Genomic DNA, 265,317 nt, shown 5'->3' with positions numbered 1-265,317 from the left:
ATCTGAATCTCATTGGAGGATGGCTTCGAGGTCTGAATTGAGGGCAGTGGTGGTTGATGTTCTGTAGGTTGAGGTGAGTTGTGTAGAGTAAGGTTTATCAAATGAAAGGGAGGAGTGCTGTCATCTGCGAAACTGTGCATTGGGTTGGAGGTCAACTAAAGTAGGTTATTGATATATAACAGGAAGAGGGTTGGTAGAGGATAGAATCTTGTGGACCCCCAGCATTAGTTGAATGGTGAGAGGATAAGGAATCATCCACCACCACTCTTAGTGTGCGTCCAGATAGAAAGCTGGCAATCCAACTACAAAAGTCTTGAGACAGTCCAAAGAATGGCAGGTTGCTTAGTAAACCCTTGTGATAGACCTAGTCAAACGCCTTGGAGATATCAAGTGCAACCACTTGAGATTCGCCAAATTTATCCATGACATTTGTTGAGAGATGGAAGATATATGAGAGTAGATCTCTTTCTGATTGGCAGTGATGGAATCCATACTGGTGGTCGCTTAAGAGCTGGGTGACTTCAAGGTAGTGTACGAGTTGAGAATTTATGGTTTTCTCTATCTCTTTATATAGGACAGGTGAGTGAGATAGGATTGTAGTTGGATATCAGTGACTTCTCGCCCTTCTTGGGAATGGGTTAAATATAGGCCAATTTCCAGGCTATGGGTTAGATACCAGTGGAATAAGACAGTATATACTGGCGACATAGGATAGGAGTCAGTTCTAGTGCATAAACGTTTAGGACAATTGGTGTCCAGGAGACATTTTGTGACTAATTTGTACTGTTTTTTTCTGATCTCTTGCTAGCAAAAAGGATATAAGGGCATTGTATATTGTTTATTGGGCATCTGGAATGTTAGGGGACATTTACTATTGTCAGTTAAACATGCATTGGAAGCAAAGAGTGAGACCAGGAGATTGGTGACTTTTTCTGTAGGTGATCACTGAAATGAGGCATAGAAGTTTTGGAAGCTGTCCCACTTGGCATTGTTATAATGCCAAACTACTCTTGTGTGGGAGTAGCTGTGTAAGCGTTGTTGCATGGGAGAGGAGATGACCACTAGATTGTTGTCAGAATTACCTAGGGGGGGGGGCTTACTACATTCAATCTGTATTTGGAAGGGTCGTTGGTGTGGAAGAGATCTAGAGTGTTTGCAGAGTGGTTCGAGCTATCAGGTATTCTATTCTGGTTGGCATCTGAACTAGTTGTTTAAGGTCATTAGTGATGGCGAATGTTCAGCATCTCTGGCTGCAAGATATGTACGGCTGGAGGAGACAATCCAATTGGTGCTCTGGACATTAAAATCTCCTAGAAGGATAATTTTGCTAAGTTGCTTGCCTTGCTGAATTTCACACCTGATATCCATTTACGTCATCAATGTACAAACACACTTTATTTTATTTTTAAGACTGATATTATCAAGACACCACAATGAAACGGTTAGCACTAAAAGGACATAATAATGTCTGTTTTGTCTCCGAAGTTTGTGAGGGAATTTCTGCCATCATTGGGATATCAGTTGCCACATTAAAACTCATGTGAGCAATTACAGGTTGTGTTCTACTGTAGCAAGTGATCTTGAGAAAGCAGAGTGTAACTGGCGACAGACAACAGCACCGCCCTGGCTGGACGGAGTTTAATGAAATTTTGCCTTCAATATTTTTGCTCAATGATCCCAAACATCCGATTTTACCAGTGCACGAAACGGTGTCTCTCTTGTTTCAATGACGCCGATCATTCATTCGATGTAAGAAACAAGACGAATTGGGTTTTGCACGTAGAAGCGACAAATCTTTCTCTCCACCCAAAAGCCAAAAAAACAGTTCTCGCCAAACCTCATTTTCAGCTCATACTTTCAGATGAAATTCATAAAAGTGATTATTACTTTATATATAATTAAACTTACAATATTTAAAAATATAAATTTACGAGACAGTAATCATTAAAGGCGAAGAACCTTTCTAAAGTTTCTGCCCATGTGATACAACTTTAAAAAGTTGTATCACATGGGCAGACTTATCTTTTGTTATTCAGATTTTTCTTCCTAAAAACAGACAGATAACAAATACTGGATTACTGCCTTCCATTAGCAACAGCTCGATTTTATGAAAGTCAGGCTTACTCTATTGAGTGAAGGAGTAGTTTGACTTCTCCAATATAATATTGGAGACGCCAGGCAGTCTGTTTTGTGCTTTTGATGGAATGGTTGAAAGGACTGTGGCTATTTCTTAAGAAGTTTGTTGTGTTTGGGATGTATGAACTGAATTTTAGAGTATTTATTCTGTTAACTTTAACTTTATGTTGGTTTCAAAGGGCAACGCACAGCTCATAAGCTATTATAGATTAGGAATAAGTATTAGTTTTTTTCAATAATGGTTGAGGCAAATCTCATATTTCACACAGTAATATACCAAGCATATCATTTAATAACGCCATGTGATGATAGTTGTCTGCCGTACTCTCGCATCCCTAGGTCTTAAGAAATCATCACTACCTATGAACACAACTACCAGTGATGACTAAGGGTGAAAAATGGCTGCCTAGTAATTTTCAATAGTTAGCTACACCTAATAAGGATATAAAAAAAAAGGCGTTGCAGAATTTACTTAAATTAAAAATATCGTCGCTAGTAGGCAATTTATTAACGTTACATGTTATGATCTGGCTTGTATCACAGTGTCATTGAGGTAGTTTGCAAGGGTGAAACAGCTGCCGATTGCAACAAAGCAGGCTGGGCTGACACAGGTTGACTTAATCTATAACAGCAACTGGTGAGTTGATGTTATAGTTTCGTTTTCCTGAAGAGTTCGTCTCTTTTCACATTTGTATGACGACAATAACTCCATAGCCTTATCTTCTGGAGAGAAATGAATATAGATATTTGCACAATCTGGTTTGTACAAATCTCGAAATCCCTCCCTCTGTTTCCAAAATCTTGGAGTTCTCAGGTGTGATAACCAAAATGCGAAAGGAATTTAACTGGCTGAAAAATGTGACACAAATTATACATTTTCCTGACTATAAACAAACATAAAAGTCACACAAGTTCGAACATAATTTCTGTGAACAGAGATGGTCCGTGAAATTAATCTTTATTTAACAGCGGTCTCAAACGAAGTGAATAAACCACGTGATGGATTTATCGGAAATAAGAGCGATCAGTAGACCATTTTTGTTCATGGTTAAGTAAAAGATGTCGACTCACATAAAATAAAACCAACTGCATTTGCTTCTCATTATTTATTCAGTATTTTAACAATTACCATACATAAGTACGTACATACAACAATATATATATATTTATTTATTTATATATTTCTATGTAGTAATAACTATACTACATAAATGATTTGTCTGACTTAGTCTCAGCTGCTGTCAGAAATTCAAATACTGTTTGGCAGTTACTGATTTGTCTACTGTACAAAAATATATGCATGGTTACCTCACACGGTTCACAGCGGGAGTCGAGTATCATCGGTGGAGGGAGAAAAGACTGTGGAACACTAGAATGCACACACCAACTGCGTGGAAGAGCAGCAACAGAAGCAGTGGGCAATGCAAAAGAACACTCCAAGCAACAAGAATCCATCCTTTGCAATTACCCACTCAAATGATTCGAATCATTTACACTATCACAAATACATGCTTTTTAAATTAAATTTTTATTTCTGTAAGAGTTCATAAATTATTCTTAGGCATATTATAAAGATCGTGCTTTATTATAAAAAGCACTGTGCTACAAAAAAACAAATGGCAGCTGAAATATTAACAAATAATTAGTGACATTAAGTAATCTCCAAAATGGTAGAATGCCCAACTGTTAATATCCGATCCATCCTGTCGTTTAATTAACGATACGTTTCTTTCTCAATAAGTTAGTTCTTCATGATTAGCATACAAAATTTTTAAAAACGAACTAATTCGACAATTTTTAAATCTCCAACAAAAATTATTTCTCAGTATTTCTAATAAGTTTTAATATTTTGTTATTGGAAGGTTTGTTATTATGAGCCTCAACTCTTATAGAGACGAGACTCAGTTGCTTTCTTGATTGGGTGACTTTTATTAGCGTATGCGCTAAAAAGTTCTTAAATAAATAAAAATATGCTATTGTCACAACTTTCTTCAATTTTTCGTAGATCTGATGCTTTCAATAAGTTGGACATTCCTTTTTACAACAAACAATTTATGTGACAAAATATCAAATTATTATAATTTGATATTTTACTGTCATTTTTTGTATTCAACACTACAATTCCTGCTAAAATATATGCAAAGGTCATTTATATCTTTAGCGCATATGTACAATGCAAAGTTAAAATGTGGACTCTATAATACATTACTTGTTAATTTTTATTGCTTCTAATACAATCAGTGATGTTTTACACACTTTGTCCATTAAGTACAAACTACAGCACCAACACGTTAAATAAAATTGTAAATTGGATAAAGGTAGCCTTTGTTGAACATTATAGATTTTCTTCAAAGTTTCAACAACATTAAAATAATTCCAATAATAACAGATACATCAATATTCTTAGAGGACGATTAAACATTTGCAACTGAAAATTTGTGCGCAATAGAATAAAAATGGCGTCGTTCCGACTATCATTCTAACTCATGCGCAAACACAATCATTCTTACTTGGTCTTCTTTAAGTCTAATACGAAGTCTTTGTTTATATATTTTCAGTAAAATGCTAATATTATTTTAAAAAAAAACTCTTTAAAAATAAATTTAAAAAATATTAAACTGTGTTGATAAGGTAACCATATTTGAAGACTGGAATCAAATACTGATTTTGAAGTACGTATTTGATTCCACTTTGAACGCTAATTTTTTTAAATTAATGTTCTAATTCCAAACTCATCAATTATGATTCTTAAAACAACATATCAGACAGTTAATGTTTAAGTCCACACATCAATCCCTATCTGTGGGCATTTTTGGAAACTTCACTATCTGCAAATGTTAATTAAAATAGAATATATGCGACGCTATTTGTTTATTTAGCTACACTCTCAAAGATCTCTACACACCCCAACGATCTAGTTAAACAAGCAGCAAACTATGAAGAGACTGACCTCTTCAAATACAAGAAGCCAAAAGCCATCCTAAATACTTGCAACAATGACTAATCTCCGTGCCCCCCAGGGCGAGCTCTCAGCTCATAAATCTTTCCTTCAATTCATCCTCCTTATCAGACAAAGGGGAATAAAAGCATCTTGCTTCACCCTTCTGGCCAATAATGTTATGTTATGTATGTTATTTAGCTACACAATACATGTTTGATCACCAAACGGACTCAGCATTTATTGTAAACTTATTACCGGTTATAAATCCCAATCAAGTTTTAGAAGAAGAAGAAATCAAAGAAATAATTTCAAAATATACTAACGAAATTTAAATCCCTTTTATGTAGATCCAAAGAATCCAGTAACAGCATAAAAAAGCTAACAAAGAAGCAAAGCTTTTGAAGAATACTATACAAGAGCTAGCATATTTTTTGTATACGATATGCAGATATTCCTATGAAGTAAACTATTCAGATAAAGCGTCCCCTCCGAGGTCAAAAAATAACTTATTAACATTTCGTAAAAATCAATCTTCCAAGCATATAAGTTTGCACTCGCTCAAATCATAATTAAATAACACTATATAATAGCGCTTATGTTTCAGTAAGGAGATACCGTAAGCAATATAACTGGCGCACTTTTATATCTTTATCATTCAAAATTTTCATCTCAATTTCTGGGTTCAAAAATCCTTATATTTGTAAGTGACAAGAAAACGAATATTTTGAAATACACCGAGAAAAAAAAAAAAAAATTGCTACCAGAAACTTTTTATGGTTAAAATTCGTTCGGTCTAACGCAATCCACAAAATTCGTTTTTATTAACTTTTAGCAGACGAAAACGATTAGTAAACGAATCTGCTTCGTTCATTTATAAATAACCTTTGGAATTAACTTTTCTGGAACTTCACAGTTATGTTTAATTTCTAGGATATTTTTTAAAATCATATTGTTCTGCAATTACAATTTTTTTTTATTACTTAGGAAATAAAACTTACACTATAAATAAAATTAATATTAATGACTAGAAATCTTTGGTAAATTGTTTGCAATTTTAAAATATCTTTGTTTATGAGCATATTATAAACGATTGGAGATAGAGCAATTGGAACAAGTGGAACATTGTTCCAATTGCTATTGTTCCATTGTTCGCTTGGACGAGGATCCAATCGCGAAGGTGAGTAAGCTCCAATTTGGAGGTAGCGGGATTCCCCCCCCTCCGGAAACTCGGGTTTTTCATCCCACGTACAGACTAATCGGTCTTCAGAACACACGCAATTTAAAGATAAAAAATACTGTTGGTGGTGATAGATGGCGTTGATGGTGGTAGTGTCGTAGTTGGAGAATTAAGTAGTAGTGGAGAGATTGAGATGTATTTAGCGAATTAGAGTAGATTGCCCTCTCGCGCGATGAGTCCTTGAACTTCCTGGAGGTGTCACGTAATAATAATATATTAGTGGGATATCGCAGCTGTTTTTGCAACCAAAAATCTGAGATATTGAAATATTCATTAGTTGACTATCTCAGAAGTTTAGATATAAAATATTATTTAATTGAAATATCGAATACTTCAATTTCATGTTTTGCAATATTATAAATATTATTGGTTATTTTTTGAGAAAGTTTTTCTTTAATAATCTGAAATTTTAGAAAAAAATTTTCCTGAGTGTTTAAATATTCTTTAATAAAAGAGCGATTCGAAAAAAAAAAAAAAAAGATTTTTTTTTATTTATTTTTTTAAATTTTAGGATCTGAAATGTTCCAATATACAGTAATTAGCTGCCTATCAAATTACATAAACTCTAACGCGAAGTAAAAATGCGAAACTCTAAATTTTTTAAATGAACAACTGAACAAACAACTTAATTTGCGTTATAGTAGAATTATTACAATAAAGATAATTAACATATTTGGGAAAGATTAGCCATGTCCGTCAAATTTAATTAGAACAAACTGCTTAGCAAAAACCTTGGACTTCTTGAAGATGTCACATAATAATAATAATAATAATAATAATAATAATAATAATAATAATAATAATAATCCCTGTGTGCGTTGGTGACATTTGAATCAAACAATTAATTCCCTTAGAGCTCGTCTTCAATAGGATATCACCGTAAGGTTCATCTTTAAACTTAAGATTCCATTGCAGAAATGAGAATAGCTCTGAGATCATCGCCATAATAAACACAATATTGACATCGAATGCTCCGAAATGAAATATTCCTTACATTATATATGCCCGAAGAGATTGCATGCAGAAAAAATTACTGATCGAAAAAAAAAAAAATCTTTGGAAAGGCCAGGATAATACGAAGGACAAATCCTAGGAACAAAGCAAGATTCTTCTAAATTTGGCAACTGAAGAAGTCTTATCTGCTCTCCCTGCAGGCTGACAAAATTTCACATCGGAAGCTTCGTTTATTCTATTATTATCTTTTCAGAAAGGGAAACCATAGTAACTAAGAATGTATTTCTGTAATGAAGGGAACTTCTGCCTGTCTATTGAGTAGTGTATGAGACTGGCATCTGATTTCGAATGTTCCCGACAGACGTCACCTTTGTTGCTGGTGTAGAAAATTTAGGTTTCAGTCATTGCTCCTAGTGAGTCTTGGTGTTGGGGATTCTCTATCTCTGATTTTTAATAATTGGTCGTGTTTGCACCTTGAATGTTCATGGAGATGGCAAGCCTTAGAATTTCTGAGACTTATGATGACCAGCGTAGCTTATTGTTTGGAGATGAGATTGATTACAATTTTTTATATCGTATGATGGCTTATTTATTTTACTAAAACAACAGCAAGTTGTGGTGTGCGTTGTGGTTAAATGAGAGATCGAGTGGGTTCCTTCCTGGCGATCAATGCAGTGGGATTACTGAACACTAGGCTTTCTCCCCAATAGACCCAGGTCAGTCATGTTGTAAATGGAAGAACAGGCCTAAAAGTCTGAAAAACGAATTTGGCACTTAGACTATATATATATATATATATATATATATATATATATATATAATAGAGAGAGAGAGAGAGAGAGAGAGAGAATGACTTGAATTCGCTACAGAGAAAACAATCAATATTTTGATACTTTGCTTCACAACTGACAAAGAATCCAGAGCAAACAAACCCCATACAAGTTAATAAACCATCTTGGATTACTCAACCGAATGCAGAAACTGTCTAATGCAAGGCGATCAGGATTTTTAAAAGGTCATTTGCAAAGTTCGAAACCTAAATTGGTTCACTTTCATCGCCCAACTGACGACATGTTTAGAAAATTTAGATAACACTTTGGGTTTTAAACAGAGTCAAGTCAATACAAAATATCGCTTCAGAAAATTAAAACCTTTCAGAATGCGATAGCAAGAATTTGCTTCAAACTGGTCTCGAGGCGCAAGAACACATAACAGGGAAATTGTGTATTTCTTTTTTTCTTTTGCCATAATAGAATAAAGTTCACCAATTGGGTGTACTTTCAAGTCCCTCTGAATCTACATCCGAAATGTTTACAAAAAAATCAACAAATTCCAATCGACACTTCGAATCAAATTCAAAGATTTCACTACGTATTATCATCTATTTAGTGAAAATAGATGATAATACGTTATATTGATAATAAAATATATTATCATATATTTAGTGAAAAAATATATAAAATCAGCTAACGTCTTTTATTCCTTTATAAGTGAGGCCTTTTGACGCTGTATAGCTTTTGGAGACGAAGTTCAATCTCAAGGTTCAATCTCCACCAGTAGCCAATCAGAGATAGCTTGCCCAAGACCAACACTAATTACATTAACGGCAACAGATGAAGAGACGGGCAAACAAGTGCTGCCGCTAACTCTTGGTACCTAATCCTAACAGGATATGTTAATGTCTGAAATAATGTGCGTTGCACGGTCGATTTTCTTGAGTTTACGGGACGAAAAACAAACTTCTCCCACGCTACCGGCCAGGACTTATATAGACGTCCACATTTCCATGGATGCGAAGTGCATATTAAAATTGTAATACCATTGATATTACATGGAAATTTGTGATGGATACGAAGCTTTTGAGGGTGCGTATTTGATCTTTAATGGCCGGTAAGGAGGTTAAAAGAAAAAAGGATGCATAACTTCAAAAGTATGCTTCTTTTTCTTTTAAAGTTTCCAAGGAAGAAGAGAAAAAATCAGAAAGAATAATTTGATTTTTTAATTATTTATGTGCAAGAAAAAATTCACATGCGGTGCCATTTTTAATCAAGAGAGAAAGAGATATTTAACAACAAAAGCAGTAAAAATATTATAATCTGAATATCTATCTACGCGAGCATCGTTTTCTTCTACTGGTGCAATCAAAACACAATTCTATCCAAGTGATCCAATGAAGCCGACGATCATTTCTGCTAATCTACGTTTTGTAGCTTCCGTTTTTGCACTAAGAAACACGACAAATTTCTGAAAGCAGTCCTTGTTCTACTCATCTATCCTGAATTTTTTGGAGGAGAAATGAAAAGCATTTCTGAAATTGAATTGCAATAAGCTGAATAATCCTTTTGATTTCTACACATATGCAAATAGAAATTACTCTACAACTTGAGTAGACCTCTTCCAAATTTCCCTACCATTTACTGGAAACAAATCCAGAGTTGGATTAGCCATAACTAACTATTCTGAAGACGGGAGGGCAGCCAGTCGCTATCCTTCCACTCTACAACTGACAGTAAGTTCACGCTATATCAAGGCGTTTCAGGGGAGTGAGAGAGACACGATAGAAAAGTGCCGCCATCTCGTGGCCCTAAACTAACACTTGTATTAATGTCTGTAACAGCATGAGATCGGTGACGGAAAGCTTATAATTCACAGTTTAAAATTAAAATCACGATAAAATATCACAGCACAGAATTTCTAATTTGAGAAAAACAAATAGCCAAATTTGTTTAAAGAACAAATTTAAAGAACAGAAAAAGTGTTCTTGATAATCACACAAAACCGGATCCAGTTAGGAAAGATGCTGACAACTGACGTAATAGAAATCACGTGATTATTTGTGTGCCTTAGTTTCTTTACTTCTGTCTCACGTGCATTGCTGTTGGAAAGCAACTAACACCAGGAGACACAAACACCCCCTTCTGCCGAAAAGCCCAATTAAGATTTTCTGAGTCAGAGGAGATTGGAACCCAGGTCTCTCAGGGGTTATGCCAAAAAAGTAATGCCAAACTTTATAACCTAATTATCTACGCCCGAGTGTGTGTGTGTGTGTGAGAGAGAGAGAGAGAGAGAGAGAGAGAGAGAGAGAATAGTTTTGGCATTACTCTTCTGTTCGAATTTATCGCTAAGAAAGAATTTTGATTCTTGTGGTCATATTCGGAATAAAAACTCAGTAAAAAAAAAAAAAGAAAGAAAAAAAATATTTAAATTGTTTTAAAAAAGGAAAACGCGAATTTATTAAATATAATAAACTGAAGGGGACATTTTTTGAACCATAAGAAAAGGCGACAAAGGAGGAACTGGTTCTGGCGCACAAGCGCAACTTCTGGAATGAATTCCAAACTCACGAGAGATTTAAATTCGCTAAATTTAAAGGAAACGCTATAACGAAAAGTGCTTTTCTCTTTTGTAATAAAGAAGTCAGTATTGAAATTAAGTTCCAAAGCAAAAACACAGCGATTTATCTGGAAGGAACACCCAAGAAATAAATCTTCTTGATCGTGTTATGTCTTCAGTTTTATTTTCTTTCTTTCTTTCTTTCTTTTTTTTTAGAAGATAAATGTGCATGTGCAGATGATTTCAAACAGCAAATGATCAATTTTGAGAAGGATAAAAATTGAGTCCCAAGGCTCAAAATATTAAAAAAATATTTTTAAAAAAAATTAAAAAAATTTTTTAAAAAAAATATTAAAAAAGAATATATTAAAAAAAAAAACTAAAATCGTTCAAAAGTTAAATAACTTCCAGATTTAACTATGTAAACTCAAATATGTAAATAAGATTATTGGAGAAAACCAAGAGTGAAAACAAGACCTATACTGTAGATAAAAATACCAAATATGGCAAAACTAAGTAAAGGAAGATGATAAGAATTCCATAAATTCCATAACTCCAGTGTGGACACGAAAAATTAAAGAATTGGTCTAGAACGAAGATATCAACGAGCAGCACCTCGACAAGTGTAACATAGATTCAGCCTGCCTCACGGCGCGGCTTAATAAGGGCGCTCGTTCAGCCATATTGCGGTAGGCGCCGTCGCTACGCTAACAATTCCTGTTAACGTAGCAAGTGCGGAAAAAAAATTTCCAAGCTTAAACTGATTAAAAATTATTTGCGAACAGCAATGACCCAAGAAGGATTGGTTGGTCTAGCAACTATATCGATAGAGACAGACATAGCTTATAATTTAAATTTAGAAGAGCTTATAAACAGTTTATTGTGCGACATCCCTGTAGAGCAAACATTTAATTAATATTATTACGTAATCGTTTTGCATTAATGTTTCTCTTATAATGAAAACCAAATAGCAATTGGACATTTTCTTACATTTTTGTCTTATAATCCATCAGAGGCGATATTTAATGTTTGCCTCAGGGCGCGATCTAATTTGGCGACGGCCCTGTGAACGAACATCCTTTGCAAGCAAATCATTGACCATGAGAAACATAACACAACAGAAAAATATCCAGCATTTTGGAAAGCATACGGAAGATATAAACTTGAAGGTGTCAAAATGTCCAGTCAGCTAATCAAAAATCTAACACGGAGAGTCCAGCGGGAGGAAAACTCACGACGAGAATATTATTGGACCGATGTGGAGACAGAGGAAGAAAATATATTTCAATCCCAGAGATATAAGTCACTATAACTCAGATATGGTTCCAGATGACTGGAGTAGGATTTTCATTGTACAACCCCCCCTCCCCACATGATTATTATTTCAATAGTAGTTTATTACCTTTCAAAGAAATTACGGAAAAAAACAATAAACAAATAAAACTGAAAGTTGAATTATTTCTCAGTTGAGTATCGCCAGCAAGATTTTTTATATGAATCCCAACTGCAAAAGATTAAGAAATCTCTCCCACTTTTCCTATCGAGGAAACAAAAATGGAACTTTTTGAAGTCATTTCAAGCTAAGCAGGATGGTCCTCTTACGCTGAGATTCGAAAATTCATCTCCACCCAAGGACATTCCCCAAACATCCATGACCAGAATGGGATTCCAATACGCATCCAGTTTGTGGAGAGTGGATGATACGTTGAACCACTCGGCCGAACAGAACACTTTAGGCTAGCATACATGAGAAAAGTTAAAATTATCGAAGGCAAACCGGATTCAGTCCAAACTTTGTTTGGTCTGAACCTAGTTTGCTTTCTGAATTTCTGATTTTATGATTAATTATTCTTAGTGTAGAGACAATGTGATCTAATTCGGCACAAGTCCGACAATGAATTAATTATAGTTAACGAAATTTCATTTATGCAAGCAAATAAAATAAAATAGAAACAGAAATAATAATTGCGAGTTTAAATTTTGATTCTTTTAAAGCTGAAATCCGTGCAGCCATATTTCATTCCGCGTGAAATTTTTGCAGTCGGTTCACTGAAATAATTTTCTTTTCTAGTATTTAACCGACAAACAACGTTATAAATTTAGCTGTCTAAATGATCGGACAATTTATCACAGTCTATTTGTGCACAGCGAATTTCAGTCCATGTCAATAATTACGCAGCACGAGTGATATGGTAATATGCTAATTAGCGATACTCCACTTAAAGCGAATGCAGCGCCACTGGTTGATCAACACAAGATGTTATTTCCGGCAAATGACTGAATTCGCAGAAGAATTAAATAAAAGTACCTTATTAAATAACCTTTTGAACAGCAAATAAAAATAAACTGTGCAACATTAATTTAGTTATATTTATTATGAACGAACCAGCTGCAAGCATATTTCAGGTGAAGTGTCATTTAAAAAAATAATTAATTATTCGTTACAAATTAATCATTTAGCTATACTCACACAATGGAACATTTTATTTTTTCTACTTGTTTACTATGAACCTAGTCAGTGACAGAATCAGTTTTAAATGTTTTCGGATATATTTCAAAAATAAATAAATAAAATATTGTCGAGGATCATCATTAAATGGTACCACTTTCAAAATATTTTTATCCTCCCACTTCTCAAAAAGGCGTGATATTTTTATAAGGAAATCGCTTGAATAATAATAATTCTAAACCTTCGATAATTCCAGAATGACACAGTTTGAAATCCTGATACTCGATAACTTATTTGACGATTTTCCAAATTCGATATCGAAGATTTCTAAATGCGACTTCTTTGCCATGGAAGATCATTCTAGATGCATGCTCCCTCCCGCCAGTCACAAAATAACAATTTTCTAGACACTCCTGATAAAAACTAACGGATTTTGAGGATGATCTCTCTTTGCCAAATTCGTGGTAATTAATATAACATTACTGATCATTATTAAATATCTCTTTGCATTCGACATTTGTTGTGAATACTCTAAAACAAGATTAATTTTAAAATATTAACATAGGTTATTTTTTTTTCATTAATACGTAAAATAATTAATATTATTTCGCTTCTTACAAAGTTCAGGTTTTTCATATTACAAAAAAAAAAAAAAAAGGCAGTCGGTTAGCAGATATAATATGCTGAAACAAAGCTTTGGTCAAAACAACCCAAACCAACTCGTCCAACCAGGCAGTTAAAGAAGCCACTGTTTTTATTGAAAATCTAGCATTCTTATTGTAGTGGGATTTATATTAGTCTATGTTAAAGCTTCTAAAATATGATCCTGAAACAAGCCAGCAGAAATCTTGCTAGCAATAAAAATAAAATCAATATTTAACTGCTTCTATTTGTTTGCAGCATCGCAGGCCGTGGTAAAAGAGTGGTCGGATACATTTCTCTTTTCTAACAAGCCTTCTTTCTTAGACACGATACCAATATAAATCTTAAGTTTTAAGCATTTGGATTACGGAAAAACGTGTAAGAATTACCAAAACGACGGTAATTTTAAATGGTGTTTAAAACAAAATCTGTTATATATACAAATTTCAATTCCCCTTATTAATAGCCATAAGACAAGGCGTGTGGAGGGTGTTTTAGAATCATGCGTGAAAAGTCAGGGAGACATTTCTAGCAAAGAAAAAAAAAAAAAAAAAACAGACTATTTAAAAAAAAAAAAAATTTCAGACAGCGGTACCTCAAGTATCGTATTCGTGTTTACATGAAGTTTTTTTAATCGAAAAGACTCCTGGAATAAGTCCTACATTTTTATGGGAATTTTGAAGAACTTCTCAATATTTCTCCATGACGTTGAGTTTGTAGCAACGTGAAATCAAAAATTCTGTACACAAATTCTTCGTTCGTTTGTTTCACTCTGTGGAATATAAATCCGAAGTGTGCCTTCCCTGCCTTAGAGTATTGTTCTGACATTTAAAATGAAAAATGCGATTTAATATGCATTAAGTCAGGGAGTTTTATCGTAAACATATTACTGCTTGCCACGGATCAGCAGTACTTTTTTCCAATGATTATTAAGCCATCCTGATTACAGATAGCGTTTTACAGAAAATGAATTATTTTCTGTAAAATAATTCTGTAAAATAATTTTTGTATTAATTAAGAAAAAAAGGCTAAAATAATTATGAAGATTAGTGCTCGATCTTCATGCAAAGGTTAAAGCTTGTTGTGCGGTTGCATACGTGAAACCGTTTTGATGTTATGAGGATTCACAATGAGAATCTAATTAATTTTCTATTCAAGGATCTCTGCTCACAAATATAACGTACTTTAGTTTGAAAAACATTCAAATTCCTGGCATTATCAAGAAGGTTTAAAAAAAAAGAAAAAAAACACTAATCCGATTCAAGCGCATGGTGTTGCAGAGTAGTCTCGTCGTGCCTTTATTATTTGGCAAACATTCTGGAACCAATTTGTTAGTAACGAACACAAATTTCAAATGTCAAAATAACCGAATCCCACAGTTATCTCCTCGCGTCATATTTGCGTAACCCAATATGGATTTAAAAGATGCGCATCAAATGACAAGAATATTCTGTACAAATGAAACTATTTTTCTTTACTGAGTTCTTCAAATAGAGGCGTCATAATAACTCAGTTATTTCTTCACTGCTCAATTAATTTAACCATTCCCCCCCTCCAGCCTCAACAATTCGTCATAAGGACTGTGGAAATTGGAAGTAATTAAAACAGCGGCCGTCTTCTACTTCCGCAAAAATATTCCTTCAGTAATTAAGGAAATGGATGTTTAATAAGACTTAAAGAAATACGCGAGAATCAAATTACTATTATGAGAAAAAAGATGACTTAAATATAGAATCGCACAATCTCATTTAGACAGCTACTTAAGTGAACGTAAAAGACCTTCTTTATCTTACTGCGTTACGTCAGACATTCAAATGGATGCGTCTTAATGTGAAAGAGGAGAACAGATCAGGAAATCATCTTTCTACAATTCATCCATGTTAAGAGTTTCCGGAGGCCAATACACCCTCTGTCCAAAAACAAACCGAACTTTTCGAAAATAGATAAAAAAAAGTGGCGCCACCTGTTGTATCTTTTTGTTGTTGAAAGCGGCAACCTTCCTTAGTGTTGTGTCAACTGTTTATGACATTTGTTTCATTACAAGCCGAGTTATAGTGTGCCAACAGTGACAGTGTGTTTTGACGAACGGTCGGAAACGAAGCGCTGCGATTGACATTTGTGTTAAACTTGGTAAACGCTTTACCGGAACGCATCAAATGCTTTTAAAAGCATACGGTGATGAATGCTTATCCCATACTCAAGTTTACGAGTGGCTTAAGCGATTTCAAAGTGGTCGTGAGACGCTTGGGGACGATGAAAAGCCGGGCCGTCCAAAAACTGGACTGAGAGAAGTCAACATCCAAAAAGTGCGTGATTTCATCAAAGAAAACCCGAAATCGTCCGTGAGATTGATTGAAGATGAATTGGGGATTCCAGAATCAACTGAGCACAACATTTTGACCCAGAATTCGGGCCTTCGTAAATTGAATTCCCGATTTGTTGACCAAAAAATGTATCGAATCGAACACTGTAAAGACCTCATTAAAACCGCTCGTAAGGACTAAAACTTCCTTGAAACGATCGTTACAGATGACGAAACGTGGTGTTTTGAGTACGAGCCCGAAACAAAGGGCCAGCCTGATGAGTGGAGACCACAGAAGAGGGGCATCTATAAAAAAGTCGCTTGGAGAAGTCAAAAGTAAAGACAATGCCGATTTGTTTCTATGATTCGAAGGACATTATCCACAAAGAATTCGTTCCGCCTGGCCAGACGTTCAATGGTGGGTTTTATCTCGAAGTTTTTGAAGCAATTGATAGCGAGAATTCGTCGGGTACGGCATAAATATCGCGACGACCGACCGATCGTCAAAACACACTGTCACTGTTGGGACTATAACTCGGCTTCTAATGAAACAAATGTCATAAGCAGTTGACACAGCACTAATGAAGGTTGCCGCTTTCGACAACAAAAAGATACAACAGGTGGCGCCACTAGTTTCTTCTATTTTCGAAAAGTTCGGTTTCTTTTTGGACAGAGGGTGTATAACACAGATTCGATTAGTGTTTCGAAATGTCCCAGAAATGATCCACGAGGAATGTTGGGCTCTTCTTTTCAGAATGAGAAGTGCGCCATCAAAACCTGTCTAGAATACTCTTTCCGGTGCCAATATTTTGAAAGTGAAAATTTTCTTGGAGATTATCTTCTTGAGTTAAATGCTTTACTTGAAGAGAAAATGCGATCTATTTCGATAACAATAAATAAATATATTCGATTAACGCTTTAATGGCTCGTAGTTAAACTAAAACTGTTAGCAAGGGCTATCCTAATGATAGCTCTTTCTCTCTCTTTCACACTTCGCTAGCAAGAAACTACAAAAACAACGAAGAAGAGAGACTGATTAAAACAGACATTTCATTCAATGGAGAGTTAACAATTTTCTAATCAGGGATTCAAATTAAATTTGGCTATGAGTTTTCATAAAGATTCTCATACTAAATTTCATGAAAATCAGTCGATTGGCTAAAAAATGTGTTTAAATTTTACTAAACAAGATTCACCCATAAGGTGTTCTACGCTAAGCCTAAAATTACTCTTCTTTTTTTTTTTTTTTTTTCCAGTTCCCTCAGTCCTAATGTTTCAACACTTCTATGGTTTGAAAACATTAGCTCGCACATTCTTTTGGGCGAATGAGCTGCTAATTGGTAGAATTTCGATGCCACAATTGAAAAATGCCTCGGGAAGAATGAATATTCCGCGTGTCGAGTGCCAGACTAATTACAAAGTTTATTTGAATAACGAAAAAAAAAAAAAAAAAACTTTTTCTCTGTGAAAAGCAGACGAATAGAAAAGGGCATTTTAGCATATTTCTCAGATTTGTCATTTCAACATCTTGAAGAAGGAAGACAAGGAGGTGAGGAACCGTAATGAAGAAAGAAATGAGGGTATAATTAAGGCAATTAAAATAAGATTATCGAGATGAAATTAACTTCTAAGACCTGAATATTTAATTTCCTATTTCTAATTAAAACTTAACAAGAACAAATAAATATATTTATTGCACTTCCTTGTTTTTGAAAGGGCAAATAATGGACAACTCTTGAGGGGGGAAAAAACCCCTTCCAATATATCAAGTAACGACTGGACACTGAAATCCCAAGTGCAGCCTCGACCCTTCAGAGAGTATTTCAAATTCGTGTCATGTTTGAACGCGATCTTTAAATGAAAATAAGTGAAACTGATTTAAGAAACACAAGCTTCCGACTGGAAACGGGTTTCGGAAGTTTGTACCCGCGGTTTATAATCTCGTTTATTCTTTTTCTTTTCCTTTTTTTTTTTTCGTGAGTTCTGTCACTTTTTACACCGTCGTTTCATGAAGAAATTATAATATGGTGTTAAAGTAATCGTATTTTTTAAGACGACGGGAAAAATCGATTGCAGAACTCGCAATATTAAGAAAATAATACCAGTTATAGTTTAGGATCACGAGATGAAGGTCTACCCTACTCATGGGCGAAAGTTTTGAAAACAAAAGGAAGACGTGAACTCAATTATCGGTGGCGAAAAGCTTCAAACCATTCCGATAATTTTAGGAATTATTACGCGTAATGCAAATATAAAACAAGAACCTCTTTACTTCGGCCATTTTGGACGAAGTCCTTTGTGAGTTAGCTGGTCTCGTAATAGAGGCCGGTTTTTCTTTTTTCTTTTCTTTTCTTTTTTTTTTCGCTAAAACTAGCACTTTTCATCCCACTCCAGGAGAACAGATGTAACACACACACACACACACACACACACACACACACACACACACACACACAATATTGATGTCCGTGCGCACACAAACCGCAATACGATGTAGCCATAAAATTAACCCCCTAATCCTAAATCAACCACCGTCACGAAAGCCAATGGGCAGGTAAATGGAGCGGATTATTATTATAAATACAGAAATTTGTAAATCCGGAATCCCGGTTATCCAATGGATTGTTGCATAGAATTTAATTTATGAATAAATTTGTAACCAATCATTTTAGTGTTTTATTTTTCTAACAGAACAAAGGATTTTAAAAAAATAAATAAATACAATCAACGTAAAGAAATCTTTTAATTGAAGCCTAAAATAAAACCAGTCCACCTTATTGAAGGTCATTAAACTTCGGCGCAATTCCCTTCACCCCCGAGGAAATTTGCACCGCGGTTATTTCTGCAGAAAGTCTGAAGCCATCAATTGTAAAGAGATCGTTATTAAGTTTCCCTTTAATGGTCTTCGTGTGTTTGCAAATCCAACCCAATCGGTTTTCCGTCAGAGATGCGTGACTGCCGAAGCAGCAAAGAAACGCATCGAATTTTGCCGAACTTTAAAACAAACAGAACAATTTTGAAAGATCACTCCTTCGTTAGGGATGGTCCGTGGCTATTTTCAGCCTGCAAACGTAAAGTATTGACGAAGAAGAGAGAGAGAGAACAAGATCGATCATGGTCGGAAAGATTTCTACGAACGATTCCTTTCAAGCTTTCTTTTCTCGTAGCGTCCATAAGTTGACCCTGGCAGGTGTAACCGATCCAAGAGCTGCACAGCTCTCAATATTTGGTAAGACAACAAAGGCGGATATCAAAAGAAAACATCGAAGGTGTTATTCCTAGCAAGTAATAATAAGGGAAAAAAGAGGTTCCCTATAACTTTTTCCAATCTTCATTAGTAGCAAACAGTGAAGATTAAAAAAAGGCATTTGTGTGATAATACAGTTTTTATAGACAGATGGTTACGACAGATACTAGGCATTGCTGCGTGATACGATGTGTAAGTAAAAATTCGCTTGTATTTGCAGCTAAAGTGATAGAATTAAGCTGATTAAATAACAGAGTAAATACGTAGAAACAAATTCTAGAAGTTTAAAGTAATAGATGAGACCAGAATTAAACTGAAGTTAAATAGATACACATTTTATAGGTCGAAATGTTAATACAGCCGTAGCATAAATTACAACCAATGCTTCTTAAATGTTGAAGCCGATAATAGCACGTCTGCAATTTTAAGAGAAAAGAATAATAAAAACACAGCTTATTTGCGCATGCGTGTTTCTCTTAGCAACAGAAATGACCGACAGTCAAACAGAAGGCAAAAGCTCTGCTTTTGTTGATCAAAACGAAGAATTAATGGTGACGTGAAAAAGATTCGTGAATTTATTTGGAACTGAAATGAAACAGAAGGCGAAAATTGTGGTTTTGTTTGCCAAAAAATAATTAATTGTGAAAAAAAAAAAAGTTTTGTGGCTTTTGTTAATCCTGATAGTTTCACCAGGAAGGCTGTGTAAAGGAATGATGACGCATTACAAGGTTCGCTCTCCAGAAAATACTGAAGCCAAAGTAAAAAAACAAGCAAAGTTTCTCACAATATTTTAGCGTTGGAGAATGCTTTCTATTATTATTATTATAATTATTAAGGGAGTCGGACTCATCGAAGGAGGCCACACACTACACGCACCAGCTACCCTACTTGTTTTCGAATTCATTCGCACTGCTTGCACTCACAACATCCAATGGCAATCCATTAAAATCACGCACCACCTTCTGAGAGAAAAATCTAGCCCCCACCATTAGTGGAATTCATTCTAAGCTTCCAAGAATATCATCCTGTCCTTTCCCCACCCTCCATAAATTGAAAAATTCCATCAATTGAAATCCTGTATGACCCTTTCAGGAGTTTGTAAGTCTCAATCATATCTCCTAACTTTCTCCTGTTTGCTAGTGTCTGCAGTCTACAAATTCTCAATCTCTCTTCGTAATCAGTATTCCACAATCCTGATATCATTTTTAACACTCTCCTTTGCACTCTCTCTCTCTCTCCAATATATCAGAATCACAACGGAAACCAGACCTGCGCACAGTCTAAGTGAGGTCTTATCAAGGTTTTATAAAGAGGCAAAATGGCATCCTTATCTTTACATGCGAATGTTCGTTTGAGCATTGCAATTATCTTTTGAGTTGTATTTGCAATCATTGCTACCTGGCCTCTGAACGTCAACTTCATATCTGCTAACATTCCAGGTCATTAGCCTCATCAGTTTCTTCTAGCCTAATCTCACCAATATAATACGACATTGGATATCTAATCACGCCGAAGCGAATGACTTTACATTTATTGACATTAAACTGACACCCATTTCCCCATACCCACATTTCCAGCCTATTCAAATCATCCTGCAAGTACTGCATATCAGCAGCATTCCTGATTACCCTACTTATCTTTCGTCATCCGATAATAGGTGTGTGTGTTGGCTGTGAAATTCTTCCCAATATCATTAATGTACAGATTGAATAACAGTGGTCCAAATACTGATCATTGTGGTACACCACTGGTTACCTTAAATCTTGCAGATTCCATCCCCCCCCCCCATGCCACTTTTTGATATCTGTCAGTCAGCCATCCTCTTATCCAGGCTAATATTCTATAACCCAAACCCATATTCTTTAATTTATGCAACGGTCTTCCATGCTTTATTCCGTCAAAAGCCTTAGCAAAATCCAAAAGTATCATGGTGTATCCATTCCCCTTGTCTAGTTCAATGGTTGCATTGTTACAGAGTGTGAGCAAGTTGCTAAAACATGGCCTTCCTTAGTAAACCCATGTTGTTCATTGCGAAGTAGAGATTCACTGTCAACCCATTTCTGAATGCGAGCCCTAACTAATTTTTTCAAAATCTTCACCACCACTCCAGAGATACTAATTGGTCGATAGTTGGATACATCGGTCTTTGCACCACCCTCGTGCAATGGGATTACTATACATTCTTTCCATTCCTGATATAATGATGATATAAAGATGATTTAAATTCTCCACAGAAGCCGAGCAGAGAAATTTAGTGTAACACCTGCTTTTGCAAATTTTCAATTGAAAGGAACATTGAACAAGCAGAGGACAACGGAAGATTTTCTTCCCCTCCCCAATGTTGTATTATAAAAATAGTCCTGGGGAAGAGTGAACCCGTTTTTATCAACGAAATTGTCAACTCCAACTCCACCTGCATTTGCTGCATGATTTCTTATCGCCTTTGGATTCTCAGTGTTTATGCAAGACGGAGGTAAACGTTGGTTTGGATTTTCTGCAACTGGCTAATCTTCCCCGGTTTTCCTGATGGCTGCAATTGTGAGCGTTTTATCAGCTTCATAGTCCCGACTTGAACTGGTGCGAATTTTGTTTTAGTTAGATTCATGCAAGAGAAGTTTTCCCCAAATGGGGAAAACTTCTTGCATGAATGGCATCCACCATGGCTGAATTGTATCTCGAGATAAAGGAAGACCTGCATCGAAAGGTCATTGCAAACATTGATGCTTTCTTAGCGCCTTCCACACCGATCTCCTTATTTCAGCGGAGGTGAGGTCACATGTCAACCTCAATTCCTAAACACAATCCTGTCTTATTTCACTCAAGAAAGAGCGACTTCACCTCCACTCCCATTTGATAATCTACGTGCACTGTTTGCTATCTCTTCTTGGTCTGACTTGCACATCTCTCTCTCTCTCTCCTGGCAAAAGCGCATCGCTTCTTCCACCTTCAAACTGTCCTTTTCCCCTTAAGACATTATTTCTTGATACTGTAAATCCCAAATCTTCTCTACTTTAGACTTTGCTGTCCTCGTATGTGGGTGGTGCACCGTGCGCCTCTAATAATCCCCTTCTCTTCCCCTTTCACAGCGAACCTGATAGAAGGGCCCAGTCTCTCACAGACTTTGTTTCCTCCTTAAGCCTATTTCCACGGGCCCTGCCCCGCTGAAACCATTCCTCCTCTTTCCTTTGCACCCGCAAGCAGTTCTTGGTCAACATCCATAAGGAGGATAAAGACTTTTTACACTTCCAGTTGTTTAAGAAATATATAAGTAGGGTCCTTTATACATTCTAAATTGCGCTTCACAGGTTATTAACAATTTTAAGCTTTGATAGATTCCTGTGCAATCTACCAAAGCGTATATTTAAGTACATTATATTTTTTGTTTTTTCCATTACATTACGCAAATTTCATCTAGCTTCCTGATGCCATCAACTCGCAAATCCATGATGCAATAATAACCTATTCGATAATTTCTATTTTATAAGAATATCAATTAATAGGTCGACCGAGAGATTACCACCAATGTTTTTAATAATTTGTCGGCCGAGTGCTTAACGTGTAGTGTGTGTGGGTGGGGGGGGGGTGGATTTCAAACCCATTTCAACTGTGATGATGAATATCGGGACAGATATTTTGCACGGAAGTACTGGTGCAGTTTATTGCACGCGCAAAAGAAGACTTCTTCCAAACATTATTAATGAAGAGAGAAGTATTCATAAATTCAGTACGTTATGCAAGCACGCTCCAAGAAATTAAATTTACGGCCAATTCTGGGAACCCAAGCGTTATTTCTAGTACAAACTGCTTCCAATCCGCGATGCGACATCGAATAAATAAATAAGTAAATAAATTAAATCAACTGCGTACGCAACCTCAGTTTATTTACAGGATTCTTACATTTAAAACCGGAAGGCGAAGGTCGAATCCCTTCAAATATAGGCTCATGCGGAAATCAAAGTCTCAATTTATTACAGAGATAATTTTCTAATTCTGCAGAAGAATAAAAAGAAGTGTTTGGCGAGTTGGATTCTTCTGGTGAGAGTGTTTTGTTTCTTGGTTAGTTCGTTAAGAATCTTAAACGATCGCTCATATTTTCTTATATTGTTCTCCTTAAACATACTGCCGAAATTTCTGTGGTGGTCACTGATAGTGATATGCGTTACATAATACCTAAGCAATTAGCTCAACCGCTCGCAACTTCCCAAAATAAAGCTTGCACGCACACACACACACACACATACATACATACAACGCACGCACGCACACATGCGCAGTGAAGAGGCATACACAGAAGCATCTGCAAGTGCTGTAGAAGCGCATTTGCCCATGAGTACTTATTGCTTTTTTACACTGTTGTTGTTCTTACTTCATTTAAATGAACACAAAAGTTTAAGTAAATGAATTTGAATCTAAAAAAAAAGTGAAGCGAATTTTGTGCGCCTTTCGGTTGCCTTGATTGCAGGCAAATATGGCGATTGGATACAAGAGGGCTACCAGAAATGTTCTAATCGAGTATTTCAGCGTACATTTGGGTATTTGTTGCTTATTCCGACCGCAAGTGTGCTACTAAATTAAATTAAAACTACTCAGCTGAAACCTGAGACACATCTCATTGGCTTGGTTAAGTTCAAGAGTTTTTTCAGTTTTTTACAAAAATGTTTTGTCCCACGTTAACCATCACCCCACCGATGTACAAACAACCACATTCTGTATTTACACGCAATAAAAATGACGTCCATTTTCGGGATATCACATCCAAAGAAACTCGACAGTTACAAAAAAAAAAAGTCTCTTCATATAAGCTCGATGATCTAAAATAGTAAACGATAATGCTAATAAGAAATTGAAATTAGAAATACATTTCTTGATGAAAATGTCTATATATTACTTCTTTATTAAGAACTGCATTCCTTAATAACTTATGAAATTATATTACTGATTACAATGATTGTAAGTTAAGCAACTTCCTAATGTTATTTAGTTGTAAATACTACGAGATCTTCAATATACAAAGTTTTTGCTTTTGAAGTTTTCATATAAATTTATTTATATTTTTGTAGCATCGGTAATTCTAAATTTATTTAAAAAATTACAGAACATTTCTACAAACATAATTAAAACAAAACCTGGTGTGAAAAAATTCAAATATTTCCGACAGCAGTACGTCCTACAATGCATCCCATCCGTTCTATCTCAACATGTATTCCCCCCCCCCCCTAAAAAAAAAAACCTCACTCTCAAAAGCGTCACACATCACACATTTAAGGACATCCATAAGATCAATCAACAAATCTGTTTAAGTTTCTCATTAATTTTCACTTTCCCTCGTTTCATCTTCTACGCAATCACAATGAAGCATGCAATAAGACTGCAACTAAAGCAACATTCAGTCTCTAAGAGTTACACCGCAAACACATCGAAAGATCACTGAAACGCAATGAATGGACACACCCAAATAATTATCATTATTTAACTAAGTGATAATAATTATCACTTAAAGTAACCACAAAAAACCTGAAACAGAAACATATTTTCATACATTTTTATACCAAGAAATCCAGCAAATTAAAAATGGCAGCTCCAATAAAATCTCTATTTGTATTCTAGCCGTCTTTCAATGAGAATTGGGCTGATTCCTTTCGCACTTCATTTTCTCAAGAATACTAACTGATATTTATAGACAGTTTTTATTGCCATTAATAAATCTGATATGTTACATCAAGAACAAACATTAAAACTCGAAAAAGTTTACAAGATATGATTATCAGTTTGATTAATATTTTAAATTAAAAATAAATTTGAATAATAGTTTCAAAACTTTGTCACGTGCATCTCTTTTTCTTTTCTTTTTAACCAATGCATTACAGTCGTTTAAAATACTGCAATTGTTTAAAATATATTTTGAGTCATTTTTGCAAACATACTCAGAAGTGTTTTGCATATCAATTAAATATTGAACATTCTAATCAATCCATAACGATAGCACCATTTCCTCGTCAATTGTGAACCAAACGCATCTCGTAATAACAACCATTTACAAACAAATTCATCTCAGAAAACAGATTTACCCGTAAACTATGGGAAAAGAGATAAGCGTCAAACTTTTGATTTAATATTTGATTTCATTTAGTTAACGAAAATATGTTAACACTAATATACACTTTGTCTTAATATTAACTTTGGATGTCTCTTCTGTGGCCAATACTACAAAAACATTAAGAGTGCGTGAAATTATGTAATTTCGATATGGAAATAACTGGTAGAATGATAAATGGAAGAGTAAATCTTCTCGTTTGATAAGACTGTTCAAAGTTATTTTCGTGGGGAAAAAATTCATTGATAACGTACCTGTTCAATGAATTTTTTATTGTATTTTTCAAAAAAAAATCTGATATAGTCTGATATTGTTACGTTATGTGAAAAAAAAAAAGAATCAAAGAGAAATAGTCTTTTTTCTTTCTTTTCTTTTTTTCATATTTCTTACTGTACATAACAAACGCTTCATAAAGCGAAAACGCCTGATCACGGCGTATAATAATTTCTTACTTAAAACTTTGTTGCACTCATTTGATTAAATCAACATGCCGAACTTAATTTTGAAATGTTTTGCTATAGATGACTAAATAATTTCATAGAAGTATTTACTTTTATACTTAAACACACAAAATTGTAAAAAATGCAGTTTGTAGATTTTCGTTTTGTCGTTTGCATTTCATCTACCGGAAGTGACGCATGACTTCCATTTTTCGTAACGAACAGGAAAATTCATTATACTAAATCGAGATTTATTACTATTTTTGACACAAGAATATTCAACCACCAAAATCTTTTGCGTGAAAAATTTTACCTTGGTGAGGTCAAACTGGAAGCTTTGTTTAAAATGTTTTCTATAAATGCGCTACCTGAATTCACTAGTGATATGTATGATTGCCAAATAAATTGGTTGATATGTGGTCAGTAGAAATGATACTGCTGATATGTTCTATTTTAATAGTGAAACAAACCGTATTAATGCCAAGCCGAAACATATATGTATAGGGTGTATAAAGTTCTATTTATATTATAGCTCACGGAAAATATACCTTCTTTTCAAAGTTTAAAATGCTAGTAAAAGATTCGAAATCTAAATGTTTTAGCAAAGTCGGAGAAGTCAATTTATTTTATCGCAATTTTCAGCGCTACGTTCGGAAGAAAATGGAATCATTTGCAATACGCTGTTAAGAGATTTTTTAAAAAAATTTTTTTTTTAGTTATATTACAAGTCAATTCAGCGAACTGCAATTGCGGTTTGGCTTACTGGACTAAAGAACTCATTCATTCATAAAAATATACGTGCTGCATTTTTCCAGCATAAAAGTAAAACTGTAGAATAGCAAATATAAGGAAATGGCTTACGGCAAAAGTTCCTCTTCTCTCACTTCATATCACGATTTAACGCTACAGCATGATTTTATTTATATATGCAGTGGGATATTTAAATTCTCTATTTTCAAAGTTAAAAACAGCAACATATAAATCCTATAACCTCTCAACAAAATCTACCTCGGCGTACTTCTTATCTCTAGAATTTAAATAAATTTCAACGTTGCCGTATAAAATATATAACTGTTATGAAACCCAAGTTATTTCTCTCTCCAGCCTTTATACACAGTTACAATTAGCGTCATATACACACACATATATATATATATACTTTGTTAAAATCGAGATCTCTTGAAAGTTATTTCTGCCACGTCATTCCAGATTCCTATGGCTACGTTTTTAGAAGGACGACACGTACATGGTGCAAACAACTTTGTGCGGATACAAGCTATTTTAAAAGTCCGTATATCCACGATGGAGGCAGAACTGTTATCCTCTTTAATTAAGCACAAAACACACACACACACACTAGTTCCTTACAGTAGAATGTGGAATAAATCTTCCATGTACCAACACCAGAAACTACAGGATGTACAACTTACCCACTCTGGGGGGAAGAGGGACTCTACGGGGGTTCACAAGTTCACACTATAATCCGTTACTAATTCTCTAAAAACGTAACATTTCTCCTGGAAACGATAATTTAGAGCTTCGTGGTGTAATCCGGCCCTGCGCAGTTGTATTGAGGTGGGGGATCCACAGATTTCGTCATCCCCATTTGTTCTTGCAACTCTTCGGCTTCGTCACTGGTCAAGTTGAGAGCCGGGTTCACTCGTCCGTTCATCTCCGATTGATACTTCTTCGACACTGCCACATTCAGAACGGTCATCTCTCCCTCCTGAGGTTCTTGCACCTTCATGATGTCCTCGGGAATGTTGACGATGCAGTGGAAAATGTCGTACCTAGCGGGAAGTTTCCCGGCTTCGAAGACCCACTTGAAGAACGCCGACACTGCCAGCAAGGTGCCAAAGCTGACCATCATGGAAAGAGTCCGAAAAGGAAAGAGCTGCTCTTCGAGTTCATGGCTGTAAAAGGGATAGCGAATCAAGGGAGGAATTCCTATGATCTCTTCTCCTCCGAGGGCTCTCAGGAGGAAGCCAACGATGTAGGCGGTCAAGGATCCGTAAGTATTGCAGCGATCGTTAAAATAAACTACGCACACAAGCTGGGGAAAGAGTATGACGTAGACGAGGTCGGAAGAGAGGTACCACAAGCCGTAGATGGACTTCACCGTCAGAGCCATCGCCGTAGCCAATGTCCCGACCATCAAAATGGCAACTCGCATCACCCAAATGACTTCCCTCTCGGATGCCTAAAGAGATAAGAAGAAAACAAAAAAGTTTGGTGAACACGTTGCAGTAAACTGAAATTTTCACAGTTGATGTATTTAAGAAATTTGCGACTTATGTTAGTGCCCAATAATAACGCTGGCTTAACCTTACCGAAAAGGAGGCTTCACTTCCTACCTCGTTTGTGGTGGGTTCGCATCTCTTTATGTGACTGAAGTTTGAATATTTTCTTCCTCTTTCATTCTGTACATACCAGAAAAAAATTTCCGTTCTGTTACTCCACCTCCTATCCCTCTTTATTATTATTAAAAGGTGAGATTCATTTCTTTAGAATTATCTTTTTTTCTCCCTTTTTTGAATTGAATTTTTCAAAATATTCACGTGGTGTGTAGTGAACGAGAACAAACATCTACTTCAAAACCACAAAAATACCAAACTTGGGTATGCTTCATTATGTGATTATAAATTCCAAACCTTCACATGACTCGTACCATGGAAAGAAATTTGGAAGAAATCTGGCGGAAGTTTCCAGATCATTTGATCGTGTCTACCATCGAAACCTGATCACTTAATTGAAATCCTAGTTTACCCTCCGTAATCGGATAGTCAATTCTCTGGTCGATCATGGTGCGTCACGATGAATGACGTTCTCTTCTTCGCCTTCTCCACCAACAGGAGTGCCACTGGGCGCTCTTCTGTCCAATTTGTGTATAGCAGAAATAGGTTAGCTACTACACACAAATTGCTTCTGTCGCTAATTAATAACTCTCTCTATGGTTCCCATAAAGATAGTAAAGTCCTTTCCTTCTACTTATTTGACAAATCCTGAAGCTTCACGATTTTCTCCGACCAGTAAACATATCTTAAGGATAATTTGGTTACTTCAAAGTTATCAGAACACAGTCCTGTGTTTTTAGTAAAAAGATCTCATTAGACCTTCCACAATCTTTGATATTAACCAGATTTTCCAAACTACATCAAGATCCCCTTACTGGAATTTTCTGTTCTTCCAGCCTTTCGTGGTATAAGCACACCTTTTCTTTGTCCAACTCCTAATCTATACAAATCGCCCAACCACAAAATACTGCTGAACATGTGGGACAGTGCACCAAAAGACCCCCTAAAATTTCTGGGTGCTGTCCAAAAGAAGGCAATTCTGCTAGTTCAATAATCCTTCTGTCAGAAGGATTATTGATGCTCACTTCAACCTCCACCTCATAGATGGCATGGTTCTGCCTTATGGCTTTTTGACAGCTACTTCCACGAGCGCTATTCCACTGCACTGGTACCTGCAATTCATCAGATTGCATCCACCATCTGGTAATGCTTTTTATTCCCTAAATGGAGTAGACAAGGAAACTTTTGGATACTGGGGGAAAAGATGATCTTCATTCTCAATCACATATAGCTAGCCTAGAACTATGAATGATTTTAAACTACTTCTGGGAAAGAGATCTTTCGCCATATCGTGAACTCTCACTAATATCATGCATTATTGTCTGAAAGAGCGTATTCTAGAGCGGATGTTTTTGAGTTTCGGGATTTTAAACCCAAGTTTCAGGGAAGAAAAAACATGCACCATGTCAGAGATCAAATCACGTAACTCGAAACCGTTGAAGAAATTTTAGAAAAAGTTTCCCTAGCTAGCGACTAGAATCGAACTTAGAACGGTCTTTCTTCAGGCGACCTAGCACTATGAATGCAAACGCTATTTCTGCAGGGCAACACACTCATTTCCATTAACCCTATTAAACCAGGAACAGTGGTGCTCAACATCTAGTTGAACTATAATAAACACTCCAAATGCAAATTCACCAAATCCGTTTTTTCTCCTTAAAAAACTCATTCCCACCGCATCAATTTTCTGGAACAGCCTTTCTCGGGAATTCAATAGTAGCTACATCCAAACATTCAAAAATAAAATTAGTAAGTTCCTTGTCCACTAACTCATACCTGCACAAAAATAATGCAATACAGGCTCTGCAACCTGTCATGTGTGAATGATATATTAAAAGAAGAAAAAAAATGTTGGAAAATCGAACTTGCCTTATGGTTTTGCTTTCAAAATATTGCTTGCCAATCAAATCAGCTTTTTAGCTTTAGCAAAATTATTGTTTGGTTTCTGACTGCTCCAGAAACGCGAATGAGAGGTAAATATCGCGTCCATCGGGATGGTGTCCCTGAAGTGCCACAATACTTTGAAGGACATTTTTGCACATGCTGTAGTTAGACAAAAAAAATTGAAACGCCTCTGATTGGAATCCTATAACTAGCGACAGAAGTCAGTGGTGGATCCATTGTGGTTCTTAGTTATTAATGACAGTGGTCATGGAATTTAAAAGTTGGTGTCTGAAGCCAGTGGGTAGCAAGGGGATCTGTTTCTTCAAACAGATCTGTACGGGAAATTTCATTGGTCTGCAATTCATTCAAACAGAAGTCCAGCTAAACGTGAATTTTTGTAAAACAGCGTAGTCAAGCAGCCTTCTTTGCTAGCAAAATCCGGAGGACGTTTGTTGGTAGACAGAAAAATGTATCCGCTAAGAAAAGTAGACACGTGGTGGGGAAAGGAGGGCAGCCGCGTTGATGTATGCACGAAGGAGGAAGTAAATTTTTTAAGTTGCAAAAGAGACAAGAAAATCCGGAGGAGGAGATATGACTTTAAATACTTTGAAGGACTTTGAAATACTTTCACTTATAAGCATATTTTGATATTTTCTCAGGAGTTCTGCAATCTTTGTGGTTCGTACACAAAGAATAAGTAAGTAAATCCTCTAATTGGAAACAGTTGTGTGAGCTATCAAGTGTTTGTTTTCTTTTCTTGGGAGGTTTCATTTGTTGGTTGTTTAAGCTTCATTTGGGTGTACTCTAAATGGGCATCTTCAAACAGATTTCTCGACTTATGATACTTAAGAAGTACCCATTTCAGGGAGTACGGCAGATGCCCTAACAATTTTCGCTTCCATTCATATTTTATGCTTAAACTGATGTTTGATTTAATACAAGGAGTACAGTGTTGAGCAAACGTCCTCAGCAAAAATTAAATACTGCACTCTTATCACGCCTATATTCTCAGCCTACGGCCAATGGTGATATACACAAGTGTTTATGCTGTTATCATCAACCTCTCCAATGAATCACAGGAGTGTGTTATAACACACCAAGTTTAATTCATTCAGTACTGATTCTCAATCATCTTCATCAGAGTCACTAACCTCTCTTCAGAATATATATCTATTCAATCGCAATTCTATTTCAATTTTATCCTGCTCAAGACTAATTAGTGATCACTTCCAATTTCAAATCCTCTCTACACTCTGGTGTCCTTCACCAGGGAGAAAACATCACTATCAACAATAACATAGTCAATGAGACTTTTCTTATTCCTCGCCTCTTCTCTCCATGTGAATTTGTGCACATTTTTATGTTGGAACATGGTGTTAGTAATAACCAGTCCATGTCCTGAGCAGAAATCCAACAGATATTTGCCATTATTATTAGCTTTGCGCTTTTCTCCAAATTTTCCCAAATATCTTACAATCATTTCCTACTCTGCTATTTAGATCCCCAACAATGACCAACTTTTCTTTTTTCATTATGTCAGTTGCTTTCTCTAAAACCTCAAAAAAATCCTCCACTTTTTACCTTGGTAGAACCTTCTGTGGAGCCACAGACATAAAAAAGTTAATTAAAATTATAATAACGGAATTATCTCACTTAAAATATTATTTATTAGTAGAATTTAATTTAATACCGTGAGTAGACATTAATATGTCAATTCACGGTATTTTTTTACTGAAACATAAATAAGGCTCATTGCCCAGTTCCCCATTCTGATATTTGCGCACATCACTGTACTTGAGGCTGCCTGCCATTCAAGAAGATTAGCCTCGTATTTTGTGTTGAATACTATGGCTACTCCTTCTTTTCCTTTATTGTCATTGCCTGAATATAACATTTTGTATTTATTGCTCAGAAAGATTCACCAGTTTTTGTCCTTTTTGTTTCAGTCACCCCTATTATGTCGATCTGGTACTTATCTAATTCCTCAGCTAGCTCCATTTCTTTGCCATTCAGACTTCTTATGTTGATAGTACCGATCTTGAAATCTGGCGATGTTGAGCTGGAGTTTGTGTGACATCCACCCATTAAATGTTGTAAATTACGGTACATCAGACAAATACTGTGGGTTGGATTCTTCCTCCAGGTTTAAGCTTACGCGTAGACTCCCACTTCATTGTGCAGGGATTAGAAACATTTTGGAATAGGGCAGTCAATCCTTATTCCCCTAAGTGTCTGTATATTGCGTGTGTTCTTCCGGACGGTTAGCCTGTTTGAAGTCCGACTTTCTGGGGCATGGGAACCTCCACTTTGCCACTCCATTGATAACACCTGATAATGATTCCTCACGTCATAGACGGGATTCGGATCTGCGTCTTTCCAACCAAACAGCTTGTGTGAACCAACTGAGCTACGGAGGCTCGTGGTAGGAAAGGGTTTTTTATTTCTTTAATTTTAAAAATTGTTTAGATTAGAAATCTGGTTCTAAAGATGAAATATGGAAACCTTCAAGCTACTTCAGGCCTCCAATAAGTAGGAAGATGCTCTCACACCAAATGATGAATTTCCTTTACCTCCGGAAAGCATTGATGCCCAAGGTGGGATTCGAATCCGAATTCCGTTGGTTGGAGAGAGGTTTCGTTATCCACTCACGCCAGCACTGCTGGCGTGAGTGGATAACGAAAGTGGATCAAAAAAAGCACAAGATAACATTATTAAATATCACGGCATTCAGAGGAGCACAAACATACTTTCCAAAAAGGAATGGAAATATCAACAGAAAAAGAAAATCGTGGCTTTAAAAGATTGTCTTCAGTCCGAAGAAAAATTATGATTGAAGATTACATTCTAGAAGAAATCAACCGAACCTCAAGATGCCTTCAGTAATCATATGCATCGTATATATAAAATAACTTAACAAAGTTCAAAAGCATACAAGAACAAGGATTTAAGTTCTGTCAAGACATTCTCAAGTGGACGGAAGTGAAATGTGGACTATAAAAACTGCAGAAGAAAAAAAGAAAAGAAAGAATGGAATTACCGAGAAAAACAGCAGATGGGTCAAGAAAAGCACAGCAACACGTAAAGGACTTAAAATATTATCTGATAAAATGTGTAAATACGAAAATAAATGGATTAAACATTGGAAGAATGAAACTGGCGATTACTCAAGAAGATACTGTGATAAGCTCAACCCAAATGGAGGATGCAGAAGTAGAACAACCACGAAAAAAGTAACTAACAGGCCAATGGGCATCGTCTTTACAGGGATGATGATGATACCTGTAAGGAAGGTGATCATCATCATCATGATCCTCTGATATAAAACTATTCTTTTCTAAATAATAACTTTCCACACACAAGAAAGATCTTTTCGTTGGAAAAAGACAAAATGAATCAATCACATTGAAACTTTGCGAAACTGTGAAGGAGACAAAAAATGCCATTGGGAGGGAAGAGAAGAGAGATTGGTGGATTTTAAAATTTCACAAAATATGGATGATGAGCATTTTATGATTTAAAAGTTTAAAGGAAAATGGAAAGACTAATTCGGTTTCACCATGCCAATAAGGTGCCCCAGAAGCTAGTCGTGGATGATGTGCAAGCGACTTATAATAGAAGTCACACAAACATCATCTGAGCCATTACCCGAGACAACTATCTGCTAGGAGGCGGTTTTTACTGCACCTCCGTTAATTGCGTATGTTCCGGGGTTAGTCTGTCTTTTTTCAAGTTCCTCCACATGAAACCAACTGTCTACCTTCACTTTAAAAACCCTAATGAATGTTCTTCGCATAGCGAAAAGGATTTCAATCCAGTTCTCCACTTCAAACTGGATTGAAGTGAAGTTGTGGTACGCAACATATTGTGGTTCCCCTTGTTCCTATTGTGGTACGCAACAACCGCAACTTCTGAGCCAACTGACAATTTGAGGAATGGTCCGTCAAATCCAATGAAATCTCTGGAAATGTCAAATGCTTTATTTTCTTAGATTTCTACTTCCAGACGTTAGTGAAATCGACAAAAAATCTAGGAAGATTTAGAGCCTCACAATTAATTTCGTGCATCATTTGATCGATAATTATGATTCGAGTGGATTTTTTAGTGAAGGCATGCTATTTTAGACAAAAGTGAAGTCAGAGCAATGAAAAGGTACTGCGGAGATAAACGCTTGTGTTCCCTTTTTTAGGAATAGGCTGGATGTTGACCACTTTCCAATCTGGAGGATGCAAAATGGTTTTGAAAGCATGTCCCAAAATGGACGATTTAATTCAGGTGGATCTTTTAGGACCAAAAGACATTTATCTTTGTATCAGCTAAAATTCATTGCACAAATTAGAAAGTTAAAGAAGCCCACTTTTGTCTTTTAGGTGATGTGTCAAGAGAACCGCATGGATGGAAATGAAAACTACCGAGAATTGGAGAGAAACAATCGTAGAACTGGAGAATATCATTTGAACAATGTCTTTTTCTTTGGTTATTTAAGGGAATTTAATTTTACGGATAATTTACACTTTTTGTTTTTTTCTCCAGACTGTCAGTTGTGATAGGCTGCATTTTAATCCTGGCGCATTTATCATAAAACTTGAGTTCGGCCCACCAGCAATTTCAAGAAATGATTCAAGGATGGACACAACGATTGTGAAATGGTTGCACGTTGATTGTTTAGAAGCTATTCAATGCACTCAACAAGAATTCAGAAAAACGCTTGGTTTTCAATGTGTCTATGATAAAAAGCTGAGCAAAGATGGTCTCGAACCCTGCTGTAGAGATCCAATATGGAATTTTTCAAAGTCACTTCAGACTTCCGGTAAGCAGAGTGCTGGACTTTGAATTATAACCCCCGAGAGACTTTCACAATCATTCATTTTACAAAGGAATTCGAACCAGAGGCAGTTGGTTGATCTGTACCATCGTCACTCGTGATGATATCGAAAAGTAACGAATTTAAACAGCATTTAACTTAAATTTATATTTTAATAACTTACATTCTGTCTAAAAATCAGTTTGTATATATTCCTGGCAAACATGGAGCTGGCACTGAGAATCGAAGAGTCTGACGAGGACATGACTGCAGCAGAAACAGCACCCAGGCCGACGAAGGATACTGCCGCAGGGGTTAAGTATTGGAGTACCATCGGAAGGACCAACGCTGTGTGTTCCTTGTCCAAAGGGAGTGGACCAGGGAAATCCGTTTCATTCCAAGCTAGAAAAAAAAAGCACAAGAAAAGAACACGTTATTTTGCTGTATCATGATGGGGCATTTGACAAATTTGACAATATAAGTCTAAATAAAATACATATAACTGTTCTCTTACACACACAGGAGGGAGAGAATCTTCGTGGAGTCAATTTAAGTGAAAGAAATAATTACTTTAATGCCATCTCAATTGAATGATCCCTTTTAGACATTTTATATCTTTTACTTTTTCTCCCCCCCCCTTTTTGTTGACTTGCATTTTTTTTTTAATTAAAATATTTATTACAATTGCAAGTACACTTAGTCATTTATTAAAATGCATATGAAAAAAGAAATAAAGTTTTCGTTAAGAATACAAAATATTTGAATAATATTAATGACAATTGAATCGATGTAATAAAAATCAATGGTTTAATTTCTTCACAATATTGACGGCAAAGAAACAACTGGCATACAGATCATAAGAGCAATTTATGACGCACTCATATTCGAAGTTATCTAGAGCCATCTAGTGGCAAGAAATCGAAAGATGTACTTGAAAATGAAAATCTGCTATAATTCTAACAAGGTTAATTGTTAACTGGAAAACAGAAATATTTTACAGCCTTTCCTTAAAGCGTTGCAGGGTAAAGAACGTGTTTGTATTGATATTAGTGGAGATATGTTGAAAATTAAACTTCTGAACCGGTTACAGATAAAGAGCTTGATATTATTCACAGTATTATTTGAAGAATGTAAAGATAATCTGATATCTTCGCACAATTACGTCATGAAATTTGCTTCCTATTATTAATGTAGTTAGAACGTTTTATATTTATTTATTTTCACACTTTCCTTTCTGTGTCACTAGATGGCAGAGCAGGAGCAATCGATTCGCTGCAGTAGCCACAAGATCGATAGAGTTTGTATATGTAATGAGTAGGAGGAGGAAAGGATGGTCAAATAGACAGCGAGAGAGCGTCTTCCTCCCCCACCATCCCCTATCCTACCCATAAATGTAGATGCGTCGTTCCCAGCATAATTCTTATATGCGAAAGGAAATCCTACAACAGATTTATTTTGTAATAAATTTTTGTACGCTCGCTTGTGTAACAATCACGGCAACCCTGAACTCGCGGTGAAGGGAAGATGCGAAGAGTAATAAAACGGAAATGATCAAAACGTGCGTTTCATTTTTAAGGATTCTAAAATATGAAATTGTTGAAGTCGGTCTTGTCCAGGAGTGTAAAAAATACCGTCCACACAGTTCGTCACGAAAATAGGCATGCGGTTGCACAGATCGTGAATTTTCTGCTGGAAAATTTCTGGAGGGAGGTGGCTCCGAAATAACCGAATGTTTACTTACTACTTTTGATTAATCAATACTTTAATATCCTGGTCACTAAATGAGTGGCAATAAAAAGTCACATTTTATAGATTTTACTTCTGGGAAAATTCCTTAAATTCGGGTGATTATGATTCCTGTAAATTACATTAAAATGAGAAAATACTTTTTGTGTCCACTCTTAACTCGAATGCCTTTGAAATCGTCAGTAGTCAATGAATTCGGCTACGGATGTCGGAGACCCATAGATTTTCAAAAGAATTGTTAGGGCTGAGTTCCACCCCCCCCCCCTCCAAAGGGAATAAAATTGTGTTACAGGATCTATTATTGCTTTTCTTCGCATAAAGAGAAACTTGCGTATGTTGGTATGGCAGACCTCATCGAGTGGCAAATCCCTTCCGTTCGGAGTCTTCCTCATCACCAACACCACGCATGCATTCTGGTCTGCTGAATTCAAAGGCTATTGCGACATTTGTATGCGATTTACCGCCGCCTATTGCTCTACACGGTGAACCAGAAATCCCTAGAAAAACGCCTCAACAATTCTCAGCCGAAAATTTAAAAGAATAAACGAAAGATAATAAAACTGATCGCTGCGGATGCCACGGGATATTACTCAAGGCCGTGGAGAAACCCTCCGATGGCGGTTTAAATAAACAAGACGCTTTCTTATATGGGGAACAGCTGGGTGCGATGTTTATTCCAGAGCAGCCCTAATATTGCTCGCTCGCGTTGTGCGAGTCGTGGTTCCGAATGTTGATGGCCGCTGCCATAGCGATGAATGACTGGCAAAGGACATGCGACGGAAGGAGTGAGCGAATGCAAATGAGAGAACGAACCGGTGGCTGTAAAAGAAAATGGAGGAGCATGTTTATATCTTGAAGTTACGAACGACCTTCCTTAAACGAGGGATTTGTTTACTCGGCTGACGCTGAATGCCGACAGACTCGAAGGCAGGTCATTAAAGTTTTACGCTTGGAGGAAGGAAGGAAAGAATAAGAAAAAGGAGGTCCGGGTCGTGGTGGTGACTCGAGCGTCGATCATTGAGCTCGCTTTACCATTCGGAGCACTTCCACTGGACAATGAAATCGTTTTATTTGAACACGGCAGTTTGCGGGATGTAGAACTGTTTAGCCGAGTTTATTTTACTGATAAGTTCTTATCAGTAAAGCTTAAAAAATGGCTGTAAATTTACAGCCATTTACTACAAATGGCTGTAAATACGAGGTGGGACACTTCAGCAACTAAATCACTTCCTTCACGCCGGGGGATGAAGCTGGAACTACCGTTTCTCGGTTCTTTCAGGGCACTCGGGACATTCTGCATCTATTTAAGATAAACAATGCGGGCTTTGCGGATTCACACTTCACTTGGGAATGAGCTGCTGTCATCCCAAATTTCCAAAGACGGAGCCGATTTCGCTTTTCATGAAATATTAGCGATGTTTGGTGGATAAAATGAATATTTCGTTTTCCACGCTAAATCCATCCAATTTTCAGATAAAGAAATAAAACTAGGCTTCGGTAGAACACTGTGCTGCTTCAAATAAACTCAGTGTTTCATTGTACAAAACTTAATTTACGCAGTCAGGTATTCTAACACGCAGCTGGCGCACAAACATTTCCCAAAAGAGAATCGATGATTCTCTTTACCTTTATTTTCGGAAACAGTCGCTCATCTGCATTTAAGTTAAATGACTCATTTCAGAAGTTCTGCACATCAGAAGTGTACATTTACAGGCGTTTAATGCAATCTCCGTTCTCTATTATCACCGCTGCTGCTCAACGTTTGGACAAGTCTTGTATTCCCGTCAGCAAAAGATTTTTATTGATGAGTTTAGCAAGTTGAGTATCACTTCAGAAGAGATCTTGTCAGTGGTAGCGAATCGTTCTTTCGACTTAGGACTGTATGGAGAGAAAGGGGTCAGCTTGCCATCGAAAATTTCCCATAAAATCAGATACTTCGTGCAAAACATGTCCTGCAATGCACAATATCCGATCTGAGCCGGATTCTTCTTCCATTTTGAAATCTATTCCACAGAGAACCGGAAACAAAGCGGTCACGTGATGTTTTTACTCAAAAATCGGAAACTATTGCTCGGTGTGAAGATATTTTTCGGCACAATTCACAGTTGTTTTATCAAATTTCCAGTTAAAATACGAGATATTCGTTAGTTCACCTTAATGTTTCAAAATATGAACTGCATAAAAATGAAAAATGAACTGCAAACAAGAGGGCAGAAAAAGGAAGTCCAAAAGGACTACAAGATAACTCAGAGCAGCTTAAACTTAACATTGAACTGAAGAGCTGAGTTAGACGGTCTCATGAGGAGGTGGAAAGATTTTTTCTCCGAGAAAATCGGTTTTTCATCCCGCTAAACGGACATAAGAGCTGTCTGTTTAGCGGGATGTCTGCGGACACGCACTCAACAGATATAATACGTTGATCTCATAGCCTCAGTTGGTTCGGGCGTAAATCCAAAAAACTTAACACGTGTGGTTTCTAAACACAAGTCAAACAGAAGCTAGTCTTATTTAATTTTAGCAGCAATGCTGCACAAGATCTACAGCGCAATAACAATGGGGATAAATTATGGCGCTGAGAAGAAAGAAGATCGAAGAAACTTCTTAGTCTTGGAGAATTGTAGGCGGAGATATCTGGAAATACTTAGGAAGAAATGGACGCCGTGAAGAGGAAGAACAGCTAACTCATCAATCCTCTTATTCCTGCTTAATCCGGTGACGGGTGTATACGAGGAAGAGATTCGTTAGATCTCCATTTCTCTTTCTTTTACTACCCAATTAAGGAGCCAATGCAAATGACGCCTTACTCAAGCCCGTTCCACAAGCCTCCTTTGAACAGTGAATCAGGCAGACTATTTTTACAGATTCTTCGTGTATAGCTTCCCTGTGACCTCTACAACAACACAACCCTATTCGTTTACTCACTACTCACATAATAAATAAGTTTCAAATTAGTTCCGATTCAAACAATTTCCGTTCATATTTTAGGAGCATCTGACCGTGTTCGAGAGGGTCTCTAAGCGAGCCCGCGGCCCACACTCTTTTCTGTCGGTTGTAATTGGATTTCCAATGACCTCTCCGGCTACGTCGTTCTCCACTGAGGCCGGATGACTTCCTCTCCGCTGAAAAAAAAGTTTCTTACGAATGTGGTGGGCTTTTTTTTTTTTTTTTCCTTAAGAGTTCTCGCACACATTTTCATTTATAATCGAGGAATTTTTTTCTCCCGACTAAGCAAGGAATATGGCTGCGGCGCGTGAGGGAATTCCACACTGTTTGTTTTGGGTGCTCTAAAATTTCAAGTTCGCGTTCTGTTAAATTGCAAATGTAAGTAATCACACCCCCGTTTATCGTAACTAAGGAGCAAAACGCAAGATTTACTACGTACGTTCTTTCTTCATCTCTTATATAATCGCAGAAAGTGAATTTCTTCATTCACACGATCATCGCCATTTTTGAAGCTTTTGTTTCTTATATTCACCAACTTTAAACGCCGTCTATTGATCGAGGTGTTTTAGTTTTTCGTTCATTCTTTACCTTAGCGTTTTATCCAATGTTCACTCTATCATGTAGAAATTTGTCTCCATTCAACCCCGTTTTTATGCCAAGAAACAGAAGCAGTCGCATCCTGGCTATTTCGGCCATTAATCTCATGTCCTAACATGTTCGACATGTTAGGACTTGTCGCATTGAACAGCATCTCCCATGGTCAGATTCTTAGATTGTCGTATTAATGCCAAACCAAACTCCTCACGCAAATGCGAGGATTGGGTTCATTTGGTGACGGTTACACCACCAAATATGCTTTAAATAATTCCAGACAGTCTTCTCACCTTCGTTCTCTCCGCAGGAGCAAATGTTACCTCTAACCGTATTTCTTTCGAGCGAGCAGCAGTTGGCTTGATCAGGGCGCATTCCCTGGAGTGTTTCGGCGGAAGAAAGAGACGTGCTTTGAAAGTCAAAAGTTCGCTTACGAATCGACTTTCTTGTCTTGAAGATTGCATTTTTCTCCGAAATGTCACGAATGCATTTTGCAGTCTTCCTCTTTTTCGCTAACAAACGGAACTGCAGACGCACAAACGCAGCTCACTCCGTTACATTAATGACGCAAAACCATTTGCGGGGCCTTCAAACGAGCAGGAACAACCGATGCGTTGCAGGGAGTCGACATAACGACGATACTTAATGCGCAGAATGAAAGCAGTTCATCAATGAGGACTTGAACCAATCATTGAGTGATTTGCACACACGTTACGAAGCAGACGATGAAGATATTCAGTTTCAATAAACGCATTGATAGCACGAACTGGATGGGAAATTGAAGATTATTAAGCTGGTTGCAACTTTGCGAATAACTTGGATTATGCGAACTGTTGACACAACACAGACAGGTTTAATTTTCATTTTTTTCAAAGGTAACAGAATTAAACAGCTTGGTTTCCTGAAATGGTAGACTTTCTATATATATATATATATATATATATATATATATATATATATATATATATATATATATATATATATATTATGCCTATCAATAAAAATAAAATGCAGATTTAGATAATAACGAGGAAGAGAATTTAATGAGGTCAGAACGCAAATAACACTAACTAAAATATTTTTAAACAATCTGCCAGAATATTTAACATTTACCTGATCGTCTAAATAAACACTCGACAAGATTATCTCACGCTCTACGACATTACTTGAACTTTTCTTGTCAGATTACATAAGGACGACCATCTAATTTAAAAGGTTTTGTTCGTTTAGCTTCAATGATCCAAGAAAAAAGCGCCCATGATAGACAGATGCTTACCTGTGGCTTTGGCTACAGCTCCTATGATCATGGGAGGGATGGCCATGATGATGCATCCTAGGGCTGCCACGTAAGACAGAATTTGGGCTCTGAAGGCACTCTTGGACGACAGCACCCTTTGGAAGTAGACCTGGAAAGAAATCCAAGTTTAGAAACAAAACGACCAGTAAAACCTTTAACATCGAATCCATTACAAAAACCACGCGTATAAAGTCTTACCTGCCATGGAATTCCTCCCAGAACTAGAAGCAAGCCATAATCTATGTACTGACCAATCGTATACGGTTCCACCTCTCCTAGCCAGTCGGTATTATTCAGGGATAAACTACCAACTGATTCATTGGTGAGGCTGAAGGGGATGCAGAGCCACTGAAAAAACATAAAATTTACAATAATCTAAGCGAAATCTAAACTACGAAACTTGGAATTTATGAGCTCAGCCAAAAAAGATATTGTACTATCGATTCTCAAGGATTCTGATCTACTCACCAAGCCAATAAAGATGCAGAAGAGTTGGATGACGTCCGTATAAGCGACAGAATACAATCCTCCAAATAGCGTATAAAACAGGGCAATGCAAGCAGACACAATAATGGAAGTGTTGTTATCCAAATCTATAATGACGCTCACAGTGGCCCCTGGTGGAAAAATAAGTTAACATAATAGTATTTGAAATCCTTATGACAAAGTTAGTTATCCAGCCAATTTCATAACAATAAAAACACATCCTTGTGAGTGATTCTAAAGACTTGAAAGAATATATTCGCAGAAATAATTTCTGTTGAATATTTGGGTTAAAACTGTTACGAATGCGCAATTAATTTTTGTCATAATTTATGTTGAAACTTTTTATAATATAATACGTAATTGATATTTAACACAAAGACGTTTATAAGGTAATAAATATATTGGCATCTTACATCAGTAATAATAATAAAACTACAATAGTCCACGATCTCTCAGGAATAGTTACACAGATTAAAATTGCGAATATTTTTGGTTTTTGCCATTCAACTAGAGACGTCGAGGGAAAAAAAAAAGCATTTTAAAACTAACACTTCCGTTCATTTCTGTGTTGGCCGGACTCGTGCGAGTTCTTAGCGAAGAATTATTGATTACTTACCTAACGCAGCCAAGATGGCCGCCGACCAAAACACTTCTCCGCACAGGGCGGGGATGAAGAGAAGTCCGCCCATTCTACTTCCAAATGTGTCTTGGAACGGATCCAACATCGTCACATAACCCTGTTCTCGCATCTTATTGGCGAAGAAAAGGCCACCTGAAACAAAGGAGAAAGAGGTCGGCTAAATATAGCTTGGGTGGGAAGGAAAGGGGGTTGTGTACGTCTGGGTTTACTCCTCTGAATGAAAATCGCGATGTTTAGTAATGGAGGACGGAGAATGTGATAAATTAAATGCGAAATACATCGGAAATAAGGGGGAGGGGGTGGGTTGATTGTCATTAGGAGATAAGTTTGAACAAACGAACACGGAGAACATGGGCAAAAGGATGTTTTTAATTATTTTCAGAGATATGGAATGAATAAGGAATTAATAGTACAGCAATTTGAGAAGAATGAAAAGTAAAGTACTTGTTACTTACCTATGATCAGACTCAACGCATACCCGAAGGGAGCTTGACACCACACGATCCCGCTGTTGTAAATGGCTTCTGCCGTTCCATTGATGTAACCCCCGCCTACCCAAGTGGCTGAAAGGAAACACAGGAGATAAATCCGATAGTCGTCATTACAATTAAATAGAGTCAAATTATTATTTTTATCGAATTTTTCAATGTCACAAATGTTAGGATGGAGTGGGTGTGATGCGGTTGTCTTTGGGCCATGTGTAACGCAGATGATTTTATTCTTGAAAGATATTCAACACTGCAGACCTAACTCCCAATTTTTTTACCGATTCCCACCAATGTAAATGAATCGTACATTCAGTATTGTGGACGAGGTAAGGATCAGATCATTCGAAAACACTGCTCTAAAGATCAGACGATTTTTTTCCCCAAGAAACCACCAATAAGCAAGACTCACAGTGGAAGGTGAGATCAGTTAGATAGATTTGAAGGTACAGCCAACAATTTATTCCTAAATGGTTCAAGGGAACCGAATGCAGCCCCAAAGCCCGAAAATACATCAAGTAAACTAATGATATCGCAAGAACAGTTAAGCGCCCTAAGCATTACATGGCATACCAGAAGGGATAAACACTCGAGGCTCCACGACTGATCTTGAGAAGCTTTTAATGCTGGTTTTAATATTGCATAAACACTGTTCATGGTTGTCATCGTTGTGCATCAATGTTTAATTAAGACAAAATTCGCAAGAAAATACCGGAATCCAAGTGATTAAAATGTTCCAGTGAGAGGCGCATTCTTCAGAATTATTGACAGACAGAGGATCGCCGAGAAAATCGCATGGAGGACCGAAAGCAAGACAAAATGATGCCACACCACATACAGCATGGTAGCAATCCGACAAGTAACAAACGCGTTGTAAATGGCAAAAGAAACGAACTCGGATTCACGGAATATTCGCAATGAATTTTGAAATCCGAGAGAGAGAGAATTTGTTGCAAACATCCTTCGTAAATGTTCAATGGATTGAGAAGATGACCAAAGGAAAGCGATTACACTTCGCGACGAATCGACAACTTTTTTTTTTTGTTCCTTTAAGCCAACTGACATTCTCGGGTGTGCTGCTGGTTAAAAGTTTCTGAACGGCACACAGTTTTTAAGGGAAGTAAACTAAAAAGCTTAAATAAAATTATAATAAATACTCAAAGATAATAATTATCACAACATTACACGATTTATCATTTTTCTGACATCCTTCGTTCGTGAGCCCCTTCTGGGGCCAGAATAATTTTCTTTGGAATCGCTTTTCATTGGTGGACGGTTCCTTTCAGCTGCGTCTGGCGCTTACTGCGGCCAAGCTGTTCGGAAAGAAATCCAGATGTGGAAAAGCACTTCTAATAAGATACCACTGAATGGTCCGATCTCGTTCACGACATAATAGTTAATTCTCGGCTTCCTGGGTAACGTGGTTGGTTGGACCGGATGAACCGTGATTTTTTTTTTCCCTTCATTTAGGTCGCTTTCAAAATTGGCGTCCTATTTCATGACCAGCAACAACTTTCTTTTATCTTGGAATGATTGTTCTGTCATGGAACAGAATTCCGCTTAGCAGACCATCTGTCCTAACACAATGGCTACCTAATGTTCAATAATATGATGAATATTACACGATTAATTTTAGTGCGTATCTGAAAATAATGGTGGATGATAAATAAAGCGTGATATTCATAAATAGCGTGCGAAAATGAGTAAATGCGTGTAAAGGGAAAAAAAAAAAAAACTGTTGTGCTACAGAAATATAACAAGGTGTTAGTTCTACGGGAAGACTCTACAAGCGTATAAGAACAAAGGGGACATCGTTCATACTGGGCGATGCTGCATTAATAATATATTCCGCTGAAACAAGCAGCGGAATATAAAAGGACTGCGCTAGACACGCTTATATGCACGGTAGTTTATGGAACTCACAAAAGTATACGATTCAATATATTTTTTTTAAAAAAAGCTGACATTTTGAGCAAGCACGATGCATAAGGAAGGTTTCAACATGCTTTTAAAGGCGAAAAATAAACCCCGCATACGCGACTAAACGTGACTGTCCCTTCTGCAACCCAGGTTGAAGAGTGCTTATCCAATCCGTCAATCAGGAGAGCAATAGATCCCTACTCAGCATGCTGTGTTATGGTTTATCACTGCTACCATTCAAGGGCACCTGACACCACACGGCAATGCTGTTTTGCAGACAACACGTAACTTGCTTGTATGATAGACAGAAGTAATTTTCGTAGAACATGTGTACTTGAAATGGAGGCCAATTTAAGTCACTCAATGTTATTACATTTTTAATGAATCCTGTGATTTGAAGCATAAGATTGTTGAAAAATGTTTTTTTTTTTTTTTTTAATATGCGACTTCCTCATGAAAGGTTGTAAACCTCACGTTGTACGTCAGTACGGTGGCTAGAGACTTGAGGGGGGGTGAATAGCGTTGAGGTTCAGAGGGCACTTTGCTAAGGTGTCTGAAATAGCTCATAGGATTACTTGGATATTGAAGACCACACTAACATGCAAAGATAAAGAAGTTATTATTCCACTTTATAAGGCGTTGATACATCCTCATCTGGATTATTGTGCTCAGGTCGGGCCGCCAGGATTCCTTGGAGATGACGAAGTGGAAGAAAAGATTCAGAGGCGAGTGACCAAGTCGGTGAGAAGTGTAAGGAATGCTCCCTACACTGACAGATTGAGAGTTTGTGGGTTACAGAGGTTGGTTAATAGGCGGAGAAGATGGAATATGATAGAACCATTTATGGTACTAAAGGGTTTTTATAATATTGATGCAGAGGAAATATTTCAGCAGTGAGAAAGTGGTGGAAAAGCAAGATGTCATCCCTGGAAATTAAGGAAAAGTGTGGTTAACAAGGGTGTGAGAACTAGATTTTTCACTCGGAGAGTGGCGAATGAATGGAATGCGTTGCCTGAGTCAGATGTGAATGCTTCGTCTGTAAATGAGTTCAACGTACCAGTATGATGGATATTGTGTGGATGGTTTGAGTCTCCCGCAATGAGCCTACTGACTCCATGGAGATGTCCGTATAATAATAACTGTTCAATAAGAAATGGCGATTTCCCCAATGTGGTTAGAAAATCGGTAGGTAGCCGAACTCCACTCTTAGTCATCAACGATAGCTGAGTTCATTGCTACCAATGATTTCAGGAATTCGGGGAGAAAGATTATGGCAGATAGCCGACACCATTTGATGATCCTAAACCTTAACTGGTATTCCTGTCTGACATATGGAGACTTCAAAGAGATATTTTTCTGGTTTGAGATGCTAAAATCCCGACATCGAAAACGAGTATTGAAAACTGCTTGTCATATCATGGAAATAACGAGTAAGCTCTTAGACGCTTTCAATATTTTAGTTTCATTCAAATATCTGCATAACCATCCTTAAATATTGTGCTCACTACACGTATACGAATTAGAAGACGAAATAGCTTGAATTGTATATAAGGTTCGCCATAGAAAATCTTAGTCAATGATGTGTTCAATATATATCTAATGGCCTTTTTAGCCCGTTTGTTTTTTCCCATTCTAAGATCAGCTAACTTATCCGTGGACAAAACTGGTTTGACAAAAAAGAGTCCTGTCCCAACAGATATTTGAAATCGTGCCATTATCGCAGATTACCATTGTAACTGCCTGGCCAAGGCCCACTAACCCAGAAATCATAAGAGATGACCAGGCAGTCTTTTGTTTGCTAGATTAATGGAAGTCTCTTGCAGAATTACATAAACAAGGTTGATATGCAGTTAACCAATCTCCTTTTGAACAGCTCCTGCAGTACTTTCTTTGCACATGAGAAAATCAGCCGATTCTAAAAATAAAGTTGAACACTTTTTTTCCCCCCTGGACAAGTCACTTGATATTCAGTTTCGCCACTCCTGCATCGTTTTCGGACTGACACTCGACTATTGGTGAACGAAATACACAATAAACAAACCGTGTCATACACTGAAATGGATTTCCTTCATTTTCTAATTCTTGAAACGAATCAATCACATTACAAATACGCGTACGTGGGTGGTCTGAAAGGTTCTCGGCCTCAACCGTAAATGACAACACTATCGGGAAGAGATTTTTCTTTCTAAGTTGGTACATCTGTCATAAGCATCAATGTGAAATTGCAAGTCATTCTATCAAGTAGTTTGTTTTATACAGCTGTCTGAAGCAAAAGTGTTGTCTCTATCCCTTGAAATGGATAAAATTGAGTATCCTGTGGTTATAAAATTCTTTGTAACCCCAAACGAAATTCATTCGAAGTTCAGAAAAGTTTATGGGCACTCTTCTTCTTCGTTGAGACAATTTAGAAATGGTCTGCCGAGTTTAAACGTGGCCGTAAAACCCTTGAAGATGACCCATGGACGTCCAAAAAGTATAACATCACTAGAAATCATTAATCTACTGCACGATATGGTATTGGATGACCGGCGAATCAAAGTGCGTGAAATTGCTGAGACCATAGGCATTTCAAAAGAACGTGTAGAATATATTGTGCGTGAAGAATTGCAAATGAAAACTATTTGCGCAAGATGGGTGCCCACAGATGGGTGCGAGTGGTTTTGATCTGCTCACTGCAGATCAAAACCACTCGCATGAAAATCTCTGAACAGTGCTTGGAACGTTTTAACAAGAATAAAACTGATTTTGTGCGTCGATTTATTATGGATGAGACTTGGATTCACCATTACACATCAGAATCCAAACAACAGTCAAAACCGTGGACAGAAGCCGGTTGTTCAGCGCCAAAGAAGACAAAGTCAGTTCCATCAGCAGGAAAGGTCATGGCATCGGTGTTTTGGGATGCTAAAGGCATTTTGTCTATTAATTATCCTGAAAAGGGTAAAACAATAACCGGGGAATATTATTCCGATCTTTTAACCCGGTTTGCAGAAGAAAAAAAATCATCTTTCATTAGGACAATGCACCTGCCCGCAAAGGTATTTTGGTAATGGGAAAATTAACGGATCTGCACCATGAATTGTTGGAACACCCACCTTATTCTCCAGATTTGGCTCCGTCTGACTTCTGTCTTTTCCCTAAACTAAAATTCTTTCTCGGTGGTCAGCGATTTTCTTCGAATCAAGAGGTGATTGCAGCTGTAGAGATGTATTTTGCAGATCTTACTGAGAACCACTACAGGGACGGGGTAATGGCGCTGGAGCATCGACGGAATAAATGTTCGTCTTAATTATGTTGAAAAATAAAAATAATTTTGAAATTATAAATTCGTTTTTTCATTGTTAGGCCTAGAACATTTCAGACCATCCACGTATTTGAAATGAACGAGTTTGAAGGAGTATGCCGTAACCTTAAATCAGGGCTGATGTAAAACGCGAGAAGAATCTCCCTCTCTCTCTCTCTTTACGAGTGTCTATGCGTGAGTCTGTATTTTTTTTTCATGGTTTAAGGAGTAATCAAGAGAGCAGAGCAACATAAAACATCAAGTAAATTCTACAGCGCTGTATCTGATCGTCAAGCCTAATTTTTTATTTTATTTTGCTACAAACCCATATAGTGATGGAGAAAGGTTGTACTGTTTTAGCACTTTAGAATTTATTCTAAAACTGTTCTATCCAAAATAACATGAATATCCTCAGGGAGAAGCGGTAAGCATATTCAAATACGAATCATAAGTCGCATGGCATGTGCGTAGTAGCTCTTGTCTCCTTCACAGCTGAGTTCACAGGATTACCCTTTTTACAGTTCAAAGGAACAATTGTAAAAGTTTCTGCACAGTAAATAACCTAAATTAGATTTAAAAATATATATTATGAACATTTTTCCCGTGGGTAGTCCTACCTCACGAGCCTTAGCTCAGCTAAGGCTCGTGAGATAGGACTGCCCACTGCTGTTCCTTCTGTTTGTTTAAACAACTTATTAGGCCATGTAAAATAGCTTGCATCGGTGGTAAATTTAAATAGGCTCACAATGTCTTCTGGGAAATCAGATTGTAAAAACTGAAGAGTCTCTTGTTGTGATATACGTACATCAAAAGAAACCATAATCTGGCTCTCAGACAAACGCAGATCTTTTATTTTCTCTCTGAAGTGAAGACTGTTTTTGATACGAGAGAGGTGTGCGCAATGAGGTTCCCAAGATAACGAGAGAGATGTTTTGCAAGGCAGTAAGTTGGAGAGCCAATACAGTCCACTATTGGATGTAGCACTGGGTTGCCATCCTGATGTATTTTAGGAAGACCGTAGAGACGAAGCAGATGGGTATGATGAATTTAACTTCTCAGCAGTAGTGGCATTCCACAAATGTACATTATCTAAGAATTTATTTAATTTATTGATTTGACTTTTCGTTCGATACCCGCTGATCACACTGTGGGTTGATCTATCTCTTATAAGATATTAACTTTACGATTATATTCAATGGCATTCGTGACAACAGACGGTGGCATTATCTTTGTCAGCCTTTGTGAATGCCAACATTGGTGTTCTGGCAAAAAAGTGGTTTTTCTTTTAATTTAATCCATAGAAGCTTTTAGAATTATTCATTTGAACTCTAATAGTGCGATCCCATAACTAAGCTGCGACTGCGAGCACATGTCACGTGACTCATTCCTATGATTCATGTCTTGAATGCGGTGGCCGGTCTGCCTCCCTGATGATGTTCATGTCACACTGAATGAAATATATCGGAATGTTTGAAAAAAATTCTGTATTTCTTCTGCATGTGTAAGCCACATAAGTATCTCTATTTGTGCAATAACCACAGAAATCAAGTTAAAATTTAATTCCGAGTCCACGAATGTAATTATAAATATTTCCTAGGTAGCCACGAAGAGTGATGATTCCCCTTCTTAGTCCCACGGCTCGCTTGAGTTAGTTATGTTTATATTCCCATGATTTGAAGGAAGACTCGATGAATTAATTGCTAACAATTTTAAAATTAACAGAAATAATTTCAAAATTTAGCAAAAATAGAAACAAACTTGGCAGAGAGAGAAACAGGTCATCACAGAATTTTTGTGCATTGACGTCACTTTTGACATACACACTGAACACGTGACTGTTTTACTACCGGATTAGGGCAACGAAACGACTCGGACATGTTGCAAGAAGAATTATCGATCTTTTTATCAATAAAATTGATTTAAGTATAGCGGAAGAAAATAAAATATATAACTGTGAATTATATATTTGCCAATAAATATTCATTTATAATGAAAAACAAAAAGAACTTTTTATTGATCAATATGGAACGTAGACTGCTTTATTGATGGAAGTTATGCTAATGCGTATCTACCCGAATAATACACATCGTGACAGTATGCGTTAGTGCACCAAAATTTACAATTACGGGTTGAAACTGTTTACGCAATTTTCATTGTTTTCTAGACCATATTTGTGGCGTATTTAGCTTTCAAAGATCTCGCAGTAAGTACTGGTGTTTCTATAAAACTCCGACAAACGTTATAATCCATTTTATTAACTTCAACTTGGAGGAGGGGAAGATTATGCATTCTACACTTAATTTCATTTCTTCTAATTTTACAGCTCAAAATGATCCGATCGAAACGACTCAAATTAAAACCGAGATCTTAACCACCAAATTTTCTTTAGTTTTGTGCAGCCAGAGGGAGTGATTGCAGTGGATAATCTTGGCAGATGGAAACAGAAATCGAAGCTCAACAAATCTTATTTCGAAGATCCAATCTGAATAAAATTCGCCGGAAATGATTTGTTACGTACACGTGGGAGAAAAAAAATACAGTGACAGGTGGGAAAACATTTAAAGTGAAAAACGAACAATAATAGAAGAACCAAAGATCCTAACTAAGAAAGCGTAAAACTTAAATTCAATCCCGTGTGTATCTTTTCGTTCAAATCCTTCCGTGAAGACCGAAAAAGAAAAAAATGAGTGCGCACAAAAGAAATCGATGAAGCCTTCGACAATGGCAAGTTGGACGAGCAAGCAGGTTGTGCAGATGGTCCGTGGCACGATCACCCAACAAATACAGAACCAAAGTTCTATTTCGAGCGCCACCACGAGCAGGTTAATAGCCAATTAAAAAGAGCCAAATGCATTCTGTTTCTGAATGCACCAATTCGGTTTCTTCCTCCGAATGGATGCAGTTGGCGTGGTGATGAGTCTCCAGTTTATTTCATCCTTCCACGCGCCTGCTAATAACGCAAAGGGGCGAACCGTGTCGTCAGAATGGTACGATGCATCCACGTGTCTGGCAAGGCGCTGTAAAGCCATTCTTATTCAAAAAACGTTCCGAATTTCAATCTAAGCAAACGTGCACGTTGGCTCCGGCATAACACGGAATACGTAATTAATGAGCTACACTTCGTTTTGAAATATTTGTGTCAACTAACAAAGGCGAATCGAAATAACAGGCGGAACCCAAATGAGATGAACAATAAAAACATTCCTTAAATGGGATTAATGGAGAATGGCGGGTTTTAATTTAAATGACGCCACTTTCCAATTCCTTCCTCAGACACTTTTTTATGAGACAGCATTTCTGGCACTTGCATGAGCTAAGAGTTCCGCTTGTTTGTTTTGAGAAAAGGCAAAAAAAAAAAAAAAAAAACCGAGATGTTGCCATAGAAACCCTCCCATTAGCTCCAACATCTGAAACTAATGTAATTCGCTGAGAGACTTTTAAAACGATTCCTTGTATTCTGGATTCGAACCAACGATTTACCAATGAAGTAAGTGCGTCACAGAAAGGTTCATCTTTTTCCCAGAAGGTGGAGCGATTCCTCTTGCGAAGCACACGCACACACACAATGACGGACGGACATCAAATGGCAATGTCAAACTTGGGTACTGTCGTATGGGGTTCAATTTAAAAAAAGGTGTCGCTCTACAACCAACCATTACGGAGTGTTCTGGCCAAAAATGGCTCACGTTAAAAGACGGTACTCTGCATCTTAAATGAACCTAAGTTAACTCGCTTAAGGACAAGAAGAAACAAATTACGATCAGATAAATTTTACAACCACATCGAGCGATGAAAATCATCTACCACTTTTTTTTTTTTTTTTTGGCAACCCTAATAAAATTATTTTCTATAGCGTGCTTACAAGACTGTAGAATAATGTCACTAATAAACGCAACTTGGAATCATTTCCATACTTGTTAAACTTACAACGTTCCTATGATAAGGCGATGATGATTTGTATGCTGGAATGCAACCATTAATTTTTAAGCTTTTACTTTCTTCAGTTTCTTTTTTTTTTTTTTTTTATGCGCGAGTCACGATAACATCCCTCCCGTGTGATTTCGGAGATCCCCTACGAAGCAAAACCGCCGTCTCGTGGGCTTTAGCGATTCAACCCACGGAGATACAAACAGAAGGATAATGAGATAAGTACGTCCGCATCCACTGTTCACATTTCAGATAAAGTTCGATGGAAGTCTTTAAAACTAGTCACGTTCGGATAACGCGCTCGCAGAGTCTCGTGAGCTCGCTATTTTTGACGCTTTGATACAGAAATGGGCGAATGCATTGTCGTCAAAGTGATACTTTTGCAGACTTCCTCAGGAAAACTAAGACACTGCAGCCAAGCAGCGAATACAGGAAATAAAACCTTTGGTCGAACCATCTCGTGGCATTTGCCGCGCACATTTGAGAAACAGATTTGGGATGTCGTGTTTGCCGGACGTGATGAGACGCGTGTTTCGACTTCCATAAGCAAGACTGATGAGTCGGATCAGGCGATGCACTTTACCAGCTTTGTTATGTCAACATTCCGTTTGTTTTTTGGCGCATTGTTCTTCGACCACATCAATATTTACGACAAGATAGCCGCGACTACTTCATGTTTTAGCTCAAATTTATGTGTTTAAACACATTTTTTTTCAGAAAATATTGCATTTTATATAGTAAAACATATTTATAAATATTTATTTCTAAATTATTGCTTAATGTATAGATTACTATTATTACTAATACATGTCCTTGCTAACTATACTTAGTCAATTTACAGGGATGATTCCCCTCCCCTCTAAGTTCTCTTCCTGCTAGTTATTTATTGAAAAAATTTCATCTGTAGCAATCCTATAAAGACCTTTATCACATCCCTCGCCTTTCGACTATCAGCCAATTTCTGTAACTCAAAAATCCTCGTAGAGTCATTCCATAAACCTGACCTGACCTGCCGCCATCTTTGTCACTCGCTTCTGGATCTTCGCCACCTATTTCAATCCCAAAGAAACCTGGGAGACAAGATCTGTGTACCACAGCTCAGATGGAGAAGAATCACAGCGTTGTAAAGAAGCAAGCATAACAATCTCCTCATTTCTCATTATCAGTGTATTCTTCAATGACTAGATAACCCCTATGAGCTCCTTCAGTCACCTTTGCAATATTTTTATGCACTTTAACATATATTTAATATATTCGCACAATTTAAGTATATAAGATATAATTTAATACATAGACATTAAAACAGTTAATAGGAAAATAATAAAACTTCTCTTATTCTAAAACTGAGAGAGCATCTCATACCCACACTATTCAGCAACCTTCATACAATGTGATCAGTCACAGAACATTAAAACACGAACTGTGGAAATCAGCACACTTCGATCGCAAAAGGTGACACTCGTATCACATAAAACACAATAGTAACCACAGCAACAAACGCTAGCAAAAAAAAAAAAAAATGTTAATCCCGCCGTCTCCAGAAAAGCTAAGTTTAGCCTCGAATTGAGTGGGATTACTTTGCCTCATCATTGTCATCCTTTCAGCACTAACATTAGCACCCAACTCGCTTCATAAATTTGCCGCTTCTTTTCCTTCAATGTTATTACACACAGACACTGAAAATTAAAAAATAAACATGTAATTTACAGCATATATTATTTCATATCTTCAGATAATACTTTGCTGTTCCCATGACGCAATGCACGCATTTGCCAGGGTGTAACATTGTCTATTTGTTAACAGCATGATCCATGGTAATTTCAATCTAGTTGTGTTAGCTGAAATAGCTAACAAAGGATTAACGCTAATAAATCTGTATCAATTAAGAGATATTTCCGCTGCTTATATGGATGATAACGGAAGCTTTGTTATTATAAAAATATGACTATTATCGATCGTCTTTGACTGATATATATCTAACACCTCTTTGATTAACTTCCTTAATTACTAATAAAATAAATCGCACATCAGACTCATAAAAAGGGTCAATTAAAAGACAAAACAAACTTATCCTTGTAGAAAATGGACTACACATGCGGCACTTCAGTGCTGAATTTTGTACTCGTATACCTCGAAATGTTACTCTAGGCTACTGTAAATGTGAAAATATATCAAAGATTAATAAATAAATAAAAATATTACTATCGCTCTTCAATTTTCAATTGAAAGGCCAGTTAGTCGATCGAGGTAGCAGGGTTTTTTTCTCCCGCGCACGCACAAATCGGCCTTGAGAACACACGCAATTTACAGACAAAAATACTAGTGGTGGTGAGCAGTAGATGGCGCTTGTGTAGGTGATGATGGTAGTGACGGTAGAGCAGGTACCCTCCATCGATGAGTCTTTGGACTCCTTGGAGGTGTCACGAAATAATAATCATCTCTCCGAAACAATGCGGCTTAAAAAAAAAAAGCGCCACCACGTTATGAGAAGATATTACGGACACCATGGATAAAAATAAATTCGCCATATTTATATTGTTACATCTAAAAAAAAGCATTCGATACACTTGACCAATTACACTTCATTGGAATTCGCGGAAAAGCGACACTTCTGGTTCAGGAATTGCCTGTCAAACAGAATTCGGATAACAAAAGTAGGTGCCAAATGTAATACAGGAATTCAAACTAAACACGGAGTTCCTCGAGGTGCAGGATTATCACTCACCCTTTTTTAACGTATATTCACAATCTTCCGTACAAAGCGTGACGTAATATCAGCATGCAGTACTTATCCACAAAAACACGAAGCATAGCCCTAACGAGATATTTTCATAGCAATTCAATCATACTAACTAACATCGCGGTACTGATAATACAGTGTTATTGAAAATCCAAGAGTTGGATTTTTAATAACACTGTTAATTAAAATGACAATTGCACTACACAGTCGCCACACATCGCACAACTGAATATCTTAAAAAAACTTCCCTCTGTGAAACAAACGCGAATACTGCAAAGAGTCCAAATTAGAAACGTTGCACAAGAGAATCGTTTCTTTGCAGAACCAATACTCATAATGAAATGCTGACCAACTCTAAATTTAATGGCCTCACATAGAATTTTACGCAGATCGGGTCCGAGACACTACCTAATCATATTAAAAAACTACTTCGATGATGATTACCGTACCGCATAACGCGGCCCGCTGCTCTGCACTACCAGGCGCTTAGAGAGCATCCGGTACCTATTCCGATCAAGTAGCTTATAACACGGAAATAGTTATCCAACACTAAAACAAGAACTGTGGAAGTGGTACCAGCAAAAACACACCCGTACGATCAAAAGGCTACACATGATCAGCTATTATCTAGGAGATTAAAGGGAAAACGCAATCGTACATACAGCAAAACACAAACAGAAAACAATAACCCCACTGACTTTAAAAAAGCTTAATCTAGCTTCAGAGATGGTGGGATTATAACGCCACACTTGTTACTCTTATTACCACGATTAACATCCTGGTCATATTACCGTAATCGACATCATCTGTATAAACATGATCCATATCATCTATAGAAGATTGTCCCTGTGCTTGATCCTCAAAGATATTTTATTTTTCTTACGACAAAAAGTTTTGTTCCTGGTTACACATACTGCGCTCTTTGTGAATATCCTAAGAATGTTGTTATTGCCTTAGTCCATATCTGTCATTATTCTTTATCATCAAAAATCAAATCAAATCAACCTAATCTTTGTTGCTAACTCGGTCATTGCCGGATGAGAAAGGAGGAGGGGGGGGAAGGAGCATACCTCGCCAAAAACACTGGGCTCAGCTATCCCGGCTGCCAGTATCCGGTATGGGCCCCTGCCTAGGGAAACGGGTGATGATGGACAACGGCTGAATGAATGGAAGTCGGAAGATCCATCTTCAGCAGTATCGGATCTCCAGAGGAGCGGCTGCAAGTGGCATCGGCACTGCAGCGGAGCAGCCAAGAATAAGGGTCCACAGAACCATCCCTCTGTGGTTGGCGCCAGGAAAGACATCCGTACACAAAAACCAATCGAAATAAAAAATGAATCTCGAACAAAGGCAAATAAGTAAGTGCTAGGGCGTTCTCTGCAGGCGACGCGAAACAAGTCCCCCCCTCTTGCTGTGAGAAATGGACGAGGGACATCTCAGAATAATCCACGACTGGAACTAAAGAAGGTGGCGATTTTAAGATTAGGAACTTGGAATTAAGTACTTTGAGAGGAAAAAGTAAAGAATTAATGGAGGCCCTAAAGAGGAGAAGGATATAAATTATATTATTATGGAAAGGAAGGGAAAAGAATGGAATTGGAATTATAGTGGAGGAAAGGGTTCAAAAGAGAACAAAAGAATAAGCGATCGCCTTACGACAGTAAAAGTGCATCAGGGAAAGAAAACATCCTAAATATTATTTCACGATATGCACCACAGACGAGGTGTGAGGAAATAGAAAAAGACCAATTTTGGCAAGCACTAGAAGCGTTTTTTTTTCTCACAAAAGGAGTAAATAGAAATATGTTAAAAAACTGCATGACAATCCATTATGAACACATAAAAAAACGACATCAAGTTGTAGTAAGCAATATAAGAGTGTCAGTATTGAAAACGAAAACAAGAAACAAAGGAGGCAGAAGATCTGAAAGCCGAGGGAAGAAAATAAGAGTAAATTCAAAGAAAGGGTGGCATCTCAAGGAAGTGGCAAAATGTTGAAAATACTTGGAATCAAATGAAGAACATCTTGGGCAAAGCTGCGGAGGAAGTGCGGTGAAAGAACGAGACGTTTCGGACCTAGGAAGGAGAGAGAAAGTTGTGGTGGAATGGAGAAGTCCAAGAGGCAGTCAAAAAGAAAAAGGAAGCATTTCGGACTTGGAGGCAAATAAGAAACACGAAACCTGGGAGAAATATAAAGAGGAGAGAGGGAAAGCAAAGGTAAAAGTGAGGAAATCAAAAGATAAAAAATGGAAGAAAATATACGGAGAGACAGAAAACGGAGAGAAAGTAATATATATAGAATAGCAAAGCAATGACACAAAGGATTTCGAAAAAACACCAAAATAAAAGATGGAAATGGAGTCAAATTGGTAGATGAAAAGAAGGTGAAGGATAGATGGAAGGAATATTTTGCAGTGTTGTTAAGCATAGAAAATGAGCGGAAGATGCTGGAGGAGCAGGAAAGTGTGCCTGCGACAAAAATGCACCAAAAACAGTATATATAACAAGTATATATAAATCAGCCATTAGACCGGCCTTGTTGTACAGAGCAGAGACATGGACAACAAAAAGAACTCAGGAGGAACAGTTGGAAAGAACTGAGATGATGATGCTAAGATGGATAAATGGAACATCAAGGGAAGAACACAGAAGAAACGAAGATGTAAGGAAGGAGATAGGGGTTAGAAAAATTAGCGACAAAGTGAGAGAAAGTAGACTGAGGTGGGCTGGCCATGTATGGAGAAGACCAGTCCACCCAATTCTAAGAGTCATAACAATGGGAGAGAAGAAAAGGAGGACCAAGGAAAAGATGGTGGAAAATATCGAAAGGGATATAGAAGAAGTGGGAGTAGAAAGGAGGGATTCCCAAGATCGAAATAAGTGGAAGAAAATTGTCCGATCGGCAGACCTCAGGACTGTCTGGAACTAAAATGCCGAAAAGAAGTTACTGTTGCTGGTATGTCCAAGTGAAAATTTACCCTTTAATGTATGTTTGTACTAAACAGAAATTATAATATGTGGATCGTATATATGCTAAGTACTCTTTATGGTAACACTTTGTCAATCTCTGAACCCCCCCCCCCAAAAAAAATGTAAACTGCAACAGGTAATCGTTATTGCTAATAATACGTGATTTGTTCTGCTATATGAACTGCAGACTTTGCAAAGTATGATATGAATTGGAATCTGAAGTGAACCATATGTAAGAAATAGCATGATTGTTGTCTAAATTTGTATAGCATAATGCGTGCAACTTAATTGAGAGATAATAAAATTTATTTTTTAACACTATCGTTATTTTAGACCACTTAAAAAAAAAAAAGACATTCGCTAAAGCGATTGAATGCATGGCGAAGATTTGGATTTCGAAAGCTTCGCATGAAGGGAAAAAAAAGCCTTAATCATTGGAATGAAGGGAAGATAATGTTCAGCAGAACGAAGGTCGTAGAGATCTCTTGGGAGATTGCGGTCGTAATTAGCTAAACGACTGCAATATAACAGGAACCACTGATTACGGTCGACGTACAGCTAATTACTAACAGAAATAAAGCAGCAGGCTAAACCATTGAATGAAAACAAACCTTCGCTTTAATTCCGCGGAAGTCTTTCTTTTCTCAGCAAGACCAGAAGATTACGCACAAATATCGAGTTCAAACGTTAGCCGTTAAAAAATGAGCCATTTGACTTACTACCTGTGATCAGAACAAAACTTAACAGGAATGAACATGGCGGTTTCCACTTTTGACAACTAGGCGGCGATACAGTCACGATGTCACAAAAAAAATATATATATATATTTTTTTTAACCTAATAATTATTCGAAATTCCTACAAATATTTTGATAACCATGTTCATCTCTTGATTAAAAAGACCTCTGACTAGTGTAACAAGAGCAGAAGTATGTTTATTTAAATTATATTAATATTATGTTGATTAAATAACACATAATTACGAAGACAAAAGTATGGTTTTATATGCGTTCCGGACTTGAAACAAATCGGTCAAAGTACAGATGGATTATTTTTAAGAGAATCGGAACAGATTAACTGTCAGCAATCGTAAGATAATCATAGGATAAGAAAAGGGTAATAAATCAGAAGAAAAAGACTGAAGAAGTTCTAAAGAGACTGTGAGCACACTGAAATTAATTCCTTTAAAGCAGTCTTCAATCCTGATAGATTCTATGGTTTCTGAGGTCCCTCTAGTGGCGTTTCTTGGTACTACTGTAACTAGTTCGAAAATTTAAATAGCTCATCAGGTAGGAAGAGAAAGTTTACTCCTTTTTTTATTTATTTAAAGAGACTGGCGAACATGATTTTTTTTTATTAATTTTAAACTTTTATGCAAATATTTCAAGAAGAATTAGGAATAGGATCGAACTAATTTTAGCGAGTATTTTCAATAACAGTTGCATAGTAAATCCTGTCTACTCACCCGTCATAGTAAATATTCCAACAAACATCCCAATATTGCGGCCCGCTAGCATCACCTCTTCGCTCTCCAAATCGTCTGCTCCAGTTTTCTTCTTTCGTCCCGCCCATATTCCAACGAGGAGGATCAAAACATAAAAAATTATAACAGATACAATTCCTGGAACGTTGATCGTCATGCTGATCTTGTGAAAGACTTACGAAGTTCGAATGCTGAAAAGGAAAAATAAAATAAACCAAAAGAGGAAAAGTAGTCGATTTAAAAAAGAAAATATTAACGAGAGAATCGTTTTGAATTTGACTTAATGGTTTAAACATTCGATACAAGTCTGCCTGTTCTAAGGGATAAAAAAAAAAACCTCCATCCTATGAGACCAATAAACCGTCTTCTGTTAAAAAGCCCTCATAAAAAAAGTTCTTTGCGTCCTGGACTGAATGTTTTTCAACCAAAGAGCGTCGTTGTTATCCACTGAGCTACGAAAGTTCTCATTGAGTGTAGACCACATTATAAATACGGAAGCCAGCAGTCTCGGGTGTCCCTGTTCCGTGAGACTATTGATAAACAACATGCTACAACTAAAGAAGAAATTGGCCAAAGGAAATCGATTTCCTTTGGCTCTTTATCGTAGTGATAATAATATATGGGTGCACCGGTCTGGTAATTCGTTAGTATGGGTATATGTAAGTTCGGTTCACTTAAACCTTGGTATTATCCAGGTGTACCTACTCACTGATGAGACCTCAATAAAGGTCGAAACCGGTCTGGGTAGTGACCTCTCCACATAATGTAAAACAGTAATACATCTCCTAGGAGCTGCGTTTACATTATGAGAAAATATTACGGTTAGTGATTGAGCTTGCTTCACCTTTGACACGAGTTGCCCTAGTGCTGTACCACCCAGGTGTTGACTTACGCTTGGACTCGCCGATAGTTCTTCGGCATGAAACTCTTAGATTTCGATCTCCGAGTTTCGTATCCGGCTTTAAAATAATGAGGGATTTATTATCCCCTTAACCTGAAATCGATTAAACTTGCAAAAGCATTGGCTGAAATCTCCGATGCAGTATTTTTTTCGGCATTTCAGTAATAATATTGAGTACGCATAATAAAGGCTAAAGCAATAGCCTAATATAATGTGATCGAGTAATAAAGGCAATAAAAATTAATAGGATATAAAGATCAGATAAAATGTTAACAAAGGCTGTTTAATAGGCTACCTTAGTCTGTATTCTTACTTGCAGACGTACAAACAATTGAGAATGAATTTAAAATTTGCTCACTTAAAATTATAACAGAGAAAAATTTAATAATAAAACTATTTTAAGCAATAGTATATAAATAAATCAGCGTATGTAGTTACAGTAGAATTAATATTTTCTCATTTTTGTCTTAGTTACATGATTATCTCGCTCTTTCTCGTCGGCTTCTCGGATATCGCCTGTGTACCACGTTTGCAGGTGCAATATCTCAAGATGCATGTCGAAACATGTGATCACTGAGTCAGCAGTCACACAACCTGAACAGAGCACTTTCAGGTGGGAGGTATTTACAGTCTGACTTTGTAATTTTGGAAACTTGCATAGTAGGGAAGAAAAATATGATAAAAGCAAGATTAACAAATGCCAATACATCGTTGGACTGGCAGCTCTTACTATGGAGACCATCCATGAGCTTTAGCCTTGGTTAACCTAGAAAATGGAGAGAAAAATGGCTTCTCCCAAGCTTTACTATGAATTAAATTTAATGTCACGATGTCTGCAATACGTTACGATGGTGCCTAATGATATTGGGATGCTGGACGGATTACCACGTCAAATACAAGGCACCTGTGAACAAGAAACAACAATGACTGGTCCTAACTGTTCGGCAAGGTCAGAGAAATAAATGATACGTGTATTATGATGACCTGCTTCAAACATTCCTGAGTGCGTAGGTCACATGCACAACAAAACAAAAAAAAGCGATGAGTCAGTGGAGCGAACACACACGTAATCAGGTTTAACATGTAGGGCAAATGGAGCGCTTAATTAGACTCTTCGGACTCGTGGATTTAGTTCGTACATAACAAAACAAACGCGTAGCCGCGCACGAGGCAGACGAACGCCGATAACTTTCTTTAGAAACACGCGATGCTGGGCAGGTTGTTTGTGTAGCATTAGGGAAGAGGAATAATCGGATGCCTTGTTAGGGAAGGATGTAGTTGAGGGAGGCTTCCCTAATTGACGGAACCGAAAGAGAGCGACCGGGAAGACGAGAGGGGGGGGGGTTCCGAGTGAAATGGTGGCCAATCGTTCGAAGGTTGTATTTCAACGGAAAATACTCCCCGGACAGGAAGTCGGTAATTGTTACTGAAACAGGAACTCGTTAAATTAACGTAAAATAGTTTAAAATGAAAGGAAGTAAATTGCAATCAATAGAATTCAAGTGCTTTTATTAAAGAAAACTGCCTTAATACGACAGGAAATAATCGCATATTATGATGCTCTTTGATCAGGAACAGGCTTTTCTCAAAGGATCACATTCTCAATGTCCTAAGGGAGAAATAAAACTGCTCCAATAGAGGATTACATCGACATGAAAATCCTCTCTCCGTTCTATAATCATGTAGGACTATTTCTAAAAATAAAATAAAAATGAAAGATTTCCTGGCATTCCACTGCGTTAATCTATTAAACTAAGTGTCTAATTATTAAGAAAAAAAAATGAAGATCTTGAAGCAGTCTTAGCCAGGAGGGAACTGTGAAATTTTTCTGTTACACGTACATTAAGCAACATGTGTAGATTAGACGTCGGAAGAGCTGAGGAAAGTTTATATTTGTGTTGATAACCAGTTGCAATCTTTGAAACGCTCTTGAGGAATACATGCTGTTCCACAGAATGGAAGTATTCTAAATCTACTGAAGAAAATATGCGGGGAAAAAAACGATTCGTAAAAGCGATCATCGATAGATGGCGTTGCTTTGTGCTTGAAAACTGCATATTAATCAAAGAAGAAACAACCGTTTGGATGTCATCGCGTTGTTTAGCAACTTGCTCGCGTTCTATAAAAATGTTACCATGGAACTAAACAAGGGGAATGAATACACCATGACACGTTTGGATTTTGCTAAGGCTTTTGACAGAATACAACATGACAGACTGTTGCATAAATTGGAGAAAATGGGTTTGGGTTATAGAAGATTAGAATGGATAAGAGGATGACTGACTGACTGACAGATATCAAAAAGTGGTATACGGGGGATCTGAGTCTGCAAGGTTTAAAGTAACAAGTGGTGTACCACATTGATCAGTGCTTGGGCCACTGTTATTCAAACTGTACATTAATGATATTGGGAAGGATTTGACAAGCGACATACAGTTATTTGCTGCTGAGGCAAAGATAGGTAGGGTAATCAGGAATGCTGCTGATATGCAGTACTTGCAGAATGATTTGAATAGGCTGCAATTGTGGGCATGAGAAAATGGATGTCAGTTCAATGTGAGTAAATGTAAAGTCATTCACTTCGGCATGATTAGATGTCCAATGTCGTATTATATTGTTGGAATTAGGCTAAAAGAAACTGATGAAGCTAAGGATCTTGGAGTGCTAATAGATAGGAAGTTGAAGTTCAGGGGTCATGTGGCAAAGATTGCAAATACAACTCAAAAGATAATTGCAATGCTCAAACGAACGTTCACATATAAAGATAATGATGTCATTTTGCCTCTTTACAAAGTCTTGATAAGACCACACTTGGACTATTGTGTGTAGTTTCTGTTGTGATTGTGATATATTGGAGACAGTGAAAAGGAGTGTTAAAAATTATATCAGGATTGTAGAATACTGATTATGACGACAGATTGAGAATTTGTACACTGCAGAGACACTAGAAAACAGGAGAAAAAGGGATGATATGATTGAGACTTACAAACGTCTCAAAAGAGTTATGCAGGATTTCGATTGATGAAATTTTTTAGTTTATGGAGAGTGGGGAAAGGACAAGAGGTCATCCTTGGAAGCTGAGAATGGAGGCCGCAAAGAAGGGATGACGGCTATATTTTTCTCTCAGAAGGTGGTGCGTGATTGGAATGGATTGCCATTGGATGTTGTGAGTGCAAGCAGTGTGAATGAATTCAAGAGTAAATATGATAGCTAGGGCTTATGGTATGTAGCCACCCTTGATGAGTCCGTGACTCCCTGGAGGTCTCTCTTAATAATAATAAGGATGATAACTGAATGCAATGTAAATTTTGACACGTTCTCTATGAGAAAAAAACTGCATTCTCGTTGCGCCGGAGCTGAATAGGTTATTTTCTACCTTCACTACAAAGAAATGGCATCGCGAGCAGCATTTACGACACTGCTAAAAGATGTTCTTGGAACTTGCAACGAATCCTTAAAATTCTTTTTTTTTGCAGAGAAGGGATTAGATCATTTGGAACCCTGCTCAGGATAATTAAATGTTTCAAGTTTGGTAGTTGAAATTATGGCAGCAACAACTGAAGCTGTGAGCTACAGGAATAAGTCTTTTAATCCGCTTTAGATTAACAAAAGTAAGATATTTGTCTTTCCCCAGTAAGTTGTTTATGCACTGCAAGGAGTCGTGACAAATTAATGAGTGGTCATCTCCCGTCTCTTATTGATCAGAAATAAGAAGCACACGATAAGATGAGAGGATCTTTCATGTATTACACGAACAGGGTGGGCGAGAGAGCCAAGCGTTGTCACACTGCCGATTAGTGCAGCAGTCCGAGGATTGGAATTCAAACAACCAGTCTGCAGTGGGCGATCAGAGAGAAAATTAACCATCTATGTGTAACAAAAAAAAAAAAAAAAAAGCAGGCGACCCACAATACGAGTTTTCAAAGATGGCGGCGCCTTTGACACTTTCAATCATACTTTCAATCCGACATCCAATCTTTTTGGCAAGATGGTTGGCGACGAGTGATCTCTTCATATGCAAAGTAGATTCTCTTGGATTTTACAACAGGAAAATTCAGAATGATGATAACTGATTACATTTGAAGTACATCAGTTTGCTGATTAAAAAACGAGTATTATTCATACTAATTACTAATTTCGATCGTTTTTATTTTATTTTATTGGATTCGGTCGTTTTTTTCCATAAAGCTGGTCATACATTAATGTTTCATCCAATCAAAGGCACTACTATCCTTCATCGCAGGAAAAATATTGCAAAAAAAAATAGTTTAAGACGAAACGCACTATGAAGTTTCTTTCAGTATTAGAAAAGCTAAGACATATTGGAGGAGGTGAACTTCTGCGCATACATACACACGCGGTTTTCAAATAACATTCGAAATAAAAAAACATATCGATCACACTGCAGTGCCGTCATTCCGGTAACCTGTGGAGAGTCGCACAACAGGGAACTGATCTCTCTCCAATTTTTTTCAACACATATCAATCGACTGCCTCTCGAGAACATGCAAGATCTTCCAATATGCAGCTGAATTTATGGTAACAGTTCATACCGACATAATGTACAAGCAATCACAGGACCTATCGGGTTAGCATAAACTATTTCCAACACACCCTGATAAGAAAGCTAATGATGTATTGAACAACCTAGGTTGTTCAAAGCTATTAGCCAGTTAACAACAAGTATCCAATAACAATCCGACATCTGGCTTCCTGCATACAGCAGCGGAACTATCTCTGTCATTTAAGTATAAAGAGCTAATAAGCTTCATTTCGGCAATGAAAACATTACTTAAATTAAGAGGATATTAAATTTACATTATGGAAAATACCTAAGAATAGCGATCTGAACTTCCTCCACCTTTGCAACGAGTTGCCCGGTATTGTACTACGTACTAGGATCACTTGCATTGGCTAACGCTAGTGTCGCCGATACTTTATAGTTTACTATATTCGGCAAGAAACTCTCTGATTCCGATCTTTGAGTTTCTTATTCGGTTTTAAAACTATGCGGATTTAATATCCCCTTAATTTAAGTAATATCTCTGTCATGTTAAAATAAGATCGCTTAGAATTATTTTCATACAGATTCCTAGCGGCATAGTTACAAAAGAAACCATCTAAAAAGTGAAGGATAATAGCAAGCAGTTATACAGACTGAAAGACTTGCATCATAAAAAGTAGTAATATACTCATACAAAGTAGTAGGCGAAAAACGTAGCAAAATACACTATAACGATGCGTGCATCCTATGAATTAAATGGATTAATATCACTATCGTATACAATGATAAAGTAAATTATTTGGCAATAAAGGGATAACGCTAACTTTGTTTACTTGAATGAAAACGCACACACAGCTAACCATCTTTGCCATTGCTCAGTTATGTTAAAGCACTGCGACGATTCCAACTCCAGAATAGCCGGACCGACGTATCTCATAAGACCTCAGAAAACGAACTATATAAATTTTAAATCTAACCATCAATATAAAAAGCTTCCAGAAGCTTCGACATTCCGGATATATAAGTTGCAAAACAAAGACAAAAATCTTGCGAACTACACTACTCTAAAAGAGAAACTTAGGGGATAATCCCACTATTAAAGGTGTAATCTATTCTCAACAGGAGAGGTTGTTAAATGAATCCATCGTACAATAGCACCATGGAGAGGAAAAGGCCAATAAGAAAAAAAAAATAAGGTCAGATTTCAAAAAGGTTAGATTGAATTTCTTGCGTTTTTGAGAAACATACTCAGGGTCAGCTGTTCAAAAAGAAAAAATCACGGGGAATGAGTAACAAAGAACAAAAAAGTTGTTTTGTGAGATGAACTGTTGTTTGCATTCATGAATAAAATCGACCATGAAATATTCGTGGAAATAGTTCGCCAACGAACTTTAGATTACGAAACAAATTTGAGGTTCAAATGCAAGGTTATTGCGTTTGTCGACGGCACGTGTGGATGGTCCGAGTAAAATAGATGCGGGAGGAAAAAAAACAACAAAAAACCTGCTGCTTTTATGATGCCAGCCCATGCATTAACGAAGTCTATAATGTGGTACAAATGTGTTCTGGCAACACTGGCCACTGCTTAAAAATGGCCGCCGTAAACTCGCGCAGCTGCTTAAGAGAATGGACCGAGTCAGCGGGAGAACACCCATTAATCAATCTAATTTCTCTATTTCTTTCGCTAATTCAAGAAAAATAATTTTAGGCAGATCCCTTTCCACATGTTGGAATAGAATTCTATTTCTATGCAGATCTGTAACGAATTGATAGTTATTGAGAAGTCAAATCAAAATTTCTTGAATGTGCTGAGATGGCAGTTCCTATTGATTTGTTTATGTGAAGAAGGATTTGAAGGTAAAGCCATCCCAAAAGAGAAATCTTTTTTCATTTCTTTGGATATTTTTGGTTTACAAAAACAAGAAATTAAGAAAAAGAACTAAACCGGATCCTGTAGTATATATTAAAGCATCATTGGTTGTTTAAGAATAAAGCTCCGTTAATAGGTCTTTGTGGTTTAAACCCGATTAAATGAGTCGAAACAGAAAGCAGCCACTCGGGATTACCCAAATATTTCAATGTAATGTGGGCAAAAGTAGGTGATATACGCAAGAAAATTTCTTTGATCAACAGTGGTGGCACTAGAGTGGCAGTTGCTCATTAGTCGAGAGATTTTCACATCAGCGCAAAAACTGACTTTTGATAGATTTCTGCATTGCTTCTGGAAGAATTTAACCCCTTAACGTACCAATTAAAAATCAGAAAGCGGTCGTTTTTCTGCCGATTTTTTGGGCCAGTTTTGGGCGAGGGTAATTTGCTGGATAAATTCATCATTATTTGAAAAATAATGATGAATTTGTGCAAACGCAAACGAAATAGCCGATACTGAAAGGAAAAGGCACAAGATTGTCCAGTGTCTATATTGGGTTGTATTCATATGTGAAACCAAAATTCAAAATCAATTTTGGTGCAACAAACAAAAGATGTGTCACAGACGTCTTTGTATGTTAAGGGGTTAAGCAAGAGAGCGATAAGACAGTAACTTGATCAACTTATTACTTTCCTTAGGGAAGAAAAAAGTCAACATACAAAAGCGTTTACTTCCGGACCACCAAGCTTTAAAACAACTGCAGAAACATTTGGCCTTTTTGGTATTCATGCTACCCAACGTTCTAGTAAAAAAATCAAGAGGCACTGAATTCTGTGTTTGGGACTGTAGGGGGAGCATTTATCAAGATTGTCAAAGCAAGAATTAGGAGTAAAAGCAGCACTCGGGAGATTGGCTTTTTCTGTGAGTAATGATGCGATGGAACCATCGTTTGGAGATGATGCACGGCTGATTCCTGCTGTACGTCCTTTTACAATCAGGTGTGGATGTTCTTAGAGTTTGCTTGCAGCTGTTTTGGAGTTTTATATAAACAGAAAAATGGAAATTTGAATGTCCAGTCTTTGCAGATTTGGTGGAGAACGAAGGCTTAGATCAGTGGCAAAAAAGTGAAGTGTGAGAGGGAATAAACGTATCCATACCAATAAGAATTGCTTCAGCAATCCTTTCAGGTGCAAATGTTGGTTTAAAGATACTGAAATGAATAACAAGAAGCATTATTCTTGAAATTGTGGTTCTCGTATGAAGCATTGCTTCATACGAGAACCACACCACATTGTAGTGTAGTTTCACACTGCAATTTAGTCTGAATTCTCAGAAAGCATAACATCAACTCGTATATCAGGAAGAGATGAAGAATATTTAGTGCGCTATTCAGCTGGGCATGTGAACGATTTCTGTTCATTAGCTAGAGCAAATTCGACATCATTGAGCATGAATTGGAAAACATTACGTTTAATAAATAATAGAAATCTGCTAATGCCTTTTATTCCACACAGGGAGTAAGCGAGACTGTTCAGTCGACTAACTGTTTTGGAAACTAGGGGGGGGGGGAAAGTCGATCTCCACGCTTAGCCAAACATAGATAGCTGGCTCAAGTGTAGCAATGATTTTGTGTCCGGGGAAGAGGGTACAGTAGACCAGTGATGCCATCTCGTGGTCTATAACTCCATATATTATTGCCGAAATAGTGTAGGTTTCTAAGGTCGATTTTGTTTTCAGTTTCTGGGAGGAAAACCCCACTTGCTCGTGCCAGATATCGACTAATTGAGGAACTAATAAAAAGAAGGCTTAGGGAAAATTTCCTTTAATTGAATGGAATCGAAAAATTAGAATGGCCTTTTGCTTCAAAAGGCTGAGCGCTATGGATGCAAACGTTTTTCCGTTTGCATCCATAGCGCTTGTTGAAAGGAATCTTGTTGAGAATAGCTATCTAGCTATTAGCCGAAATAGCTATCTGCTAAGAATCTCAAGATTCTTAGCAGACAGCTATTTTGGATGTTTAAAGATTATGGTCAAACGGCTATGAAGATTTTGCTTGCCACTTTCGTATGAGATGGGTTATGAGCCTTCAAGATGAAAAATCTTTATGAAGATTGTACGCATTCTACGGAATTCCAACCGAAGAGCAGCTGGAAGTGCTACGAAATGAAAAGTCAAAGGAGCACCTGCAAATATGCCGCCTTTGAGACGAAGAGTCGGAGTGCGTGGGCGGGAAAACTGCGATGAAGACGCAATACGCTGAATATATTTGTGAAGTGAATCAACTTTTCGCGTCTAATCTAATTTCCATTATTGATTTTTTTTTCATGGCTTTAAGGAAAGTCGAAATTCACGAGGATTCGGAACACATAGCGATGAATCATTTGTCAAACTTAACTCGACACAAGCGGTGCATTCATTTAAACTCAGCTGGATTATTCTTGCGTTCATTGACTGCAGAAGGCTTCCTCAGAAACCTTCTACAGTGTAACCATAAGGCTCTGTGTGTGAAATAATCGCCTTAAAGCTGCATTCAAAACGAAGAAATCTTGCTCAACTCCATGATTACTAATGCACAAAGAAAAGAGGTGCTAAAAGAAACAAGAATGAAGAAAAGGAAGATGAATGTCCTTGAGTTCAAACATGGTTTTCATCCTATTGACCACTCCTATGCTTTAATTCAATATTGTTCCCTGTAACCCCCAATATATCTGCAAGGCAATCATCTAACAGTCATCATCCATCAATGCAAAGATGCAGACACATGATTTGATTTTAACAGCCAGAATCCAAATTGTGGAAGGCTGGACCATCATTTCCAACAGCGTTTTACACTTGCATGGTTTAGTCAGAACCAGTTGTGCACTGTCTCTGTGGCTATCTCAAGAAGTATACTAGTAGCAGTCCCCTTTTAAGGTTCATACATGTATGTTTATTTACCTAAGATATCTCAATGACCCGAATAGATTTTTTTCTGTTTGCAATACTGAGAAAACAACACCAAGTGGATGTATAGGCCACCAAAAGAGAGCTAGTCCCTCTTCCTTGCTTGTTACTTATTAGGGCTTCTGTCACTCTTCGACAACCTTTGACCTAACTGCAAATCTACTTTAAAGCCACAAACCTACCAAAGATTCAAAACATTCATTCTTGGATAACTGACGCTGTATTCGAATATTTTTAGCCAATTCATATTGAAATGATACTAATAAGAATCGACTGTTTTTTGTTGTTCGTTCCCATCCCAAATATTTTTTTCATGTCGCTCCCACCTATAAAAGGTTATATATAAACCTATAGCACATTTACACGGTGGGTGAGATAGGGATTTTATTTATTTATTATCAATTTTTTAATTTTTAAAATTTATTGTTACATAGTCCAGAAACGCTGTTCTAGAAACGAAACACGGAACATCAAGCCACTTCAGGCCTTCAGTAAGAAGGGCGGTGGTCTTCCCTACCCAAAGACAATCACAAACAAACAAACATCCATGTCCACGGCGGAATTCGAACTCGCAGCTGTTGGTTCGAGCTCGGATGCGCTAACGAGTCGTATCCAAGGAAGTGGAGATTGGATTCCTTGCGTTCGCCGCACGAACCTATGCGAATATAATTCGCATGAGGTTCGTGCGTCAAGCTAATTAAAGAGTCATTTACTAAGCTCAGAATACAACTAATCGCAGAAACTATTGTTTCCCTAAACCTGCCAAACCTATAAAACATTTTTCAGAAAATGTCACATTTATCAGAGGACTCAACCGGCCATGAGGGATAAATTCGCCAACCATCAGAAGAGTTTTTTATTTTTTTATTTATATTTTTTTTACAAATGGTGTTTCAATTCAGGTACACTTCCCATCCCTGTTTTGTACGATGGAAAAGTAAGTTTGATGCGTACTATTTATTATGGTCTCCCTCCCTGTTCCCTAAGGGAGAATTGAGTAAATAATTCACTCCCGCAGTCTAATGAGTTACTCAAAGAACTACAAGAACCCTGTACAGGAAATGGGTTTCTAACCAGTAGTACAACTAGCAAAATGACACCTTTAGATAGGAAAGACTCGGGTTCAAATCCCGCCTAAGAAAAAACAATCGTTATACTGTAGATTATATTCAACTGAAGACGAGCTACGTCTCAACAGCAAGTCGGCCAAAGAAAGCACGCAATTTGAAGACAATGCACCTGAGTTATTTCTGTATAATAGTAAAACAACGTTTCGCAGACTGATTTGGCTTTGGAGAAGAAAATATGGAAGTTTGGGATATTAATTCACTTCATAGCAAGTCCTTGGTATATTGATTTCACTTGTTTAAAAACCCCCTTTGATGAATCACAAAAGGAAAGGATGGAATCAGTTGGATGCCTTCATTCAAAATTTGCTTCAACAGTTCCACGAAAGATTCATTCTGGGCGAACATTTCCTTCCGATCCCTAATTCGTTTTGGTCGAGATTTGAAAACATTTCAGTAACATCGAACCGGAAGCTGGTTCGATATTATCTTGTGCACTTCCCTCGTTTAACTGATCATATAAATTTAGTCAACTGGATTCTCGCCATACGAGTCAATCAGGTGCGCCCATACCAGCTTGACTTGCTTGGAATTCTGGGTACCAACACATCGCGTCGATATGCTCTGGGTGGGTCTTGTGACCTTTGTGTGTGTGTGTGTGTGTGGATCGACAAAGTAAGGAGTGCAATGTAAGTTCACTTTAAAAAAAAAAAAAAAAAAAGCGGGGAGATATTCCCGTTTTCTAAATACAAAATTCTAACATCTGCACAGAAGATATTTTCGCTCGTTCCTAGAATTAAAATGAAAAGAGTTCATTCCGGTGGAGACTTGGTTCGCTTTCATCTACGAAATTTCGCTCAAAGATTAGTCCGTATAGTTCGGTGTAAAGAATCAGTCACGTGACTACGACTCATTAGCTGCTTCCACCCCACCCTACCCTCTCTCTTTTTATTCTCATTTTGCGATGTCTGCTGAAATATAAAGTTTCCAAGTATGGCACAAGTTGTGCTTGTGGGACTCAGAACAGTATCGAAACCATTCATTTTTCCCCAATATTCCGCATGGGGAATACTAAAACTCACAAACAAAACGAAGCCGCTGAGTGAATTAATCAATTAAAGTTTATTATTATTTAATTCAAGCTATATTGTCGTAATTAAAATAGGAAATCAATACAGTGTAGCGCAAGGCTTCCTGTAAACAATCTCCCACCCTCTCCCATAAGAAATGTCACTGGAATTTTGGGACTTGCAGCGAATGGGCCTTCAGATGGCACCATTGAAGAAGACGTGAAAGTTTAACATGGGTGGTATTGACGTGACTGTTCTTAGCTGCCTTGTTTTGAATGTGTTAGTTGCCTGTAGCCAATTAATTTGTCTTCTGTTTCTTCACCACCCACCAACAACAACGATCCACTTAAACAGCCAATTTCATGCGCAAACAATTCTTTCATCCATCAAACCCAAAGTGACATCCCCGAGGAAAAAAATAAAAATAATAAAAAAAAACTAAAACACATCCTCGAAGTGAGCCTGGCGGGTGCTTTAGGATGCACATCCACTGAACGATGGTCCGTATTATTCATGGAGTGCACCTGCCAAGTTTCCCATCAGCCCGCAGCATGCGATTCGCGGCGACCAATGCCCCCTGTGCTCGAAACACTTTTGTCCGAGTCTTAGGGAGACAACGCTGATCGATTCTGCAAGGAGAACTGAGGTAGAAAGATGGGGCTCCGATAATTCTATTCATAAAACGAAGCTCGCTCGGAATAGTAATCCGCCGATGAAGAAAGAAGAAAAAATGGACGATGATCCCTTTAAACACCGTCGCGTGTCTTCTCCCGCTGCCCAGAAAAGTTGTATTCAACAACTTCGGATGTGCTTTGATCTCTCTCTCTCTCTCTTTCTTTCTTTCTCTTGTAGTTTCTCTTCTGCACTGAATATTTTAGCTTGCAGAAGACTGCCTGGACTGAATTTTACTCCAAATCAACTCCGATTTATTCCAAGTGAACGTATTTAAAAGTCGTGTTATGATAAATTCTGCGTAACAGTGGACCTCCCGCGATGAGTCTTTGACTGAATGGAGGATTTCGTAATAATAATAATTTGAAATGATTAAAAAACTCTTTTCATTTGACCATTTACAGAAATACAAATGACTGAAAACATGAGTTGAAATTTTCCAGTACAACTGCTCTGAATGCATGAAATGTTTCGTTGTTATTGGCAAGATTACACGAACTATTATTGACAAATTTGCGCGAGTTGTATTTGGTAGTTAAGATCTCTGTTCAAATCTGTAGCGACGTTTCAATTTTGGTTTCCAGTCGGACCGTTTTCTGGTGGCAGAATCAGTGAAAACTAATTTATTTCTGTGTTCAAGTACGTAGCTAAAATCGAGTTAATTGTTATACACCAGCGCCATCACGCGATATAAATCTTCGAATAACATAATTTACACGAAAATATTAACAATTCATAATTCAACTGTTAAACCGATCCTAAGCTCGAGACTGATATCGGTGAATTTGTTTCTTAGTTTTATTTCATTTTTGCTGGCAAAACAATTTCAAAGAATAATATTTTTACCTTTTTTTTTTTTTTTTTGTAATTGGCAAGTGTTTTGTTCGGAAAACTTTTCGAGAGGATAATTCGTGCTCAATTTGATGGAGTTTGTTGAGATTTGGTATTTAGTTTTACGTAAAAATTGTCCAATTCATTTTTTTCCAATGGGATCATTTTAATGACTAAATCAGAAAACAAAACAAAACAATGAAGTTTACATATTTCATATATCCGAAACAGTCCAAGTTCTTGCTCTTTCTTTTTATGATCATTTGTAGTCATTTCGTTGCTTGTTTTGTCTAAACTTCGGCACTGCGTGCTTTTCTGTTGGCTGTTTCTTTAACCACCTTACCGGTCATTATAAATCAAATATGCATCCTCATACGCTTCGTATCCATTATATATTTCAATGTAAGTTCAATGGTATTACAATTTTAATATGCACTTCGCATCCATGATAACCTTGACGTCTATAGACGTCTTGGGAGGTAGCGTGGTTTTTAATCGCTCCACGAAAAAAAAAAAAAAAAAAAAAAAAAATCCTGAATTTGGCAGGTGGAAATAATCGATTTTACTGAGAACCGTTCTCCGTAAATCCCGGTGTGCACCTCTTCTTTCTGCAGGGGCAATGACTGCATTTTCGCGCTTCGTTTTCAGTGCGTGTCCCCCTTATTATTTTATTTTCTCACTTTCTCTTGGCTCTCCTATTTTCTCTCTGTCCATACCTTCTCCCCGTCCCCTCTTTCTCACAATCTGCGTGGCGAACTGTTCCTTCCACTGAGTGAATAACAATCTTAAGCAAGTGTCTCCTTTCATCATCGCCCACCTCACGTATTCCTTCCCAGGAAATCGTAGCCAACTCCCGTCGAGTTAGAGAAGACGTCCTCGTCACAGGGGTGGTCTGCGACTTGTATTTATTTTCGTGGGGACGATAAGGACATTAAGGCAACGCGCTTCTGTGCGCGAACCTCCCTCCTGGACGCCGTGTAATTCCACCTGAGTCGTAATGCCCCCGGCGACGATGAGTTGACTCAACGAATTCCGAATGCGTTCCGATCGCTTCTGGCAACTTAATTTGTTCGTCGTAGATGGCCTGCGGGTCGAACGGAACTCTGGGGGTTGACCGAAGAAACGAAAACGTAAACCCCTCCAGGTTGCGATGACGGTTCATTACGAAGAGAAGCCGAGTCATCCTTCGCCTCTGGGAAGCTCTCCCTCCCACCCACCCGCTCCCCTTTCTCGTCAGCGTAGCCGAGTTCCGGCAGATCGGTTAGCCTGTGGTTTATCGACCGCCGTGTCCCGCTGTGCTCGTGTCGGAGCAACCCCTCGTCATAATCAGTTGCTCGGTCACCAGGAAAAGTTTCTTGTCGCGAGGATGTAGCGTCTTGTTCATAAACACTCCAATCCTGGCTGGTCGTTAACGCCGCTACTCTTCTTGGTTTGGTTCAGCTCCTTCCTCTCCACCCCTCCCTCCCTCCCATGCAGCACCCGCTTGGCAAAGGTGGGCCTAGGAGGAGAAGAAGAAAGCTCTCGGTCCTTGATCTTCAAGACAAGAAGGGCCTACGGAAGGTATTAGCTTCCTTGTTTCTTTTCAGTGAAGTCCGAGGTTTTTTTTCCTGACTAAATCTGAAAAAGTTCCCTTATTTTGACGGCAAAGGGACAAGCAAGAAACTGTCGCTGTTTGTTGACAACTTGGAATAAACCGAGTGTCTCCCACCGTTCCTATTCACGCAGTATTTTTTGTATTCGCCCCCTCCTCATTAACCATTCGTTCGCTTCGTGTCTAATTTCGTCGAAAACGTTCCTCGCAAACGCAATGAAAATGCTAACCACACACACACAAACAAATAAAACTCGCCACGAAGTGGTTTCCGTCGAGAGATGAGCGCCTTCCTCGAGAGTTTCTTCTACGATTGCAAATCTACTCTTGAGAGTCATGTACAATTCGGCTTCAGTTCTTCTACCGGACATTCTGAAACACTTTATTCGATATTGACCCCCCCCCCCTTTTTTTTTTGTGGCACGCAAGGGCAGCAGCAGCGATGAGACGACTGCCTTATTGCTCCGTTCAATAAAATCTTCCAAAAGTCGCGACAATCCTCTTAAATGCGATTCTCCCCAGAACCTTCTCACTACAGCGAAACAACTCAATTCGGCATTCATCAGAAAATGCGGTTCATTCTTCCTCACACCCACTTAATGTCACTTCTGATGTCATTAGGGTCCTTCCTCGCTCACTCTATTCAGACTATGCGTTTTTTTAAATTCTTCTTAGCTAACAATCAATCCTCCAGCTATGAAGTGTTTGCCTCACATTCGAGGCAGTTTCCTCGGAGCCTGCTTAAAATCCTCAGACGGTAAACCGACTGATTGACGGTCTTATATCTTCTGCTTCTTGGCCATCAGATGTTCTTCTTTCCACAGACGAGCAAGCACCTCTAGTTCCATTACTCTAAAAAAAAAAAAAAAAAAGGAACTCGTCTCATACAGCACCCAATCATTAAAGTGCATTTCTGCTTCGAAATTGCAGTCCTCTCCTGCTTCTCTTTTCGTGGAAGGGCATCTCACATCGGTATTTCTCAGCAAATGCGATTATTTCAAACATGCTCAATTTTCTCTCATTTGTCACATATATTTGAACAGTAGCAGCATCAGATAGTCGCTTTTTGCATAAACAGGATAAGTATGTCTTCTAGTCTGACAGCTGAGTCGGGTCAACGAGACTTTTTTTTCCCTCCCATTTTTGGAATATTCTGAGATGGATTTCTAATGAACTGATTTCAATCTTATTACCCACCAGTCACTGTTATACACACACACACACTAGGGGCTCTGTCACCCTGGCGCCTACGGCGCCCAATCCCCCGAGTTCCGGGCTGGTGAGCCGGTTCTCCATTGTTTTGAAACGTCCAACAAATTGTTGTCTCATGAAGACAAACACATTGTTGGACGTTTCAATATATATAGGCTTGTTGAAGTGTGTTTAAGTTGAAGTAGCCAAAACAGGTTTATTTATTTTTTAGCGCAGGTACTTGATTAGCTAGTCAGTGTTTTGATATTTATTTCTGCTGCATATTTTTAAATCACTCAACTGATACCCCCCCCCCCATTCTACACTGAGAACAGCGTCGGTATGGGTGTGCACCACATGTAAGCAACATTATCCTACTACTAATTTCTTATCGTGTGGCCCACCGAGTTCTATATTTTGCAGGAATGTTTTCCTCCGGACTGGTGCATCTGCTGATAACCAAAGAACATAAATATTCCAAGCACGCATCAATCTGATGCAGGTTTATCGCTTTCTTCGTGTGCGAGATATTTTTATTTAGCGACGGAGCTGCCATCAGAGACGATTTTGAATCCAGAGTCCTGATTAAGTATTTACTTAATCGGGGAAGATACGAACAAGACTTCAGACTATTGTAAGATCGCGTTTTTGAGTGCAACCGAGTGGGCTATTTCTTTCGCTTTCCATGACCTAAACAGAGGCTTTCGGAAAATAGAAACCTCTCTCGTTCATATTCGATATGGGACTGAGATTTGAAATATTCATGAAGGCTGGATTGAATCACCATTGTGGGAAGGGGAGATAGGTTTGGATTCGAATAAGCCATTCGTATTCTAATATGACCGTGGGTCCACACGTAGATATTTCTTTGGAAATGTTGAGTAAAAGCCATAACGTAAAAGCAGTAGCAAGTTGAAACAGTAAGATAGAAGCATCCCTCGATTTTAAATCTTCTAATTTTTTTTCTGATTTTTAAATAATTCTGCACTTTATTTTTTTTTTTCGAATTTGTTTTTAAACCAAATTATCAACACTATGAATTAAGTTTAATTATATGTCGCACAATTCCATGACATAAATTATCACAAAGAGTTGTTTTCGAAAATTTTTTCCCTTAAATTATTTTTAGATTCAGAATTCCAAACACCGTTGCAGTTCTTCGAAGGCAAAATTCAACTTTGCGTCTTTTATTTTAAACAATGTTTTATTGTAGTCTGTCACTAGGGTGCGCTGCGATAATAAAAAATAAAAATGGAACTTGTGGCCATTCTAAGCGCGGAAAGAATCCAATTTGTATCAAAATGTCACCGGAGAGTTTGGATTTCCGGAAATGGGTCGCAGGTAATGAGGCACAAAAGAACAAAAGATTTGAGTAGTAATAGTAGAATTTCAAATGAAAATTGAGATCCTGATATTAAAATAGTAAAAAAATACAGAACGTTCTTTTGTCCATGTAAACCTGAGGGACTATGGAGTTACTAGAAAGGAGAAAAAAAAAAACCCGACCTTGTGTCACATGACTGAAGTCCATTGCTCGGTCTTGTGTTGACCGCAGACCGAAGAGCAAGATTTCTCTCAGGGGAACAGTCCAAGTGTCATTTCGTCAACTGACTTACATCTGCTTCTTTGTTAAGACTTCTTTCTTCGCCGAAGAACGAGACGAACCGAAACAGAACAATAGAAAACACGAGTGGTCGCAATACGAAGAAGAAGAGGTGCATATTCTACGGCTCTCGTCTTGATGACCCCCCCCCCCTTCTGAAAATAGCTCTGCTCTCTCTCTATCGGCTAGACCGGATTGAGGGGGATTTCCCTGGAGTGATGTTAGCGCTGTCAAACCACGCAGCGAGTTTCGCAATCTCATTACCAGACGCAGGCTCTCCCGGGAGCTGGTCTTGCAGCAAAGAGAACCTGGAAAGCCCTGGACCGAACTGGCGAAGTCGCTAGCGGACAAATGAGACCGAAATAGCTGACACTTCCTGAGCTGACTGTGGGACACACCGCCTTCATCCAGTAAATACTATTAATTACACGTGCGAAGCTCGACCGAGGCAAAAGGTGACGGTGGGGATCGCAAGAGAGATAGAACAATTGCCGATAGTAATGAGAAGAAGGGGACAGACAGATTGAGAACGAGACAGGTTCGCGTATCTGATAACAAAAAGGGAATTATGAGAAAGATAATAGCAAATCACGAATCTTGGGCAGGAGAACTTTATTACTGACGAGGAAATCCTGTGTGTGGGGGGGGGGGGGAAGCAAGGCCGATACTGGTGCGCCTCTCCCTACAGCTACTTAATATCGATTCCGGACTTTTTCTTCTTGTTTTTTATATTGCAGTTGTTTTCCATTAGGTGTTGGTATACGAAACAAAACGGAAAAAATGAAGCGGGAAAATGCAAACTAGTAGAATAAAAGAAAAAGCAGAAAGACAGAAAATTCTAGAAAGGGAAGTGCTTTGACCACTCAGACTTCGGAAGACAAGAAACGTACGTCAGCAGAATACTAAATGAATTTCGCCATTGATGAGTTTCCTGTGTTGTCAGCACGCAAACTTAGCATACGCAGAAAACATGTTCGTCAGTCCAAACGAATCCACGAGCGCACACAAAAAAAAAAAAGTGTCGAGTTTCTTCGACAACAACGTACGTTTACCATGTGCAACATTAACAACAATAATGCAGTGCCGTAACGATGGCGTAGCGAAAGAGGCGCCCTCCATGAGCGCAACTAAGTTTGGGGCGGAAAACGTAAAAAAATGTAAAAATAAAAATAAATAAATAGATATAAAAGTCCGCTATTTTATATTGTATTTTTAAACTTCGGCAATACACCACTTTAGACACACAAATTCTGCAATTCACTTTGATGGGGTTAACGGTAAGTATTTAACATATTGCATTTAGTAAAATTTAACTTGTTACATTTAAATTTTTCAAAATGTTTGTCATTTTTTGGGTTGGGGGGGGCGCAAGTTAGACACTTGCCACATACCCTCGTTACTGTACTGCGATAATCCACAGAAAACTGAACTTAAACCCCCGACTTACAATTGTAAGAATGTCTCCGTAGAATCCCAGTATACTACGAGACAATAAAATAGAGTATGTGTTGCATTTGAATCAAAACGAAAGGACCACAATCACCTTAAAGAATGCGCACTTGAGATAACTGGAAATTCACTAAAAACCACAGCACAAGATTGGATGAGTGCAAGCGCTGCCTTGGTGATGTTTCCATAGTTTTGGTTCGACTGAATACCACCGGAAAATTTCGTTTATTCTTCCGACATTTCGCTTTGGTCAGTTCTATTATTCCAAACTACGAATTCGTTGGCTGTTGCAATCCAAGCGCTCAGAATCACTGGTGGCGCTATTAGACACGAATGCACTACGCTATTCACATTGCAGAAAGTAGTGGTGGTGTTTGCATCGCGAACATACACTGCATTGAAAAAATATTAGTACATCACTCATTTATAATGAAACATTCTGAAGTGCTATTTATAATCACACGTCGCGTATAATGCTATATGACAGGCCTTCGACTTTACATCAATATACTATAGTCAGTGTCACCGACAACTAACTGACTTCAAAAAAGCACTTATTACACGATTCTATAACACTGGCCGATGTGCGTGTGTGTATATGATTAAAGGATTTTTCCATGGAAACGAGGAATCTTAAAAAAAATAATAAAAATTCTTAAATAGTACAAATAATAATATAATACGATACTGATGCAACAGAAGTGAAAACAGAACATTGAAAAAAGTAAAAAAATTAATACTACATATATTATAAACGTAATATATTACTGTTCAAGCGATAATATAGAGACATACGTTAAAGAAACATACTGAAGAATAAAACAGAAAAAAGGAAATGGCATAAAAGTAAGTGTGCAATGCGTGTAACCAAGGGCCATACTTAGTTACTAGAAAAATATAAATGTAGGCGATAGAGTCACTACAAAATCAATGACTGTATCTGTGAGGGCTTACGTAATATGCAGCATATACTTGAGACAATAATTATAGTAATCATCTTACAATATACGTTAAAATAAAAGTCAACATATTTAGTCCAACGCGGTAGTCTGAATCTCTTATTCTGAGATTAAAGACTATTTCATTAGGCAGTTTCTGTAAGATGTTTGCAGCTAAGTATTCAGGAGATTTATGAAAAATTTCTTTGTTTGACTTGGGAACCACTAGCAAGTTTCGGCCACAACATAAACCATAATCTACATTATATACAGAGCATCTTACAATGTTATGTCTATAATGGAAAAATGCTAAGAATGACAAATAGGTAATTAGTTGAATATGCGAAGAGATTAGTAATGTCTATAGCTCTAATTATTCTTTTTTGTATTCGTATCAAAGGAAACAGATTGCTGTAGTAATCTTCACCCCAACAGGTGATACAATATTGCAGTGAAGAATTTACCCAAGAATCGTATAAGCATCTTAAAAATGTTGCATTTACAAATATTTTAACGTAATACATTCTGTTAATTACGAACCTCAACTTATTTGTCGAGAATGTAATGTGGGAGTTCCATTTCAAGTTGCGCAGCATTATTATCAGCATATTCTTACATCATCACAAAATAGCAAATAAACAGGCGTTCCAACTATATACATGGTTAAAAATATTAATTATTCCGAACAATACTTATGTGAGTCTGTCAAGTTTCCCAAATGGGCATTTAAAATATCGTTCAGATGCATTTTTTTCTCCCATCGTTAAAATATAAAATGATCGAAAAAATTCCCAAATATGGGTTTACTCTTAGGAATTGCTTTTATGGTATTTTAACTGGCAGCACCGGTGAACTGTGTTGTTTATTTTGATGTTGGCTGCGCGTGCTGGTGCGTGAAAAAGAAATCGGAAGTCACGTGAGTATGACGTCATGGTAGCGATGTAAACAAAGGCGAATGTTTTAATGGCTGAAAAAGGAAACTCGTTGAAATTTTGGAAATATACTAGCAAGTATGGTAAAGAAAAGAAAGATTTATTTGGTGGTGATTTGTATGTGTATTGTGATTCCAGTTAATGCAGAATTAACTATATGTTTTATATGATCAATTGTGATACGTAAGTAGCTATCTTGTATGACTTCGTATTAATTAAAATGATGCCAATAATTAAGAAACCAAAAGTGATTTTGTTTATCAAATTCATATTTAAACTGGTTCAGGTTAATCAAGTCAAGTTTCCATGCGCGTCTAAATAAATTAAGTAATTTATTAACTGTCAAGTCAGGTGAAGACAGCGTTTGTATACGCTCAACTAACACAAGTTCAGACACTCGGACTTCTTCTAGGATTAAACTTTGCCACTGAAAGTACCGCAATTTATTTATTTATTCCCAGCAAATTCAGGTTCGTTTATTTTCTTTGAATTTCTTGTCAAACTATACTTCGAAAAAGTAACCTTCCAAAACCGATTTCCAGGTTATCGTTACCTTCTGCCAGCTCGTCCACTGTTTCTGAGATCGATAATACCAGTCATTTGCATTTACACCAACCGAAGTCCGTATTCTGCCGATTTAGTCACCTTCTCCTAAGGATGCCGATGAAAAACTTGCCACGGTTGTGTTTCCCATCATCCCCGTTATTGCGTTTGTTGTGGCACTCACAACAGACCCGCGCCACAGTTGGAACAACTCCATACGCACGCACGCACACGCTGGAGGCAGTTTGATCTACAGCTAATGACCAACTGTGTTTCCTCCGACCTCCCCCCCCCCCCCAACAGATATCGGCAGTTAACCTCGGCCGCCGTGGATGCTAGCAGAAGATCGGATGTAATTGGGCGGCATAAGCATTGACCAGGGGAGAATAGCGAACAAGGGGAGAAAGGGAGGCCTTATCTGGCGTGTTCTTGTTAGGGCTTCGCTCACCCGTGAGAAGGTTAGAGAATGAAGGCTGCCTCGTGCCGTTTCTCATCTGTTTCCCCCCCCCCTTGCGCTGTAACATCATTATGTTTAGCAACGGGCGGACATAGTTAGGGGAGAGAGAGCACACATGGGTAAGTTCGTCCTGCCCGTGATAAATTCAAATCCCGCTAATCCGTGTCCACGAAATCGACTCATTCGCACACATTAAATAAACACTTTATTTCTTCATCAGCATCCGTGTCGTCTTGCATGCGTTAGCACATGAATCCCTCCTCTTTAATCAATGGAGTACTCAATCAACTCGCCTGCTTCTTCTTCAGCAATACAAACCCCTCCCGAATTCTGCTTTCGTTTCTGAATGTAGATTTGATGTGCTTTATCAGGACAAGCACGAGTGCAATGTCCTCGGTGAATGTCGCACAATGCATACGGAAAATGGAAATGTGTCCATTGAAGACTTGGGTCTGCTCGGTGTGATCTGTTTTGTCTCACAACAGAACGTGTGCGTGTGGGATTCATCGGTGTTGTCTAACCAATCCATTACAGCAAAGCCACGTCCTTTGCTGAAACTCGACAGAAAACACTTCGATGGGTCAGACCAATTGGGTGAGAAGAGCTGGCGAGAGATAAAGGACCTTCTGTTCTGCGCACCTCATCTTTACATGCTGAGAATTCTTTCTGAAATAGAACCACGTCTTCGTAGAAGGGAAGATGCAAACAGACGCTAAAAATCTAGGATTCATTTTTGTTCAATTACTGTAGTATTTGGGAGGATAAATGCCTTTCTGCGTGTGTACCTGATTATATCGCGATGCGTCGAATGTGCGATTGTGGCTAACGCGCCAAGACGGCGGGTGTGACTGGAATATCAAGGGTTTCTTTTCTTTCTTCGAAGTGCTAAAAGATTCAGTTCACGTTGCCTTGTTCTTATAAAGTTGCTTAAACTATGAATCTGCATTCACTTTGGAATTCTGAAAGCGCAATAAATTCATTTCTTGAGCAGCCCTTGTTGTTTTCTTCAGTACACGAGTTCTTTCTTAAAGAAATGCACGATTCATTAATTTCTCTCGCTTTTTTAAACATAAGATGCGGATTTTTATTTAAACAATTTATTTCGGGACACGTTGCATATCCCTAGGTCGCAATGAGGATCTGCCCAGGGAAATCACCAATAGAATTACATTAAACCCATTCTTTGCCTAATACTGAATCAATTATTTTCTTCTTCCTGCAAAGATACGTCATTCTTGGGAATAAATGATCAGCAACAGCATACAATATTCTCCATGCTTAATTTAAAAAAAAAACTGTCTCGTAAAGAAACAGGTCGAGATGATTCCAAGAGAACTGGAAACAGGCCAATAAATACAACAAACAGACAACATGTAAAAAAATTCCGGTTTAGCAAAGCAGAGGAAAATACAAGAATGCCAGGTTGGTGAGACAGTGGCGTGTCAGTTGAGTTGGGCCACTCATTCATTTGACGGGGAGAGGGGGGATTAATTAATAGCATAATCATAGAATAATTAATAGCTAAGATAGATTCGAAAGTCTAAGTGGACTAAAACAACCTAATGTTATTCTCTCTTTCCAGAAGAAAATCAGTGAAACAATCCAATAAGCAGTACGCAGGCCACCAGCTGCCTTTGTAGATGCCACTTCTCTGTCGCAACAAACTGAATTCGTCTTTTATTTTCCCATTTCTGTTTTATTCAGTATTTATGAATAGAATATCAGCTCGAAACACCCATTTTTCTCGCATAATCACAACAGAGAGATTTCGCAGGTGTATTTTAGCAGCTTTTTCCCAGCGCTCGGTGTGGTGTAGAGTAACCGGCGTTCTGCTGCACAGCCCGAAGCAAAGCGTTAAGTGGGAGGAGAGTGTAAGCAAGCAGACATGTGGGTAGCATCACACAGCGCGGAGAAGGTGTCAGTTCAGACAGCTCGGATCAACAACAGCGAGTTTCCGTGCGTGAATGAAAAAAGCGAGCGAAGGATTCTTCTAGTGGGGTTCTCAGTGAAATAGACGCGAACCGGCAAGCTCAACATGCCTACATTTATTACAGAATGCTGTAGGAGATCCAATTTGTTGTTTATCGCTCCGAATCTTAGATGCAGAATTGAACGCAAATCAAGTTGGACCATGCAACGGCTAAGAGAGAGAGGTGTAACTGAGGGGTCGTAGATCCTTAGTGCTTCTCGAGAATGTTACTGGTAGAGCTGGGGGAATGCTTGGCAAAGTATGTACTGTCTGGAGTAAACAGCTATTGAAGGAAAAATGTGAAGGCTTTTCTACCGCACACCACCAAAGGCAGAAGGGCAAGTGGGTGTTGCTGCTCTCGACAGGTGGATTCCAGTTGATGAATTCTGTCAATATTTGAGAAACTGACAGAAGAAAGCCTCTGCGGGAACTGAGTAAGTACCGTAATTGAACTGCAATAATAAAACCTTCAGTCACACGGAATTTAATTGACTTCCCACAACGCACCGAACTAAATTAAGCAACGAGATGAATGGAGGGGGGGAGGGGAAGCTACTCAAGCATTAGTAATAAAATTACTGTTAAAGCTCCTTTGCAGTTTTATTTTTAATTTGGCGAATTGATAAATATCAATTCGCATTTCTGAATGCGTTTAACAGCTCCCCGTAATCATTTTCGTCGTAATTAAGATGCAATCCTAATGAGATCTTCCATTAGCTCTTGGATATAAATGACCACGGGATGTGCAGCTACAAAACTTGTCACGAAAATAAAACACGAATTTCAGTAGGGCTTCGGGCGGTTTATTTAAGACAGAGCAAAATCGGATTTAAGACGAATAAGCATTCACCGCAGGAACAAAACACGACAGCAATAAAAGCGATGATGACGATTTATGAGACGGCGAAACATGGCTGCATTACGTGAGCGAGAATATCTGCGAAATAAGTGAAAACAGGCCATCCGGACTGGAATGATGAGGAATGGAAGCAGTGGGATTCTTTCAATCGATACTCACTCGGATCTTCACAATTAGAACAGAAATTTTATCGTGAAAGAAAATCCCAAAACTTAAAGCTTTGTAAGCAGATAACTTTGTAATGCTAATCATCAAGTAAAGTAGTAAAGATAATTGTAGGAAATAACAGCCAAAGAAGGACCATAAATTACCAGATTTTAAACTCGAATTATGAATTTTACAAGTTTTAAGTTAATTTCTTGTTTGTCCCTTGAAGATAACTGCCGAGCACAATTGAAATGGAACGCGAACTACTGGCCTATAAAAATGAGTCGAGCCCGTTAATTCTCTTCCTATTTAGAACAGCGCAGTCAAAATGAATCATCAGTGAAAAATTAACATTTTCCGAGGAAAGATTATGCACATCAGAATCAAATATTCATAAATTAAGTACGGGTTTTAAATCCTTCCGTATTTATACTCGTTGCAATAAGCAGAACTGTTTTAATTCAAATAACACTTCTTCCTGTCATGAATTTTAGACTGTTCCAGTCTCATGCCATCGCTTTCTAAGAAAGGTCTTCCAATTCTTCTTTTCCATTTATTTTATATCCATATGGGACATATGGATATAAAATAAATGGAAAAGAAGAATTGGAAGACGGTATTTTCGGGAGTCTGCTATCCATTTCATTTAGATGTTCTGACCATTTTTGCTTACTTATACAGTAGTAAGTTGGATCCCACTTCGTATATCCAGCCGTTTTCTGGAGAAATTTCATTTCTGCTGTTTGAATCTGTTTTTCATTCTTCTTTTTTATGGTCCATGATTCACTTCCATACAATAAAGTTCGTTTAGACAGGAGGATATATATAGTCTGATTAGAAACCATATGCCTGGGGAAGGGGTATCCTAGGTTCGATTCGCGTCGATGACTTGAGCAGCTTAAGGATCTTCCTCAGCCATAGCCAAGTTAGCCGTCTTGGGCGTGGACAGCAGGGTTTTTTCCGCCAGTTTATCTGGGGTTTTTCATCCCGCAAGCAGGCAAACCGGCCCCGTGAACACACAGGCTACAGCCATAGGACATAGCACGGCAAGGAAGGCAACGGGAAACCACCTTGCTCATACTCACTTCCCTAGTATATCATTCCATTCCATGATAAGTCGCATCCCAGGTATTTGAAAATACGCATTTACCTGTTCTAATATTTTATCACCATCTTATTTCACTATTTATATAATTCTATCACTATTTTACTTCTTATTAGGTTTTCTCCTTTGAAAGATTATGTTTGTCTTTACGTTTTGATATTCGCACGTTATGTTGCTCTGAAATCGGTTTAATTGAAAGCTTCGATTGGTCGAGCCTTTGCTACTAATGGCTGGTTCACGAAAACAGTTAAGCAAGTTTGAGCGCGGTTAGTAGCTGGAAGGAATATTAGTACACGCTCCCTCGATGAATCTTTGGACTCCCTGGAGGTGACATAATAATAATGCACTCACATCTAGGATTACCTCGACCAATTTAAAATTTGTGATAATGTAATCAATAACTGATTTCTGTCCTCTGGCTGACCATGTATATTTATGCATTTCTTTATGTTTAAATACCGAGTTCATTATTTTTGCTTTTCCTTCTTTCCAAATAACAAAATCCGAAAAGAAAAAAAAATAATAAGCGCTATTTTTCACTTCAGTAAAGAAAACTTCATTATTCATAACTGGCAGACGATAAGTTGCTTAACAGGTAAATGATCACGTACTTTGCTAATCTTACAGAGCGCCCTCTGCATTAATGAACAAGACGAGACAGTAGCTCTTATAATTAATACCCTTATTGCATTATATTAAACGTTTTAAATCCAAATGTCACTCAATTTTTTTCACTATTAATTAAATCCATAGCACTTAGGTCTTGGGTACTTACATATACTGGTTTATTTTATTCATTGTGCATTTATTTCACTGCATTCAATTACTCCTTTTGGTAGAAAAAATTTTGCAAAGAAATCGATACCAATATTACATAGTTCTACAGACTAAATTAATTGAAACGGAACATATTTAAAGAGAGGTCACTACTGGGTTCAAGTTAAAATATTTAAATAGAGGCAAATTGTAACTACTGGTTTCAGTCATAATTGTCTGAAGTTGGTAATAATAAAGCAGGAATATGAAAAATATATCAAAGTGTGGAATCACGTTTACTGGTGGTTGAAGTAGGCGTAATTAAGAGGCGTTTGTACAAGGAAAGTTTAGAGGCGAAGTCAGCCCAAGAAGAAAAATCTCGTCGTGCTTATAAATCTGGGTATCACCCAAAGGTAAAGGAAAATGAAGCGAGGTATTTCTTATCCTATCCTTCTAGGACGGGTTGAGTCCCTCCCCTCCTAATGAGGGGTTACTGGTGTATTAAAACAGCCGGATCGCCACTCCTTTGCTGCATCCCCTAAGGGTAATATTCATGACTATCTGTGTGTGTGTGTTCACGGGGACGGTTTGCCTGCTTGCGGGATGAAAAACAGCAGAGGAAAAAACCCTGCTGTCCATGCCCAAGACCGGCTAACTTGGCTATGGCTGAGGAAGATCCTTCAACTCCTCACGTGACCGACGGGAATCGAACCTAGGACACTCCTTCCCTAGGCATATGGTTGCGAAGCGCAAAGCCACTAGACGAACCGCTCGGACGTGAGGTATTTATTGCCAGAAAAAAAAAAAAAAAGAGAAAGGACTGTGTTCTCATAGCATTCGAAACTGATAAATTCCACCGGGGAATAACAAGAGCATCGGCATTTAATATATTGGTATAAAAATGAAAGACGCTTTCATCTGCACCACCGGATAGGATTAAAGGTCAGTGAAAATTAACGAAGAGCAGAAAAAGCACGAAGAGCCTTGAGATAGTTCAGCATTTTGGATAAAACAATAGATACGAGTAGCACTGTAAATAGATGACAGAAACAAAACATGTGACCATTTTTCAGCCCTTAAAGATTGTTGCTCGCAGATGAGGTGGGAACCCTGGTCTTTCCAACTAAAAGCCGTCGTCAGTACCGACTTAAACTGCGAGGTTCGATTTCTTTTATTAATTTTTTGTGCTAATCTTGCAGTCATTACATTTTGCAGCGTTTATCAAGAGACAGATGTTTTGATAAAGATTCGATGTTTATTTTATTTTTCCTTCCTCGTAATGCATTCCTTTACTTGATGTCGATGAAGCGCACTTGAAAATAGTCTTCGCTATTTCTTGTGGTCTTATTAATCTGCTTTAATCCCTTTTATTTTCTTTCTTAATCTCAACGCCTTCCACCTATTATCAGCTATAAAGTTGTTTTTCTATAAGTTATTTTTTATATTTAGTTTGAACACTTTTTTTTCCTATTCGGGGGGAAATGATTTTTATTGCTTCGTGTGAGCATCTCCTGTGTTTATGAGTGGGTTATCTAACCTTATCCAATTAATGGCACTAATAATTTCCCCACATTTCGTGGGTGAGATTCACGAAGTTATCTTGTGAATCCATGAAAACATGCTCAGTTAGCTAGCACCATTCTAATGTTCATTAGCCAATAAAGTAGAATGAAAATTAAAGCCGACATCACTGTTATCAGCAATTCTAGACTTCACTTTTGCAAGAAACGCAGCTGTAAATCCCTCTATAAGTTCCATTTCACAATTATTATTACTTCATACGCCCACTGCGTAAGCAGCAGTTGTTACAAGCCTCTGTTCATCTGCATTACCATTTTGTATTACATCTGCATTACGCACCCTCGTAGGCAGTAGCTAAAGACTGAGAATAACCTCTGTTTTCACGTGTTAATGAACACACGAATGTGAAAGCATTTGCGAGTAATTATAAAAGGCTTATAGATTTAAACTGTCCTATTTGCATAAAGGTGTTTTACAGAAGAAACAATTTAAAATCAGCTACAGAAACGACCTCTACTAGACCTCACGATAGGAACCATCACCGTAAGAGAGAGAACAGAAAAACAAGTGACAGAGAAATTGCAGAAATACTCCGTCGATAATTGGTCTCATATCCAACTCAAGGGGACGCACAAGGTACCAGGATAATTCTACTACCACACAAAAAGTTTATATCATTACCATCATCATATCAAAACTTTCCTACAAAGTTGCCTGTTGTCTATTTCACATGGAGGATGAAACCCCCACCACCTTCGCCATATGAAACCCTGTTATCTGTCACGACACCAATATTTTGGTCTTCAAACTGTATCAATCAAGCTAAATCTTTTCTTCTTCAATGTCTTTATCCTGGCATCCCCGCATCTGTTTTGCTAACATCTTTCTAGTCTTTAAATTTTAAATGTTTTCTCGAATATAATTAGAATATTACATTTACTCAATATTAATCAGGAAAAGCTACAGGAGAATAATCTTTCATGTGGACAGATATCAAAATGGGGGATCGCACAATAAGACTTGTTTGTGCCTATGGTTGAACGGAAGGTTTACTGCTAAGGAAGAAGTGGGGGAATTTTTCGAGGCATTAGAGAAGGCAGTTGACACAAAAAGGAACAGTTGGTCCTTTTCTTAGAGATATAAAAAGGCAGATTTGGAGAAAAGAGCAAAGCTATAATAAATTTAGTTTAATCCTTTATCCAAGTGTAAGCAAACAAAGTTTGCACCTGAAAGTATCTTCAGGACTGAGGCAAGGCGTAGCAAAGGTGGACCAAGCTTTCATCACTCCTTGTCTTAGTATCTCCCATAATGCAAAGCACATCTCTTTGCGGACATGTATACTGCTATGCATTAAGGGAACGGCCACTACCCAAGCCTCAGTCCTGAAGATATTTTCAGGCGCAACCTTTGTTTGCCTACACTTGAGAAAAGGATTGAACTAAATTTATTATAGTCTAACCAAGTGCAAAATAAACTTAACTTCCGAGAGCGAAGCTAATAATAATATTAAGTATCTGCTGGATTTCTGCTGAGGATATGGATCAGTAATCACTAAAATCGCAAATTCGTGGAGAGAAAATGCGAGACATAAGAAAGTCTCATCGAGTATGTTATTGTTAAATTGACACCTCACTATACAAGGGATTAGATTTCTCCAACTAGACAACCACTTTCATCACGGATATATGATATACACCTAAACCTCTTTTTATGCGGATTTTGTTTACGCGAATTGGGATATCAAAAGTAAATTTTTTACGCGAGTTTTATTCACTTTTACGCGACCAACCTAAAGTCTAAATTAGGAAAAAATCCATAATTCAAGAAAATTCTGAGAATTTTGTAGAATTGCATTCTCGTTTCAATTAAGAAAATTCTAAATTCTTACGAATTTCATTTATTGGGAATTCCCCGAATTACATACCTGACTGCGCATAAAAAAGCAGTTCTTAGCGGTTTGAATTTGGTTTGAGTAGACAACGCAGTTACCGCATTTTTTGCATTTTAAGTGAAATCAAAATAAAAATCGCGCTATGAAATTAATAATTTTGCCAAGAAATAATAAATGGTAAGCTATTATGTAATTTTCAAACTTTCATTTCATTAACCGAAGATTTTAATCCAGCCCTCACATGATGTTGCCGATAACCAAAAAAAAAAAAAAAAGAAAAGAAAAAAGGAAAGCCGTTTCTTTGGATATAAAAACTCAAATTTTAAATCGTCTTCAAACTGGGGAAGGTGCGACGGCTGTGGGTAAGCATTTTGGAGTCCGTGAATCAACTGTCAGATCTATAAAGAAAAATGAAGAGGCTATTAGAAAAGCGGTATGTCTGGTACAAAATCGAGTGCGAAATTATCGTCATACACAAGAGATGTTGTTCTAGAAAAGGCCGAAGCTTTGATGATGTGGATAGAAGATAATGTACAAAACAGAATGCCAGTTGACGGAAATTCCATCAAGCAATCAGCATTGAGATTTTATGAACAGATTAAAAAACTGCAGCCAGATACTTCATCACAATCGAGGAAAAAATACGAATTTCATGCAAGCAATGGTTGGCTGGCTAAGTTTATTAAAAGACATGTTCTTCGTAATATAAAAATCAAAGCTGAAACGGCTTCTGTTGATGAAACAGCTGCTAAAGCATTTCCATAAAAGTTGCTAAAGTAATTGAGGATGGAGGTTACACTCGTGAACAAGTTTGGAATATGGATGAAACCGGCCTTTTCTGGAAAAAAATGCCAAACAGAACTTACGTAACAAAAATGCAAAAAAAAAAAAAAAAACTGTTGGTGGGTTCAAAGCAGCAAAGGATCGCATAACACTCCTATTTTGTTCTAACGCTTTAGATCGGATGTTAAAACCACTGCTCATAAATCGATCATTAAGACCACGGCCAAGCGTAAATTTTCAAAAATTGCCAGTTCATTGGATGGCCAACAAAAAAGCTTGGGTGACCATTGATATTTCCACTGAGTGGTTCCACAAACATTTTGTGCCAGAAGTTAGATGCTATTTGTTTGACAAAGGTCTCGAATTTAAATTGCCTTTGATTCTTGATAATGCACCCGGTCATCTTGCCCTAGACCACCCAAATGCGCAATTTCTTTTTCTGCCGCCCAATACCACATCATTGCTACCACCTCTAGATCAGGTATAATTGCGACTTTTAAAACATATTATGTCAGACGAACATTTCAGCACGTTTTGAACAAGCTAAATGATGATGAAACACTGTCAGTTATGGATGTGTGGGAAAAAATTTTCAATTTTAGATTGTATTGATCAGGTTCGATTATGGATTCTGAATTGAGACCAGAAACTATGAATGCATGCTGGAAAGCTATTTGGCCCGCATGTGTTAAAGAGAATGCTCCTGTTCCCTTCAATCATATTGCAGAATTCCCCAATATAATAAATTTGGCATGTGAAATTGGCGGAGAAGGATTCGATGATCTTACGTCGGCAGATATCGAAGAATTGTTAATTGATGAACCTCTTAGCGAAGACGAAATAGTGGAGATTGTTTTTGAGACTCCTGAAAGCGAAGAAGTTAATTATAATGATCAAGATAATCCTACTTTTACTGCTGATGTTATTAAAGAAGGTCTTAAACTGGCCAGTAATTTAGGCAATTATTTTGCCCGACATGATCCAAATGAAGAACGTGCTGGGAAGTTTTCACGTGAGCTTAAGTTGTTAATGTCTTCATACAGAGAATTATATCGCGACTTATCTAAAGCATCAACACAGCGATTAATAACCGAGTTCGTGCCTGAAACTACTGAAACAGCCAGTGGTACTTTTGTTCAAGACATGACAAAGAGAATTCCAAAAGTTGAGGCGGAAGTCGATGACGATAATACCATATCTCGTAGTTCTAGTGATATTACAGTCTCACGAAAACGAAAGCTTTCGCGTTTATTGTCAGAAACTGATAGCGAAGAACATACTTTTTTTATAGAATCCTTAGCAAACAACTGAAATGAATATGTTTTTTTTTTAGTTATTAAAATTCATTATATGTATGTGTGTTCTACATGAAATGTAAATAAAAATCTTATGATCCTATCGAATTTAATGTTTGTTTGTTTTTTCATTATTTTGCTTATATTTCAGATTTGGAACCAATCTTCACTTTTTCTATGGAGTCAGTAGTTCTTTTTACGCGTAATTTTTCGGAACGTATCTATCGCGTGAAAAGAGGTTTAGGTGTACTTACATCAAGCCTGCGCAAAATAATCTCACGCTGCTGTTAGCGCTTCTGGAATTTTTCCAGGTCGTAAGAGGGTGTAGTGTGTGCTCCCAATAGAGATAAAAACACAGATTAAACTTGTAGTTATGTGAACACTGATTTACGGATATAAACAATTGATTACTCGTAAAGTAAACAGTAATCTTTAGTTACTGAAGTTTAAATCAGAATAACGTAACCTTTATATGAGATAAATTGAAAAAAAAAAAGAGAGTTTTTTTTCAGCCCAACTTCCAAGAAATATTACAATTGGCTTCCTGTTTTTCTCGTAGTCATTTTGCACCTGCTCCTTTTCTCACGATTAAGGCAGATACGCGCGTGTTACTATGACAACCGATATCAACATTTGGGATTATGTGCTACATTGCGAGGATAGCTAAGTAGGCGCTGGGTCTTTTTACACTTGCTTCACAAAAAGGAATGTTCCTCGCCACTTTAATTATCTTTGAATTATAAAAGAACCCCTCAAAACATGGAGAAATACGCGCCCACGTTAATAATTTTGCTCGAAGGCCACCCATTCTCTCTCAGCCACAAACATTTCCCCAAACTAGCCTCGCTCCATCTTAATCACTCCCGACATGTGCACAAGCAGATTATTCTGGTAATAGCCATCGAATGACGTACCAAGCCGTAGCTCTTCGTCCCCCCCCCCCCCGGCAATGCGCCCTCTGTTTTATAGCATTGCTGTTATTTCACCTCGAAAGGCCATCTCGGGTCGTGCAACATCTCCACCACTCGCAATCTGATTAGCACCGGCCCGTGCTCTATGAAACGAGGGATTGGAAAGGTTTTCCGCAAAATTACCTGCTGGTCCAATTACTGGTTACCTTAGAAACCGGGTGGTTCTGTGAATTAGCTACTCGGGGACTTAACAGGGTAAGGAGATATGGAAAGCCGTTTCACGCGTGAATGGTCCATCTGTTGCTGCAGTGGATGAAAGCAAGTCGTTACATGCAGAAACATCGAGAAATAATATCCGGTGAAAATGGAGATGCGAAATACTGGAACCGAATTTTCTTTTTCGCTTTCTCCTATAAAGAGGTCTTAAGGAGAATGCAAAGAAAAAGAATTACCCAAATCAAATTCGTTCATAGTTTGTTCTACTATTGCTAGTACACGAGTTCCAACAATATGATACGGCCCAGACTTCTTGTTGCCATAACAACTGATGCTCCTGCCACCTAGAACAGCCGTTGAAATATTCAGAAAAATATAAAAATCTCTAATGATTGCGAAGGAAAATTGTTATTGCTACTGGTTTAATAGGAATAACATTAGTATCAATATGCCAGAGGGATTTTATCTCATTAAAAAATAAAAGTAAATAAATTAGTAAAAACAAGTGTTTTTAAAAATAACTGATATGCACTAAGAATCATTTTTAATAGTAACTGTCAGTTATACTAACTATACTGCTGCTAAAGTTCTCATTTTTATATTGTGGAAAACAAATTGTTATTATAACAACTGGCAAATTATCTCCAATTCATGATCCTTGGCAACTTCTTTCAACTCGTGTTTCAGTATTGCACTATGACTAAAATTACTAATTCAATTATGCATATTTGCATTAGTACCGACCCGTTTTACTAATAATTATGTGATCCTCATTGCGGGCACGAGAAATATAATTTAGCACTAATTATAGGGAAAAAAAATAAAGCACTTCGCTGTGACAAGTCACAGTAGACTCCGGGGAACTGCACCTGTAGACAAGACTGGACGTATTCACACTTCAACTTGAAAAATGCAATAAACACGGATTGGAACAAAGGCGTTCTAAAGACAGAGGCTCAGTTAACTTACCTCAAGGACGAAACTTAAGTTGAACTGTTTGATTTTCTGAGTAACATTGCAGCGTAGTTTTGGTTGGAACCGGTTATCCTTTTCGCTAGTCAGTATCGGTCAGTACTGTTGCCTTTCTCACTCTCCCCATTGGGATCTCCCTTCGGCTCTGTTGGAGGCGTGTACGCCATCCAATCCTCAGCACGTCTGCGCATAAGCCCGTTAAAATTTTACGGCGTGTCTTCTTTTAGTGCCCTACGCAGTAAGCTCGATTGTATTAAAATTGCATTTGTACGTGGTGTTATCTCAGCATCCCAATCGCATCACGGTGTGGTTAGCGATTCATGATCACGTGATGATATGCGGTTCAAAAGTTCCTGGGTGCATACTTCCGGCGTGGATTTTTTTTAACCAGAGAATGCTAAAGGTCGCAATTTATGGAGAAGGAAAACGCTTTGACATTATTATCCAATTCAACTGGCTTCTGATCTCACCGAACCCACCTTCATCTCCCAGAACAAAAGGAATGCTGAATAAACCGACCAAAATAGCCGGAGAATCAATGAAAAAGTTGCTGAATGGAAATCAATAAACAGAGGAGTCCATCAAGATTCCCAGAGTTATTATTTAATATCTATATACATGAAATAAAGAGAAAGCGAAGAAAATATAAAATCGGTGTTTAAACTGGATCGTGGAATTATACTTAATATCCTTTTGTTTACAATAATCATAGCAAGAAGTGAAGACGAACTCGGTGATCAAGAACAAAATTTTAGGAAAAATTATTTGCTTTACATACTTTGGACTCGATATATAAAAGAAGTGGACGTTGATACCAAAATTTCAAACTTCCTAAACAGAGCAGGGATGATCAATAATAGCATGTTCGAAATCATAGGAGAATTCACTTCCTCTGTTCTGCAAGTGACTTGGGGACCATAAAACTGCAGAAAAAAAAACAACAGAAAATGAAAAAAAAATAAGATAAATGAAATTCCTGCCAGGAACAACGGGTTATGCTCTCTTGAGGGGGGGGGGGCACAGAAAAGCGTAAATAAATAAAAATAGACTCGGTATTGGACAAAACATATGAATAGCGAAAGAAGTGGAATGAAATATTGGAAGATTTCGAGACCCAAAAAGATACTTCGATCCCACCCATTTGGGGGACAAAGCGGACGACCAAGGAAAAGATGGAATGAGACCAGAACAGGCGATGATGATGAATAGATATAATACTTTACTTGCAAGAGTATTTGATTAAACCATCGTTGCTAAGAATGATCGAGTTGTTGGTTTATTCGCTATTAAAGAAACATGTTTAACCTCGCATATGCAAGAAATGAGCGTGGATATCATCTGCGCCCTCTTGATGTCGAAGTTGACCATCCCCATCATGTGTAGCGGAGTTCACCGAATTATAAAAGTGAAAGAAGACAGAGGGAATGCGTGCAAGTTTATCTCTGAGGGTATCAAAGAAAGAAGGGCGCCAAAGCCAAGTAGGCATCTTAATGAGAACCACTTGGTTCTGCAGTAGAGGAAAAGCCCAAAACGTCTTCCCCAATCGAAGCGGTCTTTATGGTGAATGTTGCGTTACTGGTCTGAATCTCATCTGGTCTTTTATAACAACGGATTTTTTCATGCGAAGGCGAGTTCGGTCTTATAACAGCGTTGGAAGAGATTTTCCCTCCCCTCCCGGCAACTGATTTTTCTAATTCTACAAAGTGGACAAACCGACCTGAAGAACAAACGCAATTAACAGAAATGAATGCGTGTGTTCTTCTGTTCGGAAAAGGAGTCACAACCCGACGCTTCCGCCATATTAACAAACAAAATATTTTATAATAATTTAAAATATCGCATTTACAGGCAGTTCAAATTCACGAGCAATTAAAATTAACTTTGAATTCAAATCATGCGATGCTTATGGCTACAAGAAGATCAACTTAAGAAATCTGATTGCTAAAAAACTGTCGCGAATATAAAGGCTCGATATTCGTAAATGATCTCATTAAACCGATGAGAATTCTTAACGAAAAGTTGCATTTCATGAAACCGTCACGAATGGGTTCATCAGAACAATCATCTTCGTGGGGAGTTACTCGGACATCGCTTGAAATGTCGACGGAGAAAAACTCGTGCAAAAAAAAAAAAAAAAAATTTTTTTTCTTGTTAGGAAAAAAAAACGGAAGTCAGAATCACGTGACATTATTATTACAAAAATAAAACTGAACGAGTAGGAAGCCCAACCATAATTAGGAGATCCCTTTTTCGTGGAGACGCACTGACGAGCTGATTATAAAATCGTCTTAAGATAGCGAGACGTGCCGTAAGAAGAGTATCTAAGAAATATTCGAAGCGACACTAAGATGCGCCATACCTTTCCAACGGCGTTCCCGTAGACGAAACGCGACTTGTCATGTCGTATTTACTTACACGAGAGGAAAGTGGGTCACTGCATCCGACTCTGAAGACACGTGCGATGATCCCATCTCGCTGCTGCGGATCGGCAACCAGTGTTGTCCGTCATCTCTTCCGACGTCTTCTCTTAAAACAAACGCCGTCTCTCTCTCTGTCCTGCGCTATTAACGACGACCACTCGCGAACGTCCACTCCGATGTCCCTCTGTCACAACACGTGGAAATATCGGTAGCGTCTCCTGTGCGCCCAAAGAGCAAGCGCGAGCCAGGCTTTGTGTGTGTGCGCGCGTCCTCTTCTCCCGAGTCGGCTCCGGTGGCTCCCGTGGAAAAAAGACGAACTGTTTGATGACGTCAGGCGTTGTTGTGTGTGTTCGTCGTTGTTGCTAGGGCGTACGGGCGCCGATGTTAATAAATAATTAATTCAAGGCCATTAAAAACCTGGCTTCCGGCGCGCGTAATATTAGAAAGGATCTTCGCTATCCTTCGAAAGGATCGAGGAATAATCCTGAGCCCTGCGGCTTCATAGTGCGTACGGAGAATTGTTTTCTCACATGAGAGAGAGAAGGAGAGAGCAAATATGACCAGAATTGCGCTCGGTAGTAGCGATGCAGCTATTCATTTGCATCCAATCGATTGCAGACAGCGAAATGTTGAGGTAACACACAACAGTGTTCGCTATCACCGACAAACACGAAAGCCCCAACTCGCAATCTGGGCAATGCCGTTTATTTACAAACGACAGGGCAAAAGTGAATGGGGCCACGTCACGGATTGACGGAAGGACTAATTGGGATTTGGGTATTAATAACATCTCTACAGACAACTCGAGGTTCACACGGCACGATGATATTTATTATCGCATCAATGACATCCCTTAAAAAATTCAGTACAAGGTCTAATTCGTTTTCTCTAAGCGCGATGGGAAAAAAAAGAATTCAGAATTTATTTACACGTTGGCTCTGCAAATTACATCTGCTGTCCTCGAAGCCTCGTGTTTCACGGGATATTTTTTAAATACTTTGGCTACAAAATAAAAAGTTGTAAATGCAAAGTAGTAAAATCATAACAGCGGCTGATATAATAGCCACTAGGGAGCGCTTTTGATTGTAAAATGAGTAAATACTTCAGAAAAAAAAGATTTTAAAAAATTGTTCTTCTCAGAGTCGGGGGAAGTGGCTTTTACTTAACTATTAGAATTAACACAAAGTCTGGAAAATGAAACAGATGAGAAAAGGAACTGAATTTTTTTTTTTTACATTAAATTGTGTCACCATAAAACAGCAGCGTTCGCACTTTTAAAACAATAGCAGTTGGGTGGTAACTTAAGTACACGATAACACAGTGCGAGGCGATCTGTTTGCTTTCTGAGGAGGGAGGGCCCCCCCCTCCCTTCCCTAATTCGGGGATGGTTGGATCCGCTTCCTCCATGGTGATCCACTCCATCTGTGGATGTTTGAGTGGACATCCAACACAATCCATGCCCACGGAGGGATTCGAATCCGCAGTCTTTTATCTGGATTCGCTCACCACTCGGCAAAACAGACCAGCACGATGACAACATTTCTGGTATACGAAGATTACCCAAAGAGAAAGGTCACGTGACCATAACTCTGCGGATGTGAGCACCAAAACCGTTGGCACGGAGAGAGCTTATTAGTGGGAATATTCCAGTACGCCACCTCTTCCTCACTATTAAACATCCTCGTATTGACTTGTACTTACGACGCATTTGTAATTTACTTTTACTGCTCACATCCTGCATTCATAAACAGGATCTGCCTGTACTGAAAATAAATGACAAACCCTACAAAACTTTATCAGCTGTACATCGCAGAGAACTTGGTATTGGCAAAAAAAAATTACCTTCGAGAATTACGCATTCTCTGAATCGAAATGTTTTTAATGTGCCACCACTGGTCTTGTGTAGGATAGATTCGTTTTCGTGCACGCCAACTCTCTGAGACCAGAGAGAGCACCGTTGATGGCCAAAGTAATGCAGATGTAAATGGTCTGCCCCCTGTTGGCTCTGTAAGCCAAGCAACAGAACGTATTGCACGAGAGGGAGCTTCTAGCAAGGAAAATTAGACTGTCAAATGAGCCTCCCTTAATATTAATCTCCGTAAACCTTGGCCAGATAACGCAGTCCAGTTATGGCTACACTTCGGGCTCTAACGCAACACAGCAACGCCAACGCGTGGTTAATGTACGACAGGCAAGCGCATTAATCCCATCGTTGTCCGGAATAACAAGAATGCTTTAAAGCGTCCCTGATGAGTAATCGAGTTGCCAACGAAACAACACACGGGATGCGCGGACACCGAAGATCGCCCGAAAGAGCAGGTGGGTCAGTCTAAAGAAAGGGCAGTGCGTACAACGGAGCGCACGAGACACGTCTTTTTATGACGAAGGAGAAAAATCGAAGACCAAACACGAACAGAGCGCTGCTGGCAGCGCCACGAAAAATCCAATTCTTCGTCAATTATTCACACACGCGCTATTTAGGAGCACAGCGAACAGAAAACGCTGCCGGAGTGAGGCACGGGAAAGGCGCCCCCTTTTCTCTCTCTTACCTTGGCGAGTCGTCTGTGTGTGCGAGCGCGTGTATTGGGGGGGGGGGGGGGGGCAATGGATATCGAGCCGCTAACCAGCGCAGGACCATTCTGATTCCGTGGCACGCGCTCGTCGGACAATAAACGAAGATTACCGCTGTGTTACAGCGCGTCTGTTTCGCTCCGTCCCATCCCCCTCCCCCCGTGGTTGTAATCCTCGGCGCGGACGGGAGCAGGAAAGATCGACTACAAAGAGAGAGATAATTTAAGTGCGTGTAATCTTTACTAGCTCAGATATGAAGGAGTGCGTCGATTCCAAGATAGAATCGCGCGAAGGGATGGGGGGGGGGGGTAAGGATGTGTTTCCTCTGAGGAATTCAACTATCTCGAGAAGCTACCGGGGGAGAAAGACGGTAATCCGACTGCTTTTGCTATTGATATCGCCGAAATCTCGAGTGATGGTTCATTCGGATCCGGAAACATTCGTTCACCACTTTGAACACGGTTACCATGGTAATAACAATTTCTCAACGGAAACACTCAAAGGTCGAAACACCTGTGGGCCGAAACCACAAAGAGAGGACGGGTGAAAACCCCAGTCCGTCAGTGAATCCCCCATGCAGCGTGGGGGGCATCCTTGAAAATTTGCTGCACATAAACAAGCTGCAGGATTACGCTAACATCACAGCGGATGCATCAGTGGTTGTGGTGTCGAATTCGGGTGTGGGAATCTCGAATGTTGAGTTTACTTTAATCCGGACATTTTATTTCGAGTTTTCTCCTCCCATGAATAAAACAACAGTTATCTTGGGTCACATATTGTAGCAACGTAGTTTTGCAACGTTTTTTGGATCATGCCCGTCTCAAAGATTTTGATGTCCCCCCCCCCCTAGCATAATAGTCAGCTAAGTTCTGAAAAAGTATAATATAAATATGTACTTTAAATATAAAAAAAAGGTAAAACTGTTTTTAATTTGACTTTCTTCAATGAATATCAATTTTGTGTTACACTTTGTATATTATAAAACATAAATCGAACTGAACTCGCGAAATAAAATCCAAGTGAATGCGATCCTTGAGCTTGATGTCTGCTGCAAAGAGTTTTTATTTGAGGTACTCATTTAGTCATTTTCAATCTCAAATCCCCACGGTCTGTGATATTTTGATGATTTCTTTTTTTCGGTAGCAAGTCATTCACAGCACTGAAGCCACATTCAACTAAACAGGACGACGGGAAGGGCAACTGGATTTTATTTTTGCAAAATAGTTGAATTTCAGTATTTCGTTTCTGTGTCATCAGAAATCCATGCCATTGTTCTTTTTATGTTGAATAAAGTTCTAAAAGACTCATCATTTTGAGTTCACCTGAGAGTTCTTCTCGATTCTGTATTTATGTTGACTGCTGTATTAGTGTTGTCAGCTTTTGTCTCGGAAAGTCAGGGTTGCAACATCGACAATTTATCGCCGACAACGGCGAGTTTTATGAGTATATCGGTGATGAGGTGACGAATGCAACATCATTTTCTAATTGTCCCCCAAAATATTCAAATTGCCCACGTTGGAAAACACTGTTGTAGCAGTTACGAGTCACAATAAATGTAGGCACGTGCAGCGATCACGAGAAAAATGAGTGGAGTCTTGAATTGGCTCGGGTTGCTCGGAATTAAGACCAAAGCAACCGACATCTTTGCAACCCAACTGAGAAAGTGAGCTACGGGAATTTCAAATGTTTTGGCCGATAAATACGGAAAATGAAAGTGCTGTGGTTCAACTATCACAGCTGGAATCGTTGCTATGAAAGAGCTGATAAAAGATTAAAAAAAAACAAATCTAAATATTCGTTAATAAATTTTAAACTCAATTACTTTGGAATTCATTCCAACTTAAGTTAAAAATAAATTATCCGAAATTTTATTCGTCATCCTTGGTCATCACCAATAGTTGAACTCGGACACCCAGCGATTTTCAAGCTATCGCCATCTCGTGTTCCTAATCCTAATTACTATCGTTGTGGGAAACAGAACGAGTTCGACGGTCGAATTCTCTGAGGGAGATGTGGGAACAAACATCAGAGTTGCAGGAAACAGCAGCATCGACAAACTATTGCGTCAAAGTTTGATAAATTCGGGAACATTCCAAAAAACGTTCATCTGCTGAGCGATCGAAGTTTTTGTTCTTCCAGTCTGGCGTTAAGGAAGTTACCACAAAGCGACTCACGCAACCTTCAACTTAAATCTAACTAAAATTTAATCCAAGAATATTAAAAAACTGTGCGATGATTTTGAAGCCCGTTTTTAAATGAATGTTTCTTGCTAGGCTTCATGAAACAGACGAATGGTTCATCCATCAGCCGCGAACAATTCAAACGTTGCTTTACTGGAGTCTTAAAAAGGATTCTGCCAAAGCCTTTCTCGTCTCTACCCCATCTGAAATCAAGTTAGGATTTCTTGGCCACTTTTAAAGATTTCAACCTTACTGATCAGTAGTAACACAAAATAAGAATGCCCCCCCCCCCCCTCGCTGTTATCCAGCGCAGCGGAACTGATTGGTGATCGCCTGACGTAGGAATAACTCATCTAACAGTCGATCTCTGATTAAAAATGAATTAAAATACGATTTTTAATTCCCAAAGGAGGAAGTTTGGATCCCTTCAATTAAAAATCATACTCCTCCTAAAATAAAACTCCCTCTAACTAAAAATCAAGGTTTCTAAGTGATTAAACAATTGCCATTTGAGGAATCAAGAAGGCGTCAAAAGATTTATTTGTAATCATATTTTAAAGACTGAGCCTTTCACTCTCCTAACTGCATTTCTGACGTAACAATTAAGCACGTGTCCCTCGCATGTCTGCGTTGTTGGCAGATTTGATGCGCTCTTGTACTTAAAAAAAAATTCAAAGCGGATTCAAAACACCAAAACAGCTACCTGCTAAACAAGACTTAAACACACTAAGCAATGAGCCGAACAGAGCTTAAATAAAGGCGAAATAAACTTCAATGGACGTTTATTTCGTCAGCTTTCTTTGACGTCAGCTTTCTTTCTCGTGTCCAATGGACACGAGAAAGAAAGCTGACGTCAAGGGGTCGATTTTAGATTTTTGTGGTGGATAACTAATCCCTCGAATAACTTAGTGTGAGACAGCATCAGAACACGATTATGAGCAACGGCAGATGAGTCCTATGCTCAGTAACAGTCACTGGGATTCGTGGAAAGCCGATGTACGTAACAAGCGGACTCTCCCCATCTCAAATGGACTGGCTTGGGTTTATTCGCACTCCAACTGCTTCATTCTTCCTTATATTCCATCTCATCTCATTTTCCTTTCCCTCTCTTTTACCTTGCAGTGTCGAGGGTTTATTAATCATCGGACCTCAAACCGTACAAATGATAAGGTGATCAGTCCTATGTCCGTAGTGGTGGTGTTGAGTTCTCAAGGCCGGTTTGTCTGCTTTGAGGGATGAAAAAAACCCCAGATAAACTGCGGAGAAAAACCCTACTGTCCACTCCCAAGACCGGCTAACTTGGCTATGGCAGAGGAAGATCCTTCAACTCCTCGCGTTTCCGACGGAATCGAACCGAGAACACTCCTTCCTCCCCAGACATATGGTTGCGAAGCGCACAGCCACTAGGTAATTTTCTTTTCCCAATTTTGGTTGTCTCGGGTCGCGCTAACCCGGGGGTGCACCGCACCCGGGCGGTAACATTGATAGGGCGGCATTTTATGAGCTAATATCTAATTTGGATTATACAATGCAGTATTAGGGGAGGTCGATAAAAGTTTGCACCCGGGCGACAAATCCCCTTGGCGTGTCCCTGGTCGTCTCCTCATATTATGAAGATCTAGGACGAGAGTTCAAAATGGAAAGTGCTTCTACTCTAAAGAGATTTGAAGGTATTCAGTGGAAAAATGGCGTGTGCTCCAAGAAAGCATCACGGGATCGAAAGCACCTGTTCAATCAGGGACGGCAAGATTAGAAATATCGCGGTTAATTAATCGCGGGAATGTCTATGCAGAAATAAGCTGCAGCAAACTGCGATCGGAGTTATCTGCTGAAGTGAATTAGCATTCACTACTAAATTTAATGAATGTGAACTACAGGGTTCATACATGCTCTCTGGTTAATATTTGAAATTCGTCGCCACACACCTTTTACATCACCTTTCACATTACTGGCGTTATCTTATCCTTGACCTCGTAAATCTTGTATTGGTAATGAAAATTTGTCTAGAGTTCCTGGTATCTCATTTGACAAAAATTCTGCTGTGGTATTTTTTATTTCTATAAATCTCAAAAAGTGTTCTTTTATAGAAACCGTGCTATTACTAGCGTCTACGAATCGAAGTACTCTGCTCATTTGTTACGTGTGACCAGTGTCGGACGACAGTCAATAATTATGGAAAAATATTTTGCGGCAACAACAGATTCTAAAATTTTCTTTTTTATCGCATTGGCGAAGATGTTTATTATTTCATTTTGAATATCTTTTCCAAGATAATGCACATATGTATCTTTATCTTTTATTCTTTGAAGATGTTCATTCATTATTGGATCAAACGTGGCTAGAAATTCGACAAATTTCAAAAAATTCCCGTTTCCATGCGAAAACAATGTCTCATTTGTTCTTCGCAATGATAAATTTTGAATAGCTAACGTCTGAACTAAAGCAAAGAGTCGTTCTAATACCCAATGTTTCTCCTCTTTTCTAATAACTGGCAAGTTCTCTTCATCAATGGTTTTCTTTTCTTTTATTCGAATTTCTAATTCTTTCCACTTATGGTAATTTTCAACGGTCTTTGACTTTTTCATGCGCAGCTAAAATAGAAGAAGCATTTTTCCAGTCCCTCAATCCAGAATCAGCAAGGTTAATCCGCCATTGATCAAATAATAAACAGCAGAAGCAAAATGCAGAATCCGTGGATTTTGAATACAATAACCACAGACGCTGCATTGTCTCGCCGTTAAATAGTCTCCGAGTATAATGAGTCATTGAAAATCTTCTATTATTGTTATCTTTCGGAAAATCAAGATTATGAATCTGTTCAGGTCCATCTTCAACTAATAGTTGATGTAATTGATTGATATTGGAAAATTTTACAGGACACCAAGTTGCTGGATCATTATAATTTAAATTTGCAAAATCAAATCCTTTTATGATTGGATCGGTAGAACAACCAGCTTCAGAATCCACAATACTCATATGATCTGAAGATTTCTCCCTCGATGTTTTAATCCAATTTTTGGTATCTGTAAAATTCTCCTCCACTTCATTAATCGAAACTATAGACGAATTATCCAACGAATAATCTTGAAGATTTTCTTCTTGTATGCGATTACGATCTTCTCGGCAAAGCTATTTTAAAAATGCACCTTCTTGTTTTTTCAATCTTTCTTCCTTTTCCGCTTTACGTTTGCGATATTGAAAACCCGATTTCTTTTTATCCATTTTCAAAATCCAGTAACTGAAATATTTATCAATAAAAATAAACTTAATTATAAAAAACATGGACTTTAAACTATTCAGTAATTCAGAAATAAATTTTTATACATTTACTTAATGAAGTATTTATTAATTATATATACCTTATAACTTATCATATATTTATAATCTAATAATTCAACAATATCGTTTTCTATGAACATAATTGACAAATTTCTAAAAAAATGCATCTGACTTAACGAATTGTGTAAATATTTTTAACGCGTTTCAGTACAGAAAATGAGCGTCCACCGCTAGCATTACAAGCAGGCAGTGTCCAGGGCCGCATTTATACTTTTGGAGACCCGAGGTGCAACATCATTATGAGGCCTCAAAAATAAGCATTTTTTTAGTTTATTGAAAATAAAAGTCAACATTTCCATGATAACTCATTTTAATAACACAATACAACATTGGTATACATATATTTGCATTTAAAAAAAAAAAAGTATAAAAATAAATCAATTCAAATTTCAAAAAAATCAATAACTAAAAGTTTTTTTTTTTTCTGGCTTTGGTTTTAGCAAATAAATCTATAATGTCATCATAATTAATCAAGTCCATTACATCTGATTCAGTGCATAATAACGACAGATCACTTGTTTTATTTTGGTGCAAGTTGCTTCTTAAATAATTGTAGAAGGATAAAAGTTTTTTTTTTTTTTTTAAAAAAGAAACGAAAAGAATTTAAATGCAATCCAATTAAGCTTGCTCATCAAGGTAAAAATAGGAACTTCATCAACTGTAAAAGTTCAGATATTCGCACTAAAAATAAAAATTTTGAATTTGCGGTAATAAAAATTGTAGCAAAAATCATATTTATGGAATTACAACATGGATTTAAATATAAATATAAAACGTTCCAGTTTGCAGTGATATGCACAGTATGCCTCCCTGGTTGACAGAATGGTTAACGTATCTACTTTCCAACCACAAAACTTTATGTGAAAGGTAAATTTTGTCGCCTAGTACGAGACCACCTTACTTACTAGAGGTCTGGGATTCACATAAAAAGCATATAATATATATATATATATATATATATATATATAGGATTAATTCAGTTCCAACTTTATCGCACAATTATTAAGATTTATTCAATTCCAGCTTTGATTTTTTTAAGTTGTAGTAATAAGCATAATAATTCCAGCTTTAGTTAAAACGTAGAGGCAATAAATAGTAACAATAACTTGCTATGCTCGCTAACACCCACTTTTTTACTCGACATTTTACCCTAAAATAACCAGAATCTTGATGCACAAAAAAAAAAAAATGAACTGAAAAATCAATTTAATTTATAAATAATAATAAACTTGAAATTCAAATGCTCTATTTATGTGATATAGAAACTGCTCTTACCCACTAATTAATACAAATAGCAGCACGCATACACACACACACAAAAAAAAAAAACGCTGTTGTCTCAGAAACGTGTTTCAAAATGATCGCAAGTTCAATACTCAGCGATCTGTTCTTTCCTAACAGGATTCTGGGAAATCACAGGGAGAAATATTCTTAAGAATGTTATGGATTAAACTGACCATTTATTTAATCTCTGGATTAAACTGCTAAGTCAGTGATTGGTCAACACAAGTCAAACATTTAGTAAGAGAAAATTCCCAGAGAAGGAGATTGGAATTTAGTAATATCGATAAGAACAATAGTCCAGGTAGTTCAGAAGCGAAAACCATCTGGGACAAAATGAAACTAGTTTATTTATTTAAAAACACAAAAATACAAATTTATTAAGTATATCTTTATAGAGTTCATAATTAAAAGGACTAATAATAGATTTCTACAGATGTGTCTCATCTTGTTTTGATATTATCAAAATTATAAAGTTATTCTGAAGCATTATGACTTTTGCCATTTTATTATTATGCCGCTAATATTTCTTCAAATGCGGCACTTTTTACAACAAAGCTGGCTAAGTCATGTTGATCTGTTCGCAAATATACTCAAAATCCCTTTGAGCTAATAAAAATGTAGAATGCTGATGAAACTTCATCAGCATTCTATTTGTTAAGATGCAATTATCCCCCTCCCCCCACCATTAACGGATTATTGTTTGTATGTGCACTGCATTACTTGGAATTTCTTTACTGTCCTACGATATTTGACCCTTTTTTGCTGCACAATTTACTTATTGTGTCTCTTCCCAAATAAAAACGAATTTCACATGTGAGAAAATAAATAATCAAAACTTTTGTTTGCATTGCAAATATTATGTCAAATATTTATATTTTTTAAATGACATTTATTGAAATAAATATGACATTTTGCTTTCTTTCCTGGCAAAATAAATTGATGCGGGTCGCACATTCCAATTTTAGGAACGATTTTTTTTTAATGAACAGCAAATGATAAACTGCATTACTCGGGGTTTCCGATTGAGTCTTTTTAATATAAAAAAATATATATATATCCAGTGGTATTTTATCAGAGATTCTTCGCCTTTGTCTTTTGCTTAAAACTGCAACAGTACAATTACTTTGGAAAAATAACGAATTCAAACAAAAAGAAAGTGCACATATGTTATCTAGCAGTATTTGTGTGTGTGTGTGTGGTGATAATTTGGGGATGGGGGAGTTAGCCATTAAAGGCGAATTAATTCTGTTATGAAAATTTTGGAAATAAAATTTCATTTTGACGCATGCACCTACACATGTTTCAAAATATAAACTGTAGGGAAAATATCACTACTTCGAAACCGCCGCATAATATAGAAATTAGCCGAAAATATGTACATAACAGTCGACTTCATAACTGCCATTTATTTCGATTTGTAGTGAGCGATTAGGGGGAAACCAAGAAAGTTGAAAGGCAAAAACCTGCAGATTACGTTATAAAAATTATGCGTTACATGATATGATTAAAGATTTACGTATGATTCTCTATAAAGCAAAATTCAAAAGTGTGAACCTTAGCGCAATCTGTGAACTAACCTTCGAACTAAGATTATGAATAAAAAAGAAAACTTCATTTGGAACAGATGAACGCTGTATTCATTTTTAGATTCGGATTTTCGTGAATTTATAAAATAATTGTTTGACAAAAATAATTATCTTCAATCAAGCTCTGGGAGAATTTTAAAATGTATTGGCGATTAAAATAATTAGCAAAAAAAATGACCTTCCAAAGTGATACAATAGGAAGTGAAGAAAGTATGAAAGGATTTCTTATTTTGCGCTGGCATTAAAAACTATAATTATACGATGAAAACAAGCAGCAAAAAATGAATATAACTCGTAGGTATTCAGTCTGATATAACTTAGATTCCGGTTACCGAGCAAACGGCAAGCAACTGCGTTTCTTGCTGTAGGCAACTGAACGTAGCTCCTACATACGCAAAGTAATCTAGTTAAGTATTCTTTTCAGCGTGAGGATTATTGCCCCTTCTGATGGACGTGACTGTCAAACTACACTTGTTATCCATGTTCTTTCAGCAGGTGGACAGAATATTATCAAGCATACCAAAGAAATGGGATGCTTACATACATGAATTTTATGGAATACAAGAGTTCCTGTTAGATTTATATAGTTTTATATGTAGCAAAATCTGGCGCCCATAGGCGATTGCCTAGGTTCGCCTAATGATAAAACCGGCCCTGGTTATTAGGCCGCTGTTGGCGATGGAAAACTGTGAAGAACATGGCTAAAGAAGCATGTAATGTTACATTATTGGATACCTTTCGTTTTTTTTTTTTTTTAATAAAATATATATTTTATATAGAAATATAAATATCGCATTTTCTCGCAATTAACATTGCGAGAAGATTTGATTGCTTGCTTGGTACAAGCGTTTGAGTTTCTGGAAAATTAGCAAAGAACACAAAGAAAGAATTTTTTTGCTTGTTTTTTCATATACAAAAATAATCTTCAAAGAATGACAACTGGAGAGACTGGTGTTAAACAGCGGGTGGCTAATATATTCTACTCCTCCCCCCACATCTTTGGGGTCTAACTGAATTAGCAAAATTCCAGATTCAATTTCTTTATGGATTTTTTTGTCTGCTTCTTCAAATGGCTGTTTATTTTCCTCTCGCGCAATTAAAATATTTCCATGGTTGGCCGAGTGGTTAATGTATCCGTTCTCCAGCCAAAAGGCTGTGGGTTCAAATCCCGCCGTGGGCATGGGTGTTAAGTGTCTGTGAGAATACTAATGGCGGTGGGAAGTAGGTGGCGTTGGTGTAGATGATGCGATTTGCTGTAGTTGGTGGATTGAGTGGGGGAGCGAGAAGTACGTGCTCTCCCTCGGTGAGTCTTTGGACTCCCAGGAGGTGTCACGCAACAATAATAATAAATCTCGTCGATATTTCCATTTCTGGTAAAGAATCTGCTTGACGTGGAATTATTTGTTAGTTCGCTTTTTAACACGAGTGGCGATATTTGTTTTCCCGTTTTGTTAATGAGATAGATATTCACTTGCAGACTATCCACCTTGACCGTATAGTAACCCCAATGAAAATATTTTCCTTCCTTTCTTAAGGGTGTTATATTCCAACAGTTAACTTTTACAGATTCCCAATACTTCTTCCGTATTTTAAATAATTTCGGAAAGATAAAATCGCGGATATTAAATCTCCGGTTATTATCAAAGCACTTCCGCATTTTTCAGACTTGGAGGAATTTATAGAAGATCATTTGCACCTCTAAGAGAAACTGAGAGTACGCTGCAATATGTCGAATCCGATTAGACATAATCTTTGTACATAATCTAGTGGTGCGTTTGTACAGAAGACTTATTAATGCTAGTTGATATGAATATTGGCCAACGGAGCGAAGCAAGGTCATCCCACTTGGCATTCTTATAATGCTAGACAACCCCTGACTGATGCGTGAGTTGCTCGGTGGGAGTAGAGATCGGCACCAGCTTAGAGTTTGAATTACGTCGAAGACATAACAGCATTCGCAATGTGCTTAGACGGGTCAATGGCGAGGAACGGACAGCTCTATCAGAGGTCCTGACAGGCATGTGAACAATTTGCGTATGATCGCTAGTGTCTCAGCATCTGTGCAATCGGAGGAGGACAGTCAGTTGGTGTTGCCAACGTTAAAATATTAGATAAAGATCACACTATTAAAAGAACAATAATTTCCGGCTATCTTGATGCCATTATCATTAGTATACGATTAAATAGCGACACCGCCCTGTTCCTTTATGCGAATGGTAACATCATCCCTTTGAAGAAATGCATCGTCTTTAATAGCCAACCAGATTATACGTCTGAATGCAAATATCTCGTGTTACTGCCATTTGGAACTGTCGTTCTATTTCGGGAAGAGAGCACAACATCGGCGAACTATAATTACGGTCCAATAGTTTATGTAAAAGTTTTCCAGGCCCACAATTCAAGCAGGCTTCGTAATGATTTCGGAAATTTCGTACTGCTGATCACGAAAGGGGGTGTGCTCTGATGAGACCATCGATGAAACATCTGGAGCAAATTCCACTCCTTTTATAATATTACTCCTTGCTATTGCGATGCTAACAACATCAAATCACAACGGTAGAATTTTAAACGGGCCATTTAAGTAATGGGAATTCATCGAAGCGCACAGAAAGTTTTGCAAATATGAAAAACTTCAGTGAAGAACACCTAAATATATTGAAATTATTTGAACGAATGAAAAGATAAACAAGGCACGTGGATGCTGTACGTGTAGCCATAAACTGCGCCCCGGTACTACTTTCAGATAACAATTCACATCGAACACACGAAAGCACCCCCACTCCACCCCACGAATGGTCCTCCCACAACATGCGATTCCTTTTGCTGGTTTCGAACACCGAAGTTTGAGCGAATGCCAACCAACTTCTTTTTGGATTCAGAACCGCTGTGAACGTACTCAAAGCTCATTGAGCGAGAGAGGATCGTGGCTATTTTCATTGTGGGGAACGAGGCTATTTGTGGTTCGCATGCAGTCGAAGCAGTTCATCTGCAGTGGATGAAGCCTTCCTCGCGAGCGCACAACAGCTAACTGCTGACGTCACAATCTCATTTGAATATTTCATAACACTGACGTCATTCGCTCCCTCGTGAAGACCTGCTGGAGGCGGTCAGTCGCTCTTGAAACACCTGCTCTATTCACACACACACACACAACTCACCGCCGTACAGCGTTCGCTAATCGAAGCGACATTTTCGATGAGACGAAAATAATCCGAGCAGGTCGGTAAAAAAGGTCTAATGGATACCAACGGAGAAAAATGGAGTCTTGCTGTTTTTACTTTCATTTCTGCTTGATTATTGCACTCCGACCTGGTGGTTGGTGCGAGCCAAAAATCGATGTCTTTCTGCCGCTGCTGTTCGCCACACTTCTCCTGCAACACTGCTTAAGAAACCAGGAATTCTGTCCGTTTTATATTTTCGACCGGAGCATTTCGGTTCCGCTAAGAAATTCGTTGACGATGTTGAAGGCTCATTTTTAGCCCAGCATCCCGTTTTTTAATAGCCGCGTGAATTGCGACATTTTTAGAGCTGTTCAACCCTCTCCTGATAAAAAATGGTTACGAGAAAATGTTGTGTAATTATTGTAGTTATCCATAGATGGCAGCAAGAACGATTCTCATTTTAATACCGTCGTTCATTCTTGTAAATAACCTTGTTGATAAGTTTTTTATTCCCTTTTGTATATTCCTTAGGTTGTTTGTAATCAGTGTTTATTTAAAATGGCAAGGAAGGCGTTTACTTCATTCTCTAAGCACACGGAATTTTGTTGATTCCTAATTCAGTTATTATTAATAAACTGTACATCCTATACATGTGTGTCGTGTATATTTCCAATAACATCCCCCCCCCCTCTAAGCTAACAGAAAAATACAGAGGAGTACCCGGCCGAAATTAGTCATCGTATACAAGATTACACAAATTTTAAGTGTTCCGTCAAGAACTCCAACGATATGAAAACTGATTTTCGAAATTTCTGCTCCACAGCTGCCTCTTGTCAGAAGTTAGAAAATAAGGGAGATGCTTCTGCCTGTTACGATTATTCAGTTCATGGTTTTCTTCGCCTGTATCAGACTCCGTGGGGAACTGATGCGGCTCAGAGGGGAACTGCGATGCTCATTGACTGCAAAGACCCGGGTGTGAACCCTTTGTAAGACGCGAATAATCCTCACAAAGATTTTCAACCGAAAGGGAGTTAGCCGGTCGTATATGCCGATATCGGGAGAATTACCTCTTACCCTCCACCCCCCCCCCCCACATACTTAAGTTAGAGATATTATTCTTCATTTACTGCGAGTTTGTTTGGTATTCATGAGTATATCTAAAATTGGATGGATGTTAAAATAACTGTCAATTGCTAAAAATACGTCAGAGTGAAATAACCTAAACAAAGTTTGTAAATGCGATAACATGATCGTTTATAACGCCTTTACCACGAGTTGCCTTCGTATTGGTCGTCTAAAGAATGCAGTAGCAAGGTAACTTGGAGCAAGAATAATCTGCTACCTATGATCAAGTCCATTGGTCTCATTCTCAATAAACAAATACTTACATTATTCAAATAATCATTTCAACAAAATAGAGGATGGCGCGAACACATCTCTCTCTCTCTCACATGAAAGAACAATCCGACTGCTTGCTCGTTTTAAGTTTGGGAAGTTACTTTTGCTAATACATTTCGTAATCTGCATAATTTTGTGGCAATCGCAAAGTGGTTGGAAATCAGTATTGTGGGCGGAGTGAGGGTTAGTAGAGAGACGGGCCGTAAAGATCGAATTACTTTCAAGTGACTCTACTGAATTAAGGCATCCAATGAAAAAAGATCTGGCCGTATACACCGAGAAGTCAAATATTCGTCAGCTTTTTTCAAGACATCGAATTAAACGCTGAAGAAATTATTTGAAATAAAGCAAATAAAAAGGATAGTTTATTTTTTTAAAAGATTATTGTCTTACAGATCTCAAATAATAAAGTGCGTTTGTTTTCTGTTTTAGTTACCCACAATTTCCGGAATTTTATTCCGATAACTCAGTTATTCTCCCACCAGCTTTTCAAACTGCAATCGAATCAATTACCTTGTTTTCTTGAGATTTACAATGTACAGCGCGAGTGTCTTTCTTCACAACAAGGTCCACTCCTTCGAGATATCTAAGAGCTTCATTGGACACTTTTGTTTTGCAAACCCTTAGAGGGGGGACTTCAAACTTAATTAAAGAACAACATTAAATTTTGCTTAAGAGTATATCTTTTATGTTTTTACAGAAAATAATTAAATATTTCTAAGTTCCTGAAAAATAATTCATTTATATTTCTGACTATAAAACTGACCCAAAACTATCACTGCTTCTTCTGGGGTCCTTTTCGTCTTCCATTATTTGGATTTTATCAATTATGAGACTTCCCCCTACTTGCTGGAGGCCTGAAGTGGCTTGAGAAAAGTGTTGTGGAAGGTCTGTCAAGCAGGATTTCCAGATTACATAATCCTATAACCCAATGTAGTGTAGATGTATAAGCTATCGGTGGGAGTAACATAGAAAACAAATAGGCCATTCCTGGACTTCGGCTAATCAGATAAACAGCTTTAACTTAAATCTTAAAATTTCCATTTCTCAGACAAATGAAATGCATCATTTCAATATCTGAAACAGCAGCTCATTAACTGCCCTCCCTACTTTGGTCTCATCTGCAAATTTGGCTAATTTCTTGGTCGAGTCAAGAAGCGCAGTGAATCGAACACCAGGGATTACAGCGCGACGAGAACGATTTTAAAGATTTTTGAGAAGGCGAGTTAGAGCTCCTCATACGAGGGTCGAGAAAGGGTTTTCTCGTCATGAGAAGTAGAAAAAAGTAGCCAGAGAACACGTGAAGGTGACAGATCTAATGCAGTCGTTTCCTTTGCCTTGTCGTGATATTAAAACGACTGTCCGTAGACAGCTCAACTAAAATGCCGACCATTTGCTAGCACTGCGCCTTCTCTTCCTTGAATATCCTTTCATTCACTTCAGGGCTCTCAGGGGCCCATTTCCCCAATTTTGGTAAGCAAGATGACAGCATTAAATGCGTTGCTGAAATCCTAATCTATAACGCCGAAGTTATTTCTCGCATTAAATTCCTTCGCATCGCAGTACGTAGTGTTAATAAACAAGACTTTAATGATGTTCAAATCTTTCTTCACCTTTCTTAACAGATTCCGTGCTTCGCGTGAGAGTTTACAAGTCTGCTGTTACATGTATTAAGTGAATTTAAAGCATTAGCTCAAAACTGCTTTGTCAATAGTATTCGTGTACTGCTGCCTTTTCATTTATGACTGATGCAATTTCCACGTTTCGTTTTTGAAGGTTGAAAAGTTTTGGAATGCATCACCGAGATAAAAACATTATGGTTACTATATGCACGTGCCTTAACCTGAACGTTAGTGGAATCAGATGCTCGTCACTCGCATCAAGATATGGAGAGTCAAGTCTGCACTCCTTTGACGTTGGAAACGAGGGTTTACCCTCCTTCCCTTTGTCGTCGCCCCGGCAGTTGGCATTTATGGCTACCGATGATTTGAAGACTTTGTGCACGCGAGTACATCATTTATTAAAAAATAAACTTATCTTTAAAATTTGCTTTCCTAACAATACTCGTATTCCTCCCTTAGTTAAAGGAGGAAATTTTAAAAAGCAAAAAATAAGTTTTTTTGTTCTGCTAATCGAACTCATTTTGGTGTGATGAAAGTGATTTATGACTGAATGCGAATGTAAGTTTTGTGTGGATCTACGTGTTCATTGATCAATAGCAAACATCCTGGAGTTTGACCGATGTCTGAAGTGCCTTTGAAGAAAATTCTGGAGTCCAAATCCCGTCTAGAAGTCGAGTAACCTTTTATAAGTACTATCAAAAGAAGGTTAAGTTAGCCAGTCTCATATGCGCCAAAGTTCTTCCTCCCGAAAACTCGGGTTTTAATCTTGCCACAATCTTACCAGCTTAACCCGGTCCTCCTGGAGAAACTAAGGAGGACTGGGCGAGACTATTGGTTATTTGCAGCAAACGAGCCAAAGCGAACACGCACTGACATAACCCACTCTTAAATTATTTGCAACTGATTGTTATTGGCCTGGCTAACGTCACAAAATCTTTGTCTAACCCTGACCATTTGACGTTTGGTCAATAAGCAGATGTGGATAAGTAATGAATTTCGCATCAGTATTTCCATTCTTCTTACCGACTTATATGCAACAAAAAGCAGGCTCCTACATAAACGAAAAAAAATTATTGGGATTCTTCCTACACTACCAAATTTATCCGATGCATGTTAAAAGGCTGCTCGCATACTTCCACCCCATTTTAATTTTCGTTCTACTCTCCTCGCGTGGGGACAATGAAATGTGCCAACACCCTTGGCTCCTCTTTGTTCAAAATGCAGCCAGCAATTACTGAACATATTCCCCTTCGTGGTGCCCAAACAAATCTATGTAATAGTTTCAGTTGAATGTCTTAACTGCTGTTTTAAGCCTTACACTAATAGTCATGCGGTTGTTTTTTTCTTCCTTCTTACGCTATATCTTCACTGTCATTTTTAAGTGTAGGCAACTGTCTACAGCGTCAAATCGTTTTCATTTGAGCACTGCACCGTTTTGCCGTTAAATGAACTCGATGTTAATAATAAAGTAAGAAATTCTATTGTGACTAATTTTCTCGGAGTCAGGAAATAAAATCGCGTAATGAGTTTTCATTTCCAACAGTATGCGCAGCTTCTCCCAATACAGTAATAAAGTATGATGAAAAATATCTTCAAATAATTATATTTACATACCAGAAACAAAAAGCCTCGTTAACCCTTTTGTGGGAAGAGTTCTGATTGCATAATGCTAAACTGCCAGAAGAAAGACCGTTCTTCTTCTTCAACCTTTTGGTTCTGTCCACTGCTGGATGAAGGTCTCCCTCATGATTTTCCAGACGACTCGGATTTCTGCCTCTCCCATCCACCTCACTCCTGCAATTTGTTCCAGTTCATCCCTTCACCTTCTTCTCGGTCTTCCTCTCTGTCTTGCTCCATCCATTGGTCTCCACTCTGTTGTTTTTCTAGTCCATCTCCCGTTACTGCATCTGGAAATATGGACAGCCCACCTCCACGTAGCCTGTTTAATGTATTTTACAATATCCATGACACCTGTTTGAGATCTTATCCAGGTATTTGTCTTCCTATCGCTTAATGCTATTTTTAGCATACTTCTCTCCATGCGATGTTGTGTTGTTCTCAGCTTTTTGTTTAGGGCTTCTGTTAAAGTCCATGTTTCTCCTCCGTATGTTAGGACAGGAAGTATGCACTGGTCGAAAGCTTTCCTTTTTAGACTCATAGGGATGTCACTTCTGAATATGTCTCATTTTACCATAAGCCATCCATCCAAGGTAAATTCTTCGTTCAATCTCTTTTCTTTGGCAATCCTCAAAGGATAACTTGTTTCTCAAAAAGTTCGTCTAGTTGCCGACTAGACGAACTTTTTTCCTAGGACCTTTTTCCAGGGCTGTTACTCAGTTAGTGGATTGTTGGCGAAGATAAGGAACTCAGGAACATCGAACATAAAACTCACAGCATTTAAGACAACACTACGAGTTAGATTTTTTTTTTAAATCCGGGGTTAGCTTTCTGTGAGACTAACTCGCCTTCAGTTAAACTCTTGTGAACGATTTTTCACATCTTAGACGGGATTCGAACCCAGATCTATCAAACTAAAGGGACTCACGATTACTGAATAGCATCCCTGTAAATTTCATGCAAAACTGTTCTTGTTTTCATTTATTTTTATTACCGTTATTCGGATGTAATAACAAATCATGGGCAACCATTTTTGACTTTTATAAAGACTGAGCGAGACTCAGGATACGATAAAAACATAAGATGGTGTACTTTCTTTTCCAAAGAATAAAACTTAAGAAGTTTGAATCAATCAGGACACAATAGCTCATGTTCATCACTGAAATTCATCTATGCCTGTTACTATCCACGCATTGCATTAATAAATCTATAATCTTTCACTAATAAATAAATTTGTTAAATGTAACTTACAGGCACGCGTTAATAAAATGCCGCATGTCGCTAAACAAGGGGATCGGCAAAGTGCATCGCAGCAAACTGAACAACACATCAGAATAAAGATCCAAAACACCTTCCAACCAGTGCAGTGGTTAGCTCTGTTCAAACCGTACTTTGGGACTGCAATTATCAGTAAATGGAGAATCCAATTTCATACTGTGACAATATCATTACCGAGAGTGGAAATAAGATCCTGTTCGTACAGCTTCATTTCCTGTTTGTAATTGGTGACAGTTTTGTCAGAGGGAAACGTCTCCATTGAGAAGTGGAGCAGTTCCATTCCCAGAAAAAAAAAAAAAAAAATCTGATCAACACATACTTCTGTTAATACTCAATGAGGGAAAATTAAAGATGGGGTTGAAAGTTCGTTAGTTCTAGTACGTGAATTATACAGATCTGAACTGCAGATGAAAGGACTCTTCAAGATTAACTTGGAATAGAGGCCGTTAATTCAATAAAGGAAAACAGTTTTGTGTGCGTAGTATTTCAAATATACAATTATATTAAAGAATAATAACTTTTGCTTATATCTCAATTTTTATTGAAGAACCGACAGCGATATTCTGATTGGTGCCACGCATGGCTTCCAGGAGAATCGTTCATAGCTGCGTCCGGTCTTTCTGTTTATTAATGACCAAAGCTAAGCTAAGCGACGTTTATCGACAAATAATTTCCAGAATGCGCATTTCAGTTCGAAGTGAGCAATCATTCCTTGCATCAAACATAAATAAAGCCATTCTTTGGCTAAGAGCCAGCAAATACATAAAACATTGAACAGTCTGCCAACTGCCACATTTATTCCGATTTCTTTTTTGCAATCTTGGAAAATATATTCAACGTTAGGAAGTTAATGTCATAGAGGGCGCATGTGTTCCTTATTATTTAGTGCTTCAAGATTTATTGAAAGGTATGAGCGGGTAATTTACCCACAATAATCCTCTCATACACAAGCTAAAATCAGATGAAGAGTCAAGGACTCGGTCCATCTCCCAAAGAAGTTCCAAGAAAGGTATTGACGTAAGTTTGTGCTACTTGTTGGAAGTACGGCGTATTTAATATTTCCGAAGAATTTCAAAAGTACAAGACAAAAATATAAACATAATAAGGTATGTTTATATATAGATTTTATATAAATTTGGTAACAAAAAAATCTTTATTACGATATGACCGCTATTAATGCAGAAGTAGTTTGTCAAATATTATACAAGTGATTTCCACCGCGAAAATAATTATAACAGTTAAGAATATAATATTAACTCGCTGCTGAGTAGGTGTGAATACATAACAGCAGTTGTCTGGTGAAAGTCTGCGTTAATTTTGTGCTAAAAATATGATCATATTTTGTGTTCTTCATTAACATTGTAGGAAACATTCAACTATGAGTGTGTGTGTGTGGGGGGGGGGTAATTTAGTAATTTAAACTAAATGTACCATATTTTGGTGTATTTACGAAGAATAAAACTAGTAACAAGTCAGTATTCAAGTGCCACTTGATATATATTGCCAATACTTATGAATTAATGGGAATTTGCCGTAAGTGTTGATGAACGTAGAGACTTAGGGATAATGGTAGACGGCGGGCTAAAGTTTAAAGGTCACATTGCCAAGGTGGGTGAAGCAACTCATGGTCATCCTTGGAAGCCGAGTATGGATGTGGTCAAGAACAAAGCGAGGCCTGGCTTCTTTTCTTAGAGCGAATGGAATAAGCTGCTAGTCAGTGGATATTTAAAATATCCAATTTTGTTAACCGGCATAATAAACACTATATTTAAGACATCCCTCTGGTATACAACACACTAGAATCAGACTACATAACATCCTGTGTAAACCATGTTTATTATGTGCAAGTGAAACGTGGGCCATAACATAGAAGAACGAAAAATGGGTTAAAACAGCTGAGATGAAGTTTCTCAGAAAACAGTTGGATATACCAAGTGGGGTCATAAAATAAATGAAGAAATTTTACAGTCCCTGAATATAAAACCAATTAACTGTTATATTATGTTAAGAACATCTAAATCGAATGGAAAATAGTAGACTGCCAAAAATACTATACGGATATAAAATAAATGGAAAAAGAAGAATTGGAAGACCGAGAAAGCGATGACATGAGACAGGAATAGGCTGCGTGGCCTAAACTCCACGACAGAAAGAAGATGATCAAGGAATTGCACCTCACTCAGCCTTCCGTTGATGACCGACTCCTGGAGGTGCTTACATACAATAATAAAGTAAAATATTTCTTTATTCGTCATACAAATTCGCGCGAATGACTCCACAGCTAACCAATTTTGTGCAGTCCTTCCTTTTGGCCACAGAAATATTGCAGGACATGTTTTGAATACCAAACTATCTCCAGTAGTTCCATGTTTACAAGGCTGCCAACATCGGCAGCTACAGAAAATATTTTGACGTTGGATTTAGATAAGTTTTAATAATAAACCAGTCATTTCAATTGGCACCATTTCTCCTGTTATCTCGTGTAATAAAATGAAATTCAGATTGAAAGACCATCAGGAAAAATTCTCCAAAACAAGAATACTGAAAAATTATTTAAAAAAGATAAAACCAATAAAAACACTTGCATTGTACCAGTATTTGTGACTTTACCAACACAGACCAAATAATGCGTCTCAGTTCGGTGAATTAAATCCCCCCCCCTCCTTCCGGATGAAGACCTTCACGAAACTGTGTTGCCTCAGACCGCAAGTTGTTCAAGATCAAAACTTTGATAAATAAAGTGAGGGAAAAAGATACATATATAATATTTCAAAAGAGCCAAATTTAAACACTAGGTTTAACGTTTGATATGGACAGAGACTCTCCCTTATTCGACGTTGCAGCAGCAAAGAGGTTGCACACTCCTGAACCCGACGATCGGGCATCGGGATGCTTTCCTATCAGCCACAGCATCATTCATCTCTGCTACCACTTGCTCTGCAAAATCGTTCTAGGGAGTTCGGATATATTGTTGTGCGTGTGGTGGGGGGTCGAGAAGTTTCGGTCATGGAGAGAAGAGACTGAGTAGTCTGTGTGGGAGACGTTCACAAGTCTTTCATTTCTACTGCACACGTCTGCTGCGTTTTCCATGAGCAATCATGAAACAACTTCAACGACGCTAAGGATCGGGAAAAATTCTCCAAAACAGGAATACTGAAAAATTATTAAAAAAAGATAAAACCATAAAAACACTTGCATTGTACCAGTATTTGTGACTTTACCAACACAGACAAAATAATGCGTCTCAGTACAGTGAATTAAATCCCTCCTCTCCCTCCTTCTGGATGAAGGCCTTCATTCAAGCAATAGTTAGTTTAGCTATTCGGTCAGTGCAGATGAATGGGTCAGGAGAATGAAAATTGTAATCACACTTGGAATGAGGAGAAGCAAGGTCTCGAGAATGTCAAATGGAGTCATCCTATTTGGCAGCACTCTGGTTTCTAAGAACATCTCTCACTTTATTGTACACATTTGTTTTGCCTTCTGCCTTTTCTGTAAGTATTTTATGGACCGCCTTCTATCGAACTGGCCGCGGTCATTCCTTCCCTATAAGCAAGCATATAAAAGACAAAAGCAGCTGCTGGTTAACAGATATGCCCCGTCCGCCTTCAAACGTGCTGAACCAATTTCTTGCCTGCTTCTTTGATTCCATCCACCTCTGCCATTTTGGAACCGCTTCCCAAATACTACAACCTTCAATTTCTCACACGGGACACAATCAAGCTCCATGTTTGGCCGTTTGTTGTGTAAGATGCGGATATGAAAATTGAATTTAGAATCTGAACAACACGGGATAAATTCTCGTAGTATTTTATAAGAGGGGGGGGGTAGCCTTCAATAGCGTGACACTACTGAAATGGACGAGAAAACGTGTGTCTGTGACAAGTGGAAAATATATGTAGAATGAGTTTATGTCCAAAACACGAAGTACGTCCTTTAAAAAATTGATTTTTTCTAATTATAAATAGCAATTTAAGTTATTTTAAAAATGTTACAAATAATTTTATAAACAATTGTGAATACAAATGGAATCTAGTTATATTAACATCGATAATTACTCGTCGTGCGACTGCTAAAACTATCACGTTAAAAATGCCATATCTTTGAAGTGGAAAAGCTTGACAGCCACCATTCGTTTGTCGAACCTTCGTTGAGGGAAATAAACCATCTCGAACAATTTTGTCTAAAACGATATTGTTGCTGCCTGCACCTGCTTTTCCCCTTGCAGAAATCACCGAAATATCTGGAAGCACGCGTTTGCATCGAAAGACAGCCCCGTCGCAATATTATGAGCTCTGACCTTTACGAGCTCACAAAATGTAACGAGCTTACTACATGCGATATCAGCTAACCTCAGTGGGCTGTGTGGTGAAATGGGGCAGATGCTTACTAAATCTAAATTCACCGTCAGCCAATTTGTGACCTTTCACATGCGGGTGAAACAGGAAATTTTAAAAGTTAAAATTTGTGTTGGTTTTCGTTTTGTTTTTTTATTTGTTCCGTAATGACGTCAATTTTGATATTTTCTGGAGATTAAGAGGTCTGAAAGAAACACAAAACGGTGCCATAATCACTTAACGTTAGTCCTTAGATTACAGCAGCAGTTAAGTTCAGCAAATACTATCGTTAAACGTGGCATTTATAGTAGGTAAGAAGTCCCTCGTGCATTTTAATTCACGAAATAAAAATTCAGTTAAAAATCCCAGACTCCGGTTATAATGCGATAAAAGAAATACTTCTTGCCAACTCTTTGGTTCCGAACGCAAGGGAGAGCAGAGACGAACTAAATTTCTTGATAGTTGAATAAACTTGGCTTGTCCAAGTGAAACCCATCATGGTTTTCGGCGTTGTGAAAGGAGGGGATGCCCAAAATCAAAGTTAAATTATGAACAATGTTGAATAGTTGATGTATTAATGCAATTATTAATCTTGCTCGCTTTAATTAATGTTAACTTATTAAAACGCTTCTAAATGCAGTTATTTGTGTAGATTATTTAATATTAACGAGGAGGGCACAAATGAAAATGTTCCTAATTGACGGACAACAGAAATTCATAACTTCCTAAGATAAGGAGACCCCGCTGCATAAGTTTGGAAACCACTGGCTTGCATCGAAGACGGAAACAAACTTGCTCAAAAGAGAGAGTGTTCATTTGAAGTGTTCTGGCCGTCCAGCGTCGTATCAGAATCTTATGAGCATCCTGTGAACGATCTGTGCAAAAATGAACAAAGAAATAGTTTTCCAGATTGACAAAAATTCAACGAAGGTTGGTTTGGTTTGAAACCGTTTAGGACTCCAATAAAGCAAAGTAGTAGCGGAGGGGAAGGAGTATCAACTAAATGCTATTGCAGAAAGAAACACTTCGAGTCGAAAGTGTTTATTTTTGTTGCAAGGAGCTGCGCTGAGTTACTTAGAGAAGTTGAATAGCTCAGTCACGATATGGGCAGCAATTTCAACGGGTGGGTCGTTTAATTAGCTGCTTTTATAAAGGTCATCCATCGGCAAATTAAATTTGAACGCTGACAATATTGCTTGTCCCACTGCTTTTCAAGAGGCATTTTTCATATTTTTGAAGAATATATTCAACTTAGCATCGAGAGCGTGCATGGTCGTCGTAGTTCGCTATTTCTAAAAAAAAAAATACGCTTAAAGCTAATGAGACGGAAAGTCTTATAAACACCATCATTTCAGTTTTGAAACAGCTCGCATGTAAAGTATTTCCTGAAAAAAAAATCCGAATCTATTAAGAATTTATGAACTGCTGGCCGGTTGGGGGGTTAAAATGTGGCGATCGAGTCATGAGAAGCAGACGACGGTTGTTTCGCGCGTGCACACTTCGGCAGCAACTAAATATAGGCGGGTAAATAATTTATCCAGATTGGTTCATTGAGGTGCTTCTGCGCTGGTGAATAATAAATCCTGGAAACGCACGGTTTCAGTGGAGGTCATGATGATAATGGCTTTCTCCTACGGAGTCCTGCGCAAGTCTTAAGCGAAGACATCAAAATATAAATTTCCCGAGACTGCTATTTCGCAGGAGCAGACTAAAATCTGCTTTAATTCCAAACGTACGGCTGAGTTCAGTTCCTGTGTGTACCTCGGTGCGTTTATTATTTACGGCAGTCGTTCTATTATGCATATCTCAATTATCAACGTCTCTTCGGAATGGCCGTCTGATAAACGCCATTGTTTCCTCTTTCGAAAAAGGTACGGAAAAGAATTGCGACTTCTTTACACGCGCGCGCACACACAGAGAGACAGACCTCCGAGAGAGACTTTTTACCTACCCTCAGATAATCACTCCAACGAATTCCAAATAATCACTCCATTATAAACTGTTAAAATGCAATGTTATCTTCTTACTCTCTTAAAGATTCAAAAGAACAGAAAAACCCAGCTAAGAAGAATTAACTTCTGAATAACAGTAATTGGAAGAAAGAATCGTATCCTATGAATGACTTAGAAAGACAGTCTAATTCTCCTTCGTGTAATACGAAAGCAAAACTAGAAAAGGTACTGCGATACACAAAGCGTCGAAGTGGAGTTCGTGATGAAGGCTGCATACAAGCTGGTTAGCTGATTAATTCAAGCATAGGTACGCATGTAAATCACCCGACTCTTCGAGAAAAGAATCAGTGCTGGGTGGGTATACACGCGGTGCTACAGGTTCTGCAACCTCTCGTGTATTGGATAGATAAAATTTTTTTTTCTCCCTTAAAAAACATCCATGGAAATCTATGTGCACGTTTTGCTCAAGTGTACTCCAGTTATCATCAGCGATGAGCAACTTCAAGTAGTTCAGTAGTACAGAAAAGTACTAGATGAGTTTCGAGCCAGGATCTTTAAAAATATTAAGGTATTATTGCTGGGAAAATCCCCATGTCTTTAAAAATATTTTGTTTCCTGTTCAGACGTCTTGGGTGGTATTGCTTTATTTTTCGACATTAAAAACTCCTGAAATGAACGAAGAATTTACGTCGAAAGATGGATTCGCGATACGAACAGGTCATTTAATAATCTGGAATGAAAAAAAAACTCTAGCCGTTCCTTACACAGGTCCCACCCCGTTCCCCAAAAAACTTCAGACGCAGATGTCTTTACAAGCTCTACGAAGTATCTGTAATAGATGGAGTCGAACGATGATGACTGTTTCATTCAAACGTTCAACCACCGCTTGTTTCGTGCTTGAACCTATTACGAGACCACCCATAACCTCTGCGCGGCCTTCTCTCTCAGTGGAGACTATTTAACAAGGCGAATTCACATGTGAAGATCGATGGGTTCGCATCGCACTTTGGAAAACACGTTGATAATCAAATCATCTCGAGCGCGGTAGAGAGCGAAATAAAATTGTCTGTAGAACTGCAAAGAAATGCCAAAGATATTTCTGTTCTCTCTTGCATTTCACTTTTTTATATTTTTGTAGCTTTCCATATTTCTTCCGGTTACAATCAAAGGAATGTTAGCTTCGTGGTTGTGAGAAGATTACGAACTTCGTTCAAACTCCTTGGGTCGAGACTTCATTATTCAGGACATAATCGAATTAGAGAACGGGGCTGTCTGGAAATGCGTCTGCTTTTGATGAAGCTGCAATCTCTCCAGGTTATAAACAGAGAGCAATGGACTGGTTTCTCTGCATCGTCATGCAAATTGATGAGCCTCTAACAGAGAAAGAGTGGTGGATTTTTCGGGCAGAAACTTCAGATACGTTCTGCCTGTGGTGGTGAATCTGTAGAGGGAATGGGATTCCTGTCTCGGGTTCTCCAAAGGGATTTCATTTTCGAGAGTCATGTTAATTTTTTTTTTTTGAAAATGATGATAATGTTGAACAAACGGTAACTTGAATTCTACCGTAACAGGGTTAACTACGATTATCAAATAAATTATGAGTAAGAACTAGCCCAGAAAAAGCCAATATCCTGTGACCCGAGTTGTGTCTATATCTGTTACGAAGTGCTTGTCTTAAAGTTTTAGAGACAAGCTTTAATAGAATTTTCAATAAATATGCGTCCAAAGTCAGAGAATAGTTTGCAGAGTTGTTCCTAAAAGTGAAATACTTCTTGAAGTTGTTTTTGGCTCGTCTGCTCTTTCATTTATGACAGAATGCAGTCCGGTTCCTGTAATGACTGCATGCAGCCATATTCATTTTCTGGCTTTACGTGTATAGCAGCTACTTTAATGATAACTAAAATTACTTAGAGAACTAAAGTGGACTCAACTATTAATGAAAGCATCAAAAGAAATTAAATTGCATTTACTTCAGTGCTGACAGAATATTTACGGATGATAAACTTCTGAAGAAAGAGTCGAAATAGGCTTTTATCTACGAATCTCACAAACTGACTGAACACTGTAAGGACGATCTCGAACCTTCGCACTGAGCGAGGTATTTTAGCGGGATGTGTTCAGTTGTAAAAGGTCTTTCCGAGAGTGCCATCGATGCACCGTATCCAACAAGAAGCGAAGATAAATCGGCGTGTTTTTCCCAAAACGTACTTGCACATTAAGACCCGCTTATGACATTCAGCTCTGCTTGTATCTGCAATAACCTTGAGACATTCACTGTCCTAGAAATGTGAAGATGCAGATTCATCTTCCAGCTTCTCCTCTCGGGGACTGAACATCATTTGATTCGGAAGCAGATTCTGGAATAATCCGGCTTTGCAATTTTTAAATCAATAACTCCGTCCTAAAGGGGTTTAAATATTAAAGTTCATACCTTTTTGTACCGTCCGACTTTTTAAACTGTTTCCAAATCGTCAAAAAGATTAGCAGACGAATGTGGTGGTAAACGGGACATGAAAATATAGCCTTCATCTTACACTGATCGTCTCTTAAAACTCATTTTATGCAATGCAATTAAATGACGTTCCCTTCTTAGCTCATCGATCCGAATTCGCCTTATAAGCCCCAGCAAGATATCCTATTTACTGATGGCTGTGTGGTATTGGAAACAACTCCTTTGTCGTTTACGACTGAAAAATCCCAACTGCGAAATATATTCTGATACGAAACTTATGCGCCCTACACTGATAACTCAGCGCAACTCTGGAAGACCACCAGCCAAAGCCTGAAATAAATTCGTTTCGGACAGCCAATCAGTAACGATCAATCTTGTTAACTTGTTTCCAATAGATCTACGTTTTTGTGCGTTGCAATCCACCACCTACCTCTTAGTCAACACTGCAGTGGAAATTATTTCAGTCGCAACACGATGGACGATCTTAATATTTTAATTTCTTTTTCTCTAAAAACGTTCAAAGATAACGCAATGAAACATATTTCGCCAAAACCGTGCGCACAATGGAGTCTTATGTCAGGTTGTATTTTTTCCAATTCAGTTAAAGAAATTGTCATTTCTCTTGATCATTTACATCAAACTGTCAGACGAGAAATCACTAAGATATCTCGCAACCGAAATCATTCGCCCCCCCCCCCCCAACCAGAGACAAAAAAAGAAAGCAAGTAGCATCGGTGTGTTTGCAGTCATAAATCAAAAGACTCACTCGTTTGGATAATATTCGCGAGAAAAGATATTCGCTCTGTTATCGAAAAATACTAGAGAATAATCAAAGAATTTGCTTTCGTCTTCACTAACCACTTGTTCCAACAGAAATGTCAAATGAAAGAAATGGATCAAAGCTCTCCATTTCTTTCTCTCCTCCCGTATTCTTTCTTTCTTCATGAACACTGTTCCTGCTTAGGTTTTAATTTTGTTTTCTTGTCTTCTCTTATCTGGTCTCTCTCTCTCTCCCCACCTTTTCTGAGTTCTTCCCCTAAAATTTCGTTTCATACATTCGTTTTGGAATTCTTCCTGAATTAACTCCCATTAGATGTCCAAACCACTTTAAGCTGAAGTTGACAAGCATTTTTTTTCAAACTTTCTGCTCCCAAAGCACTCCTAACGCTTACATTTCTTATTCTATCTTTCGTTCTTTTTGATCATATAAGAAATAAAGAACTCGTTTTAAACTATGAGAGTTGAAATAAAAATGAATACGTTTACGATAATTCTACACCATATGACATTTTTGACCAAGCAAAACATTTAATTGCAAAAGTAATTCAATCGGTTAACAAGATTAAGAAAGAAAAATCTTAGATTTTTCTTTCTTAATCTTTGCATGAAAATAAAATCAAATGAAATAATCATTCCGTCCCGATCTTTATTCAAAATCGTGTTTTTGTTATACTAACACAAGACATTTGTATTGTGTATGATAATTAGGTGTGTTCTATGGCCTGTTTGTCTCTTTTGTGAGATGAAAAATCCCAAATGCTTTTAAGAAACTCTTTGGTTGTGCAAACTGCATGTGAAATCGCAAATTCATTCAGCTGAAATGCCTTTGGGAAGAGTCCTGGTTTAAAACTTTTCACACCAAAGAAGCACCCGTGCACTGGGACACACATGCGAACTTTTTTTTTTTAAAATCAAACATCAGAATTTTGTTTTTGGCTTACATTTGATGTTTATCTAGAAACGGTTTCAATTTCAAAACGCGTTTTGCTTATAGACGTATTTTAAAGGATTAATTAATCTCTTGCTGTAATGTAAGATGACGTTATTTAAATCCATAAAAGTGAGACAATTTTGAAAAGAGCATCGAATTTGTAATAAGTCATTCTAATTGTTGAGAATTTGTAGAAATCTTTCATTTAAGTTGAAGTCCCCATAAAAGAACAGTTAAATACTTAATTGAATTAAATAGAATTCAATCTTAAATACTTCTTATATCTAAGCTGTAAAATGTTTGAATTTGATTACCCCAACTGATGAAAATTTCTTCTAACTACTGTTGTTTCTTAATCTAAACATTGCCTGCGTGCTTCGCTATCTGATCGATTACGGTTGTCCATCACGTTCCTCAATCAGATTTGTCCTCCAGTACTGTTAGAAAAAGTACTCCAATGTACTTTTTCTAACAGCAGGTCATTATTCAAGTTAGTGAAGTTGACCCCCGAACCATTACCAGCACTGGCATTAGCTGAAGGGCTTCCTGTTGTGCTGCAGATTGATCTTAAATCAACGTCACAGCGATGCACTTCAAAAAGACATTCTTTAACTGTGAGTCAGGCCAAGGAAGAGAAAAAGAAAGAAATGAAACCATCAGGAAATGAGTGGCTAAGATACACTGAAGAGAGAAAAAGATGTGCTGCGTCAAAAACGAGCGTGAGTGTGCGCGCGCGCACTCGTGTTCAGGTGGATCTAGCCATCTCTTCCGGCATTAAGATAACCTTCTTATAGAAGTTTACCGACAGCATTTCTAAGCGAACATAAGTTGCATCGATGGTGTCCGTCTTTAATCATTGAAGAAGACTGGTACTGTCATGAACACTCTTGGTCCTCACTATGCATTTTTTTTCTTTAGAAAAATGCGTGGGAATTACTTCAATTAAGAATTGAATCTTAAGAATCTTATTGCAACTGCTAAGCTACTCATAGGTGAACCGGTGACATGATCCACATTGTGCACCTTTTCTGAGATCCTCCTTAATTTATCAGTCCTGCTGGAAATCATCTTTCCAGTGGCAATGTCCTTATTCTTAACATTTGACTCATTCTAAAGAATGGAGACAATCGCTAGACGTCTTTCCGAGTGCTATTAAGGGAATCGGTTGAATTGGAGGTCGTTTAATATTTTACCAACAATTTTGATCCTCAGAAATCCTCGCCAATCTTCCGTCTCTCTCACTGAAACAGGACATTTTCGCATTTTATACGACGCATAATATTCACTGATGAATCACGGAAATTGTCTTGTTTATACGTATTCCGTGCCATCTGCAAGAAAACGAGTCCGACATTTTTGGCCCACGACCAGAACCACCTGACGTCACAGGCAGGCAGCAAATCAAAACGAGGATTCCAGGTCAAGAGTGCTGCTGTAAAACTCTTCGAGAGCTGCATTTCAACGGAACCTTCTCTGTTTATTCTGAGCACAGACAACGTAAGCAACACTCTCTTTTCGCAAGTCGAAAGTTGACCTCCAGTTTAACTATTCGGTCCAATTAATGCAGCCCATTCCAGGTTCATCCTTAACATTTATTTCTCTGTCAAGTGAGTGAGTTCACGGAGAGGGTCAGCCATAGTTTTTTTAAAAGCAAAGCTTCCGATTAAATAAGTAATGCTGTAGGTGTCTTATATTACAGCGAAAAGGTGCTGCACAAGTGCCCATAGAAGCTGGTGAGTGGTCTCGTGCCATAGCATTTTGTGAGTTTATAATATGGAGTGCAGCGAGCAGAATTAATTCTACGAAGGGTTCTTCGATTCACGTTGATGAAGACTCAAATCTGACGCTACTTCAAGTTAGAGTAAAAGAAAGCTGCGCTGCGAAATGTGGTTATGACCACATTTCGTCGGAGTGAGTTCTGGAAAAGAAATGAACACCAACTTTGGTTGAGGTAATGCTGGAATTAAAAGCAGCAGCCTTAAAATCGCAGAATTACGGCTTACTTCTACTAACACGGTTATTTTCCTGATCATTTGGTGACACCTGTGTGAAACTCTTCGCCCGTGTTTGTCATTCCGGTCACTTTTTTCCCACCTCAGTTCTTATTCATTAGTTCATTTACTGCCCCCCCCCCATCAACGACAGCATTAGCAAGGTCATGTTTTCTATGATTCCTGAAGAGTAAAATCTCTTCAGCATCCCCGCTAGTGTTGCTTCCCTTAACACTTCAACGTTGCATCTTCACTTTGCTTCTATTTTGCTTAAAAACGTTGCGAAAATTGTTTGAGGGAAGGAGAATTCTCGTGCCCAACAAGCATTTTTGGTGCTGCTCCTGCAACTTTGTACTCGCTCGACCACAAGATCTGAAATTTATAAGAAATGAATTCGTGTTCAGCCTTTGATCCTGTATTTACAGGAGTACTCGACCTAAGTCGTAGATTAATTATTTGGTGTCTACAAACCTGTTCTGAATTTTAGGTACACGTGATGATGCCTTTTTCGTCCCTTTAATTGCTATCAGCACTCTTCTGATCTTCAAGGTTTTTCCCCACTGAGGTTTGATGGTGTGTCGTGGATATGTTACAGTTTATAAGATAATTATCTGAAATATGGCGTTCTGGATAAAAGCACCACATTTTATGGGAAACAAATCGACTGGATCGAGCGGCACATTTCAGAAAACTGTCAAAGGAAGGTTTCAGATAGAATGGAGATGTTGAACTCGTCACTGGGAAGGCCAAAAAACTTAAAGCAGTAGAATCGTGAGTGAAAATTGCTGAGTTCAATTCTTTTGCTCAGCATTTTAATGTTCAATTGATTATCGAATACTCATTTTAAGAGCGTTTTTTTTTTCCTCCAATGAATCTAAGATATTAGTAAACAAGAAAATTCAAATACAAACATCCAAGACTCAAATTCTTACCTGGATCACGGTTTTCCTTCTCTTTCGTCCCACTCCTGAGGATTTCTGTGTGGGCAGAAAGGTGGAAGCAACTGATTATTTGGTCACTGCAGAGATCACAGCAAATCCGAAGTGGTCCGTAACAAAAACGCGGCGAGTTGTACACGGACTGCGGGTGGATGGGTGGGTGACTTTTCTCTGCAAAGCAAGGGGACAGCAGTGGACTGTAAGGGGAGAGAGCGATTCCTCCCTCAGGTGTTTCTGTGACCAGGACAAGGGTGGGAACAGGAGTCTCCCCAGCGAAGGCTCGTCTTCTTGGATGGGAAGTTTCTGAGACGAAGGCGTAGGCCAATCATGTACCAGAAATCTCCACGCGACCTTCGGCAATGATCAAGGGAGGAGGGTCACAAAACGTGTGTCGCCCCGGCGAAATGGGCAACGGGAACAGTTTAATGCCCTTTTAAGCGAAACACCCACGCACTCGACGACGATTCCTCGCCTTGCCCTGTTGCGGAATCCGTGGAAAAAGCGAGCGGCGGCAGAGCGGACAGTGTGCGCACGGGAGAGAGAGAAAGAGAGAGAACGAGATGCGGAACACGACGGAGAGGTCCACTACGCGGGCGCAACGTCAGGGAAGTCATTGGTCGAGCGACGGTATGCGCGCACTTCGCATTCTTGGGCGGAACTCCCACGTCTTGAGCGGGCTCCAATCAACTGAAGGACGAGATGCCGTCCGCTGACGTTGCACGTACGGGCTGATCTTAATGGCGAAGGAAAGGGATGGCGATGCGAAAGTCGGACGATGGGATCCGGTTGGAGGCAGTTTGACTCAATCGAACCGAATCTACGTTCCCTCCCTCGTAGGTAGTGCTGACCTTTGAATTCCGTTTTTTTTCTTCAGAAGTAAGAATTTCTTTCAGGATGGAAATCAATTTATTGATGCGTGCTCCACTTATGTGAGGCTGTGTTTACTCGCTTAGAGTTCTTCTAAACAACCCTCACGGTTGTGTTTTAGTTCTCGCCCTTATGCTTCGTTTCCCAGACATCCTTTCAGCGCTCGATTCCCATTTTCCCACGTTGGTGAGCATTTTTTGAAATGATGCCAGATTGGCATCGTATTCCTTTGCGTCTGGCCTGAGCGAGATGTATTCACCGCTGACAGAAGCCTTCTCGATTTTAGCAAAAACTGAGAACTGCATTCGACGTTTCTTTTTCGATTTAATAAATCCGCTGTAACCGATCCCGCGAAGAAGAGATAATCCAATTCACCCTACTATTTATACGCCGCAGCTTCGTTCACCCGATAAAGATTAAATTCAGAAAGGGAAGGCGATGCCCTTTGCAAAAAGAAGATATTCTTTCACCTTCTGTAATTCACATGTTTGAATTATCGGAATCCACGGCTTATTTTAGCATCGATTCACACACGAATACTTCGTGGGTAGAAACTCGAACCATCCATAGCAACAGGAAGGAGATACGGATAGCTGGCGAATGCAAGCCCCGCATATAATCGATATGCCGATGAACAGAAGGGTCATCTGTTCTTGTCCAACGCTAAAAATCTCGGAGCTTTCATCACTTATCTAAAATACCTGTCCGTGATGACACATGCGAACTCGTCCCCTCCTCACCCCTCCCGGTGGTCTAGAGGCGGTTGATTAACAGTAACACACTTTATTTAATAACACCTGTCACGCGCAGGCCAGAGGCACTCCGACGCAATTATCCTCCGGGGAAATGCACGACAGAATGCAATTACCTCTTCATCAGCGAGCATTTGCTGGTTGGCTAACTGGAGGCAGTTAAGAGTAGATGATTTCTACAATGGGTGCTATTTCTTACAGCAAATTGACGGGGAGAGATTTTTTCCGAGTGTAATTGCTCTAGTGGGAAGTGGTTATGAATCATGATCGTTAGGAAGCATCTGATGGAGCTACCAATATGAACTTGATGTAGTCAAGGATATAAGAGAAGGAAAGCATAATTTCAAATATGATATATTTTAAGAGCATCCGTCCCTGTAAATGTTGCTTCTCTGGACATCTGTCGATTAACGCGGAGAAGCAGCTATTCTGATTTTTACACTTCTATCTGTAAAATATTAAAAACATGCAATTCAGCTGATTTTAAAGTGCAGATACTAAAGCGATGATAGAAACAGTTGTCTTCTGTTACGGTAAGGTAATGCGGCAAAAGCACCCTGTTTAGATTTCACGCTTCGGTACCCTTTCAAGAATGTCCCGTTTCGATTATTGCCGTGTTGGAGATCCCTCAACATAAGCCTGTATTAATAATGCTGGAAGTAACTTGATTCGTGTGAAAGATCAGCGGGGCCCAAGCATGTTAATTCCTATTAATGACGGAATCTTTGACACAATCTGAGGGTCTCCAACCATTCTGATTTAAAGTTATTAAAATCAGCATGAACACCCCCCCCCCCCGACGTGGGAATGGAAAATAGTTCATTATTCCTATCGGCTTAACATTTGAGTGAAGACTGGATGATCAGAATCCTGCTACGTTATTTTTCATTGGACAAATAATTTATGTGAAGAACTTACTTAGATTTTGCTTGGCAGAAATGTTGACAGCCCAGCTATGGGATTCTTTAGAAGACTTATAAAATGGCGCAATATTATAAGGTGGATATGGAAAAGAGGGAAACAAAATCGGCGCATTCACACCAGACGAAAAATAAAACTTTATAAACGAATATGGAGAACGAACCTACAAAGTGAAATTGTGCAATTTCATAAAATATCTTCGGTCTTCTGTCTTTTAACCCTTTTTATAGCCACTTCTGGCTTACGTTTCTCCCAATTCCCTCCATCTGTTTCTATCCGGAACTTGTTGGTGCCAAAGGGTTCCAATTGTTTTTCTTATGTCATCTGACCATCTTCTTTCAGGTCTTCCAGCTGATCTTTTACCTTCATATGGCCACCACTCCAGTATAACTTCTTTTGTCCATCTATTATCCTTAAGTCGTGTAATGTGTCCCACCCATTTCCATTTCTTTTTATGTTTTCTCCAATATCTAAAAAGTTTGTTTCAGTGCTTATTTCTTCATTTCTGATTTTATCTCTGAGTTATGTTTGGCAGACATCTTTCCATTCTTCTTTCAGCATTTTATCTATTACGACATGCTCCTCATGTCGTAACAGTCTTGCTCTGTTCTCAGGTTTTATTTTGCTGTTTAAAAATCTCTTCAATTTTCCAAAAGCTGCCCATCGTATTGTTTACCTTAATAATGCTGTATTAGATCTATCATTTCTTTTAGATCTTTCTTATTGTTTGCAATAAGAAAGTCATCAGAAAATCGTAGGTTAAATCCATTAATATTCCACTGCACCATTCTAAATTACTCATCATATGTTCCAGTGTTAATGTGAATAGTTTGAGAGAAATGGTGTCTTCTTACCTTATTCCTTGATTTTTGTGAACTTTTTCGCTTATTTCATTAAGAATTATATTTGATGGAGTATTTCCACAAATATTTTATTATGTCAATGAACTGTTTTTCAATGCCATAATCTCTAAGAGCTTCTGTTATTGATGATGTTTTTATGCAATCAAAAAAGGTTTTTATAAATCTATGAAGGTTACGTGAAGAGGAAGGTTGTATTCGTTGCATTTTTCAATAAGCAGGCTTATTGATTGTCAATTGTATTGAAGTTCTTTCTGAAACCAGCTTCTTCAGAGGGTTGTATTGAATCAAGTCTTGTTTCTAATCTATTGGTTATAATTCTACTGAAAAGCTTATAAACGTGTGATAACAAACTAAATAGGTCTCTAGTTTTAATTTATTTCCTTATTTATGCAGTAATATAATGTTTGCACTATTCCATATTTGGGGTGTTTCTCCTTTTTTGATGCATCTTTGAAGAGGGTTTTCAATTCTTCCTTTAGAATATCCCTATCTTCTTTAATCATCTTTATTATTAAACTATCGTTTTTCATTTGTTTTAATGCTTTGTCAATTTCAAAGATTTCTAATGGAGGTACATCAGAGGTATTTCCATAATCTATTTTTTCTCTTGATTCTGAAATTTTCTATTTTTATACTTCTGTGAATTGTTTACTTCTGTGATTTCATCATTATCAAATTCCTGACATGTACCCTCAAGAGTTGTACAGGATATGATAGTACTAAAAGAAAAATTTACATCATTACTAACTTCCTATCTACAATTTTCCTCCAAATGAGTCTGTTACCCATCAAGACTGCAACATTATCAGATTTTTTTATTTCTGTCTTCTAAGGCACTTTGTACTGTATCAATCCACCTTTATCTTGGTCTTCCTCTGGGTCTTTTTCCTGCCAACCAGGCAGAAAAGACTTGTTTTGCTAATCTTTCTTCGGCCATTATGTTTAAGTGACCATACCACCTGAGATTAGCTCTGCTAACGCATTCCTGGATGCTGACAATGTCAAGTTCTTTCCTAATATCCTCGTTTTTAATATGATATTGCCATTGATGCCATCTGTTCACGCCTCTAATCTTTCTCAAGACTCTCATATCTGCGGTCTCTAGTCTTTGGTCAAGTGTTTCACTGCTGACGCAGCTCTCAGATCCATAAGTTAAAATTGGCTTGAACACTGTCTTTTATACAGCTAATTTAGTGTTCTGACTAATTTCTCTCTTATTCCAAATGAATTTATTCAATTGACTTCCCACCATACCAGCTTTGTTGATTCTGTTGTCTATTTCTATATTTAATTTACCATCTTCACTAAAAAAAATGTTTTACTTGTTCCACAGGCTCTCCATTCACAACGCAGTTGACATTATCAATGATTCTGCTTATTTTCATTGTCTTTGTCTTTTTATTGCTGACCTTCATACCATATTACAAGAGTTATTCAATTTAGTCAGGAAATCTTGCAGACTTGTAGCGGATTTATTTAGAAGTATAACATCATCCGCATAAAGCAAAGAGCTGACATTAACATCTCCAATTTTGATATCATGTTTAATACCACTTTCCTTCATAATGTGATCCATATAGATAATGAATAACAGAGGAGGATAATGTACATCCTTATCTCACAACAGATTTAACATTAAACCATCTTCCTGTACTTCCTTCAATTCTAACTGCTGACTTACAACTCAAATAAAGACTATTGCTTTATTTGAATATTGCTTTATTTGAATATTTACAACTCAAATAAAGAATATTGCTTGATATAATGCCCCATTGACACCATATAACTGCAGCGTATTGAATAGCTTCTCTCTTGGCACCTTGTCATATGCCTTTTCCAGATCGACAAACCTTAAATACAGATCTTTGTTATTTTCTGATGATTTTATGTGATTTCTTGTTTGGTAAATAATTTTCTTCCATTTTGGTCTTCAAGAGCTATAATATTCTTTCTTCCAAATGAAAGGGTATTTCTTTAGAATTTCCGTTTTCATCAATGGTTTTTCGGATCATATCATTTGTGTCTTTTCTCAATATCTTCTTTTCTATTGATCCTTATTCCTCGTTTATTACTGTTATTTCAATAGTTCCTCTTTTCCCCTCTACAATCAATAGTTTTCTATTTTCCCTTTCACCATTCTGTGGGTTTTAAACGTTAGGGTTTTAAACCAATAGGATTTAAAACCCTAACGTCCCTGAAAATATGAGTGCTTGAAGACAGTATGAAATCTATTTCATTTTTTGTTGTCGCATTCGGGGCAACAATAATTTGCAAAAGATTCTTCGTACGAAAGCACTTCCCATACAAGTAAACATTTAAGTTTAGACATGAAAATGATGAATAGATATTTTTTTATTGTAAGTTTGATATTCTAGTATACAAAATGTTGAACAATCCTATGTGCAACCTCAGAGCAACAGCTCGTCCTGGTTACGATAAAGTTACAAATATTTATGTAATGCATTTTCATTATATACACATGTGTATATTCATATAATATACATATTATTACAATATAATAACATTTTACACTTGAAACTGGATCTTTTTAATACGAAAATGCAAAAAATCATTTCTACAATTATTCTCAACAGAGCTTCCTCATTTATGTGGGAAAATAAACACTCTTTCATATTAGAGTTTTGTATTTCTTTGGGTTAGTTTCATTTCTTATTGTTAAAGGAAGTGTGTTGAATACTTCTGGCGCTAAATAAGTATAATGTTTGTGTATTGCTTCTTTATTTGCTTGTGGAACGAAATATTTTAGGCCCTTATAAGGAAAGTATCTTGTTTGATATTTACGTATTAGTTGTCGTTTTTTATGAATAATAGTACCCTATATAGACCTATAAATATCTAAGGGGTAGTACGTTTAGTGTGGTGTATTTATTACGCATTGCAGTATTCTTGTATTTGTTTTTAGTTAAGATTTCAATTATTTCATTCTGAGTCGAGACTAAAGGTTTCAGAGTAGTGCGATGGATTCCTCTCCAACTTAATATACCATATTGTAGTGTGCTCTGAATCCAGGCAGAATATATTTTTAGCATATTTAAATTTAAGAATAGTAGTAAAGTCTGTTTAACAGAATCCTTATCTTTACTTTATTTGCGGTTTCCAGCTTAAATTACTATCAAGTTTTAATCCCAAGTAAGTTATTACACTCACTTTTTCTATTTTCTCGCAGTTGCAATTTGAATTTGTCCTGCAATTCCAATCACGCAAAATTAATTGTGCAGTAAAGTTCATTTTGCCAGTTGTATTTCGCAAGTTAAAATTTACAGATTTAGTTTTTGAGACCTTCAGACTGAGTTTATTTGACTGGAACCAATTTTTAAAAGACCAGCATTCACTATGGATTGCATTTGCTCGGCTATATCGGTAGAGAAAATTAGGACGGCGTCATCTGCCAAAGTATTTATTTTAGTGGTTAGTTTAAGATTGGGACGTCATTGATATAAATATTAAATAAAATTGGTCCCAAGACAGATCCTTGTGCTACATCACAGTCTACCGTTTTGGAACTGTTATAGTTATTTATTTTTACAATTTGTGATCTGGCATTTAAGTAATTTTTAAACCAGTTTAGGGCAGTACTTCGTATTCCTGACTTCTAATTTTTTTTATTAAAATTTTGTGTGATAGAGTGTCAAAAGCTTTGTGTATATCTACAAACACTGCTAATGTTAGTTTATGTTCGTCAAGGGAGGTATAAACTGTGTTGTGAAGTTCAGTAAAGCATGTTCTGTGCTAAACTTTTGCCCGAATTGATTTTTTTGAAAGGATGAAAGTTTTTGTCCAAAACTTTCACGAGTCTAATTTTTACCAATTTGTCTAATATTTTCGAAAAGACCGGTAGAAGGGAGATCGGCGTGTAATTTTTCAAGTATTTTTGTTTCTCTTTTTGTAAATAGGTACAACTACGGCCTTCTTAAAATCCTATGGAAACGTGCCTGTCATCAGAGATAAGTGAAAAATGTACATTAGGGTGTTCCGTAATGTACATCTGCCATTCTTTCAAAATGCTTGTGTTAATCCCATCGTGTCCTGAAGTTTTGGTTGTTCTTAGGCTAGCTGTAACACTTTTGATTTCGTTTTCACGAGTGGGGAAAAGATTTATGGAGTTATCAATTCTCTTGGGAGTGCAATTCAGAGGGGTTGGTTTTGCATTTTTCAGAATGCTTTCACTGATTGTGGCGAAGCGATTATTGAATTCTTCAGCTAATCCTCTAAATCGAATCCATTTTCTCTATTCTTATCGATATCTTTAAGTGTGGTAAGGGCTTGTTTGTGTACATCTTTGCCGATTAATTTATTCACAAACTTCCATTATTTTCTGTGGGGTTTCCTTCGCATTTTAGGAATTTCTTTCTGTATCATTCCTTTTTACTTTATTTTAATTTATAGTACAGTATATTATATTTCTATAGTACTCAACTGTGTTCATAATATTGATTGTGCTGGTAATTTTTATACCCTTTATCTCTAATTTTTGTGTATACTTTCTGATTTCCTGTAAAATCCAGAGCTTAGTTTCTTTCATTTTAACTTTGAGTATTGTATTTTACTGTTCATTATCTCAATAAATTTATGATACGAGGTATCAATATTTGTTTCCGTGGTTATCTCTTCCCAAGAGACAGTGCTCAAGTTACGCTTCAATACTCTGGAGTCAGCTGTTGTGTAGGGGATGTTTTCGGTTGTACTATCTCTGTGCTGTACTTGCAAATGCATTTTGATACCAATTGGAAAGTGATTCGCAAGAGGTTGATGCAGAACTGCTGCTTGGATTTTGTTTCCACTTAAAGTTCTCCCGAATACATGATCTAGACACGTTCTATCCCCATTGAATTCTCTCATGGGGGAGATTGATATATTGTTCGAGTCTATGCATGTCAAGTAACTGTAGATAATCTTGGGAGGAGTCGCTATTCCTAACCCCAGTTATGAGAACATTGTCACTTCTGATCTAAACTACACTCGAGTTCTTGTATAAAGTTGGACTCTGTAGCAGTGCGACCTGCATACAAATTATGATGTTCTAAATATAAATTGCCATTTTCGGCTGTTTTCATTTTTATGTTAGTAATGTTATTAACAGATGTGGAATTTCGAACAAAAGATAATTACACCTCCAGGTTTGTTATAACTTCTACATTGATAATAATTTTTAAATCCGCTTAATTGGTACAAATCAATTTTTTCGTCTTTAACCCAGATTTCTGTTAATATCAGAACATAAACCGATAGTTTAAATTGTAGTAGTAATTCAATGTGTTCTAATTTATCTCGAATACTTATAATATATTCAAAATATTTAGAGTACTTGCAGTGTATGAGGATGAAAAGTTACTTAATTCTACTGAATCATGACATACTATATTTATGAGAAGTGAATCATAGTCATTATTCTTCTCTGTCATTGCTTGTGAGTCGGTTTTTACTCTTGGTGTTTTCTCGGAGTTTACAAAAGTCATTTTCGCATCTGATTCGCCATATTTTTCATGTATCGTCTCTTCTCATGAAAAGTTTGTCCTGTTTGACTTTGACCCAGATATTTGTAGTGTACTAATTTTCATGTACTAATTACACGTGAGGTTTCGGGGAATCAATTTCATGAATGTAAAAGTGAAAAATCTTCGCTTAACAGTCCCTTTCTAGCTAAAATCATCACCTGCACAGCACACGAAATTATTTCGATATTTTACAATGGGGCCCTAAGGATGGGGGGGGGGGAATGTAGAACCAAGAAACACGACAATACGCACAAAAGGACACTACCTTCCTTCAGCGGTAGTGTCCTTTTGTGCACGACATCACGAGAAAGTGAATGCGGAAAACTAAAGATTGGAAAAACTACCCAATAAAATGTAACCGGAGATGAACAAGCTGCACGTTGATTGAAGGGCATCAAGCGAACACTCTCAACCAACCTTAAGGAATTAACCAAACTCTCAAAAACATGTCGGTTATCAAATGATCATTGAAATGATTCTTATATGAATTTCGCTATATAAGCGCAGCAACGCGTATTCAACTTTAACTGTGCTTTGTCGAGTTTTTCAGCAGCACTCAAAACTGATACTGTTTTTATTCGTCCATCAAAGGCGGAGAATTCAGTTTTGTGTTACATTTTAAACTTACTTTCCAAACTAATATTCAGAGGCAAGCATAGTTCTACCATTTGGTCATAAGGAAGATTGATTTTGTTTTCTTTTAGTTGATTTTGAGGTCAAAATGAAGATTTCAGTACTGTTTTTCTGTTAGAAGCAATACGTGCTTCTCTGTCTGCTGTGTATTATTAGTACATTTTCTACTGATATTTCCGTGAAGTGTTGCCTTTTAAACTTGCTTTCATCTTTCACCGAATATTACCAGATTAAAAAATGCTGCTTCATTATTCTCAATGAAGTCAATCAAAAACAAATACAGTATCTACTTGCAATAAATATATATTGTATACAAGTATTCACCTATCATAGATCTACACTGAGTTATCATCGCAGGAGTTTCTTACTCGATTATTATTATACTTTAATCTCTAATTTCGTCTAATGTTCGTTTATTTATTTCAAACATTTCGCACTGATTCCATCTCCACCTACACCGAAATACTTGCAGTGTAAGGTAGAGATGGTGCAAGTATTTGCTCAATTTTTTGTCAATAAAGCCCCTTACCCCAGAAAATCAACAATCAGAAGACCGCATTTCAAAATTAGTTATTGAAAAACAAAAAAAAAAAAACATTATTCCTCTACCTTTGGTCACTGTGGAAGATTCGAATTCTGTTTGCCGCTTCAAGTAAAATCGAGTTACGAGTCGCATTGAGCAATGACAGGATATTTACTAGATAAGAGAGCCAAGAGCAAAGCTAATCAAAAAAGTAGTCATGTGGGGACATTATATCGATCAATAAATAGTCCATATTTAAGCTTTAAGTCAGCAATTAGAATTGAAGGAACTACAGGAAGATGGTTTAATGTTAAATCTGGTGTGAGACAAGGATGTTCATTATCCCAACTGTTATTCAATATCTATATGGATCACATTACGAAGGAAAGTGGTATTAAACCTTCATCAAAATGAAGGTGGTGCTAATCATAGCTCTTTTCTTTATGCAGATGATGTTATACTTGTAAATAAATCCTGAACAACTGTTTTTCCAATAAATTGGATATGAAAATCAGCAATAAAAAGACAGTGAAAATATGCAGAAACATTGAAAATATCAACTGCATTCTGAATGGATATCCTATAGATCAAGTAAAATATTTCAACTACTTAGGCACGATTTTTAATGAAGATGGTAAATTAAATATGGAAGTAGACAACAGAATTAGTAAAAGGTGGTATGGTAAAACGTCAGCTGAATCAATTATACTACGGAATAAGAGAGAAATTTGGAGCCTCCGTAGCTTAGTGTATAGACGAAGCCCTTTGGTCGGAAAGACCTGGGTTCCATTCCCGTCCATGACGGGAGGAATTTTATCTGGTCTCTTTTGACTAAAAGTGAGTTAGCCGGTCTCATAAGGAGTGTGTGTGGGGGGAGTTTCTCCCGGAAACTCTGGTTTTTCTTAGGTAGGGGACGCCCCAGAACAGGCAAATCGGCCCCGTGAACACACGGATTTACAACCATGAATACTTGCGACAATATGTGGTAGAGATAGGGTCCTCATCACTTGTTACGCCTGTAGTCAACCATGAGTCGCATCATGGTGTCCAACCTCCTAGATAGGAATGACGCATGAAGGGAAGAGAGAAATTAGTCAAAACATTAGCTGTATACAAGACAGTGTTCAAACCAATTTTAACTTATGGATCTGAGAGCTGGGTCAGAAGTAAAACACTTGACCAAAGACTGCAGACCTGCTGTGATAGTTCTGAGAAAGATTAGGGGCATGAACAGATGGCAATATCATATTAAAAACGAGGATATTAGAAAAGAACATGCCATTACCTCTGCTAACACATTATGTGTTAGCAGAGATAAATCTCAGGTGGTATGGGTGAGGAAAGATTAGCAAAAGAAGTGTTCTTTGACAGGTTGGCAGGAAAAAGACCCAGAGGAAGACCAAGATATAGGTGGATTGATACGGTACAAAGTGCCTTAGACGATAGAAATATAAGATCTGATAATATTGGAGTCTTGGCATAAAACAGATTAATTTGAGGAAAATTGGAAGTTAGTAATGGTGTAAGTTTCATGTTAACAACCCCTGAAGGTTAGGAGTTTGATGAGACGGCATTTATGGAGGGAGCAGAGCGTCTAACAGACAAAATACGCTGGGATCATAGTTATTTCATTAGTGATTCCAACCAACTTAGTGTAACGTTAACCTTATTCTTTCAGAATGAACACTATTTATTTCTCCAGTGAGCAACGTGTTTTTCGCCACATCACACCAGTGACGCACTCAACGGATGTGATGGAGCGAATCACTAAAAATCATAATTCGCAAAACCTGAAGATTTAGAGGGATAACGATGTTAAAGATACAACAACATAAAAACTGGAATCTGAATTGCCACGCGGCTATCTTATAAAAAAATGCCGTCATGTCGATTGTCGTTTGAAGCCAGTACTTTGGCTTCAGTAATCAAGGCGCCAATGCTCATAGGGGCTTATATGATTAAGTACTGTAGGTGTAACATAAATAACTAAGATAAAAACGGGGCTGATCATACCCTCCACTTTCCGTACGGTAAATCTCAGGCGGAGTCGAGAATAAACCAAAGTCACTTGCAATATTTATTACTGGAAATTAATAAAAGCATAAACAGTCGTTTTTTGCTTAGCTAACATTACGGACAGAGAATGCACATATTGAAACCTGCATCTGCTTTGAGTAGTTGATCCCGTGGAACCTTCTTGCACTGAACCCGGAAAAGAGTGGATGAACAGTGGCTTGCTTAAATACTTCTGAAGTATCTCCCATTATCGTACTCGCTGTGTTAGTACGCTACAGAATACATTTCGTGGGCACGAAAATGGCAAACACACGGGATTTCAGTCTCCGGCCCGACAAACCACCTCATTACATTTAAAGAAACCGATCTCATTGCAAATATTCAACTGCTAAAAAAAGGGAGGGAAAAGTCATCCGAAGGGCAGTCAGTGATTTCATTATTTCTTCTTACATCCTTTTTTTTTTTTTTATCACGAAAAATTAACTTGAATATCTTTCAAGAATCTTGCAAAAATTTACTAAACAAAGAAATTGGCGACGAAAGGAAGTGAAAATTGACTGCATGGAAATCTCACTCCCAACTCTCATCCAAAACCCGCATCTTTTTTTTTTTAATTCGGATTCTTTCCATCATCTTTGGGGATGATGGAAATCAGCGACACACGCAGTAATGCGAAGAGAAAATGCGATCAAATATTTATTCGATGGAAAAAGCATCAGCAGAACAACCGGAATGCCAGTAAAATGCTGTTGGACTTTGGCGGCAGCGACAAACAAACAATTAATGGAGAAATTTCTATTAGGCGTTGTATTCTTCTCTAATTTGTGCATTCTTCGACCTTTCAAAGTGCTAATTCAACTATTTTCCTGCATCCCGAATTACATCAAATACTCTGAATTCTTCACGAACTGGAAAACAAACCCCCGCGTTATGATCGCGAGATGGCTCATCATTTATGCTTCTTAAATTTCACCGAGCTTGAACAGCAACTTTTGGCAGTCATAACCTTTGTCTGCGCATGCGGACGCTATTTGCCAGTAATCTCTGGAATTCGAATTACACTGATTGCCGGTGAGAAGGCTGTTTAAGCAGTACTCTGAACGAACGAAAGGTTGAACAGAAACTTAACATTTTGATTTGTATTCGCAGCGCGGTTTAGAAGGTTGTTTAAAAGCAAAATAACAGGAGGGGGGGGATTAATAAAAAGAAAAACATTCCAGGTTAGAAATCGATAGTCTTTTGTAGTTAAACTTGCTCTTAGAAGAGAACAGAAGAATTATTCGTGCGAATTGTGAGGAACTTTGAAAATATTTGTAAAACATGCGAGCAGCAGAAACTGAAAGAGAAAATGAGACGGCCATAAATACCTCCTTTCTCTCTCTCTTCTGCACTTGGTCAAGTATTATCGACGCATTAGAGGCACCCTCTGAAAGTAGTCGGATGGATATTTGGTTTGTACAGTTTCGCAGTTGTGTTCAGAGGAAAAATAGTGATGAGTGGAAAGCGAAACTCCTGATTTTTTACACGAGAGGGGATGCTTGTAATGCGTTTATGCAAAGAGAATGAAGATGACAGTAACTGAAAGTCATCTTATCTGGACATCTGAGTATTGCGAAAATATAAGACTGGAACAAAAGGGTCCCTTTTGCAAGGTAAAAAAAAAACGACCGGGCATATGTTACTAGTGTGAAAATTGGGAAGATCATCAACCCACTAAAAAATGGTTTGGACAGAATTTAGAACTGCAGAAGTCGATTCGGAGATGTGTCGCGCAAGATTTGTTTAGTAAGTGCAGTGCACTCGCGTCAGCAAAATTGTGGATTGGATTTGCTATTAAGCGGAGAAATCCCGCTTGAACGCAAGTGAATTGGGAAGCATTTTCCGATTTTTTTTTATTTGGCATTTTGTGGTGTTCTGCATACGCAGAATGCAAATGAAAAATGAATTTTTGTGCTTTCGTGCGTCAGTTGGCGATATTGGTTTGGGTGTTGAAAGTAAAGACGAAGTGTGGCATCCTGTTGGAGTTTCCAAACTAACCTCAAGTTATGTTTATTATGGCCATCATGGAGCGATGTTCATCATCTTCCTTATACCCTCTTTTACCTTGCGGTGTCGAGGGTCCATTGATCATCGGACCTCACTCCGTTTACAGGATAAGGTGGTCAGCCTTATGCCCCGGTGTATCCTATGGCCTGTAGTGTTGAGTTCTCAAGGCCAGTTTGCTTGCTTTGTGGGATGAAAAACCCCAGAATAAACTGGGGAAAAAACCCTGCTGTCCACGCCCAAGACTGGCTAACTTGGCTATGGCTGAGGAAGATACTTCAGCTCCTCACGTCACCGACGGGAATCGAACCTAGGACACTCCTCCCGGCATATGGTTGCAAAGCGCAAAGTCACTAGGCTAACTGCGCGGACTGGAGCAATCTTCATAACGACAGGAGAAAGGCCGACCGAAATAGGAAACTCTTTCGCGTCTAAACTGAACACGATTTTTTCCGATTTCTGTCAGCTCAAGAGAGTCTTTGAAATTGTCTGGCATTTATCAAGATCAATGGAAGAAATTAAGGAAAGAGACAGAACAGTGCCTCCTTTTTAAGTTAATAACAAGGCAATGGAGCGTACAGTAATAATCCACGGTACTCTTATTACGAACAGCGAAGCATCTTTGGGTCGCGTAACCATCATTTTAGGATAAGAGGTGCTGTTTGTTTGTTTCGGGAAACACACACCACGTGGAAATAAGAAATGTATTATCACGCGATGACATAAGTGTCTGCCTGTTCGTCATACTGGCAAAAGATTACGTCATCCCAAGTGAAATGTGGACAACATTATCAGCCAGTGAATGAGCGAGTGCCAAACACGAACACCTCAGCTAACACCGAGGAGTCGTCAGCTTCGGTACTTTAAGGGTAATATGAAAATTTCGGCAGTCGATCTCACGTGGATATGATCACCACGAGTTCAAAAGAGCATTGTAGGTTCAGATTAATTTGTGATTGGACATTAAACAGTGTTCACAATCTTAGTTTTGATGGAAGATGAAGGCGGCCTTGGCAGTTTCGTAGTAATTCAAGATTTTTCTCAGAAGACATTTATGTATGAAGTCAAGCGAAGTGACTTCATACATAAGTGACTTCGAAGTGACCCAACCTTTCCTTTTCAAAATATGAAATGCAACAAGAATTTCCAGGAGCTCATCAAATTCCTTTGTATAATCTCCTCGAGGTTTAAGATAATCCTTTGTTTATACAATCAAATTTAAGACGTAGTCATAATTGTGGTTACATTAAGAATGGGATTTTCTCTGGACGATGCTTCCATATTAGAAATTGCAATCATTTGGGATGATGATAACGCCAAGGACTGGTTGGAATCTCTTGTTTCTGATCAAGACACTCCTACAATCCACAGGCTTCATAAGAGATTTAAGTTCACACACAGTTGTATATTTGAGAGAGAGAAGAAATAAAGAGCAGAAATTCGACTGAAGAAGCAGGATTAGTTGAGCATCAATCCCACAGAAAGTTCTCCAAGTGGTCTCCCAAATTTCTTCTTTCACCATTCGCTGATCTGCAAAAATGAATTCGCGAGAAAGCAAATCACTGAGTGCAGATCTCGTGGCCCGAATGCTTCGCCATTCACGGATCTCTGCAGCGAATGGAAAATTCAAAATCAGAGCTCGCTCTTATTCTGAGCGATTCTTCCTCACTTCAAGGACGACCATTCGGAGGTGCAAGTGCGACGCTGGACAACTCGGGGTTGTTATTGAACCCGGGTTGCTCAGACTGAAAGCAATTTCGAACCGGGTTCTCCAAGCCTGGAAAGCGAGGAAAGTCGCGTGTGAGGACGAGATTCGCACGAACGAATTCGCTTTCCTCCCGGAAACGAAGACCTTTCGTGCTAATTAATAACCGACAGCAAATGCGAACTCGCGCGGTGAGAAAACGAGAACCTGAAGGCGGCTCTGCAAGGAAGGGGTCTTACCTCATTAAGGAGCATCCGCGTCAGCTTACTGCGGATGATGCGACGAAGCTGCACCCGCCGCACGTTCCCTCGGAGCACGTCCACATCAGGCCAAAGTTCACGAATCACGTAAAACACAGAAGCGGCGGGATCGCTGTCGGAGCTGCAATCAGGCAGCGGTGTTCGGAAGCCTACGGCTGTTTGCTGCGATCTCTCTCCGAGATAGCGAAATCGCCTTCCTGTGCACGTCCGGCAGCCACTCGAACGTGCCATCTCCCATCCCCGCAGATCACGCCCTCTTATTAGTCACGTAAATATCCGGGGAGCTTCACCTTCCGTCAGTCGGTGCGCGTGCCGAAGACCCTCAACCTTCCCCCCCTCCCCTTACACGGGGGGGTCATCGAATACGTGAACAAGCACGATGTGCGAGAACTCCGAGCAGGGTCCCTTATCCGATCCCTTCTAGTCTCGTTTCCAAGGAAACAAGTTGCACATCGGACAGAGAGAGAGAGGTGCGGGATGCACGTGCCTCGATGCCAGACCAAGAAGGCGGTGCACGCGTAATTGGTCCGATAATGAAATATGGGTGGGGAGTTGAGATCCAGATTAAAAAAAAAAAAAAAAAAAAGTGCCCCAATTCATCGAGAGGTATCCGCATCGCACAAACGTCTTCGTTTGTGCGATGCGGATACCTATCGATGTATTTGTGTGCAGCCCATCCCCCGGATGATTTGGTTCCCATCACTGCCGATGATGTAATGTTTAATTTGCCGTGTGACGTCACGGAATCGGAAATGTCTACGTTTCACACTTTATTAATCCCCGGGGTTAATCACACGCAACTGGTTCCTCTTAGAATCTCCCCCCCCCACACTCCGTCCTCCCTTGCGGATTCTCAACTATTCACAGAGCCGAAGAAGTCTCCTCTTTTCTGTTTTCTCTTCAGAAAACTCGATCGTCCTTTTTCTCGCGTGGGGGTTAAGTAAACAAACGATCGTTCGTTTGTTTATGAATTTGCACCCGCAGTACCGTGATGAATAACAACGCTGAATGACTTATGGAATCGTAGCGGTTTCGCGCATGCGTGAGAGAGGGAGGGAGAACCATCGCGTGCTCGAGAGCAAGTCTGAAAACTCCGAAGTACTTATCGGAACGAAGCAACCTCTTCGCTTCCAAAGCCGCAAGGAAATCGGCCGCTCGAGTGGAGACTTCGATCCGTCGAAGGGCATGCACTTGTGGAACGTCACGATCACCCGAAAAAATGGAAACTCGAACGGATCAGACCACAGCGTTTGCACGTCAGAAAAGAAAGGATGGAATCCGTCTCCGCGGTGGTAAAGGTCAGAATCATTCGTTAAATTAAGCGAGCTTCTCACGGAGCGTTGTCGGCGAGACGAAAGATAATATCTCAATGTTCTTATCTTGCAGCATCATCAGACCTTGGTCACGAGTCATCGCGATTTGAAGAAGAGAAAATAAAAAATAATAATAATCGATTTTGATTTAGGAAATGCACAGCAGATGGCAGTTCCAAAGTTTTGTGTGCGAAGTCTTCAAATGGCGTTTCTGAATCAAAAGTAAATTCATTTAAGTTTTGTCAAAGTTGGAAAAACATGAAAAAACATTTCGTGGTATTGCAAAAATTGTCTCGGAGATATCTTTTTTCTGCTGTTCATTAAGTTGGCAGAGGCCATTTCACACTGCGGTATGATTTAGTTGAGCATTTAACTCACCCGAAAAAGCCTGCAGTAGATTTTTCAGTATCAAAAGATTATCACGAGAATGATCCGATGGATTAGTATTGACAACGGGAGCTTAATACAATCCATTAGTGTTGGGTGGGGGACGGGAGCTTTGCGAGTCCTAATGAAAGCACCCAGAGTTCAAGGGAATCCATCGAATCCCTAAAGGGATCTACAAGCTTGTCGAGGGGAGGAGAAATGGTAAAAAGAAAGAAAAAGAAGTCGTTGTTACCAATCTAAAGCGAATTGATACGGATTGCTGCCTTTTAGGAAAAAATATTTTCGCGTCAGTAGCACAAGTGGAAGAAAGAAAGTCAGTTTAAAATAAGATGACTTTATTTTCCATGAAGAAAAAGCACAGTTTTATTTAGATGAGTGCACAGCGGCTATGATATAAACGCTAATTGCTTCCTTAGATTTTTAAAATTAAGGCTGCGATTAATGAACAAGCAAACAGTGTGAAAAGTCCCATTAATAAAACGATGCAGATATCGAGGGGGGTTGTGGAAGCGCAAAGAATTGACAAATGCTTAGGGGAAAAAAAAATAGGAAAAAAGCAAAATAGGGAATAACACACACACAAAATACTAAATATACAGCAGGAAATAAAAGTGCAAGAAAGACCAAAAAATTAAAAATAGAAGATGAATGCAAAACAATAATCAAAATAAAAAGAAACATGAATTACAGATGCAACTGAACTGTCATCTGGAGAGAATAAACCAAGAGTTAGGGGTGGAGATGTCCATTTGATTTTAATATATTTATTTAAAAGAAATGATAACGTGGAATCCAAAAAACAACAATAGCCGAAGATTTAGGAATGGTAATCTCAACCGAAGAACAGTGGCTTTTAAGGGTCAAGATACAGATAGAAGTCAAATAATAACCAAATTTTAGTACGAGTTAAGTCTTCTTCACGCTTACAATGCACGATTTCATGTGAAAAGGACGCAAACATGAAAATCCCTAAAAATAAGAGAAGGAAGAAATTGTGTACTTAAACTGCTACAAAAACAGACTCAACTGAAAGTTTATAATCGAGTACTTCTTATCAACGCTGCTATACGGAAGTGAAATACGGACAAAAAAAAAACAAAAGAATAGGCCAAGATTACTAGCCGCTGAAATGAAATTTATGAGGAAAACAGCGAAATATTTATTCCCTGTATTAACAGGCATCAATGGCAACTGGATGCAGACCATTTGTAGAAGGCGGGAGATTCGGGCGCGACTCTTAATTATCAGCCAGTTCTGGTTTTAGAGGATGCTTACTGGTTTCATGCCGGCGGTATTCCGAGGTTGCGATGGCCTCAGTCCTATTCTTAATTGGGGATCGTTTTTGGAGGGTCTTATTTCCGATCTGCATTAACCACCTCTGCCCAGTGGGTCTAAAATGGAACCCGAACGTAGATTTCGCACAGGTAAAACATACCTGTGTTGGTGATCGCTTTGTCCTCGAACGACATGACAGGCTTAAAGCCTAACGTTGAATCCGATGTGTTAAGTCTGTACAAGATGGTTCAGTTAAAAAAAAAAACAAAATGGACATCAATAAAACTCATTTATCCTATTTGAAGTTAAGGGCAGAGAAGCACTCCAAACAGTTAAATGTCATTCTACTTCCTACGACCCCAGGAGTGGCCGTAGTTGCGATATGACTCAGACGATGAACTATCTCGGGTGGATGCGTGGACCACAAATTCGATCAGTTACAAATTGTATTGGCGGCACAACATTAAAAGCATAATATCAGAGATTTCTTTCTATTACGCGATGGTGAATTCAACAATTCGGTACTCTTTGCATCAAGCGGGAGATGAAATTCATTGCCCGGTGTGAGACCACCGCCCCGAAGTGGCTTGAAAAATTCCAGGTTTGGTTCTCTAAAGCAGCGTTTCCGAACCATGTAGAAATAAATACAAAAATAAAAAAAAATAGATACAATTAATGAAAAATAGGGGGAAAAAATTCTTAATCCACCCACGGTACGAATTTACTGTGGTTTACAAAATAACCTTTCGTGGATGGGAGCCACATTTAAAAAAAAAAAAAAAAAATGCAGCTGGAGAACACAGAAAACGTGGAGTTGTGCGAATCGTGTAATTCGCACAACCGAATCTGAAAGAAAATCTTCAGTTAGGAGCCCTTTTCAATGTCTCTCTTTGCATCGAATTAAACTCTGCATTAATCCCAATGGCCAGCACCGCACCCTCGAGGCAAAGGGGGTCTATTTTGTAAGATAAGACGTCCAACAGCTTCTCTCTCTCGATGTACTCAATGTGCTGTATAATAATCATTCCTAATGCAAAAGAGATTTTTTTATTGGCTCATCGTCGATGTTTGTTGCGTTTATTTTACTTAAATCTTAATGTTTGTGCGTGTGGTAAGTTACCTGAATGGATGTCTCGAGTTTAGAGTAAGAGCGAATGAACCTTGAACGAATTCAAACTAATATAACTGCGCGTAGTCCTGAATTTTGCATTCAACTCTTTTGAATTGAGTTTCGGTCACGCGAAACCTAAAAGTTAAACATTCCCATTTCCACAACAGATGCTTTGTCGACGGCACAATTCTTCTTTGCTACAAGATCTTACTAAAAAAAAGATGACACTCTATTCATTAAACTGCTTCTTTGTCTGCTCTTTTTATATTTTTCTTGTAGTTTCTCGGAGAGGAGTGCGTCAGTGTGGGTCGTCTGTTCACCAATCTGCCGCTCACCGCAAATACTTCGGTTTCTTTGATGTTGTTTGCGATTTCCCTCCGTATAGTAGTGCGACATCTGCATGATTCCCATGGAAATCACGAGCACAAACTTCATCGCTGGTGTGTTTACGCAATCGATGGAACATTTCTAACCTCCATCCCAATATTGCTGCTGTGCACGGAATCGTAATTCTCCGACATTTGTGTCGAAAATATATGGGCGTACACCCTCAACAGGTGGAGACAAAAGCAGAAAGAGGCGAAGCGGCTGTAAAACCATCGATGCCGAAATGATCAAAATTGTGTATTAAACAAAACACTGATTTGGCTCCACAAACTGAAACATAACAGCAAGGATTGGCGCTGTCATCTCTCTCTCTTTTCTTTCTTCGTCCTCCCCAGTTGAAAAATTCTTCACGCAGTAAAATCTAAATGAAGGAGATGCTCGACAAGAAACGAGGCTCCTCTGTTCATCTCCACTATACTACACCGGATTACGAACAAGTAAAGTGCACACGCGACATTCTTTACAGCTAGGCTATACGAGCGGAGAATCAGTTGACTTCAAGTTTCCTAAATCCCCATAATGCACTGCATGATGGAGGTGTCGCCACTCGGATCAGTTTGTTCTAAGCATCTCTCAAAATCTACGAGTGATCTAAAAATCTCTCTCTCTTCTACCTCTAAATTTGGGCCGCTCCAGAATTTGAGCATCCCCTAAATTAGTTCCACAAGACCGCACCATCCCGAGGACTAGCACCTCAATAGCCTCTCGCTTGTGCAAGATCAGCAACCGTGTCTTGAGCCAGCTCTTCGCAGCGGCAGGCAGGCAGACGCAAAGCAACATATTAATTTTATTAATATGACGACAAAATGGTTTATCGTCATATTAATAAAATATTCTGGAGGAGAGATAGTTGTAATATTTTTATTTTCACGGAAGCAAAGAATAGCAGGGAAATTACATTTGTAGAAACTATGAATGTTTCGTAAAATTCCGTGTGGCTCTTTCTTTAGTCAAAGCAGGAAAATCCTCGTCGTTATGTACGACTGCGAACGAACGAAAACTGGCCCGTTTGTCCACTGAGGACAACATTTGATTAACTTCCATGATAAGGATCCAGTGCCCATCACAATGTGTGCCCAAGAGGGTTATTCATTGTGACGGACACGGGATGCTTATCATGGAAGTTAATCAAATGTTGTAATATTAGAACATTACAACATGAAACCAAAAATAAGTAACCACTGATGGCCTGTCAGGATATCTGACAGGCCATCAGTGGTTACTTATTTTTGGTTTCACGTTTCGTTAAATTTTTCTCGATGGTTACAAGGTAGAAAATGTTATCAGGATAATTGCACTAAAGAAATCTAAGCACGTCGTTTTTTTTTTTTAAAGAAACTAAATTTGACAGGAGTTCTGAAACACATCAATAGAGTGCAAGGGGTACACAGTGAGAGCAGACTATTAATGGTCTTCGTGAAGAGGTTGTCCTTCTTTGAGGAAGGCTGTTTGAGAAAATAGAAATCACGTGGGTAAATTGGGAGGTGGACTGCATGCGATGAGCAGCTGCATTTTATGGGCTCACACGAAACGACGGATCTCGGTTTGGTCGAACAGAAGGCGTGATTAAGAGAGCCCGAAGAGTGGTAGATGGATTTCTGCGGTTGTCCCAAGACGAAAATCTGATCTCAAACACGCAGTGAGTAGGCTGATTGCAGGTTGGCCACTTAATTGTAGAAGGTGAACGAGGCTGGCAGTTCACCGTCAGCCTCTAATGCCAGATGCGATGAAATACGAAACTTGGTTCTCCCCCCAGCAGCCTGTGGAATTAAATCCTACCATGGCACCGATGCGCATCACTCTTTAGGTGGTAAACGATTTATTTCTCTCCCAGTGCGAACAATCAACCCTCGTTGTTGGAAGGTTTCAAATATTTGCACGTTTGGTCCGCAGAACAGTTACGGGATTGGCTAATCTAGTGTAGTTCTCAGAATAGCAGCGCCAGAGATTCGTAACCTTTCGTTCGTTGGAGTGATAAAAATTTGCTCACAAATATGACCGGACAGCTCTGGGATATTTCAAAGCACGATTTCTGCAAACCGTTCCATGATGAACCTGCACAGGTGGGTGGTGATGGTTAGGAGATTTCTTATCGTCAGTCTTGTCAAGAATCGAAATCGGTGATCACAATCGATGAGCGTTACGAGGAAGAAGTCCACTTACGATGACCTTTCGTTGGCACTGAGTTGGGATCATTGGGATGAGTCTCGACTGTTTAATTGTTTATGGGGGAGATAATGAATCCAATGCCACGTGGTAAATGATAATAAAAATAGAACAGCGAGGGATTCTCCACTAGAGCTAATTATGATGCGTTCTCCTCCTCCTCGCAATGATGGTGCTGACAGCTGGTGGAGAGCTTTAAAGAAGAAGCAACTTCGCATTGAGTTACGCTAATGGACAGAACTTCGGAAACGAAGGGTTTTGGTCGGAAGGCATCCTCCGTGCAGGTTGCAAATACTCCGCTGTCTGGTATTCGGTTAAGGAGGGGATCACAAATCCCGATTGACCTCTGCCTTGAGGAGGAGAGGCGCCAATGGATGAGGCGCTTCAATCAGTCGCGTGTCGCCTCCTTTCCCGCTTCTTATTAAATTCTTCGTCTAATCCCCGAACGAAATGATTTCGAAACAGGAAGGCCACGCTCTGCCTTGCCCCCCCCCCGCGCGTGTCCCTCAGGACAAGCGCAGACGAGCGGCCTCGAACGAGGCTGATTATCGTTTGCTGCTCTCGAGCAAGGAGGGATCGATAATCCGTTATTGGCGGACGACCACCGCTGTTTATGTTCGGTGGAGATGGCTAGTTTGCTCGCGACAGTGCGCCGACATCAAAGAGGATGTCTGCATTCATTGATTGGTCGTCTTGTCAGGGCGATCCAAGTGCTCTCTTGGGGCCGCCAAATAAAGAACGCTGCGGGGGTTCGTTCGCACGAACGGAGAAAACACACCTCGGGGGAAGGATGACGAAAATTTCCGTTTTTCAATTCGAGCATGCGCAGAAGTCGTGCCGATAATTCTTTCCTGCCGCCCACCCCTTTTCGCGCCGGCACCGCCTGCAAAGGTCAAAGGGTTACTGTCAATCGTTTAGCTGCGTACGCTGCTGCCGTCCCCTAGGGCTCGGAATGGCGAGAGGAAAAGTGGCGAATTAAGTTTGTTGTAATTTCAAATTCTGGACGCGACGAGGAAGTGCAGTCTGTTCGAAGAAATCGTTCGGGGGCGCAAAGGGCAAAGGCGTCGACCTCGCTGGAATAACGCAAGAAAAAAATATCGAAGCGATTCTGCGTTTCTACTGTCGCTGGCCCTTCAAACTCGCTGATCTGTTTTTTAGGAGTCGATTGGATGCAAAACACAACGCAGTTCAGAGTTCTCGAGGCCTCCGTAGATGAAATTCATTAACACACCCTTGAGAATCTTGGCAAGAAAGCCATCTTTAATTTGCACCGCGATTCCAAGTTCCTTCATCTTCAAAGAAGAAGAAACGTTTTCGAGTACTGATGTGTAACACGAAGATTCCTAACAGCCATATTTCTTTCGTAAGAGATTGAGAAGATATTTTTCGACCTCTGCATTTCTGGAGGCTCTCTTTGAATAACCCTTTGAATGAGGGGGGTGGGGAGAGAACGGCGCCTCTAAATTACGCTTGTTTAGAAGTTATCCTGAAACACTTCGCGAAGACAAGAATATTTAACGATGAAAGAAAAGTCTGAAGTGCTGTGCGCCATTGGCTTTGCAGTCGTGTGTCCCCGTACTTTCGGTAATCCACCGTCTTCGCAGTGGGTGGATATCGCAGTTTCTTTATAAGTGAGCAGAAGAATAACGAGGATCTCTCCGAGAGCCCTGATTGGCTGAAACGGTCCCATCTGTTAAAGCGGTTCGGGAATCTCTCGACGTCTTGTGCGGTAACGCGACCACCTGATCCCCCTCCCCTGAACAAACTATAGTGGGAAGAGATGGCCGTTCATGGGAGAAGAGGGATCGAGGAGGATGAACACGTGAGCAATAAACCGAGGAAGGGGGAAGAATTAACTCGGAAAAAAAAAAAAAAAAACTTCAAACCGGTCAGATGATTCCAGTAGCAGTCACTAGATGGCACGCTAATCATTCATTCGTTATCTCCGTGTATGGATGGTCCATCTATCAATGGCTCTGCAGTAAGGGTATATTTTTCGTCGTGGTTTATTGCACGTGGCACGTGAACGCATCCTAAATGGCGCAAGAATGGGATCATTTCTGCCAGCGATTTCTGATGGTTGCAGTCTGTTTACGTTCTGCTGACGCATCTCAACTGGGAGATAACAAAAGACTTCGCGTCATCAAATTACTGCAGCAGTCGCTTGTTTACGCGTCATTTTTACGTCTGATGTTGTTTACATTTTTGCTCTTAACTTTAACGGGATCAGATTATTCAGTGATTCACCAAGCTCAAAATGTCCAGCCGTTGTTTATAAGCGGCGGATCCCAAGAAGTCGCAGTTCAAGAAGCATTCCTTGACGCGCCATTGTATTCGGTGAATTGTTGTAAGACCATTCGCAGAGTGCACGCGCGCGAGCGCACACACACACCCCATGGTTGTTTCTCGCTCCAGTATTGTTTTCCCCTTGTGTTTATTCGAAATGGTTTAAATACTTGTATACCTGTGAACTGAAAAACAGAAAAATAAAAAGGGGGAGGCGCTCCGTACTGGGAAGCTCAACCTTTCAAGCCCCCCTCCCCCATCACACTTTGCGTGTGTAACTAGATTTAGCTACAAAAAACATTTGCATCCAACTTTGAGTTTTGAAACTTCAGTTATATTAACAGAGGCCTCCGCGCTGCTCTGATTGCACGTGCAGTGTTAGTGACGCCATTTATGGGTATTCGTAGCAACACCGTAACAACAGACTCCTCCATTTGAGGGCACACCAAGAAAGTGCTTTTGCAGGCTGATCGCTAGACACAGCACGAGGAACCAAACTTGACAATAACGCACCGGGCTGCTTCCCAACCTGCTGGGAAATAATCGTGTTGCCACTTCATCTGCCGGGGGGGGAGAAGGGTAAGCAAGATGGGAGGGGGGTCATTACAATGCATCTATAGGAGATTGAGCCCTTTGTGCGGGTGTCACACACCTACGCGCGCTGCTATTCTTCTCCCTCACTAAATAGGAAATACAAAAAATTGCGAATTAGAAAAGGAAAACTGCGACAAAATAAAAAAACAACAAAATATTCTTCTGGGTCTTCACAACTCGACTCTCTTTCCCCGTTTCCGCCCTCTTTCTTGTCAACAGTGAGCGTCCACGAATTGACCAAATCTTCACAATCCACCTTGGCCTTTCTTTCAGCCACTTTTACTTCCAAATATACTGCGCAGATATATTTCGCAGGATTCCGGATTATGAAATCCTCTCCTCGTCCATGGTCTTAATAGGTTTAGGACTCATCACGGTAGTAGGATGCACTTTCTGAAGAATTGTTATCACCTCTCCTGCTGGTAACTAAGACTTTACTACCGGAAGTCCTTCACCCAATTAGTCAAAGGCCAAAATGGACGTCACCCCTCTGTTCCATGGTATAATTCCTGTTTCTGGTCCTCCTATTCAAATACTCGCTCTGGTCGCATAACAGAAACCCTCTGACCATCCAACGTTAGTTCTCCAAGAGGTTTTTCAAGGTAGTCCAAAAATAAATGACGTACAAGAACGGCTTGACTCAAACTCCAGCCCTGCATTCGCCTGACAAGCACATTATCTATCTTTTCATGCTTCCACCTCTCTCGCATGCGGATGGGATGCAACATCACCAAAAGCAAAGACCAACCTCGTCGGAGGACTATTTTCCTCCACAAAGGAGATAAATTACCTCCCAGTCTACTAAGAGCAATTCACTGCATGCCCCGCTGGTTGTTGGTGAGAAAGAAATCATCCGGATAGTTTGTAGAAAGTAAGTCTTCTGATATTGGTGGGCCCCAAAATTGTACTACAGAACTGACCTCTTTTATTGGCTTATCAATCTTTCAATACTGGCGTGGAGTATACGCGACCCAAGCCTCTGCCAGCCAAAACAGTGCGGGAAATGTCGGACAACAATCTGTTGACCAACTCGATAGGTTTTTATGGCTGGATAATGATTACCGTATCCGCTATTCAACTAACACCTGGGGATTCGTGGGTATGGATGTTTGTGGGAGTCTTTTGGTGATTACAAACCTAAAGCGACTTGGAAGAGAGAGAAAAAAAAAGCCCTTGGTTTCGTTCATTATCAAACCCCCACTCTGTGGGGCAGAGAAGTTTGCAATCTTTCATGGATGGGATTCACAGCAAAGTAAGGAACTTCATCTCCTCCCTTCTTTCTCGCGAAGGTTATGAGCAATTAATGCGTTCTCTACTGGGGAGCCACCAACATGAGTTCCTTCACTCTGGCAGCCCTCAACAGAATTCCTCGCCATCACGGGAAACAAAGCTGGTGTGTTCTAGGGATGGTTGGCTCTATGTGTACTTTCGTTTTTGTTTTTCCCACGAAGTCCTTCGCTCGTTAACCTCAAATCCTATTCACAGCCTTCCGGGCGAAGGGCACACCGCAGTTTTCTTCTTCATATTCGCGACCACCTGAGCAGTTTGAATCATTTCAAGATGAAAGTCGAAATGGTTCAACAGTCGAAGATCGTCCACAACCAACTTCTTAAATCCCGATCTCCTTGCCCTTCAAAATAACCTTCTGAATGTCACTGCTACCAAAACGTCCTCCTGTTATTACGTGAGACCCCCAAGGAGTCATCGCGGGAGGGCACAACTTCCACTCGCCGTCTCCCTTACTCAATCCCCCAACCCACATCTTGCAAGAAAAATCTCGTTTCGCTGATTCTTCATAACGCCAAACTTCTCAACCTTTTTCCATTGGAGAGATTTTTTTTCCTCTTCTTCAGTCACTGTTATCCCCAGCTGTTCAAGAAACACTTCAAGTTTCTAATTTCTCTTTAATCGTCCCGCTAAATACGATACCACAAGGTTAATAGTTTTACCACCCTCTGCGTACATTAATATTAATACCAATGACCTTCTCCCATAATGTAGAACAGTAATACAGCACGTAGGAGCTGGGTTTCACATTATGGGGAAATACCAAGAACAGTGAACGGAGCTTGCTCCACCCTTACTATGTGTTGCACTACCAAATGAGTCAGGTGTTGCACACTATCCAGGTATTTGCTTACGCGTGGACTCGCCGAACTTTCTATAGTTTCTATATTCGGCATGAAACAATATGGGACGTAATATCCCTTAAGTAATATATAAGGCAATAAATTCATACAATAAAAACTTAACATAAAATGTTTTTGCTTAAATAAAAAAAAAATAATAAGCAGTGTTCCGAGACATTTCGTGACGTTGACAACCTGACCCCACCACCGTCCTCCCAGTGATCCACAAGATGATTTGCGTATTTGCCTATTTCCCAGTATTCAGCTTTTTTTTTTCTTTCTTTCATTTTTCTCATCAGTGCCTTTCCAAATAAGTAAAAACTTAATTCTCCCTTAACGGCGTAACAGTGTCATCTACCTTAAGAAAAAGGCATGACGACAAAATTTGAATATCCCCTTGATCCGTTCGTATGAAGCGATGTCATTTCTTCGCTCTGGTTGCACAGATTTTAATGAAATTTGCAATTATTAAAATTTGTACAGGGGCATCCAATCTTCTCATTGTACGTACTTCTCTGAATTAAAGAAAATATTGTTTTTTTTTGGGGGGGGGAGGGGGTAGATATTTCTTACACCAGAACAGTCCTCGATCGCTGAAATCTTTTAAAGCATTTGTCAATTAAAATAATAATAACTGTGGTAATTAAATATCTTTTAAACTAAGTAACGTTTTTAATTAACTGAATATCTATGGTGAAGTAACGAACATTAAAAGCATCCTCGATATGCTCCTGATGGTCGGGAAGAACTTGATAACGACCGCAACAAATGCATGCAAAGGTCATTTCGAAATCTCTCGCATCTGCCACATCGAATCGCAAAACTCATTTCTTATCCGAGTTCGTTTAACTGCCATTAATTTGGTTCGGATGCCAGCCCGGAGTAACCTTCGCATTTGTATTCGCGTCCACCGAGCCTCGAATATTTCGGAAATTCAATTTGCGCGAGGCATCCGAATTCTCCGTGCCACAGCGTGATCAATGGCTGCCCGCAGGTAACGCGAACCAGAAGGAATAATTCGTAACAGATTGATCGCTTAGTTAAAATGAACAGTTTGCCACTCGAAAAGATCATTCGTTGTTGCAAACTAACCTCGCTACCAATTCCTCAGCATTAATTGCTTTTACGATGGCTGCACCGAGCGATGACGTTATAAGCAGTGTGGGGCGAGCGTAAACTAACATTTATTATTCTTTTATGTTTCTACTTCAGAACAGAAGTGTTTTCTCTGATTTTAGCTCATTCTTTTCCACTGCATACAAATAAATACAGAATCATCGCTACGTATACTAAAAAATTAACACAAACTGATTATTACAGTAACTTCCTACCTGCGAATTTCGTTTAGGCATAAAAAGGAGGTCTTCCTTATCTGTAACACCGAATATTTCGCCATTTTAGTTTCCGTGTAGAGTTGGGGTAGCTGAAAAAATATTCTTCATTAAAAATAACGCATTTCACAACATTTCCTGAAGTAGAAAAAAATATGCAGGAAGGAAGGCAACTATCGATGAAACTTAGCATTATAAATGCTGAAACATAAAACGTATACGATTGCCATATTGCTATAAACAATAATAATACAATAACTACATGCATAACCACTGTAACTTACTTTATAAAGTTGGGAAAAAAAAAAAAAAAGCAATAAATCATGAATTTACGTGTTAATAAAAATTAAACATGCTTTTGTTCTATTATGTATTCATAGATGGCACCACATGCTTACCAGTATTTATACGACTTATTTGATGGCACTGTACCCACTCCGTTTGAATCAAGTTTTTTTTTTTTTTTTTTTTTTTATAACTCCGATGTTCTTTTACACAGTACTAAATTTAGAAAAAGCTCCCTTCATTACTTGTCGCTAACAGGGAGGGAGTTTTTACGAGATGGCACACCGAAGTTTTGCTTCGAACAAGATATTTTTCCACCCTTCATTTTACAGTATTTATACTAGTGTCGTATGAATTGCAACGTGGGAGGAGATTTCACCGCTTGATGTGAGACTATCTCCTTGCTTATTATAGGTGTCTCAGGTGGCATGACAATGTTTGTTCCGCGGGAGGGAGGATCTTCCAGATAATCCAACCCTTGGCCTATTAATGGTCCAAATACTAATGTAGAGCATAGATTTACGACCTTTGGTGGATGACATTCAAGTAATGTAAGTTGCTATAACACAGGTAATTTAGTTGAATGATTTGGGTTTTTCCGCTGCTGTGATTTTCGATTACCGACTACTTTTAGGACCACTCGGCCATTTGGGTTGAATAAAAGATTTAGTATTTGAAAATTTGATTAAAATTTGGCGTCACTTCAATTTTGGTTTTAGATGGAATTTTTTATTTATTTTTGTATATAAAATGAGAAGTATACGAGCTCGAACACAAGTGGACCCAAAGTCTTAGCGATGAGCCTTAAAAATGTGAATACTGCCGTTACTCTGTGCTTTGGAAAACAGCGTTAATATATTTTGAATAATGTACCGTAATTATTATAATAATTAAATAAAAAGCACGTGAAATATTTCTGGTAAAAGGGACAGTTCCTTTCATCGAATTATTTTCAAATGGTCCACAGGAGAGGGAAAGGCCCACAAACAGACGGTCCCTCTTCGTTGATTGGTTTAGTTCACATCAAATGAACTCCCAAAATCGGGAATTTTCTGTTAATGAAATCTGGTCCAGTTCATCGCACCATTAAAGATGTATGGAAATGACGTCTTTCAGTATAAAAACCGCTTTCAACTTAGTCATTTGATTTAGTTTTTCTTACTGCAAACAAACTTGGTGCCCAATTTGCAATACTGCACCGATTTGTCATCATTTTCATATATTAATGAAGAAATATAAAATGTCCTATAAAAAAATAAATCTTTTAATTGCCTTAAAAAGTAAGCTTTCCCTAACTCTGGGAAATCAGTAGCCATCTGGTTCTGCTGCTGCTTATCCGCTCCGTTTATTTTTCTCAGCTAACGCGAAAACGACAACATTTCCAGGTTGTAATTGTGGCATTATCGGTTCTACGGCAGGAAAGTTCTGGGTTATGATCGTTTCCGATGATTACACACGAATATAGTTTGTTTAAATAGTTTTCATATCTGCAAAATATGAAGCAAGCTGAGGCTATTCCCTTTGTAAACAACAGATACAGAAAACTAATCAGATATTAAAAAAAAAAAAAATCCTTTTTTAAATTAGCTTTTCAGTTAGGGAAAAAAAAAAGCGCCACTTATCGTTCTCGAATAAACCTTTTTATTTTATTTCTTTTTTTTATAATTATAAAATATATTTCATAAAGTGTATGCGAAATATGAGTTGTAATCGAAGCGACCTCCGGAGACAGCGATATTAATCGAAAGTCAAGGACGGTGAAATAGCGCATCGATGACCTGCAAATTGATTGCGACACTTGATTGCATTCTGCGGAGAATTACAGAAGCCCTTTATTGAATAATAACAAAATTGCGCTGCATTTCGTTATCCCCCTCGAATTCTGTGAATTCCTCGTGATTTGATGTCTTTCGATAGTCTTCTATGATTACAGTGAATTGCACAACACGTGACATAAGGCTTCAGACACACGCAGCACGTTTTGTGGGTGCAAGTTAAATTCGTTCTGTTACCCAACTCATTTGTACTGGGGTTTCGTTAAAAAAAAAAAAGAAAAAAAAGTGCCAACTATTACATTTTCTACGTACTATTTTTAAATGCGTACGAATACATCATTAATATCCTAGTGCCGTAGCGCAATCATTTCGGATGATTATTCACACGGCGCATTTAGAAACAGATTTCATATTTCCTGTCGAGTTCGAGTTACTGCATTGAACAATGCGTCTCGCCTGAAGAAGATTGGAATGGATCGTGGAAAACTCGTTCTCTGGCAAAGAGAACGCACTCAGCCAAGAGACGAAATCCATTTTAGCAATAGCTTGATATCGAATACGGTGTCGTGGTCCTAACGGTCTTTGTATCATCATGCGCCAACTAACATTATTGTTGTCAACGTGCAGATATCGTAGGTGATGGCAGTTTGTTAATGGTATTCATTTTATTTGTATTAGCGCCAGCGTTTCAAGACATTTAGCTTACCGATAAAAGAAATGTTATTGCGGACATTTCTTAGTCTCTCAAAATAAAACAAATAAATCAGCTAACACACCTTCTATTCCCTTATAGGGAGTAGCCAGGCCTTGCAACTATCTAGCTATTGGAGATTGAGTGGGTAGTTCAATCTCTCCCAGTAGCCAATCAGAGATACTGGCCCAAGATTATCACTAATTATAAGCAGCAACTGATGAAGAGACTGGCAAACAAGTGCTGCCATCTCTTGGTACCTAACCCTAACAGAATAGGATCTGATTTTCCCTTTCAGTCGTTTTTGACCATAGGTATTGCTCACAAGTATTCCTGATGAGATTTTTTCTTTTCTTTTACAAACCCTACCTAGTATGAGACTGGCTAACTCACCTCTAGGCGAAAGAGACCAGATGAAGGTTCCTCACGTCATGGACGGGAATAGAACCCTGATCTTTCCGACCACAGGGCTTCGCCTATACTGACTGAGCTACGGAGGATCATAACAGAATATGTTCTAGTCTGAAATAGCGTGGGTTCTACGGTCGATTTTCTTGAGTTTCCGGGAGAAAAAACCGGCTTGCCCTTGTCAGAGATCGACTAACTCGGGAATCGGTCGAAGATAGGCTTAGAAAACGTTTCTCCAATCGGCGGCGACTAGACTTGAACTTAAGTCTACCTTCCGGCGGACTAGCGCAGAGGATGGACAGCGCCGCTTCCATCCACTGTGCTACACAGGCCTTCTATTTACTCTCTCAGAAAATTAAAAAATCTTTTAATTTTTTTTTTCATACAGCCTCACATGCCTTTAAATCTCCCCCTCATTTAGCAAGCGTCGCAGCGGTTTCGGCTTCATATTTCGCGGTTGCTGCACATGATGAGAATGCGGATCCGAAATTTATTGAGAAAAATATGCGCTTAGAAAATTTGTAGACCGAAAAAAAAAAATCCTTTGGTTGTCAGGACATACATTCGTGTCACATTTTGAAGACAAAAAATAAAAATTTATTGATGCAAAATTATTTCGATATATTTTGCACGTTATAACTTGCAAAGAATTAAGTTGAGTAAGAAGTAAAAGCGCGTATTATTTTCTCTAAATTTAAATTTTTAGCCATTTTGTTTACAGTCAATTTGCAGTTTTACTGACCACAAATTAATATTTTATTCCAATGTTCATGGGTATGTTTGAGTTCGGAAGGACTTTATGGACGATATTTACTGCTTGCTTGCGAAAGTTTCTAATCGACCACTCAAAGCTAAGAATGAAGTCCCATTTAATCGTCTTCGCACACGGAATCTCTCTGCTTCGACGAGGCGGTTTTAAAGATTTCAAAACGGACCATCCTTTACCGTCTTGGTTTTGCTTCTCTTTTGTTTGCTTCAGCGTTTGCACATCGAGGCGTTTGACCGCACGAAGGAAGACTTCTAGGTTTCGAGTCTAGTCGGCGACTAGAAGAAATTTTTGTAGGCTTTTTTCGACTGCTTCCCGAGTTAGTCGATCGCTAGCAAGGGCAAGCGGGTTTTTTCTCCAGGAAACTCGGGGTTTTCGTCCTGTAAACTCAAGAAAATCGACCGTAGAACCCACGTTATTTCAGACATTAAATACGAGTGTTAGGGACCACGAGATGGCGGCACTTGTTGAGCCGTCTCTCTTCACTGTGTGCCGCTTAATTAGTGATAGCCTCGAGCCAGGGTATTAGTGGAGATTGAACCGCCCACTCAATCTCCAAAAGTTAGATAACGCTAAAACGGCCTCGCCTACTCCCTATATGGGAATAAAAAGGCATTAGCTGATTTTATATATATCATCTTTAATACAAGAAAAATCCCTCGACCTCCGTATGGAACAGGATAATCCACGTTTTGAGAAGCTGCTGATAAAAGATGCATATATCATAGATGGGATTCGAACCCAGATCTTTCCAAACAGAGGGATTCGTCGAAAACGACTAGGGGAAACGAGTTTTACATCTGTAGATGAAGTATATTTCTATAGCTACTTTAAAGTAGCTATAGAAATCTCTCTCTCTTCAAAATCTTCTAAAAAAAAAGAGGGGCAGCCCTCTATCCCCAGTCTTAGCTCTAAGACTGGGGATAGAGGGCTGCTCATAGCTAACTCGCTTGTTTGTTTATATATTTTATAAGATCCACAAGGCTGACACTCCTTTAAGACCTATTGTGGAAGGTATTGACTCAGCTACGTACAATTTGTCTAAATATCTTGCAGCTTCTTTAAAACATCTGCTTGGCAATTCCTCCTCCTTCATTAAAAACTCTGATTTCATCTCAAAAATAAAAAAAATTTATATCTCAAAGACTCTGACAGAATGGCGAGTTTTGACATCGTGTCTCTTTTTACGAATGTTGCTCTACTAACACACTGCATTAATTCCGGCTATTTCTGCTACGAAGATAAAATATATAAACAAACAAGCGGGTTAGCTATGGGCGGCCCTCTATCCCCAGTCTTAGCTAACATTTTTTTTAGAAGATTTTGAAGAGAGAGAGAGCTATTTCTATAGCTACTTTAAAACCTAAACTGTGGTTACGCTACATTGATGACGTCTTCCTTATCTGGGAAGATGGTTTGGAGGAACTTCCTAAACAATTTAAATAATCAACATCAGAACATTAAATTCACATCCGAACTAGAGATTAACGGCGTTCTCCCCTTCTTGGATCTAAAGATCAGTAGATTACCTGACTGTCTTAAATTTTAAATTTTTCGAAAAACCACCCACACTGATAAATCTCTGCATGCCTCTTCTTATCACTTCCCACCTCAGAAACTGGGCATCATCTCCACCCTCGCCCATCGCGCAAGATGTCTCACTTCCACAGAAGAGGACCTTCAAACAGAGCTTAACTTCCTGAAAAACACCTTAAATAATGGATATTCATCTCGTAACATCACTAAACGTTTGAGACCACGCCAACAACCTCGACAAGAAGATGAATCCAATCTTATCATTCATATACAGTTACCATTTATCAGCTTTCTTACCAAAAACTATCTAGGATTATGAAGAAATTCAACATAAGGACCGACTATACTACTCTGCCAAAACTTCGTTCTTTCCTGAGTCGACCAAAATCAAAACACAACCAACTGAATTTTCCTGGTGTTTATAAAGTTATGAGCGACTGTGGTCGACCTTATTTTGGCCAGACAGATAAATCTATTTCACTACGTCTTGAGAAACATAGACGTAATATCACCTACAGAAAGCGAGCGCCCTTTCCAGTCATGTTCTTTTCTCTGCCAACTCTAACCTCGAAGAACAGCCACATCAAGTTGACTGGGAACGCACTACAAATTTATATATATGCAAGGATGAATTCGAAAGAAGAATTATCGAATCAAAAGAAATAGTTCTGGACCCTTCACATTTGAACAACAATCTAAGCTACAATTTGCCTGATTCCCATAGCGCAGTAATCCAGTACTATCTATCTATCTCAATGGCTTTAACAGGCCTTTAAGGCCCACAACCTTCCAAGCATGCTTGGATTTCGTAACCGAAATACGAGGATAGAATAGTCACTCCTATGCCTCAAGGTATTCTTGGCTGTATCCCTGTGTGTTCAAGGGGCCGGTTTGCCTGCTTGCGGGATGAAAAACACCAGATAAACTGGCGGAAAAAACCCTACTGCCCGCGCCCAAGACCGGCTAACTTGGCTATGACTGAGGAAGATCCTTCAGCTCCTCACGTCTCCGACGGGAATCGAACCTAGGACACTCCTTCCCCAGGCATATGGTTGCGAAGCGCAAAGCCACTAGGCTAACCGCGCGGACTAGTAATCCAGTACTGGCGCTCTAAAATTAGCTGTCGCACACATTCTACTCATGCCAACGGTAGCACGCGGTCACCTATTCAAATATGACTGTTGCTATTCTACTTCTTTTCATTAAGCTGGAAAGTCCATGTTTTTTACCTTGTTATTTTTAAAAGTCTTATGTTATTTCTTACTCACCTGAAGAAGTCGGGACACCGATGAAACTAGTCGTGACTTAAAGTTTTTTGTCATACTTTCTTGGGCTCTAGTCAGTTAAATTTTAATTTTATAAATGTATACATCCTGAGTCAATCGTAATTACAACACTCTCTCTCCTTCTCTCTATATATACACACACACACACAAAGCACACGCCACTTTGGTGTGTGTGTCTGTGTGTATGTAAAGTGCATGATCCAGTTTCCGATAATGAAATTTCTTGAGCAGCAGGATCACCAATTCAAGTTTTTGTGCGAGCACAAAAAAAAAAAAAATGCTTATATCGCAGGACAGGTATCGCTGCCGCATATGGAAACTTGCAAATATACGGAAGCGTTTTCTCCATTCATCCAGATAACCTTCCTCCAATAGAATAAAGTATCTCCGTAATGCATTTGCAATAAGAACGGTCTTTCGGCTGTAAAAACTTCGATTTTTAATCCCGTGACGCAAAGAATCTTTACAAGATCTTTTGAAAAATGAGTTAACACTTTCATTCCGAGTCGCAATCCACCGCCCCCCTTCCCCCCCTCAAAAAAGCGATAGCAGCAAAAGAAAGATATCTGGTAGACATGATCATGTATTACGGTGCACGCACGCAGTTCTGTGGCATCATTAGAAAGGAACCAGCAAAGGAGGGTTTTTTTATTTATTTTTTTATAACCGGACCTTTACTTAAAAATAGGGGTTAAAACGTTCCGAAAATGTTGCCCCAAATTTAGCTCAGTTGATTTATCTGACAATTTGCGACTTAAAAGTGGAAATAAACTTATTGAGACGCTTTAAAAAAAATTAAAAAAAAGGCAAAACCTCGAATATAACATTTTTCTTTAAAAAAGAAAAAAAATTCTTCCGATTGCTCCGACACTGAAAGCGGCGAATGGCAAGCACGTTCCCAAAATCACGCAACACCGTGCAAGGATCAGGTGAACCGGTAGCGCGGCAAACTCACTTCCTTATTTTTGACGTACGCAAGAAAATCAGCAGAAATCGGCAATGATTGCAGTCGGAACAGGTTTGGACTTCGCTGAAATCGCGAGTCATTCGCTTTCGTAGCTTCTGGATCAGCGTGACGAGAAGGCGTCCGGAGCGTAGCCTATTTGACGGACCTCTGTTCAGCACCGCATCTGCTGCCGCCGCCTGTTATTTAAGACAGCTTTGCTCGAGCGGGAAGCCATCCGACCAAAATATGACAACTGGGAGGGGGGAGTTGTAATATACGGCAACCTCACCGGTCATTGCTCGTGCGAACTAAACATAATCAACTATTGCAGCCGTGACGTCCGCACAAGCATCGCTGACATACTTGGAAAAAATACACGTTTACAAACTCAACCTTGAAAGTTATTCTCACTCTACTTTAAGTAAATTAAAAATAAAAAAAGGCTGAAGAAATGACATTGAAGATAAAGTATTGAGGTGTCAGATTAGCACACAGCGAAGACGAAGGGGCTGTAAAAGTGTCGGCAATGTGAACTCCCACAAAACACGAAAGTTTATCAACACGCTCAACCAGCAAATCATGTCGGGCGTATAACAGCGTGCGATCGCTGAAAACACACTCGCCGGCTATAAATTACAAAATTCAGAAGTACAGCACAATGCAGATTTATGAACGAGAATACTTGAAATAAATACTAATATTATATTAACGTCCAAGTATTTATTCGAAGTATTTCCCTTTTGATTTTCAATAAATATTCGACCCAAAGACATTCGCAACATCGGGAGAATATTAAGTACATCAGAAAACTGATTACTATAATTATGGCAATTCGTGCTTTTAAAACTTAAAAATAAAATAAACAAGGAGGCCAAATATTTGCTGCGTCATTTGCCAAATTTCTGCTTTATACGACACGGGAGACAAGCACCGATGCGTCTATTTAATAGTAATAAATATGACAGCAAAACAAATTAAGATTAAAACTATAAACAACTTTACCTTTCCCACATGGAAATACGATTCTTCCACACCTAATTCCCCGATGACATCGTCTGCACTCTTTTTAACACCACGTGCTGTTCCTGATCGTTTGGTGGAATTTTGTGAATTGGTGACGTACTCTGTACCCATCCAATAGTAAGTCAGGAGAAGTCCTAAGGCAAGCGTTGCACATTTTTCCTCAAACAGGTTATTGGCAAATTAGAAGCCGTCTTCCTCTTCTGTTGTGGGTTTATCACTCGGAAAACAGCGGCGATTTCTAAGCAACATGTGTCATTAAACAAAGGACCGCTTTAGTAAGTGAGGTCATTCACAAAAGACTGAAAATCACTAAAGTTTTCCAAATTAACAAGAGAGAAACTGCAAAATATTATGAAATGTTTTCATAGGATCGTCCCATTTTCACAAGATACTGAATTTGTTAATAATTCGATTCGCGAAATAGTTTTCAATACGACACCCGGTTATTTTCGTACACTGTCGTTGAAATTTGAATATTTCGGATATTATTCGTAATAGATGCGAATTTTCGATATGTACGCGGTATATAAATTCCGCAGATATTAAGAATAACATCCAAGTCGAACTGCATTCTTTTTGTGGGAAGCTTCCGGTATTGAGACCGCATTTTAAGGTAAGTAACGAAATACTGTTGATCAGAAACTTACCAAATCGGAGTTAACAGCGCCTAAAGATTTACGACGAGATAAAGACTATTACTGTTTTTTTATTACTATGATTTTATTATTTTGATCAGTGACTTCATCAAAAAGTTACTCAATTACCCATAATAATAATAATAAAAGTGGCATCATGTATTACATCCACGAAGTGATGTTGACCGGTTGTACCTACCGAGGAGAATAGGTGGAAGGGGTCTGCTGCAAGTGAGACAGACTGTGGAAGAAGAAGAAATTAGCTTAAAAAGTTACATCGACAATAGCTCTGAGCCAATGCTTCAAGCAATTGCACGAGAGGGACTTCTGAAAGCAACAGGAAACAAATCCGATTTCAAAAAGGAACAACAAAATATCCGATATGCGCGCTGGAAAAATAAACCCTTACATGGCCAATTTCTTCGAGATACTGAAAACAAAATTGTCGTGAACAAGACATGGCAATGGCTTATTACTCAATATCGAGATCTGGCAAGCGAAGTTGGCCGACTGTGGCTTAAACACACCGCAGTCATCCCAAGAGTTATCGGTGCACTTGGCGCAATTGCAAAGAAGCTGTCCAACTATTTACAGCAATTAAACATAATCGAAGTGACCTCATATGACCTACAAAAAACAGCATTACTTTGAATAGTCCATATTTAACGACGCTACCTGACAGGTTATTCTTAGATTCTTGGGTAGAATCTGAAGGATATAAATAAGCACGTTTCGATGTACTCAGTCTTCTCACCAATGCACCAGAAATGGCACGGTGAATCTGCTTGTGGATCGTTCTCACCGGACACTGCATGGAAAACACTTTTTTCATATTTCAAGACGAATATCAGGAACAAAAAGAAGAACTTTCCATTGATTACCCTCCGCTTTTTTTTTTTTTTTCCCAGCCTGCTAACCTGTTTATGGAAAATTTCGAAACGAATGTATTAAAAAACTACCGGAAGAAACAAAAAAAATTGTTCCGTTACATTAACGACATTTTCGTTATTTGTTCAGGAACAATGGATGGATTAATTACGTTCAAAGATTATCGGAACAACTTGAATCCTAATATAAAAATCACTCTTGAACCAGAATTACTGATCCTAGATATCCTTGTCGAAGTAAACGGGGGAAAAAAGGTTCTCCTTTTCGATATACAGAAAACCAACCACAACGGGAAGATTTTTAAATGCCGCTTCACACCTTCATCCATTACGAAAGATAGGCAGGATTAAAACATCACGAGACAGGGCATACAATATATCTAACACACCAATTAAAAGAAATGAAGAAGTGAACCACCTCAAACAGAACCTCGCACTTAATGGTTTCGAACGCAAGACGATCAGAAAAATTCTTAATAAATCCCTTGCTTAACAAAGATTTCAAGAATGCAATCACGTTGTGTTACACCAAGAATATCAAAGGGGCAACGCTGCTCACTGATTACACCATCAAACTGGCTGTTTTTACTTGCATTAAATCTCGAGGTTCTTACATCAAGTTACGATCAAACTAAAAAAAAAAAAAAATATATATATATATATATGGAAAAATTTTAAGAGAATGGAGGAAAAACAAAATCATAGGAATTAAAATAAGAAACAAAGAATTAACCAGCCTTTTGTATGCTGACGATCAAGTTATTTTTGCTACAAATGAAGACCAATTACAGAAAAATTTACACATATTGAACAAAAACAATATAACAGTATGACATGAAAATCTCAATGAATAAAACGAAATCAATAGCATTTCAAGGTAAAGAAATTAAAAGATGCAAACTAGTCATCCACAACAAAGTAATCGACCAAGTGAACACATTTAACACTTTCATTGCCAAGCTGAAAATTGGAATTTCTTGTGGTGGCCAATTTTTTATTTATTTATTTTTTTTTATTTAGTTAGCGACGTCCACGCGATAACGCGTGACCGACCGTCTGGTGAGCGCTCGCATCGCGCGATATCGCGTGATTGGCAATGAACGTGTAAAATATCTAGGAAATGACATAAGCCCCAATGGAGAAATCGACATTGCATATAAAAAGCAAAAATTCCAAACAGTCACGGGAACTTTGAACAGACACTTCAATAAACAATGTCCGGAACAACCCAAATAAAAACTATATAAAATAATAGCGAAACCAATTCTGAAAAATGGCAGTGAAACATGGACTGGGGGAGAACGAGATAAAAGACAAGTGGAAGCCAAGGTTTCTAAGACCGCTAGCAAGCTATAAAAAATAGACAAATAAGAAATGCAGAAATAAGAAAGCAACTTTCAATGGAAAAACCACGTGGCAAGTATTAATGAGGACAGATGGCCAAATATTGCCTGGAAATATAAACCAAAGGTGTACCGATCAAGAGGAAGATCCAGGAGGAGATAGGCAGAAGGTTTTTTAAACCCCTGAAAACGTTACAGCCACTTACCTAATACGGAAAGTCAAGAAGAAGAAGAAGAGCTTCTTACATCCACCAAAACCTGCACATCATCCTATGAAAAAACAGGTGATTGTGAGATTCGCTGCTCTTGTGGCATTTGCTATGTAGGGCAGGCAGGAAGATCAGGAGAAATCCGCATGTATGAACACGTAAGAGATGTCAAAAAAAGAAGGCAGCATAAATCAGGCTTAGCATCCCACACAATTCCCACAGGTCATCAAGTCGTTTGGGAACAGACAAAAATGCCATATATTAATCTGAGTTGTTTTACAAGAAACTTCAAAGAAGCCTCGCAGATGCTGATGATCCCCTTGCAATGTAACAAAAATGAAGGCTTAATCTTACACTAAGTTTGGTCTACTTTCATTTAAAATTTAACTAACACGAATTTAGGATACGACGCGGCGATGCCACAGTACGTGATAGCAATAACTAGCATTGTCCCAACACGTATACAGTAATGAATTTAACGTTTTATTCTTGGTTATCAATTACTCGTATATGTAACAGTTGTATACTTATGAAAAACATCCAATATGTACAATTAATTGTTTCTAGGCTTTGTTGTGCATAATGTTTTGCTAATACCCCTGACGATGTCAATCTGACTACTTACAAAACTTGTCGGGTTATAAGTGTTTTATTTTTATTAAAATCGTTATTTATCTTAAAATGTGGTCTCAATACCGGAAGCTTTCCACATTACTACGAAGCCACAGAAACTTACGTTTTTATGCATTCTTTTTTATTGTCTCTCATAGATGGCAGCACGCAACTATAATTTGTTCATTCTGGAACTCTTCTGTTTCAAATAAAGCAAAACCCAAAATTATAAATAAATTAAAAAAAAAAAATCCACTGATACCTTTAATCCACCCAATGGATAACAGGTGTTCATGCTAATAATCGACTAATTCGAGAACCGGTTGAAAAAAAAAAAAAAAAAAACGGCAAAGGTTATTTTAGTCAGCGCGACTAGAATTGAATTTATGCCGGTCTTTCTTCCAGCGCTGAAGATGCAAACGCCATTTTATATTTAAGATGATTATTAAAGAAATATTAAGAATTATTTTATTCGGTGGTGAATACGGAAATCTGCGAAAAAATGTTGCAAAAGTCTGTCAAGAAGGTCAAAAGGTACGAGTGGTCACCAGGTAGTTACCCAATTTCAAATCTCCAAAATGCAGACAGGAAAGGATCGGAAGAGAACAGCTGTCAGGGACTGCAAGGTCGGCACTTGTGTCAAAAACGGAAGGCAACGTCCGATCCTTTGGATGAAATTGGACTGAACAGTCAAACAAACAAGCGCATTGATTCCTCACGCGATTTCACTGTGAATTCAACTCCACTTGTAGCTGTAAATGCTCGTGCGACGTCTTTACTTTCTGCTAATTCATTATTTCGAAGCCTTTTTCTTTCGATGGAATGCGCTGTAGATACTGATATGTTTTATTCTTTTTTCACTTTCTGTTTTTTAAGCCAGAGTAATGGGTATCCACTGTGAACTGCTTCGATGGACATTAATTACCACTCATCCGATTTGATGTAAAATGTTCCGAACAAGAAGAAATTCCTAGGAAATAGTGGTTATCTAGATAGCGTTAAAAAGGCCTCGCCTACTCCCTATAAGGGAATAAAAGGCGTAGCTGATTTATTTCTTTTATTTATTTATGATGGTTATCGGAATTACCGGGGGCAATGTCCTCTCTTTAAAATGATCAAGCAGTCTTCGCATCTCGCCCAGTACCGAAACCTTATACCGGGCGGCGAGAAGGTCTCCTGGAATTTGTCATTTTAGTTTTCTAAGCATTTTTCATGAATTAATATTTCGTGGTTGAAATATTCTGAGGAGAATAATATTCGTGAATGTGTCAAAAAGCTCAGACCGAGAACGCCTAAATAAATCTGTGTAGCAAATGTCAGTGATCAAGCCACGGATTTTTACACATGGAAGTATTCATGAATGATCGGGAATTTTCAGACATCGAAATCTTTCAACATTCGGTAAAGGGAATACCGCTTATGACCAGTCATAAAAATTGCCTGCAAGCGAATCGCAACAATGGGCGGAGTATCCTTTGTTCTCAAAACTGAACGAAATAACATTTTGTGTTGCAAATGTCAGTGACTAATCAGCAAGGAAGTATAAAGAAAATTTTCCGCTGAAATTGAAACACTAGTCTGTATCCGGTTCTCAAATCTAGTAATACTGAATACTTTCTTCACAAGTTCGTATTTCAGTGTGTAAGTGCTTGTTTCGAAACCGGAGTGCCGCGAATTTTTAAAAGTAATAGGCATGCAGATTTAAATTTTAATATGAATAAGAGACAAGGCATTTTGTTTAATTTTGGTATTAAGAAATCTCTTATTGAAGGTGTTTGTGAAGGAACAGATAGTGAGTCATCCACCTGAAGCCTACAAAGCGATTCCAGAATGTACAAAAGGAGGGGAAAACTACCAGCACACAGGAGAAAAAGCCTGCATTCACTCGTAAGTACTTGGACACAATGGTGTGTTGGGACCGGCTCGCACTGGTTGTTAATGTTTTTAAGTCAGGCGAGCCGGTTATTAAAATTCTTTATGAAAGGATAGATGATGAATGGTGGTGTATACTTTTTCTCGTAAATATTTTGAAATTGTATAATAAACACTTACATATATTATTATTATTATTATCAAAATTAAATGCATAAAGGAGAATTCCAAAACACAAACTCAATTTACGAACGAGAATTTGGAAATGATTTTATTTACTAAACAATGTCTGTATTCATTAAAACACAAACACGTCATCAAAACTCCCGAACTGGGCATTTGAATAAACAATAATGCCTTATTTTTCGGCGAATTTCCAAGAACGTGCAACATTAAGTTCTTGGAAATGCAACATTGTTCCACTATCGATAAATACAAAAATTCGTCAAGATGGCTACAGTCTCTGGTCATTTGATCGCCTACGAGTGGTAATATTAGTGTTTACATTTTTTTTTTTTTTTTTTTTGTTCAGGATTTCATTTGACAATAGGTAAGTTGTAGATAATATAGGAAAACTTTCTTTAATATATGTTTTTATTTCGTTTTTTCTTCTTTTTTTTTTAATAATTAAAATAATTTTAATCAGGGTTCGAGTTTTGCGGTCGAAAAAGCGGAGAGCCGTTAGTTGAAAAAATGAAATAGAACGAAACTTCTTAAACATTAAAAAGGACAAAATTTGAAGAAGCAGAAACAAAAGACATTCGAAGATACAAATAGAACTTTGTGAAGAATCCAATTTTTCATAAAGCGAGCCCGTTGTTAAAAATTTACCAACACGCCACTGCTTGGACAGCTATTTAAACTTTGGTTTCAAACAATGCCCTCACAATGACCAACTGCCACGACTTCAACGTGCCCTTTGTGCTACTGTTCTGGTTAATGAAGCTATGGAGCCATTGCTACTTATTACCCGACATCTCAACACAAAACTTTATGCGTAAAAGAGATGCACTTAAAATAGGAAAAGAAAATTATTTCCCCAGCTTCAACCACTGACACTTCACTTCTGATGGCATCCTATTTAATATCATTACAAATAGCTAAATGTAAAAAAAACGTATTCCATGGGCAAAGAACTCATTAAGCCTTCTTTGATTGCTGTTTGTAATGCGGTATTAGGCCAGTGTGCGGCAAGTGAAATGTTGACGAATGATACAGTTGAAAGGCGGATATCTGATACGGCGCGAGATACAGAAAATCATTGAAAAAAAGTAAGAAATCGAAATTGTTTGCTTTACAACTGGACGAATCCACAGATATTTTCAGAACAGCATTTCACTTACTTTGATGAAAGTGAACGAAGGAAGACATTTTAAGTGTTTTTCAATTTCTTACCAACAGTGAAAATTTCAAAGGGTTTCATTGAAGAGGGAGGTCTCGAATGGAAAAATTGCGTTGGAGCTCGTAGTGGGTTCTAGGAAAATTCGCCGTAAACGTTTACGCCGTAAGATATTTTGCATTAATATTTAAATAATCAATGGATGATGAAGGGTATTGCAAATTCATTAAAAAGCCCATTATTATTAAGGTGAAGGTCAGTGATACATAATGTAATGAAATCATTTAGAAATTGTGCAAATTAAAAGAGCTGCTGCTTAAATAATTAACTTTTTGCTGTGAATCGTCAATTCAACAAATCCATCCGTAACATCGCTCATTGGGAAAAATGCTAATGCTATGAAGCATTTAATTTTCGTGTTGAATTCTTCAGCATCAGTTTGATAGCGTAACTTCAAACCAATGGCAATAATTTTGCTATAAAGAATTTTGAGCCACACGAAAGAAACAACCTGTTAGAGTTATTGATGTGAATATGTTAGAAAAAGCGTTCGTAGTTGCTTTCTCGAAGTCAACCATTAACGTTTCGGGATCTAATGATGAACGTAAGCCCTTTAAGGCACTGAATAATCTGCTCTAAGTTAATTCTGATCTGACAGGAAGCAAAGCACAAAACCACCATGGAATCCTTAGGGGTTTCATGCCATTCCCATGCCTGGATAAAACAGGAGGGTTGGTCAGATGACTGTCGCTGCTCTGACCGTAAAGAAAAAACACGATTCTTATCTGATGCATATACGATCAACAGCTACAACATGCCGGCTCGGACTTCGCCGGGATCAACAAGGTCCGCGATACCGATCGAGCGATCGGGGATTGGATCGAAAAGTGGGATTCCGAAAGGAAACAGAAACTGAAACTATTATCAATAGGAACATGGAATTAAGGACACTTTGGATATCAGGAAAACTAGAATTACTTCTCGAGAAAATGAAGAGATGTCGGTGTGATATACTAGGACTGGCGGAGTTGCGATGGACACCAACAGGAAAGAGAAATGGATGCTAAGTCATATGGTCATGGCATGACGCCAAGCAGGAAGCAGGAGTTGGCTTCCTTCTTAACAAAAGAGCTCGAGAGGCACTGTTGGGCTACAAACCAGTCAATCAACAAAACATAGCAGCAAGATTTCAAGCAAAACCATTGAATATAGCAATAGTCCAGATATATGCACCCACATCTGAGAGCACAGATGAGGATATTGACTTATTTTACACAGATCTGACAGAGACAATAGAAACAACACCAAAGCAAGATGTGCTAATGGTTGAAGAGGATTAGAATGTCAAAGTCGGAATGGATAATGATGGTTGGGAAAGTGTCATGGGGAAAATATGGTTTCGGAGAAAGAAATGAACGAGGCGAGAAAATGTTAGAATTTGCCGTGGACCGCGAGATGATGATGATGATCTGTAACACAAGATTCCAACAAAAGGAGTGTGGAAAATGGACTTGGCGATCAAATGATGAGCAACCAAGAACATGATTGATATGATTAAAAGAAGATGGATAACATCAGTACAACAGGTTGAACTTTTCAAGGAGCGGATATAGTTTAGTGAGTTTAAATAGCAAATATCAAGTTGAAATTAAAAAATAAAATATAAACCCGATTGTCAGAAACGAACAGAGCAAGAATAAATGAAGCAGAAATAGGAAGAAGGTACAGAAGAGTGTTAGAGGAGAAACTTAAAAGTGTGGACAAAGAAAAAAATTGGAATCTAAGAGTGAAAGGAGTAATGAAGGCGATAGAAGAAACAGTACCAGAAGAAGAGATGTTCAAGAAGAAGTGTATTAGTAAAGAAACACTGAAGTTAGTACAGGAGAAAAGAATGTTGAAGATAAGAAGAGATAGATCAGAACAAATTGAGGAGCAATATAGAAGAAAGCGTAATGAGGTGAATAAAGCAGTCAGACGGATAAGATGAAAGGGTTAGAAGCCCAATGCAATAACATAGAACAGCACTATGGAGAGCATAAAACTAGGATTAGAACCATTAATAGAAGGTGGCAACCAAAACAGACCACAGTTAAAGACGAAAAAGGCAAAGTATTGATGAATAAAGAAAAAATTGTACAGCGATGAACAAGATACTGTAGTGAGTTATATGAAGAAAAACTAGATTTTGATAGCGTTGGGAAACTGACTGAAGAATTGAAGCAGATATTGAAGCAAAAGCAAAGAATTGAAGCTTCTTGTCTAATCTATCACCACCAGGTAATGAGTATGATATGGAATTGCTCGATTGGTATCGCGGACCTTGTTCATCCGGGAGACATCCGTGACGGCATGTTGTAGCTGCTGATGGTATAGGCATCAGATAAGAATCGTGTTTTTTCTTTACGATCAGATCATCGACACTCATCTGACCGACCCTTTTCCTTTATCCAGGCTTGGGACTGGCACGAGACCCCTAAGAATTCCTTGGTGACTTTTTGCTTTGCTTCCTGGCAAATCAGAATTAACTTACAGCAGCAGATTGTTCAGTGCCTTAAAGGGCTTACGTTCATCATTAGATCCCGAAATATTAATGGTTTAAAGCGACTATCAACGCTTTTTCCAACATATTTACATCAACAACTCTAACAGGTTGTTTATTTCATATGGCACAAAATCTTTATCGCAAAATTGTTACCATTGGTTTGAAGTTACGCTATCAAACAGATGCTGAATTCAAGACGAAAATTAAATGCTTCACAGCATCAGCATTTTTCCCAATGAGCGATGTTACTGATGGATTTGTTGAATTGACGATCCCAGTCAAAAGTTAATTATTTACGCACCAGCTCTTTTAATTTGCACAATTTCTAAATGATTTCATTACGTTATGTATCACTGACCTTCACCTCAATAATAATGGGCTTTTTAATGAATTTGCAATACCCTTTATCATCCATTGATTATTTAAATATTAATGCAAAATATCTTACGGCGTAAATGTTTACGGCGAATTTTCCGGTCAGTTTGAACTAACGGCTATGGCGGGCAATAACTTATTGTCAATGCATTTCTGCATTCATAGTCAAAACCTGGCCTCCAAAAAAATGGCACCTGAGCTTAACGAAGTCCTGTCTCAATCCGTTAAAATTATTAATTATATAAATAACAGGGCTTTAAATACAAGACTGTTCAAAGCATTGTGCGATGAATTGGGATGGCTGTCCCGCGGTAAAGTTTTCAAGGGGTTATGTGAACTCCGAAAGGAAGTTGAGCTGTTCCTAATTGATAAGAAAAGTGACCTGTCCCACTGTTTCCAGGGTAAGAAATGGGAAGCCACGTTATCATATCTACACGATATACGAAAATCCAGATAAAACAATATTTAATGCTCGGAACCAGAGCGAATCATTCAAAAAGAAACTTCAATGCTGGCGTAATGCGATTGCAGAAAGAAATAATGAAATATTTCAGTCGTACTCAGATTATTATGGAAGCACATGATTTCTATTCACAGAATTCAATTCAATTTTGAAAGTATTATCCTGAACATGAAGATCCCCGGAGGCAAAATATGTGGGTTGTGAACCCCTTTGTTGAACACAAAGAGACAGCCCTTTCCGGTGACCCTTCAACTTATTGAATTATCATCGGACAAAGGACTGGAAAGTGCTTTTAATTCTGAGTAATTCAAAATTCTAGATAAGAATGAAAAATGAATACCCAAATTTACGTGAAACAGCAATGAGATTTCTTAAATTAAGGGGATAAAAATCCCTTATTATTTTACAGCCAGTATGCGAAACTCTGAAATCGAAAACTATGATCTAAGAGTTTCATGCCGAAAAACTATCGGCTAATCCAAGCGTAAGTGACCACCTGGTAGTACCACACCAAGACAACTCGAAGCAAAGGTGGAGCAAGATCCCTCACTATCCTTGATATTTTCTCATAATGTAAAAACACACAGCGCCTAGGAGATGTAATACTGCCTTACATTATGAGGCGAGGTCACTACCCAGACTGGTTTCAACCTTTTTTGAGGTCTCATCAGTGAGTAGCTAGAACTAGAATATCAGAGTTTGAGTGAAAAGAACTTACATACCTTGCATTATGAGAAAATATCAAGGATAGTGAGGGAGCTTGCTCCACCTTTGCTTCGAGTTGCCTTGGTGTGGTACTACCAGGTGGTCACTTACGCTTGGATTCTCCGATGGTTCGTCGGCATGAAACTCTTAGATCGTAGTTTTCGATCTTAGAGTTTCGCATACTGGCTGCAAAATAATAAGGGATTTTTATCCTCTTAAGTGTTTTGATAACAAGTGGACATCCTTCTGCTGCTTCCCCTACTCAGCTGACTTCTATGGTGAGTTACAGTGCATAAATATTTTTCTCACTCTCGTTTTTTTTAAAACCAACATTATTAAAATCAATTTAATAATACAATAATCAATTTTACTCTGAATAATATTATAAAATTTTGATGATTAGAATGAGATTTGTCAATGAATATCAACACAAACTAATTTAGTGATGTTGGCCTGAGGAAACAACCATATGGGATATGGTGGGCCGAATGGCAAGCGTATTCGCTCTCCAGCCTGGAGATGGGCTGTAGATGGCGTTGGTGTAGTTCGTGGATTAAGTGGGGGAGACAGAGAGCTGTGGAGTAGGCGCCCTCCCTCGATGAATCTTTGGACTCCCTGGAGGTGTCAAGTAATAATAATAATAAGGCTACAAGATTTCATTAGTCCAATGATTGATAACTGATTTAAATGTAATTTTGTATCTGGCAACATGCCACGCCTTATACACAAATGTACCAATACTCTTTATGATTATGCCATAATTAATTATTAATACTTATGTTAGTTTAATGCATGAACTTTAAAAAAATTGGGAAGGTATTTAATAGTAAATTTGTTGGGACCGGGTCTTATAAGTAAAGAATTTACCAGGCCACGGTCTCATAAAGGTTAAGAACCACTGCTCTAGACCCTGAAGATAGGATTGATTGCTGTATCAAAACATTAACTGGATTTCTATAAAGCCCATTTTCTTGGCCATTACAGAACATCGAGTCAAATATGTTAAGAGAAAGGTCAGGTACGTTTGTTCAAGTTCAGTTGTTACTTTACGTAATATCGTGTTCAAGTAATGCATGAAGCGGTACTCGATTAAAATGTATTTAACGTTCTATCATTCATCAAAACATACAAGACATCAAAAATATCCAATGGCAACCTGTCAAATCTCAGCATACATAATCTCTTTATATTCAGAAGCATGAATACAATTTGAAGTCGAGTGACCATTTGAGTCAAACTCAGTTCTTTGAAGAACATGTGGAATGCTTTGTTAATATAACGTCGTTCAGAACAAGACAGACGTGGAATGGAAAATCGTGCTCCAATTGCACACGCAACATCATTGCGCGTGGGGCACTGCAGGATCCTCAATACGAAACTCCAGCATGAACACAAAATATCTCGCATGACTAATTGCTGACCGCCGGTTTTTCCTTCATGGTTAAATGCTGATCAGTAACTATAAACAAATGAGCACTCAAAGTAAATTTGAAAATCCGCAAGTGTTCCATAAAATATGTAATTTAAATAATCTCTGAATGGCAGAAAATGGGTTTTTGGATCGTGGGTTGAAAATGGAAGCTATTTTCTGAACTAGCTAACTCTAAACGTAAACGATAGTAACCTGTTTTATTAGAAATATTTCTTATAGAAACCTTATTTTGAATGTTCAAATAATTAGAATATGATATCACGTGCGAGTTCTTTAAAATACACATTCCTTTTTTGATATTGAACTATAGGGAGAGAGAGAGAGAGTTCAATAAACCGAAAAGTCTTTGCCAGAATGATTTGATTGACATTTTACAGTTATAAACATCAGTATTTGAACGATAAATACGTTTCTGGATCTTCAATGCGTTTTTATTAAAAAAAAATTTTTTTTTTCGATCAGGCAAAACTATCCCGAGTATTATAGAAGGCTTGTCTAGCTCAGTGGAAGTGGCGCTTTCATTCTCTGTGCTTGGCCCTACGAAGATACTCCGAGTCTAGTGGCGAGTGGAGGAACTTTTTTTTAAGCCTTTCTTCGACAGGAGATCGAAGAAAGGCTTAAAAAGGCCTTTCTTCGTGCCAGAGATCGACTAACTCGGGAACCGAGTTAGTCGATCTCTGGCACAGGCAAGCGGGTTTTTTCTCCCTGAAACTCGTGTTTTTCATCCTGTAAAATCAAGAAAATCGACCGAAGAATCCACATTATTTCAGACAGTGACATATCTTGTTAGGGTTAGGTACCAAGAGATGGCAGCACTTGTTTGCCACCCTCTTCATCGGTGGCTGCTATAATTAGTGATAGACATGGGCAAGCTATTTCTGATTGGCTACTGATAGAGATTGAACTTCCCACTCAGTCTCCAAAAGCTAGATAGGGTATAATAATAATAATAATAATTATTATTATTATAAAATTATAAACAAATGCCCGTTTATCCCAGGGAATAATAAAATTGCGATCTAAGAGCTCCAAGCTAAGAGAAATCAGAAAATTTCTCCCTTCGTATTGCATATTGTCAAGGCAGTACCGTAAAATTTCGTGGGAAGATCAAACAGTAAAGTAAATAAGATCAATGATGAGGAAACCTTGATCAAGAAAGACAGCAAGTGATGACCATGTTTTCAGGACACTAAATATTCCGTGTGAAAAACAATGTAAAAATGCCAGGGGAAAAAAAACATTTTTTTGGCCGTAAATCACAGAAGATGAATTGCATGTGCAGCCATGTCATTGCGATGTTTCCAATCGTTGACTGTCCACGTTCAGATTGTCAGATATATCACACTAATTCCTGCACATACTTTCTACACACACACAGATTATATATATATATATATATATATATATATATATATATATATATATATATATATATATATATATATATATATAATCTAGAAGGTTTTTTTTTATTGCTGAAAGTTCAAATTTTCATCCTCTGCGACGAACAAACAGCAACACAAGCAATTAACAGACATCATGCAGTGTCCCAAACCTAAGGGCAACACGTTCTCAAAATTTCTAACGCAGATTCAGACGGATCAGCTTGTGGCAATTTCCATAATCGACGATTTCGAGTAGAAAGTGGGTACACGTTCGAGTTTTCGAATTGCGTGCAAAGGTCTCATGTGGCTGCACTCAACAGGATAAAAGGCGAGAGGCTGCACTAAGCGTATTGTGTTTAAAGGAAGCTCTTTTCATGAAGAAAAGTTGCAAATTTGGATGTCTTGTAACGTTTCAAAGACATCATCTAGATTCTAGATGATTTCTTGTGGGGAAGAATTATTGGTAAGTTTGAAGAAGGATGTAGAATTACTGATATTGCCAGAGAGTTCGGAATCTCACGTAGCATTGTATCCAGGCTGTGGGTATCATTTCAAAAGAATTAAAAAATTGGACCAGAAATGGACTTATGTATTTTCTACAGATCAGAGTCGTTACTCCGATTTCAGAAGACATTTGATCTGGTTAAAAGTGGTACTGCTTACCATGTTCTAGAAAGAAATAGATACGGCGGTATTGGGATCATGGTTTGGGGAGGCATTATGCTTAATGCACGCACTGATCTACATGTGTTGGCGAACGATGTAACAACGAAGTTTTTCAACGTCGCGTTCGATTGCTCCATGGTGCTCTAGCCGAAGAATTAATTTTTATGAATGACAATGCCACACCACATCATACACGTGCAGTGGAGATACTTCTGTAGAATAGAAATATGACAAATATAACTCCTGGAATTATATTTCCAGTCATCCAAAATTCCTAAATTATTGGGTATGTTGCTTGATTCCCAATATTATAGGGTATCGATAATTCAATTGCAATTCCATATTAAATACATGTAATGTTATCTGTTTACCGAATCAGTACACTTGCATTTGTTTACATTGAATTTTAAGCGTCAATTCTCTTTCTATACTTGTAAACTTTTAAGATCATCCTCTAAAGAATTTACATCAGCCCAAGCATTGACTGCTCTGCAGAGATTCGCATCGTCAACAAAGATAAAACTTTTACTCTTGCTCTTGTGAAAATGCAACTACTTTCATAGAGCTACGCTGCACACAAAAAATAAAAAATAATAATAAATAAAAATATAATGCTACTGTCCCTGCAGTTAGCCTAGTGGCTATGCGCTTTGCAACCATATACCTGGGGAAGGAGTCTCCTAGGCTCGATTCCCGTCGACAATATGAGGAGCTTAAGAATCTTCCTCAGCCATAGCCAAGTTAGCCGGTTTTGGGTGTGGACCAATTTATCTGGGCTTTTTCATTCTGCAAGTAGGCAAACCGGTCCCATGAGCACACAAGCTACTAGTCGTAGGATATAGTACATAATCGCTCACTAGGAGGGGGCTGAACTAGTCCTAAGGGGGCGGTCGAGGAACGAGGGGAATCCCACACGAATAAAATAAATAAACTACCACTACTACTAATAATAATGATAATAATAAAAGACCGATGTAGGCTGGATTCTTGTCGAAAATAGAGGAACTTTTCTAGGTATTTCTTCGGCTGTGGTCTTTGTTCACTTTTGTAAAAATAATACAAGTGTTAAGGTTTAAAAACACCAGATGGATATAGTTATCTGTCGTACTCTCTGTCCCAAAAGCCTTAGCTCACTAATAGTTTGCATTTAGAATGGCAACATACCTGTCTTCTAAAAAATACAGTTTAACGATCTCAGCCTGTTCCCTTTGGGTAATTTTAGTGGGTAATCGGGCATTTGTTTGGCCGATTACCCAGTAAATCGGCCAAACAAATATGGATGTTGCGATTTAGGTCAAGCTACATAGCTGAAATTATGAAACGTGCAGGAGAATATTATCTTTGGACCCATGGCATCAGTTACTGAAAGGGAAATTTCTCATCAATGAATGCCAAACTTTGAAAAGTCACTTAACTGAGAGAGTATCTGAATGTGTCCCAAAATTTAAACTAATAAACAGGGTGAGAGTGAAATGAACGCGCAGTCTCATTAACCCCTTAACGTACCAATTAAAAATCAGAAAGCGGTCGTTTTTCTGCCAATTTCTTGGGCGAGGGTTATTTGCTGGATCGAATTCATCGTTATTTGAAAAATCATGATGAATTTGTGCAAACGCAAGCGAAATAGCCGATACACGCCGTTGGCAACTTTTCTCTGCTGAAAGGAAATAGACACAAGATTATCTAGCGTCTATATTCGGTTGTATTTATATGTGAAACCAAAATTCAAAACCAATTTTGGTGCAATAAACAAAAGACGTGTCACAGACGTCTTTGTATGTTAAGGGGTTAAGCCGAAATCCATAAGAAGATGATGTACAAGGAATATCGTGAGAATAAATGTGAGAAGAGACATGAAACATGTGAAGCGCAGTCTAGAAAAGGTACGAATATTGTATGGAAAGCAAAGTTAGAGCTAGCTGCTCAGGGTAAAGGCAATCTAAACCAGTTTAATCGTGATGCTGCGAGTAAAAGAAAGAAAGAAAGTATGAATGTTGAAGAGTAACTTTACTGAATGCTGAGGCACTCTTGCGTCAGAAGCAGATGCAACTTGAAATAACGAATGCTTACAACCTAAAATTAAACAAAGATTTTAAAGGCCTAGCTAATTCGGTTTGCTGAACAATCGTTTAGCACACGTGCTAATATTCCATCTGTGGCAATTGCCGAATTCTTATCCAAGTTATTCAACAGCTCGTCAACTTAATTCTCATTCACCTCCATCCCTTCATCAATGTAGTGGCAGCATTATGTTACATATTCCAGGTTGTAATCAAAAAAAAAAATCAGCTAACGCCTTTTTATTCCCGTATATACGGGAGTAGGCGAGGCCATTTAGCCCTATCTAACTTTTGGAGACTGAGTGGGCAGTTCAATCTCCACTGGTACCCAATCAGAGACAGATGGCCCAAGGCTATCACTAATTAAGCGGTACGCAGTGAAGAGAGACGGCTCAAATGTGTCGCCATCTCGTGGTCTCTAACCCTAACACAATATATTTAATGTCTGAAATAATGTGGGTTCTACGGTCGATTTTCTTGAGTTTACAGGACGAAAAACCCGGGTTTCCGGGAGGAAAAACCTACTTGCCCGTGCCAGTTAGTCGATCTCTGGCACGGGCAAGCAGGTTTTTCCTCCCGGAAACTCGGGTTTTTCGTCCTGTAAACTCAAGAAAATCGACCGTAGAACCCACATTATTTCAGACATTAAATATATTGTGTTAGGGTTAGAGACCACGAGATGGCGGCACATTTGAGCCGTCTCTCTTCACTGCGTACCGCTTAATTAGTGATAGCCTTGGGCCATCTGTCTCTGATTGGGTACCAGTGGAGATTGAACTGCCCACTCAGTCTCCAAAAGTTAGATAGGGCTAAATGGCCTCGCCTACTCCCGTATATACGGGAATAAAAAGGCGTTAGCTGATTTTTTTTTTGATTACAACCTGGAATATGTAACATAATGCTGCCACTACATTGATGAAGGGATGGAGGTGAATGAGAATTAAGTTGACGAGCTGTTGAATAACTGGGATAAGAATTCGGCAATTGCCACAGATGGAATATTAGCACGTGTGCTAAAGGATTGTTCAGCAAACCGAATTAGCTAGGCCTTTAAAATCTTTGTTTAATTTTAGTCTTAGCTCAGAAGACATCCCACAGGGATGAAAACAATCTACTATTGTGATAATCCCATAGCTTAACGGCGGTGCAAAGACTGATGTCGCGAGCTATCGACCTATCACTTTCTCGGGAGTAACTGAAAAAATTTTACAGAAGTTGGTAAAAACTCGCATACAGAAATGGGTAGATAGATAGGCATTGCTCTACAAGGGACGATATTGGTTTACTACAAGGAAATAATGTTTTAGTAATTTGCCCCTATGTTATAACAATTTTACTGCCAAGCTGAATAAAATGAACAGATGCACTGTGATACTGCTGGTCTTTGCTAAGGCATTTGATAAGATACCACATGCCAGACTCGAGGGGGGCCAGTGGTGTGCCACAGGGATTAGTCCTTACGCCATCGTTGTTCAATTTTTACACAAATATTGGGAAGTTGTTCCTCACAAGCTCTGTCTAATTGCACGCTGGTGATGCAAATATAGACAGGGCAAGCAGAGATGCTGCTAATACAGCATTTTGAGAGTAATTTGAACAGGATGGAAGTGTTGGCAAACGATAACGGTTGTCGATTCAATGTTAGGAAGTGTAAATTTATGCAGTTGGGCGATATCCAGCAACACATCATATTAGAGAATCTGAAGACGCTAGAGATATTGAAGTTATGGAATGGAGAATATGAGGACAGATGGAGAGTTTATGGACTGAAGACACTGGTGAAGAGGAGAAAATATCCAATATCTTGAAGAATATAAACTTATGAAAGGGCGTTACAGGATATCGACTAATGAAAATTTTCATTATGCAAACAGTCAAAGGAACATCCATGTAGTTAAGTTTGTGTGTAGTTATGGAAGGGGTAAAAGCTAGATTTTTCTATCACAAACCAGAGTCAATATGTGGAACAATTTATCTGTTGAAGTAGTGCGGTATCGGGTTTGAATAACAGCTGGTGTGTGTGTGATTTTTGGCCTCCCTTGATAAGTCCTTGACTCCCTAGATGTCTGATAATGTCAACAAAAGAAGTAGTGTTTGCACCCATAGCACTAGGCCTTTCAGAGAAAGCGATTCTCCGTTCGAACCTATTCGTTGACTAGAGAAATTAACCGTTTCCCCTGTTTGTCAGACTGTGAAACAGGCAAGAGTGTGTTTTCTTTCGGAAACTAGGGTGTTTCGCCCTGTAAACTCAAGAAATTCGAACGTAGAACTCATACTATTTCAAAATTAATGTATTATACTAGGGGGGGGGGCTCTATCCCCTGACGTCTACGGCTCCCAACCCCCGTTTTCCAGACTAGTAGGCCAGTTCTCCTTGCATTCTGATGACTCGAATTTTGAAGTCTCGATACTCAGGGTAGTCCCTGAGTTTCAAAACGTTTCAAATAACTTGACAAAAACATTACATAAAAACGTTACAAAAAACGTTACATAACAACGTTACAGCCTACATTCGTTTCAAGCCGACGTCACATCCGTTTCCAATTTCAGCTTATCATTTTATAATATACAGTAGATTACGGTTATGGACCACTAGATGGCTGCAGTGTCTGCCGTCTCTTCACTGGTTGCTGCTTTTAATTGTTTATAATCTTCGGGGAAGTATGTGTAGCTCAGCTCATTTGGAGTGGTTTTCATACTCCACAGCACTTCGCCACCAAATGAAATATCTGGGTTCAATTCTAGTCACTGACTAGAAGACTTTTCCAGGGTATTCTTTGACTGGTTCCAGAGTAAGTTGAACCCCTGCTGGGAAAGCATGTTTTCCCGTCCTGAAACAACGGTTTTTCGTCCCATATACTCATGAAAATCGACAGTTAGAATTCATGCTATCTGAGAAAATAAATATGTAGTGTTAGGATTTGAGACCATGAGATGTCGATATTTGTCAGCCGTCTGTTCACTGGATGCCGTTTATAATTAGTCATAGTCTTGGGCTATATCTGATTTACTACCAGTGGACATTAAACTTCCCTCCCAATTCCCCAAAATGTTAGAATACGACTTAAACATCCTCGCTTACTCCATATAAGAGAATTAAAGGCATTAGTGGATTATTATTATTATTATTATTTTTATTATTATAGTCTTAGCAAGAGCCTTTGTAGCTGAGTGTTAAACTGCCTGAAGAATGAGCATCACGAGTTCGATTCTAGTGGCTGACTAGAGGAACTTTTCAAAGCCTCTTTTTTGATCAGTTCCCGAGTTCTCCCAGAAACTCGAGGAAATCTACTGTAGAACCCACACTATTTTTTCAGACAAGAATATTGTCTTAGGGTTGAGACCCTGAGATGGAGGCTTTTTAGCTGTCTCTTCACTGCATGCCACTTAATTAGTGATAGCCCTGGGCCAGCTATCTCTGATTGGCTACCAGTGGAGATTGAACTGCCCATTTAGTCTCCAATAAAACGGCCTCGCCTACTCCATAGATGGCAATGAAAGGCGTTAGCTGATTTTTTATAGTCTTAACCACGCTACCGGCCAAGACGTCAAGGTTATCATGATTTGTGAAGTGCATATTAAAATTGCAATACCATTGATGTTACATTGAAATATATGATGGATACGAAGCATCCATTAGGATATTAGGATGCGTATTTGATCCATAATGGCCGGTAAGGTGGTTAAGTCAGCTATCTCTGATTGGCTACCAGTGGAGATTGAAACTTTCCTCGTAGTCACGAAAAAATTTCGATAGGGTTAAAACGGCCTAGCGTACTTCCTCTAAGAGAATTAAGAGCACTTTCTCGGATTTTCGGATAATGAGCAACAGAGCAACAAAGAACATTTATGAAAGATTTAAATTGTGCCTATAGGAAGAAATACTCCCCCCCCACACACACACGCAAATAAAACGAAAATTGTAGAAGGCAGTGAAATATAAAAATCTGGAATAGCAGAATAATGGATATTTTATAAAGGGGCGATTTTATAATGGAAAAAAATCAGCTAACGCCTTAGGCGAGACTGTTTTTATCCCTATCTAACGTTTGGAGATTGAGTGCACAGTTCAATCTCCACTGGTAGCAAATCAGAGAAAGTTAGCCCAAAGTGAAGAGATGGCTATTAAGTGTTGCCATCTCTTGGTCCCTATTCCTAACATAGTACTATTTTCCATGTCTGAAATAGTGGGTTCTACGGTCAATTTTCTTGAGTTTACGGGAGAAAACTACAGTTTCTGGGATAAAAAACCCATTTACCCATGTCAGAGATCGTCTGACTTGGCAACCGGTTCAAGAAAGGCTTTCTTGGAAGTTTAAAAAAGCTTCTTTAGTCGGCGATTATACTTGAACCTAGTCTTCTTTTGGGCGATCAAATGCTGGGGAGTGCAAACGACACTTCCACTGAGGTACACAAGCTCTTCGTTTTATTATAAAGTAATAAAACAAATTAAATGAAAGTGACTTTTTAAGTCATGAAAAACTTTAATATAAAAGTGAAAAACTGCATTCAGATTACACTGTTTGCTTAATATAACCAGTTTCATATAATAGCAGAACTTCCAATGTACTCGTATACACAAAATATTAAAAATAAATAAAAAAAGAAATCCTCTTATTCCTATTATCACAAAAGGGATAGGTTGAATTCGTTTAGCATGAGTTACTTTTGGAATACATAAAGAAAATTCTCTACTGCCTTTTCTTCCAAGGATGTAGGTGGGTGATTTTAGGCCTAAACTCAGTTTTGGAAATGGAGCGTGGAGAACCACTCATCACCGAAAGCTGGTCCACAAGCGATCGACGATTTTAGCAGCATCGGTTTGACAGCGGCAAATCTCATTATCTTAAAACTTAACAGTCGTATTACTTTCTGAAATAATGTGAATTTTTTTGGTAGATTTTTCTGAGCTCTGAGGATAAAATTGTGATTTTCTTGAAGAAATAACCCAACTTCACTGCTCCAGAGATTGACGAATTCGAGAACTCTTTGAAAAACGTCCTCCTATTTGGTGACTATAATTGAACCTGTGATGGTTATTCATCTGTCATTATGGCGTTCTCCCCATATCACAAGGCTACACACATAACTTTTGGAAATGTACACATACTCAATCTCTCTCTTTTTTTTTTTCAAAATACAATAAAAAAACTAATAGACCTGTGTAGCTCAGCGGGAGTGGTGTTTGCATCGTCTGCGCTAGTCCACCAAGAGATAGGCTATTATTGTTATTATTATTATAAGTTTTAGTAAGGAAATACCGTGAGTAGACATATTATTTACTATTATAATAACGGAATTAACTCACGTAAGTTAATACGGCTTCGCCTACTCTCTATACGGGAATAAAAAAAAAGGAGTTAGCTGATTTTTCTGAAGCTAATACGTTAGCTAATTCCGTTATTATTATTATTATTACTACCCCAAAACCCCATGGAGTCAAAGACTCATCTAGGAGGTCCTTTTATCACACACACACACACACACACACACACACACACACACACACACACACACACACACACACACACACACACACACACACACAGCTCATCATGCCGTGCCTTAAACACAATCGAATTCTCTGCAGGCACCACACCTTCTGGCAATGCATTCCAATGATTCACACCTCTGCATACAGAAAACCTACATTTTACTCCCCTGCTTACATCCTCCTTATACAACTTCCAGGGATGTTCTCTGGTTATTACCTGATCTCCGAAAATCGGGATTTTCGTCCAATAAACCCAAGATAGTAGACCCTAGAACTCACTATTTCAAAAGAACCTATCTTGTTAGGGTTAAGTGCCAAAGGTGGTAGCATTTGTTTACTTGCCACTTCATTAGCTGCCGCTTATAATTAGTGTTCAGCAAACTATCTCTGATTGGCAACCTGTGAAGTCAGAATTACTCACCCAGCTAGAAAAGCTGGATGGGGTTAAAAAAATCTCCCCTATTTTCTAAAAGAGAGTAAAAGGCATTAGCTGATTTTCTTAAAAAAGCTAAATGCAACTTACTTTTTTAATCTGGTTTTTACCATATATATTATTATTATTATTACAGGCAACTCCAGGGAGTCCTTACACTCATTGAGGGAGAACCCAAATCATGTTCATCACAACTATTCGACATTCATAGAGTATCTATCATACCTCGCCTTAAACTCATTCACTGTCAGAGCATCCACCACAGACTCTGGCAGCCGATTCCACTCATTCACCACTCTAAAAGTAAAGAACCCAGCTCTAACACCCTTACTAACCACACTTTTGCCCAGTTTCCATGGATGTTCCCTAGTCCTCCCACAACCAGCCCTGTTCTCAAAAATATCTTCTGAATTAATTTTATAGAAACCCTTCAGTAATTTGAATGTCTCAATCATATCTCCCCTCCTCTGCCTATCAACCAATTTTTGCAACCCACAAATCCTCAACCTGTTCTCATACGGTTCATTCCACAGACCTGCTATCATCTTGGTCACTCACTTCTGGATCCTCTCAACCTCCTCCCCATCAAGAAGAAACCTAGGTGACCAAATCTGGGCACAGGAGTCGAGATGAGGTCTTATCAAGGTTCGATACAGAGGAACAATAACCTACTTGTCTCTGCTTTTCAACATATTCTTCAGCAACCAAGTGATTTGATGAGCTGATTTGGCCACTTTTGAAAGGTGTCCCCTAAACTTCAACTCCTTTTCCACCAACACTCCTAAATCTCGTGCCTCATCAATTTCCTGGAGTACAGTTCCACCAATGTAGTAAACTGCTGCAAATATTTTCACCCCAAAATGTATAACCTTACATTTTGCCACATTAAATTCACATCCATTCTCTGTAGCCCAGACCTCCAATCTATTCAAATCATCCTGCAAAATTTTGACATCATCTGCATTCCCTATTGCCCTACCCAACTTTGCATCATCCGCAAATAAATGAACTGTTCCTCTCAGATCCTTTCCTATATCATTAATGAACAAATTAAACAGCAGCGGTCCAAGAACAGATCCCTGTGGCACACCACTAGTCACAGGCCATCTTGTGGACTCTACTCCTGAATAAACCACTCTCTGATATCTCTCCATAAACCACCCACCTATCCATCTCACCAACCCTATATCCATCCTCATATGCTGAAATTTAGTGATTAGAATTCCATGTGGTATCCTGTCAAAGGCCTTAGCAAGGTCCAGTAGAATCACTGTAAACCCATTACCCTTATCCAGTTCAGCCGTCACTGTGTTATAATACGTGAGAAAGTTACTGAGGCATGACCTACCCTTTACATAACCATGCTGTCCCCGATACAGTATCCCATTTTCATCTATCCAATCTTGTATTTTCCTCTTGACTATTTTCTCCAAGATCTTGATAACTATTCCTGTTATGCTGATTGACCGGTAATTTTCAACCACAGCCTTGGAACCTGCTTTATGCACCGGAACTACTTCCCCCTCTTTCCACCCCCTTGGGACTGACCCAGACCCGAGGCTCTAATTAAACAAAATGAATGGCACAGACATTTCTTTAGCTGCTTCACGTACGACACGAGCTGGTATACCATCCAATCCCACAGAAGTATTAACATTGAAATATTGTAATAGACTATTCACCTCCATTTCATTCACCACAATTCCTGTATAAGCTGTTGGTTCCCTCACTTCTGCAATGTCACCACCTGGATGATATACACTTGCAAAGTGCTCGCTCAGTAATTCAACTATATCAACTGATTTGGTTACCTTCCTACCATCGGCATTCTTTAAAGTCATTCTGCCGTATACATTTTTTCTTTTACTTGGAACATATCGAAAAGACTGTTTGGGATTCTCTTTAGCCTGCATGGCTAATTTTCTTTCATAATGCCTTTTTGCTTTTCTTACCACACTCGTTACACTTCTGGCCTGCACTTTATGCCGTTCATTTGCCTGCAGGTCACCTTTCTCCTTAAATTCCCTCCACAGTTGTTTCTTTTTTTTTGCAGCTCAAGCTTAATGGTGTTATTCATCCATTTAAACCCTACTTGATTTATTATTTGGATTCTTGGTGTACAGTCAGCCACTGCCTCCTGAAAACACTTCTTAGCCACCTCCCATGCACTATCAACATCCAGCCCTTGCAGTTTTACATGCCCAGCACTCCTGAGCTTGTCATACTTACCAGCCCGGTAATTCCACATGTACCCTGTCTTAATTGTAAATTCCACTCCTTTAGCCACCTCCCAAGTCATGATCTTATGATCACTCTCACCAGTTGATTGCAACATGATCATGTTCGTTACAGCCACATTCTCAGATGCAATTACTAGGTCAAACACTCTCTGCCCCCTAGTATTTTCCACTACATACTATAACAGATGGTTGTCCCTTAATAATCGCATAAAATCCATTTCCTTCCTCCCATGTGCCCTCTCCTCTTTTCAGTCAATTTTACCATAATTTAAATCACCCATAATAATTACCCTCCTTCCACTCATTTCTTCTATTTGCTTATCCATATTATCTCCACCATCTTTTCCACCACCTGGTCTATAATAGCATCTAACTGTATATTTTGTTCTGCTAGCCTCTATCTCACACCAGATAGCCTGAAATATGCTCTTTTCTCTATCCTGCAGTTCAACTTCTATACTCCTTGGCTGCAACTCATCAGCTATCATCAATAACACTCCTCCCCCCTTTTTATTCTCCCTGTCACTCCTGAACACGCTATACCCGTCGCATTCAATCCCACTAGCTTTATCATCTTCTGTCAGCCATGTTTCACTAATACCAACAACCTGTGGCCTGGAAGTGCCAACCAAGGCCCAAAACTCCTTCTCGTTCCTAATACTCCTGGCATCAGTGTATAGGAATTGCAGAAGTATCCCATATATATATATATATATATATATATATATATATATATATATATATATATATATACATATATATATACATATATATATATATATATATACATATATATATATATATATATATATATATATATATATATATGTATATATATATATATATATATATACATATATATATGTATATATATATATATATATATATACATATATATATATATATATATACATATATATATATATATATATACATATATATATATATATATATATATACATATATATATATATATATATACATATATATATATATATATATACATATATATATATATATACATATATATATATATATATATACATATATATATATATATACATATATATATACATATATATATATATACATATATATATATATATACATATATATATACATATATATATATATATATATATATATATATATGGGTGTATATATATACATATATATATATATATATATGGGTACATATATGGTATCTTGAAATGGCTGCAAGAAGGGAACTGACTGAATTTGAAACAGTCATTGTGTTATAGGATGCCATGTTGTAAGCCTATCTGGTCAGCATACTGTTCTCAAATTAGACCCATCGCAGGTCAATAATCGGTGATTCCATACTGAGATGGAACCGCATGAAGTCAAGTGCTCCCCGCTGTGGACGATTCACACACTCATCGAACGTGATGACCATAGGGTGCTAAAAAGGATAATATGTAAACCTCTCCCATCGTCGGCCGAATCGTCTAATGTGGAGTTCCAGGCATCCACTGGAATAAGAGTTTGCACAAAAACATTCAGAACCGAGGTTCGCAACATGGTTTTGCAGTCCTGCCATGGGTTTCCATGGTAGGACAGCAATATGCAAGTCCCAAGTCTGCCTCAAACCAACGTGCAGCGTCGACTTCAGTGGCGTAAGAAGCCTGTACACTGGGACCTGGAAACTTGGAAAGCAATGTTATAGAGCGAAGAACGACGCTACATCCTTTACTGAGTACACTGGCGTGGGTGTGAGGGATGCCCGATGAACACCTCTCACCAGAGTGCTGAAATGTCACTATGAAATTCGGAGTTGGCGCTACGATGGTATGGTCCTATTTTTCTTGATTTGACCTCGAACCACTTTTAGTGCTGTCACAAATATTGAACTCGAAGCCATATCTGAACATTCTGGACAATGCAGTTTGCGGTATGCTGCAGAACTGTCTCTTTCAGCCAGAGAATGCACTGTCATAAGGCTTCCACTGTAACTGCATGGTTTGTGGACATGAACTTCACTACACTTGGCTGTCTTCCACGGAGTCCTGATCTCAACTCTATTGAAGATCTGTGGAATGAAGTGAAGATTCGGGTGAGGAAAAGGGAAAAGGGATGTTTCCCCCACAACATCCAGGATCCCATTACATGCCAGCAGGACGAATGAGCTCTCATTCCCATTGATCGCTATCGTACGTTTGTGGAAAGTATTCCGAGTAGGATTGCTGCAGTGATCGCAGCTAAAGGAGGTTCCACGTCTTGTTAATATGAGCACACTGGCTGTTTGTTCCTCACACTTCTGTGTACGTTGACATCCTTCCAAGTGGTGTGTGTGTGTCTGTATATGTGTTTTATTTTTAAATTTATCCTTAAACTCTACTCTAGATAATAAACAGGGAACGCTTTCAAGCCTCTTCAGACCTCCGATAAGCAGGTCGGCGGTCATTCCGGTCGATTAAATCCATCTCTCACCTATGATATCATATAATATCCTAGCAGTATTATCAGGTGATTTGATTGATTGGAGAAAAGAGTGAAATGTCTAAGCAGATTGATTGAGAGAATGTGAATGAACAGATGAACACTATTTTTATTTTCCGAGGTGTTTAGTGATTGTCACATTGCACTGGCTCAGACCAAACTTGAAACCTATTTTCTCCCACTCTACACGAAAAGTGCAAGAGGACTAATGGCTGTGTAAGCCCGACTCGATAAGAAGACCAGTGGTGGATACTTTGTTTCTAGGGAGGTAGGAAATTAGAGTTGAGGACAAGTGAGAATACAAGACTCCCAACCCAACATTACGCATTTTCTGACCTAAGGAATATTGCTAGTAGACTTTCTGGTCTACAGGACTATTTGCGAAGCAGCTCACTAATACTTCAAAGACCGGAAATAACTCCAACCATCTAGCACGGGAAGATCAGGTATGGAGAACATCAATGATATTGTTCAAAAGTTGAACAGAGATCAGCGCTTGACCTTTTCAAGAAGCTGCTGAAGAAGTTTAAGTCCGAGTGGCCGGAGTTTCTGAATTTGTATGCACAGAAAAATGATCCCCGAAGGGAAAGATGAGAACACAGAAGCTGAAATCACAATCCCACCACCTAAGAATCCCCGACAGACTGACTCCCAGGAGGAACATCCAAATCCAAATGCAAGCCACAGATGCCAAACGTTTGGCTATGCCCATAAATTATGAAAGGCAGAATATAGGTGTTTGAAATGCAGAGAAAGCCATCAAACCAGCATATGCACCAAGCCAACATCCATGCTATCCAGATACACAAACTGCGGAGAAGCTACAGTTAACCTAACCACATCTTGCCAAGTATAAAAGGTGTATTCCCATCCAGAAAACTGTGAGGCAGTAAGAACTACCCAGCCATCCTCCACAATGGCACTCAAAGCAACCAGGATGGTCATCCTCTAACTCAAATAAATCTAATTCTGACAACTCAGGAAAGAAAGCAATCCCCAACCACGACCAAAACTAACGCAGAGGCAGTACATTCAAAGAATACATCATCTCATGAGCAAGTAAGTCCCAACTAAACATCAATGTTGACTGCCTCACTAGCGACCATGCTACATGAATTCAGTAAAACCGGTCCATCACCAACCTCCCTCCACAGAAAGATTCCTACAAGGAATCCACTCAATTCTGGAGCTCGCAGTCATGAATAATAACAAATTTCGACCGAACTCTGTACTGATCACCGCCTGGAATGCCAATGGTCTGCCGAACAAGATTCTGGAACTACATGAGTTTGCACACAGGCACAATCAGAACATAATATTATTAATCAATGAAACGCACCTCAGACTAGCTATAATCGAAAATTCAGAAGTTATTCAATGTATAGAACTGACAGACTCAGCGCCAGTAGGCACCACCATCTATATCAAAAACTCTCTAAACCAAAATATAACCAACCCACAAACCATGAACCTGGAGATAACTGGCATAGAAGTATACACAAACAATACTGACATGCTCAAAATTTATGCAGCTTACAATCCCCTAGCTACACCCTACTAATGTCAGATCTGGACTTCACCCTGAGCTTCACAGACTCCATTATCATAGCATGAGACCTAAAAGCCAAGCATACAGCTTGATTTAGCACCACAATCAATAAATACAGCCGCACTTTATACATTTATACAACATTCAACCCAGCTGTGTGGCAGGTCCCAACGAGCCCACCCATCACCTCTCCAGGAAGTTCAGAAGCACTAGACATTGTCATCTTCAGAAACATCAGATATCAATACCAACTGGAAACGATCAACGAGCTATCGTCAGATCATACCATCATCCTGCTTAAACAAGGCATACAAAACAACTCTCTCCCCTGCATTCCTTCACAGCATGGCACAAGCTATACAATATTCTCCCAGAGCACATCGGCACAGCACCCATCATCCACATAAAGGAGGAGATAGATGAAGCAGTGACTAACCTAACAAACCAAATCAACAGAGCATTAGTATTAGTCACTAAAACCACAGTCATCAACTCGACCAGACGAATTCCAGAGGATATCATGGACATAATCAGAACTAAAAACAAAGCCAGGAAAAGATACCACAACACCAGAGCCCCACACAACAAAACAATTCTAAACAACTTGAACAGGCAAGTCAGAGATGCTATTAAAAACACAGAAATCAGGAATGATAAAGCAAATTACCAGCATTCAAGCCAAATGTCACACAATCTGGAAATTCCCGAGACTCGTTCGTATTAAAAGTCATCCCCCTACCCCCATACAGATTAAGTACGGAAATGCACACACGGATAAAGAGAAAGTAGAAACCCTAGTTGAAAACCTGGAAAAACAATGTAGACCTTCGTAGAAAACTTAAATATTAATCTCATTTACAGAGTTAGGTGCGTCCTAAGACAATCGAGGGATAACTCAGAGTGCATCACTCCCCACTACTCCAGCAGAAAAAATCAACATCATAAATCATCTAAATAACAAAAAATGTCTAGGTCCAGATGGCATCACCAATAGAATTATAAAACTGTTCTCTCCTGAGGCCATAAGTGCATCAAATTAATATAACTAACGCAACAATAAGGATCCAGAACTTTCCTATAGCTTGGAAAACTGCTGATATCTTTCCAATAAAAAAAAAAACAGGAAATAATCCCAACTCCCATAAAGTCACAGACCCATCTGTCTACTGTCCAACCTAGGAAAAATTACAGAAAACGTCCTCTCAATACTAAAAGAAGGAACAGATAAACTGGGCATCATTCCAAATGAACAAATCGGCTTCAGAAGAGAACATAGCACAGTACAACAAATGCGGCGATTAGTAGAATAAATCACAAATGGATTTCACTGAAACCTGCACACCATCGTTGCATTTTTAGATGTTGCTAAGGCCTTCGATTAGGTCTGGCTGGCATCAGGGCCTTCTCAACGAACTTATAGAAACAAACATGCCAATAAATCTAATGAGGAAAATAAAAGCATATCTGAATGAAAGACACGTGCAAGTAAAAGTCCAGGCGCAAATTCCTAGCAGAAGTTCCACGGGGCTCTTTTCTGGCCACTCTACTATTCTCAATCTATGTAGCAGACATTCCACAAAACCTCCCATCACAGCTCTATATGCAGATGACATGGCAATACTAGCAAGATTTCTAGTCCCAATGTGGCAATCAGAAGACTCAAGGACAGTATCACTACAATGGAGAAATGGTTCGCGGACTGGAGGATCCAAGTAAACCCCACAAAACCCCACAATGTTTTCTATAACTCTTTAGAGAAAACATTGCATTGCAGAGAGAAACCAAACATCTCGGTGTACAACTCAACAAAAACTCAAATTTAACAGCCACATCAAACTCATAGGTTCAAAGACATCCAAAGCCATATCTCAACACTATCCCATGATCAACTGCAGCAGCAAACTTGACATAGAAAAAATATATATATGCCTTGTAATTACTTACGCTTCTCTGGTATGGAGCCATATCTGTAAATCAGTGGTTCCCAACCTTTTTCCACTTGTGTACCCCTTTTAAACTCATTTCTATAAATTGTATCCCTTGTTTTTAAAATAGCTTTGTTTTCAAATACTTTTAGATACTTTTGTTGAGTGCCTATCTTATCGTAAAATAGTCGAAATGAGGTAATGAGTTGGGAAAGGAAAATTATTATTATTATTATTATTATTCCTGATACCTCCAAGGAGTCCGAAGACTCATCGCGGGAGGACATCTTCAACTGTCCCTACACCTTACCTCTACTACGAATCAACGCCATCTACCGCCCACCTCCAACACCACCACAACTAGTAATTTTTGTCTGTAAATTGCGTGTGTTCTGAAGGGCCGATTTGTATGTATGCGGGATGAAAAACCCGAGTTTCCGGGAGAAAAAACCCTGCTACCTCCGTATGAGATCGGCTAACTCACCATCGATTGAAATCGACCAGATAAAGATTCAAATAAAGATAAAAATTACTACACTAAAAGTCCAAACCACAGATTGAATTTTACAATATTCGTAGCAATCGCAATTAAAGACAACGCACTTACTTGTACTCAGTCAATAACTGATCAAACAGTCTAACTACGGATGTATTTATATTTTTGGAGAAGTTTTAGAAACATCGCAAATGGAAGTCAGTGGAAGGTTCGTCATCGCAAAGGTTATTTCTTAGTAACACGCATTTGTTCTGGAAAGGATGATGGGTGACAAAATGGGTTACGCATGAACTGTGCGTAATGATTGGTAGAAGAGTGGTTTGGGGTAGGGGTTCATAGACATGCGCTCACCAATCATCATTATCTAATGTGAGCTAGTTTTGAAGTGTCTCCATTAGCGGTGATTCAAACTTAACATTTATTGTTCAATAACTAATGTTTTGCATTTTGTTTACTTTACTCGTTTTCCACAATTAGTGATTATTTTCCATCTACCTGAACTTTCTAGCACGCATCCCCGAGAGTGCGTACCACAGGTTGGGAGCCGGTGCTCTAAATCAAACATTCTAAAACTGTAGCGAATTTAAAATTAGTGGGATGATTCTGGAAGCTCCACGGTTCATTAGAAACACCCACATCAACCGAGAGGCCAGAATTCCATATATCTCTTCCCTTCTTCACGATCTAGCAGAAAAATTCTTCACCAAGACAAACACGCACCCCAACCCACTCATCAAACAAGCCGCCAACTACAATGAAACAGACTGCTGCAAATATAAAGGACCCAAGGAAGTTCTACTCCCAGCTGAACGCAGCCAATTCCACGGCCCACAAAGGGCGAGCGTAAAGCTCAAAACCACCGCATCCCTAAATTTCCTTACACAGATAAAGGGGAATATGAAAAGTATGTTTGCTTCACCCATCCAGTCAGTAACGTGTTGTTGGTAGTGATGGTGTTATCTTACCAGTTTTAATATCATACTGAGGAGATTATGTTAAGTAAATCTCAGGAAGAGAAACATCCACATCAGATGTAGGTTTACAAAAATTAGAAAAAGAGTTCTTTAAAATTATAAAATTTACAAATTGCATGGGTATAAATTTAAAAATAATACAGTCGGCCTTAATTTGTTTACTTCGAAACTAAATGCTTTTTTTTGTTTGTTTGTTTTCGAAATAGGAAACTGAAAACACACCTTCTTGAATTATTATTATTACTACTAAACAACAACAAGAATGATAATTGTGAATTCTATTAAAATTTTCTAAAACGCAATAAGAAAATACAGGGAATATATGTACAATTGTGGGGAAATCCATTCATAATTCGACAAGTATTCTGGCGCGAGTAATGATTATTCGAGGTTGACAGGTTAGTGTATATGTTATAGCGTAAATGTTCTGTACACATAATGAAAATAAGGCTGTTAAGTCACTGTAGGGTCTGTCTACTTATTTCGAACTGGTCGTTTGGATCTTTGTATGGATGTCATTCTTGTACAGCCCATCTTTTCTGTATTTCGTAAGGACCACCCCGTCCCTATAACTTAAACATGGACTGGCAGTTGGTAAAATTCGTCACGTGGGTTAAGGGATCTTTTAAAGTAGGTGTGCTTTATAAGATAATCATAAGTGTGTTTAGATTATTCCCTATCATTAAAGTTTTATTACTATTTCTCTCATTTGTTACGTTCTTTTGCGTTTCCTGTGATGCATGTGATTTTAACTGTTTACTTGTTAATATATGTAATATACAATTAATAATAATAATTTATATTTTCAAAAATTCATAACCTAAGGTATGATTAAGCATCGTGGAGTAGAAAAAAGTTTGATAATCCTTGGATCCTACTCTAGCGATTGACACCACAGACTCCAGAAGTCCAGTAGTGGTTTCACATTGCACAAAAAAATCATCTAGTAGATAAAATCAATACTTATTTTAGCTGGTAGATGGGTAATATATGAGGATGCAAGTTTCAATGGTACTATTCCTGCGAAAATTTTGGCATAATATTGCAATGCACTCACCAAAAAATAAAATAAATAAATAATAGTAAAATAATATATCTATTCTATATATATGTAAAAAGATAAGCCGAAATTTGAAACGTTTTTTGTCTCTTCATTGTTTTGAAACGTCCAACAATGTGTTTGCCTTCATGAGACAAACATGTTGTTGTCTCATGTCTTAAATCATCAGGATTGAAGGAGAACCGGCTTACCACCCCTGAACTCGGGGGGGGGGGGGAGAATGATCCCCTAGTATATATACAGGGTGTTCGGGATAAATTTGACATATTTATAATTAATTATATTTTTCCGTAAGTTACATGTATTAACACACACTTCTCTTCATTTAAAAGGTTGGACCCTTCTTCATTCATATACAAGATGTCAGAAAGGATGGATAGCTGGAACCCACCTGAATCATGGAAGAGAATAACTTGTATCATGATGATTCGTGCCCGCCATCAAAATAAGGATATTTCGACTGCTGCCCAATGCTCCCTGAATACAGTAAAAACAATCAGGCATGAACTAGAGACTTGCAATGGTGACTACGAGGATGTAGCAAGAAGAAAGATCCCTAGCAGACGATCTGATTGCGTTTGTACAGCAGAATTCCTCGCAAATCTGCAGGAACAGGTGTTGAAGAACCCTGGCATTGGAATTCGGGCTTTGTTCGTGGAGTTGCTAACTGTAGTCAAGCCCTGGATAACAAGGGTAGCCAATGGTAGGCCGTATGTATGGCAGCAGGATTCGGCCCCTTGCCACACCTCTGGGAAAAGTCAAAAATGGTTGTCTGAAAATTTCTACGACTTCACCAGTCCAAATGTTTGGCCTCCAAACTCCCCAGACCTTAACCCCATGGATTATTTTGTATGGGGCGCAGTTGAAAAAGACACCAATCGCACTTCCAGTAATACAAAAGCCCAGTTAATGGATAAAATTAAAACAGTTTTTGCGGCCCTTCCCAGGGAGACTGTAGCATCAGCTTGTTCGAGGTTCCGAAGCAGAATTGAAGCTGTGATCGATGCTAATGGTGGTTATTTTGAGTAAATCTTGTTGATAGTATTGTAATTAACTCTGCCTGTAATGTTTTTTTGTCAATTCATTAAATTTAATAGATACAAAGAAGATTTTCTTTTTCCTTACGAAACTGTCAAATTTATCCCGAACACCCTGTATATAAATATATATAAAGGATCTGCCTCAAAAAAAAGTCTTTGGATTACCGGGATTTATGCTGCAGTCCTCCACAATGTGCTGGATGGTTTGGTTTATGGCCTCACAGTCACACTGGGGTGTAGATGACGTATTAAACCATAAATATTCTTTGTATGTGTGATATTGACATTGTCAGGGAGAAAAAAGATGTTACTAATATTGAGAACATATTGTCACTTTTCCATGAAGCACATATTTACTTGTTTGTGTGTGTGTGTCACAGCTGAGTTTACAGGAGAATGCACTATTTTGGTTCATAGGAAAATAGTGGATAGCCTTGTTAACGATGAATAATTTTAAAGAAATTTATTTATTTAAACTTAATGTTACTTCTACTCAGTTTGATCCATGTACACCTTCAAACCAGTTAACACTTCACAAAGTTTTCTTCCATTTTGTAAACCCTCTAGGGCAGTGCTTCCCAAACTTATGGATGTAAAGGCCCCCTTGGAAAAATTAAAATATTTCACGGTCCCATTGGGAAAAAAAAATCATAATACAGACATATTATTATGATATTTATTGTATTTATATTTAATACAGGGTGTTTTACTTGTTCCACAGGTGGAGAACCTGTGGAACAAGTAAAACATTTCAGCTACTTAGGCACGATTTTTACTGAAGATGGTAAATTAAATATAGAAATAGACAACAGAATCAGCAAAGCTGGTATGGTGGGAAGTCAATTGAATAAATTCATATGGAATAAGAAAGAAATTAGTCGGAACACTAAATTAGCTGTATACAAGACAGTGTTCAAACCAGTTTTAACTTATGGATCTGAGAGCTGGGTCAGAAGTAAAACACTTGACCAAAGACTAGAGACCACAGATATGAGAGTCCTGAGAAAGATTATAGGCATGAACAGATGGCATTAATGGCCATAGCATATTAAAAACAAGGATATTAGGAAAGAACTTGACATTGTCAGCATCCAGGAATGCGTTAGCAGAGCTAATCTCAGGTGGTATGGTCACTTAAACAGAATGGGCGAAGAAAGATTAGCAAAACAAGTGTTCTCTGCCAGGTTGGCAGGAAAATGACCCAGAGGAAGACCAAGATATAAGTGGATTGATACGGTACAAAATGCCTTAGACGATAGAAATATAAGATCTGATAATGTTGGAGTCTTGACAAGTAACAGACTGATTTGGAGGAAAATTGCAGATAGGAAGTTAGTAATGATGTGATTTTTTCATGTAGTACTGTCATATCCTGTACACCCTTTGAGGGTACATGGCAGGAATTTGATGATGATATTCAATACAAAACATACACAGCGAATACTGTAAAAACCAAATGAAATATTACTTCTTTATCATCTTACATACACATTTAACATGGCACACTTAGTCTTAAAACATTTTAAATTTGTTTTCATTATTTCATGGCCTCCCACAGCAAAACTAATGGCTCCCAAAGGGACCACAGACCACAGTTTGGTAAGCACTGCTCTAGGGTATACAGGATTGATTGTTCCTGTGGAAAGGTGTACGTTGGTCAAACTTGGAGAAGTTTCAGAATCCATAAAAAAAGAAGAACATGTAGGTGTTTGTTGAGAAGAAGGAAGTGGACTTTTGTGGTACACATCCTAGCAGATCATCACACAGTAGATCGGGGTATCCTCCATGCTTTGTTTAGAAAAGAATACTTTTGTCTGAAAGGAGTCATCCAAAGTAGTTCGCTCGTGCTGCACACTAAATAGAAACCAAGGAATTATACTTTGTGACATCTGGAAGTCATTAATTAGTGTATGCAGTGTTTAGGATCTTTGTTTGCAAGTGTGTGCATTGTTATGGATTGACTTTGCATGATGTGTCTAATGACATGCATGATTAATGTTAATCAAATATCTTCCAATTTATGAAGATAATGGCTGTTGGAAACATTTTTTGTTTGTTTGTTTGTTTGTGTGTTTGTTAAATATCTTTCTGAAAATTGTCAGCTGAAAAGACAGCAAAATGTATAGAACTAACATTCAGTTTAGATGAATAAAGTTCTATGAGTTTAACCCACTTGATTGTTCATATTGTTGAAAGTTATAGTTGAATAATAGTTCATAATTCACAATAGTTCTTGTAATTAATTGATTAAAAAATGGATTGCTTTTGCAATATAAAAACAAGACAAAAACAAATGATTAAGCCTATTCATTATTACAAAATTATAGCATGGGTTCTCCACAAGGTTCTCTGCTGGCCTGGTTGGCTGAGTGGTTAGCGTATCCGCTCTCCAGCCAAAAGGCTGTGTGTTTAAATACTGCCATGGGCATGAATGTTTGTGATTGTCTGTGAAAAGACTAGTGGTGGCGTTGATGTGATGGTGCAGTTTGCTGTAGTTGGTGGATTGAGTGGTGGAGATGGAGAGTTGTAGAGTAGGTACCCGGTACCCTCCCTTGATGAATCTTTGACTCCTTGGAGGTGTCACGTAATAATAAAGTACTGGTATTACATATACACCACATTCTGACCAGCTCAGACTCTTTCTTTCTTTCTTTTTTTTTGCAACTGCCAAAGATACATTACCACTTCTTTCTTTGCCTGGTGTCTACCAAGTGCTCTGCTCATGTCCACTTTGTTATTTTGGACAGACAATCCATTCTGCTAAGATTAAAATTCAAGAACATTAGGATTACATCAAGTTCTTAATCTAAGAACACTGGCTTTGCTTACCATGCCAGTGATACTAGACACAGAATTCTTTGGAATGAAACCAAGATTCTTCATTTCAGTAGATTTAAGTTTGATCATCTGTTACCTGAAACTTGATTGCATCAGTTCAAAGTTCAGTTTTAACCACTCTGACTGCATGTTTTGGGAAGTAATTGCCATTAACTTCATAATTTTCTTTTCCTTTTTTGTAATATTGAATAAGTTATGGAATCTTGTTTTTGAATTACCAAAGTTTTTCGTTGTTTCTCTTTGAACTCTAGAGCATTCTCCCATTACCTTGGTTGTGACTGAGATACAAGCCTATAAACACTTGCTATGTGATTCATGTTTTAAATGTTATTAACTGATCTCTACTTTTTCTGATGATGCCTTTGTAACATTGGATGAAATATGTTGCAGTTTAATAAATTCTAATTTTCCATACAAGTGCCAGCCTCACTAAAATTGTAATATAAAATTAGTTATAAAATTGTATGACACACACAGGGTTTTTGGAGTGTTTATCCTATAGATTTATTGCATGTTACAGTTGATTGTCATTTTTCTCTCTGGTAGTTCATTGCATGTGAGAATGAATTACCAATACTTTGCCACCTCTTCTCCTTCTGCGTATCTGTGATCTGTCACTGACTACAACATCCATTCCTAGTATTGCTAATGAGCATCTTCACTATTTTTTCACTTTGGAAACTATATTAGACAAACAAGACCTGAACATATCCACAATTAACTCCTAAATTGCTATCCCCATATCTTCCAGTAAAACAAAGATGCCCTAGCCAAATTCATTTCCTCCAAAATGCTATATTTTCTCATTTTTTTTGCCCTCCTGTAGTTGGTCTTCTGACCTCTATTGAGATCTAGAAATACAAAAAAAAAACAAATCCATTCTTGATTTTCTCTTTGAATAGGACTTCTTAAGTATTCTGAAATTGAGCAGGTTCTTCTCTTAGTAGCAAAAACTTTCCTTCCACTCTGTTTTGTTCTGAGCCATCTCTTTCAAGGTTATGTACCTGTCTCCATTCAGCATGTCATCTAGCATTGTTTTCCTTACTCTTCCTATGGGTCTTTTTCTGTCTATTTTTCGTTCGATGGCATCTCTGATGATTCCATTTTCTATCAGAATATGTCCGATCCACTTTCCCTTTCTTCTTTTTATCTTCTTTAACAGACTTCTTTCTTCTACTCTTTGTAAGACCTCTTCATTAGTTATTTTATCTGTCCATTTGATATTTTCCATCCTTCTCCAAATCCACATCTCAAAGCTTTCTAAAATCTTAATTTTTTCTTTCTTCAATGATTGAGTTTCAGCTGCATAGCAGGCAACACTCCACACATAACATTTTATTAGTCTTTTCTTTAGGTTTCTGTCCATTTTACTTCAGAATAAATTCCATTTTCTATTAAAGGCATCTATTCCCATTGCTATGCTTGCTTTTATGTTACTTTTACATCTTCCATCACTGCTAATCACACTTCCTAGATATTTAAATTCTTTACTTGATTCAGTTTTTCCCCATTTATTCTAATATCCATATTTGCCTTCATTACCTTTTTTTTCTTATGTTAATTTTTATTCCATGATTGATAATGATTCCAGTAATCTGTTCAACAGATGTTGTAGTCCTGTTTCAGTATTTGATAATAATGCGTTGTCATCTGCATATCGTATTGCAAATATCTGTCTACCTCCAATCTTTATTCCTTCTGAATTCTCCAGTGCTTCTTTTGACATTGCTTCAGAATATATGTTAAACAAAATTGGTGAAAGAGAACAGCCTTGTCTTACTCCTCATCTAATGATACCAGGTTCTGTTGTACCATATATGTCTCTCACCATGGCAGTTTGTCCCATATATAGTGATATAATTAGCCTTCTGTATTCCCAATCTATACCAATCTTTTCCATTACTTCCACCATCTTATCCCATTTTACAAAGTCAAAAACTTGTTCAAAATCTATATTAACAGATATTAACTTCTTTATTCACTTTCAGACTTCTTTCACTTATTATTCTTAATAGTCCAATTGCATCTCTTGTTCCTCTACCCTTCCTAAAACCAAACTGATCTTCTCCAAGAAATTCATCCACGTTAGATGCAATTCTCCATGTTAGGATTCTCATAAGTATTTTTGATAATGGGAAATGAGGCTTATTGTTCTAAAATCCTTGCAGTTCACTGCATTACTTTTCTTTGGTATAGGTATAAATATTAAGGTCATATAATCTTTTGGTAATTCTCCTTTGTTATAAATTAAATTTATTATTTTGGTTATTTCTTTAGTTCCTTTCTTCTGAAGTTGTTTCAGGAATTCTGTAGGTATTTCATCTATTCCTTTTGCCTTTCCACATTTTAGTTCTTTAAGGGCCATTTCTACTTCTGTCTTCAAAATCTTTGGGCCTAGATCATCTTAATAGAAATTAAGCATCTAGTAAAATTATATTTGTCTTCTTGGAATAAAAATAATAGTGAGTTTTTTAGTGTGTTATGTTTTAACTAACATAATACACCATCTTATATGCTTAATTGCCAGTGCTATGTTTAAACAACTCAACCAAACTTTCTTTTATGGAATTAGCTTCTCTCATTAAAATTTCTTAGAAATTGCAGTTTGAGTTTGCAATTGTTTAAATGTAGAACACAGTGATGTGGCAGAACTCCATTTGTAAACATTTGTTAAAATTACTCTTGAAATGTTATGTGATACCTCCAATGGCTCATCATACAAGGGCACTCCACCGTACACTATCTACCATCTCTGCTTCTTAATCTTTTGTCTCTCTGCATTGGCACTATCTTCATACAGTGCCATCTACTAATAGCAATTTTTGTCTGTAAATAGCATATACTGCATACCAATAATTGTCCCGACACTTTAGCAATTTACAGTTGATACCAGCAGGTGAACCTTAATATTGAGTATAGAAAGTTTTTTAACTTGGGTATACTATGTTAAAGATACCAAGCAATTTTATAAGCTAGGTTTTAAGCTAGGCTTTTTCCCAAGTAAGCAAACAGACAAGTAAGTCAAGTTTGCACCTGAACATATTTCAAGTCTGAGGCAACTCGTGGTAAAGGTGGAGTAATCTCTGATCACTTTCCTTATTATTTCCCCTAATGCAAAGCACATCCCCTTATGGAGATGTATGCTGCTATGCATTAAAGGCAAAGGCCACTACCCAGACTGGTTTCGACCTTTATTGAGGTCTCGTCAGTGGGAGCCAGACCCACAAAAAATGCTAGGGTTGAAGTAATGCAGAGCTTATAAATTTTACCTAAAAAAGTTGCCACAAGGTGCTTTGACCTTATTAAATAAAAATCTCAGGATGAGAGTAAGATGTAGAAAGTTTTTTAACTTAGGTATACTATGTTAAAGATACCAAGCAATTTTATAAGCTAGGTTTTAATCCTTTTTCCCAAGTAAGCAAACAGACAAGTAAGTCAAGTTTGCACCTGAACATAGTTCAAGTCTGAGGCAACTCAGACTTGAACTATGGTTTTAGGTAAAGCCAAGGTTGAAAAGTAAGCTCTGTAATTACTAATTACTTTTACTAGTAATTACTTTTCAATCTTGGCATTTTTTGTGGATCTGGCTCCCACTGATGAGACCTCAATGAAGGTCGAAACCATCTGAGTAGTGTCCCTTGCCTGTTATGTCCCCGCCCGTCTCACTTTTATTCTTAGGTTATTTTATTCTGTATGTATTATTTATCACTCATGCATATCAGTTATATCATTGCCAACAAATTTATATTTGTTTAGAATGACTGCCCCAGCTGGCAACTAAATTCTGATACTCAAATAAATAATGCTAAACAACAAAGGGATCGCATGATGTGCAGTCGTGGCTCCCCCTTTTTCTTTCTTACGTAAATTGCTTTCCCCTTCACTCATACAGGTCCGAAAGTTTTATAAGTGGTAATTCAATCTCAGAAACAACAGACGCATGAACTTTGATGTAAAGAAATACATTTATTATAAGCACTTGCATAGATACACTTTAAGTAATAATTTCAATGCTAGAGTCTGAACTCTTCCCCCCCCCCCTCTTTAGGTTAAGATATCCAAAATTTCAATTCTTATGTTTAAATGAAAACAATCCTATATCTCTGCTATATTATTATGTTCAGACTCGATTGTTCCATACAGGTTTACTCAGTGCTCATTTTCCGAGCACAATTATATACAATCTTTATACAAAGTATGTCAGATGCATTCCGTCTTGTATTTTAATGTGGAAAATATTCTAATTCATGCTCAAGCTCTATCCCCCCACAACTTAATTAAATTTCAGGCTGATATCTAACATTATATCATATAGCTTCTTCCCGACAAACAGTTCGAAGGTTAGGTTCCTTTTTCAGCACAAGCTTAGAGTGGTACCAGCTTATTTGACACAGACAGATCAGTCCAAGCAGTCTTTTAGGCACTATGGATATGTTAATGTGTGGAGCTCCTTAATTCCCTGGCTCCTATTCCTTTTACGATTACAATTCTATAATGAGTATGAAAAATTGTATATTACCATCTTTTTCTTTTCATGCAGTTTCCGTGACTTCCCTCCACGCTTTCACTTCCGTATTCTCTCACCATGTGTTTTTATGGCATCAGCGACTTACTTCCACTATCTTTGAAGGTTGCCCTTCGCTGACTTCATGTTGGCATAGCTTACCAACGGCTCTTTACCGGAATTCTGACTTCACTCCTTTGGTGGCTTTACTCGACTCGGTACAACAGCAACCGGGAGATTGTTGCTGGGCACCGGCGACAAGCTTCCGTAGCTATCCAGGATTTGGACGGGAATGCAGGAACAGAAAACAAGAGAGCTTGAGTCTTGCGCTGTGCCTTATATTACCAATGCGAGCGGCCTCTCTCGGTGACTACATCATACTCTTAGCCACGGCCGATTGGTCACCCAACTCCGAACTGTTTTGACATGGTTCTAATACATAGATCTCTTATGCACATTTCATAATAACAATTTCGGTCCTGAGACACAATTTCCCTTTGCTTATTTTACACAGACATTATCAATTCTAAATACAGATTTCCTAAGTTTACTTAATATTAACAATCTCGGTCGGTTTTATACACTTTTGAGTGAACATATATACAACACTCTCTTTGCCCTGTCTCTGGAGGCATAAGCATGTCCTTATCCTTAGGTCTGATCGTCACTGTGTGTTGGGTTGGAAACAAGATGGCTTACAATTAGTGAGTCAGCTCTTTTTCCGACACAATACCATTAATGCATAGCAGCATAAATCTCCATAAGGGGGATGTGCTTTGCATTAGGGGAAATAATAAGGAAAGTGATCAGCGCTTACTCCACATTTACCACAAGTTGCCTCAGACTTGAACTATGTTCAGACACAAACTTGACTTACTTGTCTGTTTGCTTACTTGGGAAAAAGGATCAAAACCTAGCTTATAAAATTGCTTGGTATCTTTAACTTAATATTGGGTATGTCTACCTTTTGGCTTTGATCACTTCCACGAATGCACAGCAGACATCAGTTGGAATTTGTCTCCATTCCTCAATCATAGCAGCACTGAGTTCAGCAACAGAATGAAGACATGCTGATCTAGAGCTCAATCGATACTCCAATTCTTCCTACAGGTGTTCAGTGGGGTTGAGATCAGGACTCTGCACAGTCCAGGGCAGTCATTTAACACCCATCTCTTCATACCATTCCATAACATTTGCAGCTTTGTGGCATTGGGCATTGTCGTCTTGATAGTAATAAAGGTCTAAGTTTTAAAAGAGGTATACCGTGAGTAGACATATCGATACAAAATTAATAACGGAAAAAACTCGCGTACAAAGATTATTTAATAGTATAATTTTCGCCTGTGTGTCACAGGCATCTTCAGTACATTAAGCTCAAATTAAATTTTGGAATTGTCAGTTATTGTTTAATTTGAGCTTAATGTACTGAAGATGCTTGTGACACACAGGCGAAAATTATACTATTAAATAATCTTTGTACGCGAGTTTTTTCCGTTATTAATTTTGTATAGGTAATAAAGGTCTGTTCCATAAAACTCCACACTGTAGGCAGCACCTGATTATCCAGAATATCAAGCTGCCCTCATGAAACCATGGACAATCATTAGTGGTTCCACTCCAAACCAGCTGAATGCACCCCACATCATTACTCTTCCACCACCAAACTTTACTGTGGATACAACACACTGTTGTAACAAGTGTTCACCAGGCTGCCTCTATACCCACAGCATGCCATCAGACTGGAAACAGGTGAACCTTGATTCATTGCTCCAGAGTACCATTTTCCATTGGTCAATTGTCCAGTTCACATGTTCTTTGCACTAGGCCAGATGGGCTGTCTTGTTCATTGTTGTGATGTTCTGCTTGTGTGCTGCTGCCCTTCTGTAGAAACCCAGTAAATGAAGTTCTCTTTGTACAGTATTAGTGCTCACTATGGTATTACTGGTGCTCTAGAACTCATCACGGATGGTCTGTGTCAATTGTAGCCGGTTTTTGCATGCCACCCATTTTAACACCCTCTTATCCCTGTCAGTCTTTTTTGGTGGTTGCCCTGGATGTTTTCTTGCACTAGTGATGCCAGAACATCTCCATTTGTTGATCGCATCGCCAACTGTTTGGATGCTCCAGTTGAGTGGCAATGGCATGTATGGACATGCCACCAATGTGACAGCTCACGATGAAACTTCTCTCTCTTGAAGTCACTGAGTTCACTTTGTGTTGTCATACCACCTGTATTCAGCTGCTATAGGTAAGAAACATTTCTTCTTACTATTTGTACACCAATTTTTATGTTGTTAACAAACCTGGAATGTTTCATAACTTCAAATAACAGGGGTGTCCAGACAATTATTGGTTCATAGTGTATGTTTTGTTTGTGGGATGAAAACGTGAATTCCCTGGATGGAAAAAAAATCTGCTACCTCCATGTAGGATTGTCTAACTTACCTTCAGTTGAAAGAACTGATATCAAGATTCCTCTTGTCACAACAAGAATCAAAAGGTCTTTTTCAATTGTAGGGTACATTGTCCTGTAGTTCTCTTAATTGTGCTATGAATGTGCTGTTATACTCTAATGTATTAGACTCATTTTTACTTCATGGTGCTTTCAACCTGGTAAGAGGAAGAAGAAACTTGGGACCAAATCTGGTAAGCAGGCAAGAATTATATAGAATTGGTTGACATGACTTAAGCAGATATTATGATGTTCCTGCAATTGTGTCACAGGTGGAATGCTGTGTGAATGCTATGCTTGGCTAAAAATTCTGAACACTAAGGGCCTATAGCATGGTGCATTGTTTTGTTGTAGAAATTAGGTGCCAGAATTTGGTGGATCATTTTTGACATTCTTCATTTTGAAAGCATTGGAGAATATTTTGTAGACAGTCTGAGCATTGAGGAGTTTTGTTATTATAGACAAGCCTTATAAACATGCTTACCCAAAGCTGGCTTTTACAAAACCACAAGACTTGAGCCCATAACCTGCTGGTTGGATAGCAGGTATGCTGTCCCTTCAGCCAATCAGGCTCCCACTTTCAAGTGCATGTTTAAATATGGGAATTGCTATTATTTTATTTATTTATTCATTCAATTTTTTTTTGTTCTGGCCAAAATACTGAAAAATTTTGTCATTTAATTCTTGATTTAATATTTTCATTTTAAGTACTTTTCATAAACATAAATTGTTAATAATAATGATATTGATAAATAATAATAATAATTGTTATTATTTGTTTTTTTGGCATTCCATGCTTAAATGCACTATGTTTTGTTTATATGGAATGATCACATTGCCATATTCTGTTTCCTCTTGTCAGCCATTTGTATATTAGAATACTAATGTATTTTCCAACTTGCCAAGTGCTATTAGAAGTGATAATCTGATACAAACAATAAAAAGATGAAACTTCTATATATAATAGAACTTATCATGATAATGCTGGCGAAGGTTGGTCGATTTGTAGAGCCTCTGCTACTAATGGCTCATGCAAAAAGTTAAGCAAGTTTGAGCACAGTTAGTAGTTGGAAGGGAATCAATCTTTTGATGCTGTTGGCACACTCTCCCTTGATGAATCTTTGGACTCCCTGGAGGTGTCACATAATAATAATAATCACTTTTACTTTTGACACCCTTGGTGTTTAAAGACATTTCAAAGAGACTAGAAAACAGAAAATCAGTTGGATGTTCTGTACCTTTTGAGAATCATTGACCCTACATTTTGTCAGCATGTTCTACCCACCAAACAAACTATTTTATAAAAAGATGTTTTATTAACTTGCTTATATTTCGCTGAGTTTCAAATCAGCATCATCATCAGTACACAAAATACAATATTTATGCAATATTTTATCTTTTGTCCGTTATAATTGTATTGTAATGGACAAAAGATCTAATGTCCTATTTTAGCGCCCTCTAATGTTGTAAAATAAAACAAACTTATAAATATTATTTCTGAAAAATTTTCCATATTAAAAAAAATACGGCTATATGGGAGTTGCTATTAAGACAACAGTCTCCCAAATTTTTGGCAAATTAATGCATCTATATTTGTTCAGGTTAGGAGAATTCTTCATAGCCATGACTGACTTGAAAAATAATCTTTTGGATCTGTAATGACTTCTAAGGAGCATATTAGTTTTTTTCCATTTAATCCTATGTAAAGGGATGTCCCAAGCATGGTCTGCCAGTCCTGACTTACCATATTAATGGTAGTGAATGTATGGCAAGATTTATTTATTTTTTTACAAAATTAGAAGATGCCAAAATATGACTTTAGATCTTTTTTTGTCTGTTACAGTTGTATTGTTTTACTTACTCACTGTCACATATACATTCTGTGTTGTGTTCTGATGATGATGCTGATTCGAAATTCAGTGAAATATAAACAAGTTAATAACACATCTTTTTATAAAATTGTTTGTTTGGTGTTGTTGATACCGTTAAAAATAAGTCAAGAATAACCGTCAACGCCTAAGCTTATCTGTTAGACTGATGTTCTACCAGGTCTGGTAACAAGATTAATTTAAAATAAATGTCTGTAAACCAGCAATATATTATTATTATTATTATTATTTATACTGGTACTCCATGGAATCAAAAGACTCATCATGAGAGACCTGCTGTCTGTTAACACAATACCTATCATACATCTCCTTCAACTTATTCACTGCTGGGGCACTCACATCCATCTTGGGCAATCCATTCTACTCATTCACCACTCTCCAAATAAAGAACCTAGTCTGCACACTCTTACTCAACTTCAAGGGATGACCCCTTCTCTCCCTGCTCATCATGTATTTGAAACATTTCTCTTGAATCTTTTCTCTTTCTCTTCTCTTGAATGAAAATTTCTCTAGAGTCCCTTTAGTAACTTATAAGTTTCTATGAACTAAACTCTGCAATCCACATCACTTCAATCTGTCCTCAAAGGGAATATTCCATAGACCTGTCACCATCTTGGTCACTTGTCTCTTAATCCTCTACTTTGTTAGTCTGCTTAGCTAATTTTCTTTCAAAATCTGAGTTAGCTTCTTTTCTTTACCATACTAGTTACTCTTCTTGCTTGTGCTTTATATTGCTCATGAGCATTCTAATCACCTTTTATTTATATTCCTTCCACAATGCTTTTTTTTTTTTTTTTTTTCAGCTCCTGATTTATATTATGAAAGTCTGGTTACAGGACAGGTGCCCAGGGAATGGAAGGAAGGTAAGATAGTGCTATTGCATAAGGGTGGTAGCAGACTGGAAGTGTCTAATTATAGGAGTTTGTGTGTCATCAGTAGTTAAGATCTTGGAGAAATTAGTGAGGGACCGTATACAGCATTGTGCAGATGAGGGTAATGTTATCTGTGAGAGTCAACATGTATTTGTGAAGGGATGCTCTTGTTTTAGTAATATGCTAGCCTTTTATAATAAACTTACAAGAGCAGTAGATGAGGGAAAGACATATATTGCCATTTTCTTGGATTTAGTGAAGGCATTTAACAGGGTGCCACATGATAAGCTGATATTTAAGTTGCAGCACATGGGTTTGGATGTCAGGTTGGTCAACTGGATTCAGGATTGGCTGTCCGATAGGTATCAGAGAGTTGTGTATGGTGGGGTAGTTTCAGGGAGCAGAGGGTTACACGTGGGGTCCCACAGGGCTCAGTACTGGGACCTATATTGTTTAACCTTTATATCAATGACATTGTCAGTGGATTGCAGGGGGATATTCAGTTGTTTGCAGATGATGTGAAGCTGGGAAGGGTCATTAGTAATAGTACAGATGTGATAGCCTGCAAGAGGATTTGAATAAGTCTGACAGATGGACAAATGAATATAGGTGTCGGTTTAATGCAGAAAAATGTAAGATCTTGAGGTGTTGGGACACATCGAGGGGACACTGCATGCTCTATTGGAGGAAGTAGGGGAAACAAGAGATCTGGGTTTGATGATTGATAGAAACCTGAAATTTAAGGGACATATTGCAAAGGTGGTGAAGGTAACACAGAGGATTGCTACAATAATGAGAAGGATGCTGACCTGCAGAGATAAAAGAGTTATCATTCCATTGTATAAGACCCTGATCAGACCACACTTGGCTATTGTTCTCAGATTTGGTCCACAGGATTTGAAGGGGATAAATTAACTGTGGAAAGGGTACAAAGGCAGATAACAAAGATTGTTGCAGTACTGTACAATGTTAGTTATGAGGATCGGCAGAGGGAATGTGGACTGAAGAGTTTGGTGGATAGAAGAAGGAGAGTTGATATGATTGAGACTTTTAAACTGTCGAGAGGTGGTTACAGGGTTGACACTGGGAGTTCTTTCGCTTGGTTGAACAGTAGGAAGGAGTGATGACAAAGGGCCATCTCTGGAAGTTATGAAAGGAAACTGTGAGCAAGAGGGTGAGGAGTGGTTTCTTTGCATGGAGGGTGGTTGAACTGTGGAATGCATTGCCTAATAGAGTTGTGAGAGCGAGAACGGTCAATGAATTTAAGGAGTCTAGTAGCAAGACTTATACGTTGGTTAGACATAACTGGTAATTAGTTTACGGAATTAACAACGCATATAAAGTATATTAATTAAAGGTAACTTTAATGAATAACTTCTATATTTCGGCAACGTCACATTGCCATCTTCAGGAACATAAAGATATGGTATGTGCACTCAGGAACTAACACAAAGCAAATGAGGAAGAAAGCAAGAAACTAATATTGTTCCTAAAGTCCTAATGGTGCCCTCTTGCGGGCTAATTTGGTAGTCTTGGCAGTTGGGCTGAAGTTCTCATAATGAAAGTCTCCCAAATTTGGGGCAGTTTCATGCACCCAAATTTGTTGAGGTTAGGAACGTTTTTTAGAGCTGCTGTTAAATTGTGAATGAAGCTATGTTATGTAATTTATTATTTTTCATTCACATTTAACATTGCTTATTAAATATTAATCATGGTTTATATAAAATTGTTTATTTTCCCTTAATTAAGAATTACTAATTAAATATTTATTTAAAACTTGACCTATTATTAGTTTATAAAATAATAATATGTTTAGAATTTTGTATAACTAAATATATGTGGTGTAACGTAAAATGTTAATTTATATTTAACTGTATACGTAATCAAAAAGTTAAAGAAGTAGCTTAAATATTCTGTTGTTTTATTTTGTGAAATATTTAATGTTATGTAATCACTCATGAATAATAATAGACCATACATTACATTAGCGAAATGTTTACGTGCAGTCTGTTGTCATGGAGACGCACGCGTAAACAACCACGAGTGGAGTAGAGCGTGGCGTTCGAACGTAAGGTGGGAGTGAAGGTCAGATAGAGAGATATATAGAGAAGAGTGAAGGTCATAGATAAGACGGATATAGAGAAGAATTATTATTAAGAAGGAGGAGAGAGTTTTGCAGAACCCAGATTATATAATCTTCAGGGCAGAGATTTATGAGTATAGTGTTCGGAAGTGAACCTATAAGTAGTGAAACATAAAGTTTAATGTTATAAGCGAAAACTGCTGTTGTTATGAAGGTTGTTACCGTAATCAGATAAAAGGAAACTGGACAGTCAATGCGAAAATTCTGATTAGTTCTAGTTAATCTGGATTACGATTAAATTCTATGTTGCCCTAGGAAAAGGTTATATTGATTACTTGGAGAAAAGTGAACAGGAAAAGATATTAGTACCTAATTACTGTTGTTTGGAATAGTGAAGTGCGACTTACAGTAATACAGTTTAAACTATGGAGAATATTTGTTATGTGTGTTCCGCTAATGTTAATTAAGTTAATTCATAAGTGCTCTCTCAATAATTTGATGTATTGAAGAATTTGTCTGGTAAGAGTAGTTGTATAAGTTTCTCTATTCTAGCATTAACTGTAATATACCTCCGATGCTCAAGGTCCGGGAATATATTTGCTTGGAATATAGCTTACGTAGTTTATTGCCTGCTGTGAATATAAACATTGAGCTGAAAGATTTGTGAAGACTGAATAAAATGTGAAATTGTTATATTAACTTGAGATAAGAAGATTTGTGTTTTTGAGACTGTGAATAGTATATGAAAGTTAGAACATTGAATTAGTATCAGTGACCTAAGAAGAAGTGTTAAGTTAATTGTATAGTTCCATTTTGAAATAGAGTTCTTGTATTTGTTAACCATATCATATATTAAATGTTTTATTTTGTTGATCTAAATATTGCGTTTGCCTGAATTCCTTATTATTGCACCGTTCATAAACATTCGAATCTTGCGGGAACCCCAAGTAAAAATAATAATAGATGATTCGGCCCAATGAGATGACTGCTAACTTAATTTAGAACTGATCCTACTATTTATATAGACTAATCTAAGAATAGGGTGGCACAGTATAAATATAAATTTCTCTACTTTTGGATCGGTGATCATTTCGTAATTAGTTGTATTATTCATAAAAGTGACTTGAAACTAGATAGATTTAGAACACGACAGAAGGAGACGTCACGACACTGCTGAAGATTCTTTGAATAATCTTTCGTATTTAAACTTGCTGCGATGAATTATTTTTGTTTTCTTCCAACGAATTTTATGGTGGGTATCTAAGGCATGGTCTGCCAGCCCAGAGCGGCTGTACTGGTGAAAACGGATGTAGTCTTGGTGTTCTGAAATCCTGATATTTGTTGTTTTGCCTGTTTGGCCAAAGTAGGACAATTTGCAGCTGCAAGGGACCTGGTATACACCAGGTAAGTCTAGGGGAAGTGGTTGGTCTTTGGTAAAGCGGATAAGGGATGCCAACTTTTTATATGGTCTGTAACAGGAAGTAAGGTCATATTTTTTGAGGATATTGGTTATTTTCTCAGAGGTGCCCTGGATGTAGGGGATGGTGATAGACTTGGTGTAATCTTTATTGTGGAGGGGGGCGTTGTTAATTCCGTAAACTAATTACTAGTTATGTCTAACCAACGTATAAGTCTTGCTACTAAAATCATGATCATCCACGGAGATGCAATCGCACGAAAGGCCCGTCAATACGGCAAATTGAGGTTGAAGATATCGAGGCAAATAAATCGTCTGACGTTCTTAAAACGCTCCCGGGATAACAAAGTGATCCCTAATTGTGTCAAATTGAAGCACCGCTTTACTTCCGAGAAAGCTCTACGCATTTATAACCGCACTAGCTTCGCCCTGTTAAGAGAACAAATTACCGCGATGCGCGTTCTCCTTGCCGATGAAAACAAAACCTTACGGGCGCTAGAGGAAGAGCTTTCGAATACACTCGGCCTTGATCTATGGTCTGTACTTCATGACATCTCATGCGCATTGGCAAGAAAGGAATTCGAAAAAATACGTAGTCGGCACATGAAAAAATACGAAAATCTGACAAACACTTCTACTTCCATACCCCAGCCACCACTTAACACTGTAGAGTCAACCTCTCGTTGGCAGTTTTAAAGCCTGAAGCACTCACCGCACTTTTACGTAGTCACAATTTAGCCCTAGCTCCTAAAAGGATACCTGCTGAAGAAATCATGATCCAAATAGAGCGTGGAATTCGCAACCTGCCTAACCATATCGCCAACAACGTGAGACTGGATGTAGTCGGTGTTCTCACTAAAGCCAAGCCTCCAAAATCCAACTTATCCAAAAACGAATATACAGCCCTTCAAGAATTGAAAAACAACAAAAAAATAGTAATCACCAAAGCTGATAAGGGAAGCGCCACTGTGGTACTCAATCAAAAAGACTACAAAGGTAAGCTAAATTCTTTAGTACTAGACCGTACTACTTACCTCCCCATTGAATATAATCCGACCAGCTCTCAGATTAGAACTATCCACAGACTCCTTAAGAAAGTCACTTCTTGGCCTGTGGAAGTCACCAACAAACTTAAACCTTATAACTCTAGACCCCCCCGATTATATGGACTCCCAGAAATACATAAACAAAATGTGCCATTGCGTCCCATAGTGGATGGCATTGATTCCCCCACATATAAATTAGCCAAACATTTAGCCAAAACGCTCACACACTACACTGGCAACACACCATCACACATAAAAAACTCAGCCCACTTTAAAGCCAGTATAGAAAACCTCACACTCTAACACACTGACATAATGGTCAGTTTTGACGTCTCCTCCCTATTCACTAATGTCCCACTCAAAGAAACCCTTGAGCTCATCCAAGCCAAGTTTCCTCCCAATATCTCAGCCCTATTTCAGTTCACAATGAACTCAGGCTATTTCATTTGGCAAGGAAAGTTCTACAAACAGATAGAGGGGACAGCCATGGGTTCACCGCTTTCCCCACCCTTGGCCAATTTCTTTATGGAGACATTTGAAGAGAAAGCCTTAAACTCCGCCCCACAAAAACCCACTATTTGGCTTCGTTATGTGGATGATGTGTTTGCTATTTGGCCACATGGCTCAGACACACTCCACTCCTTCCTAACACACTTAAACAACCAACACCCCAGAGTCCAGTTCACCTTAGAAAAAGAGGAAAACAACACCCTCCCCTTCCTAGACACTTTAATCACCCGCCAGCTTGATGGGTCTTTGGTTTTCTCTGTTTACAGAAAACCCACCCACACTGGCAGATACATTCACCAGCAATCCCCCCCCTCACAACAATATGGGGTGATAAAAACGTTATATAACAGGGAAAATTAATCTGCTCAGATGACAAGGCCCTGACTATTGAACTAAACCACATCCTCAACAATTTCTTAGCCAATGGCTATAACCCCAAAAAAATCCAAAAAATACTAAAACCTGTAAACCACAACCCCCCCCCCCTCCACAATAAAGATTACACCAAGTCTATTACCATCCCCTACATCCAGGGCACCTCTGAGAAAATAACCAATATCCTCAAAAAATATGACCTTACTTGTTACAGACCATATAAAAAGTTGGCATCCCTTATCCACTCTATCAAAGACCAACCACTTCCCCTAGACCTACCTGGTGTATACCAGGTCCCTTGCAGCTGCATATTGTCCTACTTTGGCCAAACAGGCAGAACACCAAGACTACATCCGTTTTCACCAGTACAGCTGCTCTGGGCTGGCAGACCATGCCTTAGATACCCACCATAAAATTCGTTGGAAGAAAACAAAAATAATTCATCGCAGCAAGTTTAAATACGAAAGATTATTCAAAGAATCTTCAGCAGCTCTAAAAAACGTTCCTAACCTCAACAAATTTGGGTGCATGAAACTGCCCCAAATTTGGGAGACTTTCATTATGAGAACCTCAGCCCAACTGCCAAGACTACCAAATTAGCCCGCAAGAGGGCACCATTAGGACTTTAGGAACAATATTAGTTTCTTGCTTTCTTCCTCATTTGCTTTGTGTTAGTTCCTGAGTGCACATACCATATCTTTATGTTCCTGAAGATGGCAATGTGACATTGCCGAAATATAGAAGTTATTCATTAAAGTTACCTTTAATTAATATACTTTATATGCGTTGTTAATTCCGTAAACTAATTACCAGTTATGAATTTAAGGAGTTGTATGAAAGACTTTGTGTTTCCTAGGACGGACCTCCCGCGCTGAGTCTTTTGACTCCATGGAGGCCTGAATAATAATAATGCTACTCATTCACTTTATCCCTACTCAGTTTATCTTCCTGACCTGGGTATGACTGCCTTGCTCAAACAATCCCTTACGTTTCACATGCACTAATGACATTAATTCCATGTAGCTTCTTATGCAATGGCACTGCTTCAAGTTTGTCATAATTGCCAGCTTTGTAGTTCCACATAAACCCCTTCTTGACTGAAAATTCCATATAAATGAAACTAGTTTAGAAAGGCCTGTTTTGCTAACTTTTCTTCACCCATTCTATTTAAGGGACCATACCACCTTAGATTAAATCTGCTGACACATTCTTGAATGTTAATAATGTAAATTCCTTTTAAATATCTTCATTATTTTTAATATGATTCTACCATCGATGCCATCAGTTTACTCCCCTAATTTTTCTCAGATCCATAACTTAAAAAGTTTAAACACTGTCTTGTATACTGCAAATTTGGTATTTTGGCTAATTTCTCTTATTCCAGATTTAACTTACCATCTTCACTAAAAACTGGGCCAAAATATTTTACTTATTCTATAGCATCTCCATTCAGAATGCAGCTGAAGTTTTCTATGCTCCTGCCTTCATAGTTTTGGGCTTTTTACTGCTAATGTAGGTCCAATTTGTGACAGCTGTTATTCAATTTAGTTAGTGAATCCTGGAGACCTGCACTAGATGTGTTTAGGTGTATATCATCATTTGCATAAAGCAAAGAGCTAGATTGACATTTCCAATTCTAATATCAGGCTTGATGCCACTTTCCTTCATAATGTGATCCATATGGATGATGAATAAGAATGGAGATTGTCTTACCCCTGATTTTAGATCAAACCATCTTCCTGTATTTCCTTTAATTCTAACTTTTGACTGACAACTTAAATATTAGACTTTATATTGCTCTGTATAATGTTCCATTCACCCATTAAAACTGTAGTGTTTTGAAAAGCTTTTCTCTGGGCACGTTGTATGCCTTTTCCAGATCCACAAAACTTAAGTACAGATCCTTGTCATATTCCCATGATTTCTCAACTATTTGTCTTGAAGTGAAAATCTGATCTTGATGACCTCTTTTTGGCCTGAACCCAGCTTGTTCTTATCCAAGTTTCACATCGACAATCTTTCTCAACCTCTTTTCAATTATGCTTGCATAAATCTTACTTGGAACACTTAGTCTAAAAATTCCTCTGTAATTCTCACATTCAGCTTTATTCCTATTTTTATAGATGGGTACTATGAGAGGTCTACTCCAAACACTCGGAATTCGACCTTCTGACCAGTCCCTCTGCATTATGCAGTGTAGCCACTGCAAACATTTATATCTCCATACTTAAGCATTTCTGGTCAAGTGTCATCTATTCCAGCTTCCTTCCCACATTTCAAGTTTTTGATGGCTTTTTTACCTCAAGTATTGATATGTAGATGATGATTGTAGTAGTGAAGATGGAGAGCTATAGAGTAGGCGTTCTCCCTCGATGAGTCTTCGGACTCCTTGGAGTGTCACGAAATAATAATAATAATAATGTACTCCTCTTGCATTCCTCTTGAAAATTTTCTAGTATGATTCTATCACTGCTTGGTTCATTTTAAGTCTTTCAAAGCAATTATACAGATATCTAGGCTATCCTGATGATGCAAAGTTAGGTAGAATTATCAGGAGTAGTGCTGATGTTAATTCTCTACAGAAAGGTTTGAATAGACTTTCAGCTTGGATAAATGAATGGGGGGTTGCAGTTTTAATGTTAATAAATGCAAGGTGTTACACTTTGGAATACAGAGATATAAGGCTATGTACTGTATTGGTGGAGCCGTACTTCAGGAATTGGATGAGATTCAGGATCATGGAGTGACGATAGACATTACACTGAATTTCTGAGAACACATCATCGCATGTGTTGCAAAGACTGCACATTGTATTGCTGCTATGATAAAAAGTACATTGACACGTAGGGATAAGGAGGTGGTGTGTCTATATGAGGCATTAGTCAGACCACATATGGACTGTTGTGCTCAGATTTGGTCACCTAGATTTCATTGCGATGTGGAAACACTAAAGAGGGTCCAAAGATGAATAACCAAAGTGATATCAGGACTCTGGAGTGTTGGTTATGAAGACCATTTGAGAGAATGCAGATTACAGAGGTTGGTGGATAGGAGGAGGAGAGGAAATATGATAGGGAACTTAAAGTTAGTTAAGGGATTCTACCAGATTAATACAGAAAAAATTAAAAAGAGTGGATATTAAGATGGGAAGAATGAAAGGCCATCCCAGGCAGTTGTATAAATATGTGGTGAAGAAGGGTGTGAGGAGTACATTTTTTACATTGACAGTGGTTAGTGAGTGCAGGTAGTGTAAATAACTTTAAAGCTTATTATGATAGACATGTTGCTTGTTGAGTGGGCCTTCTAAGATGAGTCTCTTGACTCCATGGAGGTTACCAAATAATAATATTAGTGAGGTGAATGTGGAAGAAAGTTTTTGTAATTTTCACATACTTTTATATCACTTTTCACCTGGTCTTTATATGATGATGACAGGGTTCTCCCCCCCCCCCACACATTATAAATTTGGGGTTATCCTCACAAAAACAGAGAATATTTGCAATTAACTAACATAATGAATGTCCTTATTAGTCTCTGTTGCTTGGCATAATTAAACAATAACGATGCCATAATTCAACTGGTTGCATTGAGAGGATAATTGACTTTCAGTTTGTACTTTTTAATAGATTTTGGAAATAAAGAAAATATTATCTTGCACTTTGCTGGATTGGGTTCATAAGGGTTTTATACATTATAGACAATTTGCTGTTGATCCATGAGAGAAAGTATGCTTTTTTTCTCTGTATGTATGTATGTGTATATATATATATATATATATATTAGGGTTACTAAGTAATTTTATAAACGTAGTTATTTTACTCCTAATCCTAAGTAAGCAAACAGTTAAATTTGCACCTGAACGTAGTTCAAGTCTAAAGGTGGTGCAACTCATAGTAAAGGTGGGAAAAGCTCTGATTACTATTCTTAGTATTTTCCATAATGTAAAGCACATCTCACTAAGAGATGTATACTGCAATACAATATGGATGGGGTCACTACCCAGACCGGTTTCAACCTTTTTTGAGGTCTCCTCAGTGAGTAGCTAGACCCTAAATACCAAGGATATACTTCTAAATACTATCTAAATACTAAGAATCAGGCGCAAACTTAACTGTTTGCTTATTTGGGATTAGGAGTAAAATACTAAGTTTATAAAATTACTTAGTAACCCTAATATACATTACCCAAGGTAAAAAAACTAATTTACATATATATATATATATATATATATATATATATATATATATATATATATATATATATATATATATATATATGAAAGAATGATCATTAACTCAGTTAACATACATATTTTTTATAAAAATTGAATGACTAGAACCGAAATTTAAGTAAAAAGGTTTTAATATAAAAACACGACTAGTTTCGGCTTGTAACAACCTTCGTCAGGTGACATTATAAAAGAAAGAAAAAAGGAAAACCACTTAACACTGAAGGTTAAAAAACTATGAACAACATAGTCTCTATACATAATTAGCATGAAAACGTAGTAGTTGTATTTAAAGCTGTTCTTTCGTTTGTTGCATTGTTGGGAGAGTGCGTGCTTGGAGCATCACGTGAACGCTAGTACATGATTACAGTTGAATGACTATCTGGGAGGTTGTAGCTCAAGTTATTATGTAATGCTAATTATGTATAGATACTGTGCGAATGTTGCTTTATGTTGCTCATAGTTTTTTAACCTTTAGTGATTTTTCTTTTTTCTTTCTTTTATAATGTCACCTGATGAAGGTTGTTCTGTTACAAGCCGAAAAATTATATATAAAAAAAAATATATATAATTATTATTATTATTACGGGCAACTCCAAGGAGTCCTTAGACTCATCAAGGGAGGCCCTAAACATCATATCAAGAACAACTATTCGGCATTCGCACAGTATCTATCATACTTTGATTTGAACTCATTTACAGTCATAGCACCCACAACAAACTCTGGCAGCTTATTCCACTCATTCACCACTCTCAAAGTAAAAAACCTAGTTCTCATACCCTTGCTAACTACACTCTTGCTCAGTTTCCATGGATGGCCTCTAGTTCTCCCATCACCAGACCTGTTCTGCAAAATTTCCTCTGTTCTTGTAAAAACCCTTCAGTAATTTGAATGTCTCAATCATATCACCCCTTTAATAAATTTAGTTTAATCCTTTATCCAAGTGTGTGCAAACAAAGTTTGCACCTGAAAGTATCTTCAGGACTGGGGTAAAGTGATACAACACTGGGCAACTCCTTGAAAGGTGGAGCAAGCTTCCAAAACTCCTATCTCAGTATCTCCCATAATGCAAAACACATCTCCTTGCAGATATGTATAATGGTATGCATTAAGGGAAGGGCCACTACCCAGACTAGTTTCAACCTTTATTGAGGTGGGTGAGAGTAAAGAATAAACCCATCATCGGCCTATTGAAAAATAAAGGGGTCAGGGTGCCCCCGAAGAGAAGTAAAAGAGGGGTAAGGAAGTGACAGAGGTCAAGGTGGGGTGCTGGGGGGGGGGGGGAGAGGAGAGGAAGCGGAATAGGATGGGAAGGGTAGGGGGAGAGGTGGGGGTAGGGAAAAAGTAGAAAAATAGGCCTCAGCTCATTATTCTCATCTTGCTAGCTTAAAGCTATCAAGTGATATTTCCTCACCCTCCTCGGAGATCTGCCTCAAGAAATCAAAAGGAGCACGGAGGTAGCTGGTGCCCAGGTGACCCGTCCCTTCAGGGTAGCCTGCCTCGAGTTGGCCTGTGCTGCCTGAGTTTTTCATCCGAACTACCTCTGTGGGAGACCAGGAAAGAAAACAGACCTGGGGTGGGGGGATGCAGAGACCAAGAAGATGACTCGGAGTGGAGCTGCTGCTGCAGATGGAGATCTTAAAGCAGCAGCAGGCAGAACTTGATGATGTTGATTCTGACAGTACACAGGATTGGAGGTGAACACCACTTGTTGTTAAATTTGGTGTCACCCAGAGCCTCTCTCTCGAGATGTAAAAACCTCCTTAAGGAGCCATAGAACATGTAGAGGACAATCCAAGAGAGATCCAACAGACTGGGAGGATTAGCATAGTTGGAAAATTTTTTCCTAACCTTCCAGATGTGATATTTAAATTCATTGATGATAAATAATAGTAACTTCTGCCTGTTGTTGGCTGGTGGAGCGAACTGCAGGAAGATCACTTGCTCCTGCAGTAGGAGGGGGATGCGGAGCACGTCACTTGGCCTCCTCCAGATGAAGATGGAAATGGGACACCCGTAGAAAGCGTGCTCTACGGTGTCCGGACTCCGGCAGAAGCTACATAATGGGTTCCAGTTGTTGTTGAACCACCACTTATTCACATTGACTGGAAGGTGTCCATAGGCTATCCTCCAGGCCAAGTCCTTTCTTGACGGGTAGCCTCGATGTTTAGAGAGGTGGCCGAAGAGGATGTCATTGTTATTGATTCCTAGATCCGGAACGTCAGTATGAAGGATGTTAAAGAGATGATCATACACATCTTGCTGTTCCGGATCCCGGCAGTGTTGACACCCGACGAGCGGAGTTGTTGTACTAGCTGGCAAAGTCTATTGTAATCCTCTGGAACAATATCTGCCTTGGGACCCTGGTGGGCTGGGATCCCAAAAAGGGGAAGCTTAAAGCCTAAGAAATACTGCACAGGATAGCTGCAGGGATGGTTTGTCTGTAGTATCCTGCTAAGATGGAAGGCGGTATTGCTCAGGTATTTGATGTTAAGGATGGGGAGGCCAAAGCCCCCCAGCTTCTCCGGAAGTTGAAGGATCTTCACGTCAACCTCCTGGCATAGACTGCCCCAGAAGAACTTCAAGGGTTTCCTGTAAAGCCGAAGTTCTTGATCCTCGGTGATGTTTGTTATATTCACGACGTGCTGGTACATAGGGCACAAGTTGGTCTCGATGACAGTAGCCCTAGTGGAGAGCGACAGCTGTCCGTTTGTCCAGTCCTTGAGACGCTCGACTGGTGTTGATAAGTTGTTGAATGTCGAGCACGGGCTCTGCTGCAAATGGGATCCCCAGGATGGTGAGGGGGGTCTCCTGTAGGGACGAGACCCATGGGGATGTTGTTTAGGTCCCAGACTCCATACGTCTTGATCTTAGTTTTGTTGGGGTTGGGTGTTAACCCCGACACTTTTAACCTCTCTAAGATGTTGAAGAAGCTCTGTATGGAGTCATTGTCCCTGAGGGTGCCCACCACATCGTCCGCATATGCAGTTACTTTGGAGTCATCCGTGGTGAGTGGTAGTGGAATCCCTCTCACAGCACGTGAGCTGTTGACTGCCCGTAGAAATGGCTCAAGGGCTAGTGCAAAGATCAGTGGACTGAGGGGACACCCTTGTTTGACCCCTTTGTGGATGTTAATGGGGTCCAAAAGGTGTCTGTTGACGAGGAGGCAGGTGGAGCTGTTCATGTAGCTTCCTCTGATGATGGAAAGCAGTCTACTGCTGACCCCGACTTTCTGCAGGATGTTAAACAGAAAGGAGTGCAAGATGCTGTCGAATGCTCGGTTGAGATCGATGGTCAACAGTGCCATTGAGTACATCTTAAAGTTGACCAGACGTAGCAGTTCTCGGATGAGGATGAGATTATACTCCATCGATCGGCCAGGAACACCATACACTTGTGTGCTGTTGATGACGTATCTCATCCCCAGCTTCAGTCTGTCATTGAGAACACGGGCGAGGATCTTGTAGTCCGTGTTCGACAGACTGATGGGCCTCCAGTTTTTGATGTTGGATGGATTCCTGTTGGCTTTGGGGATGAATACTGTATGGCATTCCACGAATTCTCGCGGCACGTTCCCTGTGTTGAGAAAGTTGTTGAATAGTGCCACGAGAATGGGGAGGATGTAGTCCCAGGCTTCTTGATAGAGTTCTGTGCTTAGTCAGTCTGGCCCAGGCGCTTTCTTCGTACGGCACTGCTTGAAGGCTGATGTTATTTCGGCCGCTGTAATTGGTGCATCCAACCCTGCTTGGATGTGTGCAGGGAAGGGATCAATATTCCAACAGGAGTAATCTTGGGGGGGGGGTACTGTTGTCCTGGTAGAGGGTGTTGTAGTATCCCCAGAAGGCCTTCAGGAGGTCGGATGTGGTGGTGTAAGTACACCCACATTCAGTGATGGTGGTGATGGTTCTCTCCTGTCAAAAATTGACATAGCACCTGTTGTAGAAAGCAGCCAATTGCCTGTCTTCCAAGCGGAGGTGGAGTCGGATCTTGGTGTTCTTGTCTTCCACTTGCTTCTGTCTCTCCGCTTCATTGTCGAGATTAATGTCACGGATGGCATTGTGACATGGAAAGCCTTGGCGTTGGCTGGCCACGAACCAGCTTCTTTCCTTGTATAGATTGTGAAGCTGAAATCTTCTGAGGAAGGCACGTTCTAGGCCCCATTTTATCATGTTTTCTTTGATGTTAAATTTTAGTTGTGCCCATGCGTCCCAGTCCCAGCCAGCGGTGCTCCAAGTGGAGCATAGTTGGTTAAGCTTAGCTGAGAACAAGGACGGGAAGTCTGGTGGTAACTTCCAGGGGCCCGGACCAACTTCTACTGCTTCTAGTGGATGATACGTGAGCACAACCATTTTGTGGTCCGAGATGGTATAATTAATTTGAACGTGCCTTATGGCTTCGGATCTGGAGACAAGGGAGGGTGACAGGTAGAACTGGTCGAGCCGTGTGCCGATACCTTGGCCTGTCCACGTACAATCCCGACAGTAGGGGTTGTGAGCCCTCCAGATATCCATCAGCTGGAGATTCTTGAGGTGAATTCCCAGTTGCCTGTAGCCAGCAGTACCTGTATTGGGATTACCCCCCACTTTATCGTAGGCCGGGTCCGCCACGCAGTTAAAGTCCCCCATCAGAATGATGTGATGGGCGCCATATAAGTAAGTGTAAAGTGACTGGAAGAAAGTCGATCTTGATGTTGGATCTGCCGGGGCGTAGATGTTAATGTACCTGGTGGTACAGCCCCGGTACTTCCAGTCAATGGCGAGAACTCTCCCTTCTGCGTCCCTCTGGATATTATGGAAGGCTCTGAGGAGGGGGGCTAGCATAAGTACCCCAACCCCGGCGCTGTTTCTGTTGCCGAAGCTCCAAAACGATGTTACGGGGTACTTATGACTTAGTTCCTGCATGTCCTTGTAGTGGAAAAAGTGTGTTTCCTGCAGGAACAAAAGCCAGATGTTGAACGCTAGCATGAGCTTCCACACTTCCTCTTGTTTTGATGGTGAGCGGAGCCCTCTGATGTTGAGCGAGGCAACGCAAAAAGGGGGGTGGCGGCATTATGATGTTTTACGTTGTTATACCCGATCTAGGTCCTTGATTCGCAATTGCTTGACATATTTTATTAAGGCTTCAATTTGTGGGGGGGGAGGTAGTATATCCCTCACCCTGCAGACCGGCTGCCAGTTCTGCATACGAGCTCGAGAGGACTTCGAACTCGTGACGACTGTTCTTAATCTTGAAACTTGTTAATTTATTGTTCACTATTTGATGGTCAAAGCAGTTGAACTGGGAGCCGGTGTGTCTACTAATTTTAGAGTTGATGCTCTCTTGATGGCGGGAAGGGGTTTCCACCTCCATTTCAGACTCAGATGTTGTTGAGTCCGTGCTTTTTCTGGAGCGGCTTCGATGTTTTTCCCCCCTTTTCAGGGGAAGCCTTCTCCTTCCTCTTCTTAGGAGGTTCTTTGGGGGGTGGAAGTTGATGTTTCCCTTCCTCTGTCTTCTGTTTTTCTGCAGGGTGGACACTGACTACTATAGGGGAAATATTAGAAGCGTCTACAGACGAAGCCTCCTCCGATGTTGTTGAGGGGGGGGATAGCTGGTGAAGTGTTATCCTTAGCTTCATCTGTATCCTCGGTTGTTCGTTGTTCCTCCGTCGCTGGTAGTGGTACGGTTGAAACGACCGAGGGGGGAGGGACTGTTTCCTCAGCTGATGTTGTTGCTGGGGGGGGAACAGTACCTTCTGCTGTTGATGGTGCAGGACGTTTCGTAATTTTCCCTAGAACTGTTTGAGAGAATTTTCTCCCCGATGGTGTTGGGGAGTACCGGAAATTCACCGGCGTCTCGAGCAGGCTGCGGGTTCCGATTCAATCAGTGCCCCTGCCCGCTCTGCAAATGTGCGCAGAGGGCACAATGTTATTTTGTGCTCTGTATTGGAGCACTTTCGGCAGGGGTGTGGGCACTGGCTGGAGATGTGCCCGACGCCGACGCAGTTGAAACACTTGGCTCGGGGGCAGTCACTACCCAGATGTTCAGTCGAGCCACATCGCAGACACTGTCTTTGTACCCCGGGATAATTAACCATGACACGCGACGTGACGATGGTAACGAGGTTGGGCACTGGCTGTCGCATGTCCATGGTAAAGGTGACTTCGCCGGAGTACCAGGCGGAGTCCTCCTTAGAGATGCTCTTCTTTATATTACTCACTTTCCCCCACTTACTAAAAGTTTGTACAAGCACGTCTTCTCCGGCTTCTAGATATGCCATAGGGAAGCGGTAGGGGACGGGGAAACCCTTTAGAAGTTGATCTCTCGAAGCTAAATTCTTGACTACTGATTTCATGACACGCGACATGACGATGGTAACGAAGTTGGGCACTGGCTGTCGCATGTCCATGGTAAAGGTGACTTCGCCGGAGTACCAGGCGGGGTCCTCCTTAGAGACGCTCTTCTTTATATTACTCACTTTCCCCCACTTACTAAAAGTTTGTACAAGCACGTCTTCTCCGGCTTCTAGATATTCCATAGGGAGGCGGTAGGGGACGGGGAAACCCTTTAGAAGTTGATCTCTCGAAGCTAAATTCTTGACTACTATAAGAAATCGTCCTCCTCCATACGGGGTGAAGGAGTAGATGTTAGAAACTCCTATTATCTCCTTAAGGGCTGTAGTGAGTGCTCTAGGATCCTCCATTCCTGGAATCTCCATTCCTAATGTCTGGGTCCTGGGGGGGGACAGGGATTACTCTGCTCATTATTAGTCTCTGCGTTCTAGAAAAAAAGAGAAAAATAAAGAGTCCTAAGACTGTAAGAAAATTCCGTAGTGCATATAAATGCACTACCAGCAAGTTAGTAGAGTTAGTACTAAGAATACAAAAGATTAGTACAACAAACTAAACAACAAGTATAAGTAACAAATTCAACAATGAATAAATACAATACTGTCCTGCAGCAATTGAGGTCTCTTCAGTGGGAGCCAGGCCCAAGTGGAGATACCAAGGCAGAAGTGTTAGCAAGGTCATCTCCTCCTATAGGAGCTGCCAAACGGTGTGCCACCTTTTTATTAAATTACTCTGGATTTAGAGAAAGATGTTGAAAGTTTATTTTTCACTTGGTCAGACTATAATAAATTTAGTTTAATCCTTTATCCAAGTGTGTGTGCAAACAAAGTTTGCACCTAAAAGTATTTTCAGGACTGGGCTAAAGTGGTACAACACCGGGCAACTCCTTGCAAAGGTGGAGCAAGCTACCAACACTCCTATCTCAGTATCTCGCATAATGCAAAACACATCTCCTTGCAGATATGTATAATGTTATGCATTGAAAAAATACCCATTGGTTCTTGTTTAAAGGCAGGAACTTTAACACAAGGAGGAGCAAGTACTTCTGCTGACATATCTACTCGTATGATTAGAGAAGATATGGAATTGCAAACTGTGGTTTCTTCAAAAGCTAATATAGAACAAGAGTCATCTAAGAACAGACCAAAACAGAAGTACCATGAAAGTTATTTAAATTATGGATTTACATGTATTGGCAATACACATGCTCCTGATGCAATGTGTGTTTTATGTAATAAAATACTAGTAAACAGTTCTTCAGGTCCAGCTGAACTTCGCTTCAGAAAAAGGATTGAGAAACTACCTTATGGGATTAAACATTGTTGACAATTATTTTAAACGTATAGTATAAGATATCATTATAACTCATATATCATAACCAATTAATGTATTGATTTACAAATTGGTTCATTCAATTAGGTATTAAGGATCAACATGTACATTGTTATAAGTGGTGAGGGAGTCCTCTTAGATTCAGTCCCCAGAATCTCAGTGTCTGTTTTGAGCTAATTACTTTTCTAGTAACCAGTATGGCTAGGGCCCTTGGTACTTTCAGGCGCAAACTTTGTTTGCACACACACTTAAAGGATTAAACTAAATTTATTATAGTCTGACCAAGTGAAAAATAAACTTTCATCATGAAAAATAAACTTTCAAATGATGTGCCAAATGGCACACCATTTGGCAGCTCCTATAGGAGAAGATGACCTTGCTATGCTTCTGCCTTGGTATCTCCACTTGGGCTTAGCTCCCACTGAAGAGACCTCAATAAAGGTCGAAACTAGTCTGGGTAGTGGCCCTTTCCTTAATGCATAACATTATACATATCTGCAAGGAGATGTGTTTGGCATTATGGGAGATACTGAGATAGGAGTGTTGGTAGCTTGCTCCACCTTTGCAAGGAGTTGCCCGGTGTTGTACCACTTTACCCCAGTCCTGAAGATACTTTTAGGCGCAAACTTTGTTTGCACACACTTGGATAAAGGATTAAATTAAATTTATTATAATCTGACCCATTGAAAAATAAACGTTCAACATATCACCCCTGTTTCGCCTGTCAACCAATTTCTGTAACCTACAGATCTTCAATCTGTTCTCGTAAGGTTCATTCCATAGACCAGCTATCATCTTGGTCACTCGCCTCTGGATTCTCTCTACCTCCTTCCCATCAAGAAGAAACCCAGGCGCCCAGATCTGGGCACAGTAGTCAAGATGGGGTCTTATCATGGCTCGATATAGAGGAACAATAACTTGCTTATCTCTGCTCATCAAAATATTCTTCAGTAACCAAGTGATCTGAGAGCTGATTTAGCCACTTTTGCTATGTGCTCCCTAAACTTCAACTCTCTATCCACCAACACACCCAAATCTCTGGCTTCATCAGCCTCCTGGAGTATTGTTCCACCAATGTGATATACTGCTGCTAATTTTTTAACCCCAAAATGCATAACCTTGCACTTTGCTACATTAAACTGACATCCATTCTCATTAGCCCAGACTGCCAATCTATCCAAATCATCCTGCAAAATTTTGACATCATGTGCATTCACTATTGCTCTACCCAACTTTGCATCATCAACAAATAAATGAACAGTTCCTCTCAGATCCTTTTCCATATCATTAATGAACAAATTAAATAGCAGTAGTCCAAGAACAGAACCCTGCAGCATACCACTAGTAACAGGCCTTCTTTTGGACTCCACTCCTGAATAAACTACTCTCTGATATCTCTCCATCAACCACCCTCCTATCCATCTCACGAACCCTATATCCATCCCCATGTGCTGCAGTTTACTGATTAGAATTACATGTGGTATCCTGTCAAAGGCCTTAGCAAAGTCCAGCAGTATCAATGTAAATCAATTACCCTTATCCAGTTCAGCCTTCACTGTATTATAAAACGCTTCCAAATTACTGAGGCATGATCTACCCTTCACAAAACCATGCTGTCGTCCATACAGTATCCCATTTTTATCTATCGATTCCTGTATTTTGCTCTTGACTAATATCTCCAAAACCTTGACAATGATTCCTGATATGCTGATCGGTCGGTAATTTGCAACAGCAGTCTTGGAACCTCCTTTATGCAGTGGAACTGTTTTCCCCTCTTTCCACCCCCTCGGGACTAATCCAGAGCTGAGACTTAAAATAAACAATATGGTCAAGGGAACTGACAATTTCTTTGCCGCTTCACATAAGACTCGAGCTGGTATACCATCCAATCCCACAGATGTATTTACATTAAGGTTCTGTAATATACTATTCACTTTCATTTCATTCACTTCAATTCCTGTATCAGCCATTCATTCTCTCATTCCTGCAATATCACAGACTGGATGATATACTCTTGCAAAGTGTTCACTTTAATTCTGATTCATTTCATTCTACGGAATGCCATTGGCATTCCGTAGAATCATTTTGCCGTATACATTTTTTCTTTTACTTGCAGCATATCGAAAGAACTGTTTGGGATCCACTTTAGCTTGCATTGCTAATTTACTTTCATAATCTGCTTTAGCTTTTCTTACAGCACTGGTTACCCTTCTGGCCTGTGCTTTGTACTGTTTGTGTGCCTGCAAGTCATCTCCTTAAATTTCATTCTATTTTTTGCAGCTCAAGCATAATGGTGTTATTCATCCATTTAACTCTCACTTGATTTACTCTCTGTACTCTAGGTATGCAGTCAACAATTACCTCCCTCAAATGTTCCTTAACCACTTCCCATGCACTGTCAACATCCAGCTTGCAGTTTAACATGCCATGGCACTGATCCAAGCAATCTCCTAAGTTCGTCATACTTACCAGCTCGGTAATTCCACATGTACCCTGACTTAATTGAAAATTCCACACATTTAGCCACTTCCCAAGTCAAGACCTTATGATCACTCTCACCAATTGGTGGCAATATGGTCATATTCATAATAGTCAATTTCTCAGATGCAATTACTAGATCAAGCACTCTCAAACTCCTAGTATATTCCATTACATGCTGTCTCAGGTAGTTATCCCTTAGCAACTGCATAAAATTAATTTCCTTCCTCCCTCCAATGAATGTTACCATAGTTGAAATCCCCCATAATAATTACCTGTCCTCCACTCATTGAGTCTATTTGCCTATGCATACTGTCTCTATCATCTATTCCATCGCCTGGTCTGTAGCAGCACCCAACTGTAAATTTTGTTCTGCTGACCTCAATCTCACGCCAGATAGCTTCAAATGTGCTATTTTCACTATCCTGAAATTGAACTTCTATTCTCTTTGGCTGCAGTTCATCAGCTATAATCAATAACACTCCCCCCCCCCCCCCATTCTTTTCTCTCTTTCTTTCCTGAATACACTATACCCCTCTACCCCTCACATCTATCCCAATAACTATATCATCTTCTGTTAGCCATGTGTTACTAATGCCAATAACCTGTGGCCAGGAAGAACTAACGAAGGCCAAAAATTCCTCCTCCTTATTCCGAATATTCCTGGCATTAGTGTACATAAAGTGCAGACATCCCCTATAATATTGACATATATTCTTGTGTGTGTGTGTGTGTGTACATTTGTGAATAAAATGGTGATACATTACATATATGTCTGTAATTATATGCATATTGTAACCTGCTGAATAATCTGTTGACTTTAGTTTAAAGATATTTTAGAACTGTGTATTATGATATGAAAGTTAGAATAAAGGGGTTTTAAGGTTTATTAAGAAAAAATCCAATTGTGAGATACACAATTTGAATGTCCTAAATACTGGGTGGGAAGCATATTTTGCACAATCTTATTTTATCTGCATAAAAGTGCATATAGTTTAGTATGATTATAATTTACAGTCACATATATTTAAATGGTTTCTTGCTGATAATTTCTTCTTTTTTTTTTTACCAGATCCAAGTTCATTAATACACCAAAGTGGAGTATACTCTGATATCCATTTTTTAAACCCTCAACATTTTATATAGGTGTTGCAGTGTTTTATGTATGATTTTTTTCTACATGAAGTGGATAAATGGTATGGAGAAATCACTAATGAGTGAAATAATTGCAAATGTAACTTCAAGTTCCTGGAATGAGGAGACAAGTACAATAATTCAAACTATTGAGACAGAATTTACACCTCGATTTGATAAGAATTCATCTGAAGATTTCAAGTCGCAAAAGCAATGTATGTTACTTCCTCGTAGTGAGAAACCATTTACTTATGGAAGTTGGGATAATCATATTTCACAAGCTCAAACTCATAAATTGAATACGGATGTTCCTACTAATCAGAAAGCTTTTATCTGCAAAACTTGTGGTGAATCATTTTTGCAGATTTCAAATCTGAAAATGCACTTAAGAGTTCATGCTAATGAAAAACATTTTATTTGCGAAACTTGTGGTAAATCATTTTTACAACTGGCAGGTCTTAAAGTACATGCTAGAACTCATGAGGCGCCTTTCATTTGTGAAACTTGTGGTAAATCATTTACACAATCATCATCTCTTAAGATTCACATAAGAATTCACACAAATGAGAAGCCTTTTAGGTGTGATACTTGTGCCAAATCATTTTCAAAATTTGCATCTCTTAAACGACATACACGGATTCACACTAATGAGAAACCTTTTACATGTCCTATTTGTAATAAATCATTTAATGAAATTTCAAATCTCAAAGTACACAGAAGAGTTCACACTAATGAGAAGCCTTTCTCTTGTGAAATTTGTGGTAAACCATTTGCACAAATTTCAAATCTTAAAAGGCACTTGAAAAGTCACAGTAATGAGAAACATTTTACTTGTGAAACTTGTGGTAAATCATTTTCACTGATGGAAAGTCTTAAAAAGCACACAAAAACTCATATTAGTGAGAAAACTTACACCTGTGACACTTGTGCTAGATCATTTTCACAACTAAATAGCCTTAACGTACATATGAGAATTCACACAAATGACAAACCTTTTACGTGTCACGCTTGTGGTAAATCATTTTTCCGACAGACAAGTCTTAACAGACATTTGCGAGTTCATGCTAATGGTAAACCTTTTACTTGTAACACTTGCGCAAAATCATTTTCACGATTGGAAAGTCTTAAATTACACACTAGAATTCATACTAATGAGAGACCTTTTACGTGTGAAACTTGCATGAAATCATTTACACAACTGATATGTCTTAAACGTCACAAAAGAATTCACACTAATCAAAAATCTTTAACCTGTGAAACGTGTGGGAAATCATTTACAAAACTAAGGAGTCTTAATGTTCACATGAGAATGCACACTAATCAGAAACGTTTTGCTTGTGAAACTTGTGGTAAATCATTTTTGCGCTTGGCAAGACTGAAACTACATACAAGAGCCCATACTAACACGGTATGTTTTACCTGTCATATTTGCGGTAAATCATTTTCACTGCTGGGAAATCTTAAAGCACATACAAGAATTCATACCAACGAAAGACCTTTCTTATGTGAAACTTGTGGTAAATCATTTGCACAAAGTTCAAATCTAACAGCTCACATAAAAGTCCATACTAATGAGAAGCCTTTTACCTGTGAAATTTGTCATAAATCTTTTTCACAACTGGGAAGTCTTAAATTGCACAGAAGAATTCACACCAATGAAAAACCTTTCTCCTGTCAAACTTGTGGTAAATCATTTTCACTCCTAGGAAATCTTAAACTGCATATTAGAATGCACGCTAATGACAAGCCTTTTACCTGTCCTACTTGTGATAAATCATTTTTATATTTGGCAAAACTTAAAACACATGAAAGAATTCACACTAATGAAAAACCTTTTATATGTGAAACTTGTGATAAGTCATTTTCACAGAAATCGTATCTGAAAATGCATTTAAAAGTTCATACTAAAGAAAAACCTTTTACCTGTCACACTTGTACTAGATCATTTTCATCCATGGGAAATCTTCAAGCGCACATACGAATTCACACTAATATAAAACCTTTCAAATGTGAAACATGTGGTAAGGCATTTTCGCATAGTTCAAATCTTAAAAGACACATGAAAGTTCATGGTAATGGAAAATCTTTAATTAATCATTTGCATGGTGGACTAAATGTTTTAGAAGAGACAAACTCGTGCTAAGCAAATCTTTGTGACACTAAAATACATTAAGAGATTTAATTTTTATACAGTGCATAAAGGATCTTCATAAATAGAAAAATTATTGTTTCTCTGATTTCTGATGAATCATTCATACTTTTGGACACTCATAAGAGTTTCTAGGAATACCTAAAGGAGATATCTAACATGCAGAGCATTTAAAAATTATGCAGCGATTTGGCATTCTTAAGAGCTTAATTTCCAAGTGAGATCATATCTGTATTACAAGATCTTCATGTGTGCTACTTTCTGTATATTTTAAGTTGTACTATTTTTAATCAAAATTCTTATGATATTTTATCATAACCAGTAATAATACAAAAAGAATAAAGTAAATCACTGATAATTCTAATAATCAGACTGATTTTAATTTACTAAATGGAATTTTGTACACTTGTGCAACTCATTTGATTTTTAAATGAAATTCATCCAGCATCATGAGTGTTAATCTGTTCATTGCATTATGGAAGATGTCCTCTTTCGTCTCCAATGAAATAAATGTTTCCTGTTGGAAGTTGCATTTGTGATTGTACATTAAATTTCTCAATATGAGTTATTTCCTTTCACATGTTGATTAAACAAGTGCTTGGTCATCAGTATTATTGTCAACAATATAATTAATGGAATTAGAATCAACTGACCTTTCATGAGGCAGTATCGTGAAAGGTGATTTTTATGTTTTATTGTGTTTTTTCTTAGAATAATTAATGTTTCATATATTACTCATGATTTTCATGTTTTTATTATATTTGCCATATTTAATATATTTATTAAGATATTTCAATATAAGAGTAGTGCTGTAAAATGCTACCAACACACACACAAACTATTGCAGCCACAAAAAGGAAAAACCTACTCTGAATATTGAAGCTGAGAATAAGTTGCTCTGCTGAACAAAGACATGCCAGTATTGAAACAAATTAGAATATTATAAATTAATTAACTTTCAAAATCACTTGACATAAACTGAAATAAATTATTAGACAAACAATGCAGAAGCTAGAAGTAAGGTCAAGAAGCATTTTGAGAGGCTTGAGAAGGAGAAGAAAGTTAAGCACCAAAAGGAGAGACAACAAAGAAGCACTGAAGTAGGTGATATATTCAATAATCATCAGTAAATAAAGTAGAATATAAATAGAAGGATATAAAACATGCCATGAAGTCAGTAGACTCATTGCGGGAGACTCAAACTAGCAAAACAATATCTATCATATCTCTTTTTGAATACATTTACAGACGAAGAACTCAACTGCATCAGGCAATGAATTCCACCCATTCACGACCCTCCAGGCAAAAAACCTCATTCTCACACTCTTGTTAACCACACTTTTCTTTAATTTCCAGGGATGACCTCTTGTTCTTCCATCACTATCACACAGCTGAAATATTTCCCCTGCATCAATCTTATAAAAGCCTTTTAGTAATTTAAATGTGTAATTTTGATATGTTTTTAAACAAACTAAATTTGTTTTTCTACTGCATTCATTACATTTTTTATTTTTCTCCTGGAAAACTTCGAAAATAGTAACACAGTCATCAATGGCATGTTATATATACTTCTATTAATAACACTAGTCTGTCACCAAGATATCATAGTACTGAATTAAGAAAAAGGACTATAATGCCAAACAGTTTGATGTGCAAGCTGGATTTGTGTAAGGATAACCTGCACTTAAATATATTTGATGGTATCAGGAGTCTTTTATGTTGGGTCCATACACAAGAGGTTGTTTGGTCAGCCTATAGTTTATTAATACTGTGTATGGGAAGAGAATTGGGAAATGAGGAACATGTTCACATTGGATTTTAAGGCCTGTGCATTTTATTCCTTGGGAAACACATGGGAGGAAACGCTGTTCCACAATATAGCAGCAGTAGGAATATAAAGGAGGAAGAAAAACTTGTTTATGAGTATGGAGCTTGACTGTGAAGTGATTGAGTGGTAGCTGCCCATTTCAATGGATTTGGTGATGATAGCCCTGATGAATATTTATCATGAAAATATTTATATAAGATGCATATATAGATACTAAATGTCCATGTGCGAGAGTGGTTGGAGTGAATTGGTAAGAGATGAGTCATGTCATTAATCAGTCTGCTTGCTCTCTTCTGTTTGGCATAGAGTATTTTTAGAGGGCTCTTAGGGACACCTCCCTAAGAGCTCCTAAATCAATGGATTTGTGATCTGTACAGGGTTATTAGCTGTTTGGGAATGGTAGTAATGTGTTTATGCTAAGAGAGTCTTGATATCAAGGTAATACCAAAGATTGAGATCTCATCTTGCCTAAAGATTTGAGTGTTGTCAAAAGTGAGGCTGGGATTATATAGTTATTTTTTTGTGGAAAGTAAGGCAGAGCTGTGTTTTGCAGGCATTGAAATTAACAAGGTTATCTGAGCCCCCATCAAAGAGCAGTTTGGAGATCAGAATTTGTGTTTGAATCAAGCTCTTTTTGTGAAGGAATCAAACTTGGATGCTTGTAATGTCTTAAAGACTTCTAGATCCATGTTCTTCAACCTGTGGTCCGCAGACCGGCACCAGTCTCCAGAAATTTCCTGGTGTTCGGCCAAAAAATTCCCCCCTAATCATGTAGCCACTACATGATTGGGGAAAAATATGAAACCTTCTAAACTTGCTCATCATTTGCATTCGAAGCATAGGATTTTATTGATAGTCCACTGGACTTTTTTCAAGGATTACATAACCAGATGAAAAGTCAGAAAAGTGAAATGAAGATGACGAACGACTAGTGACAAGTCGCTGCTTCGAGCACCTTATTTAGTTGCTCTTCGAATAGCTAAAACAAAAAAACCGTTAACTATTGGTGAGCAGTTAGTAAAGCCTTGCATCATAGATGTTGTACAAGAAATTTTGGGTCCTCAAGCCACTAAAAAACTGGAGGCTATATCGCTTTCGGACACCACCATTCAGAGGAGAATTATTGATATGGCCACTGATATTGAAAAGCAAGTTGTAGAGGGGATAAAGAAATCGAGATGTTTGAGATTCTATTTGATGAATCAACTGATGTGAGTAACCATGCTATCCTACTTTGCTTCGTGAGGTATAGTGAAGATGAAGACTTAAGGGAAGAACTTCTTTGTTGCCTTGACTTACCTGCACGGACCACTAGTTCAGGAATATTTAATGCTCTTGACAGCTATTTTCAAGTGCAGGGCTTAGACTGGAGCAAATGTGTCGGAGTGTGTATGGATGCTGCTGTGAGCATGACTGGACGTTGCAAAAATAAAGGAAGTCGTGCACCCAGAAGTTTTGTCCACTCGCTGTATAATTCACTGGGAGCACCTAGCTGCAAAGAAACTTTCTACTGAACTAAACAATGTGATGAATGATGCAATAAATATCATGAATAAATTTGTAGGCAAGCTACGAACCCAAGGCTGTTCACGACACTGCATGAGAGTATGGACTCACACCACCAACATCTCCTCCATGCAGGTGAGGTGGTTATTGAGAGGAAAGGTTCTTGCACACCTTTTTGAACTGAGAAGTAAAGAAGTAAAGCAGTTTCTGTGAGAGTGAAAATCTGACCTAGTAGAACCTTTGTTGAATGAGGACTGGATGGCTAAGCTTGCGTATATGGTGGACATATTTAGCCTTCTTAAGAAACTTAATATTTCTCTTCAGGGATCTTGTACAAATATTTTTACACTGAGAAATAAAATGGATGCATTCAAAAAGAAGCTGGCTCTTTGGATTAGTCACGTACCAGAGGAAGATATAGAAATGCTTCCACTTTTGGGAGAATTTTTGATTGCTGCTGATGTCAACAAGAAAGTCATAATCAGCATAATAAGTCAACACTAAGGGCATTAGCTGAAAACTTTAATAATTATTTCCCTGAAAACGAGGATCCTAGTAAAGGTAACCTCTGGATTAATAATCCCTTCTTGGAAGATATAAAATCATGCGCACTTGATCCTCGTGAAAAAGAAAAGCTGGTCGAGTTGTCTTCTGGTGTCCAGACATAAAATGCAACATTGTCTCAATTTTGGATATCACTTGAAAAAGAATATCCATCTCTGAGTTATAAAGCTGTCAAATTGCTGGTCGTTTTTTCGACTTCCTATTTGTGTAAATAGACTTTTTCAACTATGTCAGTAATAAAAACCAAACAGAGAAATCGAATGGATGTTATTGCAGCACTTCATCTCTCAGAAACAACACCCCAGCTGTGTATATCAACTTTTCTAACCTCTAAGCAGCAGCAGATGTCGCACTAGCTAAAAATTGTAATTTTCTAACATTGGATTTAATAAATAAAATACTATCTACATTGGTTTATGTTTCTGTCTTAGCCATCAGCTGGTCTGTGAAATATTTCTCTTATTTTCCCTGGTCTGCAGGTGTAAAAAGGTTGAAGAATGCTGATCTAGCTGACTACATGGGGAAGAATTATTGGAAAGCTTGAAGAAGGCTGCAGAATTAGTGATATTGCTAGAGAGTTTGGAATCTCACATAGTGTTGTATCAAGGCTCTGGGCAGCGTTTCAACTTATTGGAATGTGTTTCAGATGTTTGCTAATAGGTCGTCCTTGTTCTTAGCAGAAAATTTTCACATGTTGTAAAAGTTGGGAGGTTGTTGGGAATGGGGGAGTTGCATAAATAAAAAAATACTCTAGTTTTCCTGTCTCTGCATTTTCAGACTCACTGAACAGCACTTTCTCCAGACACCTAACTCTAAACCCATTCAAGTGCAATCCATCATCATAACTCTAATTAAGGATATAGACCATATTGGTCTGTTTTAGTCTTATTATCCATCTAATATCCTCTTTTGAATTCTACTCAGCATTCTCGTTCCAATTGGTTTATATTTTATTATTTGGTTAGGATATCAGGTGTTGGTCATTCAGTTTACATGTGCTCTATTTGATTTTGTAATTGTTTAGTTTTTCCTCTGTTGATTTTATTTTTAGTTCTTTTAAAATATCTTCATTCCTTTTTTGTCTACTAATGTGTATTCTGCAATTCTTCTCATGCATCTCATTTCACCACCACTTTATACAGAATGGCAAAGTAATCAACAATGACAGTGTAATTTCGTATGTATATTTTGTAGATCCTACAGCAAGGGACTCTAATCTGCACAAGAAGCATTTTGATGCAACATCACTATGTTTAACAGGTGGGACAATACAAAAAGCTTAAGTTATCTTGCAGCTACTGTTCTCCATACTGATCCATGCATTGGAAACTGGTGATACCGAGGAACAAACACGATATTCATATCACCAATTTCTAAGATCGGGTCACAGTGATCTCTGCATAAGAGTGTTGGGTGAGTCTTATATACCATAGTACACACATATTGAGTATGAACTTCATATGCAAATATTCAAGCAAGAACCACTAAAGTCATGTGCACCCTTCGCTGAAAAAATTGAGAGAATCTAGTGACATGACAGAACACACTACACTTTTCATTTCTCTTATTGTTTCATTGTGCCAGTTTATGTGATCTGCTTGCTTGGCTGGTTATTGAATTTCTTTTCACAAAGCCATTTAAAGACAGCCACATTAGATCTGAGGCGTTTTAATTTTTCTGCAATCATATCTAAGATGACAGCATCATCATGATGGCAGTTAGGTGTAAACACTCCTATCCAGCAGTTTACACATGTATAGTCATTTAATGTACATACCCTCACTTTTTTTTTTTTTTTTTTTGCCTTGCAACCTGATTTTTCACAGGTTGCAGTATTTTTAAAAAAAAAGAAATCCAAGCAACTTTTTTTAGAGTGTATATTTTATATATAGCTTTGCCTAAGACCTCTCTAGAACATGTTTAAGAAAACTATAGCTGAGACTGTCATCAGAATATTGGACTTACTTCTGCAACAGATGTTATATCACACAGAAGGACTACTTGTGGTGTAAGACGAAATTAGCCACTATTAGGATGAACAGATGAAAAATAGGAAATTGGTATTTGAGACTTCCAGGAATAGTCTGATTCCATCAATATATAGCTTACATGATAGAGAGTGAAGAATTCTTTTCTCCTATTGTTTCATTTGCCTCTCCAGAATATTCTTTTTATCTATTCTTTGCACTATGATGTGACATGGACTCTCCTTAGCGAAAGGTAAGAAGAGCCCAAGTGCATCTAACGGAGTATTTGGCTGTTTGCATTAGTTGTTAATTCATTACCTTTAGTATAATTCAGCTAGATCCATAGTTTGCTAAAGTTATAAAACAGTTATAACAAAAGTATATATTTTATTACTAAAATATGGTCAAATTAGTTGATATTCTTTTGAATTATATAAGTAGGCAAACAATGAAATCACGTCCTGCTTTTGTTGGTTGACTGCAGCACACTCCAAGATTTAACTATAGAACTACTTAAGAGAAAAGAACTGAAGAAATCTGGAGGAAATTTTCTAGAATACAAAATAATCTGTAAATTGCTAAGGAAAAAATTCCAGAAGACTACAAAGCTTTCTGGATACAAAAACTAAGAGAAACGGTGCATGCGAAAACCAGCCTGAAAAAAATAGAGAAAGACTTAAATTTTAAACAGTCAATTCCATCTGCTTTACAGGATCAAAATGGAGAAAAACGTATTAATAGAAAAAGAATAGAAGAAACTGTGCAGAATTTTTATAATGAACTTTATGCAACTAAGTGCCAATCTCAGAACCTATCATTCCAAAACTAAGCAATATACCAGATGTACTTCCAGAAGAAATAGAACATGCCCTTAAGAAAATGAGTAAAGGTAAAGCCTCAGACTCGATCATGTTAAGGTTGAAGAAATCCAACAAGGTGGACCAATTATTTTCACAGCCTTGTCTGCCAGATTCCAGAGGAATGGAAGACCTCAAAAACCATACTACTATTCAAAAAAGGAAACAAGGAAGACAAAAAAAACTATCGCCCAATCTGTGTACTCTCACATATAAAATCATGAATAGAGTAATACTGAAGAGAATCCAAAACACTCGAAGACAACTAGTAGAGAGCATGCAGGATTCAGAAGAGGCTTCACAAAAGATCACATCCAGGTCATTTCACAACTGACAGAAAAATGCAGAGAATACTGAATCCCTCTGTTTTCTCTTTATTGATTTCAAAAAAAGCATTTGATACCATAGAACACAATGCAGTCATCAGTGCTTTACTAGAAATAAATGTGGACCCTACTTACATCCACATGATAAAAGAAATTTACAAAAATCAGACCACACAAATAACATTTGATCAACCCATACATAAATATAGATATAAAGAGAGGGGGGTCTGCGAAGGCGATGTGATCCCCCCAATCTATTTACCAGCACTTTAGAATACATTGGAGCCTATGTAGCTCAGTGGATGTGGCGTTTGCACACCATCGCGCTTGGCCGCACGAAGGAAGACTTCGTTTCAAGTCTAGTCGGCGACTAGAGGAAATTTTTCTAAGCCTTTTTTCGACCGGTTCCCGAGTTAGTCGATCTCTGGCACGGGCAGGCAGGTTTTTCCTCCCGGAAACTCGGGTTTTTCGTCCTGTAAACTCAAGAAAAATCGACCGTAGAACCCACATTATTTCAGACATTAAATATATTGTGTTAGGGTTAGGGACCACGATATAGTCTCTAACCCTAACACATTTGAGCCGTCTCTCTTCACTGCGTACTGCTTAATTAGTGATAGCCTTGGGTCATCTATCTCTGATTGGGTACCAGTGGAGATTGAACTGCCCACTCAGTCTCCGAAAGTTAGATAGGGCTAAATGGCCTCGCCTACTCTCGTATACGGGAATAAAAAAAGGCGTTAGCTGATTTTTTTTTTTTAGAATACATTCTGAAAAAAATAGACCTAAACGGAGGAATAAGCATAGCTGGTGAAAAACTACAAATCTTTATTTTTGCTGATGATCTAGTACTGATATCCCAAAAGACCGAGAACAAATGGGTAAAAAAATATACACAAACAGCAGTAAGATAGGCTTAGAAAGGAATCTAGAAAAAACAAAATGGATCAAAGACATCTACCGAAGTGACAATTACCTAAGTATTAATAACATCCCTATGGTTGTAATTGTAGGTTGACTCCTACAATTACTTAGGACAAACAATAAAAATGAATAACGATTTATCTGAAAAACGCAAAAAAGAAAGCTGCATGCCTATCATTCAACAGACTAAAAGAAACACTGATCCTAATCTTGACATCACTGTGAAGGCAAAAGTATTTAATAGTGACGTACTTTCATCACTCACATATGAATCAGGAACATGGAACATGACAAGAAAAGAGACTAAGAATAACTCATCGTGCAATAGAACGTAGGATTTGTAACATCAGCAAAATGGAACATGTTAGAAACGCGGAACTAAGAAAGAGATCAGGCATAAAAGATGTAACTGCAGTATATGAAAACAAGATGAGATGGGCAGGTCACATAGCCAGACTAGGGGATAACAGATGGACATAGAGAATACTAAACTGGCAACCAAGAATAAAGAGAAAAACCAGGAAGACCATCTACAAGATGGGAAGATCCACTAGTGAAATCTATGGGATAACGTAGAGAGGAGATCGTTGGAGGCATCTTTGTGACCTGCACTCATAACTAATGCACCACTGTTAAATGTGAGTTTTATGGTCGTTTTGTTCCATTGTATATGGTTAAAAACCAGAGCATCCACTAGAGGAAAAATCTACTTGCCTGCATCAAATTTCGATTAACTCAGCGATAAGTTGTGTTGATTTGTCTTGCACAAGCAAATTCGTCCTGAAATGTTTTATAATGTGAATGCCAGAAAAAATGACTGCAGATATCATGCTATTTCAGACAACGCTGGAGGATCTTCTGTTAATAAGAAAAACTCTATGTACAAAATGATGTTCTGTAATACAAGTGGGAGGAATCACAAATGGAGCATTCCAATGCTATAATAATCGTCAAATAACTGAATTATTTGAAAATTATTAGATAACCATGACTTCAATGTTGGTGATGGATAAGTGTGGAGATGGTTGCTCAAGGATTTCCGAAAGTTAGGTTTGAAACAGCTTTACTACTCACTTTGTGAAACAAAAAAGCTCTGAGGATTTATAAAAATAAATATTAAAAAATTCACCAACATATTTTATTCTCACCTAGGGAGGGCAAGGCCCTTTAGCCCTGTCTGACTAGAGGCTAAGAGGAAAGTTCAGTCTCCATTAGTAGCATTTACCTGGTGCAAGACTCACTAATTATAATTGGCATCTGGTGAAGAAAGGGCAGGCAGTGCTGCCAGATGCATTGAGGACGAATTTGCTTGTGCAAGACAGATCAACACAACTTGTTGCTGAGTTAATCGAAATTTGATGCGAGCAAATAGGTTTTTCCTCTACTGGAATACTATATATTCATTGAATGAAACAGTGTTGATTATACAAATAATCGAGCTTTTGGGACACAAAACTCAAGTTTCTAGGAGAGAAAAATATCTGCTTGCATGTGCCTGAAATGCTAAACCGGTTGAAGAAAGTGTTAAAAAAAGTTGCTGAGTCTGCAACTAAATTGAACTCAAAATGGCTTTCTTCTGGTGGCTTAGCCATATCGAAGTTTGAGAGACAGGAAATCAATCTCCACCATAAGCCATTCAGACATAACTGGCAAAACTTAGCAATGATTTAAACAGTTTGTTTATTTTATTTTTAAGATAAAACTGGGTTTCTGAGTTATATTGTTAGTAATTACTATGAAGATAAAAAAAATGTAACGACTTTTTTATTCCTTATAGGAAGTAGACGAAGCTGTTTTAGTCTTAACCAAGTTTAAGAGAATGAGCTCCACCGATAACCAATCAGAGATAGTTGGCCCAAGCATATCGTCAATTTAAGTGGAATGCAGCAGAGGGATGGCAAACAGCTTGTGCTATCTTGGTCTGTAATGTGATATGTTATTGTCTGAAATGCAGGGTATCTTCTATGGTAGATTTTCTTTAGTTAGCGATCTGCAAACTTGTGAACCGTTCAATTAATGACTTAGAAAAGGTTCCTCTAGTAAGCGACCAGAGCCGAACTAATGTCTTTCTCAGATGATCTACTGCTGAAGAAACGAACACCACTTCCACTGAACTATAGAGGTCTCTGAATATAAGCAACATATTTCGGTATGTGCTAATATCTGTTAGCTTCATCAACTAGCATAATCGTTCAACACAATGCAAAGAAGATAGCGAAGTGTTGATTTAAAAACAAGTTAAAATGTGGAAGGTAAACTAGTAATATGCTTCCACACATTATTGGTAGCGTGGCCATGGTTTTAACAGGCTAGAGGAAGAAAAATAAAATTGACAAGAGGACTACTAATACACAAACCATTTGTACTTCACAATTATTGCAAAATTGCGGATGAATTTTTTCATTGCATTTTTGTTACATCGATTGTTAAATTATCTCGTGATTGATTTAGCCCGAAATAATTCATACAATTTCAAACCTCCTAAAACACAAAATATCACCACTGTCTAACCTACAGTTCAGTAATTTATCATGACTTGTCCTCCATGTATCTAATAATTTCTGAGACCCTTTCTGCTGTCTACAACTACTACTATTTATGGGTGAGAACCCCACTATAATCATTTTGTGTTTTCTGTACATTGGTGATGTCCAAAGGAATGTAAATTTGGCCCACAGTTTTGTGGACAGTAGTATCCACTATTCTCTTTTTCACTTCGTAATCTCTCTGCTACACTTGATCATTTTCATCTACTTGCTCTGAGCTTCGGCATATTGCATCTCTAATACTTCAACGAAAGTATCCTGTCCATCATTTTCTTGGCCGATCCTACTACTCGTAGCTTTCTTTAGTTGATTTCCATTCTCTTTATAGTTTAGCAACACAATAACAGCCATTAATAAATTAGAAACTTTTATTTACGTATAGACACAACTGCCACAATCCATCCTATTCAATTCCCTGTGCATAGTTTAGTGAGATATGGGTCGGAAACAGCCTTCATTACATGCTTTGTGCAGTTGCTGCACACAAAAAGTTTTATTTGTCTGCATTATAAACCTCTGACGACAGCATTCCTGACACACTTAACACCACAGTTACGCCTCTTAGACAAGCAATGTGGGTCATTCTTCAACTGAGTAAGCACCTGGGATATATCACCTTTTGAATATTCAGTTGTCTCTGCTGTTATCATAATTATGCTCTAGCCAGACGACCAACAATAAGCACTTTATCGAACCCGAAGAATTCTTTGTTTTTCTCATTGCAATCAACACTGTCGACGAATACTGAGCAGCAGCAACGTTCTGAAATAGTTGCCTAGAGCAGATATTAAATTGTGGTTTGCGACCCCGTTTGTGGGTCGCAAAAAATTTGGCAACAGTAAAAGGTTTCTTAACGACCAAAAATTAATTCAAATTCAAGGCACTTGTTTGTAATTCTTTGTGTAAATGGTAAAATATATGTATACCAAAGAACTGTGTTAAAATAAATTTCTTTATGATTTATCATCAGTAAATCTTTGATTTGTATACCTATTTTATATACTTATATACGCGGTCGCGTAAAAATTTCTCGGTTGAAAAGGAGTCGCAAGTGGAAAAAGTTTAAGAAGCGCAGGCCTAGAGCAAGTAGGGATGCACATCACCAAGCAGGTTTCTAATTTAGTGGCAGGCGTGTATTCTTTTCTTTGGATCCGTCCTAATAGCAAGATCTCTTTTTTATTCATATGTTTATGGATTCCTACATTCTTCATAAATCTTTCGTTATTTGTTTTCTTTTATTGACTATTTTTCTTAATGTTTTCATTTCACTTGTATTTTTCTTTTATATATATATATATATATATATATATATATCTTAGGAGCTCACACTGGTGAGTATGGGCATGCCAAACAGATAAAGACCTAATCTTACTGCAATGCCTACTTGGTATATTATAACTGTAGATTGGTCTTCTACTTTTTCTTTCCTCTATATTTTCCACCACCTACTGAAAAAGGCAAGCCCAGTTGCCTCAAGGTGGTGTCTCAACCACTTGGGACACCTTGTGCTCTGCCTAGTAACTAGTTCACAAGAATTCTAATCGCTTTCAAGTCTCAAAGAAAGAATTTAAGGACCACTCAAAATGTAAGTGACCCTAGACTGGCTAAAGTCTAGGGTCACTTACATTTTTTTTACATTTACATTTACCGACTGGAAAACGATTGTCACTCATTTTTCTAGATAAAATTCTAGATCAAAAGAAAATCAAAATTGCAGTATTGACTGAAACAAGGAAAATCAGAGAACCAAAGAAACCGATAACTACATATCTATAGTGGAATACAGGAAGACCAGAGGGCAGGGGTATCAATCATGATTCACAAATCCTTTAAAGACAACATCAATAACTATAAATACTGGAACGAAAGAATATTACAACTCAGATTGAAACTTAATATAGAATATCTCACAGTTCTCAGATTATATGATCAGAGGAGAGAAGAAAGTTTGGTCTTCTATAATCTACTCCAAAATATAACAGATAATAAACAAACCTGATAAGCTATTACTGCTGGGTGAGTTAAATGCTCGCATAGGCAATATGAAAATCCAAAATCACGTTGGAACATTTGGAGAATTAGTAAAAAATAAAAACTGCCAAAGATTAATCGATTTCTCTATATACAGTAATCTAAGAATAATGAATACACTAGAAAGTTTTTTAACTTGATATCTCTAACTATGTTAAAGATACAGAGCAATTTTATATTAACTTGGTTTTAATCCTTTTTCCCAAGTAAGCAAACAGACAAGTAAGTCAAATTTGCGCCTGAACACTTCAAGTCTGAGGCAAGCTTTCACATCTTTACTACGAGTTGCCTCAGATTTGAACTATGTTCAAGGGCAAACTTGACTTACTTGTCTGTTTGCTTACTTGGGAAAAAGGATTAAAACCAAGTTCATATAAAATTGCTCGGTATCTTTAACAATGAATACACTGTTTAAACACAGAGATGTTCATAAATTTACATGGTCAGCAACAGAATCGAAATCTATTATATTCTATACAATACCAAATAATGAAATATCTCGATTCATTCCTGATGTTAGCTTCTTCCCAGGTTTTGAAATTGAATCAGAACATTATTTATGTGTGATATCAATATGGTTCCCCTAAGATGGATCAAGTACCAGTATATACCAGTATATTAGACCAGCATTTCTCAACCTTTCTAAGCCCAAGGACCAGTAAAATGCCTAAAACAATTCTACGAACCACTAAGTTATGTAATTTTTTTAAAAAACATATTTGAGGGATTACCATCATTTGGGAAAAACTGTGCCATTTATAACATAGTAAATCTAAAAGCATGTTTTGAATACATATGGAAACGTAATTAATTAAATTGGAAGTAAACGAATTAAAAGTGTATCATCATTGAACAAAGTCGTAATTTTTATTAAATTAATAAATAATTTGATATAATTATGTTACCACTTACTATTAATGAGATGGTTGAGCTTCTCGGCCCTTGCACAGTTGCTGGATATCTGTCTCAATATTGGTCAACTTCAGTCGAAGATCAGTGCACACATTAAGATGAGTTCTGTATTTTGTTTTTATTTGAAGGAGCGATGAAAATCCTTTCACACTAAGATAGGTTGTAGAAAACCATGACGATTTTCAATGCTTCTTCAGATGATTCGGAAATTCACTTTTCACTGAAGGCGAGATCCAGAATCGAGTTAAACCAAGATCACCCAATTGAATTTTAAGCCCACTGTCACTTGAAAGCCTAATTAACTTCTCTCTTTTTTTTTTTTTTTTTTTTTTTTTCGATAACGAAAGGTCGTTCTCATGACCGCAAGCCTTTCGAAATGGATCGCGAATCCACAGAAATTTCTAATGAAAGTTATTCGGAAAATATCTTTCAAAATTCTGTTTCAATGTTTTGACGTGAGAGCCTGTGTAGCTCAGTGGAAGACAAAGGTGCTGGTAATGTAGGCCCATTCGCCACAATGAGAGGAATAGTGACAACAAGATATCAAATCTAATAAAAAATAAATAAAATTTAAAAAAAAGTATATATGTATATAAAATAATAATTAAAATAAATAAATAAGTAAAAGTTTAAAAAAATAATAAAAATATTAATAATAATATATAGGTACGCCTATATATAAGGGATAAGAATGTTATATATAAATCAGCTAATCAGCTAACGCCTTTTTATTCCCGTATATACGGGAGTAGGCGAGGCCATTTAGCCCTATCTAACTTTTGGAGACTGAGTGGGCAATTCAATCTCCACTGGTACCCAATCAGAGACAGATGGCCCAAGGCTATCACTAATTAAGCGGTACGCAGTGAAGAGAGACGGCTCAAATGTGCCGCCATCTCGTGGTCTCTAACCCTAACACAATATATTTAATGTCTGAAATAATGTGGGTTCTACGGTCGATTTTCTTGAGTTTACAGGACGAAAAACCCGAGTTTCCGGGAGGAAAAACCTGCTTGCCCGTGCCAGAGATCGACTAACTCGGGAACCGGTCGAAAAAAGGCTTAGAAAAATTTTCCCTAGTCGCCGACTAGACTCGAAACCAAGACTTCCTTCGTGCGGCCTAGCGCGGTGGTATGCAAACGCCACATCCACTGAGCTACACAGGCTCCTACATGTTATATATATGTATATCTAATTGTGTAAGGAAAAAAAAAAAAAAAAAAGAAAAGTAAATAGCAAATTACTCCTTAAGGTAAGTTAATACTACTCTAGTAATAAATATGTACATTAAGATATATTACCACAAATATGTATATGTTCTTGTATATACAGACACAAGGACGGTAGAAATGTCAATTGTAAGAAATGCAGATAACATAAGTTCATAACATGATAATAACCCAAAATGTTAATAGGATATACAGTATATTATCCATTTATAGACCTGTAACCAATTCTGCAATTCAGAAAACTTTGTATGTAAGAAATTACAGATTTACCTCTTAAGTTAAGCAAACAATATAATATTAAAGCAAGATGGAATTCTTTTATGTAAAAATAAGAGTGCCTACAAAAAATAAAATCTACATGAGATATAGAGATACTACCAAAATATATGCATATATAAATGTAAATAAAAACATAAGCAATGTATGTATTTTAAGAATAAGATGTGCATTTAAATTAAGTTAATAAAATAATCATCCAAAATATGTGAACAAAGATATAAAATGAAGATATATATAAAACGAATTGTACATATGGAAAATGTCAATGCTAACATATATATGTATGTATATGTATGTATATATATATGTGTGTGTGGATGTGGATGTGTGTGTATATATATATATATATATATATATATATATATATATATATATATATATATATATATATATATATATATATATATATATATATATATATATAAATAAACGAGAATAGACTGATCTGATAATGGAACTTATAAATAGACTGAAATCACTATGTAACATATACCAACAAAAATAACAGCTCAAACAATTCGATAGGACAATAAGGAAAATAGAAATTGAGCATGTGATGTTGTATCTTATTTAAACAGTGATTGTAAAACAGGTGTCATAAGTATATTGTAACGAGTAAATGAAAATGCCTAATAGAATTAGCAGCCTATGTACAATTGTAAATAGCTGTATATATATTTATTTTTAAATGTACACAGCTGCTGTTGTTGATACAAATAAACTCAGTGGATGTGGCGTTTGCACACTACGGCGCTGGGCCGCACGAAGGAAGACTTGGTTTCGAATCTAGTCGGCGACTAGAGGAAATTTTTCTAAGCCTTTTTTCGACCGGTTCCCGAGTTAGTCGATCTCTGGCAAGTGGGATTTTTCTCCTGGAAACTCTGGTTTTTCGTCCCGTAAACAGAAAATCGACCGTAGAACCCACATTATTTTTCAGACATCAAATACGAGTGTTACGGTTAGGGACCACGAGATGGCGGCACATGTAGAGCCGTCTCTCTTCACTGCATGCTGCTTAATTAGTGATAGCCTTGGGCCAGCTATCTCTGATTGGGTACCAGTGGAGATTGAAAACTGCCCACTCAGTCTTCAAAAAAATAGATAGGGCTAAAAACGGCCTCGCCTACTTCCTGTATATACGGGAATAAAAAGGTGTTAGCTGATTTTTTTTTGGTTTTGACGTGATCAAAAACCCTTTCCAGGAACTCATAATGAACAAAAATATCATTTTCCACTAAAAAGGATTCTAATGTTGGAAAAGGTGCAAATTTTCTGTCTTTTACATAACTAATCCATAACACCAGTTTTTTCTCGAATGCCTTTATTTTGTCGTAGGCATCAAGAACAGCTAAAGAATTTCCCTGAAGGGAGAGATTTAGTTCATTAATTTCGAATAAATGTCTGAAAGATAGGATAGTGTTGATAACCATGCTTCGTCAACAAGGAGTGAGGCAAAATCAGAATTACGTTCATTTACAGATAATAAAATTTTCCCTGATTTCCTCAATTGAAAAAACCTTGTTGATACTTTGCCCCTGGAAAGCCAGCGAATTTCAGAATGAAGCAAAAATTGTATATATTCATTGCCCATTTCACTGCAGAGTACTGAAAATAACATGTTATTTAATGGTAGAGCCTAAATTAAATTAACTAGCTTTACAGCTTTGTATAGCAGTTTTAAATTCTGGCGGCATTCCTTTGGAGGCTAACGCTTCCCTATGTATGAAACAATGTAACCAATTCATATCCGGAGCTACTTCCTTGACCATAGAAACAACCCCACTGTGCCTGCCTGCCTGTAAGGGCGCGAGCTCCATCCGAACAGAAGCCTATACATTTTTCCCACTGGATCCATTTGAGTATTATGTAAATATTGAGTGAGTGAAATGTTTCTTCTCCAGTTGTTCGAGATGGCAAAGTTCTACAAAACAGAATATCGTCATGAATGTTGTTATCATGCGCATATCTTACGTAGCATATTAACTGAGCATCATTAGTAACTTCAGTAGTTTCGTCTATTTGTAACACATAATAAGGGCTCTTCTTAACTCTTGCGATTAACTGAGATTCTATGTCACCTGCAATATCATTAATTCTGCGACCGACAGTGTCATTTGAAAGAGGAATCAAATCAACATATTTTAATAACTTGTTGCCAAACATCGTTTTTACCACATCTTTTATAGCTGGAAGTAGCAAATTTTCCCCGATTATTAACATATTAACATATGTTAATATGTTAATAATCGGTTATTATTATATTAACATATAATATAATAATATATAGACGATATATTATATATCGTCTATATATTACATATAATACATATAGTACATATAATATATAGACGATTATTAACATATTAACATATGTTAATAATCGTCCTAATGTTAATGTTATATTAACATTAGGACCATGATTAAATTTCCCTAAGCCTCGCTGAAAAAATTCAATTGGCTTATTTTTCAAATCACAATGTTTAGTTTCTAAATATCGTCGGAGTTTCGCAGGTTTCACGCACTCGTTCGACAACAGTTCATAACACAAAATACATTGAGGTTTCTGTTCACTTTCATCTCCACACGAAGTAAACCCGAATTCCAAATATGAACTGCTATATTTCCTACTGTATTTTTTCTTTGAACTGCTTGTTTCTTCCACTTTAACAGTATTAGATTTACTCGCCGTTACAACACGGGGTATCAGAATTAGGGTTAGCATCACCTGTTTGATTTGCTTTTCTTTTCAAAGCCACTTTTTCATTATTTAAAAAACGTTCCCGAAAAATATATAAACACTGGGGTTAACTCACGACACACTTTTTCCAAGCATCACTTAGCACTTCTGAAGATATATTGAGCCTTGGTTGAAGGAGGAAAACCCTTCAACAATAAAAATCAATAAACAACAAGCAATTGGTTGAAATGTGGATAACATGTTTAACTCACAATCTGACAATACAGCATGGGAAGGCGGAAGCAGTAAAACCATATTGTTGTTCACTTCACCCCTCTTTTATTACTCGTCATTCTGCCGCTACAAATTATTGTAGCGGCAGAATGACGAGTAGTAAAAGAGAGACAGAACGTTCATAGAATGAACATTCTGTCGCTATTTTTTTTTATAATTAAAAATGTATATTTATTCAATTAATTTTAGTCTGCCTGCAGACCACAGGTTGAGAAACACTCCATTAGACAAACGAGAACATACGTTCAAAGTCAACTCATTATCTGACTCTGATAAAGGAAAACTATATCAGCAAATAATAAATGAAAAATCGGCGACTATCCTCATATGAATCTATTAGTGAAGAATGGAATCATCTCTGCAATATTTCAGGAGATTCAGCCCGAAAAACGTTGGGGATGAAACAGCAATGGAAAAGAAAAAAGATCTTCGTAACTGGGACCCAGAAATGAGGATAATCATAGATGAAAAAAGAAAGTCCCATAAAAATGGTTAAGCGCAAACAAAATAGAGCTTGAAATTGATTATAAACACAAAAGAACAATGGCAAAAAGAGAAACATGTATAAGAGAAGAGTTCAATGGAACAATTTCGTTACCAATTTAGAAAACAACATTCATAGACCTCAAACAAAAACATTTAATTTATAAGACATGAATAATAACCTTAGAGAATCAATCAAGATCAATGGCATACCGTTGGAGGACTGACTTAAATTCTATAACGAATTATGGACAATTGATGACAATCCACTCTCAAAACAATTATCTGCTAATAATTCAAGAACCATATAGAAGCCCCAGGAGAAGATGGTATTAATATGGAACTTTTCAAATTCTCTGGAGACAACTTCAGATACAGACTACTAGAATTCATGAATACGATCTTAAATGGCCAGTTATCACTAGATACTGGCAAAATGCAGTGATCGTTCCCATCTTCAAAAGAGGAAATATTAATGAAAGTCAAAACTCTAGAGGCATTAGCCTTTAAGCACCGGATATAAAATATATTCATGTCTCTTAACCACGCTACCGGCGAGGACGTATATATACGTCCACATTTCCATGGATGCGAAGTGCATATTAAAATTGTAATACCATTGATATTACATTGAAATGTATGATGGATATGAAGCTTTTGAGGTGCGTATATGATCTTTAATGGCCAAATTGATCAAATAATATTAAAATGTTTTTGAAGAGGAGCCAAACGAGGCTTTGAAAGACGGATCTTGCACTAATGCCTTTTATCACTCTCAAGTTTCTGTTAGAAAAAAGTAGAGAATTCAATTTAGAGAAACATATTATTCATCGATTATAAAAAGGCTTTTGATAAAGTAATTCGTAATAAGCTGCTGGAAATTGTAAGAGTTGATAACATTCCTAAACAATAACAAAATTGACATAAAGATAGCTGCACAAAAATCTGAATCACAACATAAATGCAGGTGTCCAACAAGAATATAGTCTATCTCCACTGCTCTTTAATATCTATATTAATAATAACATAAGAAAGTGGAGGGAAACAACCAGTTTCAGTTTTCACATAAATGATTACACCAACGTCGATACCATTTTATTTGTCTACGATGAGCTTCTAATCAAAGATAACGAAGATTCACTACAGCAAACAACCTTTTATTAAATGAAATAGCAAAAACATGCAATATGGAAATCTCCACTTCCAAAACCAAAGTCATGGCACTTAAAGGCCAAGACCCAAATAGAAGCAAAATTTGCATCAACAATGATATTATACAACAGGTTAATACATACAAATATTTAGGCTACAACTTATCTTATGAAAGAGAGAAGTACATACAACATAAAATAAACAATCGTATAGGAATAACAAAAACTATCGATCAGATAATTCGATTTAAATTTAATAAGCAAGAAAACAAGAATAAGAATCCATAACTCAATAGCAAGACCTATCCTAACATATGGTTCAGAAACCAGGAACCATAACTCAAGCAGATAGATAAAGATTGAAGCTCTGAAATGAGATTCATGCACAAAACAGCTGGATTTAATAGACTAAACTTCAAAGGAAATAGCGATATTTTGTAGGAACTTGAGGCAGTGTCTGATTTAGACTAAATCGATATTTATAGAGTGGGATAGAGTCAACATACAGAAAGAATGAAGGAAGACTCCCCAGAGAGAGAGAGAAAGAGAGAGATATACCGAGATATCGATTTCAAGGGAGAAGGAATAGAGGACGGCCTTTGAAAAGATGGGAAGAGAGCGTAACAGGCCACTAGGCCCGTTAGTAGAAAGGAAGAAGATCTTCGATGTAGTATAGTGACAAACCTAAATAATGATTTCGAAAGCGTTATTAAGTATGTATCAGGCACCACTGCACCTTTTATTGGTAAGAAAGTGAAATCTGCTCTTTCTTTGCTACAAACCAATCCTTTATCTCCATTTTTGCCTTCAAAAAAACGGTGGCTTTCTCTCTCTCTCTCTTTCTTCTTCCACCTCCATAAGGTAACGATTTTCTTCAGTAGGATGATTTCATTTCTTTGGAGCAGCAATTATAGCTTTACAGCAATCGACATGCGGTTGCTTTTCCGCTTATTATAGCAATACGCTATTGCAACCAGTTTCCGATTTGCTTAACTGCACATTCTGACTTTGCATACAGTGGCAAAGCAAATAGAGGACGTAGTAATTCTCCCTCGCCACCAATCTAAGAGAGGAGACTTACACCGTTTGGAAAGAAGTCAATGGACGCCATTGTGTGAAGAACAAACAGCCATGGAGCCCATCTTAATACGCTGTAGGACCTCCTTTCACTGTGATGACTGCAGCAGTCCTACGGGGCATACTTTCCAAAAGCGTACGATAGCTTTTGGAAAGTATATAGGTGAGATAGGTGATCCATCCCTTCAGTGCAGACCGCCTCGAGTATGCCTGCGCTGCCTGGGTTCTATCTGTGAGTTACCTTCGTGGGAGATTACGGAACACAATACATCAATGGGGGACTCATTAAGGATGCAAAGACCAGAAGGATGGCTAGGAAGAGTATCGAAGGAATCTTCTTTTTGTTGCTCACTTTCGCCACTTACTAACTGTTTGTATCACGTCGTCTCCAACTTCGAGTTACTCCATGGGGAACCGCTCAATCTTAAGCTGTCAGACTTGTGCCCCTACCATGGTGGCGGTCACCTCCTTCCCCTGGACAAGTGAAACCCTATAAACGTTTGTCTCTCGATGCTGTGTTTTTTACTACTATTAAGTATCGTCCTTCACCGTAGGGGTGAAGGAGTAGATGTTATTAGCTCCTATTAACTCCTTGAGAACTTTTGTGAGCACTCTGGGCTACTCCAATCCCAGTATCGCGATTCCTAGGGTCCTAGTGTCCTCGGTGGCACGGGACTCATTTAATTTGTGGTCTGTCTCTGCGTCTAAAAAAAAAAGAAAACAGAAAAGAGAATTAGGAGTCGTAAGACTCGGTTTAGATCCCATAGCGTGTAAGACGCTACCAGCAGGTTAGTAAAGTTAATAACTAACAAATAAGAATAAGACAACGTTAAGTAAAGACAAAAATGCAGGCTACAACAAAGAAAATCCCGCTACTCGCATCTGCGACCAGCGAAAAGTCGACCCATTTCGCACGGACACAGTTGCACTGACTGGGGAGCACATATGCCTCCAATTCATACTGGCTGCAAACACGTGTCTCGTTACATGCCACAATGCGCCTTGCCAATGGGCGTGTCCGTTGACTTCTTTCCAAGCAGTGTGTTTTGCAAAATTTCAATTTTGTGTATGTTCTGAAAGATTAGCAACGTGAATTTTGTAATTACTTTAAAGTATATAACTGTGCGCAGTAGGTTGTGAGATAAAATTGCGTGGTTGAAATCCTGTCAGAATGTTGTTGTTGTTGGGAAACAGTAGATAAATCGATGCATGAGCAATATATCTATCTATCTGTCTATCTACTGTACGCCCACAATGCGAGACCCTTCGACATTTCTGTGAATGTCACAAGAAGGAGAATCCATTCCGATATTAGAGTCATCAATCCGTATTGTGGGATGATTTGTTTATTATTACACGTCGGAAAATTTCCTTTTCTTTTATGAACATTGTAGTTTTTAAAGTAAAAACTATTTTGCTTGTATAACAGTACGTATAAAGCACGTGATTTCGCGTGTTGGTGACGTTTTCGTATATCCATTATTTCTTTCTCCCTTTCAGCTTGAATTGACTATTCTTGGCAATCTGCCAGACCGGGTTCTATGAACTGTGGGCGTACCAAATCTATCGCGAGGTGGAAGGGAGCGGACGTGTCCAAGGTCGCTCCTGCCTAAAGTTGAATATTCTGTGGTCTAGTACTTCAATCAACTTCAAGTTTTATATCTGCATAAATGTAAGCACGTGATCTATCGCGTTATATAAAATTAGTTTTATAAATTTGCCAAGCTAGGAAAAGTTGTTTAAAAATTTTAAAATCTTCATTGTTCTTTTGGTTATTGTTACAACGGTATGCCCTCGAGTGCCGGGAAATTGTGATAGCTTACGTTTCCTCGGATTCACCCGAAGCAATGGCCAGTAAAAATCCCAGTATATTACCACCACCAGCCGTTCCACGCCCGAGCTCAGCAGGAATCGGTCAAAGGTCGCAGGATTCCGATATGAAGGAAGACGACAGCCACAGCTCCAGAGAAAGAAAAGACATCAGTCTCAGACCCCTTGGACAACAATGGACAAAGGTCAGTACTCTCTCTCTCTCTCTTTCTCTCTCTCTCTCTCTCTCTCTCTCTCTTATGCCAACATTGTAGCTAATACCTCTGCGCGAATTAATACTACTGGGACGACGACACCTCGCGTGCACACGTTCAGCTAACCAACCGCTTTTCCCAAGACAAAGGAATAGTAATTTTCGCAATCGAAAATACCCACTAGAAAAGTGCCTAGATACAGTAGTGAAGCATGTTCCACCAAAAAAGTATAACTGACATTTCAAGAGTTGCCCGAACCGTACAAATGTACTTTAACAATGCATCTTGGTCTGAGATATTAATTGAAAAAGGAATAAACATCGGAGCATGCCACAGAATATCTCACCAATCGCGCTAGCTCCCACAAAAGTAACAGTGTCAAATGGCCCACCGGAAATAAGCCATCAAATGCTTCGCGGATTACTGTCAAAATACGCCGCAGTAATATGCAAAATCCGAACGCTACGAGCCTCTACAACCAGTCCTGAATTCGTTCACATCAAGGGCTTTAGAAGACAGGCTCTAATGCACTTTGGCGACAATACAATCGGCTCCATACCCAAAATTATCAACACGGAAATAGACGGAGTACCCTACACCTTTTATATTACTGTCGCTGCTCAGTGCTTTCACTGCCACAAAGAAGGAAAGGAAGTTATATACTCAGAAATGAGAAACCGGTTAACAATACTACCAACCCTAGGGGATCAGAGAACCAGAAGCAGCAAACAGCCAACCCCAAAAAACAGAGAATTCCTAACAAACAACAAGTCTCATGGAAACAATTCTCAGTCGAATACTGAGGAGACAAAGTCAAGTGATGGCACGAAGGAAACCCAACTTTTGGAAAAAACCTCCACCAACATCGATTAAAAGCAATCCTAGAGAAAAGGAAACAGATAACAGACAACTAACTCTGATAAAGATAAAAACAACGAAGAGGAGCAAGAAACAAACGGAAATACAGCCAAAGACAAACCAGCGCACCTGCAACAGGGAACCTTTGTCCCCAAACATTCCGGAACCCTACCTGTAGAGAGAGATGAAGAGATCCAGCTTCTTGAGTCCTGAGATGATGAAGACGAAAGTGGAAATGCAGGTCTTCCTCACACTGAAATCACACTTACAAATGAGCAGCTTCAGAGCTTTCTTAAAAAAGGTCGCGGCTCTTCACAAAAACTGCTGCCAGCATAAGACTACACCGCCGGCATTAGTGGCTTTATCACCCAGCTGGAAGAATTAAGAACCGTTCTGGCAGGAAAAAGAGGAAGAAACACCACCAATCTCAGAAAAAGAATATACTCCTGCTCAACAGGCTTGATTCTCAGAGGCAGCGTAACTATCCGTAAAGGAAGTGAGGATTGCAACACCAAAAAAACAAAACAACTAAATCATAAAATAATGAGCACCTCAGTAAACCTTCTCTCACTGAACGCTAGAGGGTGTGCAACACCACTGAGAAACAGGCTTGTCCTACAGCATATCCTTGCCCACCGGCCGGAAATAGTTATGAAACTAACTTCCATTGCAACAGGAAAGCTTCAGATGAAGCTTTGCACTGGAAGTTAGTTTCTTGCAGCATAGCTATATGGCCAGTTCCTCCTGCATGCACTGGAGGAACTGGCCATATACCATGCACCACTGTCCTGTCATACAACTTCATGGGTCAGGGGTCAGCATTGGAATTCACCAAAATTGCGCCTTAAAATTAGGTATAATCGATATCTTTCCTGGGTGTGCAATATATGCACTCATTACAACTCAGACAGGAAAGAAAATACATATTATTGATATACACATACCACAAAGCGAACAGCTTGCAGTGCAGGTACTAGAGTTCGTCTGAAACCACCTCAACAAGGTCAATGACCACCTCATACTGGCAGGGGACTTCAACTGCATTCTCGATCCTGCAATGGACAGACAACAAAGCCAAGAACATCGACACTTACTAGCTCAGCTTCTCCAGGATGTAATAAATGACTACGAGCTGACTGATACCTTCAGACACTTGCACCCACATGAGAAAGTGTTCTCCTGGAGGGCCAAAGGTGGTCCTTCCAGTGTCCTATACCAGGCACGGCTCGACAGATACTGTACATCTATGCACACAATACCCTACATCAGGAGAGTCACATACCATTCATCTCATGCATTAGACCATTATTCCATCCTTCTGAGCATTTGCATTACTTGACGCACCGAACAAAAAGAAGGAGCATACTGGATATTTAATAACAGCCTACTACAGGATACAGAATATCTCAGAACCTCCAAACACTATATCGAAACTCTTATCAGAGATATACTACCCAATCAATTTCCGAGTGGTGGTCACTCTTTAAATCCAAAGTTAGGGTATTTACCCAAAAATATAGTCACCAGAAGAAATTGAATAAACATTCAGTCCTTAAAAATCTGCAACAAAAACATCAATTACATCATCCGGAATCTGAGGAATACCAGATTCCGGATGATGTAAACATCCGGAATCTGGTATTCCGGATGTTTACATCATCCGGAATACCAGATTTCATTTCTTCTCACTAGAAAACATTTCTTCTCACTAGAAAAACGTCAACTAGAGTGCACCACTATATCTTCTATAACAACAGATAGTGGAAACATCATAGAAAATCATGACGAAATCCTCTTATATACCTTGCAGTACTACAAATATTTATACCAAGCAAACTCAACATCTATGGATGCCACAAATATAATTCTCTCCGATGTGAAAAGACTCTCACCAGCAACTAGGCGTAACATCACGCTACACGATTTGACAACTGCCTGTACTTCCTTACCTAAAGATAGATCTCCTGGTATAGACGGGCTCACCACTGAGTATTACCAGTCCTTCTGGGAACAGCTTGGACCTATCTTCTACAGAGTATATGTCGACGCGAATACCAATGGCTTCCCACTCAATATGACAACATTTGTTATTAAACTCATTTCAATGAAAACAGACGCGAAGAAATTAAGAAACTGGAGACCCAACTCCATCATAAACACCGATGCCATTGCCAACAAACTTAAACCCATTCTGAGCGAAATAATAAATAGGCATCAGAACTACTCCATCCCTAGACGATCTATCCACGAATACTTACACCTCATAAGGGATTTCATAAGCATAGCCAACAACAACAGTGAAACAATGGGTCTTGCATCACTAGACCCAGAAAAAACTTTCAACCGCATTGAACACTTATACCTATTCAGCTGCTTGAAAGCCTTCGGCTTTAGCTCAGGCATCATTCATTCTATTAAGATGTTTTATGCCAAAGCACACTTTTGCATGAAAATAAACAACAGACTTACATTAACTGTGCCATTCATCAGAGGTATTAAACAAGGCTGTCCACTTTCCAGACCTCTTTACCAAACGATAACCCTGACAGCATATGCTGATGATGTTACAATTATAGTCCGCAAAGAAGAGGATTTCCAAAACATAAAAACAGCATATCAACAATACCAAGCAGCCTCAGGAGCCAAACCAAACCAAATAAAACCACAGGACTGTGGTGTGGCAAATGGAAAAAACGAACCGTTTCCCCAATATCTGGTCACTGGTCCGCAGAGAGAGAAACAAATACCTGCGGATATACCTAAGAAACACGCCCTCTTATGTGGATAAGAACTGGGAAACACTAAATAAACGGTTCAAGAAAGTACTAGGAAAGTGGGCAGTAATAAGAGCCTCTGCCTCCACAAGAGGGAGAACAATAATTGTCAACCAAATAGCCACCAATGTTCTTTGGCATACACTAAAGATTCTCGCGCCACCAGTGCAATTCATCAAACAAATAAAGTCAACCATCTATCGATTCATATGGAACAAAACAAACTGGCTTTCCTAGTCCAAGCTATGTATCTCTCTGAAAGATGGAGGACAAAACTTGACCTCCATTGACAACAGGATAACAACTTTCCGCACTCGGTTTCTCATTAATACCCTACTACAGGAAATAGCATAAAAATGCAGCATTGAATATATTTATATATTTTTACCTCTGCCACTAGAGTCTCTCTCTCCACAACCTTAAGAATGACAACAGCGCACGTGCAGTGAATCTAACAAACTTTTACAAAGATGCCCTTCGAGATGGAAGAAGCGAAACTACCAGCACACAGTGAAGACATCATCCCTTCCTGAAATCCACATGGAACCCATCTTCCACAACACGATGATAAGAAACCCGACCACTCAGAAAGAGATTTCCTTTCCTCCATGGAGCTGGCGAGGCGTGAGGATCTTGGGTGACATTCTTTCTCCGAGCCTCACCTGACGCTTTCCAAAATCGCTCGAAAAGGCCGTTTTTCAAGCCGCTATGCCTGATAGCATAACGGAAGAGGGGCTTAGCCCTCCTAACTCAGAAGATCCAGGGCCTACCTTTCTGATAAAAATTAATAATTCATTGGAGAAACTTACACCCAGCAACACTAACAAAATCTACAGCAACAGTTGAACCAAAGCACTTTATTGGAAAATCCTGCATCATCCCACCAAACACTATTTCAATGGGACCTACCATATTGCACAAGAGCCATCAAACCCGACGCAGATATTCAGTGAAGAATGTGGCACAATATATTACCCACTCCAACTATATTACGAAAATTTAACTCAGATGTCTGAGTTTACTGCCTGTTCTACTACCGATCAAGAACAGTCTGGCATATCTACTTGGAATGTCCAGTCAACACCCAATTAACCAGTTTCTCTCGGGAAACTGAAGCTGTCACCTGTGGTACTCTTCATATAGAAAGAGCAGTATTTCAATCTCGTCCATGCAGAGTCAAATAATAATAATAATAATAATAATTATTATTATTATTATTATTATTACGGGCAACTCCA

At 38.2% G+C, this 265,317-nt stretch overlaps 2 protein-coding genes across 4 annotated transcripts; one reads left to right on the top strand and one right to left on the bottom strand.

Moving 5' to 3' along the window:
• Window positions 1–24,952: 24,952 nt before the first annotated feature.
• ChT (choline transporter) lies at window positions 24,953–159,302 on the bottom strand. Of its 2 annotated transcripts, none has more exons than XM_090404180.1 (9): window positions 159,227–159,302; window positions 59,307–59,515; window positions 42,973–43,080; window positions 42,494–42,649; window positions 41,860–42,008; window positions 41,590–41,739; window positions 41,371–41,500; window positions 34,999–35,216; window positions 24,953–27,975 (listed from the first exon to the last, which is right to left on the bottom strand). In XM_090404180.1, exons 2-9 carry the CDS (start codon window positions 59,479–59,481, stop codon window positions 27,307–27,309), a joined length of 1,755 nt encoding a protein of 584 aa, XP_090260306.1. In that variant the 5' UTR covers window positions 59,482–59,515; window positions 159,227–159,302; the 3' UTR covers window positions 24,953–27,306. The 2 variants fall into 2 exon arrangements, with proteins under 2 accessions (XP_090260306.1, XP_090260305.1); XM_090404179.1 differs by lacking the exon at window positions 159,227–159,302 and adding an exon at window positions 80,495–80,767.
• A 40,756-nt stretch (window positions 159,303–200,058) lies between these two features.
• On the top strand, window positions 200,059–238,142 carry LOC150099136 (uncharacterized). Of its 2 annotated transcripts, none has more exons than XM_090403931.1 (2): window positions 200,059–200,097; window positions 235,562–238,142. In XM_090403931.1, exon 2 carries the CDS (start codon window positions 235,655–235,657, stop codon window positions 237,764–237,766), a length of 2,112 nt encoding a protein of 703 aa, XP_090260057.1. In that variant the 5' UTR covers window positions 200,059–200,097; window positions 235,562–235,654; the 3' UTR covers window positions 237,767–238,142. The 2 variants fall into 2 exon arrangements, with proteins under 2 accessions (XP_090260057.1, XP_090260056.1); XM_090403930.1 differs by lacking the exon at window positions 200,059–200,097 and adding an exon at window positions 200,439–200,668.
• Window positions 238,143–265,317: the final 27,175 nt, after the last annotated feature.

This window comes from Typopeltis vanoorti, chromosome 14 (assembly GCF_054136105.1).
Source record: "Typopeltis vanoorti isolate ZY-2024b chromosome 14, IOZ_Tvanoo_1.0, whole genome shotgun sequence".
NCBI classification, from domain to species: Eukaryota; Metazoa; Arthropoda; class Arachnida; order Uropygi; family Thelyphonidae; genus Typopeltis; species Typopeltis vanoorti.
Note: the sequence above shows the minus strand (reverse complement) of the source record. Positions and strands in the feature narration are given on the sequence as shown.

Excerpts from the sequence above, each read along its gene's own strand:
- ChT (XM_090404180.1), bottom strand. The coding sequence starts at position 59,481 with ATGACGATCAACGTTCCAGGAATTGTATCTGTTATAATTTTTTATGTT. Across the intron at positions 42,009-42,493 it reads GGCCATCTTGGCTGCGTTAG|GGGCCACTGTGAGCGTCATT; the intron begins GTAAGTAATCAA and ends TTTTTCCACCAG. Across the intron at positions 35,217-41,370 it reads AGCTGTAGCCAAAGCCACAG|CTTGGAATGAAACGGATTTC; the intron begins GTAAGCATCTGT and ends TTTTTTTTCTAG.
- LOC150099136 (XM_090403931.1), top strand. The coding sequence starts at position 235,655 with ATGATTTTTTTCTACATGAAGTGGATAAATGGTATGGAGAAATCACTA.